This window comes from Cetorhinus maximus, unplaced genomic scaffold (assembly GCF_964194155.1).
Source record: "Cetorhinus maximus unplaced genomic scaffold, sCetMax3.hap1.1 HAP1_SCAFFOLD_163, whole genome shotgun sequence".
NCBI lineage: Eukaryota > Metazoa > Chordata > Chondrichthyes > Lamniformes > Cetorhinidae > Cetorhinus > Cetorhinus maximus.
The window spans coordinates 517,893-806,250 of NW_027596151.1; the positions used below are offsets into that span (position 1 = coordinate 517,893).

At 46.1% G+C, this 288,358-nt stretch overlaps 2 protein-coding genes across 4 annotated transcripts; both read right to left on the reverse strand.

Annotated features, from left to right (window-relative positions):
• Positions 1 to 10,617: 10,617 nt before the first annotated feature.
• On the reverse strand, positions 10,618 to 36,958 carry rrp36 (ribosomal RNA processing 36). The gene is made up of 8 exons (XM_078534960.1): positions 36,928 to 36,958; positions 34,177 to 34,435; positions 31,106 to 31,238; positions 18,786 to 18,852; positions 17,382 to 17,486; positions 16,534 to 16,608; positions 13,880 to 13,997; positions 10,618 to 11,107 (listed from the first exon to the last, which is right to left on the reverse strand). Exons 2-8 carry the CDS (start codon positions 34,430 to 34,432, stop codon positions 10,968 to 10,970), a joined length of 894 nt encoding a protein of 297 aa, XP_078391086.1. The 5' UTR covers positions 34,433 to 34,435; positions 36,928 to 36,958; the 3' UTR covers positions 10,618 to 10,967.
• A 70,646-nt stretch (positions 36,959 to 107,604) lies between these two features.
• klhdc3 (kelch domain containing 3) lies at positions 107,605 to 233,157 on the reverse strand. 3 transcript variants are annotated; one of them, XM_078534957.1, is made up of 12 exons: positions 233,088 to 233,157; positions 217,951 to 218,088; positions 201,640 to 201,880; positions 196,034 to 196,210; positions 194,223 to 194,338; positions 185,436 to 185,507; positions 179,994 to 180,207; positions 177,863 to 177,949; positions 176,499 to 176,607; positions 142,119 to 142,192; positions 118,379 to 118,457; positions 107,605 to 107,851 (listed from the first exon to the last, which is right to left on the reverse strand). In XM_078534957.1, the coding sequence occupies exons 3-12, from the start codon at positions 201,791 to 201,793 to the stop codon at positions 107,785 to 107,787; spliced, it is 1,149 nt and encodes a 382-aa protein (XP_078391083.1). In that variant the 5' UTR covers positions 201,794 to 201,880; positions 217,951 to 218,088; positions 233,088 to 233,157; the 3' UTR covers positions 107,605 to 107,784. The 3 variants fall into 3 exon arrangements, with proteins under 3 accessions (XP_078391083.1, XP_078391085.1, XP_078391084.1); XM_078534959.1 differs by lacking the exon at positions 118,379 to 118,457; XM_078534958.1 differs by lacking the exon at positions 217,951 to 218,088 and having other exon boundaries at positions 233,088 to 233,122.
• Between the last annotated feature and the right edge of the window lie 55,201 nt (positions 233,158 to 288,358).

Genomic DNA, 288,358 nt, shown 5'->3' on the forward strand with positions numbered 1-288,358 from the left:
ACGCTACCATGGGAGTGGATGTGATCACCAACTCAGCAATTCTGCCTGCTAGTTCTGTGTCTGAAAGATCACAGTACGTTCCCTTTTCTCTGTATCTGCTGATGATGTCTCCATGGATTCTGTTGGCTGTTGTCAAAATTACAATGAAAGTGAGAGTTTAACCTGATTCGGAACCTGTCTTCCAATGTAGTCTATAACTTTTGAGGAACCTTTAGCTCTTCTGCTGTTAATCCTGACATGTTGAGTCTGTGTAGACCTTCATTCCCAATCGCTAGGTGATTTTTATGACTTGCTTGTCTGGTTCGTAGCTCTGTACGCTGTTTAAATATTTTGAATTCTGCAGTGAAAGCAGAAAGATAGTGGAGGTGTCTGTGTGTGCTCTGCTCAAAGCTAAAGTGAAACAAAGACTGGATCACATGACACATTCCTTTTCCTGTGACGTCAGGATAATATCCATGAACGGCATTTTACAATAATTCCAATCCTCCCGTGTCAACGCTCTGAGACTGAGCCAATCTGTTCCCAATCTTGGTGTCACATTTGACCCTGAGATAAATTTCCGACAGTGCAGCACCCGCTGAGAATTGACCTTCTGACAGTGCAGCACTCCCTCAGTACTGACCCTCAGGCAGTGCAGCACTCCTTCAGTACTGACCCTCAGGCAGTGCAGCACTCCCTCAGTACTGACCCTCAGGCAGTGCAGCACTCCCTCAGTACTGACCCTCAGGCAGTGCAGCACTCCTTCAGTATTGACCCTCTGACAGTGCAGCACTCCCTCAGTACTGACCCTCTGACAGTGCAGCACTCCTTCAGTACTGACCCTCAGGCAGTGTAGCACTCCCTCAGTACTGACCCTCTGACAGTGCAGCACTCCCTCAGTACTGACCCTCTGACAGTGCAGCACTCCTTCAGTACTGACCCTCTGACAGTGCAGCACTCCCTCAGTACTGACCCTCTGACAGTGCAGCACTCCTTCAGTACTGACCCTCTGACAGTGCAGCACTCCCTCAGTACTGACCCTCTGACAGTGCAGCACTCCCTCAGTACTGACCCTCTGACAGTGCTGCACTCCTTCAGTACTGACCCTCAGGCAGTGCAGCACTCCCTCAGTACTGACCCTCTGACAGCGCAGCACTCCCTCAGTACTGACCCTCTGACAGTGCAGCACTCCCTCAGTGCTGACCCTCAGGCAGTGCAGCACTCCCTCAGTACTGTCCCTCTGGCAGAGCAGCCCTCTCCCAGTGCTGACCCTACCGACCCCCAGAGGGTCAGTACTGAGGGAGTGCTGCACTGTCAGAGGGTCAGTACTGAGGGAGTGCTGCACTGTCAGAGGGTCAGTACTGAGGGAGTGCTGCACTGTCAGAGAGTCAGTACTGAGGGAGCGCTGCACTGTCGGAGGGTCAGTACTGAGGGAGTGCTGCACTGTCAGAGGGTCAGTACTGAGGGAGTGCTGCACTGTCAGAGGGTCAGTGCTGAGGTAGTGCTGCACTGTCAGAGGGTCAGTACTGAGGGAGTGCTGCACTGTCAGAGGTTCAGTACTGAGGGAGCGCTGCACTGTCGGAGGCTCAGTACTGAGCGAATGCTGCACATGTCAGAGGGTCAGTACTGAGGGAGTGCTGCACATGTCAGAGGGTCAGTACTGAGGGAGTGCAGCACTGTCAGAGGGTCAGTACTGAGGCAGTGCTGCACTGTCAGAGGGTCAATTCTCCACGAGTGCTGCACTGTCAGAGGGTCAGTACTGAGGGAGTGCTGCACTGTCAGAGGGTCAGTACTGAGGGAGTGCTGCACTGTCAGAGGGTCAGTACTGAGGGAGTGCTGCACTGTCAGAGGGTCAGTACTGAGGGAGTGCTGCATTGTCAGAGGGTCAGTACTGAGGGAGTGCTGCACTGTCAGAGGTTCAGTACTGAGGGAGTGCTGCACTGTCAGAGGGTCAGTACTGAGGGAGTGCTGCACTGTCAGAGGTTCAGTACTGAGGGAGTGCTGCACTGTCAGAGGGTCAGTACCGAGGGAGCGCTGCACTGTCGGAGGCTCAGTACTGAGCGAATGCTGCACATGTCAGAGGGTCAGTACTGAGGGAGTGCTGCACATGTCAGAGGCTCAGTACTGAGCGAATGCTGCACATGTCAGAGGGTCAGTACTGAGGGAGTGCTGCACATGTCAGAGGGTCAGTACTGAGGGAGTGCTGCACTGTCAGAGTGTCGGTACTGTGGGAGTGCTGCACTGTCAGAGGGTCGGTACTGAGGGAGTGCTGCACTGTCGGAGGGTCAGTACTGAGGGAGTGCTGCACTGTCAGAGGGTCAGTACTGAGGGAGTGCTGCACTGTCAGAGGGTCAGTACTGAGGGAGTGCTGCACTGTCAGATGGTCAGGACTGAGAGAGTGTGAGAGGAGGACCCTGAGACAGGCAGTCAGCAGCACCTAGAGGAGAGAGCGAGAGGAGGACCCTGGGACAGTCAGCAACACCTAGAGGAGAGTGTGAGAGGAGGACCCTGGGACAGTCAGCAACACCTAGAGGAGAGTGTGAGAGGAGGACCCTGGGACAGGCAGCAGCACCTAGAGGAGAGTGTGAGAGGAGGACCCTGGGACAGGCAGTCAGCAGCACCTAGAGCAGAGTGTGAGAGGAGGACCCTGGGACAGGCAGTCAGCAGCACCTAGAGGAGAGTGTGAGAGGAGGACCCTGGGATAGGCAGTCAGCAGCACCGAGAGGAGAGTGTGAGAGGAGGAACCTGGGACAGGCAGTCAGCAGCACCTAGAGGAGAGTGTGAGAGGAGGACCCTGGGACAGGCAGTCAGCAGCACCTAGAGGAGAGAGTGAGAGGAGGACCCTGGGACAGGCAGTCAGCAGCACCTAGAGGAGAGTGTGAGAGGAGGACCCTGGGACAGGCAGTCAGCAGCACCTAGAGGAGAGTGTGAGAGGAGGACCCTGTGACAGGCAGTCAGCAGCACCTAGAGGAGAGAGCGAGAGGAGGACCCTGGGACAGGCAGTCGGCAGCACCTAGAGGAGAGAGTGAGAGGAGGGCCCTGGGACAGGCAGTCAGCAGCACCTAGAGGAGAGAGTGAGAGGAGGACCCTGGGACAGGCAGTCAGCAGCACCTAGAGGAGAGTGTGAGAGGAGGATCCTGGGAGCGGGTCGGGCGGGGAGTGTAGGGGATCCATTAGTGAGCGGTGTAGACAGGCCCTCCTGCGGCCGTAGACATGACTCCAGGATGGTATGTTGCCTCCCGGGTGCCAGGGTTAAGGATGTCACGGAACAGCTACAGGACATTCTGAAGGGGGAAGGTGAACAGTCAGAGGTTGTGGTCCAAGTTGGGACCAATGACTTAGGAAGAAAGAGAAATGAGGTCCTGTAAGCAGACTTTAGGCAGTCAGGTGGGAAATTGAAAAGCAGGACTTCAAAAGTAGTAATCTCCGGATTACTCCCGGTGCCACGCAGCAGTGAGGATAGGAACAGAGGACAGAGCAGATGAATGTGTGGCTGGGGAGATGGTGCAGGAGGGAGGGCTTTAGATTCCTGGGACATTGGGACTGTTTTTGGGGGAGTTGGGACCTGTCCAAGTTGGACGGGTTACATCTGAACAGGAACGGGAGCAGCATCCTCACGGGGAGGTTTGCTAATGCTGTTGGGGTGGATTTAAACCAAGTTAGCAGGGGGATGGGATCCTGAAAAGTAGTTCAGAGGGGAGAGAAGCTGAGATGGAATTAGAAGCTAAAACGCTAGAAAGTGAGTGTGGAAGGCAGAGGAAACATAGGCTAGAGAAGAAAGAAGTGAGTTTAGGAAGGTTAATGGAATATATTTTAATGCAAGGAGCCTGAGGAATAAGACAGACAAGCTGAGGGCACAGATAGGTACATGGGAGTATAATATCATAGCTATAACTGAGACTTGGCTAAAAGGGCAGGATTGGCAACTCAACATTCCTGGTTTTAGGGTATTCAGACAAGATAGAGAGGGGGATAGAAGAGGAGGGGGGATTGCAATATTGATCAAGGAATCAATAATAACAGTGAAGAGGGATGATATCTTGGAAGGATCATCCAATGAGGCCATATGGGTAGAAGTAAAAAACACAAAAGGGGCAAACACAATGTTGGGTGTGTACTATAGGCCCCCAAACAGTCAGGGAGAGATAGAGGATCAAATATGTAATCAAATTTCAGAGAAGTGTAAGAATCATAAGGCAGTAATAGTAAGGAATTTTAACTACCCGGATATTAACTGGGATAGTTTTATTGTGCAAGGTAAGGAGGGAGCAAAATTCTTAAGTTGTATCCAGGAGAACTTTTTTAGCCAGTATGTAGAAAGCCCAACAAGGGAGGGGACAGTTCTGGACCTAATATTCGGAAATGAGCCCGGGCAGCTGGAAGGCGTATCAGCAGGGGAGCATTTTGGAGATAGTGATCATAACTCAGTTAGATTTAGGATAGTTATGGAAAAGAATAAGATTGGGCTGGGGATAAAAGTTCTAAACTGGGGAAAGGCTAATTTTACTAAAGATGAGATACGATTTGGCCCAAGTGGACAGGGAGCAGCTACTTGCAGATAAAACTGTGTCAGAGCAATGGGAGGCATTCAAGGAGGAAATAGCGAGAATACAGGGCAAATATGTTCCCATAAAGACAAAGTGGGGGACCAAGTCTAGAGAACCCTGGATGTCAAGTGACAAAAAGGTTAGGATTAAGAAAAATAGAGAAGCTTATGGCAGATACCGAGGGCTCAATACGGCAGAATCCCTAGAGGAGTATAAAAAGTGCAGAGGGGAACTTAAGAAGGAAATTAGGAAAGCTGAGAGAGTGCATGAGAAAGCATTGGTGGGTAGAATAAAGGAAAGCCCAAAGGGGTTTTTTAAATGTACAAAGAGCAAGAGAATAACTAGGGAAAGAGTAGGGCCAATTAGGGACCATGGAAGTAATGTGTGTGTGGACCCAGAAGATGTGGGTACAGTCCCTACATTATGTTAGTCTTCACAATGGAAAAGGAGGACGCAGGTATAGACATCAGGGTGGAGGATTGTGAAATATTAGAGGAAATTAACAGAGAAAGAGAAGGTACTAGTGGGTTTAGCAGCTTTAGAAGTGGATGAATCCACAGGCCCGGATGAGATGTATCCCAGGCTGTTGAGGGAGGCAAGGGAAGAGATATCAGAAGCCCTGGCAGTAATTTTCAAATCCTCTCTGGCCACAGGTGAGGTGCCAGAGGACTGGAGGACTGCTAACATTGTCCTATTATTAAAAAAGGGAGGAAGGGATAGACCAGGAAATTACAGGCCAGTCAGTCTAACCTCGGTGGTGGGGAAGTTACTAGAAAGAATCCTGAGGGACAGAATATATCTGCACTTGGAGAGACACAGATTAATCAGGGATAATCAGCATTGATTTGTTAAGGGAAGGTCGTGTTTGACAAATTTGATGAATTTTTTGAGGAGGTAACCAGGAATGTTGATGAGGGTAATGCATTTGATGTGGTCTATATGGACTTTAGCAAGGCTTTTGATAAGGTTCCTCATGGCAGACTGGTCAAGAAAGTAAGAGCCCATGGGATCCAAGGCAAAGTGGCACACTGGATCCAAAATTGGCTGAGAGGCAAGATGCAGAGGGTGATGGTAGAGGGAAGTTTCTGTGACTGGAAGTCTGTTTCCAGTGGGGTTCCGCAGGGCTCGGTGCTGGGGCCCTTGCTGTTTGTGGTGTACATAAATGATTTGGACTTAAATGTAGGGGGTATGATCAAGACGTTCGCGGATGAGCTGAAAATTGGTGGGTGGTAAATAGTGAGGAGGATAGTGTAAACTGCAGGAGGATATCAATGGACTGGGCAGGTGAGCAGAGCAGTGGCAAATGGAATTCAACCCAGAAAAGTGTGAGGTAATGTGCTTGGGAAGGGATAACAAGGTAAGGGATTACACTATGAATGGTAGGACCCTGGAAAGTACTGAAGATCAGAGAGACCTTGATGTGCATATCCACAGATCCCTGAAGTAGCAGGGCAGGTCGATAAGATGGTTAAAAAGGCATATGGGATACTTGCCTTTATTAGCCGAGGTATAGAATACAAGAGCAGGGAGGTTATGCTGGAACTGTATAAAACGCTGGTTAGGCCACAACTGGAGTACTGTGTGCAGTTCCGGTCACCGCATTATAGGAAGGATGTGATTGCACTGGAGAGAATACAGAGGAGATTTACCAGGATGCTGCCTGGGCTGGAGGGTCTGAGCTATGAGGAAAGATTGGATAGGCTGGGGTTGTTTCCTTGGAGCAGCGAAGGTTGAGAGGGGACCTGACAGAGGTGTATAAGATTATGAGGGACATAGATAGGGCAGATAGGAAGGCACTTTTTCCATTAGTAGAGGGGTCAATAATCAGGGGACAGTGATTTAAGGTAAGAGGTAGAAGGCTAAGAGGGGAGTTGAGGAGAAATATATTCACCCAGGGGGTGGTGGGAGTCTGGAACTCACTGCCTGAAAGGGTGGTTGAGTCAGAAACTCTCATAACATTTAAGAAGTATTTAGATATTCACTTACACTGCCATAGCCTCCAGGGCTATGGGCCAAGCGCTGGCAAATGGGATTCGTGTCATCAGATCTTTGTTCACCGGCGCGGACTCGATGGGCCGAATGGCCTCCTTCAGTGCTGTAAAGGTCTCTGAGCCTAAGAGTGCAGCACTCCCTCAGTACTGATCCTCTGACAGTACAGCACTCCCTCAGTACTGACCCTCTGACGGTGCAGCACTCCCTCAGTACTGTCCCTCTGACAGTGCAGCACTCCCTCAGTACTGACCCTCTGACAGTGAAGCGCTCCCTCAGTACTGACACTCTGACAGTGCAGCACCCCCTCAGTACCGACCCTCTGACAGTGCAGCACTCCCTCAGTACCGACCCTCTGACAGTGCAGCACTCCCTCAGTACCGACCCTCTGACAGTGCAGCATTCCCTCAGTACTGTCCCTCTGACAGTGCAGCACTCACTCAGTACTGACCCTCTGACAGTGCAGCACTCCCTCAGTACTGATCCTCTGACAGTGCAGCACTCCCTCAGAGTCAGAGGGTCAGCATTGATGGAGTGCTGCACTGTCAGAGGGTCAGCACTGAGGGAGTGCTGCACTGTCAGAGGGTCAGTACTGAGGGAGCGCTGCACTGTCAGAGGGTCAGTACTGAGGGAGTGCTGCACTGTCAGAGGGTCAGTACTGAGGGAGTGCTGCACTGTCAGAGGGTCAGCATTGATGGAGTGCTGCACTGTCAGAGGGTCAGTACTGAGGGAGCACTGCACTGTCAGAGGGTCAGTACTAAGGGAATGTTGCTGAAGGTGCCATTTTCTGGATAATTAGGCAAATGGCCGATCTGTTTCCTGAGTTGGATGTTGTTATCTCGATCCCAAGCCAGTTGGTGAAGAATGAATGTTGACACTAATCCGTTAGTCATGTCTTATTCACAGTATGCAGCATTGCATCTCTCTGCCTGACACACCCTAACCCAGGGTCTCAGCAGTCTGCCTGAAAAGTGCTCTTCATTCAACAATGCCCTTCACCTGGCTAGCTTAATACAATTTACAGATTCCCTTTCTTCGAACTGAAACTTTATTACACATTCGAATAATTGCAAAACAAATCAAGGAAAAAAGTCAGAATTTCTATCTGTTGTATAAAGCGTTGTAGTAGAAGAGTTCCTTACTCCAGGAGCTCCAATAGTTTCTTCAAGCGAGCATCCCCTTCTGCTAAGCAGTCCGCTGAGAGATTATTGCACCAAACCATTTCCTCTTTTCTAACATTTCTTCATATTCACAAGGTCAATCCTTAACCCTTTCTCAGTCATACTCTTTCCCAAAGGTTACATTATCTCAAAGGGAATGTTTATCCACATCCTATTCAACGGGCAACCTTTTCTCAGAACGTCTCTTGTACAGGATTTCCCTCAAAATGTTCGACCAGTAATATCCCGTATCTATCGTCCTACTAAAGCCAGTGTTTCTGCAGCTAGAGTACTTTTAAGCACCCTTTTTTATCTTGCCTTCCCAGGGCAAGCAATGACACCTTCAAGCAGAAAGGGTATCACACTAGACAATTTAGGGAAGGAAATCTGCTCTCCTTACCTGGTGTGGCCTACATGTGACAACGTGGTTGACTCTTTAAAAAAAAAAGCCCTCTGAACAAAGGTAATGAGGGATGGGCAGTAAATGTTGGCCTAGCCAACGACGCCCGCATCCTGTGATCGAATTTTTTAAAAAAAAGATACCACGTCTGTCCTAATGAAGTGGCTTATGCCAGATATTCTACATGGATCCAACCCTCATTTCAGTGACCTCTCAATGTCTGGTCATCCTCGAACCTGGAACAAATGGAACTGATATTCCCTGACCTTCAACCCTTATTACTGAGTGGATCTGAATAACATTTCCACCAAATCATTCCACACCACTGCCCAACACGACAGAATTAAACCAATCTACAGCTCGTACACTCATTATCGGGCTGAAGCTTCTTGTGACGGGTACAATTCCTTCCGGTGATGAATATCATCAGCTTCAACTTCTGACCTTTCCATGAGATGCATCGCTTCCAAAAAAACCCTGCTGTTCCGCTTGGGACAATTTATTGCATCATGGAGATTTCGGGCCACATCTGAACCACCTGTTAACAGTTTCCCGGGGTTCATTCGTCCATCATTACCACAGTCCGCTCACCTGCCACAGATATCCCGACCCTCATTTCTTTTGTCTGCAATTCTTCTGTTGTCCTCCCGTAATCTGAATGATCTCGAAAGGCCACAATCACCGACTCCTCAATCTCCTGTGACACTGTGGAACGTCCCATTTGTGCCAAGGAGGCTGCTGGAATCGATGGCTTTCCATAAGAGCTTTAGACACCTGATCCAAATGGCTGTCACTTTCTGTTAAGACCAGGAGCCTATCCACATGTGCAACACTTTGGACAATCCAAGAAATATAAAGTGAGCGCTGAACATTTCTCATTTGAATTCCTGCAATCTTTGAGTTAATCTATTCATTTATTTATGGAAATAAATATTTATTACCTCTATGGAATAGCTGTACCTGTCAAAAGTCTGACCATGCCTCTTAGGCATTTCATACATCAACTGTGTTATAAATTTTATCCATGAAATCTAATTGAATATCCAAACCTTCATCAATGTCCAACTGATGGGCATCCAGTTCACAGCAAACGGTGCTGCAGATTGCTTTTTCCTCAGGAAGTGACATTGCTGCTTGTGTGACAGTGACTACACTTTGAAAAAGTACTTCATTGGCTGTAAAATGATGTTGGAAATGTCCTGAGGTTGCGAACGGCACTATACAAATGAAAGCCCAGCTGAAATGCCAAGCAGCCTTTCTCTCCTCTTTGTTGCTCTATGGAAATGCTCCTGGTGATGGATTAAATGCCCAGTTGATGGGTTTTTACTCATGCAGGAGATGTTTTGAAAACAAAATGAATTGTGCGACCCTGTAAACATCAGGCAGCTACAGCGGGATATTCAATAAACTGGGAATGGGTCCAGGTGATCACTCACTTTAGTGTTGGTCTCTTTATACTGTGGCACTATTCTACCCCAGACCTTATTTAAAATCTGACAAAACCTAATAAGGTTTAACACGTAAAGGATCAATACGGGGACAATGCATCTGCAAGGTTTAAAGGCAAATTACCCTCACAACTACTGAATGCTGCTGAGAACAAAGCAGGTTTATGGAGCTGGGCTGTTGATGGTGTAAGATAGGAATCTTTAAGTGCTTGACTAGTCTGTGAGACAGCCCTCCCAATTTCGGCACTAGCCCCCCGATGTTAGGAAGGAGGAGTTTGCAGGGTGGACAGGGCTGAGTTTGCCGTTGTCGTCTCCGGTGCCTGGGTTGATGTCGGGTGGTCCGTCCGGTTTCATTCCTTTTAGACATTGAAATAGCCCAGCGAGACACTCAGGAGTATCAAACTGCGACAGGGGGCATTTCAGAGGCAACCACATTGCTGTGGGTCTGGAGTCACATGTAGGCCAGATCAGGTAAGGACGGCAGATTTCCCCCCCTCTAAAGGACGTTAGGGACCCAGATGGGGTTTTTACAACAATCGACCATGGTCACCATCACTGAGGCTAGCTTTTTAAATTCCAGATTTATTAACGGAATTTCACTTTCACCAGCTGGTGGTGGGATTTGAACTTGTGCCCCCAAAGCATTAGCCTAGCCTCGCCTGGTGAAATTACTGCCAAGCCATTGCCTCCCCCTGATCTTACCAAATGGCCGGACAGGCTCGAGGGGGTGAGTAGCTGCCCTCTGCTCCTGATTGATGGTTTGTATGTTCAGGGGGAAGCGGGATAAGCAGGTGAGTGAGGAGGGAATACGCTGAGTGTGGGAGGGGGCTGCTAAATGGAACTAATCCATTCAGCAAGCGCTGGCCGGGCTGAGGGCCCTGCTTCTGGGCATTACACGGCGATTCCAAAAACAAAATTCCCATTCTGGGAGAGAAACATTCCAACCAACAGGAACACAGTAAACGTCACTGATTTTATATACAAAAAGGTACAAAACAAGCAGGAGGGGGTCGAGGATGTGGCAGTCAGACTCCGCAGCCACAGGTCAACACTGTTTACAGGCGTTGCACATCACAGTTATAAATAACGAGCCCTGTAGCCCCCAGCCCAGGGTGAGTGTCCACACCGCAGTGACCACACCGCAGTGTCCACACCGCAGTGACCACACCGCAGCGTCCACACCGCAGCGACCACACCGCAGCGACCACACCGCAGCGACCACACCGCAGCGTCCACACCGCAGCGACCACACCGCAGCGTCCACACCGCAGCGACCACACCGCAGTGACCACACCGCAGTGTCCACACCGCAGTGACCACACCGCAGTGACCACACCGCAGCGTCCACACCGCAGCGACCACACCGCAGCGACCACACCGCAGTGACCACACCGCAGTGTCCACACCGCAGTGACCTGGAGGCTGACCCATTGCCCCACACATCTCAGTGCCATTTCTTCCCAGGCAGCTTGTGACAGTCTTTGGTGGCATTCCGCTTCCTCTTCTTCCCGAGGAATCTCTCCAGCTTACCGGATCTCTTCAGCTCCTGGTACTTCTCCGCCAACTCCAGCTTCCGCTCTTCAGCTGCGAACAGGAACGGACAGAGTTCAGTTACAGGCAGGAGGAGGCCATTCAGCCTGCTGTCATTCAGTAAGATCATGGCGGATCAATGCCTTTTCCCCCCACTCTATCCCCGTATCCCTTCATGTCATCGATATTCAGAAACCTGTCACTCTCTGCTTTAAACTTCAATGATTGAGCTTCCACAGCCCTTTGGGGTAGAGAATCCCAAAGGTTCACCACCCCACTCAGTAAGAAATTGTCCTCATCTCGGTCCCAAGTGGTTTCCTCCTTGTTTTGAAACTGTGTCCATTGGGTCTAGACTCCCCAACCAGGGGAAACATCTTCCCTGCATCTACCCTCTCTATCCCTTCAAGTATTTTGTTGGTTTCAATGAGGTCATCACAGGCCCAGTTTCCCTAATCTCTCTTCATAGGACAGTCCCACCATTCCCACAACAAGTCTGGTGAACCCAGTGAGAGTCAGTGTGTGTGTGGGACTGCGTCCCAGTGAGAGTCAGTGTGTGTGCGGGACTGCGTCCCAGTGAGAGTCAGTGTGTGTGGGACTGTGTCCCAGTGAGAGTCAGTGTGTGTGCGGGACTGCGTCCCAGTGAGAGTCAGTGTGTGTGGGACTGTGTCCCAGTGAGAGTCAGTGTGTGTGCGGGACTGCGTCCCAGTGAGAGTCAGTGTGTGTGGGACCCGTACCCCAGTGAGAGTCAGTGTGTGTGGGACTGTACCCCAGTGAGAGTCAGTGTGTGTGGGACCCATACCCCAGTGAGAGTCAGTGTGTGTGGGACCCGTACCCCAGTGAGAGTCAGTGTGTGTGGGACCCGTACCCCAGTGAGAGTCAGTGTGTGTGGGACCCGTACCCCAGTGAGAGTCAGTGTGTGTGGGACCCGTACCCCAGTGAGAGTCAGTGTGTGTGGGACCCGTACCCCAGTGAGAGTCAGTGTGTGTGGGACCCGTACCCCAGTGAGAGTCAGTGTGTGTGGGACCCGTACCCCAGTGAGAGTCAGTGTGTGTGGGACCCGTACCCCAGTGAGAGTCAGAGTGTGTGGGACTGTGTCCCAGTGAGAGTCAGTGTGTGTGGGACTGTGTCCCAGTGAGAGTCAGTGTGTGCGGGACTGTACCCCAGTGAGAGTCAGTGTGTGCGGGACTGTACCCCAGTGAGAGTCAGTGTGTGTGGGACTGTACCCCAGCGAGGGTCAGTGTGTGTGGGACTGTACCCCAGCGAGGGTCAGTGTGTGTGGGACTGTACCCCAGCGAGAGTCAGTGTGTGTGGAACTGTACCCCAGTGAGAGTCAGTGTGTGTGGGACTGCGTCCCAGTGACAGTCAGTGTGTGTGGGACCCGTACCCCAGTGAGAGTCAGTGTGTGTGGGACCCGTACCCCAGTGAGAGTCAGTGTGTGTGGGTCCCGTACCCTAGTGAGAGTCAGTGTGTGTGGGACCCGTACCCCAGTGAGAGTCAGTGTGTGTGGGACCCGTACCCCAGTGAGAGTCAGCGTGTGTGGGACCCGTACCCCAGTGAGAGTCAGTGTGTCTGGGACCCGTACCCCAGTGAGAGTCAGTGTGTGTGGAACTGTACCCCAGTGAGAGTCAGTGTGTGTGGAACTGTATCCCAGTGAGAGTCAGTGTGTGTGGAACTGTACCCCAGTGAGAGTCAGTGTGTGTGGGACTGCGTCCCAGTGACAGTCAGTGTGTGTGGGACCCGTACCCCAGTGAGAGTCAGTGTGTGCGGGACCCGTACCCCAGTGAGAGTCAGTGTGTGTGGGACCCGTACCCCAGTGAGAGTCAGTGTGTGTGTGGGACCCGTACCCCAGTGAGAGTCAGTGTGTGCGGGACCCGTACCCCAGTGAGAGTCAGTGTGTGTGTGGGACCCGTACCCCAGTGAGAGTCAGTGTGCGTGGGACTGTGTCCCAGTGAGAGTCAGTATGAGTGGAACTGTACCCCAGTGAGGGTCATTGTGTGTAGGACTGTACCCCAGTGAGAGTCAGTGTGTGTAGGACTGCGTCCCAGTGAGAGTCAGTGTGTGTGGGACTGCGTCCCAGTGAGAGTCAGTGTGTGTGGGACCCGTACCCCAGTGAGAGTCAGTGTGTGTGGGACTGCGTCCCAGCGAGAGTCAGTGTGTGTGGGACTGCGTCCCAGTGAGGGTCAGTGTGTGTGGGACTGTGTCCCAGTGAGAGTCAGTGTGTGCGGGACTGTGTCCCAGTGAGAGTCAGTGTGTGTGGGACCCGTACACCAGCGACAGTCAGTGTGTGTGGGACCCGTACACCAGTGAGAGTCAGTGTGTGTGGGACTGTGTCCCAGTGAGAGTCAGTATTAGTGGAACTGTACCCCAGTGAGGGTCAGTGTGTGTGGGACTGTGTCCCAGTGAGGGTCACTGTGTGTGGGACTGCGTCCCAGTGAGGGTCAGTGTGTGTGGGACTGTGTCCCAGTGAGAGTCAGTGTGTGTGGGACTGTGTCCCAGTGAGAGTCAGTGTGTGTGGGACTGTGTCCCAGTGCGTGTCAGTGTGTGTGGGACTGTGTCCCAGTGAGGGTCAGTGTGTGTGGGACTGTGTCCCAGTGAGGGTCAGTGTGTGTGGGACTGTGTCCCAGTGCGTGTCAGTGTGGGTGGGACTGTGTCCCAGTGAGAGTCAGTGTGTGTGCGACTGTACCCCAGTGAGAGTCAGTGTGTGTGGGACCCGTACCCCAGAGGGAGTCAGTGTGTGTCATGTTTTTCGAAGCCTTACGATCAGGTTCATGTTGTATTCCTGTCATTAAAGGAATCTTTCTTGTTCCTCTCTCATGCCAAACTTACATTTCTTGAGGAAGTAGGGCTTGTGGCCCTGCTGCACTCGCTCCCTCTGCTTCTGTTTGAACTCCTTCACTCGCTCTCTCTGCTGCTGCCTCTGGGTCTGTGCCTCATCCTGTTGTGTCTGTGAGGGAGGATCAGAGAATGGTCAGCACAGCACGGTCACCCGTCCACTATCCAGTCAGGGAGGGGAGGGAGGGGGCACTCGGCCCAGCACAATCCCATTGACTCCTTCCTACTGACACTGGGGCCTGGTGTGACACAGGTATTCAGAGGGGAGACTAGGGCCTGGTGTGACACAGGTATTCAGAGGGTAGACTGAGGCCTGGTGTGACAGGTATTCAGGGGGTAGACTGGGGCCTGGTGTGACACAGGTATTCAGGGGGTAGACTGAGGCCTGGTGTGACACAGGTATTCAGAGGGTAGACGGAGGCCTGGTGTGACACAGGTATTCAGAGGGTAGACTGAGGCCTGGTGTGACAGGTATTCAGAGGGTAGACTGAGGCCTGGTGTGACACAGGTATTCAGAGGGTAGACTGAGGCCTGATGTGACACAGGTATTCAGAGGGTAGACTGGGGCCTAGTGTGACACAGGTATTCAGAGGGGAGACTGAGGCCTGGTGTGACAAAGGTATTCAGAGGGTAGACTGAGGCCTGGTGTGATACAGGTATTCAGAGGGTAGACTGAGGCCTGATGTGACACAGGTAGTGAGAGGGTAGACTGGGGCCTAGCGTGACACAGGTATTCAGAGGGTAGACTGGGGCCTGGTGTGACACAGGTATTCAGGGGGTAGACTGGGGCCTGGTGTGACACAGGTATTCAGAGGGTAGACTGGGGCCTGGTGTGGCACAGGTATTCAGGGGGTAGACTGGGGCCTGGTGTAACACAGGTATTCAGAGGGTAGACTGAGGCCTGGTGTGACACAGGTATTCAGAGGGGAGACTGAGGCCTGGTGTGACAAAGGTATTCAGAGGGTAGACTGAGGCCTGGTGTGACACAGGTATTCAGAGGGTAGACTGAGGCCTGATGTGACACAGGTAGTGAGAGGGTAGACTGGGGCCTGGTGTGACACAGGTATTCAGAGGGGAGACTGAGGCCTGGTGTGACAAAGGTATTCAGAGGGTAGACTGAGGCCTGGTGTGATACAGGTATTCAGAGGGTAGACTGAGGCCTGATGTGACACAGGTAGTGAGAGGGTAGACTGGGGCCTAGTGTGACACAGGTATTCAGAGGGTAGACTGGGGCCTGGTGTGACACAGGTATTCAGGGGGTAGACTGAGGCCTGGTGTGACACAGGTATTCAGAGGGTAGACTGGGGCCTGGTGTGGCACAGGTATTCAGGGGGTAGACTGGGGCCTGGTGTGACACAGGTATTCAGGGGGTAGACTGGGGCCTGGTGTGACACAGGTATTCAGAGGGTAGACTGAGGCCTGGTGTGACACAGGTATTCAGAGGGGAGACTGAGGCCTGGTGTGACAAAGGTATTCAGAGGGTAGACTGAGGCCTGGTGTGACACAGGTATTCAGAGGGTAGATTGAGGCCTGATGTGACACAGGTAGTGAGAGGGTAGACTGGGGCCTGGTGCGAGGGTTACACAGACAGTGTAACAGGTTTGATTCACATCATGGCACAATGAGCAATCAGAGTCCAGACCAAAACCACAGCTTAAATTAGAGCATTAAAGAAGGAGAGGGGCGATGTGAAACACAGCAGACATCACTCCGCACACAGACAGGCCAAGGAGAGGAGCGATGTGAAACACAGGGCAGACATCACTCCGCACACGGACAGGCCAAGGAGAGGAGCGATGTGAAACACAGGGCAGACATCACTCCGCACACAGAGACAGGCCAAGGAGAGGAGCGATGTGATACACAGGGCAGACATCACTCCGCACACAGACAGGCCATGAATAGGTTCAGTGTACAGGCTGCAGCGATGGCCACAGAGTAAGGAACAGTTTGATTCAGTGGACTGAGAACTAGGACGCTGTCAGTACGTAGATGTTGCTGCAGGGCCGGAGTGACACTCAAGTGTGGCTTCACTCCTATATTCCTGTTGCTAAACCTGTTTGTCACGGGGCTCTCTGAGTACAATAAGGATGTGGCAAACTGTTCCCTCTACACCGTCCCCATCAAACACACCCAGGACAGGTACAGCACGGGGTTAGATACAGAGTAAAGCTCCCTCTACACTCTCCCCATCAAACACTCCCAGGACAGGTACAGCACGGGGTTAGATACAGAGTAAAGCTCCCTCTACACTATCCCCATCAAACACTCCCAGGACAGGTACACCACGGGGTTAGGTACAGAGTAAAGCTCCCTCTACACTGTCCCCATCAAACACTCCCAGGACAGGTACAGCACGGGGTTAGATACAGAGTAAAGCTCCCTCTACACCGTCCCCATCAAACACTCCCAGGACAGGGACAGCACGGGGTTAGATACAGAGTAAAGCTCCCTCTACACCGTCCCCATCAAACACTCCCAGGACAGGGACAGCACGGGGTTAGATACAGAGTAAAGCTCCCTCTACACTCCCCCCACCACACCCCCCCCCTCCCCCACCCCCCCACAACCCACCCCACACACACAGCGTCTCCCCCCTCTCTCTGTCCACACCCTGTCTCCTCCGCACCTCTTGCCCATCCACCTACCATCCTCCAGAGTAAACTCTCTAATTTCTCCCTCAGGTTTTGGTTCTTGGCCTTTTTCAGCTTCTTCTTGATAACCTGTAGGTGGGAGAGAGAAACAGAGACTGAAGCAGCTCCCTAACGTCCTGACCGGGATTCCAGGACTGAACACGACACAGTCAATCACTACTCAAGGTGACAGCCCACCAGCGCCTCCTGCTGACATGCTAGAGGAAGGCGTGTGATGGTGGCCACAGCTGAATAAACCCAGCCAGACACAGCTGGGCTGGGCTGGGCCACACGCCTGATACCCTGTCCCTGGCTCAACAGCAGAGGATTGAGTGGGCTGGGATCCCAGACCAGCTGGGGCCCACCTCCTCCTGGGAGGCAAGATCCCCCCCTCCCTGGGTTCCAGGATCCCCCTCCTCCCTGGGACCCCCGCCAGGACCACCCCCCCTCCCTGGGACCCCCGCCAGGAACGCCCCCCCTCCCTGGGACCCCCTCCAGGACCACCCCCCCTCCCTGGGACCCCCGCCAGGACCACCCCCCCTCCCTGGGACGCCCAACAGGAGCCCCCCCTCTCCCTGGGACCACCGCCAGGACCACCCCCCCTCCCTGGGACCCCCGCCAGGAACGCCCCCCCTCCCTGGGACACCCGCCAGGACCCTCCCCCCTCCCTGGGCTCCCGGCCCAGCCAGGAATGCCCCCCCACTCCCTGGGACCCCTGCCAGGACCCTCCCCCCTCACTTGGCTCCCGGCCCAGCCAGGACCACCCCCACCTCCCCGGGCCCCCCGGCCCCGATACCAACTCCCTGCCGCAGGCTCCATTCCCGGCCCTCAGTCAGGAACCATCCATCCAGCCGCTGACTGACCTGTTTCTCCTTGTCCCTGGCATCATTGAGGAAAGAGTAGGTGCTATCGTAGATATCGGGCTTGTACTCCCCGGACAGGTCATCGAACCGAGGGTCTCGCACCAGCTGCACAGAAATACGACAAAGAGAGAAACCGGTAACAACGGCCAAGAGCCTGCAGACCCCCACCACCATCAAACCACAATCCCCAACACCGAGAGTCTGAATCCCCCTCCCCATCCCCAACACCGAGAGTCTGAATCCCCCTCTCCATCCCCAACACTGAGGGTCCACAGTCTGAATCCCCCCATCCCCAACACCGAGGGTCCACAGTCTGAATCCCCCTCCCCATCCCCAACACTGAGGGTCCACAGTCTGAATCCCCCCATCCCCAACACTGAGGGTCCACAGTCTGAATCCCCCTCCCCAACCCCAACACTGAGGGTCCACAGTCTGAATCCCCCTCCCCATCCTCAACACTGAGGGTCCACAGTCTGAATCCCCCTCCCCATCCCCAACACCGAGGGTCCACAGTCTGAATCCCCCTCCCCATCCTCAACACTGAGGGTCCACAGTCTGAATCCCCATCCCCATCCCCAACACCGAGAGTCTGAATCCCCCTCCCCATCCTCAACACTGAGGGTCCACAGTCTGAATCCCCCCATCGCCAACACTGAGGGTCCACAGTCTGAATCCCCCTCCCCATCCTCAACACTGAGGGTCCACAGTCTGAATCCCCCTCCCCATCCCCAACACTGAGGGTTCACAGTCTGAATCCCCCCATCCCCAACACTGAGGGTCCACAGTCTGAATCCCCCTCTCCATCCCCAACACTGAGGGTCCACAGTCTGAATCCCCATCCCCAACACTGAGGGTCCACAGTCTGAATCCTCCTCTCCATCCCCAACACTGAGGGTCCACAGTCTGAATCCCCCTCCCCATCCCCAACACTGAGGGTCCACAGTCTGAATCCCCATCCCCATCCCCAACACCGAGAGTCTGAATCCCCCTCCCCATCCCCAACACTGAGGGTCCACAGTCTGAATCCCCATCCCCAACACTGAGGGTCCACAGTCTGAATCCCCATCCCCAACACTGAGGGTCCACAGTCTGAATCCCCCTCCCCATCCTCAACTCTGGGGGTCTGCAGTCTGAATATCCTATTCTCCATTTACACCACACAGCATTATCCAACCGACACCCTTTCCAGTGTGGCCATTCTTCACGGGTGAGAGCAGACAGCTATTTGGCCAATGGAGGCATCTCACCCGAGTCCACTGAAATCCTGAATGGCCACAACTGCTGAGCTCCAGCTGAGGTGGACATCTCCTGCTACCCAGTCTGACCCTGGAGAGGGAGATAAGGGCTGCTTTCAGTGAACTGCACCCATGCCAGCCTCTGCCAGTGGTGTAGTCGCACACTCACCCGCTTCTTCACAGGAACCACCTTGCGCAGATATGGCACACGCTTTTTGGTCGACATCTCGATGGGTCTGGAAGGCAGATGAGGGGGATTAACATTCATCGGGATGGTGGAGATTAAACCAAGTGCCACATAAACATCAGGAGGATGGGCAGGAGACACACAACTTATAAAGTTATTAACTTAACTCTTGACTTATCAAGAACAGCTAAACAGGTTAGGCCTTTATTCTTTAGAGTTTAGAAGAATGAGGGGTGATCTTATTGAAACGTACAAGTTTCTAAAGGGGCTTGGCAGGGTGGATGTTGAGAAGGTGTATCCACTAGTGGGGAAATCTTGAACTAGGGGACAAAGTTACAGAATAAGGGGTCACTCATTTAAAACTGAGATGTGAAGGAATTTCTTCTCTCAGAGGGTAGTGAATGTCTGGACTTCTCTATCCCAGAGAGTTGTGGTGGCTAGATCAGTGAAAGTATTTAATGGGGAGGTAGATAGATCAGTGAAAGTATTAAAAGAGGAGGTAGATAGATCAATGAAAGTATTTAAAGAGGAGGTAGATAGATCAGTGAAAGTATTTAAAGGGGAGGTAGATAGATCAGTGAAAGTATTTAAAGAGGAGGTAGATAGATCAGTGAAAGTATTTAAAGAGGAGGTAGATAGATCAGTGAAAGTATTTAAAGAGGAGGTAGATAGATCAGTGAAAATATTTAAAGGGGAGGTAGATAGATCGGTGAAAGTATTTAAAGAGGAGGTAGATAGATCACTGAAAGTATTTTAAGAGGAGGTAGATAGATCAGTGAAAGTATTAAAAGAGGAGGTAGATAGATCAGTGAAAGTATTTGTGGAGGAGGTAGATAGATCAGTGAAAGTATTTGTGGAGGAGGTAGATAGATCAGTGAAAGTATTTGTGGAGGAGGTAGATAGATCACTGAAAGTATTTAAAGGGGAGGTAGATAGATCGGTGAAAGTATTTAAAGAGGAGGTAGATAGATCAGTGAAAGTTTTTGTGGAGGAGGTAGATAGATCAGTGAAAGTATTTAAAGAGGAGGTAGATAGATCAGTGAAAGTATTTGTGGAGGAGGTAGATAGATCACTGAAAGTATTTAAAGAGGAGGTAGATAGATCAGTGAAAGTATTTGTGGAGGAGGTAGATAGATCAGTGAAAGTATTTAAAGAGGAGGTAGATAGATCAGTGAAAGTATTTGTGGAGGAGGGAGATAGATCAGTGAAAGTATTTAAAGAGGAGGTAGATAGATCAGTGAAAGTATTTAAAGAGGAGGTAGATAGATCACTGAAAGTATTTAAAGAGGAGGTAGATAGATCAGTGAAAGTATTTAAAGAGGAGGTAGATAGATCAGTGAAAGTATTTGTGGAAGAATTACATAGATCAGTGAAAGTATTTAAAGAGGAGGTAGATAGATCAGTGAAAGTATTTGTGGAGGAGGTAGATAGATCACTGAAAGTATTTAAAGAGGAGGTAGATAGATCAGTGAAAGTATTTGTGGAGGAGGTAGATAGATCAGTGACAGTATTTATAGAGGAGGAAGATAGATCAGTGAAAGTATTTGTGGAGGAGGTAGATAGATCAGTGAAAGTATTTAAAGAAGAGGTAGATAGATCAGTGAAAGTATTTGTGGAGGAGGTAGATAGATCAGTGAAAGTATTTATAGAGGAGGTAGAATGATCAGTGAAAGTATTTAAAGAGGAGGTAGATAGATCAGTGAAAGTATTTAAAGAGGAGGTAGATTGATCACTGAAAGTATTTAAAGAGGAGGTAGATACATCAGTGAAAGTATTTAAAGAGGTAGATAGATCAGTGAAAGTATTTAAAAGGGAGGTAGATAGATCAGTGAAAGTATTTAAAGGGGAGGTAGATAGATCAGTGAAAGTATTTAAAGGGGAGGTAGATAGATCAGTGAAAGTATTTAAAGAGGAGGTAGATAGATCAGTGAAAGTATTTAAAGAGGAGGTAGATAGATCAGTGAAAGTATTTGTGGAGGAGGTAGATAGATCAGTGAAAGTATTTATAGAGGAGGTAGATAGATCAGTGAAAGTATTTGTGGAGGAGGTAGATAGATCAGTGAAAGTATTTAAAGAGGAGGTAGATAGATCAGTGAAAGTATTTAAAGAGGAGGTAGATTGATCAGTGAAAGTATTTAAAGAGGAGGTAGAAAGATCAGTGAAAGTATTTAAAGAGGTAGATAGATCAGTGAAAGTATTTAAAAGGGAGGTAGATAGATCAGTGAAACTATTTAAAGGGGAGGTAGATAGATCAGTGAAAGTATTTAAAGGGGAGGTAGATAGATCAGCGAAAGTATTTAAAGAGGAGGTAGATAGATCAGTGAAAGTATTTAAAGAGGAGGTAGATAGATCACTGAAAGTATTTAATGGGGAGGTAGATAGATCAGTGAAAGTATTTAAAGAGGAGGTAGATAGATCAGTGAAAGTATTTAAAAAGGAGGTAGATAGATCACTGAAAGAATTTAAAGAGGTAGATAGATCAGTGAAAGTATTTAAAGAGGAGGTAGATAGATCAGTGAAAGTATTTAAAGAGGAGGTAGATAGATCAGTGAAAGTATTTAAAGAGGAGGTAGATAGATCAGTGAAAGTATTTAAAGAGGAGGTAGATAGATCACTGAAAGTATTTAAAGAGGAGGTAGATAGATCAGTGAAAGTATTTAAAGAGGAGGTAGATAGATCACTGAAAGTATTTATAGAGGAGGATGATAGATCAGTGAAAGTATTTAAAGAGGAGGTAGATAGATCACTGAAAGTATTTAAAGAGGAGGTAGATAGATCACTGAAAGTATTTAAAGAGGAGGTAGATAGATCAGTGAAAGTATTTAAAGAGGAGGTAGATAGATCACTGAAAGTATTTAAAGGGAAGGTAGATAGATCAGTGAAAGTATTTAAAGGGGAGGTAGATAGATCAGTGAAAGTATTTAAAGAGGAGGTAGATAGATCAGAGAACGTATTTAAAGAGGAGGGAGATAGATCACTGAAAGTATTTAAACAGGAGGTAGATAGATCAGTGAAAGTATTTAAAGAGGTAGATAGATCAGTGAAAGTATTTAAAGAGGAGGTAGATAGATCAGTGAAAGTATTTAAAGAGGAGGTAGATAGATCAGTGAAAGTATTTAAAGAGGAGGTAGATAGATCAGTGAAAGTATTTAAACAGGAGGTAGATAGATCAGTGAAAGTATTTAAAGAGGAGGGAGATAGATCACTGAAAGTATTTATAGAGGAGGGAGATAGATCAGTGAAAGTATTTAAAGAGGAGGTAGATAGATCAGTGAAAGTATTTAAAGAAGAGGTAGATAGATCAGTGAAAGTATTTAAAGAGGAGGTAGATAGATCACTGAAAGTATTTATAGAGGAGGGAGATAGATCAGTGAAAGTATTTAAAGAGGAGGTAGATAGATCACTGAAAGTATTTAAAGGAGGTAGATAGATCAGTGAAAGTATTTGTGGAGGAGGTAGATAGATCAGTGAAAGTATTTAAAGAGGAGGTAGATAGATAAGTGAAAGTATTTGTGGAGGAGGTAGATAGATCAGTGAAAGTATTTAAAGAGGAGGGAGATAGATCAGTGAAAGTATTTAAAGAGGAGGTAGATAGATCACTGAAAGTATTTAAAGAGGAGGTAGATAGATCAGTGAAAGTATTTAAAGAGGAGGTAGATAGATCAGTGAAAGTATTTGTGGAGGAGGAAGATAGATCACTGAAAGTAGTTAAAGAGGAGGTAGATAGATCAGTGAAAGTATTTAAAGAGGTAGATAGATCAGTGAAAGTATTTAAAAGGGAGGTAGATAGATCAGTGAAAGTATTTAAAGAGGAGGTAGATAGATCAGTGAAAGTATTTAAAGAGGAGGTAGATTGATCAGTGAAAGTATTTAAAGAGGAGGTAGATACATCAGTGAAAGTATTTAAAGAGGTAGATCGATCAGTGAAAGTATTTAAAAGGGAGGTAGATAGATCAGTGAAAGTATTTAAAGGGGAGGTAGATAGATCAGTGAAAGTATTTAAAGAGGAGGTAGATAGATCACTGAAAGTATTTGTGGAGGAGGTAGATAGATCAGTGAAAGTATTTATAGAGGAGGAAGATAGATCAGTGAAAGTATTTGTGGAGGAGGTAGATAGATCAGTGAAAGTATTTAAAGAGGAGGTAGATAGATCAGTGAAAGTATTTGTGGAGGAGGTAGATAGATCAGTGAAAGTATTTATGGAGGAGGTAGATTGATCAGTGAAAGTATTTAAAGAGGAGGTAGATAGATCAGTGAAAGTATTTAAAGAGGAGGTAGATAGATCAGTGAAAGTATTTAAAGAGGAGGTAGATAGATAAGTGAAAGTATTTGTGGAGGAGGTAGATAGATCAGTGAAAGTATTTAAAGGGGAGGTAGATAGATAAGTGAAAGTATTTGTGGAGGAGGTAGATAGATCAGTGAAAGTATTTAAAGAGGAGGGAGATAGATCAGTGAAAGTATTTAAAGAGGAGGTAGATAGATCACTGAAAGTATTTAAAGAGGAGGTAGATAGATCAGTGAAAGTATTTAAAGAGGAGGTAGATAGATCAGTGAAAGTATTTGTGGAGGAGGTAGATAGATCACTGAAAGTAGTTAAAGAGGAGGTAGATAGATCAGTGAAAGTATTTAAAGAGGTAGATAGATCAGTGAAAGTATTTAAAAGGGAGGTAGATAGATCAGTGAAAGTATTTAAAGAGGAGGTAGATAGATCAGTGAAAGTATTTAAAGAGGAGGTAGATTGATCAGTGAAAGTATTTAAAGAGGAGGTAGATACATCAGTGAAAGTATTTAAAGAGGTAGATAGATCAGTGAAAGTATTTAAAAGGGAGGTAGATAGATCAGTGAAAGTATTTAAAGGGGAGGTAGATAGATCAGTGAAAGTATTTAAAGAGGAGGTAGATAGATCACTGAAAGTATTTGTGGAGGAGGTAGATAGATCAGTGAAAGTATTTATAGAGGAGGAAGATAGATCAGTGAAAGTATTTGTGGAGGAGGTAGATAGATCAGTGAAAGTATTTAAAGAGGAGGTAGATAGATCAGTGAAAGTATTTGTGGAGGAGGTAGATAGATCAGTGAAAGTATTTATGGAGGAGGTAGATTGATCAGTGAAAGTATTTAAAGAGGAGGTAGATAGATCAGTGAAAGTATTTAAAGAGGAGGTAGATAGATCAGTGAAAGTATTTAAAGAGGAGGTAGATAGATAAGTGAAAGTATTTGTGGAGGAGGTAGATAGATCAGTGAAAGTATTTAAAGAGGAGGGAGATAGATCAGTGAAAGTATTTAAAGAGGAGGTAGATAGATCAGTGAAAGTATTTAAAGAGGAGGTAGATAGATCAGTGAAAGTATTTAAAGAGGAGGTAGATAGATCAGTGAAAGTATTTGTGGAGGAGGTAGATAGATCACTGAAAGTAGTTAAAGAGGAGGTAGATAGATCAGTGAAAGTATTTAAAGAGGTAGATAGATCAGTGAAAGTATTTAAAAGGGAGGTAGATAGATCAGTGAAAGTATTTAAAGAGGAGGTAGATAGATCAGTGAAAGTATTTAAAGAGGAGGTAGATTGATCAGTGAAAGTATTTAAAGAGGAGGTAGATACATCAGTGAAAGTATTTAAAGAGGTAGATAGATCAGTGAAAGTATTTAAAAGGGAGGTAGATAGATCAGTGAAAGTATTTAAAGGGGAGGTAGATAGATCAGTGAAAGTATTTAAAGAGGAGGTAGATAGATCAGTGAAAGTATTTAAAGAGGAGGTAGATAGATCAGTGAAAGTATTTGTGGAGGAGGTAGATAGATCAGTGAAAGTATTTATAGAGGAGGTAGATAGATCAGTGAAAGTATTTGTGGAGGAGGTAGATAGATCAGTGAAAGTATTTAAAGAGGAGGTAGATAGATCAGTGAAAGTATTTGTGGAGGAGGTAGGTAGATCAGTGAAAGTATTTATGGAGGAGGTAGATTGATCAGTGAAAGTATTTAAAGAGGAGGTAGATAGATCAGTGAAAGTATTTAACGAGGAGGTAGATTGATCAGTGAAAGTATTTAAAGAGGAGGTAGATAGATCAGTGAAAGTATTTATAGAGGAGGGAGATAGATCAGTGAAAGTATTTAAAGAGGAGGTAGATAGATCACTGAAAGTATTTAAAGAGGAGGTAGATAGATCAGTGAAAGTATTTGTGGAGGAGGTAGATAGATCAGTGAAAGTATTTAAAGAGAGGGTAGATAGATAAGTGAAAGTATTTGTGGAGGAGGTAGATAGATCAGTGAAAGTATCTAAAGAGGAGGGAGATAGATCAGTGAAAGTATTTAAAGAGGAGGTAGATAGATCACTGAAAGTAATTAAAGAGGAGGTAGATAGATCAGTGAAAGTATTTAAAGAGGAGGTAGATAGATCAGTGAAAGTATTTGTGGAGGAGGTAGAGAGATCACTGAAAGTAGTTAAAGAGGAGGTAGATAGATCAGTGAAAGTATTTAAAGAGGTAGATAGATCAGTGAAAGTATTTAAAGAGGAGGTAGATAGATCAGTGAAAGTATTTAAAGAGGAGGTAGATAGATCACTGAAAGTATTTAAAGGGAAGGTAGATAGATCAGTGAAAGTATTTAAAGGGGAGGTAGATAGATCAGTGAAAGTATTAAAAGAGGAGGTAGATAGATCAGTGAAAGTATTTAAAGAGGAGGGAGATAGATCACTGAAAGTATTTAAACAGGAGGTAGATAGATCAGTGAAAGTATTTAAACAGGAGGTAGATAGATCAGTGAAAGTATTTAAAGAGGAGGTAGATAGATCAGTGAAAGTATTTAAAGAGGTAGATAGATCAGTGAAGGTATTTAAAGAGGAGGGAGATAGATCACTGAAAGTATTTATAGAGGAGGGAGATAGATCAGTGAAAGTATTTAAAGAGGAGGTAGATAGATCACTGAAAGTATTTAAAGAAGAGGTAGATAGATCAGTGAAAGTATTTAAAGAGGAGGTAGATAGATCACTGAAAGTATTTATAGAGGAGGTAGATAGATCAGTGAAAGTATTTAAAGAGGAGGTGGATAGATCACTGAAAGTATTTAAAGAGGAGGTAGATAGATGAGTGAAAGTATTTAAAGAGGAGGTAGATAGATTAGTGAAAGTATTTGAAGAGGAGGTAGATAGATCAGTGAAAGTATTTAAAGAGGAGGTGGATAGATCACTGAAAGTATTTAAAGAGGAGGTAGATAGATCAGTGAAAGTATTTAAAGAGGAGGTGGATAGATCACTGAAAGTATTTAAAGAGGAGGTAGATAGATCAGTGAAAGTATTTAAAGAGGAGGTAGATAGATCAGTGACAGTATTTATAGAGGAGGTAGATAGATCAGTGACAGTATTTAAAGAGGAGGTAGAGAGATCAGTGAAAGTATTTAAAGAGGAGGTAGATAGATCAGTGAAAGTATTTAAAGAGGAGGTAGATAGATCAGTGAAAGTATTTAAAGAGGAGGTAGATAGATCACTGAAAGTATTTAAAGAGGAGGTAGATCGATCAGTGAAAGTATTTAAGAGGAGGTAGATAGATCAGTGACAGTATTTATAGAGGAGGTAGATAGATCAGTGACAGTATTTAAAGAGGAGGTAGATAGATCAGTGAAAGTATTTAAAGAGGAGGTAGATAGATCAGTGAAAGTATTTAAAGAGGAGGTAGATAGATCAGTGAAAGTATTTAAAGAGGAGGTAGATAGATCAGTGAAAGTATTTAAAGAGGAGGTAGATAGATCAGTGAAAGTATTTAAAGAGGAGGTAGATAGATCAGTGACAGTATTTATAGAGGAGGTAGATAGATCAGTGAAAGTATTTATAGAGGAGGTAGATAGATCAGTGACAGTATTTATAGAGGAGGTAGATAGATCAGTGAAAGTATTTATAGAGGAGGTAGATAGATCAGTGAAAGTATTTATAGAGGAGGTAGATAGATCAGTGACAGTATTTAAAGGGGAGGTAGATAGATCAGTGAAAGTATTTATAGAGGAGGTAGATAGATCAGTGAAAGTATTTAAAGAGGAGGTAGATAGATCAGTGAAAGTATTTAAAGAGGAGGTAGATAGATCAGTGACAGTATTTATAGAGGTGGTAGATAGATCACTGAAAGTATTTGAAGAGGAGGTAGATAGATCAGTGAAAGTATTTAAAGAGGAGGTAGATAGATCAGTGATAGTATTTATAGAGGAGGTAGATAGATCAGTGAAAATATTTAAAGAGGAGGTAGATAGATCAGTGAAAGTATTTAAAGAGGAGGTAGATAGATCACTGACAGTATTTATAGAGGAGGTAGATAGATCAGTGAAAGTATTTAAAGAGGAGGTAGATAGATCAGTGACAGTATTTATAGAGGAGGTAGATAGATCAGTGACAGTATTTAAAGAGGAGGTAGATAGATCAGTGAAAGTATTTATAGAGGAGGTAGATAGATCACTGACAGTATTTATAGAGGAGGTAGATAGATCAGTGAAAGTATTTAAAGAGGAGGTAGATAGATCACTGAAAGTATTTAAAGAAGAGGTAGATAGATCAGTGAAAGTATTTAAAGAGGAGGTAGATAGATCACTGAAAGTATTTATAGAGGAGGTAGATAGATCAGTGAAAGTATTTAAAGAGGAGGTGGATAGATCACTGAAAGTATTTAAAGAGGAGGTAGATAGATCAGTGAAAGTATTTAAAGAGGAGGTAGATAGATTAGTGAAAGTATTTGAAGAGGAGGTAGATAGATCAGTGAAAGTATTTAAAGAGGAGGTGGATAGATCACTGAAAGTATTTAAAGAGGAGGTAGATAGATCAGTGAAAGTATTTAAAGAGGAGGTGGATAGATCACTGAAAGTATTTAAAGAGGAGGTAGATAGATCAGTGAAAGTATTTAAAGAGGAGGTAGATAGATCAGTGACAGTATTTATAGAGGAGGTAGATAGATCAGTGACAGTATTTAAAGAGGAGGTAGATAGATCAGTGAAAGTATTTAAAGAGGAGGTAGATAGATCAGTGAAAGTATTTAAAGAGGAGGTAGATAGATCAGTGAAAGTATTTAAAGAGGAGGTGGATAGATCACTGAAAGTATTTAAAGAGGAGGTAGATAGATCAGTGAAAGTATTTAAGAGGAGGTAGATAGATCAGTGACAGTATTTATAGAGGAGGTAGATAGATCAGTGACAGTATTTAAAGAGGAGGTAGATAGATCAGTGAAAGTATTTAAAGAGGAGGTAGATAGATCAGTGAAAGTATTTAAAGAGGAGGTAGATAGATCAGTGAAAGTATTTAAAGAGGAGGTAGATAGATCAGTGAAAGTATTTAAAGAGGAGGTAGATAGATCAGTGAAAGTATTTAAAGAGGAGGTAGATAGATCAGTGACAGTATTTATAGAGGAGGTAGATAGATCAGTGAAAGTATTTATAGAGGAGGTAGATAGATCAGTGACAGTATTTATAGAGGAGGTAGATAGATCAGTGAAAGTATTTATAGAGGAGGTAGATAGATCAGTGAAAGTATTTATAGAGGAGGTAGATAGATCAGTGACAGTATTTAAAGGGGAGGTAGATAGATCAGTGAAAGTATTTATAGAGGAGGTAGATAGATCAGTGAAAGTATTTAAAGAGGAGGTAGATAGATCAGTGAAAGTATTTAAAGAGGAGGTAGATAGATCAGTGACAGTATTTATAGAGGTGGTAGATAGATCACTGAAAGTATTTGAAGAGGAGGTAGATAGATCAGTGAAAGTATTTAAAGAGGAGGTAGATAGATCAGTGATAGTATTTATAGAGGAGGTAGATAGATCAGTGAAAATATTTAAAGAGGAGGTAGATAGATCAGTGAAAGTATTTAAAGAGGAGGTAGATAGATCACTGACAGTATTTATAGAGGAGGTAGATAGATCAGTGAAAGTATTTAAAGAGGAGGTAGATAGATCAGTGACAGTATTTATAGAGGAGGTAGATAGATCAGTGACAGTATTTAAAGAGGAGGTAGATAGATCAGTGAAAGTATTTATAGAGGAGGTAGATAGATCACTGACAGTATTTATAGAGGAAGTAGATAGATCACTGACAGTATTTATAGAGGAGGTAGATAGATCACTGACAGTATTTAAAGAGGAGGTAGATAGATCAGTGACAGTATTTAAAGAGGAGGTAGATAGATCTGTGAAAGTATTTAAAGAGGAGGTAGATAGATCACTGACAGTATTTATAGAGGAGGTAGATAGATCACTGACAGTATTTAAAGAGGAGGTAGATAGATCAGTGAAAGTATTTAAAGAGGAGGTAGATAGATCAGTGAAAGTATTTAAAGAGGAGGTAGATAGATCAGTGAAAGTATTTAAAGAGGAGGTAGATAGATCAGTGACAGTATTTATAGAGGAGGTAGATAGATCAGTGACAGTATTTATAGAGGAGGTAGATAGATCACTGAAAGTATTTGAAGAGGAGGTAGATAGATCAGTGAAAGTATTTAAAGAGGAGGTAGATAGATCAGTGATAGTATTTATAGAGGAGGTAGATAGATCAGTGAAAATATTTAAAGAGGAGGTAGATAGATCAGTGAAAGTATTTAAAGAGGAGGTAGATAGATCACTGACAGTATTTATAGAGGAGGTAGATAGATCAGTGAAAGTATTTAAAGAGGAGGTAGATAGATCAGTGACAGTATTTATAGAGGAGGTAGATAGATCAGTGACAGTATTTAAAGAGGAGGTAGATAGATCAGTGAAAGTATTTATAGAGGAGGTAGATAGATCACTGACAGTATTTATAGAGGAGGTAGATAGATCACTGACAGTATTTATAGAGGAGGTAGATAGATCACTGACAGTATTTAAGGAGGAGGTAGATAGATCACTGACAGTATTTATAGAGGAGGTAGATAGATCACTGACAGTATTTATAGAGGAGGTAGATAGATCACTGACAGTATTTAAAGAGGAGGTAGATAGATCAGTGACAGTATTTAAAGAGGAGGTAGATAGATCAGTGAAAGTATTTATAGAGGAGGTAGATAGATCACTGACAGTATTTATAGAGGAGGTAGATAGATCACTGACAATATTTATAGAGGAGGTAGATAGATCAGTGACAGTATTTAAAGAGGAGGTAGATAGATCAGTGAAAGTATTTATAGAGGAGGTAGATAGATCACTGACAGTATTTATAGAGGAGGTAGATAGATCACTGACAGTATTTATAGAGGAGGTAGATAGATCACTGACAGTATTTAAAGAGGAGGTAGATAGATCACTGACAGTATTTATAGAGGAGGTAGATAGATCACTGACAGTATTTATAGAGGAGGTAGATAGATCACTGACAGTATTTAAAGAGGAGGTAGATAGATCAGTGACAGTATTTAAAGAGGAGGTAGATAGATCAGTGAAAGTATTTAAAGAGGAGGTAGATAGATCAGTGAAAGTATTTAAAGAGGAGGTAGATAGATCAGTGACAGTATTTAAAGAGGAGGTAGATAGATCAGTGAAAGTATTTAAAGAGGAGGTAGATAGATCAGTGACAGTATTTAAAGAGGAGGTAGATAGATCAGTGAAAGTATTTAAAGAGGAGGTAGATAGATCAGTGACAGTATTTAAAGAGGAGGTAGATAGATCAGTGAAAGTATTTAAAGAGGAGGTAGATAGATCAGTGACAGTATTTATAGAGGAGGTAGATAGATCAGTGAAAGTATTTATAGAGGAGGTAGATAGATCAGTGAAAGTATTTAAAGAGGAGGTAGATAGATCAGTGACAGTATTTATAGAGGAGGTAGATAGATCAGTGAAAGTATTTATAGAGGAGGTAGATAGATCAGTGAAAGTATTTATAGAGGAGGTAGATAGATCAGTGAGAGTATTTATAGAGGAGGTAGATAGATCAGTGACAGTATTTATAGAGGAGGTAGATAGATCAGTGAGAGTATTTATAGAGGAGGTAGATAGCTTTAAGAAACATCGGGGGTTTGAGGGCTGTGAGGAATTGGCACGAAAGGGGAGTTGAGGCCTGGGGCAGATCAGCCATGATCTTATTGAAAGAGGGGGCAGGCTCGAGGGGCCGAATGGCCGACTGCTGCTCCTATTCATTATGTTCTTACGAATCACTCAGTCAGGCCTTATTCATACAACTGAGTGAAGATTATCGGGAAATACAGGGGGGGGCGGTGGTGAGGAAAGCTTCTGTGATTCCCCCACACCGGGGGTGGGGGGGGGGAACAGTGTTTAACTTTGGGGTTAAAGGTTGTGATGATCCAATGCTCTCAGACAGTTTTACCCCCAGAGGGGGCAGCTCTACCTGTTCAGTTTTACCCCCAGGGGAAGCTGTCCTACCTGTTCTTGTTGGGCTGTTTCCGTTTCTCCCCCTTTGCCCCTTTCCCGGTGCCGTGCGCCACCTGGTTGTAAACTTTGAGTCCGACTTTGCTCTGCAGCTCCTGAAGCTCCTCGAAGGAGAGTGTGGAAAGTTCTAGAGAGAGACAGGAGAGATCCCGTGAGCCTGGACCCATTTTTAACAGCGGCGCCATTCAAATGGCCAATAGTCCAGGGGGGTGCGGACAATCCCCGCTCTCTCTCCAGGAGAACTGCAAGCAGACTGGCTCAGAGAGAAGCAGGGGCAACGTTAATAAGGAAAAGCTGGGAGGAGACGGGGAAGGTGTGACTGACGCCCGGTAATCTCAATGCACAGAAACACTTTACATTACTCACCGTTAACACTGCTGTTCACCCTCATGTGCATCACAGGAACAAATATCAGACAGAATTAGTCTGAGACACAGGAGGAGATATTCAAACAGGCAGACACAGGCTTGCTCAAAGAATCACATTCTTTGGGGGGGGGTGAGGGAGAGCGAGGTTGGGGGGGGGAGGGAGGGAGAGCAAGGTTGGGGTGGAGGGAGAGTGAGGTTGGGGGGGGGAGGGAGAGCGAGGTTGGGGGGGGAGGGAGAGCGAGGTGGGGGGGGAGGGAGAGCGAGGTTGGGGGGGGGAGGGAGAGCGAGGTTGGGGGGGGAGGGAGAGCGAGGTGGGGGGGGGAGGGAGAGCGAGGTGGGGGGTGGAGGGAGAGTGAGGTTGGGGGGGGAGGGAGACCGAGGTTGGGGGGGGAGGGAGAGCGAGGTGGGGGGGGGAGGGAGAGCGAGGTGGGGGGGGAGGGAGAGCGAGGTTGGGGGGGGGAGGGAGAGCGAGGTGGGAGGGGAGGGAGAGAGGGGTGGGGGGGGAGGGAGAGAGGGGTGGGGGGGGAGGGAGAGCGAGGCTGGGGGGAGGGGAGAGAGATGGGGGGGAGGGGAGAGAGATGGGGGGGAGGGGAGAGAGATGGGGGGGAGGGGAGAGAGATGGGGGGGAGGGGAGAGAGATGGGGGGGAGGCGAGAGAGATGGGGGGGGAGGGGAGAGAGATGGGGGGGAGGCGAGAGAGATGGGGGGGAGGCGAGAGAGATGGGGGGGAGGCGAGAGAGATGGGGGGGAGGCGAGAGAGATGGGGGGGAGGGGAGAGAGATGGGGGGGAGGGGAGAGAGATGGGGGGAGGCGAGAGAGATGGGGGGGGAGGGGAGAGAGATGGGGGGGAGGCGAGAGAGATGGGGGGGGAGGGGAGAGAGATGGGGGGGGAGGGGAGAGAGATGGGGGGGAGGCGAGAGAGATGGGGGGGAGGGGAGAGAGATGGGGGGGGAGGCGAGAGAGATGGGGGGGAGGGGAGAGAGATGGGGGGGAGGGGAGAGAGATGGGGGGGGAGGGGAGAGAGATGGGGGGGGAGGCGAGAGAGATGGGGGGGAGGCGAGAGAGATGGGGGGGAGGCGAGAGAGATGGGGGGGAGGCGAGAGAGATGGGGGGGAGGGGAGAGAGATGGGGGGGAGGGGAGAGAGATGGGGGGGAGGGGAGAGAGATGGGGGGGAGGGGAGAGAGATGGGGGGGAGGCGAGAGAGATGGGGGGGAGGGGAGAGAGATGGGGGGGGAGGCGAGAGAGATGGGGGGGAGGGGAGAGAGATGGGGGGGAGGGGAGAGAGATGGGGGGGGAGGGGAGAGAGATGGGGGGGGAGGCGAGAGAGATGGGGGGGAGGCGAGAGAGATGGGGGGGAGGCGAGAGAGATGGGGGGGAGGCGAGAGAGATGGGGGGGAGGGGAGAGAGATGGGGGGGGAGGCGAGAGAGATGGGGGGGAGGGGAGAGAGATGGGGGGGAGGGGAGAGAGATGGGGGGGGAGGCGAGAGAGATGGGGGGGGAGGGGAGAGAGATGGGGGGGGAGGGGAGAGAGATGGGGGGAGGCGAGAGAGGGTGAGAGATGGAGGGGGCCTGTCTGTCTGCCTGTGTGTGCCTGTGTCTGTTTAGGGAAGTGATTGCAGAGCTCCTAGCCCAGGATCTCAGGTTCATCCGTCTGAAACATTAGCTCTATCTCTGTGCAGATCCTGCCTGACCTGCTCTGCTGAGGGGGGCTGATCCTGCCTGACCTGCTCTGCTGAGGGGGGCTGGTACAGGTAGCTGGATCGTGTTGGGCTGAGCAGACCAGAGACACTGAATTCCAGTTCCTTCCCCTCTGAAATGAAATGGCCTCACAACAAGGAGGAGTGACCCAGCTCAGCCTGGGATAACATTTCAGGATAGGGAATTGCAGGAATTCGGGGCATGAGACTAACAAGTCCTGAAGCTCTCCACCACTGGGGAGTTGACCTCACCTCCTGTCTGACTCTGCTGTACACTGACCAACAGAAGCCCAACACTGTGACTGTGTCGATGAACAGCAGTGAAACAGGGACTACAGCTGAATAGACCTCTACATCGCATGAGTCTCCACCCAGACTTCTCATCTCACCCTATCCACCTACCCTTTCTCCCTCATATTCATCCAATTTCCCCTTAAATGTTTCCAGACTGTTCTCCTTAGAGAAGAGAAGGTTGAGGAGATTTGATGGAGATATTCAGAATCATGAGGGGTCTGGACAGAGTAGGTAGGGAGATGCCGACCTGACTTGTGAAAGGATCGAGAACCAGAGGGAACGGATTGAAGATGACTGGCAGAAGAAGCAGTGGAGAGATGACGATAAGCTTTTCCACACAGCGGGTGGTTATAGGAATGAGTGACCTCAGGGCGTGGTGGGGGGCAGATCCAGCTTTCAAGAGGGAATTGGAACGTTATCTCGAAAGGAAATACTTGCAGGGCTGCAGGGAAAAGACAGGGGAGGGGCAGGAGGTGAATAGCTCCTTTAGGGGGGCCAGGAAAGGCACAACAGGCTGAATGGCCTCCTTCTGTGTTGTAACCATTCCACGATTCTATCTACCTAAGCAAATCCTTTGATAACGGTGAACATCTCGATCAGGGCACCCATCAGTCTGCTTTCAATGGGCTGAATGGACGTTGTGGTGAATGGACATGGTTAGCTGGCTGGACCTTGGCATTAACAATTGTGGAAACCTGTTGGTCACCTTTTTTCATGGAGTGAGTCGCCTGATCATCATCGACTGAAGAGCTGGTGTCTGAGTCATCACTCCCCGTGGTACTGCTCTCACCATCTTGGTCAGAGCTCTCACTTTCTGCTGATACACTCTCCGGATCGCCTGTCTCATGTCGCCTCTTCACCGCTGCTCCCACCCAGCTACGATTTGCCATCTCCGAACCTTCTCCCTGCTCTGCCGCCAGCTCTGCCCGAGAGCGAGTAGTCTTCCTGTTGACCAGGGCCATCACCTGAGGGACAAAGGCAAAGATTCAGCAAGCGGCTGGGGGAGGGGGAGAGGGGCTCTGCATCAATGAATCAGTCCCAATGCCTTTCCCATCACTCTGCCAGGACAAACTAATCCAGAGCAACACTGACCACAGTGCTGAGGGAGTGCTGCACTGTCAGAGGGTCAGTACTGAGGGAATGCTGCACTGTCAGAGGGTCAGTACTGAGGGAATGCTGCACTGTCAGAGGGTCAGTACTGAGGGAGAGCTGCACTGTCAGAGGGTCAGTACTGAGGGAGAGCTGCACTGTCAGAGGGTCAGTGCTGAGGGAGTGCTGCACTGTCAGAGGGTCAGTACTGAGGGAGTGCTGCACTGTCAGAGGGTCAGTACTGAGGGAGTGCTGCACTGTCAGAGGGTCAGTGCTGAGGGAGTGCTGCACTGTCAGAGGGTCAGTACTGAGGGAGTGCTGCACTGTCAGAGGGTCAGTACTGAGGGAGTGCTGCACTGTCAGAGGGTCAGTACTGAGGGAGTGCTGCACTGTCAGAGGGTCAGTACTGAGGGAGTGCTGCACTGTCAGAGGGTCAGTACTGAGGGAGTGCTGCACTGTCAGAGGGTCAGTACTGAGGGAGTGCTGCACTGTCAGAGGGTCAGTACTGAGGGAGAGCTGCACTGTCAGAGGGTCAGTGCTGAGGGAGTGCTGCACTGTCAGAGGGTCAGTACTGAGGGAGTGCTGCACTGTCAGAGGGTCAGTACTGAGGGAGTGCTGCACTGTCAGAGGGTCAGTGCTGAGGGAGTGCTGCACTGTCAGAGGGTCAGTACTGAGGGAGTGCTGCACTGTCAGAGGGTCAGTACTGAGGGAGTGCTGCACTGTCAGAGGGTCAGTACTGAGGGAGTGCCACACTGTCAGAGGGTCAGTACTGAGGCAGTGCTGCACTGTCAGAGGGTCAGTACTGAGGGAGTGCTGCACTGTCGGGGGGGTCGGGGCCGCGGGAGCCCCGCACTGTCGGGGGGGGGTGGGGGCCGCGGGAGCCCCGCACTGTCGGGGGGGGTGGGGGCCGCGGGAGCCCCGCACTGTCGGGGGGGGTGGGGGCCGCGGGAGCCCCGCACTGTCGGGGGGTGGGGGCCGCGGGAGCCCCGCACTGTCGGGGGGTGGGGGCCGCGGGAGCCCCGCACTGTCGGGGGGTGGGGGCTGCGGTAGCCCCGCACTGTCCGGGGGTGGGGGCCGCGGGAGCCCCGCACTGTCGGGGGGGGTGGGGGCCGCGGGAGCCCCGCACTGTCGGGGGGGGGTGGGGGCCGCGGGAGCCCCGCACTGTCGGGGGGGGGTCGGGGCCGCGGGAGCCCCGCACTGTCGGGGGGGGTGGGGGCCGCGGGAGCCCCGCACTGTCGGGGGGGGGTGGGGGCCGCGGGAGCCCCGCACTGTCGGGGGGTGGGGGCTGCGGGAGCCCCGCACTGTCCGGGGGTGGGGGCCGCGGGAGCCCCGCACTGTCGGGGGGGGTGGGGGCCGCGGGAGCCCCGCACTGTCGGGGGGGGGGTCGGGGCCGCGGGAGCCCCGCACTGTCGGGGGGGGTGGGGGCCGCGGGAGCCCCGCACTGTCGGGGGGGTGGGGGCCGCGGGAGCGCCGCACTGTCGGGGGTTCGGGGCCGCGGGAGCCCCGCACTGTCGGGGGTTCGGGGCCGCGGGAGCGCCGCACTGTCGGGGGGGGGTCGGGGCCGCGGGAGCGCCGCACTGTCGGGGGGGTGGGGGCCGCGGGAGCCCCGCACTGTCGGGGGGGTGGGGGCCGCGGGAGCCCCGCACTGTCCGGGGGTGGGGGCCGCGGGAGCCCCGCACTGTCGGGGGGGGGTCGGGGCCGCGGGAGCGCCGCACTGTCGGGGGGGGTGGGGGCCGCGGGAGCCCCGCACTGTCGGGGGGGGTGGGGGCCGCGGGAGCCCCGCACTGTCGGGGGGGTCGGGGCCGCGGGAGCCCCGCACTGTCGGGGGGGTGGGGGCCGCGGGAGCGCCGCACTGTCGGGGGTTCGGGGCCGCGGGAGCCCCGCACTGTCGGGGGTTCGGTGCCGCGGGAGCGCCGCACTGTCGGGGGGGGGGGTCGGGGCCGCGGGAGCGCCGCACTGTCGGGGGGGGGGTCGGGGCCGCGCCGCACTGTCGGGGGTTCGGGGCCGCGGGAGCCCCGCACTGTCGGGGGTTCGGGGCCGCGGGAGCCCCGCACTGTCGGGGGTTCGGGGCCGCGGGAGCCCCGCACTGTCGGGGGTTCGGTGCCGCGGGAGCCCCGCACTGTCGGGGGTTCGGGGCCGCGGGAGCCCCGCACTGTCGGGGGGTCAGGGCCGCGGGAGCGCCGCACTGTCGGGGGGTGGGGGCCGCGGGAGCGCCGCACTGTCGGGGGGGTGGGGGCCGCGGGAGCCCCGCACTGTCGGGGGGGTGGGGGCCGCGGGAGCCCCGCACTGTCGGGGGGTGGGGGCCGCGGGAGCGCCGCACTGTCGGTGGGGTGGGGGCCGCGGGAGCCCCGCACGGTCGCGTTCTCACCTTCACTTTCTGCTGCGGACCGGATCCAGGGGAAGTCACATGATCCTGAATGACACCGGAAGCGGAAGGAGCTTCAACCGGAAGGTCGTTCGAACGGGCGCCTAGCAACCTGTAACCGCCAGTGAGGCGCCGCTCTGTGCGGCCATAGCAACCTGGAACCGCCTGTAACATGTCCCCAGTGACCTGGGACCGCTTGTATGTGACTCTATTAACCTGGAACCGCCTGTAAGGAGTCCATAGCAACCTGGGATCGCCTGTAAGGAGACCATAGCAACCTGGAAGCACCTGTAAGGAGTCCATAGCAACCTGGGATCGCCTGTAAGGAGTCCATACCAACCTGGGATCGCCTGTAAGGAGTCCATAGCAACCTGGGATCGCCTGTAAGGAGTCCATACCAACCTGGGATCGCCTGTAAGGAGTCCATAGCAACCTGGGATAGCCTGTAAGGAGTCCATAGCAACCTGGGATCGCCTGTAAGGAGTCCATAGCAACCTGGGATCGCCTGTAAGGAGTCCATAGCAACCTGGGATCGCCTGTAAGGAGTCCATAGCAACCTGGGATCACCTGTGAGGAGTCCAGAGCAACCTGGGATCGCCTGTGAAGAGTCCATAGCAACCTGGAACCGCCTGTGAGGAGTCCATAGCAACCTGGGATCGCCTGTGAGGAATCCAGAGCAACCTGGGATCGCCTGTGAGGAGTCCAGAGCAACCTGGAACCGCCTGTGAGGAGTCCATAGCAACCTGGGATCGCCTGTAAGGAGTCCATAGCAACCTGGAAGCACCTGTAAGGAGTCCATAGCAACCTGGGATCGCCTGTAAGGAGTCCATAGCAACCTGGGATCGACTGTAAGGAGTCCATAGCAACCTGGAAGCACCTGTAAGGAGTCCATCGCAACCTGGGATCGCCTGTAAGGAGTCCATAGCAACCTGGAAGCACCTGTAAGGAGTCCATAGCAACCTGGAAGCACCTGTAAGGAGTCCATAGCAACCTGGGATCGCCTGTAAGGAGTCCATAGCAACCTGGGATCGCCTGTAAGGAGTCCATACCAACCTGGGATCGCCTGTAAGGAGTCCATAGCAACCTGGGATCGCCTGTAAGGAGTCCATAGCAACCTGGGATCGCCTGTAAGGAGTCCATACCAACCTGGGATCGCCTGTAAGGAGTCCATAGCAACCTGGGATCGCCTGTAAGGAGTCCATAGCAACCTGGGATAGCCTGTAAGGAGTCCATAGCAACCTGGGATCGCCTGTAAGGAGTCCATACCAACCTGGGATCACCTGTAAGGAGTCCATAGCAACCTGGGATCGCCTGTAAGGAGTCCATAGCAACCTGGGATCGCCTGTAAGGAGTCCATACCAACCTGGGATCGCCTGTAAGGAGTCCATAGCAACCTGGGATCGCCTGTAAGGAGTCCATAGCAACCTGGAAGCACCTGTAAGGAGTCCATACCAACCTGGGATCGCCTGTAAGGAGTCCATAGCAACCTGGGATCGCCTGTAAGGAGTCCATAGCAACCTGGGATCGCTTGTAAGGAGTCCATACCAACCTGGGATCGCCTGTAAGGAGTCCATAGCAACCTGGGATCGCCTGTAAGGAGTCCATAGCAACCTGGGATAACCTGTAAGGAGTCCATAGCAACCTGGGATCGCCTGTAAGGAGTCCATACCAACCTGGGATCGCCTGTAAGGAGTCCATAGCAACCTGGGATCGCCTGTAAGGAGTCCATAGCAACCTGGGATCGCCTGTATGGAGTCCATACCAACCTGGGATCGCCTGTAAGGAGTCCATAGCAACCTGGGATCACCTGTGAGGAGTCCAGAGCAACCTGGGATCGCCTGTGAAGAATCCATAGCAACCTGGAACCGCCTGTGAGGAGTCCATAGCAACCTGGGATCGCCTGTGAGGAATCCAGAGCAACCTGGGATCGCCTGTGAGGAGTCCAGAGCAACCTGGAACCGGCTGTGAGGAGTCCATAGCAAACTGGATCCGCCTGTGAGGAGTTCATAGCAACTTGGAATTGCCTGTGGGGAGTCCATAGCAACTTGGAACCGCCTGTGAGGAGTCCATAGTAACCTGGAAACGCCTGTGAAGAGTCCAGAGCAACCTGGAACCGCCTGTGAGGAGTCCATAGCAACCTGGAACCGCCTGTGAGGAGTTCATAGCAACTTGGAATCGCCTGTGGGGAGTCCATAGCAACTTGGAACCACCTGTGAGGAGTCCATAGTAACCTGGAAACGCCTGTGCGGAGTCCATATCAACCTGGAATCGCCTGTGAGGATTCCATAGCAACCTGGAATCATATATGTGGCGTCCATATCAACCTGGAATCGCCTGTGAGGAGTCCATAGCAACCTGGAACCGCCTGTGAGGAGTCCATAGCAACCTGGAAACGCCTGTGCGGAGTCCATATCAACCTGGAACTGCCTGTGAGGTGTCCCTAGAAACCTGGAACTGCCTGTGAGTAGTCCATAGGAACCTGGAACCGCCTGTAACATGTCCCTAGTGACCTGGAATCGCTTGTGTGTGACTCTATCAACCTGGAACTGCCTGTGAGGAGTCCCTAGCAACCTGGAACGGCCTGTGAGGAGTCCCTAGCAACCTTGAACTGCCTGTGAGGAGTCCATAGCAACCTGGAAGGAGGCCATAGCAACCTGGAACCGCCTGTAACATGTCCCTAGTGACCTGGATCCGCCTGTGAGGAGTTCATAGCAACCTGGAACCGCCTGTGAGGAGTCCATAGCAACTTGGAATCGCCTGTGAGGAGTCCATAGCAACTTGGAATCGCCTGTGAGGAGTCCATAGCAACCTGGAATCGCCTGTGAGGAGTCCATAGCAACCTGGAATCGTCTGTGAGGAGTCCATAGTAACCTGGAACCGCCTGTGCAGAGTCCATAGCAACCTGGAACTGCCTGTGAGGAGTTCCTAGCAACCTGGAATCACCCGTGAGGAGTCCATAGCAGCCTCGAACTGCCTGCGAGGAGTCCATAGCAACCTGGAACCGCCTGTAACATGTCCCTAGTGACCTGGGACCGCTTGTGTGCGACTCTATTAACCTGGAACCACCTGTAAGGAGTCCATACCAACCTGGGATCGCCTGTAAGGAGTCCATAGCAACCTGGGATCGCCTGTAAGGAGTCCATAGCAACCTGGGATCGCCTGTAAGGAGTCCATACCAACCTGGGATCGCCTGTAAGGAGTCCATAGCAACCTGGGATCGCCTGTAAGGAGTCCATACCAACCTGGGATCGCCTGTAAGGAGTCCATAGCAACCTGGGATCGCCTGTAAGGAGTCCATAGCAACCTGGAACCGCCTGTGAGGAGTCCAGAGCAACCTGGGATCGCCTGTGAGGAGTCCAGAGCAACCTGGGATCGCCTGTGAGGAATCCAGAGCAACCTGAGATCGCCTGTGAGGAGTCCATAGCAACCTGGAACTGCCTGTGAGGAGTCCCTAGCAACCTGGAACCGCCTGTGAGGAGTCCATAGCAACTTGGAATCGCCTGTGGGGAGTCCATAGCAACCTGGAATCATATATGAGGCGTCCATATCAACCTGGAATCGCCTGTGAGGAGTCCATAGCAACCTGGAACCGCCTGTGAGGAGTCCATAGCAACCTGGAAACGCCTGTGCGGATTCCATATCAACCTGGAACTGCCTGTGAGGAGTCCCTAGCAACCTGGAACTGCCTGTGAGTAGTCCATAGGAACCTGGAACCGCCTGTAACATGTCCCTAGTGACCTGGAATCGCTTGTGTGTGACTCTATCAACCTGGAACTGCCTGTGAGGAGTCCATAGCAACCTGGAACGGCCTGTGAGGAGTCCCTAGCAACCTTGAACTGCCTGTGAGGAGTCCAGAGCAACCTGGAAGGAGGCCATAGCAACCTGGAACTGCCTGTAACATGTCCCTAGTGACCTGGATCCGCCTGTGAGGAGTTCATAGCAACCTGGAACCGCCTGTGAGGAGTCCATAGCAACTTGGAATCGCCTGTGAGGAGTCCATAGCAACTTGGAATCGCCTGTGAGGAGTCCATAGCAACCTGGAATCGCCTGTGAGGAGTCCATAGCAGCCTCGAACTGCCTGCGAGGAGTCCATAGCAACCTGGAACCGCCTGTAACATGTCCCTAGTGACCTGGAATCGCTTGTGTGTGACTCTAACAACCAGGAACTGCCTGTGAGGAGTCCCTAGCAACCTGGAACTGCCTGCGAGGAGTCCATAGCAACTTGGAATCGCCTGTGGGGAGTCCATAGCAACCTGGAATCATATATGAGGCGTCCATATCAACCTGGAATCGCCTGTGAGGAGTCCATAGCAACCTGGAACCGCCTGTGAGGAGTCCATAGCAACCTGGAAACGCCTGTGCGGATTCCATATCAACCTGGAACTGCCTGTGAGGAGTCCCTAGCAACCTGGAACTGCCTGTGAGTAGTCCATAGGAACCTGGAACCGCCTGTAACATGTCCCTAGTGACCTGGAATCGCTTGTGTGTGACTCTATCAACCTGGAACTGCCTGTGAGGAGTCCCTAGCAACCTGGAACGGCCTGTGAGGAGTCCCTAGCAACCTTGAACTGCCTGTGAGGAGTCCATAGCAACCTGGAAGGAGGCCATAGCAACCTGGAACCGCCTGTAACATGTCCCTAGTGACCTGGATCCGCCTGTGAGGAGTTCATAGCAACCTGGAACCGCCTGTGAGGAGTCCATAGCAATTTGGAATCGCCTGTGAGGAGTCCATAGCAACCTGGAATCGCCTGTGAGGAGTCCATAGCAACCTGGAATCGTCTGTGCAGAGTCCATAGCAACCTGGAACTGCCTGTGAGGAGTTCCTAGCAACCTGGAATCGCCCGTGAGGAGTCCATAGCAGCCTCGAACTGCCTGCGAGGAGTCCATAGCAACCTGGAACCGCCTGTAACATGTCCCTAGTGACCTGGAATCGCTTGTGTGTGACTCTAACAACCAGGAACTGCCTGTGAGGAGTCCCTAGCAACCTGGAACTGCCTGCGAGGAGTCCATAGCAACCTGGAACCGCCTGTAACATGTCCCTAGTGACCTGGAATCGCTTGTGTGCGACTCTATCAACCTGGAACTGCCTGTGAGGAGTCCCTAGCAACCTGGAACTGCCTGTGAGTAGTCCATAGGAACCTGGAACTGCCTGTAACATGTCCCTAGTGACCTGGAATCGCTTGTTTGTGACTCTAACAACCAGGAACTGCCTGTGAGGAGTCCCTAGCAACCTGGAACTGCCTGCGAGGAGTCCATAGCAACCTGGAACCGCCTGTAACATGTCCCTAGTGACCTGGAATCGCTTGTGTGCAACTCTATCAACCTGGAACTGCCTGTGAGGAGTCCCTAGCAACCTGGAACTGCCTGTGAGTAGTCCATAGGAACCTGGAACCGCCTGTAACATGTCCCTAGTGACCTGGAATCGCTTGTGTGCGACTCTATCAACCTGGAACTGCCTGTGAGGAGTCCATAGCAACCTGGAACGGCCTGTGAGGAGTCCATAGCAACCTTGAACTGCCTGTGAGGAGTTCCTAGCAACATGGAATCGCCTGTGAGGAGTCCATAGCAACCTGGAACTGCCTGCGAGGAGGCCATAGCAACCTGGAACCACCTGTAACATGTCCCTAGTGACCTGGATCTGCCTGTGAGGAGTTCATAGCAACCTGGAACCGCCTGTGAGGAGTTCATAGCAACCTGGAATTGCCTGTGAGGAGTTCCTAGCAACCTGGAATCGCCTGTGAGGAGTTCCTAGCAACCTGGAATCGCCTGTGAGAAGTTCCTAGCAACCTGGAATCGCCTGTGAGGAGTTCCTAGCAACCTGGAAGCGCCTGTGAGGAGGTCCTAGCAACCTGCAACTGCCTGTGAGGGGTCCATAGCAACCTGGAACCACCTGTGAGGAGTTCCTAGCAACCTGGAACTGCCTGTGAGGAGTTCCTAGCAACCTGGAATCGCCAGTGAGATGTCCATAGCAACCTGGAACTGCCTGTGAGGTGTGCATAGCAACCTAGAATTGCCTGAAACATGCCCCTAGTGACCTGGAACTGCTTGCGTGGGGTTCTATCAACCTGGAATTACGAGTGTTGAGTTCCTAGCAACCTGGAATCGCCTGTGAGGTTTCCATAGCAACTTGGAACTGCCTTTGACGTGTCCATAGCAACCTGGAATCGCCTGTGAGGAGTTCCTAGCAACCTTGAATTACCTGTGAGGAGTTCCCAGAAACCTGGAATCACTTGTGAGGAGTTCCTAGCAACCTGAAACTGCCTGTGAGGTGTCCATAGCAACCTGGAACTGCCTGTGAGGAGTCCATAGCAACCTGGAACTGCCTGTGAGGAGTCCATAGCAACCTGAGTCTGAATTATGAGGTTGTTGGGCGGACGCAGTGGGAGAGCAGGGGGACGGCCGCGAAACAGTCCGCTGCCTGTGACCGGCCCCTAACCGTGATTTCACAGTGACGAGCTGGTAAAGACCCACCCAACGTGAAACCCGGCTCTTCACTGGTTAGCAAGGGGCGGGCAGGGGCCTGTCGACCACCGGATCCAATAGTGACCCGGCGGCCGGTTTAAGGAAGGCTGCCGGTGACAAAGAGAACTCCAGTGTTGTGAGCAGGTGAGCAAAAAGTATGGAGAGTAACGTGGCTGCAGACACCAGGCGGGAGGGTGGGTCAACGTGGCTGCAGACACCGGGCGGGAGGGCGGGTCAACGCGGCTGCAGACACCAGGCGGGAGGGTGGGTCAACGCGGCTGCAGACACTGGGTAGGTCAACGCGGTTGCAGACACCAGGCGGGAGGGCGGGTCAACGCGGCTGCAGACACCGGGCAGGTCAATGCGGCTGCAGACACCGGGTGGGAGGGTGGGTCAATGCGGCTGCAGACACCAGGCGGGAGGGCGGGTCAATGCGGCTGCAGACACCAGGCGGGAGGGCGGGTCAACGCGGCTGCAGACACCGGGCAGGTCAATGCGGCTGCAGACACCAGGCGGGAGGGTGGGTCAACGCGGCTGCAGACACCGGGCGGGAGGGCGGGTCAACGCGGCTGCAGAAACCGGGCGGGAGGGCGGGTCAACGCGGCTGCAGACAACGGGCGGGAGGGTGGGTCAACGCGGCTGCAGACACCGGGCAGGAGGGCGGGTCAACGCGGCTGCAGACACCGGGCAGGAGGGCAGGTCGGGTGGGCACTTCGCCCCCTGGTTTTCCGATGAGTGCCTCACTGTCGTCCTGGAGGAAGTGGCCGGCAGGAGGGACACCCTTGTCCCCGGGGATGGGAGGAGGAGGCCACCACACCTAATGAAAAGAGCTTGGGAGGAGGTGGCACTGCTGGTCAGCAGCCATGATGTTGTGCGGCAGACCTTGGTCCAGTGCCACTGTGCTCAGGAAGGGTGAGTATCGTGTTGGTGTGGGTCAGTGTGGTGAAGTGTTAAGGTCTGGCCGTCTCCCCCGTGGAGCTCAGGGGTGGTAGAGTCTGAGTGCCAATTGTCAATGATACCGGAGCTGGCCAAGGGGGTGAGCCCCAGCTGCTTGGACTGAGTGCCTTGCGGCTCGAGGGCCATGTTCGGACATGCCCTGCGAGGTGTTCCTCAGCTGGGGTTGGCCAGGCTGCAATGGTGCTGCAGGTAGAGAGTGGACCAATCAATGCTCCTCTGATGTTTCAGGAGAAGAGGAGCCGGAACAACATCGAGACATCGAGAGGTCACGGACTGACGAAGACCTCCCAAACCCCCTGATCTTAACCAGATATGAGCAGGATGTCATGGAACTGGAGAGGCACCACGCACATCGGTCAACCGGCCGCGGAGAGGCTGGGGTGTCAGATGACGGTAAGAGTGCAGTGCACAGAGGTGAGAGTGTCGGAGTGTGTAACCATTCCTGTGTAGTCTCTTCATTGATGGGAACCTCACACCTGGAGTCCCCATTGCTCATTGAAAGACGATGGCACCATGATGCAGATCTCCATTGTCTCATCAGCCTGCCTGCCACTCACAGTGACAGGGTGATGACCTTAACTAATGACATGTCCTTGTTCTCCCTTAGGTTTGCCACCACGCACTCAATCGCAGGACCCCGAAGGCCCACCCCTGGCACCAGAGGACCGCCCGGCTCCAGATGCACCTGCGTCACACCCACTCTCTGAAGCAGGCACCCGCGCAGATACCAGCACCTCGGTAGACGTTAGAGCAGTGTTTAGTATCTCAGTGCACATTGGCGAGGGGCACTTCACACTCACTCGAGCCACAGACAGAGACAGAGAGTGCCCAGGGCGCCGGCAGTCGGAGGGCTGCTGGAGACCAGGACGATTCTCAGTCGAAGGCTGATGTTGAGCCCCTGGAACCATCCATTAGGCAACAGATGCTGGATGTCCAGCGGGGTGTGCGGGAGGATCTGGCGGAGATCCATGAGGGAATGCGTGCCATGGTCTCCGTTATGGAGAAGTCCAAGCGGAGCCTGAGCACTGCGTAGACCTTCATGGCCGAGCGCACTGCCTCCTCCATTGAGGTTCCTGGGGTTGTGCTCGGACCTGCAGCTCTCACACAGGCACTGAGTGTTCTTTGTGTTCAAATAAAAGGATCATTTCAAACACCCAGGATGGAGGTGGTGGCACTGACATGAGGTGGGAGCGGATCTTTAGCAGCCTAGCTGAAGGAGCGCTGGATCAAGGCGTCCCTGCCTCCCTGGAGGTTACCGAGGTCTGCCTCCACACCCTCAGCGTTCTCCTCACCATGCTCCTCTTCTGACTCACTACTGGATTCATCATCTGTGGCCTGTGCAGCTGCATCAACATCCTCTACCTCCAGTGGGCCCCCTCTTGCTAGTGTCAGATTGTGGAGAGTGCAGCATGTAACCACTATCACTGACACCTGCTCTGGAGGCTATTATAGTGCTCTCGCCAAACAGTCCAGGGATTGGAAGCACATCTTGAGAAGACCTATGGTCCTCTCTATCACCGCCCTTGAGGAGGCTTGGCTCCTATTGTAACGCTGCTCAGCCTCTGTTCTTGGGTGGCAGAGAGGCATCATCAGCCACCTCTTCAACGAATAATCCTTGTCACCCAGCTGACATCCATCCAGCCGGGCTGGAGCACTGAAGACCCCCGGCACCTGGGAGTGTCTCAGGATGTACCCGTTATGGGAGCTGCCTGGGTACCTTACAGAATCAGCATCCTGTGATCACACACTATCTGCACGTTCATGGAGTGGAATCCCTTCCTGCTGACGAAGGCACTCGGCTGACCCGCTGGTGCCTTGATGGCCACATGTGTACAGTCTATTGCACCCTGGACACGGGGGAACCCAGCAATCTCTGCAAAACCTCTGGCTCACTCAGCCTGGCTGGCCTCGTCCATATGGAAATGAATAAAGGTCAGTACCCACCTATACAGAGCTTCTGTCACCAGCTTGATGCAACTGTGGACAGCTGATTGGGAGACTCCACACAGATCCCCCTCTGACCCCTGGAAAGAGCCGGAGGCATAGAGACTGAGGGCCACTGTGACCTTCAGAGCCACTGGCATGGGGTGCCCAGTCGGAGCTGATCTCAGGCCCAATCCTCTGACAGATGGAGGTCACAGTCTCCCTGGAGAGGCATTGCTCAGACATATAGAGGTAGCTGCATCACTGACTGTAAACCCTGGCAGCAGGATAGTGGCATCCTCTGTGGCCCCTTCTGCCTTGGCCTTCCTGCTGGCCCTGAGCCCCTTGTGCCTGCGCCTCTCCTCCCACAGGTCCCTCCCCTGGAGGCTGCATTGGGACACCCGGCCTCCTTTCCCTTCTGCCCCTCTCTTCCCCCTCAGAGGAGATGCCTCCAACAGAGACCACAATCCCCATTCCCAGGGTAAGGGAAGGCTGTCTGATACCTGGAAGGGTCCACATGGGCTGAATCCTCTGGGACCCTCGGAGACACAAGGAAACCTGAACTGAAGCCTGGAAATGCTATCAGTCAGAAGCTGCCAAATACCAATAAATACCCAGCAGCAGCAATCTCCTCACTACTCACGCTGGCAATGCTGCTGACCCTTTTCATCCCGCCCATGGATGAGGTTTTTGAAATTGTGGGCTGCCCGCCTGCCTGTTTTGCCTGTGCGACGAGCACGACATCTCACGGGCAGCGAGAAACGGCCATCAATAGGCTTTTTAATGGCCTTAAGAGGCCTGTTAATTAAGGGCGGACATGGTTCAGGCACCCACTGACTGAAATACCGCGTGAGTGCGTGATGACATCGGGACATCGCGTGAGTGCGTGATGACATCGGGACGCTCGCCCAATGTCGTTGTGCGCTATTTTATGCCCGATCGGGTTTGGCACACCTCCACCTGTGGGTCTTAAATTCTGCACCTGGAACCCCCTCTGAGGAGCTCCTAGCAACCTGGAACCACATGAGGAGTCCCTAGCAACCTGAAAACACCTGTGAGGAGTCCCTAGCAACCTGGAACTGCCTGTATATGGCCCTAACAACCTGGAAGCACCTATGAGGTGTCCCTAGCAACCTGGAACCACCGGTGTACGGACAAAGCAAACTGGAACTGGCTGTGAGGTGCCCCTAGCAACCTGGAACCGCCTGTGTGTGGCCTTAGCTACCTGGAATCACATGTGAGGAGTCCCCAACAACCTGAAACTGCCTGTGAAGAGTCCCTAGCGATCTGGAACTGCATGTGTGCAGCCCTAGAAACCTGGAACTGCCTGTGAGGGGACCCTAGCAACCCTGTGTGCAGCCCTAGCAACCTGGAACTGCCTATGAGGAGTCCATAGCAATCTGGAACCGCCTGTGTTCGGCCCTATAAACCTGGAACCTCCTGTGAGGATTCCTTAGCAACCGGGAACCCCCTGTGATGAGTCCCTAGCAGCCTGAAAACACCTGTGAGGAGCCCCTAGAAACCTGGAACCACCTGCGAGGAGTTCCTAGCAACCTGGAACCACGTGTGCGGCCCTAGCAACCTGGAACTGCCTGTAACGAGTGCCTAGCAACCTTGAACCGCCTGTGTGCTGCCCTATCTACCTGTAACTGCCTATGAGGAGTCCCTAGTGACCTGGAGCCACCTGTGAAGAGTCCCTAGCAACTTGGAACTGCCTGTGAGGAGTCCCCAGTGACCTGGAGCCGCCTGTGAGGACTTCCTAGTGTTATGATCCCCAGCTGAGGTTACCCCTGGACAAGCCTGATCCCAGAGTGGAATCCAGCTTGATAGATCCTAACTTTTAATTTGTTTCTTTCGATACATGGAGAGTTGTTACTGAACAGAGTCACAGGAGTCAGCTGACGAATTTTTAACAAAGGAATAAAACATTTATTAAACAAAAGGTGAACTATATTACAACACCCTTTTACCCACAACTGTAGCTTTATAGATATATACAAATTTGTAAGGATAACACAAGTTACAAAAGCTATCTTATTCTCTAATGTCCACAGTAAGTACACAGTCCATGTAGATCTATGGCACCCTGTGGTCAGACACACCACACTCTGAAACCAAATGATAGATGCCACCTCAACCAGATGCTATGAATCTCTCCTCAACTCCCCCCAGATGTTTGTCACACTGTGAGGCAACCAGTCTCACTGGACTCCATCTTTCACACAAGGGTTTCCAATCTCCGCTCTTCAAGAACTCGCTTTGGAATCTTCTCCCAAATCGACTCCCAAAGCTTTTTCTCAGACGCTTTCCACAAGGGTTCACCTCTAGGGTGTCGAACTCTCCTTCTGATGTTCCTCTTCCCTCGGTCACCACATGCATTCAAGCCGTCTTCCACGCACTCTCTCTCACCAACTCAGCCGTCGACAGTACACCACTGCTTCACATACCCATAGCAAAGTGTTACAAACCTTCAGTTGTCTCTTTGGACATTCTTGCCTCTTGCAAAGTGTTCTCGCTTTAAATATGCTTTCTGCAGATTTTTAAAAATTCATTTACGGGATGTGGGCTTCGCTGGCTGGGTCCAGCATTTATTGCCCATCCCTAGTTGCCCTTGAGAAGGTGGTGGTGAGCTGCCTTCTTGAACCGCTGCAGTCCATTTGGTGTATGGACCAGATACTAGAGTGCTGTTTTGCTGCCTGTAACAAGTCCCTAGCAACCTGGAACTGCCTGTGAGGAGTCTCTAACAGCCTGGAACCTGCGAGGGGTCCCTGGCAACCTGGAACAGCTTGTGTATGGCCCTAGCAACCTGGAACCACCTGTGAAAAATCCCTAGCAACCCGCAGCCCCCTGTGAGGAGTCCCTAGCAACCTGGAACCACCTGTGTGCATCCCACAAAGCTAGAATCCCCTCTGAGGAGTCCCTAATGATCTGGAACCTGCAAGGGGTCCCGAGCAGCCTGGAACGTCCTGTGAGGCGTCTCTAGAAACCTGGTACCCCCTGTGAGGAACAGGTAGTCAGGAGTCCCTAGTGACCTAAACCGCCTGTAAGGAGTCCCTAGAATCTCTAAAGCGACCCTTTATTTTTAAACTGTGACCCCCTAATTCTAAGATTCTCCCACAAGAGGAAACACCCTCTCCACATCCACCCTGTCAAGACCCCTCAGGATCTTATATGCTTCAATTAAGTCATCCCTCACTCTTCTAAACTCCAGTGGATACAAGCCTAACCTGTCCAACCTTTCCTCATAAGACACACCCGCCCATTCCTGGTATTAGTCTAATAAACCTTCTCTGAACTGTCTTGACAAGGTGGACGTGGAAAGTGGGTGAGTCCAGAACTAGGGCGTTTAAAATGTTTTAAAATTAGGGCTTGCCCTTTTAGGACAGAGATGAGGAGAAATGTTTTCTCTCCGAGGGTTGTGCGACTTTGGAACTCTCTGCCTCAGAAGGTGGTGGAGACGGGGTCACTGAATATTTTTAAGGTGGCGGTAGATAGATTCTTGTTAGGCAAGGGAATCAAAGTGGGTAGATGGGAATGCGGAATTCAAAACGCAAACAGATCAGTCATGATCTTATTGAATGACGGGGCAGGCTCGAGAAGCCAAATGCCCATTTCTGCTCCTATTTCGTATGTTCATATGTAACTGCTTCCAACGCATTTACATACTTCCTTAAATAAGGAGACAAGTACTGTACACAGTACTCCAGATGTGGTCTCGCCAATGCCCTGTATAACTGTAGCATAACCTCCCTACTTTTGTATTCAATTCCCCTTGCAATAAATGATAACATTCTATTAGCTTTCCTTAATACCTGCTGGACCTGCAAACTAACCTTTTGTGATTTATGCACTAGGAAACCCAGATCCCTCTGAATCTCAGAGCTCTGCAATCTCTCACCATTTAGATAATAAGCTTTTTTATTCTTCCTTCCAAAATGGACAATTTCCCACTTTCCCACATTATACTGTTATGACGGGGTAGATGATGTGTGCCGGGCAGATCAAACCCACGAGGGAAACGTGATGGCGCATATCACGACAGTTTTGCAATTTGTATTTATTTCAAGATGCATGCTCTGAATTCTGAAGTAAAAAATCCACCAAGACTTTAGAGATTTTGTTTAAAAAAACTAAAATTAAAATATTTATTAACAAAAGAAAAGAGTTCAAGCACATACATAGGTCTATAAATTACTACTATAATAACTCGTAAAATCCCTGATTAACCTGGCTCCCAGTTACACCCACATTAATGCAACAGCCCAAAAATAGATATTGAGATTTTAAGCAGATTCAGCGAATTAACACAATACCCTAAACAGTGGAATTCAAAATAGCTTTCTCCAGCTTCGGTTTCTGTAGACAGCAGGCTTATGCATAAATATTGGAGGCTTGACACACTTCTGTAAGGCCTTACAATGCCTTCTCCTGACACATAGCTTCATTCTCCTTCATACCCCTTTCTAATATGCAAATTCCATTGTTTCCATGTATCTTTGGAACTTTACCTTTCTTATAATATGAACCTTTTCATGTTGCCAATATTCTCATTAACCTCTTTGAAGTTCAAATCCCCCTTCATCTATCTAAAAATGCAAATTCCCTTTACACCTTACATGCTAAGACCCCAATTGTGTTTACTCATAAGCCTATTAAAGACACTTATACACGTTACTTCTTTTGATAACTTCAACTTGCAGTCTGCTTGGCTACAAAATGGAATTAAATCACATGCACAGACAGAAAAACACAACCCCCATAAACCTACTTTACAATAAACCAGAAAAAGATTATGAAAATTATTATACCTCCAGGACAATACTCCATTTGGCAGATCTTTACCTACTCAGCCCAACCATCTTCAGCTGCTTCATCAATGACCTTCCTTCCATCATAAGGTCAGAAGTGGGGATGTTCGCTGATGATTGCACAATGTTAAGCAGCATTTGCGACTCCTCAGACACTGAAGCAGTCCATGTCCAAATGCAGCAAGACCTGGACAATATCCAGGCTTGGGCTGACAAGTGGCAAGTAACATTCGCGCCACACAAGTACCAGGCAATGACCATCTCCAACAACAGAGAATCTAACCATCGCCCCTTGACATTCAATGGCATTACCATCACTGAATCCCACACTACCCACATCCTGGGGGTTACCATTGACCAGAAAATGAACTGGACTAGCCATATAAATACTGTGGCTACGAGAGCAGGTCAGAGGCTAGGACACAAAGCTGGGTGGGAGGGTGAGCTGTGAGGAGAATGCAGAGATGCTTCAGTGTGATTTGGACAAGCTGAGTGAGTGGGCAAATGCATGGCAGATGCAGTATAATGTGGATAAATGTGAGGTTATCCACTTTGGTAGCAAAAACAGGAAGGCAGATTATTATCTGAATGGCTATAAACTGAGAGAGGGGAATGTGCAATGAGACCTGGGTGTCCTTGTACACCAGTCGCTGAAGGTAAGCATGCAGGTGCAGCAGGCGGTAAAGAAGGCAAATGGTATGTTGGCCTTCATAGCGAGAGGATTCGAGTACAGGAGCAGGGATGTCTTGCTGCAATTATACAGGGCCTTGTGGAATATTGTGTGCAGTTTTGGTCTCCTTATCTGAGGAAGGATGTACTTGCTACAGAGGGAGTGCAGCGAAGGTTTACCAGACTGATTCCTGGGATGGCGGGACTGACATATGAGGAGAGATTGAGTCGATTAGGATTATATTCGCTGGAGTTCAGAAGAATGAGGGGGGATCTCATAGAAACCTATAAAATCCTAACAGGACTAGACAGGGTAGATGCAGGAAGGATGTTCCCGATGGTGGGGGAGTCCAGAACCAGGGGTCACAGTCTGAGGATATGGGGTAGACCATTTAGGACTGAGATGAGGATAAATTTCTTCACCCAGAGAATGGTGAGCCTGTGGAATTCGCTACCACAGAAGGTAGTTGTGGCCAAAACATTGTATGTTTTCAAGAAGGAGTTAGATATAGCTCTTGGGGCAAAAGGGATCAAAGGATATGGGAAGAAAGCGGGAGCAGGCTATTAAGTTGGATGATCAGCCATGATCATAATGAATGGTGGAGCAGGCTCGAAGGGCCGAATGGCCTACTCCTGCTCCTAGTTTCTATGTTTCTACGAATTGTGCGATGAGTAACTCACCTCCTGACTCCCCAAAGCCAGTCCACTATCTACAAGGCATGAGTCAGGAGTGTGATGGAATACTCTCTACTTGCCTAGATGAGTGCAGCTCCCACAACACTCAAGACACTTGACACCATCCAGGACAAAGCAGCCCGGTTGATTGACACCACATCCACAAACATTCCCTCCCTCCACCATCGACACACAGAAGCAACAGTGTGTACCATCTACCAAGATGCACTACAGGAATTCACCAAAGCTCCTTAGACAGCACCTTCCAAATCCACAACCACTACCATCTAGAAGGACAAGGGCAGCAGATAGATGGGAACACCACCACCTGGAAGTTCTCCTCCAAGCCACTCACCATCCTGACTTGGAAATATATCACCGTTCCTTCACTGTCACTGGGTCAAAATCCTGGAACTCCCTTCCTAACAGCACTGTGGGTGTACCTACACCACATGGACTGCAGTGGTTCAAGAAGGCAGCTCACCACCACCTTCTCAAGGGCAATTAGGGATGGGCAATAAATGCTGGCCCAGCCAGCGATGCCCACATCCCATGAATGAATTAAAAAAACTCACCTAACCTATCTGTATCCCTTTTGACCTCTTCACATCTTACTATCCTATCTTTGTGTCATCAGCAGTTTTAGCAACCTTACCATCTGGCTCTTCACCCAAGTCATTTATATAACTTGTAAAATGTTGAGGCCCCAGCACTGATCCCTGTGGCACACCACTCGCCACATCCTGCCAACCAGAAAAAGACCCATTTATGCCAACTCTCTGCTTCCTGTTACCTAGCCAATCTTCTATCCAAGCCAATATGTTACCCCCTACACCATGAGCTTTTATTTTCTGCAATAACCTGTGATGTGGCACTTTATCAAATGCCTTCTGGAAATCTAAGTGCAGTACATCCACTGATTCCCCTTTATCCACAAAACACGTTACTCCTTCAAAGAACTCCAATAAATTGGTTAAACATGATTTCCCTTTCACAAGACTCTGCCTGGTTACCTTGAATTTTTCTAAGTGCCCTGTTATAACACCTCTAATTGCTTCAAACATTTTCCCTATGACAGATGTTAGGCTGTCTGACCTATAGTTTCCTGCTTCCTGTCTCCTTCACTTTTTGAATAAAGGAGTTACACTCACTATTTTCCAATCTAATGGAACCTTCCCTGAATCTAGGGGATTTTGGAAAATTAAAACCAGTGCATCAACTATCTCACTAGCCACTTCTTTCAAGACCTTAGGGTGAAGTCCATCCGGACCTGGGGATTTGTCAGCCCCACAGCCCCAACAATTTGCTCAATACCAAATGTTGGGAAAGTATAAACTGGATGAACAAAGAGATTTGGGTGTCCAGGTATACAAATGAGCCAAGGGGTAACAAAGCAATTGATAAGGCTAATGGAATGTTGGCCTTTATTTCAAGGGGTGGTGGGAGTTGTGAGGTTGAGGGGGGGAGGTGTTGAATACAAAGAGGAGTAAGTTATGTTTCAATTGTAGAGGGACTCGGTCTGCAGTACCCTGCTCAGCTCTGGAAGGATTCACCAGAATCATCCTGGAGTCAAAAGGGCTAAATGATGAAGACTGGTAACATAGACAAATCTTCTCTTCCCCTGGGGGCAGAATATTGCCGTCAGTGTGTGGGAGCAGACCCGGCCACACTGACGTGTAAAATGACGCGCAGTGAGGTTGGACGTGTGTCCCGACGTCATCGCGCGTCATTTAGATATTTCATTCGGTGGGCGTGCGCTGGAGCTGGAGACAGCTGTGCACCCACCGAACTGCCAACGGCCTGTTAAAGCCATTATAAAAGCAATTAAAGTTGTGAACAACGCTGCCTGTCCGACCTTAAGGTTGGCGGGGGGGGGCAGGCGAAGAGCCCAAGCAGCCTTCGCGTTTCTCAGGAAACCTTATCCACGGGCGGGATGAGGTTTCCTGAAGATTTAATAGCATAAATAAATAAATTTTGCTAAATTGACAGACGTGCCAGCTCCATATGACACGGTCCCCTGAGGGGACATGGCTAAATCATTCTTCACTTTATTTATAACAAAGTTTCATCATGTACTTAATCTCCCTGAGGCAGCTCTGTGCCCCAGGGAGATTTCTGCGGTCTTTAGTGCACATGCGCAAAAGAGCACAGGTTCCGACTCTCCCTCCTCCCCCCCACCCCCGGCCACCTGCACAGATAGTGCTGAGTGCTACAGAACGCGTATTACGCTGGGTGGGCCTTACTCCTGCCGAGCCCGCCCAACGTAGGTAAGATTCAGCCCTTGACCTTCAGAGCTCCAATTGGCTTATTTAAACCGATGAGGAGCTTGAATAGGGTAGGTGGAGAGAAACTACAGCGGGGGGGTGTCCAGGAGAAGGTTAAACGCAATGTTAAAATTCGAGCCAGGCCATTCAGGGGGTGAAACCAGGAAACACGAAGGGAAGTGGAAATCTAGAACTCTCTCCCGTTGTGAATTGTTGATTCTGAGTGTCACCTGGAGCTTCCTTGGCTGAGATTGGTAGATTTTTGTTGGGTACGAGTATTGAAGGATATCGAGAACAAAGGCAGGCAAATAAGACTGAGGTACAGATCAGCCAAGATCCGATTAAAGCACGAATGGTCTCCGAGGGCTGAATGGTTCACTATCCTTTTCCGACGGCCCTATAAGATTCCAGAATCCCACGCTGCTCCAGCTGACTCTTAACAGCCCTCTGGTGGCCAAGGAAGCCACTTGCCTATATTGAACCAAAAAAAACTTGCATTTATATAGTAGGTCCTTTCCTGACCACTGCTCGTCCCAAAGCACTTTACAGCCAATGAAGTACTTTTTGAAGTGTAGACAGTGTTGTAATGTAGGAAGACCAACAGCTAATGTGTGCACAGTAAGCTCCCACAAACAACAACATGATAATGACCTGATAATCCATTTTTTTTGTGTTGTTGATTGAGGGATAAATATTGGCCAGGACACCAAGGATAGTTCCCCTGCTCTTCTTCAGAATAATGCCCTAGGAGCTTTCACATCCATCGGACCAGGCAGATGGGACACAATTTAACGTCTCCTCCGAAAGATGGCACTCCCAACGACAGTGCGACAGTCCCCTCAGTGCTGCACTGGAGTGTCAGCCTTGATTCCTGTACTCAGGCTCTGGAGAGGGACTTGAATCTGGAACCCTGTGATACAGATGCCAACGTAGCCAAGACTGACACACAAAACTGAAACCCAAAAAATGCAAATGACAGTGGTTCAAGAAGGGGGCCCAGCCACCACCCCCTTCTCGAAGGGGTAAATGTGGATGGGAAATAAATGCTGGCCTTGCCCGTGATGTGCTAAAATTAACCTTTGAAAAGCCTCGCTGCTTTCTGATCTTGTCCCTGTGAAGTACCTCACCTTGTCCTGCTGCTCGATTTAACCTGCAGAACAGCAGCCAGCTGTTTTACCCAAGCTCGTGAGAAACACAGGGAGAAATGCTGAGGCCCTTGTGAGAACCAGCAGTCCGACAGGCCACTCACTGAGACCTGGGAAGCTTTCTCCAAAATGCATTCAACTTGATTTATTTTACCAACACAATGGAATGTCCGACAGAGAAGCAGACAAAAAAAATTACATCATAATCTGAACAGAAAAATTCACCCTAGAAAAATATATTTTGCATTAGGTTATATTTGACAGAAGAAAATGGCAGAAAGTCCTGGTCAAAGAGCCCTGGTTAGAGAGCCCTGGACAGGGAGCTCTGGGTAGGCATAGCAATCTGGGGTACGGTAGGATAGTGATCCAGGGTACGGTAGGATACTGACTTGGGGTACAGTACTATAGTGATCTGGAGTACAGTACAATAGTGATCTGGGGTACGGTAGTATAGTGATCCAGGGTACGGTAGTATAGTGATCTGGGGTACTGTAGTATAGTGATCTGGGGTACTGTAGTATAGTGATCCGGGGTACGGTAGTATAGTGATCTGGGGTACTGTAGTATAGTGATCCGGGGTACGGTAGTATAGTGATCTGGGGTACTGTAGTATAGTGATCTGGGGTACGGTAGTATAGTGATCTGGGGTACTGTAGTATAGTGATCTGGGGTACTGTAGTATAGTGATCCGGGGTACGGTAGTATAGTGATCTGGGGTACTGTAGTATAGTGATCTGGGGTACTGTAGTATAGTGATCCGGGGTACGGTAGTATAGTGATCCGGGGTACGGTAGTATAGTGATCCGGGGTATGGTAGTATAGTGATCCGGGGTACGGTAGTATAGTGATCCGGTGTACAGTAGTATAATGATCTGGGTATGGTAGTATAGTGATCCGGGGTACGGTAATATAATGATCTGGTGTACGGTAGTATAGTGATCCGGGGTATGGTAGTATAATGATCTGGGGTACGGTAGTATAGTGATCCGGGGTATGGTAGTATAATGATCTGGGGTACGGTAGTGTGGCGATCCAGGATATGGTAGTATAGTGATCTGGGGTACGGTAGTATAATGATCTGGGGTATGGTAGTATAATGATCCGGGGTACGGTAGTATAGTGATCCGGGGTACGGTAGTATAGTGATCCGGGGTACGGTAGTATAATGACCCGGGGTACGGTAGTTTAGTGATCTGGGGTATGGTAGTATAGTGATCTGGGGTACGGTAGTATAATGATCTGGGGTATGGTAGTATAATGATCCGGGGTACGGTAGTATAGTGATCCGGTGTATGGTAGTATAGTGATCCGGGGTACGGTAGTATAATGACCCGGGGTACGGTAGTTTAGTGATCTGGGGTACGGTAGTATAGTGATCCGGGGTACAGTAGTATAGTGAACTGGGGTACGGTAGTATAGTGATCCGGGGTATGGTAGTATAGTGATCCGGTGTACGGTAGTATAGTGATCTGGGGTACGGTAGTATAGTGATCCGGGGTACGGTAGTATAGTGATCCGGGATATGGTAGTATAGTGATCCGGGGTACGGTAGTATAGTGATACGGGGTACAGTAGTATAATGATCTAGGTATGGTAGTATAGTGATCTGGGGTACGGTAGTATAATGATCTGGTGTACGTTTGTATAGTGATCCGGGGTATGGTAGTATAATGATCTGGGGTACGGTAGTATAGTGATCCGGGGTACGGTAGTATAGTGATCCGGGGTACGGTAGTATAGTGATCCAGGCTACGGTAGTATAGTGATCCGGGGTACAGTAGTAAAATGATCTGGGTATGGTAGTATAGTGATCCGAGGTACTGTAGTATAATGATCTGGTGTACGGTAGTATAGTGATCCGGGGTATGGTAGTATAATGATCTGGGGTACGGTAGTATAGTGATCCGGGGTATGGTAGTATAATGATCTGGGGTACGATAGTATAGTGATCCGGGGTATGGTAGTATAATGATCTGGGGTATGGTAGTATAATGATCTGGGGTATGGTAGTATGGTGATCTGGGGTACTGTAGTATAATGATCCGGGGTACGGTAGTATAGTGATCCGGGGTACGGTAGTATAGTGATCCGGGGTACGGTAGTATAGTGATCCGGTGTACAGTAGTATAATGATCTGGGTATGGTAGTATAGTGATCCGGGGTACGGTAGTATAATGATCTGGTGTACGGTAGTATAGTGATCCGGGGTATGGTAGTATAATGATCTGGGGTACGGTAGTATAGTGATCCGGGGTATGGTAGTATAATGATCTGGGGTACGGTAGTGTGGCGATCCGGGATATGGTAGTATAGTGATCTGGGGTACGGTAGTATAATGATCTGGGGTATGGTAGTATAATGATCTGGGGTATGGTAGTATAGTGATCCGGTGTACGGTAGTATAGTGATCTGGGGTACGGTAGTATAATGATCTGGGGTATGGTAGTATAATGATCTGGGGTACGGTAGTATAGTGATCCGGGGTACGGTAGTTTAGTGATCCGGGGTACAGTAGTATAATGACCCGGGGTACGGTAGTTTAGTGATCTGGGGTACGGTAGTATAATGATCTGGTGTACGGTAGTATAGTGATCCGGGGTATGGTAGTATAATGATCTGGGGTACGGTAGTATAGTGATCTGGGGTACAGTAGTATAATGATCTGGGTACGGTAGTATAGTGATCTGGGGTATGGTAGTATAATGATCTGGGGTACGGTAGTATAGTGATCTGGGGTACGGTAGTATAATGATCTGGTGTACGGTTGTATAGTGATCCGGGGTATGGTAGTGTAATGATCTGGGGTACGGTAGTATAGTGATCCGGGGTATGGTAGTATAGTGATCTGGGGTACGGTAGTATAGTGATCCGGGGTACAGTAGTATAATGATCTGGGGTATGGTAGTATAATGATCTGGGGTATGGTAGTATAGTGATCCGGGGTACGGTAGTATAGTGATCCGGGGTACGGTAGTATAGTGATCTGGGGTACGATAGTATAGTGATCCGGGGTACGATAGTATAGTGATCCAGTGTACGGTAGTATAGTGATCTGGGGTACGGTAGTATAGTGATCTGGGGTATGGTAGTATAGTGATCCGGGGTACAGTAGTATCGTGGTCTGGGGTACGGTAGTATAGTGATCCGGGGTACGGTAGTATAATGATCTGGAGTGCAGTAGTATAGTGATCCGGGGTCCGGTAGTATAGTGACCCGGGGTACCGTAGTATAATGATCTGGGGTACGGTAGTATAATGATCTGGGGTACGGTAGTATAATGATCCTGTTGCTGCTGCTAATCCAGAGGTCTGGACTCATGCCCCAGACACATCATTTCAAATCCCACCACAGCAGCTGGGGAATTTAAATTCAATTAATTCAATAAATCTGGAATAAAAAGCAAATCTCAGTAATGGTGACCATGTAATGATCGCATTGTTGGAAAAACCTACTGGTTCAACTGACCATGTGACTGACCCCAATGGTATTGTATGACGCCCACTATGTGTGTAGTCACAAGGCTGGATCCTATCATGTCCTGTAATGTCCAGGATACTGATGGATTATAAAACTGCGAGCAGAACTGAAGGAGGCTATTCCACTCCCTGTCCTTTGCTACATCTAGCAGAGTTTCTGCTAAGCCTCTCTTCCTGTCACTAGGTAGTAATTCACAGCTGTACCCGTTACTCTAATACTTGACTTCAGTACCTCATACACTGTTGTCAGTTCCTGGTCACCAGCTAATGATCTGCCATTAAAGTATGTTTGCTTTATCACTAGTCATTAATTGCCAACTGCTACAGTACCTGTCACTAGTTAACTGTCACTAATGATCTATCACTAAAGGACTAATTATTAATCACTAGTTACCACCGTACCAACTACACTATCACTAGTTAGTTATTACTAGCTGCTAAAGTACCTGCCACTCTTCCACTAGTTATTAGTTACTAATTGCCACTGTACCTGTTGCTTTATCACAAATTATCTAAATATTAAGCATTAGCTTCCACAGAAACTGTTATTCTATCACTAGTTATCAGCTGTTACAAAACCTGTCACTAGTTAACAGTCACTAACAATCCACCACGTGTTAGTCCATCACTAATTATTAATCATTAACTATTACAGCACCTGTTATTCTCACTGGTGGGAATATGAGGCATCCAGTATCCAGACCTCTCAATCACATTCAATCATGTACACATACTGGGTAACATGTGAAACCATCCCATAATATCAGGGTACTGGTTACCAGGTGACCATGTAGCTATGGGCTGATTTTAACTCACTCAAAGCCCATTCACTTACACAGAGTTAAAATCCAGCCTACGAAGACTTACAAATTATAATTCTACCAGCAGGTCACTTTGAATGTTACTCATTCAGAAATGTACACACACATGTCTACACACACACGTATACGCATTCAATAATGTCTTTGAACTTCACCTTTTAACAATGAAACCCCTTTCATAGTCCCAATTTTATTAGTAATATAAACATGTTGCTTGGTATCTGCTAGAAAGGTGTCAATTTTCAGCCCACTTATTAAATGCTCTATTCAAAAAATGCAAATGCACACGATCTCTCTTACACATCAAAGCACCCAGACTAGCTGGCTTTAATCCAATTAAGACACACCCACAGACTAAACCTCTATTTTAAAAGAAAAATATTTTCCAAAATATTATATACGTTAATAGCTTCATGACATCCCCCTCCTTATCAAAAAATGAGCCGTCATAATTCTAAAAGACGGCTTCATTTTAATAACCCATCTCACAACATCTCCTATACTTATTATACTATTACATTACCAGATACATGCATTAACATAACTATATATATATACACACAAGTCCTTGGTATCAACAGAAACCACTCCAGTTCAGTGTCCAGGTATTTTTTAAATGTCCCATTTTCCTTTCAGCTTCAAACTCTTGATAACTCATCCATGAACAGATTTTCTCTCCCAGCAATATGTATAATCTGTAGATTAAATGGCTGTAACAAAGCTTTGCACTTCTGTCACAAAACTTATCCAAAATCTTCACAGGGTTATGGTCTGTATAAACAATTGTTTGTGATGAATTGTTTGCAACACAGGGCTGAATGTTGCCGTCGGTGAGCAGGGGGCGGGGCCTGCTCGCCGACACGTAAAATGACGCGGGGATGGTGTCGGTAGAACCCCAGTCATCATCCCGCCCCATTTCAATTTTCAGGTAGGCGGGGGCGCAGCAAAATCAGCAAAATTGAGGCCATTGACAGGATCATTGAAACAATTAAAGGACCTGCCCGCCCAACCTTAAGGTTGGCAGGTCGACCAGGAGACCCGGTGGGGAATAGAAAAAACATGAAACTTCATCCAGCGGCGGGGTGAGGCTTCATTTAGGGTTTAAAAAAGTTTAATAAAGTTTTACTGTAATTTATGACCATGTCCCATCTCGTGTGACATTGTCACATGAGGGGGACATGGTAAGGTTTTTTTTCCTATTTCTAATATTTTTCAAAGTGTAAGCGATCTCCCTGAGGCTGCACTTAGCCTCAGGGAGATGTGCACTCTTTCGTGGACATGCGTGAAAGAGCACACTCTCGCTTTTGGGGAATCCCCCGCCCGCACAGGGAGTGCATAGCGCTTCCCGCCGGATGTCACGCTGGGTGGGCCTTAATTGGCCCGCCCATGTAAAATGGCGGCGGGGCCCGCTTCTCCGGCGGAGATTGGCTCCTCACCCGCCGGAGATTGGGTCAGGCCCACCCGCCCGACAGGCAGTAAATTCTGCCCATAAAGTTTAAAATGCTGCAACGCTAACACCAAACTCAAAGTCTCTTTATCGATTATTGAATATTTTCTCTGTTGTACATTCAGCTTTCGTGAAAAATACCCTATCGGTTTTTCAATTCCAGTGTCATCTTCTTATAACAGTTCAGCCCCAATGCCTATATCGCTCGTGCAACTTAAATTTCTTGGCATAATTGGGTACTGCCAACACTGGTGTCGTAGTTAATACAGTTTTCAAACTATCGAATGACTTCTGACACTCCAGTGTCCATTGAAACGACTTGTTCTTTTTTAACTTTCAGTCAGTGGAGCAACTACTTGGCTAAAATTTGGTGCAAATTTCCAGTTAAACCCACTCATGCCCGAAAATCTCAAAACTTCTCATTTTGTTGTAGGCACTGGGAAATCCACGATAGCCTTGACTGTCACATCTCTCGGAGCCACCTCACCATGTCCAATGGTATGGCCTAGATACGTAACTTGCACTTTTGCAAATTCACTTTTAGCCAAGTTCATCACCAAATTAGCTTCTTGTAGTTGGGTAAATAATTCTTCCAGATGCTGTAAATGCTCCTCCCACATCTGACTGAAAACGATTAGATCATCAATATAAACAGCACAATTGCTTAGACCCACAATTACTTTGTTTGTCAGTCTCTGAAATGTCACAGGTGCATTCTTCATACCAAATGGCATGACTTTAAACTGATATAGTCAACTTGGCGTTACAAAAGCTGATATGTCCTTTGTTCTCTCTGACAACGCTACCTGCCAATATCCTTTTAGCAAGTCAATCTTTGTGATAAATTTCTATTGTCCCACTTTCTCCAACCGTGGTTTGGGATATGAATCCACTCTTGTCACCACATTCACCTTTCGATAGTCCACACACAGTCTTTGTGTTCCATCCGGTTTCGGTACCAGTACAATAGGCAAACTCCAGTTACTGCAACTAGACTCAATGATATCATTTTGAAGCATGAAATCAATTTCTTTTTGTACTTGTGATAACTTTGCCAGATTTAATCTATAAGGTTGTTGCCTTATTGAAGATGATATTTCTATATATACATCATGTAAAGCTAAATGTGCCTTTCCCAACTTATTTCCACAAATAGGTTTGTGCGACTGCAATAGCTTTTCCAAATCACTCTGACACTTGCTTGGAAGGTAACTCAATATTTCATTTAAATTTTCAAGCACCCCCTCATTATCCAATTTGATTAGAGGAAAATCAATTTCAGATTCCTGCACTTCTACCTCTTTCTCATCATCCACCATCACTAATACCTCTTTCTGTTCCTCTCCCCTGTCAAAGTACTTTTTAAATGTATTTACATGACACACTCTCTGCTTCTTTCTTCTATCTGGAGTATTTATTAAATAATTTACTTCACTCAATTTCTTTTCAACTGTAAGGCCCACTAAATCTTGCATTTAATGAACCCCCTAGTACTGGTAACAAAACTAATACTTTCTCTCCAGAAACAATACTGCGAATTTTAACCTTCTTATCTGCTTTCACTTTCATCACTTGCTGTGAGATCTTTAAATGTTCCCTAGCCAACTCACAAGCTCTGTTCAATCTTTCCCTGAAATTTGATATGTAATTCAGGAGAGTTATTTCTGAATTGTGACCCACCAATTTCTCATGACTCAATTTCAGGGGTCCCCTTACCTCATGACCATAAACTAGTTCAAAAGGGCTAAAACCAGTCGATGCATTAGGAGCGTCTCTAATAGCAAATAACAGAAATGGAATTCCTGTATCCCAATCCTGTGGATAATCCTGACAGTATGCTCTTATCATAGTTTTTAAAGTTTGATGCCATCTTTCCAAAGCTGCTTGTGACTCTGGATAATAAGCTGTTAACTTAAATTGTTTTATCCCCAAACTGTTCATTACTTCCTTAAACAGCTGTGACATGAAATTTGACTCCTGATCTGATTGTATTTCTTTAGGTAAACCATATCTTGTAAAAAATGTAATTAACTCCTCCACAATCTTCTTAGTTGTAATATTTCTTGAAGGTATCGCTTCAGGAAAGCTGGTAGACATATCCATTATTGTCAATAAATACTGATTTCCACTTTTAGTCTTAGGGAGGGGTCCTACACAATCAATCGTGACCCTGGTAAAAGGTTCTTCAAATGCTGGTGTTGGGATTAAAGGTGTTGGCTTAATCACAGCTTGTGGTTTTCCTGTTGCTTGACACAGATGACAGGTTCTACAGAATTTGACTACATCCCTGTGCAATCCCGGCCAAAAAAAATACCTCTGTATCTTTTCCTGTGTTTTCCTAATTCCAAAATGTCCCCACATTGGAATTTCATGAGCAATCCTCAGAATCTCATTTCTATAACCTAACGGAATAATGATCTGATGCACCTCCCTCCAGATTTCATTTGCTGAGACATGATCCGACTGCCACATTCTGTTGGGGAAATTGATGGGATTGAAGGCTGATAAATCCCCAGGGCCTGATAATCTACATCCCAGAGTACTTAAGGAAGTGGCCCTAGAAATAGTGGATGCATTGGTGGTCATCTTCTGAGATTCTAAAGACTCTGGAACAGTTCCTACAGATTGGAGGGTAGCTAATGTAACCCCACAATTTAAAAAGGGAGGTAGAGAGAAAACAGGGAATTATAGACCAGTCAGCCTGATGTCAGTAGTGGAGAAAATTCTAGAGTCCATTATACAAGATTTAATAGCTGAGCACTTGGAAAACAGTGGCAGAATCGGACAGAGTCAGCACGGATTTATGAAAGGGAAATCATGCTTGACAAATCTACTGGAATTTTTCGAGGATGTAACTAGTAAAGTTGATGAGGGGGAGCCAGTGGATGTGGTTTATTTGGACTTTCAGAAGGCTTTCGACAAAGTCCCACATAAGAGATTAGTGTGTAAAATTAAAGCGCATGGGATTGGGGGTAGAGTATTGAGATGGATAGAAAACTGGTTGGCAGACAGGAAACAAAGAGCAGGAATAAACAGGTCTTTTTCCGAATGGCAGGCAGTGACTAGTGGGGTACCGCAGGGATCGGTGCTGGGACCCCAGCTATTCACAATATATATTAATGATTTAGATGATTTTACATGTAATATCTCCAAATTTGCAGATGACGCAAAGCTGGGTGAGCTATGAGGATGATGCAGAGATGCTTCAGTGTGATTTGGACAAACTGAGTGAGTGGGCAAATGTATGGCAGATGCAGTATAATGTGGATAAATGTGAGGTTATCCACTTTGGTAGCAAAAACAGGAAGGCAGATTATTATCTGAATGGCTATAAATTGAGAAAGGGGAATGTGCAACGAGACCTGGGTGACCTCGTACACCAGTCGCTGAAGGTAAGCATGCAGGTGCAGCAGGCGGTAAAGAAGGCAAGTGGTATTTGGCCTTCATAGCCAGAGGATTCGAGTACAGGAACAGGGATGTCTTGCTGCAATTATACAGGGCGTTGGTGAGACCACACCTGGAATATTGTGTGCAGTTTTGGTCTCCTTATCTGAGGAAGGATGTACTTGCTATAGAGGGAGTGCAGCGAAGGTTTACCTGACTGATTCCTGGGATGGCGGGACTGACATATGAGGACAGATTGAGTTGGTTAGGATTATATTCGCTGGAGTTCAGAAGAATGAGGGGGGATTTCATAAAAACCTATAAAATTCTAACAGGACTAGACAGGGTAGATGCAGGAAGGATGTTCCCGATGGTGGGGGAGTCCAGAACCAGGGGTCACAGTCTGAGGATATGGGGTAGACCATTTAGGACTGAGATGAGGAGAAATTTCTTCACCCAGAGAGTGGTGAACCTGTGGAATTTGCTACCACAGAAAGTAGTTGAGACCAAAACATTGCATGTTTTCAAGAAGGAGTTAGATATAGCTCTTGGGATGAAAGGGATCAAAGGATATGGGGAGAAAGCAGGAGCAGGCTATTGAGTTGGATGATCAGCCATGATCATAATGAATGGCGGAGCAGGCTCGAAGGGCCGAATGGCCTACTCCTGCTCCTAGTTTCTGTTTCCTATTAATATATTCCCTCGAAGTTAATAACAGACTGGAATACATTTTGCTTCTGTTTCTGAATAAGCTTTCTGAAATGGCTGTTTTAATTGCAAATCATTTTTCTGTAACTCCACTAATCTGAGTTAAACACTTCAGCTGAACTATCCTGCATTCCATACTGCTCAGAATCACAGAATCACACAGTGGAATCACACAAGAGGCCCTTCGGCCCATCGAGTCTGCACTGACACGTGAAAAACACCTGACCTACCTACCTAATCCCATTTACTAGCACTTGGCTCATAGCCTTGAATGTTATGAGGTGCCAAGTGCTCATCCAGGTACTTTTTAAAGGATGTGAGGCAACCCGCCTCCACCACCCTCCCAGGCAGCGCATTCCAGATCGTCACCACCCTCTGGGTAAAAAAGGTTTTCCTCACATCCCCCCTAAACCTCCTGCCCCTCATCTTGAACTTATGCCCCCTTGTGACTGACCCTTCAACTAAGGGGAACAGCTGCTCCCTATCCACCCTGTCCATGCCCCTCATAATCTTGTACACCTCGATCAGGTCGCCCCTCAGTCTTCTCTGCTCCAACAAAAACAACCCAAGTCTATCCAACCTCTCTTCATAACTTAAATGTTTCATCCCAGGCAACATCCTGGTGAATCTCCTCTGCACCCCCTCCAATGCAATCACATCCTTCCTATAATGTGGCGACCAGAACTGCACACAGTTTTCTTTTTTTCATTGATTTTCACTGATCATTTTCATTTTCACTGATTCTCCCTCTTTCACCTGTACACAAACCATTAGTTTCTCCTGTGCCTGAACCTCAGAATCCACAATACTTTTTCTTCCAGATCTTTCTGTCCCCTAATAATTCTGACAGATTTTCCTGCAATCTCCAACACACAGACTTCGTGTGCCCCACTTTATTACAATGAAAACACCTCAATTTTCGAATGTCACTTCTACCTTCAGCAACTTCCTTTTTGTTCTGAGAAAAAACTTCCTGGGAACTTCCAGCTACTCCTTCTCTTCCCTGACTACCTACCTTCCTTTCACCTTCCCACTTTTTACCCTTTTCCAATTTGAAAGGGTGATGAAAAAAGGTTTATCTCTATGAATTAACTCATAATCATCAGCTATCTCTGCTGCTTGTCTTACAGAATCAACCCTTTGTTCCTCCACATGAGTTCTCACTGCCAAAGAAATTGAATCCTTAAATTCTTCCAAAAGAATGACTTCCCTAAGAGCTGCATAGGTTGTCTCTACTTTTAACGCCCGGATCCACCGGTCAAAATTACTTTGTTTTACTCTTTCTAACTCAGTGTAAGTTTGCCGAGGCTGTTTGCTCATATTCCTAAATTTCTGCCTGTATGCTTCAGGAACTAACTCATATGCACTCAAAATAGCTTTTTTCCCCACATCATAATTCACTGACATTTCTTCTGAAAGTGAAGCATATACCTCAAGCCCCAACCTAACAACTTAGACTGTAATAATAACATCCAGTTTTCCTGTGGCCGTTTAATTTGTTTAGCTAGCTTCACAAATGAAATAAAGAATGTTTCAATATCTGTTTCCTCAAACTTTGGAAGAGCTTGTACAAATTTAAACATCTCCCCACTGGGTTCCACTCTGGAGATAAATCCTTCCTCAGCTACTGACATCTCTTTTCTAACTGCCAACATTTGCAGTTGGAATTCTCTCTCTTTCTTTTTCTCTTTCCTCCTTCTCTATCTTCACAATTTCTAATTCCCTTTTAAAAGCCATTTCTCCGTCCTTTGCTTCAAATTCAAACTTTTTCAGTTCCTTTGCTTGTTCAAATTCTAGCGTCTTCATTTGTAACTGAAGTCTCACTCTCACTCCCAGCAGTGACTCACTAGTGTCAGGTTTCACTTCCAACTGTAGATGCTGTGCTATGCTTTTAACTATATCTGATTTCCTAGACCCTGCAGGTAACCCCAGTTTTAACTTATCTGCCAACTCTATTAACTTACTTTTGGTGATTCTCTCCAACCCACTCAGAGTATCTCTGCTACTCCCAGACAAGTCTTAGCAATTCCCAAGCCATCTTGCAGTCTCACCACTTCTAAACCACCTCACCAACTCCTGAATTCAAAGTGACTCTTGTACTTGTAAGCTTAAGATTCACTAATTCCTAACCAGTCGAGGAATTAGAAATATAATTTATCCCGGCACAGCCCCCGATTGTTATGACTGATGCAGTTGGTAAAGTGGAGTTATTTTAAAAATCCCAGAGGGAAACTTTAAACAACTGTCATAACCCATAATTTTAAGTGTTGTGTTTGGGATGCGACTCTAAATTCAGGAATCAGACCATCAGTTCTTGGGGTTTTACATTAAACTAATTGAAGCATTTTATTAATTTACACAGGTTAAAAATATATATACACATGGCTACAAATTACTACTATCATAACTTTTAACAAATTCCTAAACTAATCTCCATTAAGGCAACAACAACCCATAGACTTAACCAAACACCAGGCAAAGCATTTTCACCTCACAAATTCAAAATGAGGTTCTTCTCACTGTGGAGCCAGTTGGAGTCTTGCAGCTGCCTTTTGACCTCACATTGCCTCGGCTCTGCACACCCGAACACTACTGAAGTTATACCTACCAACCCTGATTGAATTCAAATTCTCATTGTCTCACCAGCCTCTTTGAACTTCACCTTTTAACAATGAAACCCCTTTCATAGTACCAATTTTATTAGTAATATAAACATATATCGCTTGGTCTCTGCTAGCTAGGTGGTAGTTTTCACCCCACTTATTGAATGCTCTATCCAAAAAATGCAAATACACGCTATCTCTCTTACATATCAAAACTAGTACATCAAAGCACCCAGACTAGCTGGTTTTAATCCAATTAAGACACACCCACAGACTAAACCTCTATTTTAAAAGAAAAATATTTTCCAAAATATTATAGCTTCATGACAAACACACACAGTGTTAAGGAGGAGAGGGCATGCGGTGCCACAGTGGTATTATCACTGGACTGGTAATGCAGAGACCCAGTGTCATGCTCTGGGGACCCAGGTTCGAATCCCACGGCACATGTTGAAATCTGAATTCAATAAAAAATCTGGATCATGAAACCATTGTTGATTGTCGTAAAAAAACCCATCTGGTTCACTAATGTCCATTAGGGAAGGAAATCTGGCCTACATGTGACTCCAGACCCACAGCAATGTGGTTGACTCTTAAATGCCCTCTGAACAAGGGCAATTAGGTATGTGCAATAAATGCTGGCCTAGCCAGTGACGCCCACGTCCCATGAACGAATTAACAAAAAGGTTTTCGGGTGGCTGTAGCTTCACAACACATGACAATATGCCATACTCAACAAGGTAAGTCAGCGACTTCGTTTAAAACATGGAATCTTCCAGAGCCCCATCTGAAAGCAAAGAGAGACTGGGTTAAATAGTGTTATACATAAGAAATTAACCTCAATACAGGTGGAACACCTCAATATAGGCAGTGTACAGTAAAGACAAGCCATGTATGGTAATTAGAGGCTTACATTAATTGTAGATAGTATACAGGACTTTCAGGTGGTGTAGAGTAAAGGCAGGCAGTGTAGAGTATGGACAGGTGGCATATAGTAAGTACAAGTGGTGTGCAGTAATAATAGGCAGTTAATACAGGTGACGTATAACCGTGCACAGTGAAAACAGACAATGTAGAGTAAGTGCAGGAAGTTTGCATGCATTACAGACACAGTAGGCAGTGTACAGGAATTACAAGCAGTATATAATAGTGAATACAGGTGGTGTACAGGAATTACAGGCACAGTGCACAGTGGATACAGGCAGTGTACAGGAATTACAGGCAGTATATAACAGTGCACAGTGAATACAGGTGGTGTACTGGAATTACAGACACAGTGCACAGTGAATACAGGCAGTGAATAAGAAATACAGATAGGATATAGTCGAGCACAGTAATTACAGGCAGTCTACAGTTATGTTGGGGGAGTGCTAAAATTGATCTGCTAGTTTGTTTATTCTGGTGAAGAGTTCAAATCCAGGAGATGCCAGGTAAAATGGGGGAGCTAGAACAAAGCGATGCTGTCGGGGAGGGCAAGTTAAACCCAAAGGGTAACTGATTATGGAATGTCACCAAGGAAAGACCACGAAAGTAGAGAGAGAGCCAGGAGACAGCTAGATGTTATTGTAACCCAGACACACACAGGCTCACACTGATTCCGCCCACCTTGCTGCTGGTCTCTGACAAGGCTGTCAGCGAGTTGATGCAACTCACGGTTGAGTTCCTCATCTGGATTCAGGGCCTCCCACTTTTCAAACATTGATTCACAGGCGGCCAACTCTTCCAGGATGAAGTCTGCTTCCCAGTCACCGGGTGAGGGGAAGGGTCCAGCACAGGCATCCTGGAGGCTCGAGTAACATCCCGTCCCCATGGGGGACAAACTGAGTTCCATCGCGCACACCGGGAGAGCGGGGCTAATGGAGCCGGGGTCAAGCCCTTCCCCGATCCTGTCCCTCCGGATGTTTTCCACAACGCGTGCTCCCAGGCAGAAATCATTCTCCAGGACCTGGGGCCTGGTGTTCCTCCAGGGATCACCCGGGCTGTCTCGCTGCTGACAGTCTGTCTGTTCTGAGGTCACTCCTAGCGGTGGGGGTGGTGATGCCTCCATTACACCAGCCACTCCAACCGGGCTACTATAGGCAGCAAAGCTCTCGGCGAGGCAGCTGATCTGTTCTGCCAGGATATTGATCTCTGTCCTTTCCTTCTCTGTGTACCCAGGAGCCAGCTGGGCACCAGCTGACACTTCTGGAGTTGGCATAAAGTCTGGCACCAAGGGGGTCTCCCCCAGGTCCTCGCACGCCGATAGTCTGTGGTAGTCTGGGTACCCTGGCACAGCACTGAGCTCACAAGACTGATCAAAGCCTCCTGTTGTAGCCGCTGCCCCATGGGGGAACAGCTTGTACTGGGCTGTACAGGCGGAGGTCTGGCCTGCAGCCTTGGAGTCTGTTGGACAGGCCCCTGGTGGGAAGAGGGGGCCGGAGAGCAGAGGAGCTCCATGGATGAATGAGTCCACCACTGTGGCTGGTACGCCAAGGCTCATCGTGTCCAGCGGTGTGTCGGCCCGCTTGACCTCCGGGCTGCTGGAAAGCGGCGATGGTTGGGAATTCGCTGGATGGTGGAAGGAGAGGAGAGCCGGAGTGTTCAGTCGCGAGTCACCTCCACGGGGATGCAACTGGCTAGGAGCCTGCAGAGATCGGTGAGGGTTACCCTGGCTGGGAGGGCACGTCAGTGGTGAGTGCTCATCGGAGGAGGAGACAATCAGGCCAGGGGGAACGAGCTTCTGACGCAGGTGAACAGCCTCAGACTCACTGCAAAGAGAAGCACAGAAAGAGAAATGTCAAAGCCGGAGAGATCCAATTCCCCTGGCTGCCACTATCCAACATCCAAGTTCAGTAACACCATTCCCACAGCTCTAACCCCCACTGATATCACAGGTCAACATCCATCGTTCCCTCCGGGACACCCTGGTCCACTCCTCCATCACCCCCTACACCTCAACCCTCACCCACGGCACCCTTCCCATGCAACCGCAGAAGGTGCAACACCTGCCCCTTTACATCCCCTCTCCTCACCGTCCAAGGGCCCAAACACTCCTTTCAAGTGAAGCAGCATTTCACTTGCACTTCCCTCAATTTAGTCTACTGCATTCGCTGCTCCCAATGCGGTTTCCTCTACATTGGAGAGACCAAACGCAGACTGGGTGACCGCTTTGTGGAACGCCTTCGGTCTGTCCGCAAGCATTACCCAGACCTCCCTGTCGCTTGCCATTTCAACACTCCACCCTGCTCTCATGCCCACATGTCCGTCCTTGGCCTGCTGCATTGTTCCAGTGAAGCTCAACGCAAACTGGAGGAACAGCACCTCATCTTCCGACTAGGCACTTTACAGCCTTCCGGACTGAATATTGAGTTCAACAATTTTAGATCATGAACTCTCTCCTCCATCCCCACCCCCTTTCCGATACCCCTTTTTTACAATAATTTATATAGATTTTTCTTTTCCCACCTATTTCCATTATTTTTAAATGTATTTCCATCCATTGTTTTATCTCTACCTTTTAGCCTTTTACGATCCCTTCCCCCCACCCCACCCCCACTAGGGCTATCTGTACCTTGCTCGTCCTGCTTTCTACCCTTAATTAGCACATTCCTTAGATAATATCACCACCTTCAACACCTCTTTGTCCTTTTGTCTGTGACATCTTTTGGTTATCTCCACCTATCACTGGCCCTCTATCCAGCTCTTCTTGTCCCACCCCCCCTTAAACCAGCTTATATTTCACCTCTTTTCTACTTTTCCTTAGTTCTGTTGAAGAGTCATACGGACTCGAAACGTTAACTGTGTTCCTCTCCACAGATGCTGCCAGACCTGCTGAGTTATTCCAGCTATTTTTATTTTTGTTTCCCATGTGTACCTCAACAGTTTCTACAACCAGTCAGGCCTCTGTGAGGAGCACCATCACTCCAAGGTCAGAAGGTCATGAGTTCAAAGCTCACTCCACAGATGTTAACTCATAGTCCAGGCAGGAACACCCAATGACACATTAAGGGAGTGCTGCACTGTCAGAGGGTCAGTACTGAGGGAGTGCTGCACTGTCAGAGGGTCAGTACTGAGGGAGTGCTGCACTGTCAGAGGGTCAGTACTGAGGGAGTGCTGCACTGTCAGAGGGTCTGTACTGAGGGAGTGCTGCACTGTCGGTGGTCAGTACTGAGGGAGTGCTGCACTGTCAGAGGGTCAGTACTGAGGGAGTGCTGCACTGTCAGAGGGTCAGTGCTGAGGGAGTGCTGCACTGTCAGAGGGTCAGTGCTGAGGGAGTGCTGCACTGTCAGAGGGTCAGTGCTGAGGGAGTGCTGCACTGTCAGAGGGTCAGTACTGAGGGAGTGCCGCACTGTCAGAGGGTCAGTGCTGAGGGAGTGCTGCACTGTCAGAGGGTCAGTACTGAGGGAGTGCTGCACTGTCAGAGGGTCAGTACTGAGGGAGTGCTGCACTGTCGGAGGGTCAGTACTGAGGGAGTGCTGCACTATCAGAGGGTCAGTGCTGTCTTTATGTACTGCCCCGTTCCCAGAGCCAGAACAGCAGGTTGCGAGGAAGTTTGTCTGTCTTGACTCTAACTTTTCTCCAGTCAGATAATACTCTCCAAACCAATCCCATATCCCCCACTCCTCTGTAGCCTCAGTGCCTGGCCTGTGTTTGACCCCCAGATCACAGAGGGTCAGTCGCTGACCCACAGTCCCTCCAATCCTGACCGGATGACCAGTCCTCTCTGACCGTATTCCCCAGCGCAGTATGGATGGCTGTTGGCTGCTTACCTTACCAGGAGGTGTGAGCACTCCACTGTGTGCATCCTTCCATCCAGCTGTGCCCTGGTACATACCCATACCCAGCTGAAGTCTCGGTGTAACAGGCGTAACACCATTTCCACACCAGCCCCGTCAACATTACTCACTGCAACAAGTCAAACACAGGCATTAGAAACACAGTTAATATTCCGCTCCATCCAAATTCTGTGGCGGAAAATTGCCCAGGTATGACCTGTACGCAAAAAGCAGGACAAATCCAACCCGGCCAATTACCACCCCATCAGTCTACTGTCCATCATCAGTAAAGTAATGGAAGGGGTCATCAACAGTGCTATCAAGCGGCACCTGCTTAGCAATAACCTGCTCACTGATGCCCAGTTTGGGTTCTGCCCGGGCCACTCAGCTCAACTCAAACATGGACAAAAGAGCTGAACTCCCGAGGTGAGGTGAGAGTGACTGTCCTTGACATCAAGGCAGCATTTGACCACTGGTTGGAGTCATACCTAGCACAAAGCAAGATGGTTGTGGTTGTTGGAGGTCGGTCATCTCAGCTCCAGGACATCACTGCAGGAGTTCCTCAGGGTAGTGTCCTCGGCCCAACCATCTTCAGCTGCTTCATCAATGACCTTCCTTCCATCATAAGGTCAGAAGTGGGGATGTTCGCTGATGATTGCACAATGTTCAGCACCATTTGCGACTCCTCAGATACTGAAGCAGTCCATGTCCAAATGCAGCAAAACCTGGACAATACCCAGGCTTGGGCTGACAAGTGGCAAGTAACATTCGCGCCACACAAGTGTCAGGCAATGACCATCTCCAACAAGAGAGAATCCAACCATCAACCCTTGACATTCAATGAGTCAATGTGTGTGGAGGAACTGTACCCCAGCGAGTGGGGGCGGGGCTGGATTAGCAAGTGGGGGGGGCGGGGCTGGATTAGCAAACAGGGGGCGGGGCTGGATTAGTGAGCAGGGGGCGGGGCTGGATTAGCGAGTGGGGGCAGGGCTGGATTAGCGAGTGGGGCGGGGCTGGATTAGCGAGTGGGGGCGGGGCTGGATTAGCGAGTGGGGGCGGGGCTGGATTAGCGAGTGGGGGCGGGGCTGGATTAGTGAGCAGGGGGCGGGGTTGGATTAGCGAACGGGGCGGGGCTGGATTAGCGAGCGGGGCGGGGCTGGATTAGCGAGCAGGGGGGGGCGGGGCTGGATTAGCGAGCGGGGGCGGGGCTGGATTAGTGAGCAGGGGGCGGGGCTGTATTAGTGAGCAGGGGGCGGGGTTGGATTAGCGAACGGGGCGGGGCTGGATTAGTGAGCAGGGGGCGGGGCTGGATTAGCAGGGAGCCCTGGCTGGCTTCAGAGAAAACACTAAACCTCATCCACGGGCGGGACGAGGATTCATGAGGGTCTCTAAATGTTTAATAAAGGTTTCAGTTAAAGTCATGGACATGAACCAACCCAGGCGACAGTGTCACATGAGGGGACATGTCAGGGAAATTTTCTATCATTTTTATTGCAAATTTTAATTCGGAGTCGATCTCCCTGAGGCAGCACTTAGCCTCAGGGTGATCAGTGCACTCTTCTGTGCCCAATATAGAAAGAGCGCACTCTCGGCTGAGGGAGCCCCACCCTGCCCGCACAGGGAGTGCATCGCGGTTCCAGGCGGACTTCACGCTGGGCGGGCCTTACTTGGCCTGTCCAGGTAAAATGGCGGCATGCCCCCAACCGGGGGCACTGATCAGAGGCTCATCCCCCCGTGCCCTCTCCCACACTTCCCTCCCAATGGGGGTAAAATCTTTCCCAACGTGTGTGGACCTGAACCCAAGGGACAGAGTCAGCGTGAGTGGAACTGTAGCCCAGTGAGGGCTCTTATTTTCAGGAAAGCTGAGAAAGGTAATCCTTTAACAATTCGCCTGCTTCTTACTTACACAAGTGCCTGTGCTGTGTGCTGCTCAGAGAGAGGTCCTCAGGATGAACTAAGTTGTACCAGGACGTGCCACAGAGCTCCTCTCCCTCATAGCCCAGGAGGTAGACCACACTGGAACAGAAGATTATCTGCTCAATGCCAGGCCAAGAGATCAGGGAATACATCATCCACCTCTCATCTCCAGGTTTTTGAACATTTGGTGAAATCAATTTGAAGGAACAGTGTAGAGGGAGATTTACTCTGTATCTAACCCCGTGCTGTACCTGTCCTGGGAGTGTTTGATGGGGACAGTGTAGAGGGAGCTTTACTCTGTATCTAACCCCGTGCTGTACCTGTCCTGGGAGTGTTTGATGTGGACGGTGTAGAGGGAGCCTTACTCTGTATCTAACCCCGTGCTGTACCTGTCCTGAGAGTGTTTGATGGGGACAGTGTAGAGGGAGCTTTACTCTGTATCTAACCCCGTGCTGTACCTGTCCTGGGAATGTTTGATGGGGACAGTGTAGAGGGAGCTTTACTCTGTATCTAACCCCGTGCTGTACCTGTCCTGGGAGTGTTTGATGGGGACGGTGTAGAGGGAGCTTTACTCTGTATCTAACCCCGTGCTGTACCTGTCCTGGGAGTGTTTGATGGGGCCAGTGTAGACGGAACTTTACGCTATCTAATCCCGTGCTGTACCTGTCCTGGGAGTGTTTGATGGGGACAGTGTAGAGGGAGCTTTACTCTGTATCTAACCCAGTGCTGTACCTGTCCTGGGAGTGTTTGATGGGGACAGTGTAGCGTGTGCTTTACTCTGTATCTAACCCCGTGCTGTACCTGTCCTGGGAGTGTTTGATGGGGACAGTGTCGAGGGAGCTTTACTCTGTATCTAGCCCCATGCTGTACCTGTCCTGGGAGTGTTTGATGGGGACAGTGTCGAGGGAGCTTTACTCTGTATCTAGCCCCATGCTGTACCTGTCCTAGGAGTGTTTGATGGGGACAGTGTCGAGGGAGCTTTACTCTGTATCTAGCCCCATGCTGTACCTGTCCTGGGAGTGTTTGATGGGTGCAGTGTACAGGGAGCTTTACTCTGTATCTAATCCCGTGCTGTACCTGTCCTGGGAGTGTTTGACGGGGACAGTGTAGAGGGAGCTTTACTCTGTATCTAACCCCGTGCTGTACCTGTCCTGGGAGTGTATGGTAGGGACAGTGTAGAGGGAGCTTTACTCTGTATCTAACCTCGTGCTGTACCTGTCCTGGGAGTGTTTGATGGGGACGGTGTAGAGGGAGCTTTACTCTGTATCTAACCTCGTGCTGTACCTATCCTGGCTATGTGGAAATGTTCTAATGACAATCTGAAGCTCTTGGTTGATGCCCCCCTCAGCCCCAGGATGTTCCTACCTGTCAGAGACAGTGGTGAACTTGAGATCAGCTGTGTGCTGACTGTGGAACACGTTGACACAGTGACTGAATTCTGCTAGTTGTGATGGCCTCATGACAGGAGTGCACATTGCGGTGAAGATCAATTCTGGTGTGAGGAGCTGGGAGCTGGCCCGAGTTGAGACATAGCGACCCCTGACCAGCACCAGCCGCTGGTCCTCACTTTGCAATCTCATCGACTTGGAGCAGTGCATCCGGCAAAGGAAGGAACATTCTGGAAAAGACGGCCAGAGTTAAAGAAAGCTGACAAAGTTGGAGCATTAGTGGACAGCAGGAAGATCCCACAGCCCCTACTCAGTTAACCCATTCCCCCAAGAAGCAGGAGTTCCCTGTCCTAAGATTCAGTCGGAAGGAAATAATTCACCATTCCCAATCAGTATCCGTTCCATAGGAATTCCCCATTCCCAACCAGTATCCGTTCCATTGGAATTCCCCATTCCCAATCAATATCCATTCCATTGGAATTCCCCATTCCCAATCAGTATCCGTTCCATTGGAATTCCCCATTCCCAATCAGTATCCGTTCCATTGGAATTCCCCATTCCCAATCAGTATCCGTTCCATTGGAATTCCCCATTCCCAATCAGTATCCGTTCCATTGGAATTCCCCATTCCCAATCAGTATCCGTTCCATTGGAATTCCCCATTCCCAATCAGTATCCGTTCCATTGGAATTCCCCATTCCCAATCAGTATCCGTTCCATTGGAATTCCCCATTCCCAATCAGTATCCGTTCCATTGGAATTCCCCATTCCCAATCAGTATCCGTTCCATTGGAATTCCCCATTCCCAATCAGTATCCGTTCCATTGGAATTCCCCATTCCCAATCAGTATCCGTTCCATTGGAATTCCCCATTCCCAATCAGTATCCGTTCCATTGGAATTCCCCATTCCCAATCAGTATCCGTTCCATTGGAATTCCCCATTCCCAATCAGTATCCGTTCCATTGGAATTCCCCATTCCCAATCAGTATCCGTTCCATTGGAATTCCCCATTCCCAATCAGTATCCGTTCCATTGGAATTCCCCATTCCCAATCAGTATCCGTTCCATTGGAATTCCCCATTCCCAATCAGTATCCGTTCCATTGGAATTCCCCATTCCCAATCAGTATCCGTTCCATTGGAATTCCCCATTCCCAATCAGTATCCGTTCCATTGGAATTCCCCATTCCCAATCAGTATCCGTTCCAGTGGAATTCCCCATTCCCTCACTATGGGGGATATTTGAACTCCCCATTCCCAATCAGTATCCGTTCCATTGGAATTCCCCATTCCCAATCAGTATCCGTTCCATTGGAATTCCCCATTCCCTCACTATGGGGGATATTTGAACTCCCCATTCCCTCACCTTGGGGGGAGATATTGGAATTCCCCATTCCCTCTTCATGGGGGATATTGGAATTCCCCATTCCCTCACCATGGGGGGAGATATTGGAATTCCCCATTCCCTCTCCATGGGGGATATTGGAATTCCCCATTCCCTCACTATGGGGGATATTGGAATTCCCCATTCCCTCTCCATGGGGGATATTGGAATTCCCCATTCCCTCACTATGGGGGATATTGGAATTCCCCATTCCCTCTCCATGGGGGATATTGGAATTCCCCATTCCCACACCCTGGGGGATATTGGAATTCCCCATTCCCTCTCCATGGGGGATATTGGAATTCCCCATTCCCACACCCTGGGGGATATTGGAATTCCCCATTCCCTCTCCATGGGGGATATTGGAATTCCCCATTCCCACACCATAGGGGTGTATTTACCATTCGCTCTTCATTGGGATGTATTGGAATTTCTTCACCCTGATGTATCTTTTACCTGAGTTTGATGAAGTCGCTGATTCAAGTGATTCTCGAACAATTTTCTGATCTTCTGCAACAACCATCTGATAAAAGCTGTCTCCCTGTGACACCAACTCCACCTTGTGGGCGAGAAAGACACAGGGATGAGTGGCTGCTGCTTATAGGGGCCTTTCGCCTGTTGCCAATTCTCCCTCTCGAAGGCTCCGCCACTTATAGGAACTAATGGCTGTTGCCAAATCCAAACCATGTATTCAACAGGAAGAGGCCATCCAGCTCTTGAGCCTATTCCAGGTGAAGGGGAGGGGGAAGGGGAGGGGTGGGTTGGGGTGCAGGGGGCAGGGGGCCGGGGGAGGTTCCAGATTTCCCTTCACCCTGTGTGTATGAACCACTGCAGTCCATGTGGTGTTGGGAAGGAAGGTAAATTGTGAAGAGAATTGATAAGGAGCTGGAGGCCTGCCGATCGAGTGGAATAACCCTTACCATCGAGAGTCCCAGAAACTCTCGAACATTCTCTGACACGTGCACCAGTTTTCCTCTGGTTGTCATAGTGACGAGGAAGCCAGGAATTGCTTGTAGGAAATCCACACAAGAAGGGGGCAAATGGTCTCCCTTTTCATCAATTGTTTCTGAAAACACAAGAGGAATGGGGAAAATCAATATGACGAAAATATCAAGAGCATGAATCCTCCAACTCCATAACCACCCTCTCAAAACAAACCGTGCGAAGCCTGACATACACACTGACCACCTCAATCCCAACACCGACCACCTCAATCCCAACACCGACGCTTCCAATCCCAACACCGACGCTCCCAATCCCAACACCGACACTCCCAATCCCAACACCGATACTCCCAATCCCAACACCGACCACCTCAATCCCAACACCGAGACTCCCAATCCCAACACCGACCACCTCAATCCGAACACCGACACTCCCAATCCCAACATCGACACTCCCAATCCCAACACCGACACTCCCAATCCCAACACCGACACTCCCAATCCCAACAGGAACGCTCCCAATCCCAACACCGACACTCCCAATCCCAACACCGACCACCTCAATCCCAACACCGACCACCTCAATCCCAACACCGACGCTCCCAATCCCAACACCGACACTCCCAATCCCAACACTGACCACCTCAATCCCAACACCGACACTCCCAATCCCAACACCGACACTCCCAATCCCAAAACCGACCACCTCAATCCCAACACCGACGCTCCCAATCCCAACACCGACACTCCCAATCCCAACACCGACACTCCCAATCCCAACACCGAATCTCCCAAACCCAACACCGACACTCCCAATCCCAACATCGACACACACAATCCCAACACCGACACTCCCAATCCTAACACCGACTCTCCCAATCCCAACACCGACACTCCCAATCCCAACACCGACACACACAATCCCAACACCGACACTCCCAATCCCAACATCAACACTCCCAATCCCAACACCGACCCTCCCAATCCCAACACCGACACTCCCAATCCCAGCACCGACACTCCCAATCCCAACACCGACACTCCCAATCCCAACAACGACCCTCCCAATCTCAACACCGACACGCCCAATCCCAACACCGACACTCACAATCCCAACACCGACACTCCAAATCCCAACACCGACACTCCCAATCCTAACATCGACACGCCAAATCCCAACACCGACACTCCCAATCCCAACATCTACACTGCCAATCCCAGCACCGACGCTCCCAATCCCAGCACCGACCCTCCCAATCCCAACACTGAACCTCCCAATCCCGACATCGACCCTCCCAATCCCAACACCGACACTCCCAATGCCAACACCGACACTCCCAATCCCAACACCGACACTCCCAATCCCAACAATCCTCCCAATCCCAACACTGACACACCCAATGCCAACACCGACACTCCCAATCCTAACATCGACACGCCAAATCCCAACACCGACACTCCCAATCCCAACATCTACACTGCCAATCCCAGCACCGACGCTCCCAATCCCAGCACCGACCCTCCCAATCCCAATACTGAACCTCCCAATCCCGACATCGACCCTCCCAATCCCAACACCGACACTCCCAATGCCAACACCGACACTCCCAATCCCAACACCGACACTCCCAATCCCAACAAGCCTCCCAATCCCAACACTGACACTCCCAATGCCAACACCGACAGTCCCAATTCCAACACCGACACTCCCAATCCCAACACCGACACCCCCAATCCCAACACCGACCCTCCCAATCCCGACAACGACACTCCCAATCCCAACATCGACACTCCCACTCCCAGCACCAACCCTCACAATCCCAACACTGACACTCCCAATCCCAACAATGACCCTCCCAATCCCAACACCGACACTCCCAATCCCAACACCGACACGCCCAATCCCAACACTGACACTCCCAATCCCAACATCGACACGCCCAATCCCAACACCGACACTCCCAATCCCAACATCTACACGCCCAATCCCAGCACCGACCCTCCCAATCCCAGCACTGACCCTCCCAATCCCAGCACCGACCCTCCCAATCCCAACACCGACACTCCCAATCCCAACACCGACACTCCCAATCCTAACATCGACACGCCAAATCCTAACACCGACACTCCCAATCCCAGCATCTACACTGCCAATACCAGCACCGACCCTCCCAATCCCAGCAATGACCCTCCCAATCCCAGCACCGACCCTCCCAATCCCAACACTGAACCTCCCAATCCCGACATCGACACGCCCAATCCCAACACCAACACTCCCAATCCCAACAAGCCTCCCAATCCCAACACGGACACTCCCAATGCCAACACCGACACTCCCAATCCCAACACCGACACTCCCAATCCCAAAACCGACCCTCCCAATCCCAGCAACGACACTCCCAATCCCAACACCAACACTCCGAATCCCAACACCGACACGCCCAATCCCAACACCGACACTCCCAATCCCAACATCGACACGCCCAATCCCAACACCGACATTCCCAATCCCAACATCTACACTGCCAATCCCAGCACCGACCCTCCCAATCCCAACACCGACACTCCCAATCCCAACACCGACACTCCCAATCCCAAAACCAACACTCCCAATCCCAATATCGACACGCCCAATCCCAACACCGACACTCCCAATCCCAACATCTACACTGCCAATCCCAGCACTGACCCTCCCAATCCCAGCACCGACCCTCCCAATCCCAATAACAAGCCTCCCAATCCTAACACTGACACTCCCAATCCCAACACCGACACTCCCAATGCCAACACCGACACTCCCAATGCCAACACCGACACGCCCAATGCCAACACCGACACTCCCAATGCCAACACCGACACGCCCAATGCCAACACCGACACTCCGAATCCTAACACCGACACGCCCAATGCCAACACCGACACTCCCAATCCCAAAACCGACACGCCCAATGCCAACACCGACACTCCGAATCCTAACACCGACACGCCCAATGCCAACACCGACACTCCCAATCCCAAAACCGACACTCCCAATACCAACACCGACCCTCCCAATGCCAACACTGACACTCCCAATTCCAACACCGACACTCCAAATCCCAAAAGCGACCCTCCCAATCCCAACAACGACACTCCCAATGCCAACACTGACCCTCCCAATCCCAACATCGACACTCCCAATCCCAACACCAACACTCCCAATCCCAACAACAAGCCTCCCAATCCCAATACCGACACTCCCAAACCCAACACCGACACGCCCAAGCCCAACACTGACCCTCCCAATCCTAGCACTGACCCTCCCAATCCCAATACCGACACTTGCAATCCCAGCACTGACCCTCCCAATCCCAACACTCCCAATCTCAACCACAACCCTCCCAATCCCAATACTAATACTGACCCTCCCAATCCTGACACCAATCCTCCCAATCCCAACACTGACCCTCCCAATCCCAACACTGACACTCCCAATCCCAACACTGACCCTCCTAATCCCAACACTGACCCTCCCAATCCCAACACCGACACTCCCAATCCCAGCACTGACCCTCCCAATCCCAACACCGACACTCCCAATCCCAATGCCAACCCTCCCAATCTCAACACTGACCCTCCCAATCCCAACACTGACCCTCCCAATCCCAACACTCCCAATCTCAACACCGACCCTCCCACTCCCAAAACTAATAATGACCCTCCCAATCCGAATACCGACACTCCCAATCCCAGCACTGACCCTCCCAATCCCAACACCAACACCGACACTCCCAATCCCAACACTGACCCTCCCAATCCCAGCACTGACCTTCCCAATCCCGACACCCACCCTCCCAATCCCAACACCAACCCTCCCAATCCCAACACCAACCCTCCCAATCCCAACACCAAATTTCCCAATCCCAACACTAACCCTCCCAATCCCAACACCAACCCTCCCAATCCCAATACCAACACTCCCAATCCCAACACCAAACCTCCAAATCCCAACACCAACACTCCCAATCCCAACACCGACCTTCCCAATCCCAACACCGACCCTCCCAATCCCAACACTGACCCTCCCAATCCCAACATTGACCCTCCCAATCCCAACACTCCCAATCTCAACACCGACCCTCTCAATCCCAAAACTAATACTGACCCTCCCAATCCTGACACCAACCCTCCCAATTCCAGCACTGACCCTCCCAATCCCAACACTGACCCTCCCAATCCCAGCACTGACCTTCCCAATCCCGACACCCACCCTCCCAATCCCAACACCAACCCTCCCAATCCCAACACCAACCCTCCCAATCCCAACACCAAACTTCCCAATCCCAACACTGACCCTCCAAATCCCAACACCAATCCTCCCAATCCCAACACCAAACTTCCCAATCCCAACACCAACCCTCCCAATCCCAACACCAAACCTCCCAATCCCAACACCAACCCTCCCAAACCAACACCGACTTTCCCAATCCCAACACCAACCCTCCCAATCCCAACACTGACCCTCCCAATCCCAACACTGACCCTCCCAATCCCAACACTCCCAATCTCAACACTGACCCCCCCAATCCCAAAACTAATACTGACCCTCCCAATCCTGTCACCAACCCTCCCAATTCCAGCACTGACCCTCCCAATCCCAACACTCCCAATCTCAACACCGACCCTCCCAATCCCAAAACTAATACTGACCCTCCCAATCCCATTACCGACACTCCCAATCCCAGCGCTGACCCTTCCAATCCCAACACCAACACCGACACTCCCAATCCCAACACTGACCCTCCCAATCCCAGCACTGACCTTGCTAATCCCGACACCCACCCTCCCAATCCCAACACCAACCCTCCCAATCCCAACACCAAACTTCCCAATCCCAACACTGACCCTCCAAATCCCAACACCAATCCTCCCAATCCCAACACCAAACCTCCCAATCCCAACACCAACCCTCCCAATCCCAACACCAAACCTCCCAATCCCAACACCAACCCTCCCAATCCCAACACCAAACCTCCCAATCCCAACACCAACCCTCCCAATCCCAACACCAACCCTCCCAATCCCAACACCGACTTTCCCAATCCCAACACCAACCCTCCCAATCCCAACACTGACCCTCCCAATCCCAACACTGACCCTCCCAATCCCAACACTCCCAATCTCAACACCGACCCCCCAAATCCCAAAACTAATACTGACCCTCCCAATCCTGACACCAACCCTCCCAATTCCAGCACTGACCCTCCCAATCCCAACACTCCCAATCTCAACACCGACCATCCCAATCCCAAAACTAATATTGACCCTCCCAATCCCAATACCGACACTCCCAATCCCAGCACTGACCCTCCCAATCCCAGCACTAACCTTCCCAATCCCGACACCCACCCTCCCAATCCCAACACCAAACCTCCCAATCCCAACACCAACCCTCCCAATCCCAACACCGACTTTCCCAATCCCAACAACGACACTCCCAATCCCAACACTGACGCTCCCGATCCCAACACCAAGGTAATGAAGGTTGAGTGATGAAAGTTGAGTGACGGAGGGTGAGTGACGGATGGTGGGTGACGGAGAGTGAGTGACGGAGACTGAGTGACAGAGCGTGGGTGATGGAGGGTGGGTGACGGAGGGTGGGTGACGGAGGATTTATGTCATTATGAGTGAGTGAGTGAGCGAATGTAGGTCACTGTGAGTGAGTGAATATCTCAGTATGAGTGAGTGAGTGAGTGTCTGTCAGTATGAGTGAGTGAGTGAATGTCAGTGTGAGTGAGTAAGTAAATGTCTGTCAGCATGAGTAAGTGAGTGAGTGAGTGTCTGTCAGTATGAGTGAGTGAGTGAATGTTGGTCAGTATGAGTGAGTGAGTGAGTGAGTGAGTGTCTGTCAGTATGAGTGAGTGAGTGAATGTTGATCAGTATGAGTGAGTGAGTGAGCGAGTGTCTGTCAGTGTGAGTGAGTGTGTGAGTGAGTGTCAGTATGTGAGTGAGTGAGTGAGTGTCTGTCAGTGTGAGTGAGTGAGTGAGTGTCTGTCAGTGTGAGTGAGTGAGTGTCTGTCAGTGCGAGTGTGAGTGTCTGTCAGTGTGAGTGAGTGAGTGTCTGTCCGTGTGAGTGAGTGTGTGTCAGTGTGAGTGAGTGAGTGTATGTCAGTGTGAGTGAGTGTGTGAGTGAGTGTCTGTCAGTGTGAGTGAGTGAGTGAGTGTCTGTCAGTGTGAGTGAGTGAGTGAGTGAGTGTCTTGTCAGTGTGAGTGAGTGAGTGAGTGTCTGTCAGTGTGAGTGAGTGAGTGTCTGTCAGTGTGAGTGTGTGTGAGTGAGTGTCTGTCAGTGTGACTGAGTGAGTGAGTGAGTGAGTGTCTGTCAGTGTGTGAGTGTGTCTGTCAGTGTGAGTGAGTGTGAGTGTCTGTCAGTGTGAGTGAGTGTCTGTCAGTGTGAGTGAGTGAGTGAGTGTCTGTCAGTGTGAGTGAGTGAGTGTCTGTCAGTGCGAGTGTGAGTGTCTGTCAGTGTGTGAGTGAGTGAGTGTCTGTCCGTGTGAGTGAGTGTGTAAGTGTCAGTGTGAGTGAGTGAGTGTATGTCAGTGTGAGTGAGTGTGTGAGTGAGTGTCTGTCAGTGTGAGTGAGTGAGTGAGTGTCTGTCAGTGTGAGTGAGTGAGTGAGTGAGTGTCTTGTCAGTGTGTGAGTGAGTGAGTGTCTGTCAGTGTGAGTGAGTGAGTGTCTGTCAGTGTGAGTGTGTGTGAGTGAGTGTCTGTCAGTGTGACTGAGTGAGTGAGTGAGTGAGTGTCTGTCAGTGTGAGTGAGTGTCTGTCAGTGTGAGTGAGTGAGTGAGTGAGTGAGTGTCTGTCAGTGTGAGTGAGTGAGTGTCTGTCAGTGTGTGTGAGTGAGTGAGTGAGTGAGTGAGTGTCTGTCAGTGTGTGTGAGTGAGTGTGTGTCAGTGTGAGTGAGTGAGTGAGTGAGTGTCTATCAGTGTGTGAGTGAGTGTCTGTCAGTGTGAGTGAGTGAGTGAGTGTCTGTCAGTGTGTGAGTGAGTGAGTGTCCGTCAGTGTGAGTGTGTGTGTCTGTCAGTATGAGTGTGTGTGTGTGTGTGTGAGTGTCTGTCACTATGAGTGTGTGAGTGAGTGTCTGTCAGTATGAGGTGTGAGTGAGTGTCTGTCACTATGAGTGAGTGAGTATGTGAGTGAGTGTCTGTCAGTGTGAGTGAGTGAGTGAGTGAGTATGTCAGTGTGAGTGAGTGAGTGAGTGTCTGTCAGTGTGAGTGTGAGTGAGAGAGTTTGCGTCTGTCAGTGAGTGAGTGTGTGTGAGTGAATGTCAGTGTGTGAGTGAGTGAGTGTGAGTGAGTGAGTGTGTGAGTGAGTGAGTGAGTGTCTGTCACTATGAGTGTGTGAGTGAGTGAGTGTCTGTCAGTGTGAGTGTGTGAGTGAGAGAGTTTGTGTCAGTGTGAGTGAGTGTGTGTGAGTGAGTTTGTGTCAGTGTGTGAGTGTGAGTGAGTGTCAGTCACTATGAGTGTGTGAGTGAGTGTCTGTCAGTGTGAGTGTGTGAGTGAGTGAGTGAGTGAGTGAGTGAGGGGATGAGTGAGTGAGTGAGTGAGTGTCAGTGTGAGTGTGTGAGTGAGTGAGTTGGTGTCTGCTGTTTAATATTCACCCTGGTAAGTATGAAAGATGAGCGGGGGAACACTGGTGTGGGGATCCCAACCTGATTCACCCTCCTCCCTAGCCCAGGGTCAGTAAGACCCTTTCCATCAACCCCCTGTCGAACTCCTGGCAAAACGCTGTGCCTGCTCACAGCAACAGACCAGACGACAAGGTGGGAGTTCACTCAGTCACTGTGAGGGTCCAGACTCGGTGGGAGGGCACTTACATTACTCCCCATGCCCTGTTTACCCTCCATCCAATCTTACCTGGGGAGTAGAAGGCACTGCGAATGAATATGTTCACCAGGGCCATGGTGTGGAGGTAGGAAAGGCGTTGCTTTTCCTGGTCCCCAATGGGAAGCAGAGACCTGAGGCAGCGAATCTCCAGGTTGATGTGGTCTCGGCGAGCTTTTGAAGCACCTTTTGTTGACCTGTGTGTACAGTCAACAAGAGGCATCATTAGAAACCAGCAGAACAGGACTGCATGGGACATCACCACCTTGGCAGCGAAAGGGTTAATAACGGTGTGTATGGAAGAGAGTGGGGAGAGTGTTAATGACACTGAGATGGGGAGAGGCGGGAGTGTTAATGACAGTGAGATGGGGAGAGAGGGAGAGGTGGGAGTGTTAATGACAGTGAGATGGGGAGAGAGGGAGAGGTGGGAGTGTTAATGACAGTGAGATGGGGAGAGGGGAGAGTGTTAATGACAGTGAGATGGGGAGAGGCGGGAGTGTTAATAACAGTGAGATGGGGAGAGGCGGGAGTGTTAATGACAATGAGATGGGGAGAGAGGGAGAGGCGGGAGTGTTAATGACAGTGAGATGGGGAGAGGCGGGAGTGTTAATGACAGTGAGATGGGGAGAGGGGGGAGTGTTAATGACAGTGAGATGGGGAGAGGGGAGAGTGTTAATGACAGTGAGATGGGGAGAGGCGGGAGTGTTAATGACAGTGAGATGGTGAGAGGCGGGAGTGTTAATGACAGTGAGATGGGGAGAGGGGGGAGTGTTAATGACAGTGAGATGGTGAGAGGCGGGAGTGTTAATGACAGTGAGATGGGGAGAGGGGGGAGTGTTAATGACAGTGAGATGGGGAGAGGCGGGAGTGTTAATGACAGTGAGATGGGGAGAGGGGAGAGTGTTAATGACAGTGAGATGGGGAGAGAGGGAGAGGCGGGAGTGTTAATGACAGTGAGATGGGGAGAGGCGGGAGTGTTAATGACAGTGAGATGGGGAGAGGGGGGAGTGTTAATGACAGTGAGATGGCGAGAGAGGGAGAGGCGGGAGTGTTAATGACAGTGAGATGGGGAGAGGGGGAGAGGCGGGAGTGTTAATGACAGTGAGATGGGGAGAGGGGAGAGTGTTAATGACAGTGAGATGGGGAGAGAGGGAGAGGCGGGAGTGTTAATGACAGTGAGATGGTGAGAGGGGGGAGTGTTAATGACAGTGAGATGGGGAGAGGGGAGAGTGTTAATGACAGTGAGATGGGGAGAGAGGGAGAGGCGGGAGTGTTAATGACAGTGAGATGGTGAGAGGGGGGAGTGTTAATGACAGTGAGATGGGGAGAGGGGAGAGTGTTAATGACAGTGAGATGGTGAGAGGCGGGAGTGTTAATGACAGTGAGATGGTGAGAGGCGGGAGTGTTAATGACAGTGAGATGGGGAGAGAGGGAGAGGCGGGAGTGTTAATGACAGTGAGATGGGGAGAGGCGGGAGTGTTAATGACAGTGAGATGGGGAGAGGGGAGAGTGTTAATGACAGTGAGATGGGGAGAGGCGGGAGTGTTAATGACAGTGAGATGGGGAGAGAGGGAGAGGCGGGAGTGTTAATGACAGTGAGATGGGGAGAGGGGAGAGTGTTAATGACAGTGAGATGGGGAGAGAGGGAGAGGCGGGAGTGTTAATGACAGTGAGATGGGGAGAGGCGGGAGTGTTAATGACAGTGAGATGGGGAGAGGGGGAGAGGCGGGAGTGTTAATGACAGTGAGATGGGGAGAGGCGGGTGTGTTAATGACAGTGAGATGGGGAGATGGGGAGAGGCGGGAGTGTTAATGACAGTGAGATGGGGAGAGGGGAGAGTGTTAATGACAGTGAGATGGGGAGAGAGGGAGAGGCGGGAGTGTTAATGACAGTGAGATGGGGAGATGGGGAGAGGCGGGAGTGTTAATGACAGTGAGATGGGGAGAGGGGAGAGTGTTAATGACAGTGAGATGGGGAGATGGGGAGAGGCGGGTGTGTTAATGACAGTGAGATGGGGAGATGGGGAGAGGCGGGAGTGTTAATGACAGTGAGATGGGGAGAGGGGGAGAGTGTTAATGACAGTGAGATGGGGAGAGAGGGAGAGGGGGAGTGTTAATGACAGTGAGATGGGGAGAGGGGAGAGTGTTAATGACAGTGAGATGGGGAGAGGGGGGAGTGTTAATGACAGTGAGATGGGGAGAGAGGGAGAGGCAGGAGTGTTAATGACAGTGAGATGGGGAGAGGGGGGAGTGTTAATGACAATGAGATGGGGAGAGGGGGAGAGTGTTAATGACAGTGAGATGGGGAGAGAGGGAGAGGCGGGAGTGTTAATGACAGTGAGATGGTGAGAGGGGGGAGTGTTAATGACAGTGAGATGGGGAGAGGGGAGAGTGTTAATGACAGTGAGATGGGGAGAGGGGGAGAGTGTGAATGACAGTGAGATGGGGAGAGGCGGGAGTGTTAATGACAGTGAGATGGTGAGAGGCGGGAGTGTTAATGACAGTGAGATGGGGAGAGGGGGGAGTGTTAATGACAGTGAGATGGGGAGAGAGGGAGAGGCAGGAGTGTTAATGACAGTGAGATGGGGAGAGGGGAGAGTGTTAATGACAGTGAGATGGGGAGAGGGGAGAGTGTTAATGACAGTGAGATGGGGAGAGGGGAGAGTGTTAATGACAGTGAGATGGGGAGAGAGGGAGAGGCGGGAGTGTTAATGACAGTGAGATGGGGAGAGGCGGGAGTGTTAATGACAGTGAGATGGGGAGAGGCGGGAGTGTTAATGACAGTGAGATGCGGAGATGGGGAGAGGCGGGAGTGTTAATGACAGTGAGATGGGGAGAGGGGAGAGTGTTAATGACAGTGAGATGGAGAGAGAGGGAGAGGCGGGAGTGTTAATGACAGTGAGATTGGGAGAGGCGGGAGTGTTAATGACAGTGAGATGGGGAGAGGCGGGAGTGTTAATGACAGTGAGATGGGGAGATGGGGAGAGGCGGGAGTGTTAATGACAGTGAGATGGGGAGAGAGGGAGAGGCGGGAGTGTTAATGACAGTGAGATGGGGAGAGGGGAGAGTGTTAATGACAGTGAGATGGGGAGAGGGGAGAGTGTTAATGACAGTGAGATGGGGAGAGGGGAGAGTGTTAATGACAGTGAGATGGGGAGAGAGGGAGAGGCGGGAGTGTTAATGACAGTGAGATGGGGAGAGGCGGGAGTGTTAATGACAGTGAGATGGGGAGAGGCGGGAGTGTTAATGACAGTGAGATGGGGAGAGGCGGGAGTGTTAATGACAGTGAGATGGGGAGAGGGGAGAGTGTTAATGACAGTGAGATGGGGAGAGAGGGAGAGGCGGGAGTGTTAATGACAGTGAGATGGGGAGAGGCGGGAGTGTTAATGACAGTGAGATGGGGAGATGGGGAGAGGCGGGAGTGTTAATGACAGTGAGATGGGGAGAGAGGGAGAGGCGGGAGTGTTAATGACAGTGAGATGGGGAGAGGGGAGAGTGTTAATGACAGTGAGATGGGGAGAGAGGGAGAGGCGGGAGTGTTAATGACAGTGAGATGGGGAGAGGCGGGAGTGTTAATGACAGTGAGATGGTGAGAGGCGGGAGTGTTAATGACAGTGAGATGGTGAGAGGCGGGAGTGTTAATGACAGTGAGATGGGGAGAGGCGGGAGTGTTAATGACAATGAGATGGGGAGAGGGGGAGAGTGTTAATGACAGTGAGATGGGGAGAGAGGGAGAGGCGGGAGTGTTAATGACAGTGAGATGGTGAGAGGGGGGAGTGTTAATGACAGTGAGATGGGGAGAGGGGAGAGTGTTAATGACAGTGAGATGGGGAGAGGCGGGAGTGTTAATGACAGTGAGATGGTGAGAGGCGGGAGTGTTAATGACAGTGAGATGGGGAGAGGCGGGAGTGTTAATGACAGTGAGATGGGGAGAGGCGGGAGTGTTAATGACAGTGAGATGGGGAGAGAGGGAGAGGCAGGAGTGTTAATGACAGTGAGATAGGGAGAGGCGGGAGTGTTAATGACAGTGAGATGGGGAGAGGGGAGAGTGTTAATGACAGTGAGATGGGGAGAGGAGAGAGTTTTAATGACAGTGAGATGGGGAGAGGGGGAGTGTTAATGACAGTGAGATGGGGAGAGAGGGAGAGGCGGGAATGTTAATGACAGTGAGATGGGGAGAGGCGGGAGTGTTAATGACTGTGAGATGGGGAGATGGGGAGAGGCGGGAGTGTTAATGACAGTGAGATGGGGAGAGGCGGGAGTGTTAATGACAGTGAGATGGGGAGAGGGGAGAGTGTTAATGACAGTGAGATGGGGAGAGAGGGAGAGGCGGGAGTGTTAATGACAATGAGATGGGGAGAGGCGGGAGTGTTAATGACAGTGAGATGGGGAGATGGGGAGAGGCGGGAGTGTTAATGACAGTGAGATGGGGAGAGAGGGAGAGGCGGGAGTGTTAATGACAGTGAGATGGGGAGAGGGGAGAGTGTTAATGACAGCGAGATGGGGAGAGAGGGAGAGGCGGGAGTGTTAATGACAGTGAGATGGGGAGAGGCGGGAGTGTTAATGACAGTGAGATGGGGAGAGGGGGGAGTGTTAATGACAGTGAGATGGGGAGAGAGGGAGAGGCGGGAGTGTTAATGACAGTGAGATGGGGAGAGGGGGAGAGTGTTAATGACAGTGAGATGGGGAGAGAGGGAGAGGCGGGAGTGTTAATGACAGTGAGATGGGGAGAGGGGAGAGTGTTAATGACAGCGAGATGGGGAGAGAGGGAGAGGCGGGAGTGTTAATGACAGTGAGATGGGGAGAGGCGGGAGTGTTAATGACAGTGAGATGGGGAGAGGGGGAGAGTGTGAATGACAGTGAGATGGGGAGAGGCGGGAGTGTTAATAACAGTGAGATGGGGAGAGGGGAGAGGCGGGAGTGTTAATTACAGTGAGATGGTGACTATGATGTGCGGGGATATGTAATTGTACAGGTTGAGTTGCCTGACCTGAACCTTTTCACCGACTGGCTATGTATCTTTTGCTGTTTTGCTGCCTGTGCACAGACACAGGAGTGTGTCACTTGCTGTTTTCCACTCTCACACGCTCTGGGAATGTAGTCAATGCCCACTGTCATCTTCGCAGCCTGATATCTTGGAGCCGGTTAGTTAATGACCAGAGCCAGTTACCTGTTAAGAAGCGAGCAGATGCATAACGAACGAAAGTCATTTACTCTTCAACAAGACAGCAGAGTATCACTGAATATGAATGGCACAGGAGGAGTCCATTCAGCCCATCTTGTCTGCACCAGCTCTCCAAATGAGCATTATGACGTAGTGCCATTGCCCTGCCTTTCCCCCAAACCCCTGCACATTGTTTCTATTCAAATAATCATCTAATGTCCTCCTGAATGCCTCGATTGAACCTGCCTCCACCACACTTCCAGGCAGTGCATTCCACACCCGAGCCACTCGCTGTGTGAAAAGTTTTTTCTCACCTTTCATTTGCTTCTTTTGCAATTCACTTTAAATCTGTACCCTTTGGTTCTTGATCAAGAAGCTGCCTTCTTGAACCGCTACAGTTCATGTGGTGTAGGTACACCCACAGTGCTGTTAGGGAGGGAGTTCCAGGATTTTGACCTAGCGACAGTGAAGGAACAGCGATATATTTCCAAGTCAGGATGGTGAGTGACTTGGAGGGGAATTTCCAGGTGGTGGTGTTCCCATCTATCTGCTGCCCTTGTCCTTCTAGATGGTAGTGGTCGTGGGTTTGGAAGGTGCTGTCTAAGGAGCCTTGGTGAATTCCTGCAGTGCATCTTGTAGATGGTATACACACTGCTGCTACTGTGTGTCAGTGGTGGAGGGAGGGAATGTTTGTGGATGGGGTGCCAATCAAGCGGCTGCTTTGTCCTGGATGGTGTCAAGCTTCTTGAGTGTTGTGGGAGCTGCACTCATCCAGGCAAGTGGAGAGTATTCCATCACACTCCTGACTTGTCCCTTGTAGATGGTAGACAGGCTTTGGGGGGTTAGGTGAGTTACTAGTTGTACAGTTCCTAGCCTCTGACCTGCTCTTGTAAACACAGTATTTATATGGCTAGTCCAGTTCAGTTTCTTGTCAATGGTAACCCCCAGGATGTTGATAGTGGGGGATTCAGTGATGGTAATGCCATTGAATGTCAAGGGGGTTAGATTCTTTCTTGTTGGAGATGGTCATTGCCTGGCACTTGTGTGGCACAAATGTTACTTGTCACTTGTCAGCCCCAGCCTGGATATTGTCTGGGTCTTGCTGCATTTGGACATGGACTGCTTCAGTATCTGAGGAGTCGCGAATGGTGCTGAACAATGTGTAATCATCAGCGAACATCCCCACTTCTGACCTTATGATGGAAGGAAGGTCATTGATGAAGCAGCTGAAGATGGTTGGGCCGAGGACACTACCCTGAGGAACTCCTGCAGTGATGTCCTGGAGCTGAGATGACTGACCTCCAACAACCACAACCATCTTCCTTTGTGCTAGGTATGACTCCAACCAGCGGAGATTTTCCCCCCTGATTCCCATTGACTCCAGTTTTGCTTGGGCTCCTTGATGCCACACTTGGTCAAATGCAGCCTTGACGTCAAGGGCAGTCATTTTCACCTCACCTTGGGAGTTCAGCTCTTTTATCTATGTTTGAACCAAGGCTGTAATGAGGCCAGGAGCTGAGTGGCCCTGGCAGAACCCAAACTGGGCGTCAGTGAGCAGGTTATTGCTAAGCAAGTGCCGCTTGATAGCACTGTTGATGACCTCTTCCATTACTTTACTGATGATGGAGAGTAGACTGATGGGGTGGTAATTGGCCGGGTTGGATTTATCCTGCTTTTTGTGTACAGGACACTCCTGGGCAATTTTCCACATAGCCGGGTAGATGCCAGTGTTGTAGCTGCACTGGAACAGCTTGGCTAGGGGCGCGGCAAGTTCTGGAGCACAAGTCTTCAGTACTATTGCCAGAATATTGTCAGGGCCCATAGCTTTTGCAGTATCCAGTGCCTTCAGCCGTTTCTTGATATCACATGGGGTAATCCCACCTACCCATATCTCCCCATATTCCCCAAATCCCACCTACCCATATCTCTCCATATTCCCCAAATCCCACCTAGCCACCATCTCCCTATCTGCCCAAATCCCACCTACACATCATCTCTCCACATCCCCAAATCCTACCTCCATCCCATCTCCCCATAGTCCCCAAATCCCACCTACGCACCATCTCCCCATATTCCCCAAATCCCACCTACCCATCACCTCACCACATCCCCAAATCCCACCTACCATCATCTCCCCTCATCCCCAAATCTCACCCCCCATCTTCTCCCCACATCCCCAAATCCCACCTACCCACCATCTCCTCACTTCCCCAAATCCCACCTACCCATCTCCCTATCTGCCCAAATCCCACCTACACATCATCTCTCCACATCCCCAAATCCTACCTCCATCCCATCTCCCCATAGTCCCCAAATCCCACCTACGCACCATCTCCCCATATTCCCCAAATCCCACCTCCCCAACATCTCCCCAAATCCCACCTACCCACCATCTCCCCAAAATCCACAAATCTCACCTACCCACCATCTCCCCATATTCTCCAAATCGCACCTACCCACCATCTCCCCACATCCCACCTACCCACCATCTCCCCATATTCCCCAAATCCCACCTCACCACCATCTCCCCACATCCCACCTACCCACCATCTCCCCTCATCCCCAAATCCCACCTACCTACCATCTCCCCATATTCCCCAAATCCCACCTACCCATCATCTCCCCACATCCCCAAATCTCACCTCCCCACCATCTCCCCATATTCCCCAAACCCCACCTCCCCTCCATCTCCCCATATTCCCCAAATCTCACCTCACCACCATCTCCCCATATTCCCTAAATCCCACCTCCCCTCCATCTCCCCAAATCCCACCTATCCATCATCTCCCCACATCCCCAAATCTCACCTCCACACCATCTTCCCATATTCCCCAAATCCCACCTACCCACCATCTCCCCACATCCCCAAATGCCACCTCCCCACGATCCCCCCATCTCCCCAAATCCCACCACTCCACCATCTCCCCACATCCTCAAATCACACATCCCCAAATCCCACCTACGCACCATCTCCCCACTTCCCCAAATCCCACCTCCCCACCATCTCCCCACATCCCCAAATCCCTCCTACCCACCATCTCCCCACATCCCTAAATCCCTCCTACCCACCATCTCCCCACATCCCACCTACCCACCATCTCCTCACTTCCCCAAATCCCACCTACCCAACTCCTCATATTCCCCAAATCCCACTTCCCCAACATCTCCCCATCTCCCCAAATCCCACCTACCCACCATCTCCCCAAAATCCCCAAATCCCACCTACCCACCATCTCCCCACACCCCCACATCCCACCTACCCACCATCTCCCCACATCCCACCTACCCACCATCTCCCCATATTCCCCAAATCCCACCTCCTCACCATCTCCCCACATCCCACCTACCCACCATCTCCCCTCATCCCCAAAACCCACCTACCCACCATCTCCCCATATTCCCCAAATTCCACCTACCCACCATCTCCCCACATCCCCAAATCCCACCATCTCCCCACATCACCAAATCCCATCTACCCATCATATCCCCATATTCCCCAAATCCCACCAACCCACCATCTCCCCATATTCCCTAAATCCCACCTACCCACCATCTCCCCACATCCCCAAATCCCACCTCCCCACCTTCTACCCATATTCCCCAAATCCCACCTCTCCACCATCTCCCCAAATCCCACCTACCCATCATCTCCCCACATCCTCAAATCCCACCTACCCATCATCTCCCCACATCCCCAAATCTCACCTCCCCACCATCTCCCCATATTCCCCAAATCCCACCTCCCCTCCATCTCCCCATATTCCCCAAATCTCACCTCCCCACCATCTCCCCACATCCCCAAATCTCACCTCCACACCATCTCCCCATATTCCCCAAATCCCACCTACCCACCATTTCCCCACATCCGTAAATGCCACCACCCCACGATCTCCCCATCTCCCCAAATCCCACCACTCCACCATCTCCCCACATCCTCAAATCCCACATCCCCAAATCCCACCTACGCACCATCTCCCCACTTCCCCAAATCCCACCTTCCCACCATCTCCCCACATCCCCAAATCCCTCCTACCCACCATCTCCCCACATCCCCAAATCCCACCTACCCACCATCTCCCCACATCCCCAAATCCCACCATCTCTCCATATTCCCCAAATCCCTACTCACCATCTCCCCACATCCCCAAATCCCACCTACCCACCATCTCCCTATATTCCCCAAATCCCACCTACCCACCATCTCCCTATCTCCCCAAATCCCACCTACCCATCATCTCCCCACATCCCCAAATCCAAACTCCCCACCATCGCCCCATATTCTCCATATCCCATTTTCCCACCATCTCCCCACATCCCCAATTCCCACTTTCCCACCATCTCCCCACATCCCCAAATCCCACCTCCCCACCATCACCCCATATTCCCTAAATCCCACCTACCCACCGTCTCCTGACTTCCCCAATCCCACCTCCCCACCAGCTTCCCATATTCCCCAAATCCCACCTACCCACCAGCTCCCCATATTCCCCAAATCCCACCTACCCACTAGCTCCCCATATTCCCCAAATCCCACCTACCCACCAGCTCCCCACATCCCCAAATCCCACCTCCCCACATCCCACCTTCCCACCAGCTCCCCACATCCCCAAATCTCACATCCACACTATCTCCCCATATTCCCCAAATCCCACCTACCCACCAACTCCCCACATCCCCAAATCTCACCTACCCACCAGCTCCCCACATCTCCAAATCCCACCTACCCACCAGCTCCCCACATCCCCAAATCCCACCTACTCACCAGCTCCCCACACCCCCAATCCCACCTACCCACCAGCTCCCCACATCCCCAAATCCCACCCACCCACCAGCTCCCCACATCCCCAAATCTCACCTCCACACCATCACCCCATATTCCCCAAATCCCATCTACCCACCATCTCCCCACTTCCCCAATCTCACCTCCGCACCATCTCCCCATATTCATCAAATCCCACTTCCCCAGCATCTCCCCATATGCCCCCAATCCCACCCCACCCCAACTTCTCCCCATCTCTTTTCTCTTCAGAAACACAATCGTCTCTTGACCTCACTAACTGTTCACCTCCCTTTGCCCTTTGAATGATTGAGTCTCCCTGATACCTCATGTTGGTCCTCACGTTTAACATTGCCCTCGGTGACCATCATTTCAGCTGTGCGGCTATGTTATGTTCATCATTCTGAGTCCTTGACTAATAATCCATAGGTTGGGAGTTGAAATCTCGCCTGGGCCGAGCTGAGAATTGGAATTTCACGTTACCATGAAGCTACCGGGTTCCCATATAAAAGCCCCCCTGGATCCCCAGTGCCCCTAACAGGAAAGGCAATCTGCTGCTTTGAGCTACTGCATCCCCAATCCCAGCTGAATCTGGCAGCCCCTGACCCAGAGAAGCCCAGCAAACCCCTCCACTGATGGTGGGTTCGGCAATCGAAGCTCCGCCTGGTGACCTGTCCTCGGGAATAAATCCAGAAAAGTAAGTTCGGTTTGTCCACTTTCTCCCTGATAACATTGAGCCCTTCAACCTGAGTAGCTACACTCTCCCCTTTCACTCACAACTTAACTTGATCACTTGTTCCTCAAGACAGTGTCCAGACTTGGACCATCTGAAGCCTGCATCATATCTCAACAGTAATTCCGAATTGTGATTTCAGGACAATTTCTAGAGATCTGCTCAGCTCCTCATCTCTTGTGTCTATGTACCTGTGTGTGTTTCAGTCTGAATGTCCCTGTGTACCTGTGTCTATATGTGTGTGTGTTTCAGTCTGAATGTGCCTGTGTGTGTGTGTAATGTTTGCTAACGCTAGACTGACTGCTTCAGCCAGTTACCGGACCCTACATCCCTCTCTCCCAAGCCCAGTGACCCACTGCCCACACTCCTTACCTCTGCATCAAGGAAGCCCTCGGAACCTGCCTCTCTTAAGCCGTCTTCCTGACTTTTTATAACCCGCCCCACGCCCCCCAACCCTCCCCCCACCTCGACTCAACCCTGGTCCTTTTGTTGATAAAAAGACCTGAGAGTTACTCGGGAGCGTTTTGAGGGGGGGAAAAAAAAACCTGTGACGCAATTAACGAAAAAAACCCACACACACACACACAATCTGGAGCTTTTTATAGAAAGATTGGGTCTAAAAATAGCCGAGAGAGAGAGACTGAGTGATACAGGCTCCCCTGGGACTGGGATCAAACAAACTCCAGATCACAGCTATAAACTTGTCAGATCTGTCTGCTTCTCCAGTCCGGAATCCAAACAAGATCTCCAGTGAAATGTCTGGAACCAAACTCACTCCTGCTCCATTCTCACCCAGGCGTGAATCCCAGAATTATTCTGATGGTTTATATTTTATTGGGAATGAAGGGGAGAGACACAGGGACAGACAGGGAGACACACACACACATGAAGGGAGGGAGAGGAGAGAGACACACAAACAGAGACATGGCCAATATATATTTTGTGTATAAAGGGAGGTAGATAAAGAGAGAGGGAGAGGGATAGAAAGCTGATGATTTTCTGCTGGTTGGGGAGACAGGGGTGTGCAAATGGTTTGCCAAATGTTGGCTCTTAATTTACTGCAGTGGATAGATGAACAATTCACTGCAGTGAATACCCCGGCCGCCCTCAACCCAACTCCAGCCCAGTTCACCCCAAAGAATCCTGGAGAGGAATCCAAGTATTATTCAAGGCAGCATTAACCCAGGGAAAGGGAGGCAATGATTCGATCTGGAGGGACTGCTTTATGGCAGTCTGGACCAGGTACAGGCCCAGCAAGCATAGGGAGGCAATGGCATATTGGTATTGTCACTAGGAGAGTAGTTTTTTTTAATTCATTCATGGGATGTGGGCTTCGCTGGCTGGGCCAGCATTTTTATCACCCATCCCTAGTTGCCCCTTGAGAAGGTGGTGGTGAGCTGCCTTCTTGAACTGCTGCAGTCCATGTGGTGTAGGTACACCCACAGTGCTGTTAGGGAGGGAGTTCTAGGATTTTGACCCAGCGACAGTGAAGGAACGGCGATATATTTCCAAGTCAGGATGGTGAGTGACTTGGCGGGAACTTCCAGGCAGTGGTGTTCCCATCGATCTGCTGCCCTTGTCCTTCTGGATGGTAGTGGTCGTGGGTTTGGAAGATGCTCTTGAAGGAGCCTTGGTGAATTCCTGCAGTGCATCTTGTAGATGGTACACACTGCTGTTACTGTGCATTGGTGGTGGAGGGAGTGAATGTTTGTGGATGTGGTGCCAATCAAGCGGCTGCTTTGTCCTGGATGGTGTCAAGCTTCTTGAGTGTTGTGGGAGCTGCATTCATTCAGGCAAGTGGGGAGTATTCCATCACACTCCTGACTTGTGCCTTGTAGATGGTGGACAGGCTTTGGGGAGTCAGGAGGTGAGTTAGAAGGTGAGTTACTTGTCACAGGATTTGTAGCCTCTGACCTGCTCTTGTAGCCACAGTATTTACATGGCTAGTTCAGTTCAGTTTCTGGTCAATGGTAGCTCCCAAGATGTTGATAGTGGGGGATTCAGTGATGGTAATGCCATTGAACATCAAGGGGCGATGGTTGGATTCTCACTTGTTGGAGATGGTCATTGCCTGACACTTGGGTGGCGTGTATGTTACTTGCCACTTGTCAGCCCAAGCCTGGATATTGTCCAGGTCTTGCTGCATTTGGACATGGACTGCTTCAGTATATGAGGAGTTGCGAATGGTATTGAACATTGTGCAATCATCAGCGAACATCCCCACTTCTGACCTTATGATGGAAGGAAGATCATTGATGAAGCAGCTGAAGGTGGTTGGGTCGAGGACACTAACCTGAGGAACTCCTGCAGTGATGTCCTGGAACTGAGATGAATGACCTCCAACAACCACAACCATCTTCCTTTGTGCTAGGTATGACTCCAACCAGTGGAGAGTTTCCCCCCTGATTCCCATTGACTCCAGTTATGCTATTTTCCAGTTTTAATGCAGAACATTAAAAGCTCATGGGGACCAAGGGCAAGTTGGATCCAAAATTGGCCCAGTCGCAGGAAGTAAAGAATGGGTGTTTTTGTGAATGGAAGAATTTTTTTCCAATAGGTTTCCACAGGGCTCAGTACTGGATGCTGTCCTTTTCATGGTATATCAATGATTTAGACTTAAACCTAAGAGGCATGATTAAGAAGTTTGCAGATGATACAAAAATTAGCCCTGTGGGTGACAGCAAGGAAGAAAGCTATAGTTAAGCTGCAGGAAGATATCAGTCAGGTGTGTAGAAAAGAGGCAAATGTAATTCAATCCAGAGAACTGTGGGTTGTTATTGAGGAGGAGAAACAAAGGGATATGCACAATAAGTGGTAGATTATTGAAAAGTGTAGAGGAATAGAGGGACCTTGGTGTGCATGCCTACAGATCCCTGAAGGCAGCAACACAGGTAGATAAGGTGGTTAAGGCGGCGCATGGGATACTTTCCTTTATTAGCTGAGGCATAGCAGGGTGGTTATGCTGGAACTGTATAAAAGAGATTAATTAGGTCACTCATTAGAGTACCGCGTACAGTTTTGGTCAGTACACTGTAGGAAAGAGGTGATATCGTGAGGGAGTACACAGAGATTTATGAGGGGGTTACCAGGAATGGAGAATTTTAGCAACGATGAAAGATTGGACAGGCTAGGCCTGTTTGCTTTGGAACAGAGTGGAGTGGAGATTGAATTGAGGTTTATAAAATCATGAGGGACCGAGAGAAAGGCGATGGGAAGAACCTGTTTCCCATTAGCAGAAAGGTTAAAATCAGGGAGAATAGATTTAATTAGCTCATGGAGCAGACTCAAGGAGCTAAATGGCCTACTTCTTCTGTTTTGTATGTTTGCAGAGGGATTAGAAGTTTAAGAGAGACTTTGGTGGGGGGTTCAGGACCCACTGCCTGAAAGGGTGGTCGAGGCAGAAACCCTCCTTGCATTTTGAAACAAAAACACTTGGATGTGCACTTCAGGTGCTGTTAGCTACAGAGCTATGGACCAGAGAAGGTTAAGGGGAAGATTTAGTAGAGGAGTTCAAAATCTCAATGTGGTGTGATAGAGTGGACAGGGACAGACTGGTGTCTCCAGCAGGAGGCTCTTTAAACAGGGGGCACAGCTTTAAAGTAACTGACAAAAGCAGCAGGATGGTGCAGGAGGTTTATTTTTTGAGGCAGAGGGTTATAATGTTTGGAACACGCTGCCTGAAAGGGCGATGGAAACAGATTCAACAGTCACTTTCAAAGGGGAATTGGATTAATGAATAAGGGGAGAAGAGCAGGAGACAGGGACAAAATGATAGCTCTTACAAACAGGCAGTAAAGGCACAGGGTCGAATGGCTCCTGACCTGTATTATCCAAAGATAGTAAAATGTAAGGGCCCCCAGAAAGCCCAGGGATAAATCAAATAATGGAGATGGCTGGGAGAAGGATGGGCAGTCCCTGGGTCAGGGGAAGAGAATTGTAACACATCAGACTGAACATGGCAGCAACAGTTAATGAGAACACAGTGAATGGCACTGTCCGGGGAAGGGAATTGATCACTTCAGAGATCCTTGGCTGTGTGAGGGAAATAATCAGCCTGGGTTCCTGCTCCTGATCACTGTCCAGTGGCCCCTGGGTTAGAGAGGGAGAGGGGGAATCAGCCAGGGTTCCTGTTCCTGATCACTGTTCAGTGACCCCTGGGTTAGAGAGGGAGGGGGGAAATCAGCCAGGGTTCCTGCTCCTGATCACTGTCCAGTGACCCCTGGATTAGAGAGGGAGAGGGGGAATCAGCCAGGGTTCCTGTTCCTGATCACTGTTCAGTGACCCCTGGGTTAGAGAGGGAGGGGGGAAATCAGCCAGGGTTCCTGCTCCTGATCACTGTCCAGTGACCCCTGGATTAGAGAGGGAGAGGGGGAATCAGCCAGGGTTCCTGTTCCTGATCACTGTTCAGTGACCCCTGGGTTAGAGAGGGAGAGGGAATCAGCCTGGGTTCCTGCTCCTGATCACTGTCCAGTGATCCCTGGGTTAGAGAGGGAGAGGGGGAATCAGCCAGGGTTCCTGTTCCTGATCACTGTTCAGTGACCCCTGGGTTAGAGAGGGAGAGGGGGAATCAGCCAGGGTTCCTGTTCCTGATCACTGTTCAGTGACCCCTGGGTTAGAGAGGGAGGGGGGAAATCAGCCAGGGTTCCTGCTCCTGATCACTGTCCAGTGACCCCTGGATTAGAGAGGGAGAGGGGGAATCAGCCAGGGTTCCTGCTTCTGATCACTGTCCAGTGACCCCTGGGTTAGAGAGGGAGAAGGGGAATCAGCCAGGGTTCCTGCTCCTGATCACTATCCAGTGACCCCTGGGTTAGAGAGGGAGAGGGGGAATCAGCCAAGGTTCCTGCTCCTGATCACTGTCCAGTGACCCCTGTGTTAGAGAGAGAGGGGGGAATCATCCAGGGTTCCTGCTCCTGATCACTGTCCAGTGATCCCTGGGTTAGAGAGAGAGGGGAAATCATCCAGGGTTCCTGCTCCTGATCACTGTCCAGTGATCCCTGGGTTAGAGAGAGAGAGGGGAAATCAGCCAAGGTTCCTGCTCCTGATCACTGTCCAGTGATCCCTGGGTTAGAGAGGGAGGGGAAATCAGCCAAGGTTCCTGCTCCTGATCACTGTCCAGTGACCCCTGGGTTAGAGAGAGATGGGGAATCAGCCAGGGTCCCTGCTCCTGATCACTGTCCAGTGACCTCTGGGTTAGAGAGAGAGGGGAAATCAGCCAAGGTTCCTGCTCCTGATCACTGTCCAGTGACCCCTGGGTTAGAGAGGGAGGGGAAATCAGCCAAGGTTCCTGCTCCTGATCACTGTCCAGTGACCTCTGGGTTAGAGAGAGAGGGGAAATCAGCCAGGGTTCCTGATCCTGATCACTGTCCAGTGACCCCTGGGTTAGAGAGGGAGGGGAAATCAGCCAAGGTTCCTGCTCCTGATCACTGTCCAGTGACCCCTGGGTTAGAGAGAGAGGGGAAATCAGCCAAGGTTCCTGCTCCTGATCACTGTCCAGTGACCCCTGGGTTAGAGAGAGAGGGGAAATCAGCCAGGGTTCCTGCTCCTGATCACTGTCCAGTGACCCCTGGGTTAGAGAGAGAGGGGAAATCAGCCAGGGTTCCTGATCCTGATCACTGTCCAGTGATCCCTGGGTTAGAGAGAGAGGGGAAATCATCCAGGGTTCCTGCTCCTGATCATTGTCCAGTGATCCCTGGGTTAGAGAGAGAGGGGGAATCAGCCAGGGTTCCTGTTCCTGATCACTGTTCAGTGACCCCTGGGTTAGAGAGGGAGGGGGGAAATCAGCCAGGGTTCCTGCTCCTGATCACTGTCCAGTGATCCCTGGGTTAGAGAGAGAGAGGGGGAATCAGCCAGGGTTCCTGCTCCTGATCACTGTCCAGTGACCCCTGGGTTAGAGAGAAGGAAATCTGTTTCTCTCTCCACAGATGCTGTCAAACGCAGACTACTTCCAGCATTTTCTGTTTTTATGTTAAGTTTCCACTTTTTTTTATTTCAAAAGGAAAATGGGATTGAGAGACCGAGCACCAGGGACTGGATTGAATCTTCTTATACACAACAGGCTGGAGGGGCTGAATGGCCTCCTCCTGTCCCTGTGTTTTATTAGTCCCAGAGAGCCGCAGAGCCAATATTTAACACCAAACGAGGGTGAAAGAACTGGATTTACCTACTGTCAGAACTACACATTGAACACAAAATATAAAAAGACAGACCAGGTCATAAAATGCCAGCTTTATATTTTTTTTATACAAGTGCTGTGAGAAATCTGTTTTTACAAAAAGAGAAGGAAACGACTTCCAAGTTGCTGGAGTTGTCGACTGGGTGTTGCGAGTTTATAGGGTGGGGGGGGTCACCCTGACACCATACTGGATGATGTCTCGGAAGTCTCGTTCCAGGGATTAGCCTCGAGTGAATGCACCACTTCCTGGAGAATGGCCTTTCAGATGCATGGAATTTGAGAGATTGACTCAGTAACCTGCCAGGGACCCTCTCCTCTGAGCTCTGTTTCTCTGGTAGTGAACTGGACGGAGTAATACCGAGGTCCCCCAGAACTGCATTCCCCCCCTCTGTAGTACATCTCAGTGTGTGGCTCCCCCCTGGGGTACGTGACCTACCTCTCATACCAGAATGCAAAGGTCGAGGGGCAGCCAAGCTCAACTGGGCTCAGACGCTGTGTACTGAGGAGGGGGTAGTGAGCTTGGGGTGCTGGGGGGTGGGGGGAAAACAAGGGAGTGGGCGCGAGGAGAGAGAATAATCAGCCACATTGCCTGGATTCCTCTCTCTCACCTTGAGCGTGAGTGTTTTGTCAGGAGCACGCTCGATCACATGCCTGGTAGAGCAGCCTACACTGGCAGAAGCTGCTCCGTTGCCGGGAGAGGTAGCTGGAGAGGCAGGGTGGGAAGGGACAGGCAGATTAAATCAGGGGACAGGAGGCCTGTGAGACACTGACCTTCATTAGGGACAGGTAGATGGGAACACCACCACCTGCGACTTCCCCTCCCAGTCACTCACCATCCTGACTTGGAAATATATCGCCGTTCCTTCACTGTCGCTGGGTCAAAATCCTGGAACTCCCTCCCTAACAGCACTGTGGGTGTACCCACACCACATGGACTGCAGCGGTTCAAGAAGGCAGCTCACCACCACCTTCTCAAGGGCAATTAGGGATGGGCAATAAATGCTGGTCTAGCCAGCGAAGCCCACATCCTGGGAATGAATATAAAGTGTGGACAAGGGAGATGGGTCATGGGGAGAGGCAATTCAGGGACAAGGAAAAAAAAATTAATCATTGTGTTTCAAAGCAAAACAAACTCCGGAAACCCACTGTGTTCACATCATTACCACCTGTGATAAACCTTCTCTTGGAGCTGCACCCCCAACAATAACATAATCAGTCACTACTGTCCCTAGTCAAGCTTCTGGACTAAGTTACAAACACGTTGGTCAATCTGAAGATCCAGGTTAAAGAAGAGGACACGACGGGAAACTAACCAGTGTTCCTGCTCCCGATCCCAGGGTTAGAGAGAGGGTAAACTAACCAGGGTTCCTGCTCCTGATCCCAGGGTTAGAGAGAGGGTAAACTAACCAGGGTTCCTGCTCCCGATCCCAGGGTTAGAGAGAGGGTAAACTAACCAGGGCTCCTGCTCCCGATCCCAGGGTTAGAGAGAGGGTAAACTAACCAGGGCTCCTGCTCCCGATGTTTGGGTTACAGAGAGGGTAAAGTAACCAGGGCTCCTGCTTCCGATGTCTGGGTTACAGAGAGGGTAAAGTAACCAGGGCTCCTACTCCCGATGTCTGGGTTACAGAGAGGGTAAAGTAACCAGGGTTCCTGCTCCCGATGTCTGGGTTACAGAGAGGGTAAAGTAACCAGGGTTCCTGCTCCTGATCCCAGGGTTAGAGAGAGGGTAAAGTAACCAGGGCTCCTGCTCCCGATGTCTGGGTTACAGAGAGGGTAAAGTAACCAGGGCTCCTGCTCCCGATGTCTGGGTTACAGAGAGGGTAAAGTAACCAGGGCTCCTGCTCCCGATGTTTGGGTTACAGAGAGGGTAAAGTAACCAGAGTTCCTGCTCCCGCTGTCTGGGTTACAGAGAGGGTAAAGTAACCAGGGTTCCTGCTCCCGATGTTTGGGTTACAGAGAGGGTAAAGTAACCAGGGTTCCTGCTCCCGATGTCTGGGTTACAGAGAGGGTAAACTAACCAGGGTTCCTGCTCCCGATGTCTGGGTTACAGAGAGGGTAAAGTAACCAGGGCTCCTGCTCCTGATCCCAGGGTTACAGAGAGGGTAAACTAACCAGGGTTCCTGCTCCCGATATCTGGGTTACAGAGAGGGTAAACTAACCAGGGCTCCTGCTCCTGATCCCAGGGTTACAGAGAGGGTAAACTAACCAGGGTTCCTGCTCCCGATGTCTGGGTTACAGAGAGGGTAAACTAACCAGGGCTCCTGCTCCCGATGTCTGGGTTACAGAGAGGGTAAACTAACCAGGGTTCCTGCTCCCGATGTTTGGGTTACAGAGAGGGTAAAGTAACCAGGGCTCCTGCTCCCGATGTCTGGGTTACAGAGAGGGTAAACTAACCAGGGCTCCTGCTCCCGATGTCTGGGTTACAGAGAGGGTAAAGTAACCAGGGTTCCTGCTCCTGATGTCTGGGTTACAGAGAGGGTAAAGTAACCAGGGCTCCTGCTCCCGATGTCTGGGTTACAGAGAGGGTAAAGTAACCAGGGTTCCTGCTCCCGATGTCTGGGTTACAGAGAGGGTAAACTAACCAGGGCTCCTGCTCCCGATGTCTGGGTTACAGAGAGGGTAAAGTAACCAGGGCTCCTGCTCCCGATGTCTGGGTTACAGAGAGGGTAAACTAACCAGGGTTCCTGCTCCTGATGTCTGGGTTACAGAGAGGGTAAAGTAACCAGGGCTCCTGCTCCTGATGTCTGGGTTACAGAGAGGGTAAAGTAACCAGGGCTCCTGCTCCCGATGTCTGGGTTACAGAGAGGGTAAACTAACCAGGGTTCCTGCTCCTGATGTCTGGGTTACAGAGAGGGTAAAGTAACCAGGGTTCCTGCTCCCGATGTCTGGGTTACAGAGAGGGTAAACTAACCAGGGTTCCTGCTCCCGATGTCTGGGTTACAGAGAGGGTAAAGTAACCAGGGCTCCTGCTCCCGATGTTTGGGTTACAGAGAGGGTAAAGTAACCAGGGCTCCTGCTCCCGATGTCTGGGTTACAGAGAGGGTAAACTAACCAGGGTTCCTGCTCCCGATGTTTGGGTTACAGAGAGGGTAAAGTAACCAGGGCTCCTGCTCCCGATGTCTGGGTTACAGAGAGGGTAAAGTAACCAGGGCTCCTGCTCCCGATGTTTGGGTTACAGAGAGGGTAAAGTAACCAGGGTTCCTGCTCCCGATGTCTGGGTTACAGAGAGGGTAAAGTAACCAGGGCTCCTGCTCCCGATGTTTGGGTTACAGAGAGGGTAAAGTAACCAGGGCTCCTGCTCCCGATGTCTGGGTTACAGAGAGGGTAAAGTAACCAGGGTTCCTGCTCGTTTAACAGTAAACACTCCGGCAGCACTGCACCATATTTGGCTGCGAAGTCACTGGCCAATACTGTGTTTTGGGATTGGCACTGCACCGTCCCCTCCAGGAGAAGGGAGGGGGAAGAAAGGGGAACTCAGTGAAAAATAAGACAGCAGCCTGCACAACAGCAGGGGAACGGAGGAATAGGTCAAGTTGGGGAGGGCTCTGTGGGTCAGTCACAGCACCTCGTACACCGATACATCAGCTACCGAGGAGGTTCTAACAGTCCTCTCTCCCCCCAACCCCGACACCCCACCCCCACCACCTGCATCACTCCGAGGGAGGGGAGGGGAGGTCTCATACAGGGGTCTCTCTCTCAGACATTAATCCTTGCCCACAGTTCATGTGTGACCCCCAAGGCATGCTGGCCGCGTGCAGGCTTCCAACGTGGTCATTCCCTGCATCAGGATATCCTCCCCGGGATGGCAGTAAGCCGGGAAGGCCAAATAGCAAACTGCAGCTTGGTGACGGGGCCCCGATCGTTAGGGACCATCCCTGCATCCAGTTTATATCGAAGCCTTCAGGTCAGTGACTCAAACGCAGGTAAACCTGGAGGGGGAAATGGAGGGTGCCCCTCAAAGCAGTTGCATGACTTCCATTTTTAGTTTTGATGCTTCCCCCGGCACCAGGACCAAGGCAGTGGCTGTTCCTTTAAAATAAAAGACACAGCTCTTCCCCTCAGCACAGGGAGTCTCTGGGAAAGCAGCTAACAGCTAGCATGAGGTATATTCGTCAGAGCACCTTCTGGTAAAAGCATCCAATGCAAGTTCTGTGTTCAAACACCCGCAACGCAAGGCAGTGAGAAAACACCTCCTCCTGCCGATACATCAAAAATATATTTCAGAAAGACCACTCAATCGCCGCTGCAAACTTCCAAACAGGTTCTGGTTTAAGAAGGGCGCTGTGTGGTTTTTTCCCATCGTGTTTGGTGTCAAGGTGAAGTTTGCACAGTCTGTCCCTCCTCCTGACCCCTCACACACACACACACACCAAGGGAGTGTGTCAGAGAGCTGTTTCCAGTCAAAATGAAAGGAGAGAGGAACTTGTTTAACCGTGAGAGGAGAAGATTGGACGACTGATGTTGCTGTTTGTTGTCATAGCTGTTAGCTCCCACCTGTTAACAAATCGAAAGCACACATCATTTCAATTTATCTGGCTCACAATCTGGACAATTGACAATCGACATGTAAACACTCACAACGGCAAAATCCCAAAGATAGAAACTTGCTGCTGTCACTGAGGGAACATTCCTAACTCTCCGATTAATCGCTCCGAACCTTTTCATTTGCCATCTTTTATCTAAGTAACTGGGATTTCTGAATTCCAAGATAACATCTCCATCAGAATTCAATGGCTGGTTCTAACAAACTATTGCATTTCAAGGACAAACAGAAAGGTTGTAATTACCTGCTTATCAAAGTTTTGTTTGAGAATTGAAACATTCCAATTACTGAGAGCATGAGAGAGAGAGAGAGTGGGAGAGGGAGAGAGGGAGAGAAGAGGGAGGGGGGGAGAGAGAGAGAGAGTGGGAGAGAGGGGGAGAGAGAGAGTGGGAGAGGGAGAGAGGGAGAGAAGAGGGAGGGGGGGAGAGAGAGAGAGAGTGGGAGAGAGGGGGAGAGAGAGAGTGGGAGAGGGAGAGAGGGAGAGAAGAGGGAGGGGGGGAGAGAGAGAGAGAGTGGGAGAGAGGGGGAGAGAGAGAGTGGGGGATAGAGGGGGAGCGAGGGGGAGCGAGGGGGAGCGAGGGGGAGAGAGGGGGAGAGAGGGGGAGAGAGGGGGAGAGAGGGGGAGAGAGGGGGAGAGAGGGGGAGAGAGGGGGAGAGAGCGGGAGAGAGCGGGAGAAAGGGGGAGAGAGGGGGAGAGAGGGGGAGAGAGCGGGAGAGAGGGGGAGAGAGGGGGAGAGAGGGGGAGAGAGGGGGAGAGAGGGGGAGAGAGGGGGAGCGAGGGGGAGCGAGGGGGAGCGAGGGGGAGCGAGGGGGAGAGAGGGGGGAGAGAGGGGGAGAGAGGGGGAGAGAGGGGGAGCGAGGGGGAGAGAGGGGGAGAGAGGGGGAGAGAGGGGGAGAGAGGGGGAGAGAGGGGGAGCGAGGGGGAGAGAGAGAGTGAGAGGGAGAGAGAGGGGAAGAGAGGGGGAGAGAGGCGGAGAGAGGGGGAGAGAGGGGGAGAGAGAGTGAGAGGGAGTGAGAGGGAGTGAGAGGGAGAGAGAGAGAGGGAGAGAGAGTGAGAGTGAGAGGGGGAGAGAGAGAGAGAGAGTGAGAGGGGGAGAGAGAGAGAGAGAGTGAGAGGGGGAGAGAGAGAGAGAGAGAGTGAGAGTGAGACAGTGAGAGGGAGAGAGAGTGAGGGAGAGGGAGAGTGAGAGAGAGTGAGAGGGGGAGAGAGAGAGAGTGAGACAGTGAGAGGGAGAGAGAGTGAGAGAGAGTGAGAGAGAGGGAGAGGGAGAGAGAGGGAGAGAGAGGGAGAGAGAGGGAGAGAGAGGGAGAGAGAGGGAGAGAGAGGGAGAGAGAGGGAGAGAGAGGGAGAGAGAGGGAGAGAGAGGGAGAGAGAGGGAGAGAGAGGGAGAGAGAGGGAGAGAGAGGGAGAGAGAGGGAGGGAGAGAGAGGGAGAGAGAGGGAGAGAGAGGGAGAGAGAGGGAGAGAGACAGAGAGACAGAGAGAGAGGGAGAAAGAGGGAGAGAGAGGGAGGGAGAGAGAGAGGGAGAGAGAGAGGGAGAGAGAGAGGGAGAGAGAGAGGGAAGAGAGAGGGAGAGAGAGAGGGAGAGTGAGAGAGTGAGAGTGAGAGAGGGAGAGTGGGAGAGGGAGAGTGGGAGAGAGGGAGAGAGGGAGAGAGGGAGAGAGGGAGAGAGAGAGAGAGAGGATGCACAAGGGAATGGGATTGACTGGATTGCTCTGTAGAGAACCAGCATGGACTCAATGTGGCAAATGGCCATGTTCCTGTACTGAACTGACTGAGGGGACAGAGCGAGAGACACGACAGCAGGGGCCAGAGGGGGGCATGGGTGGGGAAGAGGAGACACGGGGGGGTTGAGGAGGGAGGGGGAGCAGGAGAAAGCAAGAGGGAGAGAATGGAGGAAAAGAGCATGATAGGAAAGGGGGAAGAGGAGAGGAAAGTGGAAATAATATGAAAATATACATGACCCAATAAATATCAATAACTGCAGAAGAGTTAGAAAACTAGATTAATGGCAAAGCAATCTATACAAAATCTCCACGGAAAAGGCAAAGGACACTACCTTGGACACTGTCAATGCGAATAGTACATAAGCAGTACATAGAGTTTGGGGGTAGGGGAAGAGGAAGGGAATGCAGGGGGACATCAGACTGGATGAGATGGTAGCTAGCCCAGGGGGTATTAGAAGATAAGAAATAGGAGCAGGAGTAGGCCATTTGGCCCATCAAGCCTGCCTCGCCATTCAATAAGATCATGGCTGATCTGCCCCAGGCCTCAACTCCCCTTTCGTGGCAGCTCCTCACAGCCCTCAAACCCCCGATATTTCATAAAGCTATCTACCTCCTCTATAAATACTGTCACTGATCTATCTACCTCCTCTATAAATACTTTCACTGATCTATCTACCTCCTCTATAAATACTGTCACTGATCTATCTACCTCCTCTTTAAATACTTTCAGTGATCTATCTACCTCCTCTTTAAATACTTTCACTGATCTATCTACCTCCTGTTTAAATACTTTCACTGATCTATCTACCTCCTCTTTAAATACTTTCACTGATCTATCTACCTCCTCTTCAAATACTTTCAGTGATTTATCTACCTCCTCTTTAAATACTTTCAGTGATCTATCTACCTCCTCTTTAAATACTTTCACTGAGCTATCCACCTCCTCTTTAAATACTTTCACTGATCTATCTACCTCCTCTTTAAATACTTTCACTGATCTATCTACCTCCTCTTTAAATACTTTCACTGATCTATCTACCTCCTCTTTAAATACTTTCACTGATCTATCTACCTCCTCTTTAAATACTCTCACTGATCTATCCACCTCCTCTTTAAATACTTTCACTGATCTATCTACCTCCTCTTTAAATACTTTCACTGATCTATCTACCTCCTCTTTAAATACTTTCACTGATCTATCTACCTCCTCTTTAAATACTTTCACTGATCTATCTACCTCCTCTTTAAATACTTTCACTGATCTATCTACCTCCTCTTTAAATACTTTCACTGATCTATCTACCTCCTCTTTAAATACTTTGTGATCTATCTACCTCCTCTTCAAATACTTTCAGTGATCTATCTACCTCCTCTTTAAATACTTTCACTGATCTATCCACCTCCTCTTTAAATACTTTCACTGATCTATCTACCTCCTCTTTAAATACTTTGTGATCTAACTACCTCCTCTTTAAATACTTTCACTGATCTATCTACCTCCTCTTTAAATACTTTCACCGATCTATCTACCTCCTCTTTAAATACTTTCACTGATCTATCTACCTCCTCTTCAAATACTTTCAGTGATCTATCTACCTCCTCTTTAAATACTTTCAGTGATCTATCTACCTCCTCTTTAAATACTCTCACTGATCTATCCACCTCCTCTTTAAATACTTTCACTGATCTATCTACCTCCTCTTTAAATACTTTCACTGATCTATCTACCTCCTCTTTAAATACTTTCACTGATCTATCTACCTCCTCTTTAAATACTTTCACTGATCTATCCACCTCCTCTTTAAATACTTTCAGTGATCTATCTACCTCCTCTTTAAATACTTTCACTGATCTATCTACCTCCTCTTTAAATACTTTCAGTGATCTATCTACCTCCTCTTTAAATACTTTCAGTGATCTATCTACCTCCTCTTTAAATACTTTTACTGATCTATCTACCTCCTCTTTAAATACTTTCACTGATCTATCTACCTCCTCTTTAAATACTTTCACTGATCTATCTACCTCCTCTTTAAATACTTTCACTGATCTATCTACCTCCTCTTTAAATACTTTCACTGATCTATCTACCTCCTCTTTAAATACTTTCAGTGATCTATCTACCTCCTCTTTAAATACTTTCACTGATCTATCTACCTCCTCTTTAAATACTTTCACTGATCTATCTACCTCCTCTTTAAATACTTTCACTGATCTATCTATCTCCTCTTTAAATACTTTCACTGATCTATCTACCTCCTCTTTAAATACTTTCAGTGATCTATCTACCTCCTCTTTAAATACTTTCACTGATCTATCTACCTCCTCTTTAAATACTTTCACTGAACTATCTACCTCCTCTTTAAATACTTTCACTGATCTATTGCACAGAGTCATGTAGATTTTCATGCTTGCAGTTTAATAAACTTAGTGTTGAAATTACGTAAATTCAACTCTTGTCAAGGCAAACGGTTGCATCTTGATAGGAAAGCTTAATATTATTTAACTCTCTGGGGTGGAGAATTCCAGACATTCACTACCCTCAGAGGAGAAATTCTTTTGCAACTGATCCGTGTGGCACTCCACTCGTTACATCTTTCCAACCCGAAAAGGACCCATTAATCCCAATTCTCTGTCTTATGTGTGTTAACCTATCCTCGATCCATGCTAATACATTAACTCCAATACCGTGAGCTCCTATCTTGTTGAATAACCTTTTATGTGGCACCTTATCGAATGCGTTCTAGAAATCCAAATACACTACATCAAACAGAAAAAGAAAGCGTACGATAGGCACAAAGAACTAAGCACTGCAGATAGCCTAGACGAATATAGGAAGTGCAGGGACGAAGTAAAAAAGGAAATGAGGAAATCAAAGAGAGGGCATGAAAAAAAGATTAGCAAGTAAAGTTAAAGATAACCCAAAGGTGTTTTACCAATACATTAATGCTAAAAGGTTAGTTAAGGAAAAAGTGGGACATATCAGAGATGAAGATGGAAACTTGTGTGTATATGCAGAGGATGTGGGAAGGGTTTTGAATGAATATTTTGTCTCTGTGTTTACAAAGGAAAGGGAGGATGTAGATATAGTAGTCCAAGGGGAACACTGAGAGATATTGGATGGGATAGTCATAAAGAGAGAGGAAGTACTCGAAGGGTTGAAGTCCTTGAAAGTGGATAAGTCACCTAGGCCAGATGGATTGTTTCCAAGGCTACTGAAGGAGTTAGGGAGGAGATAGCAGATGCTCTGAGGATGATTTTCCAATCTTCACTAGACACAGGGGAGGTACCGGAGGACTGGAGAAATGCAAACGTACTTCCATTGTTTAAAAAGGGATCAAAGGAAATGCCAAACAATTATAGGCCAGTTAGTCTTACATCGGTGGTGAGCAAATTAGTAGAATCAATCCTGAGAGATAGGATTAACTGTCATGTGGAAAGGCATGGACTAGTCAGGGATGGTCAGCATGGATTTGTTAAAGGAAGGTCTTGCCTCACAAATTTGATTGAATTTTTTGAGGAAGTGATAAGAAGTGGTGATGAAGGTAGTGCAGTGGATGTTGTGTACATGGATTTTAGCAAGGCATTTGACAAGGTCCCACATGGCAGATTGGTCAGGAAAGTAAAAGCCCATGGGATTCAGGGTAATGTGGCAAACTGGATAAAAGGTTGGCTTTGTAACAGGAGACAAAGGGTAATGGTCGATGGATGCCCTTGTGAATGGAAAGTTGTCTCAAGTGGTGTTCCACAGGGCTCGGTGTTGAAACCTTTGCTGTTTGTGTTATATATTAACGATTTGGACGTGAACATGGGGGCACGATTGGGAAATTTGCAGATGGCACAAAGATTGGCCGAGTAGTGGACAGTGTAGAGGATAGCCATAATCTGCAAAATGATATAGATGGGTTGGTGGAGTAGGCGGTAAAGTGGCAGATTGATTTAAACAGAGAGAAGTGTGAGGTCATACATTTAGGGAGGTCAAACAGTTACAGAAATTACAAAATAAATGGGAATATACTAAGAGGGGTAGATGAAGTGAGAGATGTTGGCGTACAAGTACACAGCTCACTGAAGGCAGCAGTTCAAGTAGACAAGGTTGTAAGTAAGGATATAATGTTGGAATTGTATAAAACACTGGTGAGGCCACAACTGGAGTATTGTGTGCAGTTCTGGTCACCACATTACAGGAAGGACGTAATAGCTCTGGAGAGAGTGCAGAGGAGGTTTACAAGAATGTTGCCAGGGTTAGAAAAGTGTAGCTACGAGGAGAGATTAGATAGGTTGGGGTTATTTTCCTTAGAACAAAGAAGGCTGAGAGGTGACTTGATTGAGGTGTACAAAATTATGAGGGGAATAGATAGAGTGGACAGGATAAAATTGTTTCCCTTGGTGGAGAATTCTAGAACCAGGGGACATAGATTCAAGATAAGTGGCAGAAGGTGTAGGGGGGACATGAGGAAGAACTTTTTTATGCAGAGGGTAGTGGGTGTCTGGAATTCACTGCCCAAGTTGGTGGTAGAGGCAGAAACTCTAAACTCTTAAAAAGTACCTGGATCTGCACGTTAGCTGCAGGGCTATGGGCCGGGTGCAGGAAGGTGGGATTAGAAAGGGCACCTGGGTCTCCTCGGGCTGGCATGGACAAGATGGGCCGAATGGCCCCCTTCTGTGTTGTAACTTTTCTATGGTTCAATGGTTTTACATCTACCGGTTACCTGGAAGTTCCCCTCCAAGCCACTCACCATCCTGACTTGGAAATATATCGCCGTTCCTTCACTGTCACTGGGTCAAAATCCTGGAACTCCCTTCCTAACAGCACTGTGGGTGTACATACACCACATGGACTGCAGCGGCTCAAGAAGGCAGCTCACCGCCACCCTCTCAAGGGCAACTAGGGATGGGCAATAAGTGCTGAGCCAGCCAGAGACACCCACATTCCATGAATGAATAAAGAAAAATCTCAGTTTTAAATGAGTGTCCACTTATTCTCTAACTATAGTTCGAGATTCCCCCACTAGTGGAAACATCTTCTCAACATCTATCCTGTCAAGCCCCCTCAGAATCTCGTATGTTTCAATCTCATTCTTCTAAAATCTAATTAATAAAGGCCTAACCTGTTTAGCCGTTCTTGATAAGTCAACCCCTTCATCCCAGGAATCAGCCTAGTGAATCTCTTTTGAACTGCCTGCAATGTCAGTATATGCTTTCTTAAATACGAGGATCAAAACTGTACACAGTACTCCAGATGCGGCCTCACCAACACCCTGTACAGTTGTAACAAGGCTTCCCTATTTCTACATAGAAGCTAGGAGCAGGAGTAGGCCATTCGGCCCTTCGAGCCTGCTCCGCCATTCATTATGATCATGGCTGATCATCCAACTCAATAGACTGCTCCCGCTTTCTCCCCATACCCTTTGATCCCTTTCGCCCCAAGAGCTATATCTAACTCCTTCTTGAAAACATGCAATGTTTTGGTCTCAACTACTTTCTGTGGTAGCGAATTCCACAGGCTCACCACTCTCTGGGTGAAGAAATTTCTCCTCATCTCAGTCCTAAATGGTCTACCCCATATCCTCAGACTGTGACCCCTGGTTCTGGACTTCCCCACCATCGGGAACATCCTTCCTGCATCTACCCTGTCTAGTCCTGTTAGGATTTTATAGGTTTCTATGAGATCCCCCCTCATTCTTCTGAACTCCAGCGAATATAATCCTAACCGACTCAATCTCTCCTCATATGTCAGTCCCGCCATCCCAGGAATCAGTCTGGTAAACCTTCGCTGCACTCCCTCTATAGCAAGTACATCCTTCCTCAGATAAGGAGACCAAAACTGCACACAATATTCCAGGTGTGGTCTCACCAAGGCCCTGTATAATTGCAGCAAAACATCCCTGCTCCTGTACTCAAATCCTCTGGCTATGAAGGCCAACATGCCATTTGCCTTCTTTACCACCTGCTGCACCTGCATGCTTACCTTCAGCGACTGGTGTACAAGGACACCCAGGTCTCGTTGCACATTCCCCTCTCTCTATTATATGAATGGCTATAAATTATGTGCTTTCCTGTTTTTGCTACCAAAATGGTTAACCTCACATTTATCCACATTATACTGCATCTGCCATACATTTGCCCACTCACTCAGCTTGTCCAAATCACACTGAAGCATCTCTGCATCCTCCACACAGCTCACCCTCCCACCCAGCTTTGTGTCATCTGCAAATTTGGAGATATTACATTTAGTTCCCTCGTCTAAATCATTAACATATATTGTGAATAACTGGGGTCCCAGCACTGATCCCTGCGGTACCCCACTCGTCATTGCCTGCCATTCGGAAAAAGACCCGTTTATTCCTACTCTTTGTTTCCTATCTGCCAACCAGTTTTCTATCCATCTCAGTACACTACCCCCAATCCCATGCGCTTTAATTTTACATGCTAATCTCTTCCGTGGGACTTTGTCGAAAGCCTTCTGAAAGTCCAAATAAACCACATTCACTGGCTCCCCCTCATCAACTCTACTAGTTACATCCTCAAAAAATTCCAGTAGATTTGTCAAGCATGATTTCCCTTTACACTCCAACCCTCTCAATACAGCCCAAAACTCCATTTGCATTTTAATTACTTGCTGCACCTGCATGCTAACTTTGTGTTTCATGCACAAGAACACTCAGATCCCTCTGTGCTGCATTTTTTTGGAGTCTCTCCATTTAAGTAATAGTATGCCTTTTGATTCTACCTAAAAAGACCCATTAATCCCGATTCTCTGTCTTCTGTGTGTTAACCAATCCTCGATCCATGCTACTACATTACCCCCAATACCATGAACTCCTATCTTGTGCAATAACCTTTTATGTGGCACCTTATCGAATGCCTTCTGGAAATCCAAACACACTACATCTACCGGTTCCCCTTTATCATCTCTGCTTGTTATATCCTCAAAGAGCTCTAGCAAATTGGTTAAACATGATTTCCCTTTCACAAAACCATGTAGACTCTGACTGCTCTAAGCTTTTCTAACTGTCCTGCTATTTCTTCCTTAATAATGGACTCTAGCATTTTCCCAATGACAGATGTTAGGCTGACTGGCCTATAGTTTCCTGCTTTTTGTCTCCCTCCCTTCCTGAACAGGGGCGTCACATTAGTGGTTTTCCAATCTTCTGGGCCCCTCCCGGAATCCAGCGAGTTCTGGAATATTTTGACCAATGCCTCCACTATCTCTACAGCCACTTCCTTTAAAACCCTTGGATGCAGGCCATCAGGTCCTCGTGACTTGTCTGCCTTTAGTGCCATTAGTTTGTCAAATACTTTGCCCCTTGTGATAGAGACTGTTACAAGATCTTTCCTCCCATTAGCTCCTTGTTTATCTGATATCTTTGGGTTGTTTATAGCGTCCTTGACTGTGAAGACCGATGCAAAATATTGGTTTAAATTATCTGCCATTTCCCTGTTCCCCATTATCAACTCTCCAGTCACATCCTCCAACGGTCCCACACTCACCTTAACCACTGTCTATCTTTCTATATACCCGTAGAAGTGCTTCATGTTTGTTTTTATTTTTTTTTGCCAATTTACCATCATAATTAAGTTTCTCCCTCTTTATTAGCTTATTAGTTATCTGCTGCTGGTTCCTAAAAATTCCTTCTCCTCTGGACAACAACTAGTTTTTGTCACTTTGTATGCCTTAGTTTTTGATTGGACACTCTCCTTGACCACGGGTGGTTCATCCTTCTCATCGAGTCCTTCTTTTTGACCAGGATAAATTTTTGCTGTGCGTTTTGAAATATCTGCTTAAATGTCTGCCACTGCTCATCTACTAACCTTCCCCTTAATCTACTTTCTCAGCCTGCTTTAGACAACTCTTTCTCCATACCTCTGTAATTGCCCTTCTGTAAGTTGAGGGCGATATTAGTCTGGAAGAGATGGTAGCGAGCCCAAGGGGATATGGGGCGGGCGGGGGTGGAGGGGCGGGCGGGGGTGGAGGGGCGGGCGGGGGTGGAGGGGCGGGCGGGGGTGGAGGGGCGGGCGGGGGTGGAGGGGCGGGCGGGGGTGGAGGGGCGGGCGGGGGTGGAGGGGCGGGCGAGGGTGGGTGACGGTTGGGGAAAGGGCACTGATCCCAATGGTAACCTACTAGTTACAGCTTTCCGATCCAAGAATGACCTATTCGTGCCTCTGTTTCCTGTTTGTCGCTGCTAACATGTTACCTCTTGCACCATGAGCTCTTATTTAGTGTAGTCTTGTTTGATGTGGCACCTTGTCAAATGCCTTGTTGAAATCTAAGTACACGTTCTCCTTTATCCACATTGCTTGTTACTTCCTCAAAGAACTGCAATAATTTAGTCAAACATGATTTCCCTCACAAAACCATGTTGACTGCCTGACCACACAGAGTTTCTAATTGCCCTGCTATAGCCTCCTTAATAATAGGTAACAGCATTTCTCCTTGGACAGATAAAAAGCTAACTTGCAGTTCTTCCTATGTTTTTTGGCTAATCACCCCAAATTCAACTTGTTGACCGGAACAGGGAGATTTATCAGCTCCACCACCTATGCTGGTAATACTTACCATCCTTCTAGAAAAAGCAAGTTCCTATTTCATTTTGTGTCTTGTAATTGGTACCTAGGTGCATTCTGTACACAGCAGAAAAGCTTCAGTGACCCAATTTGTCTCAATCCATTGATAATTTCTAAAGATTTCTCTCCCATTTCCAGCCAGCAGAGGACTGGAGCACAGCAGCAAACAGGAAAGTACTTACCTGATGTCATGAGGAAGCGCAGATTGATCCAAGCTGTACTGAATCACGGCCAGTTTGCATAAGGTCTTCAGACTTGGACCTGACAAATAGTCAAACAATGCCTTCAGACTGTTGGGTACCATCTACAGGGTGCACTGCAGTAAGACCTTCCCAAACCCACAACCTGCACCACCCTAGAAGGACAAGAGCAGCAGGAAGGCCACCTGGTGGGTCAATTCCTGAAACTCCCTCCCGAACAGCATTGTAAGGGGCAACTAGGGATGGGGTATTAAAAGTTGGCCTTGCCAGCGATGCTCAAATGCAAGAAGGAAATTCGAAAAAGTTCCTTGATGTATGAAATCGCAGAGGTCTGAATCCACTGCAAACTTACAGATGTTAAGGAATTCAGGACAGCAAGTTCATAAATTGGGCTTATATTCTCTGGAGTTTAGAAGAATGAGAGTCGATCTCATTGAATCCTACGAGATTCTGAAGGGGTTTGACAGGATGGACACTGAAAGATTGTCTCTGCTGGTTGGGGAATCTAAAACATGGGAGCACAGTCTCAGGATAAGGGACCGATCATTTAGGACTGAGATGAGGAGAAATTACTTCACTCAAAGGGTTGTGAATCTTTGGAATTCTCTACCCCAGAGGGTTGTGGATGGTCTATCGTTGAATATATTTAATGTTGGAATAGACAGATTTTTGGTGTCTCAGGGAATTAAGGGATATGGGGACTGGGTAGGAAAATATGGATTGACACCCAAGATCAGCCATGATCATATTGAATGGTGGAGCAGGCTCGATGAACCGCTGGTCTACTCCTGGTCCTCTTTCTTATGTTCTTATGTGCTGACCATCACTTGAAAGAGGGATAGAGTCACTTTGCCTCGGTCCTGGAAAGACTTCATTCAGTGACACAGCTAAGTGTGAAACCACTTCTTTCACTGCGGTGCTGATTTACCTGTCCTGCATTCACTGGTTCTTCCTCTTCAAGCAAACATAGGAAGAGGAGGCCATTCAGCCCCTCAAACCTGTTTCTCCATTCACTGAGATCGTGGCTGATCTGTGGCCCAGCTCCATATATCCACCATTGGCCCGAACCCTTTTTAAAACATTGGTTACTAAAGATCTACCATGTCAGGTTTCAAATTAACAATCGATCTACTATCAACTGGCGTGAGCCAGAGTTCCAAATTTTTACCACCCTTTTTGTGGACAGATTTTTCCGAAATTCACCCTCGAAAGCTTTGATGCTAACTTTTAGTCTATGTCCCCGAACCGTAGACTCTCCAACCTATTTCTATAGGTCATCTCTATATAGCCTATCTGTAATAATCGTGAAAACTTTGATCAAATCCTCGCTTCAACTTCTAAATTCCAGGGAATACAACCTTAGTTTGCCTAATTTTTCCTCAGTTTAACCCTTGGAGTGCAGGTATCATTCTAGTAAATCTGCACTCCCTCCATGATATCCCCATCCTAAGGTGTGGTGCCCAGAACAGAACACCACATGCAGTCTATTCAGGGTGTTCTATGGCTGTAGCATAATCTCTATTCCCTTGGATTCTGAGGATTGAAAAGCATTCCATAGGCTTTTTTGATTATTTTCTGTGCCTCTCCATTTCATATCAATGATCTATCTACATGGACTGCCAAGTCTCTTTGGATCTCCACTGTTTCCAGCTTTTCATCATTTAGAAAGCATCTGTTACAGGAACATGGGAAATAGGAGCAAGAGCGGCCATTCAGCCCCTCGAGCCTGCTCTGCCTTTCAGTGCTTACTTTACCGCACTATCCCCATATCCCTTGATGTTTTTAATATCGAGAAATCTATCAATCTCTGTGTTGAACATGCTCAAGGGTTGCATTTCCACAGCCCTCTGGGGTAGCGAATTCTAAAGATTCACCACCCTGAGCGAAGAAATTCCTCCTCATCACCGACCTAAATTGCTTGCCCCTTATTCTGAGACTGTGTCTCCTGGTTCTAGACCTCCCCCAGCCAGGGGAAACATCCTTCCTGCATCTACCTGGTGAAAGAATTTTGTTTGTTTCAATGAGGTCACCTTTCATTCTTCTAAACTCTGGAGAATACAGACCCATTCTCCTCAATCTCCCCTCATAGGAACAGACCGGCCAACCCAGAAATCAGTCTGGTGAACCTTGGCAGCACTCCCTCCATGTCCTATTCCTTTAAGGTCTAAAGTGGATAATCTCACACTTGGCCACATGGAAATGCATTTACCAGTTTTGTCCAATTGCAATCTACTAATATTTCTAATTTGATGCATCCATCTCGCCTTGTCACAATGTCAGCTGTCTTTGCATCTTGCCAAATTTGGGATATGTGACCTTTGATCCAATTAACTAACTCGTGAGTAAATAGAGTGAATTGCTGAGGCCACAACAATTTGTGGGACACCACGAGTTCCACTCTGCCAAGTGGAGTACTTGCCCATAATGATTACTCTGTGCCTCGGTGCTCTGTAAATTTCCTCACCGGGTCAGTCATTTCTCTTCAATTCCACGAGCTTCAACTTTAGCTTACATGCTCTTATGAGGAACTTTATCAAAGGCCTTCTGAAAGTCCCCTGTCTGTCAACTACTTTAGTTCAAACTGGTTCATGAGGCACGGCCTACCTGAACAAATTCGTGCTACAACAGATGGTAGCTAACAGATGTTGGGCTAACTGGTCTAGAAACAATGGTTCCCCTCTCTTACTTTTCTTAAATAACAGGGGGACATGTTCAATTGTCCAATCTAAAGGAATGATTCCAAATTGACAGAACTTGGGGAGATTATGGTTAGAGCCCCTGTGATATTCTCACCTAATGAATACCTGCCAAGGCAATGTTACTAACAGTTAAACTGCTACATGTGTAACTGTGACAAAGGGCGAGAGTGGAATTTGGCACTGTCCACCCAGTCCTGAAGACAGTGGCAGGCATTGTTAAGCCCCATGCTGACACCATTGCAAATCCCTGCGGCGAGGGCAATCCCTACCAATACAAACCCATCTGTAACGTAAACGACAGGGCAAGCGACAGAGAACAGAAATAAATCACAGCACAAACTATGGGGAATGGAATTAAATCACAGGCCAAACTATAGAGAAAGGAATTAAATCACAGCACAACTTATAGGGCATAGAATTAAATCACAGTTCAAGCAAAAGGGAACAGAATTAAATCACAGGCCAAACTATAGGGAAAGGAATTAAATCACAAGCCAAATTATAGGGCACAGAATTAAATCACAGCTAAAGCTATAGGGAACAGAATTAAATCACAGGCCAAACTATAGCGAAAGGAATTAAATCACAGTCCAAATTATGGGGCATAGAATTAAATCACAGCCCAAGCAATAGGGAATGGAATTAAATCACAGACAAAACGAGAGGGAATGGAATTAAATCACAGCCCAAACTACAAGCAAAAGAATTAAATCACAGCCAAAACTATAGGGAAAGGAATTAATTCACAGCCAAAACTATAGGGAATGGAATTAAATCACAGCCAAAACTAAAGGGATAGGAATTAAACCACAGCCCAAACTATAGGGAATAGAATTAAGTCACATTACAAACTACAGGGAAAGGAATTAAATCACAGACAAAACTAAAGGGAATGGAATTAAATCACAGCCCAAACTACAAGCAAAAGAATTAAATCAAAGCCAAAATTATAGGGAAAGGAATTAAATGACAGCCAAAACTATAGGGAATGGAATTAAATCACAGCCCAAACGACAGGGAAAGGAATGAAATCACAGCCCAAACTATGGGGAATGGAATTAAATCACAGCCCAAACTATAGGGAATGGAATTAAATAACAGCCCAAACTATGGGGAATGGAATTCAATCACAGCCCAGACTATGGGGAATGGAATTAAATCACAACACAAACTATAGGGAAAGGAATTAAATCACTGCCCAAACTATAGAGAAAGGAATTAAATCAGAGCTCAAACTATAGGGAATGGAATTAAATCATAGCCAAAACTATAGAAAATGGAATTAAATTACAGCCCAAACTATAGAGAATGGAATTAAATCACAGCCCAAACTATGGGGAATGGAATTAAATCACAGCCCAAACTATAGAGAAAGGAATTAAGTCACAGCCCAAACTATAGAGAATGGATTCAAATCACGCCCCAAACTATAGGGTAAGGAATTAAATCACAGCCAAAACTATAGCGTAAGGAATTAAATCACAGCCCAAACTATAGAGAAAGGAATTAAATCACAGCCCAAACTATAGAGAAAGGAATTAAATCACAGCCCAAACTATAGAGAAAGGAATTAAATCACAGCCCAAACTATAGAGAAAGGAATTAAATCACAGCCCAAACTATAGAGAAAGGAATTAAATCACAGCCCAAACTATAGAGAAAGGAATTAAATCACAGCCAAAACTATAGAGAAAGGAATTAAATCACAACCCAAACCATAGAGAAAGGAATTAAATCACAGCCCAAACTATAGAGAAAGGAATTAAATCACAGCCCAAACCAGAGAGAAAGGAACTAAATCACAGCCCAAACTATAGGGAAAGGAATTAAATCACAATCCAAACTATGGGGAATAGAATTAAATCTCAGTCCAAACTATAGAGAAAGGAATTAAATCACTGCCCAAACTATAGGGAAAGGAATTAAATCACAGCATAAACTACAGGGAATGTAAGTAAATGACAGACCAAACTATGGGGAATGGAATTAAATCACAGCCCAAACTATCGGGAATGGAATTAAATCACATCAAAAACTATAAAAAATGGAATTAAATCACAGCCCAAACTATAGAGAATGGAATTAAATCACAGCCCAAACTATAGAGAATGGAATTAAATCACAGCCCAAACTATAGGGAATGGAATTAAATCACAGCCCAAACTATAGGGAATGGAATTAAATCACAGCCCAAACTATAGAGAATGGAATTAAATCACAGCCCAAACTATGGGGAATGGAATTAAATCACAGCCCAGACTATAGGGAATGGAATTAAATCACAGCCCAAACTATAGAGAATGGAATTAAATCACAGCCCAAACTATAGGGAATGGAATTAAATCACAGCCCAAACTATAGGGAATGGAATTAAATCACTGACCAAACTATAGGGAATGGAATTAAATCACTGACCAAACTATAGAGAAAGGAATTAAATGACAGCCCAAACTATAGGGAATGGAATTAAATCACAGCCCAAACTACGTGGAATGTAATTAAATGACAGACCTATGGGGAATGGAATTAAATCACAGCCCAAACTATAGAGAAAGGATATAAGTCACAGCCCAAACTATAGAGAATGGATTCAAATCACGCCCCAAACTATAGGGTAAGGAATTAAATCAAAGCCAAAACTATAGGGTAAGGAATTAAATCAAAGCCAAAACTATAGGGTAAGGAATTAAATCACAGCCAATAATATAGGGAATGGAATTAAATCACAGCCCAAACTACAGAGAAGGGAATTAAATCACAGCCCAAACTATAGAGAAAGGAATTAAATCACAGACCAAACTATCGAGAAAGGAATTAAATCACAGCCCAAACTATAGAGAAAGGAATTAAATCACAGCCCAAACTATAGAGAAAGGAATTAAATCACAGCCCAAACTATAGAGAAAGGAATTAAATCACAGCCCAAACTATAGAGAAAGGAATTAAATCACAGCCCAAACTATAGAGAAAGGAATTAAATCACAACACAAACCATAGAGAAAGGAATTAAATCACAGCCCAAACTATAGAGAAAGGAATTAAATCACAGCCCAAACCATAGAGAAAGAAATTAAATCACAGCCCAAACTATAGGGAAATGAATTAAATCACAATCCAAACTATGGGGAATAGAATTAAATCACAGTCCAAACTATAGAGAAAGGAATTAAATCACTGCCCAAACTATGGGGAATGGAATTAAATCACAGCCAAAACTATAGGGAATGGAATTAAATCACAGCCCAAACTATAGGGAAAGGAATTTAATCACAGCCAAAACTACACGGAAAGGAATTAAATCACAGCCCAAACTATAGGGAAAGGAATTTAATCACAGCCAAAACTACACGGAAAGGAATTAAATCACAGCCCAAACTATAGGTAATGGAATTAAATCACAGCCAAAACTATAGGGTAAGGAATTAAATCACAGCCAATAATATAGGGAATGGAATTAAATCACAGCCCAAACTATAGAGAAAGGAATTAAATCACAGACCAAACTATCGAGAAAGGAATTAAATCACAGCCCAAACTATAGAGAAAGGAATTAAATCACAGCCCAAACTATAGAGAAAGGAATTAAATCACAGCCCAAACTATAGAGAAAGGAATTAAATCACAGCCCAAACTATAGAGAAAGGAATTAAATCACAACACAAACCATAGAGAAAGGAATTAAATCACAGCCCAAACTATAGAGAAAGGAATTAAATCACAGCCCAAACCATAGAGAAAGAAATTAAATCACAGCCCAAACTATAGGGAAATGAATTAAATCACAATCCAAACTATGGGGAATAGAATTAAATCACAGTCCAAACTATAGAGAAAGGAATTAAATCACTGCCCAAACTATGGGGAATGGAATTAAATCACAGCCAAAACTATAGGGAATGGAATTAAATCACAGCCCAAACTATAGGGAAAGGAATTTAATCACAGCCAAAACTACACGGAAAGGAATTAAATCACAGCCCAAACTATAGGGAAAGGAATTTAATCACAGCCAAAACTACACGGAAAGGAATTAAATCACAGCCCAAACTATAGGTAATGGAATTAAATCACAGCCGAAAATATAGGGAATGGAATTAAATCACAGTCCAAACTATGGGGAAAGGAATTAAATCACAGTCCAAACTATGGGGAAAGGAATGAAATCACAGACGAAAATATAGGGAACAGAATTAAATCACAGGCCAAGCTATAGTGAAAATAATTATATCACAGCACAAACTATAGAGAAAGGAACTAAATCACAGCCTAAGCTATAGGGAATGGAATTAAATCACAGCCCAAACTAAAGGGTATGGAATTATATCACAGCCCAATCTATAGGGAACGGAATTAAATCACAGTCCAAACTTTGGGGAAACGAATTAAATCACAGCGCAGACTATAGCAATAAGAATTAAATCACAGCCCAAACTATAGGGAAAGGAATTAAATCACAGCCCAAACTATAGGGAAAGGAATTTAATCACAGCCCAAACTATACGGAAAGGAATTAAATCACAGCCCAAACTATACGGAAAGGAATTAAATCACTGTCCAAATTATAGGTAATGGAATTAAATCACAGCCGAAAATATAGGGAATGGAATTAAATCACAGTCCAAACTATGGGGAAAGGAATGAAATCACAGACGAAAATATAGGGAAAGGAATTAAATCACAGCCCAAACTATAGAGAATGGAATTAAATCACAGGCCAAACGACAGGGAATGCAATTAAATCACAGCTCAACTTAAGGGAATGGAAATAAATCACAGCCAAATGAGAAGGAAAAGAATAAAATCAGAGCCCATACCAAAGAGAAAGCAATTGAATCACAGCCCAATCGACAGGGAATGGAATTAAATCAAAGCCCAAACTATAGCGAATGGAATTAAAACACAACCCAAACTATAGGGAATGGAATTAAATCACAGCCCAAACTATAGGGAATGGAATTAAATCACAGCCCAAACTATAGAGAATGGAATTAAATCACAATCCAAACTATGGGGAATGGAATTAAATCACAGTACAAACTATAGAGAAAGGAATTAAATCACAGCCCAAACTATGGGGAATGGAACTAAATCACAGCCCAAACTATAGGGAAAGGAATTAAATCACAGCAAAAACTGTAGGGAAACGAATTAAATCACAGCCCAAACTATAGGGAATGGAATTAAATCGCAGTCCAAACTATGGGGCAAGGAATGAAATCACAGACAAAAATATAGGGAACAGAATTAAATCACAGGCCAAGCTATAGTGAAAAGAATTATATCACAGCACAAACTATAGAGAAAGGAACTAAATCACAGCATAAGCTATGGAGAATGGAATTAAATTACAGCCCAAACTAAAGGGTATGGAATTATATCACAGCCCAATCTATAGGGAACGGAATTAAATCACAGTCCAAACTTTGGGGAAACGAATTAAATCACAGCGCAGACTATAGAAATAAGAATTAAATCACAGCCCAAACTATAGGGAATGGAATTAAATCACAGCCCAAACAATAGAGAATGGAATTAAATCACAGGCCAAACTATAGGGAAAGGAATTAAATCACAGCCCAAACCGTAGGGAAATGAAAATAATCACAGCCTAATATATGGGGAATGGAATTAAATCTCACCCCAAACTATAGGCAAAGGATTAAATCAGAGCCCAAACTATAGGCATAGGATTAAATCAGAGCCCAAACTATAGGGAAAGGAATTAAATCACAGCCTAAACTACAGGGAATGTAAGTAAATAACAGACCAAACTATGGGGAATGGAATTAAATTGCAGCCCAAACTACGGGGAATGGCAATAAATCCCAGCCCAAACTAGAGAGAAAGCAATTAAATCACAGCCCAAACTATAGGGAATGGAATTAAATCACACCCCAAACTATAGAGAAAGGAATTAAATCACAGCCCAAACCATAGAGAAAGAAATTAAATCACAGCCCAAACTATAGGGAAATGAATTAAATCACAATCCAAACTATGGGGAATAGAATTAAATCACAGTCCAAACTATAGAGAAAGGAATTAAATCACTGCCCAAACTATGGGGAATGGAATTAAATCACAGCCAAAACTATAGGGAATGGAATTAAATCACAGCCCAAACTATAGGGAAAGGAATTTAATCACAGCCAAAACTACACGGAAAGGAATTAAATCACAGCCCAAACTATAGGGAAAGGAATTTAATCACAGCCAAAACTACACGGAAAGGAATTAAATCACAGCCCAAACTATAGGTAATGGAATTAAATCACAGCCGAAAATATAGGGAAAGGAATTAAATCACAGTCCAAACTATGGGGAAAGGAATTAAATCACAGTCCAAACTATGGGGAAAGGAATGAAATCACAGACGAAAATATAGGGAACAGAATTAAATCACAGGCCAAGCTATAGTGAAAATAATTATATCACAGCACAAACTATAGAGAAAGGAACTAAATCACAGCCTAAGCTATAGGGAATGGAATTAAATCACAGCCCAAACTAAAGGGTATGGAATTATATCACAGCCCAATCTATAGGGAACGGAATTAAATCACAGTCCAAACTTTGGGGAAACGAATTAAATCACAGCGCAGACTATAGCAATAAGAATTAAATCACAGCCCAAACTATAGGGAAAGGAATTAAATCACAGCCCAAACTATAGGGAAAGGAATTTAATCACAGCCCAAACTATACGGAAAGGAATTAAATCACAGCCCAAACTATACGGAAAGGAATTAAATCACTGTCCAAATTATAGGTAATGGAATTAAATCACAGCCGAAAATATAGGGAATGGAATTAAATCACAGTCCAAACTATGGGGAAAGGAATGAAATCACAGACGAAAATATAGGGAAAGGAATTAAATCACAGCCCAAACTATAGAGAATGGAATTAAATCACAGGCCAAACGACAGGGAATGCAATTAAATCACAGCTCAACTTAAGGGAATGGAAATAAATCACAGCCAAATGAGAAGGAAAAGAATAAAATCACAGCCCATACCAAAGAGAAAGCAATTGAATCACAGCCCAATCGACAGGGAATGGAATTAAATCAAAGCCCAAACTATAGCGAATGGAATTAAAACACAACCCAAACTATAGGGAATGGAATTAAATCACAGCCCAAACTATAGGGAATGGAATTAAATCACAGCCCAAACTATAGAGAATGGAATTAAATCACAATCCAAACTATGGGGAATGGAATTAAATCACAGTACAAACTATAGAGAAAGGAATTAAATCACAGCCCAAACTATGGGGAATGGAACTAAATCACAGCCCAAACTATAGGGAAAGGAATTAAATCACAGCAAAAACTGTAGGGAAACGAATTAAATCACAGCCCAAACTATAGGGAATGGAATTAAATCGCAGTCCAAACTATGGGGCAAGGAATGAAATCACAGACAAAAATATAGGGAACAGAATTAAATCACAGGCCAAGCTATAGTGAAAAGAATTATATCACAGCACAAACTATAGAGAAAGGAATTAAATCACAGCATAAGCTATGGAGAATGGAATTAAATTACAGCCCAAACTAAAGGGTATGGAATTATATCACAGCCCAATCTATAGGGAACGGAATTAAATCACAGTCCAAACTTTGGGGAAACGAATTAAATCACAGCGCAGACTATAGAAATAAGAATTAAATCACAGCCCAAACTATAGGGAATGGAATTAAATCACAGCCCAAACAATAGAGAATGGAATTAAATCACAGGCCAAACTATAGGGAAAGGAATTAAATCACAGCCCAAACCGTAGGGAAATGAAAATAATCACAGCCTAATATATGGGGAATGGAATTAAATCTCACCCCAAACTATAGGCAAAGGATTAAATCAGAGCCCAAACTATAGGCATAGGATTAAATCAGAGCCCAAACTATAGGGAAAGGAATTAAATCACAGCCTAAACTACAGGGAATGTAAGTAAATAACAGACCAAACTATGGGGAATGGAATTAAATTGCAGCCCAAACTACGGGGAATGGCAATAAATCCCAGCCCAAACTAGAGAGAAAGCAATTAAATCACAGCCCAAACTATAGGGAATGGAATTAAATCACACCCCAAACTATAGAGAAAGGAATTAAATCACAGCCCAAACAATAGAGAAAGGAATTAAATCACAGCCCAAACTATAGGGAATGGAATTAAATCACAGCCCAAACTATAGGGAATGGAATTAAATCACACCCCAAACTATGGGGAATGCAATTAAATCACAGTCCAAACTATGGGGAAAGGAAGTAAATCTCAGCCCAAACTAAAGGGTATGGAATTAAATCACAGGCCAAACTATAGGGAAAGGAATTAAATCACAGCCCAAACTATAGGGAAAGGAATTAAATCACAGCCCAAACTATAGGGAAAGGAATTAAATCACAGTCCAAACTATAGAGAAAGGAATTAAATCACAGCCCAAACTATAGGGAAAGGAATTAAATCACAGTCCAAACTATAGAGAAAGGAATTAAATCACAGCCCAAACTATAGGGAAAGGAATTAATCACAGTCTAAACTATGGGGAATGGAATTAAATCACAGCCCAATCTAAAGGGAATGGAATTAAATCACAGCCCAAACTATAGGGAAAGGAATTAAATCACAGCCCAAACTATAGAGAATGGAATTAAATCACAGGCCAAACTATAGGGAAAGGAATTAAATCACAGTCCAAACTATAGAGAAAGGAATTAAATCACAGCCCAAACTATAGGGAAAGGAATTAATCACAGTCTAAACTATGGGGAATGGAATTAAATCACAGCCCAATCTAAAGGGAATGGAATTAAATCACAGCCCAAACTATAGGGAAAGGAATTAAATCACAGCCCAAACTATAGAGAATGGAATTAAATCACAGGCCAAATGACAGCGAATGCAATTAAATCACAGCCCAACTATAGGGAATGGGAATAAATCACAGCCAAATGATAAGGAAGGGAATAAATACACAGCCCATACCAAAGAGAAAGCAATTAAATCACAGCCCAAACGAGAGGGAATGGAATTAAATCACAGCCCAAACTATAGTGAATGGAATTAAATCACAGCCCAAACTATGGGGAATGGAATTAAATCACAGCCCAAACGATAGAGAAAGGAATTAAGTCACAGCCCAAACTATAGAGAATGGATTCAAATCACGCCCCAAACTATAGGGTAAGGAATTAAATCACAGCCAAAACTATAGGGTAAGCAATTAAATCACAGCCAATAATATAGGGAATGGAATTAAATCACAGCCCAAACTACAGAGAAGGGAATTAAATCACAGCCCAAACTATAGAGAAAGGAATTAAATCACAGACCAAACTATCGAGAAAGGAATTAAATCACAGCCCAAGCTATAGAGAAAGGAATTAAATCAGAGCCAAAACTATAGAGAAAGGAATTAAATCAGAGCCCAAACTATAGAGAAAGGAATTAAATCAGAGCCCAAACTATAGAGAATGGAATTAAATCACAGCCCAAACTATAGAGAAAGGAATTAAATCACAGCCCAAACTATAGAGAAAGGAAATAAATCACAGCCCAAACTATAGAGAAAGGAATTAAATCACAGCCCAAACTATAGAGAAAGGAATTAAATCACAACCCAAACCATAGAGAAAGGAATTAAATCACAGCCCAAACTACAGAGAAAGGAATTAAATCACAGTCCAAACCATAGAGAAAGAAATTAAATCACAGCCCAAACTATAGGGAAATGAATTAAATCACAATCCAAACTATGGGGAATAGAATTAAATCACAGTCCGAACTATAGAGAAAGGAATTAAATCACTGCCCAAACTATGGGGAATGGAATTAATTCACAGCCAAAACTATAGGGAATGGAATTAAATCACAGCCCAAACTATAGGGAAAGGAATTAAATCACAGCCCAAACTATAGGGAAAGGAATTTAATCACAGCCAAAACTACACGGAAAGGAATTAAATCACAGCCCAAACTATAGGGAAAGGAATTTAATCACAGCCAAAACTACACGGGAAGGAATTAAATCACAGCCCAAACTATAGGTAATGGAATTAAATCACAGCCGAAAATATAGGGAATGGAATTAAATCACAGTCCAAACTATGGGGAAAGGAATGAAATCACAGACGAAAATATAGGGAACAGAATTAAATCACAGGCCAAGCTATAGTGAAAATAATTATATCACAGCACAAACTATAGAGAAAGGAACTAAATCACAGCCTAAGCTATAGGGAATGGAATTAAATCACAGCCCAAACTAAAGGGTATGGAATTATATCACAGCCCAATCTATAGGGAACGGAATTAAATCACAGCCCAAACTATAGGGAAAGGAATTTAATCACAGCCCAAACTATACGGAAAGGAATTAAATCACTGTCCAAATTATAGGTAATGGAATTAAATCACAGCCGAAAATATAGGGAATGGAATTAAATCACAGTCCAAACTATGGGGAAAGGAATGAAATCACAGACGAAAATATAGGGAAAGGAATTAAATCACAGCCCAAACTATAGAGAATGGAATTAAATCACAGGCCAAACGACAGGGAATGCAATTAAATCACAGCCCAACTTAAGGGAATGGAAATAAATCACAGCCAAATGAGAAGGAAAAGAATAAAATCACAGCCCATACCAAAGAGAAAGCAATTGAATCACAGCCCAATCGACAGGGAACGGAATTAAATCAAAGTCCAAACTATAGCGAATGGAATTAAAACACAGCCCAAACTATAGGGAATGGAATTAAATCACAGCCCAAACTATAGGGAATGGAATGAAATCACAGCCCAAACTATAGGGAATGGAATTAAATCACAGCAAAAACTATAAGGAATGGAATTAAATCACAGCCCAAACTGTAGGGAACGGAATTTAATCACAGCCCAAACTATACGGAAAGGAATTAAATCACAGCCCAAACAATAGGGAATGGAATTAAATCACAGCCGAAAATATAGGGAATGGAATTAAATCGCAGTCCAAACTATGGGGCAAGGAATGAAATCACAGACAAAAATATAGGGAACAGAATTAAATCACAGGCCAAGCTATAGTGAAAAGAATTATATCACAGCACAAACTATAGAGAAAGGAACTAAATCACAGCATAAGCTATGGAGAATGGAATTAAATTACAGCCCAAACTAAAGGGTATGGAATTATATCACAGCCCAATCTATAGGGAACGGAATTAAATCACAGTCCAAACTTTGGGGAAATGAATTAAATCACAGCGCAGACTATAGAAATAAGAATTAAATCACAGCCCAAACTATAGGGAATGGAATTAAATCACAGCCCAAACAATAGAGAATGGAATTAAATCACAGGCCAAACTATAGGGAAAGGAATTAAATCACAGCCCAAACCGTAGGGAAATGAAAATAATCACAGCCTAATATATGGGGAATGGAATTAAATCTCAGCCCAAACTATAGGCAAAGGATTAAATCAGAGCCCAAACTATAGGGAAAGGAATTAAATCACAGCCTAAACTACAGGGAATGTAAGTAAATAACAGACCAAACTATGGGGAATGGAATTAAATTGCAGCCCAAACTACGGGGAATGGCAATAAATCCCAGCCCAAACTAGAGAGAAAGCAATTAAATCACAGCCCAAACTATAGGGAATGGAATTAAATCACACCCAAACTATAGAGAAAGGAATTAAATCACAACCCAAACCATAGAGAAAGGAATTAAATCACAGCCCAAACTATAGAGAAAGGAATTAAATCACAGCCCAAACCATAGAGAAAGAAATTAAATCACAGCCCAAACTATAGGGAAATGAATTAAATCACAATCCAAACTATGGGGAATAGAATTAAATCACAGTCCAAACTATAGAGAAAGGAATTAAATCACTGCCCAAACTATGGGGAATGGAATTAATTCACAGCCAAAACTATAGGGAATGGAATTAAATCACAGCCCAAACTATAGGGAAAGGAATTAAATCACAGCCCAAACTATAGGGAAAGGAATTTAATCACAGCCAAAACTACACGGAAAGGAATTAAATCACAGCCCAAACTATAGGGAAAGGAATTTAATCACAGCCAAAACTACACGGAAAGGAATTAAATCACAGCCCAAACTATAGGTAATGGAATTAAATCACAGCCGAAAATATAGGGAATGGAATTAAATCACAGTCCAAACTATGGGGAAAGGAATGAAATCACAGACGAAAATATAGGGAACAGAATTAAATCACAGGCCAAGCTATAGTGAAAATAATTATATCACAGCACAAACTATAGAGAAAGGAACTAAATCACAGCCTAAGCTATAGGGAATGGAATTAAATCACAGCCCAAACTAAAGGGTATGGAATTATATCACAGCCCAATCTATAGGGAACGGAATTAAATCACAGCCCAAACTATAGGGAAAGGAATTAAATCACAGCCCAAACTATAGGGAAAGGAATTTAATCACAGCCCAAACTATACGGAAAGGAATTAAATCACTGTCCAAATTATAGGTAATGGAATTAAATCACAGCCGAAAATATAGGGAATGGAATTAAATCACAGTCCAAACTATGGGGAAAGGAATGAAATCACAGACGGAAATATAGGGAAAGGAATTAAATCACAGCCCAAACTATAGAGAATGGAATTAAATCACAGCCCAACTTAAGGGAATGGAAATAAATCACAGCCAAATGAGAAGGAAAAGAATAAAATCACAGCCCATACCAAAGAGAAAGCAATTGAATCACAGCCCAATCGACAGGGAATGGAATTAAATCAAAGTCCAAACTATAGCGAAGGGAATTAAAACACAGCCCAAACTATAGGGAATGGAATTAAATCACAGCCCAAACTATAGGGAATGGAATTAAATCACAGCCCAAACTATAGGGAATGGAATTAAATCACAGCAAAAACTATAAGGAATGGAATTAAATCACAGCCCAAACTGTAGGGAAAGGAATTAAATCACAGCCCAAACTATAGGGAATGGAATTAAATCACAGACCAAACTGTAGGGAAAGGAATTTAATCACAGCCCAAACTATACGGAAAGGAATTAAATCACAGCCCAAACAATAGGGAATGGAATTAAATCACAGCCGAAAATATAGGGAATGGAATTAAATCGCAGTCCAAACTATGGGGCAAGGAATGAAATCACAGACAAAAATATAGGGAACAGAATTAAATCACAGGCCAAGCTATAGTGAAAAGAATTATATCACAGCACAAACTATAGAGAAAGGAACTAAATCACAGCATAAGCTATGGAGAATGGAATTAAATTACAGCCCAAACTAAAGGGTATGGAATTATATCACAGCCCAATCTATAGGGAAAGGAATTAAATCACAGCCCAAACTATAGGGAAAGGAATTTAATCACAGCCTAAACTATGGGAAATGGAATTAAATCACAGCCCAAACTATAGCGAATGGAATTAAATCACAGACCAAACTATAGGGAAAGGAATTAAATCACAGACCAAACTATAGGGAAAGGAATTAAATCACAGACCAAACTATAGGGAAAGGAATTAAATCACAGCCCAAACTGTAGGGAAAGGAATTAAATCACAGCCTAAACTATGGGGAATGGAATTAAATCACAGACCAAACTATAGGGAATGGAATTAAATCACAGCCCAAACTATAGGGAATGAAATTAAATCACAGACCAAAGTATAGGGAAAGGAATTAAATCACAGACCAAACTATAGGGAAAGGAATTAAATCACAGACCAAACTATATGGAAAGGAATTAAAACACAGACCAAACTACGGGAAATGTAATTAAATGACAGACCAAACTATGGGGAATGGAATTATATCACAGCCCAAACTACAGGGAAAGGAATTTAATCACAGCACAGACTATATCGAAAAGAATAAAATCACAGCCCAAACTATAGAGAATGGAACTAAGTTATAGCCTAAACTATAGGGAATGGAATAAAATCACAGCCCAAACTATAGGGAACGGAATTAAAGCACAGCCCAAACTATAAGGAATGGAATTAAATCTCAGCCCAAACTATAGGGTAAGGAATTAAATCACAGCCAATACTATAGGGAATGGAATTAAATCACAGCCCAAAATATAGAGAAAGGAATTAAATCCCAGCCCAAACTATAGAGAAAGGAATTAAATCACAGCCCAAACTATAGTGAAAGGAATTAAATCACAGCCCAAACTATGGGGAAAGGAATTAAATCACAATCCAAACTATGGGGAATGGAATTAAATCACAGTCCAAACTATAGAGAACGGAATTAAATCACAGCCCAAACTATGGGGAATGGAATTAAATCACAGCCCAAACTATAGGGAATGGAATTAAATCACAGTCCAAACTATAGAGAAAGGAATTAAATCACAGCCCAAACTATAGGAATTGGAATTAAATCACAGCCCAAACTATGGGGAATGGAATTAAATCACAGCCCAAACTATAGCGAAAAGAATTAAATCACAGCCCAAACTATAGAGAATGGAATTAAATCACAGTCCAAACTATGGGGAACGGAATTAAATCACAGCCAAAACTAGAGGAAATGGAATTAAATCACAGCCCAAGCTGTAGGGAATGGAATCAAATCAGCGCCCAAACTATAGGGAAAGGAATTAAATCACTGGCCAAACGACAGCGAATGCAATTAAATCACAGCCCAACTATAGGGAATGGAAATAAATCACAGCCAAATGAGAAGGGAATAAAATCACAGCCTATACCAAAGAGAAAGCAATTAAATCACAGCCCAAACGACAGGGAATGGAATTAAATCACAGCCCAAACTATAGTGAATGGAATTAAATTACAGGCCAAACTATAGGGAAAGGAATTAAATCACAGCCAAAACTATAGGGAAAGGAATTTAATCACAGCCTAAACTATGGGAAATGGAATTAAATCACAGCCCAAACTATAGCGAATGGAATTAAATCACAGACCAAACTATAGGGAAAGGAATTAAATCACAGACCAAACTATAGGGAAAGGAATTAAAACACAGACCAAACTACGGGGAATGTAATTAAATGACAGACCAAACTATGGGGAATGGAATTATATCACAGCCCAAACTATAGGGAAAGGAATTAAATCACAGCCCAGACTATAGCGAAAAGAATTAAATCACAGCCCAAACTATAGAGAATGGAATTAAATCACAGTCCAAACTATGGGGAACGGAATTAAATCACAGCCAAAACTAGAGGAAATGGAATTAAATCACAGCCCAAGCTGTAGGGAATGGAATCAAATCAGCGCCCAAACTATAGGGAAAGGAATTAAATCACTGGCCAAACGACAGCGAATGCAATTAAATCACATCCCAACTATAGGGAATGGAAATAAATCACAGCCAAATGAGAAGGGAATAAAATCACAGCCCATACCAAAGAGCAAGCAATTAAATCACAGCCCAAACAACAGGGAATGGAATTAAATCACAGCCCAAACTATAGTGAATGGAATTAAATTACAGGCCAAACTATAGGGAATGGAATTAAATAACAGGCCAAACTATAGGAAATGGAATTAAATCACAGCCCAAACTATGGAGAATGTAAGTAAATCACAGCCCAAAGTGTAGGGAAAGGTATTTAATCACAGGCTAAACTATGGGGAATGCAAGTAAATCTCAGCCCAAACTATAGGGAATGGAATTAAATCACAGAACAAACTATAGGGAAAGGAATTCAATCACAGCCCAAACTATAGGGAATGGAATTAAATCACAGCCCAAGCAATAGGGAAAGGAATTAAATCACAGCCCAAACAATAGGGAAAGGAATTAAATCACAGTCCAAACTATGGGGAATGGAATTAAATCACAGCGCCAAACTATTGGGAATGGAATTAAATCACAGCCCAAACTGTAGAGAAAGGAAATTAATCACAGGCTAAACTATGGGGAATGGAAGTAAATCTCAGCCAAACTATAGGGTATGGAATTAAATCACAGACCAAACTATAGGGAGAGGAATTAAATCACAGCCCAAACTATAGGGAATGGAATTAAATCACACCCCAAACTATGGGGAATGCAATTAAATCACAGTCCAAACTATAGAGAAAGGAATTAAATCAAAGCCGAAACTATAGAGAAAGGAATTAAATCAGTGCCCAAAGTATAGAGATTGGAATTAAATCAGAGCCAAAACTATAGGCAATGGAATTAAATCACACCCCAAACTATGGGGAATGCAATTAAATCACAGTCTAAACTATAGAGAAAGGAATTAAATCACAGCCCAAACTATAGGAAATGGAATCAAATCACACCCCAAACTAAGGGGAATGCAATTAAATCACAGTCCAAACTATAGAAAAAGGAAGTAAATCACAGCCCAAACTATGGGGGATGGAATTAAATCACAGCCAAACTATAATGAATGGAATTAAATCACAGCCCAAACTGTAGAGAAAGGAAATTAATCACAGGCTAAACTATGGGGAATGGAAGTAAATCTCAGCCAAACTATAGGGTATGGAATTAAATCACAGACCAAACTATAGGGAGAGGAATTAAATCACAGCCCAAACTATATGGAAAGGAATTAAATCACAGTCCAAACTATAGAGAAAGTAATTAAATCACAGCCAAAACTATGGGGAATGGAATTAAATCACAGCCCAAACTATAGGGAATGGAATTAAATCACAGCCCAAACTGTAGGGAAAGGAATTAAATCAGAGCCCAAACTATAAGGAATGGAATTAAATCACAGCCCAAACTATAGGGAAAGGAATTAAATCACAGCCCAATCTAAAGGGAATGGAATTAAATCACAGCCCAAACTGTAGGGAAAGGAATTTAATCACAGACCAAACTATAGGGAATGGAATTAAATGACAGACCAAACTATGGGGAATGGAATTATATAACAGCCCAAACTACAGGGAAAGGAATTTAATCACAGCCCAGACTATAGCGAAAAGAATAAAATCACAGCCCAAACTATAGAGAATGGAACTAAATTATAGCCTAAACTATAGGGAATGGAATAAAATCACAGCCCAAACTATAGGGAACGGAATTAAATCACAGCCCAAACTATAGGGAATGGAATTAAATCACAGACCAAAATATAGGGAAAGGAATTCAATCACAGCCCAAACCGTAGGGAAAGGAATTAATCACATCCTAAACTATGGGGAATGGAATTAAATCACAGACCAAACTATAGGGAATGGAATTAAATCACAGCCCAAACTGTAGAGAAAGGAATTTAATCACAGGCTAAACTATGGGGAATGGAAGTAAATCTCAGCCCAAACTATAGGGAACGGAATTAAATCATAGCCCAAACTATAGGGAATGGAATTAAATCACAGCCCAAACTGTAGAGAAAGGAATTTAATCACAGGCTAAACTATGGGGAATGGAAGTAAATCTCAGCCCAAACTATAGGGCATGGAATTAAATAACAGACCAAACTATAGGGAAAGGAATTAAATCACAGCCCAAACTATAAGGAATGGAATTAAATCACAGCCCAAACTATAGGGAAAGGAATTAAATCACAGCCAAACTATAGGGAAAGGAATTTAATCACAGCCTAAACTATGGGAAATGGAATTGAATCACTGACCAAACTATAGGGAAAGGAATTAAAACACAGACCAAACTACGGGGAATGTAATTAAATGATAGACCAAACTATGGGGAATGGAATTATATCACAGCCCAAACTATAGGTAATGAAATTATATCACAGCCCAATCTAAAGCGAACGGAATTAAGTCACAGTCCAAACTATGGGGAAAGGAATTAATCACAGTCCAAGCAACAGAGAACAGAATCAAATCACAGGACAAACCGTAAGGAATGGAATTAAATCACAGCCCAAACTATAGAGAACGGAACTAAATCATAGCCTAAACTATGAGAAGTGGAATTAAATCACAGCCCAAACTATAGGGAATGGAATTAAATCACAGCCGAAAATATAGCGGATGGAATTAAATCACAGCCAAAACTACAGGGAAGGGAATAAAATCACAGCCAAAACTACAGGTAATGGAATTAAATCACAGCCCAAACTATAGAGAAAGGAATTAAATCACAGATGAAAGTATGGGAATGGAATTAAATCACAGCCCAAACTATAGGGAATGGAATTAAATCACAGCCCAAACGACAGGGAATGTAATTAAATCACAGCCCAAACTATAGTGAATGGAATTAAATCACAGGCCAAACTATGGGGAAAGGAATCAATCACAGTCCAAGCAACAGAGAACAGAATCAAATCACAGGCCAAACTGTAAGGAATGGAATTAAATCACAGCCCAAACTATAGAGAAAGGAATTAAATCACAGCCCACCTATAGGGAATGGAATTAAATAACAGGCCAAACTATAGGAAATGGAATTAAATCCCACCCCAAACTATGGGGAATGCAATTAAATCACAGGCCAAGCAACAGAGAACAGAATTAAATCACAGCCCAAATTATAGGGAATGGAATTAAATCACAGCCCACACTATGGGGAATGGAATCAAATCACGGCCCAAACTATAGGGAATGGAATAAAATGACAACCCAAACTATAGAGAAAGGAATTAAATCACGGCCCAAACTATAGGGAATGGAAATAAATCACAGCCAAATGAGAGGGAAGGGAATGAAATCACAGCCTAAACTAAAGAGGAAAGAATGAAATCACAGACGAAAATATAGGGAACAGAATTAAATCACAGGCCAAGCTATAGTGAAAAGAATCATATCACAGCATAAACTATAGAGAAAGGAACTAAATCACAGCCTAAGCTATGGGGAATGGAATTAAATCACAGACCAAACTATAGGGAAAGGAATTCAATCACAGCCCAAACTATAGGGAATGGAATTAAATCACAGCCCAAGCAATAGGGAAAGGAATTAAATCACAGCCCAAACAATAGGGAAAGGAATTAAATCACAGTCCAAACTATGGGGAATGGAATTAAATCACAGCCCAAACTATTGGGAATGGAATTAAATCACAGCCCAAACTATAGGGAATGGAATTAAATCATTGACCAAACTATAGGGAAAGGAATTAAAACACAGACCAAACTACGGGGAATGTAATTAAATGATAGACCAAACTATGGGGAATGGAATTAAATCACAGCCCAAACTATAGGGAACAGAAATAAATCACACTCCAAACTTTGGGGAAACGAATTAAATCACAGCCCAGACTATAGCAAAAAGAATTAAATCACAGCCCAAACTATAGGGAATGGAATTAAATCACAGCCCAAACTATAGGGAAAGGAATTAAATCACAGCCCAAACTATGCGGAATGGAATTAAATCACAGACCAAACTATAGAGAATGGAATTAAATCATAGCCTAAACTATAGGGAATGGAATTAAATCACAGCCCAAAATATAGGGAATGGTATTAAATCACAGCCGAAAATTTAGGGAATGGCATTGAATCACAGCCCAAACAATAGAGAAAGGAATTAAATCACAGCCCAAACTATAGGGAATGGAATTAAATCACTGCCCAAACTATGGGAAATGGAATTAAATCACAGCCCAAGCCATAGGGAATGGAATTAATCACAGGCCAAGCAACAGAGAACAGAATTAAATCACAGCCCAAACGATAGGGAATGGAATTAAATCACAGCCCAAACTATGGAGAAAGGAATTAAATCACTGCCCCAACGACAGGGAATGGAATTAAATCATAGAGCAACCATGGGGAATGAAAATAAATCACAGCCAAATGCGAGGGAAGGGAATGAAATCACAGCCCAAACTATAGAGGAAGGAATTAAATCACAGCCCAAACTACAGGGAATAGAATTAAATCACAGCCCAAACTATGGGAAATGGAATTAAATCACAGCCCAAGCCATAGGGAATGGAATTAATCACAGGCCAAGCAACAGAGAACAGAATTAAATCACAGCCCAAATTATAGGGAATGGAATTAAATCACAGCCCAAACTATGGGGAATGGAATTAAATCACAGCCCAAACTAAGGGGAATGGAATTAAATCACAGCCCAAACTAAGGGGAATGGAATTAAATCACAGCCTAAACTATAGGGAAAAGAATTAAATCACAGCCCAAATGATAGGGAAAGGAATTAAATCACAGTCCAAACTATAAGGAATGGAATTAAATCACAGCCCAAACTATGGGGAATGGAATTAAATCACAGCCCAAACTAAGGGGAATGGAATTAAATCACAGCCCAAACTAAGGGGAATGGAATTAAATCACAGCCTAAACTATAGGGAAAAGAATTAAATCACAGCCCAAATGATAGGGAAAGGAATTAAATCACAGTCCAAACTATAAGGAATGGAATTAAATCACAGCCCAAACTATAGAGAAAGGAATTAAATCACAGCCCAAACTATAGGGAATGGAATGAAATCACAGCCCAGACTATAGCGAAAAGAATAAAATCACAGCCCAAACTATAGAGAGAGGAACGAAATCATAGCCTAAGCTATGGGGAATGGAATTAAATCACAGCCCAAACTATAGGGAATGGAATTAGACCACAGGTGAAAATATAGGGAATGGAATTAAATCACAGTCCAAACTATGGGCTAAGGAATTAATCACAGGACAAGCAACAGAGAACAGAATTATCACAGCCAAAACTACACGGAATGGAATTAAATCACAGCCAAAACTACAGGGAATGGAATTAAATCACAGCCAAAACCTTGGGGAAAGGAATTAAATCACAGCCAAAACTATAAAGGAACTAAACCATAGCCTAAACTATGGGGAATGGAATTAAATCTCAGCCCAAACAATAGGTAATGGAAATAAGTCACGGCCTAAACTATAGGGAAAGGAATTAAACCACAGCCCAAACTATAGGGAATGGAATTAAATCACAGACAAAACTATAGGGAATGGAATTAAATCACTTGTAGACAAGACTGGATCTGGGCCATGAAGCGTTTTGCATTTATTCTCTCCCGATGAGGTGCTATCGATACGTGATTATCTTAGAGGAAATAGAAGCTTACGTACTGAAGTCCAAGATGTACAGGTCTGAGTGATCCATCAGGTTAAACTCGTCTCCCATTCCTTGTTCTGGGCATGGGCTATGGAAGAGATAGGGAGACATCAGTGTATCTGGCCGAGCCGTGTACGGGGCCTGGTTATTTGGCAGCATTGATACTGGGACAAACTGTGCACTAGTCCTTCTGATTAGCTTTCTCTTTAATTACTGAGTTCAGATTTCCCTTCTGGCTCCTATTTCACAGCCATTGGCAGAGAATCCCCTTCTCATACATCAGGATTAGCAGCAGCATCACTGCTTTGTGAAGAGCAGACTGACCTGGCTCGCTCTGAGTCAGCTTCCCCTGAGCTGAGGAACATTGATCCATCATCAAGGGGCTGAGGTTAGAGCCCCTTTCAGGAACATGGGAACAAACAAAGCTGACACTGCAGCACTCTACTGAAGAGCACTGCACTGTCAGAGGGTCAGTGCTGAGGGAGTGCCGCACTGTCAGAGGGTCAGTACTAAGGGAGTGCTGCACTGTCAGAGGGTCAGTACTGAGGGAGTGCTGCACTGTCAGAGGGTCAGTACTGAGGGAGTGCTGCACTGTCAGAGGGTCAGTACTGAGGGAGTGCTGCACTGTCAGAGGGTCAGTATTGAGGGAGCGCTGCACTGTCAGAGGGTCAGTACTGAGGGAGTGCTGCACTGTCAGAGGGTCAGTACTGAGGGAGCGCTGCACTGTCAGAGGGTCAGTACTGAGGGAGCGCTGCACTGTCAGAGGGTCAGTACTGAGGGAGTGCTGCACTGTCAGAGGGTCAGTACTGACGGAATGCTACACGGTCGGAGGGTCAGTACTGAGGGAGTGCCGCACTATCGGAGGGTCAGTACTGAGGGAGTGCTGCACTGACAGAGGGTCAGTACTGAGGGAACGCTGCACTGTCGGAGATCAGTACTGAGAGAGTGCTGCACTGTCGGAGGGTCAGCACTGAGGGAGTGCTGCACTGTCGGAGGGGCAGTACTGAGGGAGTGCTGCACTGTCAGAGGATCAGTACTGAGGGAGCGCTGCACTGTCAGAGGATCAGTACTGAGGGAACGCTGCACTGTCAGAGGATCAGTACTGAGGGAGTGCTGCACTATCGGAGGGTCAGTACTGAGGGAGCGCTGCACTGTCAGAGGGTCAGTACTGAGGGAGTGCCGCACTATCGGAGGGTCAGTACTGAGGGAGTGCTGCACTGTCGGAGATCAGTACTGAGAGAGTGCTGCACTGTCAGAGGGTCAGCACTGAGGGAGTGCTGCATTGTCCGAGGGGCAGTACTGAGGGAGTGCTGCACTGTCGGAGGATCAGTACTGAGGGAGCGCTGCACTGTCAGAGGATCAGTACTGAGGGAACGCTGCACTATCGGAGGGTCAGTACTGAGGGAGTGCTGCACTGTCGGAGCGTCAGTACTGAGGGAGCGCCGCACTGTTGGAGGGTCAGCACTGAGGGAGTGCTACACTGTCGGAGGGTCAATACTGAGGGAGCGCCGCGCTGTCGGAGGGTCAGTACTGAGGGAATGCTGTGCTGTCAGAGGGTCAGTACTGAGGGAGTGCTACACTGTCAGAGGGTCAGTACTGAGGGCGTGCTGCACTGTCAGAGGGTTAGTACTGTGGGAGTGCTGCACTGTCAGAGGGTCAGTACTGATGGAGTGCTGCACTGTCAGAGGGTCAGTACTGAGGGAGTGCTGCACTGTCAGAGGGTCAGTAGATATAGTGATGCATTGTCGGAGGGTCAGCACTGAGGGAGCGCAGCACTGTCATGAGGGTCATTAGAGGGAGTGATGCACTGTCGAAGGGTCAGTACTGAGGGAGTGATGCACTGCGGAGGGTCAGCACTGAGGGGCGCCGCTCTATTGGAGGGTCAGTGCTGAGGGAGCGCTGTACTGTTGGAGGGCCAGTACAGAGGTAGCGCCGCTCTATCGGAGGGCCAGTACTGAGGGAGCGCCTCATTGTCGGAGGGTTAATACTGAGAGTGTGCTGTAGTGTTGGAGGGTCAGTAATGAGGGAGTGCTGTCGTGTTGGAGGGTCAGTATTGAGGGAGTGCTGTAGTGTTGGAGAGTCAGTACAGAGGGAGTGCTGTAGTGTTGGAGGGTCAGTATTGAGGGAGTGCTGTAGTGTTGAAGAGTCAGTACTGAGGGAGTGCTGCACTGTCAGAGGGTCAGTGCAGAGGGAATGCTGCACTGTCAGAGGATCAGAACTGAGGGAGTGCTGCACTGTCGTAGGGTCAGCACTGAGGGAGTGCTGCACTGTCGTAGGGTCAGCACTGAGGGAGTGCTGCACTGTCAGAGGGTCAGTACTGAGGGAGTGCTGCACTGTCGTAGGGTCAGCACTGAGGGAGTGCTGCACTGTCAGAGGGTCAGTACTGAGGGAGTGCTGCACTGTCAGAGGGTCAGTACTGAGGGAGTGCTGCACTGTCAGAGGGTCAGTACTGAGGGAGTGCTGCACTGTCGTAGGGTCAGTAGATATAGTGATGCATTGTCAGAGGGTCAGCACTGAGGGAGCGCAGCACTGTCATGAGGGTCAGTAGAGGGAGTGATGCACTGTTGGAGGGTCAGTACTGAGGGAATGCTGCACTGTCATGAGGGTCAGTCAAGGGAGTGATGCACTGTCGGAGGGTCAGTACTGAGGGAGTGATGCACTGCGGAGGGTCAGCACTGAGGGGCGCCGCTCTATTGGAGGGTCAGTGATGAGGGAGCGCCGTACTGTTGGAGGGTTAGTACTGAGGGAGTGCTGCACTGTCAGAGGGTCAGTACTGAGGGAGTGCTGCACTGTCAGAGGGTCAGTACTGAGGGAGTGCTGCACTGTCAGAGGGTCAGTAGATATAGTGATGCATTGTCGGAGGGTCAGCACTGAGGGAGCGCAGCACTGTCATGAGGGTCATTAGAGGGAGTGATGCACTGTCGAAGGGTCAGTACTGAGGGAGTGATGCACTGCGGAGGGTCAGCACTGAGGGGCGCCGCTCTATTGGAGGGTCAGTGCTGAGGGAGCGCTGTACTGTTGGAGGGCCAGTACAGAGGTAGCGCCGCTCTATCGGAGGGCCAGTACTGAGGGAGCGCCTCATTGTCGGAGGGTTAATACTGAGAGTGTGCTGTAGTGTTGGAGGGTCAGTAATGAGGGAGTGCTGTCGTGTTGGAGGGTCAGTATTGAGGGAGTGCTGTAGTGTTGGAGAGTCAGTACAGAGGGAGTGCTGTAGTGTTGGAGGGTCAGTATTGAGGGAGTGCTGTAGTGTTGAAGAGTCAGTACTGAGGGAGTGCTGCACTGTCAGAGGGTCAGTGCAGAGGGAATGCTGCACTGTCAGAGGATCAGAACTGAGGGAGTGCTGCACTGTCGTAGGGTCAGCACTGAGGGAGTGCTGCACTGTCAGAGGGTCAGTACTGAGGGAGTGCTGCACTGTCGTAGGGTCAGCACTGAGGGAGTGCTGCACTGTCAGAGGGTCAGTACTGAGGGAGTGCTGCACTGTCAGAGGGTCAGTACTGAGGGAGTGCTGCACTGTCAGAGGGTCAGTACTGAGGGAGTGCTGCACTGTCGTAGGGTCAGTAGATATAGTGATGCATTGTCAGAGGGTCAGCACTGAGGGAGCGCAGCACTGTCATGAGGGTCAGTAGAGGGAGTGATGCACTGTTGGAGGGTCAGTACTGAGGGAATGCTGCACTGTCATGAGGGTCAGTCAAGGGAGTGATGCACTGTCGGAGGGTCAGTACTGAGGGAGTGATGCACTGCGGAGGGTCAGCACTGAGGGGCGCCGCTCTATTGGAGGGTCAGTGATGAGGGAGCGCCGTACTGTTGGAGGGTTAGTACTGAGGGAGTGCTGCACTGTCAGAGGGTCAGTACTGAGGGAGTGCTGCACTGTCAGAGGGTCAGTACTGAGGGAGTGCTGCACTGTCAGAGGGTCAGTACTGAGGGAGTGCTGCACTGTCAGAGGGTCAGTACTGAGGGAGTGCTGCACTGTCGGAGGGTCAGTACTGAGGGAGTGCTGCACTATCGGAGGGTCAGTTCTTAGGGAATGATTCACTGTAATGAGGGCCCGTAGAGGGAGTGATACACTGTTGCAGGGTAAGCACCGAGGGAGCGCAGCACTGTCATGAGGGTCAGTAGAGGGAGCGCTGCATTGTCGGAGGGTCAGCACTAAGGGGGCGCCGCACTGTTGGAGGGCCAGTACAGAGGGAGCGCCGCTCTATCGGAGGGCCAGTACAGAGGGAGCGCCTCACTTTCGGAGGGTTAGTACTGAGAGAGTGCTGTAGTGTTGGAGGGTCAGTAATGAGGGAGTGCTGTAGTGTTGGAGGGTCAGTAATGAGGGAGTGCTGTAGTGTTGGAGGGTCAGTAATGAGGGAGTGCTGTCGTGTTGAAGGGTCAGTGTTGAGGGAGTGCTGTAGTGTTGAAGCGTCAGTACAGAGGGAGTGCTGCATTGTCAGAGGATCAGAACAGAGGGAGCGCTGTACTGTCGTAGGGTCAGCACAGAGAGAGTGCTGCACTGTCAGAGCGTCAGTAGATATAGTGATGCACTGTCGGAGGATCAGCACTGAGGGAGCGCAGCACTGTCATGAGAGTCAGTAGAGGGAGTGATGCACTGTTGGAGGGTCAGCACTGACGGAGAGCTGCACTGTCGGAGGGTCAGTACTGAGGGAATGCTGCACTGTCATGAGGGTCAGTCGAGGGAGTGATGCACTGTCGGAGGGTCAGTATTGAGGGAGTGATGCACTGCGGAGGGTCAGCACTGAGGGGCGCCGCTCTATTGGAGGGTCAGTGCTGAGGGAGCGCCGTGCTGTTGGAGGGTCAGTACTGAGGGAGTGCTGCACTGTCAGAGGGTCAGTACTGAGGGAGTGCTGCACTGTCGGAGGGTCAGTGCTGAGGGAATGCTGCACTATCGGAGGGTCAGTACTGAGGGAGTGCTGCACTGTCGGAGGGTCAGTGCTGAGGGAATGCTGCACTATCGGAGGGTCAGTTCTTAGGGAGTGATTCACTGTAATGAGGGTCAGTAGAGGGAGTGATACACTGTTGCAGGGTAAGCACCGAGGCAGTGCTGCACTGTCACGAGGGTCAGTAGAGGGAGCGCTGCATTGTCGGAGGGCCAGTACTGAGGGAGCGCCTCACTGTCGGAGGGTTAGTACTGAGAGAGTGCTGTAGTGTTGGAGGGTCAGTAATGAGGGAGTGCTGTAGTGTTGGAGGGTCAGTAATGAGGGAGTGCTGTAGTGTTGGAGGGTCAGTAATGAGGGAGTGCTGTCATGTTGGAGGGTCAGTATTGAGGGAGTGATGTAGTGTTGAAGAGTCAGTACAGAGGGAGCGCCGCACTGTCGGAGGGTCAGTACAGAGGGAGCGCCGCACTGTTAGAGGGTCAGTACTGAGGGAGTGCTGCACTGCCAGAGGGTCAGTACTGAGGGAGTGCTGCACAGTCAGAGGGTCAGTACTGAGGGAGTGCTGCACAGTCAGAGGGTCAGTACTGAGGGAGTGCTGCACTGTCAGAGGGTCAGTACTGAGGGAGTGCTGCACTGTCAGAGGGTCAGTACTGAGGGAGTGCTGCACTGTCAGAGGGTCAGTACTGAGGGAACGCTGCACTGTCAGAGGGTCAGTACTGAGGGAGTGCTGCACTGTCTCTGTGTAACACTGGGGTACAGTACTGGTGGGGACGGGTCTGTCACTGTATAACACTGGGGTACAGTACTGGTGGGGACAGGTCTGTCACTGTATAACACTGGGGTACAATACTGGTGGGGACAGGTCTGTCACTGTATAACACTGGGGTACAGTACTGGTGGGGACAGGTCTGTCACTGTATAACACTGGGGTACAGTACTGGTGGGGACAGGTCTGTCACTGTATAACACTGGGGTACAGTACTGGTGGGGACAGGTCTGTCACTGTATAACATTGGGGTACAGTACTGGTGGGGATGGGTCTGTCACTGTATAACACTGGGGTACAGTACTGGTGGGGATGGGTCTGTCACTGGATAACACTGGGGTACAGTACTGGTGGGGACAGGTCTGTCTCTGTATAACACTGGGGTACAGTATTGGTGGGGACAGGTCTGTCACTGTATAACACTGGGGTACAGTACTGGTGGGGACAGGTCTGTCACTGTATAACACTGGGGTACAGTACTGGTGGGGACAGGTCTGTCACTGTATAACACTGGGGTACAGTACTGGTGGGGACAGGTCTGTCTCTGTATAACACTGGGGTACAGTATTGGTGGGGACAGGTCTGTCACTGTATAACACTGGGGTACAGTACTGGTGGGGACAGGTCTGTCACTGTATAACACTGGGGTACAGTATTGGTGGGGACAGGTCTGTCACTGTATAACACTGGGGTACAGTACTGGTGGGGACAGGTCTGTCACTGTATAACACTGGGGTACAGTACTGATGGGGACAGGTCTGTCACTGTATAACACTGGGGTACAGTACTGGTGGGGACAGGTCTGTCACTGTATAACACTGGGGTACAGTACTGGTGGGGACAGGTCTGTCACTGTATAACACTGGGGTACAGTACTGGTGGGGACAGGTCTGTCACTGTATAACACTGGGGTACAGTACTGGTGGGGACAGGTCTGTCACTGTATAACACTGGGGTACAGTACTGGTGGGGACAGGTCTGTCACTGTATAACACTGGGGTACAGTACTGGTGGGGACAGGTCTGTCACTGTATAACACTGGGGGACAGTACTGGTGGGGACGGGTCTGTTAGTTTCTAGCACTGGGCTCCTGGACATGTTTGTCATTATAGCCTGGGCAACCGTATCCTCAGTGAGTTGAGCGATAACTCGGTCCTCATGATGTGTGAGTAGCTCTGGGCTGCCCTGCAGCCTGTGTTTGTGAATTGGAATGGTTGGTCAGTCACACAGGAATGAATGAAGCTGAGTGAGCTGTGCATAATAACGTATCCATCAGTGAAGGATTCCATCGGGCTGGGTCACTATTGTACTGTTTGACTCTCCGTGGCCATGGCTCTCTTATCTTTGTGTATTGCAAGGCCCAATTCACAGGAAACCCACTCAGTGCTTTAAGACACACAGAGAGACACACACGCACACAGAGACAGCAACGCTGACATGCCCACACTGATGTGCGCATGTGCACACACACACACACACACACACACTCTATCAGAGGCACTTGATTGAAAAAGTGGACTGACTGTCACACTATTTTAACACATTAGTCAGGAGCGAGCTTGTAAAACCACGTCTTCTACAGGGCTCCTCTCCTCAATGTAGACCCTCAGTCGCAAACAGTTGTCCAGCTCCCAGTGTGCCTCACAGCCACAGCCACAGCCCAGGAGGCAATGCTGGAGGCAATGCCGGAGGCAGACTGAATCAGGAAGATCTTCCGGTCATGTCGTTGTGGATTCTGATCCTGTCCTTAGCCTATTCACTGACAGGTGAATTTCCAGCCCGGTGACAGGGACACAGACTACCCCTGTGTGGTTTTGGGAGGTTCAAGAGGGGGAGAATGAGCCGACCTACCTCAACCGCTGTCCCTAAAAGTACAAACAGAAACTGCTATTCAAAGGTGGGATCCGCGCCCATGGGATCCAGGGCAATTCGGCAAATTAGATCCAAAACTGGCTTAGAGGCAGAGGGTGATGGTCAAGGGGTGTTTTTGTGACTGGACGCCTGTGTTCAGTGGTGTACCGCAGGGATTGGTGCTGGGACCCTTGCTGTTTGTAGTGTACATTAATGATTTAGATGTGAATATAGAGGGTATGGTCAGTAAGTTTGCAGATGGCATGAAAATTGGTGGTGTTGTAAATAGTGAGAAGGAAGCCTTAGATGACAGGACGATATAGTTGGGCTGGTAAGATGGGCTGAACAGTGGCAAATGGAATTTAATCCTGAAAAGTGTGAGGTGATACATTTTGGGAGGACTAACCCAGCAAGGGAATACACAATGAATTGTAGGACCCTAGGAAACACAGAGGGTCAGAGGGACATCAGAGGGACATTGGTGTACATGTCCATAGATCCCTGAAGGCAGGAGGACAGGTAGTTAAGGTGGTTAAGAAGGCATATGGGATACTTGCCTTTATTAGCCGAGGCATAGAATATAAGAGCAGTGAGGTTATGTTGGAGCTGTATAAAATGCTGGTTAGACCACAGCTGAAGTACTGTGTGCAGTTCTGGTCGCCACATTATAGGAAGGATGTGATTGTACTGGAGACGGTGCAGAGGAGATTCACCAGGATGTTCCCTGGTCTGGAGCGTTTCAGATATGAAGAGAGACTGGATAGGCTGGGGTTGTTTTCCCTGGAGCAGAGAAGGCTGAGGGGGGACCTGATTGAGGTGTATAAAATTATGAGGGGCATAGATAGGGTCAATAGGAAAAAAACTTTTCCCTTAGTGGAGGTGTCAATAACCAGGGGGCATAGATTTAAGGTCAGGGGCAGGAGGTTTAGAGGGGATTTAAGGAAAAATGTTTTCACCCAGAGGGTGGGGGTTATCTGGAACTGGGCCTGAGGGGGTGGGAGAGGCAGATACCCTCACAACATTTAAGAAGTGTTTAGATGAGCACTTTAAATGCCATAGCATACAGGGCTACGGGCAAAGTGCTGGAAAATGGGATTAGAATAGATAGGGGTTTGATGGCCGACACAGACACAATGGACCGAAGGGCCTGTTTCTGTGCTGTATAACTCTATGAGCAGCGGAGTTCTCTCTGGCATTCTGGCCAATAGTTTTTGCTCAGCTGACATAACTAAAAGAGATCACCTGTCATTATCTGAATGGTGTTTGTGGAGTCCTGATGTGCACAAATTGGTCATCTTGTTTCTTTCATACCATAAAAAAGTGAGTACACTTCAAAAAGTACTACATTGTCTGGAAAGGTCTTTAGGATGTCCTGAGGTTGTGAAAGGTGCTAGATAAATGCAAATTCTTTAGGAGTGGGGGTAGCGAGAGATCAGCAGTGTGTGTAAGAGATTGTAAGAAAGAGGGGAAGCGAGAGAGGGAGGTATATGAGCGAGTAACAGCGGAAGTGAGAGAGAGAGAGAGAGGTGTTTTAAAATAATGAGAGGGCATGTGGTCCAGGTAAAGTGATATGAGTTCCTCTGATGTTGATGAACTGTAGTATTGTGAATTTCCCTGTTCCTCTCGAGACACAGGCTGAGGGACCCAAGCTACCCGATCTGAGCTTTTCATTGAACGTTGATCATCATCACAATGTGGAACCAGTCAGTGACGTGCACTCAGAACGAGATGGAGCTTCACACACACACGGTCTGATTTTAGCGACAGAGTAATGGATAAGGAGAACACTCCTGAAAACAGGTTTGGGACGAGTGCATGTTTATGTAACTCAGGGCAGTGAGATTCGGGATGTGTTTAGCAGCTGGTGTGGAGTTTCTGTAGCGAGTGACTGAGCTTCAGTCTGAAAGGAAATGCAAGTGTTTGTAAGGGTTTGAAGCAAAATATTGTGTTCTGAAAACAAATTCTCGAAGGCTCCTGGTTTGAGTAACTTGAGTTTTTTGATGAGTTAACAGAGAGGGTGAATGAGGACAGTGTGGTTGATGTTCTGTATACAGAGTTTTTTTTAATTCATTCACAGGAGGTGGGCTTCACTGGCTGGGCCAGCATTTATTGCCCATCCCTAGTTGCCCTTGAGAAGGTGGTGGTGAGATGCCTTCTTGAACCACTGCAGTCCATGTGGTGTAGGTACACCCACAGTGCTGTTAGGGAGGGAGTTCCAGGATTTTGACCCAGTGACAGTGAAGGAACAGCGATATATTTCCAAGTCAGGATGGTGAGTGACTTGGAGGGGAACTTCCAGGTGGTGGTGTTCCCATCTATCTGCTGCCCTCGTCCTTTTAGATGGTAGTGGTCGTGGGTTTGGAAGGTGCTGTCTAAGGAGCCTTGGTGAATTCCTGCAGTGCATTTTGTAGATGGTACACACACTGCTGCTACTGTGCGTCGATGGTGGAGGGAGTGAATGTTTGTGGATGTGGTGCCAATCAAGCGGCTGCTTTGTCCTGGACGGTGTCAAACTTCTTGAGTGTTGTTGGAGCTGCACTCATCCAGGCAAGTGGGGAGTATTCCATCACACTCCTGACTTGTGCCTTGTAGATGGTGGACAGGCTTTGGGGAGTCAGGAGGTGAGTTACTCACCACAGGATTCCCAGCCTCTGACCTGCTCTTGTAGCCACAGTATTTATATGGCTAGTCCAGTTCAGTTTCTGGTCAATGATAACCCCCAGGATGTTGATAGTGGGGGATTCAGTGATGGTGATGCCATTGAATGTCAAGGGCGATGGTTGGATTTTCCCTTGTTGGAGATGGTCATTGCCTGACACCTGTGTGGCCCCAAAAGTCTATTGGTAAAATGGCACTGTTAGGCTTGTTAGCAAAATCAAAACTCTTGGGATTAGAGGGACAGGAGCAGCAATGGATACAAAACTGGCTAAGGGGCAGAAACCAGCTGCTTTTTGATAATGGACAGAGATATACTGCAGGGTTCTCCTCATTTCGCTGCAGTGTTCACAACTGCAGGCTTTGATAAATATTCATGATTTGGTGGACTTTGGGTACAGAGCATCATTCTGAAATGTACAGACAACAAGAACCTGGGAGTATGTAAACAGTGAGGGATTATTGGCTTTAAAGGGTGGTCATGTGGCGGGTGAAATTTAATACAGTAAAATGTGAGATAATGTATTTTGGTAGGAAGAATAAGAGAGAGACTGCATGCTAAATGGTACAGTTTTAAAAGGAGTGTAAGAAGAGAAAGCCCGGAGATGTTTGCACACACATCCTTGTTAACCTGTCCTGCCGCTTTCAAAGCAGTTAATAAGACATGGGGCTTTCGAAAGGCAGGCAGAAAGCATGAAAACCAGAAAGTTAGGTTAAACCTGTTTGGGTCCAGCTGGAGGAGTGTGTCCAATTCTGGCCGCCGCTCTTTAAGGGGGATTAGCAATCTAAAGGCTTGGGCTAATGCTCCGAAGACATGAGTTCAAATCCCGCCACGGCAGCTGGGGTTTTTAAATCGAGTAAATTAAATCTGGAATGAAAAGCTAGTCTCAGTCATGTTAACCATGTGGCCACTGGTTTGTTATAAAAACCCATCTGGTTCACTAAAGCCATTTTGGGAAAGGAATCCTTACCTGGTCTGGCCTATATGAGAGTCCAGACCAACAGCAATGTGGTTGACTCTTAACTGTCCTCTGAAATGGCCACACACGCCACTCAGGTATATCAAGCTGCTATAAAGAAGTCGAATCAACAGCAAAGTCACAAACATGGAATGAAGCCAGACGGACCACCCGGCATCAAGCTCGGCACCGGAAACGACAACGGCAAACTCAGCCCTGTCGACCCTGCAAATTCCTCCTTACTAACATCTGGGGGCTAGTGCCAAAATTGGGAGAGCTGTCTCACAGACTAGTCAAGCAACAGCCTGACATAGTCATCCTCACGGAATCATACCTTACAGATAATGTCCCAGACACCACCATCACCATCCCTGGGTATGTCCTGTCCCACCGGCAGGACAGACCCAGCAGAGGTGGAGGCACAGTGGTTTACAGTCGGGAGGGAGTTGCCTGGGATCCTCAACATCGACTCCGGACCCCATGAAGTGTCTCAGCATCAGGTCAAACATGGACAAGCAAACCTCCTGCTGATTACCACGTACCGCCCTCCCTCAGCTGATGAATCAGTCTCCTCCATGTTAAACACACTTGGAGGAAGCACTGAGGGTGGCAGAATATACTCTGGGTGGGGGACTTCAATGTCCATCACCAAGAGTGGCTCGGTAGCACCACTACTGGCTGAGTCCTAAAGGACATAGCTGCTAGACTGGGTCTGTGGCAGGTGGTGAGGGAACCAACAAGAGGGAAACACATACTTGACCTCATCCTCACCAACCTGCCTGCCGCAGATGCATCTGTCCATGACAGTATCAGTAGGAGTGACCACCGCACAGTCATTGTGGAGACAAAGTCCTGCTTTCACATTGAGGATACCCTCCATCGTGTTGTGTGGCACTACCACCGTGTTAAATGGATAGGTTTCGAACAAATCTAGCAACTCAAGACTAGGCATCCATGAGGCGCTGTGGGCCATCAGCAGAAGCAGAATTTAATTCAAACACAATCTGTAGCCTCATGGCCCAGCATATCCCCCACTCTACCATTACCATCAAGCCAGGGGATTAATCCTGGTTCAATGAAGAGCGCAGGAGGGTATGCCAGGAGCAGCACCAGGCATACCTAAAAATGAGCTGTCAGCCTGGTGAAGCTATAACACAAGACTACTTGCATACCAAACAGCATAAGCAGCAAGTGATAGACAGAGCTAAGTGATCTCACAACCAACGGATCAGATCTAAGCTCTGCAGTCCTGCCACATCCAGTCGTAAATGGTGGTGGACAATTAAACAACTCACTGGAGGAGGAGGCTCCACAAATATCCCCATCCTCAATGATGGAGGAGCCCAGAACATCAGTGCAAAAGGCTGAAGCATTTGCAACAATCTTCAGCCAGAAGTGCCGAGTGGAATATTCATCTCAGCCTCCTCCGGAGGTCCCCAGCATCACAGATGCCAGTCTTCAGCCAATTCGATTCACTCCACATGATATCAAGAAACGGCTGAAGGCACTGGATACTGCAAAGGCTATGGGTCCTGTCAATATTCCGGCAATAGTACTGAAGACTTGTGCTCCAGAACTTGCCGCGCCCCTAGCCAAGCTGTTCCAGTACAGCTACAACACTGGCATCTACCCGGCTATGTGGAAAATTGCCCAGGTATGTCCTGTACACAAAAAGCAGGACAAATCCAACCCGGCCAATTACCGCCCCATCAGTCTACTCTCCATCATCAGTAAAGTAATGGAAGGGATCATCAACAGTGCTTTCAGGCGGCACTTGCTTAGTAATACCTTGCTCACTGACCCCCAATTTTGGTTCCGCCAGGGCCACTCAGCTCCTGACCTCATTACAGCCTTGGTTCAAACATGGACAAAAGAGCTGAGCTCCTGAGGTGAGGTAAGAGTGATTGCCTTTGACATCAAAGCAGCATTTGACCGAGTGTGGCATCAAGGAGCCCTAGCAAAACTGGAGTCAATGGGAATCAGGGGAAAAACTCTCCGCTGGTTGGAGTCATACCTAGCACAAAGGAAGATGGTTGTGGTTGTTGGAGGTCAGTCATCTCAGCTCCAGGACATCACTGCAGGAGTTCCTCAGGGTAATGTCCTCGGCCCAACCAGCTTCAGCTGCTTCATCAATGACCTTCCTTCCATCATAAGGTTGTTGGAGGTCAGTCATCTCAGCTCCAGGACATCACTGCAGGAGTTCCTCAGAGTAATGTCCTCGGCCCAACCATCTTCAGCTGCTTCATCAATGACCTTCCTTCCATCATAAGGTCAGAAGTGGGGATGTTCGCTGATGATTACACAATGTTCAGCACCATTCGCGATTCCTCAGGTACTGAAGCAGTCCATGTCCAAATGCAGCAAGACCTGGACAATATCCAGGCTTGGGCTGACAAGTGGCAAGTAACATTTGCGCCACACAATGACCATCTCCAGCAAGAGAGAATCCAACCATCGCCCCTTGACATTCAATGGCATTAACATCACTGAATCCCCCACTATCAACATCCTGGGGGTTACCATTGACCAGAAACTGAACTGGACTAGCCATATAAATACTGTGGCTACAAGAGCAGGTCAGAGGCTAGGAATCCTGCAACGAGTAACTCACCTCCTGACTCCCCAAAGCCTGTCCACCATCTACAAGGCACAAGTCAGGAGTGTGATGGAATGCTCTCCACCTGCCTGGATAGTGCAGCTCCCACAACACTCAAGAAGCTGGATACCATCCAGGACAAAGCAGTCCACTTGAGAGGCACCACATCCACTTCCTCCACCACCGACACACAGTAGCAGCAGTGTGTGTACCATCTACAAGATGCACTGCAGGAATTCACCAAGGCTCCTTAGACAGCACCTTCCAAACCCACGACCGCTACCATCTAGAAGGACAAGGGCGGCAGACAGGTGGGAACACCACCTCCTGGAAATTTCCCTCCAAGTCACTCACCATCCTGACTTGGAAATATATCACCGTTCCTTCACTGTCACTGGGTCAAAATCCTGGAACTCCCTCCCTAACAGCACTGTGGGTGTACCTACACCACATGGACTGCAGCGGTTCAAGAAGGCAGCTCACCACCACCTTCTCAAGGGCTAATAAAGGCTGGCCCAGCCAGTGAAGCCCACATCCCGAGAACAAATTTGCAACAAAGCATTGAGGATGTACCAACACTACACATACTGCACTCATTCAAGATGCCAGCTCACCACCACCTTCTTGAGGGTAATTCGGGAAGGGCAATAAATCCTGTCTGTCAATGATGCTCACATCCCACGAGGAAAGATTTTTTAAAAATTCCCTCCGTGGGGTTCACTGTGGAATCAGAACAGCTCTGGGTTGTGGGGTCTGACACGTTAACTGTCCCCACCTTCCTCTCTACACAGGTGGTTGCCTGACCCGCTGACCATTTCCAGCACATTGTTTTGTTAACTGGCTTTGGAGATGGATGAGGGAACGATGATGAATTCTGCAGGAGCTACTGAAGCAGCAAAACAGAGCTGAGAGTTTAATGCACAGATGGTGGAAAAGAAAACAAACAGTGGTGCTATCTCCCACTTCACAGAGCCAAGGGAAGCTGCCGGAACTGCCTCGCATTTGCAGCCAAGTGAAATTCTCAACCCTGCTGAAATTTCAGTAGCAACCCTACCTCCTTCCTCCTTAACCTTCACATTCCACCTCTGATTCTAAGGCAGCCTGAGCCACACTCAGCTTTTCATCCGCAATAGCTCCCTCTCTGGGCTGGACAGTGAGGGTTTAAGATCAGCCAAACCCTTAGGGCACAGCTGGGATTGCAGAGTGAGACCAGAGAGCTGGGCAGATCAGACTCCTTCCATAGTTATAACCATCCCGCTGTCTTTGGCCTCTTCCTCTTCCCCAATTTTAAGTGGTCCACCAGTGGCGGCTGTGCCTGCAGCTGCCTCAACTCCTGAATTCCCTCCCTAAACCTCCCACTTCTCTCTCTCCTTTGTGACGCTCCTTAAAGTCATCTTTGACCAAACTTTTGGTCATCTGTCCTGCTACCTGCTGACGCTGTTTAGTCAGGCTGTGTCTGAGTACACTCCTGTGGAACACCTTAGCATGTTTCAATCCATTAAAAGGTGCTATTTAAATACACCTTGGTCATCTTTACCATCGCTTGTTAGAATGGGCAGGAAGCCGATTTGTAAAGTGTTGACCAATGCAACGAGAGGATAAACAGAACCAGAGCCAAAGTTTTATGGGAAGCAGGGGAGCAGCATGACATTTGGGCAGTGCTTTTTTAAAATAAAAAAGGTGCAGAGTTCAGGTGTTTAGGTGGTTTGTTCCACATGGGTCGATTGAAAAAGTGCACAGGAGAATTGGAAAGGGTAAAAGGCTGAAGGGAGAAGGAGGTGAAGAGAATGGGTGGAATTATCAGAGGGATTTACATGGGAACATGTACATCGGACTTACAGCTCAGAAACAAGCCACTCAGTTGAGGGTTAGCAACAAGGGTCAGAGGTATGGGTGTCGGCAGGGCAGGGCGGGGCCGCACCGTCGGCCGGGCAGGGCGGGGCCGCACCGTCGGCCGGGCAGGGCGGGGCCGCACCGTCGGCCGGGCAGGGCGGGGCCGCACCGTCGGCCGGGCAGGGCGGGGCCGCACCGTCGGCCGGGCAGGGCGGGGCCGCACCGTCGGCCGGGCAGGGCGGGGCCGCACCGTCGGCCGGGCAGGGCGGGGCCGCACCGTCGGCCGGGCAGGGCGGGGCCGCACCGTCGGCCGGGCAGGGCGGGGCCGCACCGTCGGCAGGGCAGGGCGGGGCCGCACCGTCGGCAGGGCAGGGCGGGGCCGCACCGTCGGCAGGGCAGGGCGGGGCCGCACCGTCGGCAGGGCAGGGCCTCTCTCTATCCCTTCTGCCAAAATGCATCACCTGACACTTCTCTGCAGAAGGCTGAGGAAACCAATGCAATGGATGTTGTGTGTATGGATCAGAAGAAAGTGTTTGACAGGGAACCACATAAACGGCTGGTTAATAAAAGTGAGGCTCGGGGAATAGGAAGGTCAGAGTCGAATTGGATTGAAAAAATGGGCTTAAGGACAGGAAGCAATGGGTGGGGGTAAATGATCGCGTTTCAGGCTGGTTAGCGGGCGTTCCCAAGGGTCAGTGCGAAGGCTACTACTTTTTTGACACATAAATGAATTGGATACTGGAATACAGATCAAAGTTTCAAAATTTACCAACGGTACCAAACATGGAGGAATGGCAAAGAGTGAGGGTGAAATCAATCGTCTGCAACAGGATGGAGATAGGCTAGCAGAATGGGCAGACAAGTGGCAGGACGTATTGAGGGGGGATTTTGGCCCTCGTAAGTACAGGTATTGAGTATAAAAGGTCAGTTAGACTGAACCTTTTTAAAGATCTGCTTAGGCGACTTCAGTTAAAAAAAAAAAAATCAATTAGCTCAGGCAAGCATTCCCTTTCGAAAGTTATCGAACCTGCCTCCACTACCATTTCAGGCAGTGCCTCCCAGATTGTAATAACAGCCCGGCTGTGTGTGAAGCCAGGAGTTTGGTGAGTGAGGGAGTTTTAAGGTTAATTTCTCTCTCAAGTCTAGTTTTTGTTTAAATTTAGCAATTAACTAAAAGTTACTGTTTAAATTAAGAGGTAAGTTAAGATTATTCCCATCTTAAATAGGGATATGTAAGCTCTGAGGTTAACTGCAGCTAGTTAATTAGGTACCATCTTGACCTGGTCTGGCCTATACGTTACTCCAGACCCACAATCTGCTACAAAGTCACAAAAAAGGAATGAAGCCAGACGGACCACCCGGCATCGACCTGGGCACCGGAAACGACAGCGGCAATCTCAGCCCTGTCAACCCTGCAGAGTCCTCCTTACTAACATCTGGGGGCTAATGCCAAAACTGGGAGAGCTGTCTCACAGACTAGACAAGCAACAACCTGACATAGTCATCCTCACGGGATCATACCTTACAGATAATGTCCCAGACACCACCATCACCATCCCTGGGTATGTCCTGTCCCACCGGCAGGACAGACCCAGCAGAGGTGGTGACACAGTGGTATACAGTTGGGAGGGAGTTGCCCTGGGAATCCTCAATATCGACTCTGAACCCCATGAAGTCTCATGGCATCAGGTCAAACATGGACAAGGAAACCTCCTGCTGATTACCACGTCCCGCCCTCCCTCAGCTGATGAATCAGTCTCCTCCATGTTAAACACACTTGGAGGAAGCACTGAGGGTGGCAAAGGCGCAGAATGTACTCTGGGTGGGGGACTACAATGTCCATCACCAAGAGTGGCTCGGTAGCACCACTACTGCCGAGTCCTAAAGGACATAGCTGCTCGACTGGGTCTGCGGCAGGTGGTGAGGGAACCAACAAGAGGGGAAAAACATACTTGACCTCATCCTCACCAACCTGCCTGGCGCAGATGCATCTGCCCATGACAGTATTGGTAGGAGTGACCACCGCACAGTCATTCTGTAGACAAAGTCCCACCTTCACATTGAGGATACCCTCCATCGTGTTGTGTGGCACTACCACCGTGCTAAATGGGATAGATTTCAAACAGATCTAGCAACTCAAGACTGGGCATCCATGAGGTGTCGTAGACCATCAGCAGCAGCAGAATTGTACTCGAACACCATCTGTAACCTCATGGCCTGGCATATCCCCCACTCTACCATTACCATCAAGGCAGGGATCAGCCCTGGTTCAATGAAGAGTGCAGGAGGGCATGCCAGGAGCAGCACCAGACATACCTAAACATGAGGTGTCAACCTGGTGAAGCTATAACACAGGACTACTTGCATGTCAAACAGCATAAGCAGCAAGTGATAGACAGAGCTAAGCGATCTCACATCTAAGCTCTGCAGTCCTGTCACATCCAGTCATGAATGGTGGTGGACAATTAAACAACTCACTGGAGGAGGAGGCTCCACAAATATCCCCATCCTCAATGATGGAGGAGCCCAGCACATCAGTGCAAAAGATAAGGCTGAAGCATTTGCTACAATCTTCAGCCAGAAGTGCTGAGTGGATGATCCATCTCGGCTTCCTCCGGAGGTCCCCAACATCACAGATGCCAGCCTTCAGCCAATTCAATTCACTCCACATGATATCAAGAAATGGCTGAAGGCACTGGATGCTGCAAAGGCTATGGGCCCTGATAATATTCCGGCAATAGTACTGAAGTCTTGTGCTCCAGAACTTGCTGCCCCCCTAGCCAAGCTGTTCCAGTACAGCTACAATATGGAATATATTTTCCATATATACCCAGCTATATGAAAAATTGCCTAGGTGTGTGGCATTAAGGAGCCCTAGCAAAACTGGAGTCAATGGGAATCAGGGGGAAAACTCTCCGCTGGTTGGAGTCATACTTAGCACAAAGGAAGATGGTTGTGGTTGTTGGAGGTCAGTCATCTCAGTTCCGGGACATCACTGCAGGAGTTCCTCAGGGTAGTGTCCTCGGCCCGACCATCTTCAGCTGCTTCATCAATGACCTTCCCTCCATCATAAGGTCAGAAGTGGGGATGTTCACTGATGATTGCACAATGTTCAGCACCATTCGCAACTCCTCAGATACTGAAGAAGTTCATGTCCAAATGCAGCAAGACCTGGACAATATCCAGACTTGGGCTGACAAATGGCAAGTAACATTTGCACCACACAAGTGTCAGGCAATGACCATCTCCAACAAAAGAGAATCCAACCATCGTCCCTTGACATTCAATGGCATTACCATCACTGAATCCCCCACTATCAATATCCGGGGGGGTTACCATTGACCAGAAACTGAACTGGACCAGCCATATAAATACTGTGGCTACAAGAGCAGGTCAGAGGCTAGGAATAGTGCAACGAGTAATCCACCTCCTGACTCCCCAAAGCCTGTCCACCATCTACAAGGCACAATTCAGGGGTGTGATGGAATACTCCCCACTTTCTTGGACAAGTGCAGCTCCCACAACACTCAAGAAGCTTGACTCCGTCCAGGACAAAGCAGCCGCTTGATTGGCACCACATCCACAAACATTCACTCCCTCCACCACCGACGCACAGTAGCAGCAGTGTGTGTACCATCTACAAGATGCACTGCAGGAATTCACCCAGGCTCCTTAGACAGCACCTTCCAAACCCACGATCACTACCATCTAGAAGGACAAGGGCAGCAGATAGATGGGAACACCACCACCTGGAAGTTCCCCTCCAAGTCACTCTCCATCTTGACTTGGAAATATATCGCCGTTCCTTCACTGTCGCTGGGTCAAAATCCTGGAACTCCCTCCCTAACAGCACTGTGGGTGTACCTACACCACATGGTCTGCAGCATTTCAAGAAGGCAGCTCACCACCACCTTCTCAAGGGCAACTAAGGATGGGCAATAAATGCTGGTCTAGCCAGCGAAGCCCACCTCCCGTGAATAAATAAAAAAGGTAATGATAATCAGAGTGTTGCAACAATGGACAGTGATTGCGAACTGAAGAGTTTGCCAGTAGATAGTGCCAGAATTCACAGAAACAGTAAAAAAATGGAATTAAAGGCTCTGTATCTGAATGCCCACAGCATTTGGAACAAAACAGATGAATTGTCAGCTCAAATAGAAATTCATATATATGACCTGATAGTCATTACAGAGACTTGGCTACAAGGAGACCAAGGCTGGGACCTGAATATCCAAGGGTATGTGACATTCAGGAAGGACAGGATGCTGGGTAAAGGTTTTGGGGTAGCTCTGTAAATTAAAGCTGGCATTAGTACCGCAGTGAGAGATGAGCTCAGTTCTAAAGATCAAGATGTAGAATCAGTTTGGGTGGCTCTAAGAAACAGCAAGGGGCAGAAAACATGGGTGGGAGTTGTTTAGAGGGCAGTGGTAATGTAACTCTCAGTATAAATCAGGAAATTAGAGGTACGCCTAACAAGGGTTATACAGTAATCATGGGGGATTTCAATCTACATATAGACCGAGTAAGAGGTCAGAGGCTGGTGATTCTGTGGAGAGTAACTCACCTCTTGACACTGCAAAGCCTGTCCAGCATCTAAAAGACACAAGTCACTTTCCAAGCCCACGACCAACGCTGCCTAGGAGAAGAAGGGCAGCAGGTACATGGCAACATCACCGCCTGCATGTTCTCCTCCAAGTCACTCCTGATTTGGAAATATGGCCCCATTTCTTCACTGTCGCTGGGTCAAAATCTGGGAACTCCCTTCCTAACAGCACTGTGGGGTACCTATGCCACAGGGACTGCAGTGGTTCAATAAGGTGGCTCACCACCACCTTCTCAAGGGCAATTAGGAATGGGCAATAAAAATGCTGACCTAGACAGCGACACTCACATCCCATGAAAGAATAAAACAAACTGATTAGTGCTAATGTTGTGGAGGATGAATTCTTGGAAGGTCTGCAAGATAGTTTTCCGGAGCAGGACATCGAGGAACAAACTAGGGAATGGACTATTTTAGATATAGTATTGTGCAATGAAAATTGGCTAATTAATAACCTTGTTGTAAAGGAGGCTTTAGGAAAGAGTGATCATAATATGATAGAACTTTAAGTTTGAAAGTGATGTCGTTCAATTGAAACTCGGGTCTTCAATGTAAACAAAGGAAACTATGAAAGTATGAGGGACAGACTGCAGTGGTGGATTGGGAAGCTACGTTAAAAGGTACGGTGGTAGACTGGCTATGGCTAACATTTAAACAACTAATACATAGTTTACAACAAAAGCACAATCCTTTGATGCACAAAAACTCAGCAAGGAACGTGTTCTAACCGAGGCTCACAAAAGAAATCACGGATTGCATGAGATCAAAGGAAGAGGTGGATATAGTTGCGAAAAAAGGTAAACCTGAGGATTGGACCGTTTTAGAAACCTGCAAAGGAGGACCAAGAAAAAGATTACAAAAGGGAAAACAGAATATGAGAGTAAATTAGTGACAAACAAAAATGGATTATAAAAGCTTCTCTAGGCATGTAAAACAGAAAAGATTGGCAAAAGCAATTGTGGGTCCATTCCAAGCAGTGACAGGAGAATTTATAATGGGGAATAAGGAAATGGCGGAGAAACTAAACAAGCACTTCATGTCCGTCTTCACAGAGGAAGATACCAAAAAACCTCCCAGAAATAATGAAGAATCAAGGGACTAGTATAAATGAGGAACTGCAAGATATTATTAGTTAAAAAATAGTACTAGAGAAATTAATGGGATTTAAAGTAGATACATCCCCTGGATCTGATGATCTACATTCCAGTGCTGAAAAAGGATCGTGGATGCACTGGCAGTCATCTTTCTAAATTCTAACAACTCTGCAGATTGGAAGGTGGCAAATGTAACCCCACTATTGAAGAAAGAAGGGAGAGAGAAAAGGGGGACTACAGACCTGTTAGCCTGACATTAGTAGGGAAATGCTATAATCTATTATAAAGGATGTGATAACAGGACTATAGGAAATAAGGATAGGATTGGGCAGAGTCATTGTGGGGTCATGAAAGGGAACTCATGTTTGACCAAATATTAGAGTTTTTTTGAGGATGTAACTTGCAGAATAGATAAGGGGGAACCAGCGGATGTGGTATATTTAGATTTTCAGAAAGCTTTTGATAATGTCCCACACAAGAGGTTAGTAAACAAAATTAAAGCACATGGGATTGGGGTAATATACTGGCATGGGTTGAGAACTGACAGACAGAAAACAGGGAGTAGGAATAAATGGGTCATTCTCAGGTTAGCAGGCTGTTACTATTGGGGTACCACAAGGATCAGTGCCGGGGCCACAACTCTTCACGACCTATATCAATGATTTGGATGGGGGAATTAAATGTAATATTTCTAAGTTTGCAGATGACACAGTGAGAGTTGTGAGGAGGATGCAAAGAGGCTTCAAGAGGATTTAGACAGGCAAAGTGAGCAGGCAAGAACATGGCAGATGGAATACAATGTGGGAAAATGCGAGGTAGGAAAAACAGAAACACAGTATTTCTTAAACGGTGAGAGGCTGGGAAGTGTTGAACTTCAAAGGGACTTGGGTATCCTTGTTCATGAGTCACTGAAAACTAACATGCAGCAAGCAATTCAGAAGGCAAATAGTATGTTGGTCTTTATTACAAGAGGATTTAAGTATAGGAGTAAAGATGTCTTACTGTATTTATATAGAGCCTTGGGGGCGACCACACCTGGAGTATGCAGTTTTGGTCTCCCTACCTAAGGAAAGATATTCTTGCCATAGAGGGGGTGCAACGCAGGTTCACTAAATTAGTTCCTGGGATGGAGGGATTGTCCTATGAGGAAAGATTAAATAGACTGGGCCTTTATTCTCTGGAGTTTAGAAGAATGAGAGGTGATCTCATTCAAAGATACAACAGGGTGGATGCAGGAAGGATGTTTCCCTTGGCTGTGAGGGAGGGGGAGAGGGGGGGCGGAGGGCGGGCGCGGTGGTGGTGGGTGGTGGTCTAGAACCAGGGGAACGATTTCAGAATAAGAGGCAGGCCATTTAAGGCTGAGATGAGGAGAGGAGAAACTTTTTCACTCATTCCTCACTCTTCACAAAAGGCACTGGAATGGATGATTAACCATCATCGTATTGAATGGTGCAGTAGGCTCAATGGGCTGAATGGCCTACTCCTGCTCCTATATTCTTATGTCCTATGTTCCACTCAGGTGGTGGTGAATCTTTGGAATTCTCTACCCCAGGGGGCTGTGGAAGCTCAGTCGTGGAGTATGTTCAAGACTGAGATCGATAGATTTCTACAAATTAAAAATATCAAGGGATACGGGGATAGTGCAGGAATTATGGTGTTGAAATAGATCAGCCATGGTCTCACTGAATGGCTTTCTCCTATTTCTTATGTCCTTAACTTGCTGTGGAAAAAAAGTTCTCATACGCCCCCGTTTTTTGTAAATGATCTGAAATCTGTATCCTGTGGTTACTGACCCTCTTTGCCAGTCAGTGGAAACAGTTTCTCCTCATTTCCTGTATCAAAACCCTTCCTGATTTTTGAACAACTTTTTAAAAGTATCTCCCCCTAACCTTCTCTCTGCTTAGGAGGAGAATGATATACCTATTAAAAACTCTGTCCGAAATAGAAAGTAGACCAAAGCTGCTAACTTTTAACAGAGAAGTATGAGGTGGGGGGGGGAACTTCAGAGGGTCCACCAGGATAGACCAACCAGGCCGATGAAAATTCTCAACTTTAAATATAAACCTGCCTTTCCTCTTTTCAGATGTTGTACATTTCCGACACTATCTGCTTTTATTTTTATACAATCACAGACACCCAGCTTTATTTTACTGCTCCTTGCAGCTGGAGGGGGCAATGAGAGTCAATGGGGCCTCAAGAGTGCAGGTTCCCCCTGCTCCTCCCCCAACACTTAAACACGGCAGGTCAGTGTGAGGAAGCAAGCAGCAGTTTAAAGCGTGACTGTTTCACATCAACAGCAGAGGTGTCGGGGGAGGAACAGAGACACCTGATACTTGCTGCAATCTGCATTGCTTGTGTATGGAAACTTCAAGGTCGGATAGGAGAGGGAAAAAGGGCAGGAAATGGAAAATCCAATTGATGTTAAGCAGATGACATATGGTCCAACGGGTCCCATCTGCTCGGAACACTTTATTTTCCTGTGCCTGTCTCTTTCTGCCCAAAGTTGCACTTTCCTTCACTCCTCCAATGCCACTAGGTATGACAGTATTAATGCACATCAAGCCAAACCACCACCCCCAGCCGCCCAATGCCCCTGGCCTGGCTCGATTTTGCCTCTGGTTTGATACTTCAGGAACCTTGCAACAAACAAGACTGGACATACTGCTGTGGCAGGCCAGGGATCTGAACAGACTACGCTGGACAATAGGTTTCTGGCGATGGCAAGCGGGTTGATTCAAGAGTGTCGCTCGCCTTCCACTGACTTGGCCAAGTAACATGGCGGTGAATGTCAACAGGCTGTTTGACTGTGGGAGCTGCAGCCCTGGCCCTCTAACCCGCTAGCATCTACACCCATTCTTCACCCACCCCCACCCCATCCAACCTCAGGGAGGGGTAAATGAACAGAAAGGAAGAGTAGAAACCACCTCCCTGTCCCAATACTGGGCACTACGACTCTTATACCCCCGCCCACTGAGGGCGAGATTAGCCAACAGTCTGGCACAGCATGGGGCAGGCAGGGCTGGGATACTTGAGTTACTATTCACCTTCCACAGGGGGATAGGGACCTGTCCCCCTCCCAGTTCCTTCAGTGTTTTACAGTCCGGCCGTTGCCAGATGCTCTGCTGTTTGTAGCATTACTTTCCCCCCCGTTCTGTGAACTATGTTTCAGAACAATCTCACCACTCCCTTCCCTACAGCAAGGCCAGGATCCCAGGAATAAAACCCCGAGTGGCTCTGAAAGAGCTCCAACTCCCAGAGACTTCACCGGGCTGCCTGCCTGCCTGCCTGCCAGGGTCAATGCCAGAAACCAGCCTTGGTATTCCAGACCAAATGTCCACCCACCCCATCGGAAACCAGTAGCCCCAAGACCAACCTCAGGCCTTCTGGCCTCGCTGGCAGCCATGCCTTCAGCTGCCTGGGCCCTAACGCTTTGGAATTCTTTCCCAAAACCTCCACATCCTCCTTTAAAACACCCAACAATTTACATCTAAACAGCATCTTCAACATAGTAAAAGGTAGGATTTTAGAAGCATCTGGAAAGGAGGGCAGATTGAGGAAGGGAATTCCAGTGCTGAGGGTTCAGGCAGATGTAGGTGTGGCCACTGATGAGAGATCCTGAATTAAAACAATTTTTAAAATTCATTCATGGGATGTGGGTGTCACTCGATGGGCCAGCACTTATTGCCCATCCCTAATTGCCCCTTGAGAAGGTGGTGGTGAGCTGCCTTCTTGAGCCGCTGCAGTCCCTGTGGTGTAGGTACACACACAGTGCTGTTAGGGAGGGAGTTCCAGGATTTTGACCCAGCGACAGTGAAGGAACGGTGATATATTTCCAAGTCAGGATAGTGAGTGACTTGGAGGGGAACTTCCAGGTGGTGGTGTTCCCATCTATCTGCTGCCCTTGTCCTTCTGTATCTAAGAAGGCAGAAGTCTCAGAGGAGGGCACAGAAATAGAGGATGGTGAGGCCCTCAAATATGGATATCTCCATGGAACTCAAGAAGCTCAACACCGTCCAGGACAAAGCAGCCCCGCTTGATTGGCACCACATCCACAAACATTCACTCCCTCCACCATCGATGCACAGTAGCAGCAATGTGTACCATCTACAAGATGCACTGCAGGAATTCACCAAGGCTCCTTAGACAGCACCTTCCAAACCCATGACCACTACCATCTAGAAGGACAAGGGCAGCAGATAGTTGGGAACACCACCACCTGGAAGTTCCTCTCTAAGCCACTCACCATCCTGACTTGGAAATATATCGCCGTTCCTTCACTGTCACTGGGTCAAAATCCTGGAACTACCTTCCTAACAGCACTGTGGGTGTACCTACACCACATGGACTGCAGCGGCTCAAGAAGGCAGCTCACCACCACCTTCTCAAGGGCAATTAGGGATGGGCAATAAATGCTGGCCCAGCAAACAATGCCCACATGACATAAAATGAATTTTAAAAAAACTATACCATACACAGCATTGCACCAAAAACACGTGTTACCAGACAAAATGTTTAGACATTTAAAAAACATGGTCATTTTGCTGTGATAAACTTGCTGTATAACTGCAAGGTGTGCTGAGTGTAACTCAGTGCCTCTCCTGTTATGTCGTGTATATCAACACCAGCTTAGTAATAGATTGGTGGGGGGTGATGGGCTGATAATGGAGCCAGGCCAGGCCAACGTAAGCTTGGAAAGTTAGTGGAACACACAGCTAGGTCCCACTGGTCCTAACTCAGTACTAAACAAACAGCCAGTGTGTGCGCAGTAACCAGAGCCTGCACCGGGAGCCCTCGCTGACCCACACCAGAAACTTAACCCCGTCAGGCACAGGAATCCCAGGGCACATCTTCTCCGAGCTTCCCCACAGTGAAAGCCATCCCAATCGTAAATTATAAATGACCCATGAATTGACTGTATAAGATACAGGGCTGTCTAAAATCTGGCCTCTAGGCTGGTTAGACTGGCTGGAGATGGGATTCTCAGTTGTCCCTCAGCATGGCACAGCACACAGGAAGCAGTGGTGGGGAGGCAGGGCAGCTTGGCTGGCAGTCGGTGAGGCTCCAGACCACCTTGGTCCCAGGCGTTCTTAAGAATTCTTTCATGGGAGGTGGGCGTCGCTGCTCAGGCCAGTATTTGTTGCCCGCCCCTAACTGCCCTTGAACTGAGCAGCTTGCCAGGCCATTTCAGAGGGCATTTTGAAGAGTCAATCACATTGCTGTGGGTCTGGAGTTACATGTAGGCCACACCAGGTAAGGACGACAGATTTCCTTCCCTAAAGGACATTAGTGAACCAGAGGTGTTTTTTTTTTAAAATGACAACTGATGGTAGTTTCATAGCCACCATTTCAGAGAATAGCTTTTAATTCCAAACTCTTCATCAAATTTAAGTTCCACCAGCCGCTGTGGTGGGATTTGAGCCTGTGCGCCCAGGGCATCAGTCTGGGCCTCCAGATTACTAGTCCAGTGACAATACCACCACACACCATCTCCCCTAAAGTGGTCGAGACTTTCGACTGAGCAAGAAGGTCAGGTTTCAAACCCTTCCTTTGTGCTAGGTATGACTCCAACCAGAGGAGAGTTTTCCCCCCGATTCTCATTGACTCCAGTTTTGCTCGGGCTCCTTGATGCCACACTCGGTCAAATGCTGCCTTGATGTCAAGGACAGTCACTCTCACCTCACCTCAGGAGTTCAGCTCTTCTGTCCATGTTTGAAACAAGGCTGTAATGAGGTCAGGAGCTGAGTGGCCCTGGCAGAACCCAAACTGAGTGTCAGTAAGTAGATTATTCATAGCACTGATGATGACCCCTTCCATTACTTTACTGATGATGGAGAGTAGACTGATGGGGCAGTAATTGGCTGGGTTGGGTTTGTCCTGCATTTGGGGGATATGCCGGGACATGAGGTTAGATTGTGGTCAAGTACAATTCTGCTACTGCTGATGGCCCACAGAGCCTCATGGATGCCCAGTCTTGAGTTGCTAGATCTGTTTGAAATCTATCCCATTTAGCACGGTGGTAGTGCCACACAACAAGATAGAGGGTGTCCTCAATGTGAAGGTGGGACTTTGTCTCCACAATGACTGCGCGGTGGTCACTTCTACTGATACTGTCATGGACAGATGCATCTGCAGCAGGCAGGTTGGTGAGGATGAGGTCAAGTATGTTTTTCCTTCTTGTTGGTTCCCTCACCACCTGCTGCAGACCCAGTCTAGTAGCTATGCCCTTTAGGACTCAGCCAGCTCGGTCAGTAGTGGTGCTACCGAGCCACACTTAGTGACGGACATTGAAGTCCCCCACCCAGAGTACATTCTGCGCCCTTGCCACCCTCAGTGCTTCCTCCAAGTGTGTTCAACATGGAGGAGACTGATTCATCAGCTGAGGGAGGGCGGTACGTGGTAATCAGCAGGAGGTTTCTTTGTCCATGTTTGAGCTGATGCCATGAGGCTTCATGGGGTCCAGAGTTGATGTTGAGGATTCCCAGGACAACTCCCTCCCGACTGTATACCACTGTGCCCCCACCTCTGCTGGGTTTGTCCTGCCGGTGGGACAGGACATACCCAGGGATGGTGATGGTGGTGTCTGGGACATTATCTGTAAGGTATGATTCCGTGAGGATGACTATGTCAGGCTGTTGCTTGTCTAGTCTGTGAGACAGCTCCCCCAATGTTTGCACTAGCCCCCAGATGTTAGTAAGGAGGACTCTGCAGGGTCGACAGGTCTGGGATTGCCGTTGTTGTTTCCGGTGCCTAGGTCAATACTAGGTGCTCCATCCAGTTTGATTCCTTTTTAGGTACAATTGAGTGGCTTGCTAGGCCATTTCAGAGGAAGATCTGGAGCCAGACCAGGTAAGGCAGGAAGATTTCCTTCCCCAAAGGTCATTCGGGAACCACGTGGGTTTTTAATGACAATCGATGATAGTTTCATGGTTATCATTAGACTTATAATTCCAGATTGTTTTGGAACTGGAATTCCGCTATCTGCAGAGGTGGGTTTCAAACCCAGGTCTCCAGAGATATACTCGGGGTCTCTGGGTTACCAGTCAGTGACAGTACCACTACACCATGTGCGGCACTGTCGGAGAATCAGTGCTGAGGGAGTGCTGCACTGTCGGAGAGTCAGTGCTGAGGGAGTGCTGCACTGTCAGAGGGTCAGTACTGAGGGAGTGCTGCACTGTCAGAGGGTCAGTACTGAGGGAGTGCTGCACTGTCAGAGGGTCAGTACTGAGGGAGTGCTGCACTGTCGGAGGGTCAGTACTGAGGGAGTGCTGCTCTGTCGGAGGGTCAGTACTGAGGGAGTGCTGCTCTGTCAGGGGGTCAGTACTGAGGGAGTGCTGCACTGTCGGAGGGTCAGTACTGAGGGAGTGCTGCACTGTCAGAGGGCCAGTACTGAAGCAGGGCTACACTGTCGGAGGGCCAGTACTGAGGGAGTGCTGCACTGTCAGAGGGTCAGTACTGAGGGAGCGCTGCACTGTCAGAGGGTCAGTACTGAGGGAATGCTGCACTGTCGGAGGGCCAGTACTGAGGGAGTGCTGCACTGTCAGAGGGTCAGTACTGAGGGAGTGCTGCACTGTCAGAGGGTCAGTACTGAGGGAGTGCTGCACTGTCAGAGGGTCAGTACTGAGGGAGTGCTGCACTGTCAGAGGGTCAGTACTGAGGGAGTGCTGCACTGTCAGAGGGTCAGTACTGAGGGAGTGCTGCACTGTCGGAGGGCCAGTACTGTAGCAGGGCTACTAACATAAATGGGAATCCCAAAGTCTCCTATGGACATAGAAATAGTAGGAGGAGGAGTGGGGCTGACTAGGGATCAAAAAGTGGGATTACGCATGGAGGCAGAAGCATTGGCTGCAGCGTTAAATCCATATTTTGCATCTTTCTTTACCAAGGGAGAAGGTGCTGCACAGGTCATGGTCAAAGAGGAGTTAATTCGGACATGAGATAGGGTTTAGAATTGACAGGCATGAGATATTGCATAGGTTGTCAGTGCTTAAAGTTAACAAGACACTGGGACTGGATGAAATACATCCTCGGATACTGAAGGAAGTGAGTGTGGAAATTGCGGAGACGCTGGACTTAATTTTCAGTCCTCCTTAGAATCAGGGGTGATGCCAGAGGCCTGGAGAACTGCAAATGTTACACCCTTGTTCAAAAAAGAAAGGCTGTAAAGATAAGCCCAGCGTCTCCAGTCTAGTCTGTTTAACTTCAGTGGTGAGAAAGCCTCTAGAAATAACAACTTGGAACAAAATTAATAGTCACGTGGACAAATGCAGGTCATTGAAGGAAAGTCAGCACAAATTTGTTAAGGGCAAACTGCACTTAACTACATTGCTGGAGGTTTTTTTGGAAAAGGTGACAGTGAGGGTCGATGAGGGTAATGCCGTTGATGTGGTGTACATGGACTTTCCAAACGGCATTTGATAAAGCGCCACACGACAGACTTGCCGGCGCAGTTATAGCTCCCGGAATAAAAGGGGCAGTAGTCACATGGATACAAAACTGCCCGAGTGGCAACAAACAGCGGGCAGTGCTGGATGGATATTTTTTCGGGCTGGAGAAAGGACCGTCGTGGAGTTCCCCAGGGGGTCGGCGCTTTTCCTGGATATATATTAGTGATTTGGTGTACAGGGGACAGTCTCAAAACTTGCAGGTGGTGTGAAACTTGGGAGCATTGTAAACCCTCTGGAGGAGCGTGTAGAACTTCAAAAGGACACAGGCAGGCTGGTGGAGTGGGTGGACAGGTGGCAGACGAAGGTCAATGCGGAGAAACGTGAAGTGATTCATTTGGTCGGAAGAACATGGAGAACAATATACAATAAAGGATACAATTTTAAAGGGGTGCAGGAGCAGAGGGACCTGGGTGTACATGTGCATAGGTCATTGAAGGTGGTAGGGCAGGTTGAGAGAGTGGTTAATAAGGCACACAGTATTCGAGGATTTATTAACATGGGCACCATCACCTCACTGTGAGCTGCCTTATCAACAGTGATTTGGTTTTCCTTTTGTAACAGCTTCTCTTTCACTCCTTATCTCCAGTCGTGTGACCGGCCCTCCCCTGAGGGACACAGGGGCTGAAACATTTTCAACTGCAACACTAGCACCAGTTTAACCCTTAAAATCTGCACAAGCAGCACAATGTTCGGAGCACTGAATGTGGGCAATACATCTGATCCCCCTTCACCTCCTCTCAGCACAGGACACTCTGGGAACAGCAATATTGGACAGTGATGGGGTGTACTGGCCATCTGTCCAGTTTCGTATTGTACAGTCTGGTTTTCAGTCGGTTTGTGCAAGTCAGGGAGCACCGGGGGGTTTAGCTAAACTGGGCCTGGTGTGCGGGAGGGCAGAGTTTGGATGATCTCAAGTTTATGGAGGGTAGAATCTATCGCTCGACCCTTTCTAACCCCAAGGACGACTGGGAGGTGTGATTAGTCTGTGTCGTTATCGGAGGTACAGACATTCCTACCTTCTCCCTACACCACTCCCATCCTTCTTCAAGCCAAGCTGGGGGGACACGGAGACGATGATGTGCACTGATAGTAAGACTAGCGCAGTGTGCCCTCCTTTAGGGTTACCCCTTGTCATCAGGCCCACCAGGGAGATCAATCCCCCTCCCTTCTACCCAGTAAAGCTGCACTGACCACACAGCCCCCAAGCGTTCCCAGTTACATTGTCGGACTCCACAAAGTGCCAGTGGTTTAGAGCTGCCCCCTACCTCGGTTCTGGATTATAAATATTGCATTGTGTTCAAACCACGTTCACACTGGGGTCCTTCGATCGTGTTTAACCGGCTCAGCTCCTTGCTGAGAGTCAGACAAGCGTTCAGTGCATGTTATCAATGAAACCAGCTGCCCAGCCAGATAAGCTACAGTAAAAGCTCCCCTAAAGCAGCTGATAACAGCTCCTGACTGGAGCAGATGACAGCTAATTGTGTGTCTGGCATCCACACTCCACTTCTCCCCACGGCAGCCACCGCCTGCATGTTTGTAGCAGGGAACAGCTTCCATTCACTAATCAGGGGCTGCGATCTCTAATAGCAGGAGATTCAGGAAACACAGGAGTGGAAAGGAGGGCTGACAGACTCCGTGCCAGTAACTGCTTCGCTTATCAAGGACTCGTATAAAGCTGCTTGCTGACAGAGAGGAATCAAAGGGCTGGAATCATCTGGGTGAGGAGCTCCCTAGCCCCTGCTCAATGGGAACATGTTCTCTACCAGGGAAGTCAGTTAATACCATTAGCTGAAAGGATTGAATGCTACAGGCCAGTACTACTCACTCAGAGTGCTCCCACATAGGCCTCCCCACCCCCACAGCTTTGTCGCCTGACCCCTTTATCTCCTGTCAGATACACGAGGTGGTGACTCCTTTGTCTATCAAAACCCTATCCAATTCTGCCTTGATTAAATTCGTGGCCCGGCCTCCACTGCTTTCTGGGGAAGAGAATTCCACAGACTAACAGCCCTCGGAGAAAACATTTCTCCTCGTCTCTGTCCAAACAGTAGATTCTCTTCTTTTTAAACTGTGTTCCCTGGTTCTGCTCACCCCAAGAACAGGTTCCCAGTATCCACCCTACCAAATCCCCTCAGGATGTTCTATGTTTCAATAAGAACACCTCTCATTCTTGTAAACGCCAGCGGGTAAAGGGCCAGCCTGTTGGACCTTTCTTCATCGGCTGGGCCCCTCACCCCAGGAATGAACCGAGTGAACCTTTGCCGAACTGCTTTGAATGGAGTAGTATCTTTTTTTCAAATATGGAGACCAAAACTGTACACGGTTCTCCAGATGTGGTCTCACCAAGGCCCTGTACAGCTGCAGTAAAACTTCCCTCCTTTTATATTCCATTCCCCTTGCGATAAACACCAGCATTCCAGGTGCCTTCCGACTCAGTCGCTGTACCTGCAGACTAAGTTGTGATTCATGGACCAGGACACCCAGATCCCTCTGTGCCACTGACTTCTGCAGTCTCTCCCTATTTAAATAGCAGGCTGCTCCTCTATTCTATATAGGAAAATCGGGAGAGCATTATACATCAGGCACGGCTGGGTGGCACAGTGGGGCCACTGAGGCAGGGTGGCTGGGACTTGTAGCCTGTAGCTACTTGGTCCAGGAGTACCCAGGAGTGTCTGGGTACAGACTACGGATGGGGACAGGTGACTCCAGAACACACGGGAAACCCCTGCCCATGACAGGAGGCCCGGGTGAGATGTACCCCAGGCTGCTAAGGGAAGCAAGGGAGGAAATAGCGGAGGCTCTGACCATTAATTTCCAATGCTCTCTGGTTAAAGATGTGGTACTGGATGACTGGGGGGGACAGCTAATGCTGTACTGTTGTTTGAAAAGAGAGGAAGGGACAGACTGAGTAATGACAGATTACTTAGCCGGGCCTTAGTGGTGGGAAATTATTGGAAAAAGTTCTGGGGGACAGGAGAAATCCTCATTTGAGTGTTTTTGTGACTGGAGGGCAGTTTTCTGATGGAGCCTCAGTACTGGGTCCTTGCTTTTTGTCGTCTATATCAACGATTTAGATTTAAATGTAAGTTTAAAGAAGTTAAAAAGTTCAAAGGCGTTACAAAAATAGGCCTTGAGGAAGAAAGCTGTAGACTGCACAAAGGTATGAATGGACTGGTCAGGCAGAGACGGTACAGTCTGGAGAAGCGGGAGGTCATGTATTTGGGGAAGGGAAATAAAGCAAGAGAATACACAATGAATGGGAGGAAACTGAGAAGTGTAGAGGAACAGAGTGCTTGTCCACAGGTCCCTGAAGGTAACAGGAGAGGTGGATAAGGTAGTTAAGACGACACATGACTATAAGAACAGGGATGCTATGCTTAAAACAGGAGTTTAGTGACAGCTAGAGTACTGTTCTGGCCATCGCTTTACAGGAATGATGTGATCACACTACTGTACAAGGTACAGGGGAGATCTACAAAGATGGTGCCAGGAATGGAGAGTTTTATCTATAGGAAAAGATTGGATAAGCTGGTTCCTCTGGAAGAGAGGAAATGAAAAGGGGATTTAATTTAGGTCTAGAAAATTCTGAGGAGCCTCGACAGAGTGGATAAGAAGGGCCTATTTTCGTTAGAGATCGATAACCAGGGAGTATAAATTTAAAGTAATCGATAGAAGGATTTGAGGGGAGCTGAGGAGAAATTTTTTTCACCCAGAGGGTGGTGGGGGTCTGGAACTCTCTGCCTGAAGGGGTGGTAGAGGCAGAAACCCTCGTGGCACTTTTTAAAAAAAAGCCTTGGATATCCATCTGGAGTGCTGCCATTGAGAGGATTGCTTTCTTTGTTAAAGTTACTGTCCTCCACGGGAATCACAACACCTTAACCAGGTATTACCAAATGTTTTAGGTAGGTTTTAAAGGAGGGTCTTAAAGAAAGGCAAGTAGAGGGGCTCGGGGTGGGAATTCCAGAGCTTAGAAAAAACAAACAAACGGTGAAGTGATTAAAATTGGGGAGGCCAAGATTAGAGGAGCAGAGATCTCAGAGGGGTGTGGAGTTGGAAAAGGTTACGGAGGTGGGGAGGGATCGAAAACAAGGATGCGGGCAACCTGGGCAAGATACTTAGCGTTATCTTTAAAAAAAAACGCATACACGGTTTCTACAGATAAATTCTTGGTCGTTCCCTGCAGCGGAGATTATGCTGTGCTGAAGTCACACGCGCCCACACACCCCCCACCAATCAAACACACAGTAGATTGGGCTTCCTCTTTTAAGCATTAATTTCAGGTCATTTAATGATGCCCAACTTGGCCCGCGTACCGGAGCCCATCTGTACCCAGAATAACCTGTCCGAGAAACGTGCGGCTGCCCAAGGCTGACACAGCTTGTGCGCCCCACTGGCTCACACCTCAGCACATAAGGGCAGTCACTGGGATGGGGGTAACACTGCCTGTGGTTCCCCCCTGCACCCTGATACCTGCAATACAACAGTGCCATCTGTCCTGCCCACCAGCTGCTTTTACAACCAACCTGGGCCAAATGCAGACTGAGTGATCACTGGCACTCGCCCATGGATAAGGCTGGCAAGGAGTGAGGACGAGGCCCTTTGTCACCCGTACCCAATCTGTTACCCAAATGCCGGAAGCAGGCTTGACAGTGGCTTCAGTTTGAAACTTCCTGACAGAGACACAGTCAGAACATCAGACAGGGCTCACTAGCTCACACTGACCTGGTACCTCCAAAGAGGATAATTTTGTCCCCAACCATACAGCAGCACTGTCTCCGTCGCGGACAAGGCCCCTTGCCCTTTGGCTCAATCTTCCTCCATGTCGAGGACTCTGAAAGGGAAGCAGTTCATCAGCTCTACAATGACCTTGATCTCCGTTGAGAAGCCAGTGCTACCTCCACAAGCTGATGGACATGGCCATCTGCTGGGCGGGTTACAAACAACAAGGACAACTTTCTCTGAACTACAACGCGAGGAGACGGAGATTTAACTTTCACCCTGACAACTCTGGGAAAGTGAAGTCCGGTCAATGGGACAAAGTGAAAGTGTCCGCCCAGACCCAGGGGAAGGACTGGGAGCTGCAGCCAGGGGGTGAAACCCTGGAGACTTTAGTCTGTCACACATCACAACACCACAGCAACACCACACAGGACACGAGCTGGTACAACTGGGAATCCCCCGGACAGTCGGTCCCCGTCCGGACACCAATCCCCCGGACAGTCTGTCCCCGTCCGGACACCAATCATCCGGTCAGTCTGTCCCCGTCCGGACACCAATCACCCGGTCAGTCTGTCCCCGTCCGGACACCAATCCCCCGGTCAGTCTGTCCCCGTCCGGACACCAATCCCCCGGTCAGTCTGTCCCCGTCCGGACACCAATCTCCTGGTCAGTCTGTCCCCGTCCGGACACCAATCACCCGGACAGTCAGGTCCCCGTCCGGACACCAATCCCCCGGACAGTCGGTGCCCGTCCGGACACCAATCCCCCGGACAGTCAGTCCCCGTCCGGACACCAATCCCCCGGACAGTCGGCCCCGATCTGGACACCAATCGCTCGGACAGTCAGTCCCCGTCCGGACACCAATCCCCAGGACAGTCGGCCCCGATCCGGACACCAATCCCTCGGACAGTCAGGTCCCCGACCGGACACTAATCCCCCGGACACCAATCCCCCAGACAGTCGGTCCCCGTCCGGACACCAATCCCCCGGACGGTCTGTCCCCGTCCAGACACCAATCCCCCCGACAGTCAGTCCCCGTCTGGACACCAATCCCGGACAGTCCGTCCCCGTCTGGACACCAATCCCCCGGACAGTCGAGGTGCAGATATAAAATGACAGCCTTGCCAGGAGTGACATGGAGAGCGAGATTCCCTGTGTACAGGACTGTTCGATGAATTGTTATACATAAGAGTAAAGTTCTGCTTCTCTATAAACAAGACTCAAACATAAACTTTGAGCAAACCTTTCCGGCCTCAGACAATTAAAAATTATCTTCGAGGGCAAATAGGGATGGGCAATAAATGCTGGCCTAGCCAGCGATGCCCACATCCCATGAATGAATAGATGACAGAGGATCCCTCACTTACCAGGATTGTATTTCCACAGGTCATTAAAGTGCCGGTCTAGTCTTGCATTGTAACCACCAAATATGTATAGTTCACTGTTGTAGGTAACTGCAGGAAAAGGAAAGGGGAGAGGTTAGAAGGGGAGAGTAGGCAACGTGACGGGCTGAGGGGCTGCACTCCCAGTATCCCAAACAGGGAGCCAACCCTCCCACTAAAGTCACAGTAACACCCAGCTGGGGTTTAAGGAGGGGGAATGATCAGCCACCCAGCAGGGTATGTGCTCCCAATGAAACATGGGGGCAGCGGGGGGCAGGACTGAGGTGATGCCCTCCCGAACTACAGGGTGATTGATGCGCGATGCCCAAGCTGACCCTGAATAAACGGCATATGAGAAAGACAAAGGAGACGTACTCACACAGGGTGGGCACAGGAAAGGGACAGAGGAGGCAACCCAGCACAAAGGAACAGTTTCAGGGGTGGCAATTTAAGAAAAGACATAACATATTCTGCCTTGGACGTGATAGTCACTGGCAAGGCCAACATTTATTGCCCATCTCTCATTGTCCCCCGAGGTGATGGTGAACCTCCCCCTTTAGCTGCTGTATGAGGACGTTTCCAAACTGTTAGGGAATCCCAGGATTTTGACCCAGCGACAGTGAAGGAACGGCGATATATTCCCAAGTCAGGATGGTGAGTGACTTGGAGGGGAACTTCCAGGTGGTGGTGTTCCCATCTATCTGCTGCCCTTGTCCTTCTAGATGGTAGTGGTTGTGGGTTTGGAAGGTGCTGTCTAAGCAGGGTTGGTGATTTCCTGCAGTGCATCTTGTAGACGGTACACACACTGCTGCTACTGTGCGTCAGTGGTGGAGGGAGTGAATGTTTGTGGATGTGGTGCCAATCAAGCGGCTGCTTTGTCCTGGACGGTGTCGAGCTTCTTGAGTGTTGTGGGAGCTGCACTCATCCAGGCAAGTGGGGAGTATTCCATCACACTCCTGACTTGTGCCTTGTAGATGATGGACAGGCTTTGGGGAGTAAGGAGGTCAATGAAATACTGCTAAAGAACAGTCACTGTTGTAATGTAGAAAAAGTAGCAGCCAATCTGTTTACGGCAAACTCACACAAACAACACGAGAACGACCAGATAATCTGTTCAAGTGATGTTGACTGGGGGACAAATATTGGCCAAGATACTGAGAAAAGTTTCCTTGATCTTGTTTGAAAAATGGCCTTGGGCCCTTCTGTTTCCATGTCAGAGCACAGACCTGCCCTCAGTAGAAAGTCACATCTGACAGATGGCTGCTTTGGCAGTGCAGCACTCCCTCAGTACTGACCCTCTGACAGTGCAGCACTCCCTCAGTACTGACCCTCTGACAGTGCAGCACTCCCTCAGCACTGACCTTCTGACAGTGCAGCACTCCCTCAGCACTGACCCTCTGACAGTGCAGCACTCCCTCAGCACTGACCCTCTGACAGTGCAGCACTCCCTCAGCACTGACCCTCTGACAGTGCAGCACTCCCTCAGCACTGACCCTCTGACAGTGCAGCACTCCCTCAGCACTGACCCTCTGACAGTGCAGCACTCCCTCAGTACTGACCCTCTGACAGTGCAGCACTCCCTCAGCACTGACCCTCTGACAGTGCAGCACTCCCTCAGTACTGACCCTCTGACAGTGCAGCATCCCCTCAGCACTGACCCTCAGATGTGTCAGCCTAGAACTTGAGGAGACTCTGAGCTGAGCATTTAAAGAACGATCATCAGACATAAAGGCAGCTCATCAGCGCCTTCTCAAAGGAAATTCGGGATCGGCAATAAGTGTTGGCCAAGCCAGCGATATTCGCATTTTGTGAAGGGATAAATAAAAACAAACTACCCCTGAGCCAAGGCTGACGCCAGTTTACAGGTGGGGTGCTGTCACCTCTGACCAGTTGCGACCCCTCAGGTGAGAACTTGCCGATTGTGGCCCAAGTGAAGGTGTTGGGGTAATGGTTGGGCCTGATCTTGTTGGAGGTGGTCAGAAGCTGGGACCCTCATGGAGTGAAGATTACTCCCACTGACAGGGAAGGAATGGAGCTCTGGTGGAGGTGTCAGGCCATCTCACTACGCCAGTCCCATTCATTCAAATGGCCCATCCCACAGAGGGAGCTTACTTACATGCTGAGTGGCTCCTCCTGCCTTCGGGAAGGAGCTGTGTGGTGGGAGAGTCCAGCCAGTGATTGGTCTCTGTGTCAAACACTTTGATACGATTACAGTAGATCTCATTGTTGGAATGAAAGGGGCCAAAGCGATCTGCTCGGCCCCCGAACACGTACATCCGGCTGCCCATCACCGTGGCTGAATGGAAATCTCGCCATCGCGCTGGGTTACCCTGTGAAGGAGAGCGGGAGGAGGCAGGGGGAGAGAGAGAGAGAGGGAGGGCGAGCGAGGGGGAAGGAGGGCGAGGAGGAGGGGGAGGGGGGAAGGAGAGCGAGGAGGAGGGGGAAGGAGAGCGAGTGGGAGGGGGAGGAGGAGGGGGGAAGGAGAGCGAGGGGGAGGGGGAAGGAGAGTGAGGGGGAGGGGGAAGGAGAGCGAGAGGGAGGGGGAGGAGGAGGGGGGAAGGAGAGCGAGGGGGAGGGGGAAGGAGAGTGAGGGGGAGGGGGAAGGAGAGCGAGAGGGAGGGGGGAAGGAGAGGGAGTGGATTTTGTGATCAGGAAAGTGAAAAGCACAGCGTTAGATACTAACTCTCGCACTCAAACACTCCCAGATGATTAAAGGGGAGGGTGTGGTGTTGTGGTACTGTCACTGGGCTGGTAATCCACAGACCCGGGGTTAATGCCGAGACCCGGGGTAATCCACGGACCCGGGGTTAATGCCGGGACCCGGGGTTAATGCCGAGACCCGGGGTAATCCACGGACCCGGGGTTAATGCCGAGACCCGGGGTAATCCACGGACCCGGGGTTAATGCCGAGACCCGGGGTAATCCACGGACCCGGGGTTAATACCGAGACCCGGGGGTAACGCCGAGACCCGGGGGTAACGCCGAGACCCGGGGGTAACGCCGAGACCCGGGGGTAACGCCGAGACCCGGGGGTAACGCCGAGACCCGGGGGTAACGCCGAGACCCGGGGGTAACGCCGAGACCCGGGGGTAACGCCGAGACCCGGGGGTAACGCCGAGACCCGGGGGTAACGCCGAGACCCGGGGGTAACGCCGAGACCCGGGGGTAACGCCGAGACCCGGGGGTAACGCCGAGACCCGGGGGTAACGCCGAGACCCGGGGGTAACGCCGAGACCCGGGGGTAACGCCGAGACCCGGGGGTAACGCCGAGACCCGGGGGTAACGCCGAGACCCGGGGGTAACGCCGAGACCCGGGGGTAACGCCGAGACCCGGGGGTAACGCCGAGACCCGGGGGTAACGCCGAGACCCGGGGTTAATGCTGAGACCCGGGGGTAATGCTGAGACCCGGGTCCAAATCCCACCACAGCAGATGGTGAAATTTGAATTCAATAAAAATCTGGAATTATAAGTCTAATGATGACCGTGAAACCACTGTCGATTGTTTTAAAAACGCCTCTGGGCTACGAGAGAAGGAAATCTGCAGTCCTCACCCTGGCCTACATGTGACTCCAGACCCAGACCCACACACCAAACGCTCCCTGAACAAGGGCAATCAACGCTGCCCTAGCTGGTGACACACATCCTACAAACAAATAAGACTCCTTTCCCTCTCACTCCAGAGGCAGGGGGTTTGCATTAATAATAGTGGAGCAGGGGTTCCAGCAAAATGCTAGGCCTGTAAATCAGTTTGAGGGAGAGGGAGACACGATTTGACTCTGGGTGTTGCTGCTGCTGAACCAGATAGCCAGCACAGGACGTTGAACAGCCACTGACATCTGGTGGTGTAGAGCAGTCCTGCAGGGGGATTTGCTTTAAGCTGCTCCTTTCCAGTTGGAACAGACATCATGCAAAGCCCCTGACTCTCCAGCAGGACTGAAGCAGTAACACACAATTCTGGGCTCCCTTAAAAAGCACTCTTAATGTAGAGGTCATGCAGTCGCAGCAACGTAGTCCCTATATCTGTCTCTCTCCATCCCTCAGTCCCTGCCAATTGCTCTGTGCCCACTCCAGTCCATGTCAGGCTCTCTATCCCTTCCTCCCTGGGGACAGGATGTTGCCACAATGGGTAGGCTTGGGAGTTGTGGAGCACAGGGGCAGTCACTCTGTCTTGCAGGAGTGATGAAAGGATGAGCCGTGGCTGTCTCCCTGGTGGTTTCACTTGTACAGTGTGAACATGTGGAAGCACTCAGGGACTAAGCTATTGGCCAGATGAACGAGAGGCTCTCTGAATGTCACCCCACCTCCCTCCACCTGCGCTTTAGGAGATTAGCACTTCCACCAGCTGTCGACTCGAATCCTGCCAACACAGGCTGCTGTCAACACGCTACTCAAATCTCCCTCCCACCACTCCCAACATCCACCAAAGGCTTCCAATTGCACTCCCCCACCCCCCACCCCCGCCATCAGGGAAACAGCAGCAGAGTAGTCCTGTTACTCAACCGGTGATCCAGAGGCCTGGAACTTAATGGTCCGGCGACAAGAGTTCAAACCCCTTCACTGCCGCTGGTAAACTTAAATTTGGTTAATTAAATAAATCTGGAATAAAAGCTAATATCATTAACGGTGACCAGAAAAAGCCATCTGGGTCACGAATGCCCTTTAGGGAGGGAAATCTGCTGTCCTTACCTGGTCTGGCCTACATGTGACTCCAGACCCACAGCAATGAGGTTGCCTCTGAAATGGCCGTAGCAGGATTGTCAGTCAGTTTGGGGGAAATTTGGAATTGGTGATAAATGCTGACCTTGCCAGAGAATCAACTAGAAGTTTCCCAACTTCCCTCCCCTGTTCACTGGTGTCCCCCCCGCCACCAAGGAGGCCAGAGATATTTCTGTGACCTGTCTTTCAGCACTCTTGTTCAGCTGCTATAATTAGAGGTTGCAGCGAGGCTTCATAAGGGCCTTGGTATAAATAGTCAGCACTCGGTGCACTGACCATTTCTGGGAAGTTTCAATCTCTCTGAACGGGTTGAAGGCCAACAAACGGCCACAGTCCCATTTCACAGCCACGTACGAGCCTCCAGATGTCAATCAAGGTGTCCGAGCAGGGGGACGGCGTTATCTGGCAGGAAGAATGTGCACCAGGGTCTCAGGGAGAAGGTGGGGGGATTGCTGAGGGCGGCAGTGTGGACACATTGGGTTGGATAGCCTCCTTCTAACGTTGTAACAATTCTGTGATCCAAAGAAAAGACTTGCACGAATGTATTGAAGGCGGCAGTGTAAAACTGACCTGGCCTATGAGACGACCCATTCTTTCAGGGCCAAAAATCATGCTTTTGCACGCTCGCACAAGTCAAGTCCCACTTTCAGCTACGGCAGTATTACGCACAGTAATAGCAGGCCTCAGCTTTTCATCCCAGCTCCTGTGAAAAGACAGGGCTGACAGTGGTACTAGGCTGTGTGGCCAACAGAATGTAACTTTCAGATGTAAACCCAAGATGAACAACACGTCCTCTGCAGGAGCTCTTGTACATGTCATGACAGCAGCTGGATGGATGAGGATGAGGGCCAAGTGAACTTATGGATTGATAACGTGTGGAATAGGCATCCCGATGGTCTATGTAAATCATGCGGCAGTTTATTAACGTTCAGATCTCATATCACCGATGAGAACGAGAGATGCCTGTGAAGGTACAGTTATATTGGACATTTCGTCCGCAGTTCGGACGTGTGCCTTGAGAAGCCATTCCAGGGTCATGTTCACGCTGAATGGAACAGGCCAATGGTTGACGGAGACAAAATCTTGACAAGGGACAGAAATCTGCATGCAGCCCAAACCTGATATTTTGTGTGCTTTCATCATTACCCAATCTACTCGTCAGATGCTATTAGTGCACAAAGTGTCAGATAGTTTAAACAAAACGTGGAATATCCAATTTACTGGGTGGAGAGCAAGACGATTTGTTGCGGAGGAGTGATTCTGAAAGCGTCGGTGCCCAGTCGGATCCTGACAACGATGACACCGCAGAGTGACTCGGAGTGAATACCATGAACCCTTAGCATCGGATGCTGAGGAATGCGAATTTGACAGTTTTAAAATGCTTTGAATGCGCTTTTTCTTTCTTTCTTTATTCTTTCACGGGATGTGGGCGTCACTGGCAAGGCCAGCATTTGTTGCCCACCCCTAATTGCCCTCGAACTGAGCGGCTTGCCAGGCCATTTCAGAGGGCAGTTAAGAGTCAACCACATTGCGGTAAGGTCTGGGAGTCACAAGTAAGCCAGACCAGGCGAGGAAGGCAGATTTCCTTCGCGTGTGACATACTGAACCGGGTGGTTTTTAACAACAATCGATGATAGTTTCATGGTCACCATCGCTTAGACTAGCTTTTATATTCCAGATTTTTTATTAATTGGTTTTAAATTCCACCAGCTCACGTGGTGGGATTTGAATCTGTGTCTCCACAGGATTAGCTGGATTACTTGTCCACTGACATTATCACAAGCCCACCGTCTCACCCTAAAAGGTATCTTTTGTACAATTAATTAATTCAATAAACTTGACACTTTAAATTTGGTCTGAATTCCCAATGTTGTCTTTTATTCACATTGTAAAATAGCAAGCGCCCACACTCGGTGTATAAGTTGACCCCCCTCCAGGGATTAACATATACATTGATCCACAGTCTCTCCATTCCCGAGCTCAGGACATCCCACAGCAATTCACAGCTAACTGGGTACCTCCAGTCGTAATCACTGCTACATTACACCAAACGTGGCAGCTAATTAGTACAAAGCAAGACTCCAAAAGAGCAATGTGAGAAATACCAAGTCTTAGTGAAGTTGATCAAAGAATAAATACCAGGCAGGAGCCTGCAAAAAGCTCTTCAGCTGATCTTTAAAATGGTGGCACAGGATCTCTCACATCCATCTGACAGGGCCTTGGTTTAATGCCTCATCCAAAAGATGACAAGTGCAAATCTGATAGGGCGCCACTCCCTCAGCACTCACCCTCCGACAGGGCGCCGCTCCCTCAGCACTGACCCTCCGACAGTGCGCCGCTCCCTCAGCACTGACCCTCCGACAGGGCGCCGCTCCCTCAGCACTCACCCTCCGACAGGGCGCCGCTCCCTCAGCACTCACCCTCCGACAGGGCGCCGCTCCCTCAGCACTGACCCTCCGACAGGGCGCCGCTCCCTCAGCACTGACCCTCCGACAGGGCGCCGCTCCCTCAGCACTGACCCTCCGACAGTGCGGCGCTCCCTCAGCACTGACCCTCCGACAGTGCGGTGCTCCCTCAGCACTGACCCTCCGACAGTGCGGCGCTCCCTCAGCATTGACCCTCCGACAGTGCGGCGCTCCCTCAGTACTGACCCTCTGACAGTGCGGCACTCCCTCAGTACTGACCCTCCGACAGTGCAGCACTCCCTCAGTACTGACCCTCTGAAGTGCAGCACTCCCTCGGTACTGACCCTCTGACAGTGCAGCACTCCCTCAGTACTGACCCTCCGACAGTGCAGCGCATCTACTGCCCACCCTTTCTCTGGTAAAGTCACAGACTCACCTTTGCATTGACCAGGGTCCATGTCATTGTCATAGCATCAAGACGATGGATGTCGTTGGAGAAGCAGTCGGCCTACGTGAACACATGACATGTGTTAGACACATGTAAGAAATACAGATACTTATTTTTTATTGAAGGCGTATTGTTCAATATTAAAAACAGATTAACTATGGTTTCCCTATTATGCAAAGAATCCTCTTCTGAAGGCAATTGGAGAAAGTGCAAAACAGATTCACATGAAGCAGAACTGAGAGGTTTCAATTATCAGGAAAGGCTGAACAGTCTGGGATTTGTCTCTCCATGAGAGAGAAGAGAAGGCTGATGGGTGGCCTGGTAGTGACCTTTCCAAATTACGTCAGGCTCGATAGGGTAGAGGTGGAGAAAATGTTTGAACTTTTGGGGTGACCCTCGAACTAGTGACCATCAATTTAAGATGGTCACTAATAAATTCGATCGGGAGCTCTCTTTACGCAGAGTGGTCAGAAGGTGGGACTGGCTACCACAGGGAGTCGTTCAGGCAAATAAGATAGATGAACATGAGGGAGAAAGGGATAGAAGGATATGCTGATAGGGGTGATGAAACAGTGGTGGGAAATAGCACACGTGAAACACAGGCAGCAACACAGAGCAGTTGGGCTGAAAGGTCTGTTTCAGTGGTCTACATGCTTTGCAATTCTGTTAATGAGGCGATGATGGTGGAGTAGATGGAACAGGCTTAGCTGGTGCGTTTCATGACTTATCCATCGATGCAGAAAGAGAAAACTTTGTGACAATGGAATAGGGTATTGGCCAGGAAAAGGTTCTTATCAATCCGTATATGCAGTAATCTACCTGATGACCCATGGATTTAAACTCAAATAGTTGGACAATGTGTGGTTATTCCTATCAAAGCAGTGTCAGAGAGGGTTCCAGAGATAGTAGGAACCCTGAGCGACCTTCAAGGAGAGAAGCAATGAACAAATCTGGACAGCAAACTTCCTTTTCCCCACTCATTCACGGGATGTGGGCGTCGCTGGCTAGGCCAGCATTTATCGGCCATCCCTAGTTGCCCTTGAGAAGGTGGTGGTGAGCTATCTTTTGGAGCAGCTGCTCTTGATGTGGCTTTTCTGTTATTTATTTGTGGGTGGGATGTGGTATCGCTGGTTTGTGGGTTTCAGCAGCCATACAAGAATAGGATCCTTTCCTACATTTCCATACTGAAGTCTACGTTGGGGAAGGAAAGGGTTAACTCACAAGGAGTTCAATTGTTAACATCAGTTAACAACCTCAGTGCCCATGTGGATGTATAAAAGGGAAAACAGGTGAGGCAGGTTCTCTCTGTGGAGAGTTTTATGCACCAGAAATAAAACTCTTTCTGAAGGAGTCTGTCTTGGTCTCGGTCTTTATTGCCAAACAGCTTCTGAAGCTCAACTCTGGTTCTACTTTACAAAGTAGCTTTTTATAGTCGATGCAGTAATGGATGAATCCATAATGGATTGTCCTGCTGGGCCATTTCAGAGCATGGTCATTGATGTGTGTCTGAATTTACAGACAGGTCAGAGCAGCTAAGGACAGCAGTTTCCAGTGAACCAGATGGGTATTTATAGCAATCCCGTTGTTTCATGGTCACCCTTGCTGAGACGAGCTTTCCATTGCAGGTTTGATTAATGAATTGAAAAAGGGAAGCGGTGATGTAGCGGTAATGTCACTGGACTAGTAATCCAGAGGCCCAGACACAGGTTTGAACCTTACCACAATAGCTGGTGGAATTTAAACTCAGCTAATAAAATCTGGAATCAGGGCAATTAGGGATGGGCAATAAATGCTGGCCTTGCCAGTGACACCCACATCCCATGAATGAATAAAAAGAATTGAGGGCTAGTCTCAGTAATGGTGCCCATGAAACGATCACCGATTGTTCTGGCCTACATGTGACTCCAGACCCAAAGCACTCAAATAAGGGCAATTATGGGGGCACGAAAGCAGAGCTAGCTAAAGTGAACTGGCAAATGAGGTTATGGGGTATGTCAATTAATGTCTGCCACTGAACTTCTAAAAGGGTATTTCAGAATACACAGAATATATACATTCCATTGAGAAAGGAAAATTCAAGGGGAATCTGTGGTTAACTAACGTTAAAGACAGTATCAAACTTAAAGAAAAAACATATAATTACACAAAGGCAAGTGGCAGGTCAGAAGATTGGAACGAATATAAAACACAGCAAAGAATGACAAAAAGATTAATAAGGAGGGAAAAATTAGAGTATGAGAGAAAGCCAGCGAGTAATATAAAGATGGATAGTAAGAGTTTCTATAGATATTTAAATAAGAAGAGTTAACAAAGTGACCATTGGTCCTATAGAGAGTGCGTCTGGGGAACTGATAATGGAAAGTAGGGAAATGGTGTATGAATTAAACAGGTATTTTGCTTCAGTCTTCACTATAGAGGAGACAAGGAACATCCCGGAAATAGCTGTGAATCAGGAAACGAGAGGGAGGGAGGAACTGGGGAAAATTACAATCACCAGGGAAGTGGTATTGTGCAAATTGTTGGGGCTGCGGACTGACAAATCCCCAGGTCCGGATGGACTTCACCCTAAGGTCTTGAGAGAAGTGACTAGTGAGATCGTTGATGCACTGGTTTTAATTTTCCAAAATCCTCTAGATTCGGGGAAGATTCCATTAGATTGGAAAATAGCAAATGTAATTCCTTTATTCAAAAAGGGAGGGAGACAGGAAGCAGGAAACTATAGGCCAGTTAGCCTAACATCTGTCGTAGGGAAAATGTTAGAAGCTGTTATTAAAGACGTTATAACAGGCACTTAGAAAAATTCAAGGTAATCAGGCAGAGTCAACATGGTTTTGTGAAAGGGAAATCATGTTTAACCAATTTATTGGAGTTCTTTGAAGGAGTCACATGTTCTGTGGATAAAGGGGAACCAGTGGATGTACTGTACTTAGATTTCCAGAAGGCATTTGATAAAGTGCCACATCAAAGGTTATTGCAGAAAATAAAAGCTCATGGTGTAGGGGGTAACATATTGGCTTGGATAGAAGATTGGTTAGGTAACAGGAAGCAGAGAGTTGGCATAAATGGGTCTTTTTCTGGTTGACAGGATGTGACGAGTGGTGTGCCACAGGGACCAGTGCTGGGGCCTCAACGTTTAACAATTTATATAAATGACTTATATAAAGAAGGGACTGAGGGAATGGTGGCTAAATTTTCTGATGACACAAAGATAAATAGGAAAGTAAATTGTGAAGAGGATATAAGGAGGCTACAAAGTGACATCAATAGGTTAAGTGAGTGGGCAAAGATCTGGCAAATGGAGTATAATGTGGGCAAATGTGAAATTGTCCATTTTAGTAGGGAGAATAAAAAAGAAGCTTATTATCTAAATGGCGAGAGATTGTAGAGCTCTGAGATTCAGAGGGATCTGGGTGTCCTAGTGCATGAACCACAAAAGGTTAGTATGCAGGTCCAGCAGGTAATTTGGAAAGCTAATAGAATGTTATCATTTAATGTGAGGGGAATTGAATACAAAAGTAGGGAGGTTATGCGTCAGTTGTACAGGACATTGGTGAGACCACATCGGGAGTACTATATACAGTCTCCTTACTTAAGGAAAGATATAAATGCATTAGCAGTTCAGAGAAGATTTATTAGACTAATACCAGGAATGGGTGGGTTGTCTAATGAGGAAAGGTTGGACAGGTTAGGCTTATATCCACTGGAGTTTAGAAGATTAAGAGGCGACTTAATTGAAACATTTAAGATTCTGAGGGGTCTTGACAGGGTGGATGTGGAGAGGATGTTTCCTCTTAGAACCATAGAACACTACAGCACAGAAAAACAGGCCATTCGGCCCTTCTAGTCTGTGCCGAAATATTATTCCGCTAGTCCCATTGACCTGCACCTAGTCCATAACCCTCCAGACCTCTCCCATCCATGTATCTATCTAATTTATTCTTAAAACTTAAGTGAGCCCACATTTACCATGTCAAATGGCAGCTCGTTCCACACTCTCACCACTCTCTGAGTGAAGAAGTTCCCCCTAATGTTCTCCCTAAACCTTTCCCCTTTCACCCTAAAGCCATGTCCTCTCATGTTTATTTCTCCTAATCTAAGTGGAAAGAGCCTACTCGCATTTACTCTGTCTATACCCCTCATAATTTTGTAAACTTCTATCAAATCTCTCCTCATTCTTCTACGCTCCAAGGAATAAAGTCCTAACCTGTTTAATCTTTCCCTGTGACTCAACTCCTTAAGACCTGGCAACATCCTAGTAAATCTTCTCCGCGCTCTTTCAATCTTACTGATATCCTTCCTGTAGTTAGGCGACCAGAACTGCACACAATACTCCAAAGTTGGCCTCACCAATATCTTATACAACCTCACCATAACATTCCAACTCCTATACTCAATATTTTGATTTATGAAGGCCAGTATGCCAAAAGCTTTCTTTACAACCCTGTCTACCTGTGACGCCACTTTCAGGGAATTATGTATCTGAACTCCCAGATCCCTTTGTTCCTCCGCACTTCTCAGTGCCCTACCATTTACTGTGTATGTCCTACCTTGGTTTGTCCTTCCAAAATGCAACACCTCACACTTTTCCGCATTAAATTCCATCTGCCATTTTCTGGCCCATTTTTCCAGTTGGTCCAGATCTCTCTGCAAGCTTTGAAAGCCTTCCTCGCTGTACACAACGCCTCCAATCTTAGTGTCATCAGCAAACTGGCTGATCCAATTTACCACATTATCATCCAGATCATTGATATAGACAACAAACAACAATGGTCCCAGCACAGATCCCTGAGGCACACCACTAGTCACAGGTCTCCAGTCTGAGAAGCAATCCTCCACTACCACTCTCTGTCTTCTCCCACTCAGCCAATTTCGAATCCAGTTTACAACCTCTCCATGGATACCAAGTGTCTGAACCTTCTGAACTAACCTCCCATGTGGGACCTTGTCAAAAGCCTTACTAAAGTCCATGTAGACAACATCCACAGCCTTTCCTTCATCTACTTTCTTGGTAACCTCCTCAAAAAACTCTACAAGGTTCCTTAAACACGACCTACCACGCACAAAGCCATGCTGACTATCCTTAATCAACCCTTGGCTGATTAAGCTCTTGATGAAGAATCTAGAACTAGGGGTCACTGTTTGAAAATAAGGGGTCACTCATTTAAGACAGACGAGGAGAAATTTTTTCTCAGAGGGTCATGAGTCTTTGGAACTCTCTTCCGAAAAGGTGGTGGGAGCAGAGCCTTTGAATATTTTTAAGGCAGAGCTGGATAGATTCTTGATTAACAAGGGGGTGACAGGTTATCAGGGGTAGGCAGGAACGTGGGGTTGAGGTTACATTCAGATCAGCCATGATCTTATTGAATGGTGGAGCAGGCTCGAGGGGCTGAGCTGCCTAATGCTCCTAATTTGTATGTTCGTATGTACGTGGTTGACTCTTAACTGCTCTCTGAAACGCAAGCCACTCAGTTCAAGGGTAGTTAGAGACGGTGGCCTTGCCAGTGACGTCCATGTCCCATGAAGGAATAAAAAAACCGGAATTTAAATTCCCCAGCCGCTGTGGTGAGATTTGAACTGATGTCTCTTGGATCTTTAACCCAGGCCCCTGGACTACTGTTCAGTTACATAACCACTGCACTGCTGTATCTGAGAAACAATGGCTTGCAGAGAGTTTGCTACACAGGGCCTCAGCAAGTGCTGATCGGTATGTAGTGAAAACAAAGGACATTTATAGCACGTCTGGAGGCCACTCAGCCCATCATGTCTCTGCCAGCCTAATCCAATGTTCCAGCTCTTGGTCTGTAGCCCTGTAGGTTACAGTGCCTTAAGTGCATATCCAAAGGTCTTTTGAAATGTAACAAGCGTTTCTGTCTCTGCCACCCTCTCACGAAGAGAGTTCCAGGTTCCCACCAATCTCAATTCCCATCTAACCCTTCTCTCAATTACTTTCAACATATGTCCCCCGGTTATTGACCTCTCTGCTAAAAAAAAAATAATATATCTTCCCTACCCACTCTCTCTCTCTCACACCCTCAATTTTCTACATCTCAATTAAATCCCCCTTCAGCCTCCATGGTTCCAGAATAAACAACCCCAGCGTATCCAATCTTTCCTCAATGCTAAAATGAACTGTGGCCTAACTCCTGTTCTCTACAGTTCTGACATGACTTCCCAACTCATATATTCTATACCTATATGTAGCTAGGCTACGGGCCAAGGGCTGGAAAATGGGATTAGAATAGTTCGGCACTTGTTTGACCGGTGCAGACTCGATGGGCCGAAGGGCCTTTTTCTGTGCTGTAGACCTCTATGAATCTATATATAGTATATATGTATAATTCTATATATAATAAAGGAAAATATCCCACGTGTCTTCTTAACCACCTTATCTACTCGCCCGGTTGCCTCCTGGGGTCTCTCCATATGCACTCTAAAGGTTCCTCTGTTCCTTTACATGTTTCAGAATCCTACTATTTCGACACAGGGACACAGAACTTCAGAGCAGGTTTAGCCCATGAGGCCTGCTCCTCCATTCAATAGGATCATGGCTCATCTGGTTGTCATCTCAACTCCACTTTCCTGTGTGCCCCCGCCATAACTCTTGAACCCCTTGTCTTATCCAACAATCTATCACACTCAGCCTTGAATAAATTCAACGATCCAGCCTCCACGCCCTCAAGGGAAGAGAACTTATTTGTTCTGAAGCCTCTCCATCCCCTTCAGATCTCACCTTTTGCTCTGACATGGATGCACTTTTAAAAATTCTTTCGTGGGATGTGAGTGCCGTGAGTAATGCCAGTGTTTATTGCCCATTCCTAATTGCCCTCAAGAAGGTGGTGGTGAGCCGCCTTCATGAACTGCATGTACACACTGCTGCTGTGCGTCGGTGGTGAAGGGAGTAGATGTTGAAGGTGGTGGATGGGGTGCCAATCAAGCAGGCTGCTTTATCCTGGGTGGTGTCAAGCTTCTTGAGTGCTGTTGGTGACAGTGTTGTTTCCATGCATCCAGAGATTGCAGTTTGGAAAGGTGCTGGTGAAGGAGCCTTGATGAGTTACCACCTTCAAATAGCTGTTTCCAGTCCACTTTTACAAAAGATGTCAGATTGGTAAAATTGATCTTTCCCCAAGGTAAAACTTTTACTCTTGGTCTGTATCCCTTTTCAGACCTATGCTAAATCCAAATCAATTAGGATCCCTACCGCCAAAATGCTCTCCCACCCATTCCCCTGCCACCTACCCAATTTCATTCCCCAAAATTAAATCCAGAACTACCCCTTCTTGCTGGTTAAAGATGCTCTTTAAATGCATTTTATGAATTTTGTGCCCTCTAAACCTTTGCAATCCCAATTTCTGCAATCTTCCACAATTTACCCACAGTTAATTTTATTCACTCATGGCATATGGGTGTTGCTGGCTGGACCAGCATTTATTGCCCATCCCTAATTGTCCTTGAGAAGGTGGTAGTGAGTTGCCTTCCTGAGCTGCAGCAGTCTATTTGCTCTTCTATCTCCCTCTGTCTATTTGGGGATCTGTTCCTCAGTTCAATCCATTTGATGTTCCTTCTAGCATATTCAATAGACTCCTTACATTGAACTATAGATCAGTAATCACTCAACCACTCCTTTGTTGCCTATTTTCTAGCCTTTGTTTGCTTGACCTTCCACACTCGCTTACTAATTTCCTGTCTCCCATCTCCAGTTTGGTTCTCTACCTTTTGAACCTACTCTCTGGTTCCCATTCCTCTGCCAAGCCAAACCTCCACACAATATTGGTCTGTGTTGAGATGCAACCCCATCTGGGTTTGGACAAGTCTCAATTGCCCCAATGTCCTAAGAATCTAAAGCCTTCCCTCCTGTCCCATCTCTCATTGACTCTATCTGCCTATTCCTGTACTCACTAGTGTGTGGCACTGGGAACAGTGCAGTTTGTTACCTTTGAGGTCCTACTTGTTAATTTCTTTCCTATTGCCCTAAAATCTCTGAGCAGCGTGAATGTTTTGAATCACTGAAGTAAATTAACTGTCAGATGTATTGCTATCTCCAGTGTCCACGGTGGCTATTAGCAGGATAAGTATGACCCTAACACATAACACAGGAACCTGGACTTGGCAGGTATGATCAGCATCTGGCACTTGGTGCATGCTGTGTTAAAGGTGCTGTATCAATCTTTGAAGGTGGTAGGACAAGTGAATAAAACTGTTAAAAAGTATATGGGGTCCTTGACAGCTTTATAAATAGAGGCATACATTACACTGAACCCTTACATCAGCAGAGGCTTCCCAGTGGTTTGCAATGTGCCCAATTCTGGGCTCCACAGTTCAAGGGGGGAGGTCAAGGCCCAGGAGAGAGTGCAGAGGAAGTTTACTCAGAACGGACGCAGAGCCACAGTTACATGGAGAGACTAGAGGAACTGGGATTGCTCTCTGTAGAGCTGAGAAGGTTAAGGGCTGATCTGACTGAGGGTTGAGGATACAGGAAATAAGGAGGAAGTGTTTTCAGTGACTGCAGGGTCAGATTTAAGGCAAAGAACTAGAGGTGACACGAGGAAACATTTGCTTTTTAAACATAGCGAGTTGTGGTCAGGAATGCATTGTCTGCAAGGGCAGTGGAAGCTGACCCACAGGGAATTAGGTGAATAGCTGAAGAGGATAAAGTAGCAAGGCTGTGGGAAAGATTAGGGGAGTGGGACTCACTGGACAGCTCTTGCAAAGAGCTGGCAAAGGCAGGATGGGCTGAATGGCCTCCTTCTTGTGCTGTATCGCTCTGACATTTCTTACCAGCTGCTCGTATCCTCCAAAGATAAACATGCACTTCCCCAGAGCGCAGGCAGAGTGTCCATCCCGGGCACCAGGAATCGAGCCGTGAACCTTGGGAGTGGACCAGTTGTGGGTGCCTGCAGGTGAAAGCAGAGTGTGAGAGAGGCAGGGCAGCAGCAGCAGCAGTCACATACACAAATCCACACACGTCTCACTCAGCAATGTGCGGGCTCGTTGTTATTCAGAATCACACTGGAGAGCCCTTCCAGTTCCAAATCAAAAGATCATGGAGTCAAAAGAAAGGACAGGCATTTTACACAGAGCCCGTCAGGTGATGCAGGCCGTTCAGAGAAGCTTTACTAGATTGATACCTGGAATGAGTGGGTTATCTTCTGAGGAAAGGTTGGACAGACTGGGCTTGTTTCCACTGGAGTTTAGAAGAGTGAGGGGTGATTTGATTGAAGTATACAAGATCCTGAATGGCCTTGACAAAGTGGACGTGGAAAGGATGTTTCCTCTTGTGGGGGAACTAGGGGGCATTGTTTAAAATTAGGGGTCGCCGTTTTAGGACAGAGATGAGGAGAAATTTTTTTTCTCTCAGAGGGTTGTGTGACTTTGGAACTCTCTGCCTCAGAAGGTGGTGGAGGTGGGGGTCATTGAATATTTTTAGGGCGGAGACAGATAGATTCTTGCATAAAAGCAAAATACTGCGGATGCTGGAAATCTTTAGATTCTTGTTAGGCAAGGGAATCAAAGGTTATCGGGAGCAGATGGGGACGTGGAAATCGAAACACAAACAGATCAGTCACGATCTTATCGAATGGCGGAGCAGGCTCGAGGGGCCGAGTGGTCTACTCCTGCTCCTATTTCACATGTCCCACAGTGATTCCTGCTCCAGATACTCAAGCACTGGACTGAGCAAATCCTGCACTGGTGGAGAGGCTGAGGTGGGGGTGCGAGGAGAGATGGAGGGCTGTTTTGGCAGAGGGACTCTCTGGCTGGTGGAGGGGCCACTCCCAGGTCATCCCACATGATACAGGTAGAATTTTGAAGATCTCAAGGCAACATTCAAAAGAGAACAAAACTCGGAGTGTGCGCTTTCCTGGCACTCAATCCTCTCCCATCCAGCGGTACACAAAACAGATTGCCTGTACTGGCGTGACTGCTTCTTTAGGGATTTCGAGGCGATGCAGTAATTGTAAACTCTGTACCATTCACTCTGATTAACTCTAATCCAATGATTAGCACAATCCAGGCTGACAGGTTAGTGCAGCGCTGAAGCAGCTCTGCACTGTCTGTGTGGAAAAAGACCCTGTGACACTATCGAAGCAGAACAGGGAGTTCTCCCCAGTGTCTGCTCAATAGGTATCCCTCCGTCCCTCACTGAAACATCAAGTACACCAATTTATTGCCTTGATTCCATTATGAATTCTGAGAAAAAGTGCAGCGGGACAACCGGTGAGCTGGGACCTCTCTGGAGTTTGTGAAAGTCCCAATCTGTGCACAGCAAGATCCCACAAGGCAATAGCAAACGGACAGTTTGTCCTTGTTGGTATGAGGAATATTGGCCAGGACAGTCCATCCCAGCTGCTCTCTCTAATAGTGCAGCGAGATCTTTGACAACTACCTGTGCTGACAGGGAGGAGACTTTTGTTTAATATCTCAACTGAAAGATGGTTCCCCCCAAAAGTGCGGGGCTCCCGCAGCCCTGCAGCCCCCCAGAGTGGGGCTCCCGCCGCCCCCCCCCTCGCCACTGGACAGGGTGGGGCTCTCTCAGCGCTGTGCGCTGGGGAACTGCAACAAGAAAGGTAATAGCCAGAGAATGTACTTACTGACATCAAATGCGTATAGCACGTTGCACGCCCCCTCAGTGTCATTCCTCCCACCCCAGATGTAGATGGTGTCATCGACGAGCACCGCTGTGTGTCCGTACCTCATGTACGGTACCTGAGGGGAAAGGTCCCTCCTCTCTGAGCGAAAGGGCGGGAGCTTCATCCAGCGAAGCGAAACTGCAACAAAACATAAACACAATATAAAACCATCCTGAAGAGATTGTGGTAGACTTACACAGCACCGTCGGAGAGGCAGCAGACCCGATCTCCTGACAGGGTCAAGGATAGCACCGAAAGGCACCCCGAGGGGAGAAGGTGAACAGCCAATGGCTGCGGTCCACATTGGTACCAGTCACATACGTAGTTAGGGGATGTGGTCCTGCAGTCAGAATTTAGGGCGCTAGGTTGGTAATTTGCAAGCAGGACCTCAAAAATAGTCATCTCCAATTACTCCCAGCGCCACATGCAAACCAGTATACAAACAGGAAGGTAAAACACATGAACACGCGGCTGGAAAGATGGTGCAGGAGGGAGGGCTTTAGGTTCCTGGGACATTGGGACGGGTTCTGGGGAAGACGTGACCTGTATAAGCTACATGGGTTGCACCTGAACAGAGCCGGGTCCAAACCGGGGAACACAGTCGAAGAATAAGAGATCTACTGTTTAAGGCAGAGACGGGGGGAAATTCCCTCTCTTTCTCTCTCTCTCTCCGAGGGTCGTTAGTCAGTGGAATTCTCTTCCCCAGACAGCCGTGAAGGCTGGGTCATTAAACTTATTTAAGGCAGGGTTAGATTTTTGATAGACAAGGGAATCAAGGTTTATGGGGGGAGGGAGGTAGACAGGAAAGTGGAATTGAGACCACAACCAGGTCAAGCATGATCTTACTGAATGGCAAGGTTCGAGGGGTCGAATGGTCCACTCCTGCTCCCAAGTCCTACGTTCCTGTGTATTGGGGAAGGTTTAAGCTAAGTTGGCAGGGGTGTGAGAACCAGGAGGTAATACTAGAGAGAGGGGTACCAAGGTGCAAAGAGTATTGGAAGAGACAGATAGCTTCCTATTTCCCATTCTGCTGCTAGGAGGTGGGTTCAGAGTAAGTGGGGGGGAAGTAATGAAGGCTAAATCAGGGTTACTGTGTATGTGAACACACAGAGTGTGGTACGTAAGGCTGAGGAGGTGCAGGCGCGGATTGCCATGTAGAAACAGAGAATACAGGCAGGACTGGGTGTTACATATACCTGGATGTAAGACATTAAGCAGAGGAAGGGAAGGAAGGAAAAGGTTAGGGTGGCAGCACTGAGTGAGGGAAACATTGCAGTGCTGGAGAGGGAATTTGCAGGGAAATTACAGAGCGGTGGTATAGAGTAGTTCTAATGGGGAACGTTAATTATCCAGATATAGACTGGGATAGTTGTGGTGTAAAGAGCAGAGGGGGACAAAAGTGTTTCCTACAGCAGTGTGTTTCCAGTTCAACAAGGAAGGAGGTGCTGCCAGACCTGGTTCCTGGGAATCAGGTAGGTGTCAGTAGGAGAACACTGAGGGGGCAGTGGTCATTGTATCATAAAGCTGGCAATGGAGAAGGACAGAGAGGAATCCAGAGGGTAATAGCAAACTAGCCCCTCCCCCGGCGCGGTGATCCATCGCGATCTCCCTCCCCCGCGCGGTGATCCGTCACAATCCCCCAGCGCGGTGATCTGCCGCGATCTCCCTCCCCCGCGCGGTGATCCGTCACAATCCCCCAGTGCGGTGATCTGCCGCGATCTCCCTCCCCCGCGCGGTGATCCGTCACAATCCCCCAGCGCGGTGATCTGCCGCGATCTCCCTCCCCCGCGCGGTGATCCGTCACAATCCCCCAGCGCGGTGATCTGCCGCGATCTCCCTCCCCCGCGCGGTGATCCGTCACAATCCCCCAGCGCGGTGATCTGCCGCGATCTCCCTCCCCCGCGCGGTGATCCGTCACAATCCCCCAGTGCGGTGATCTGCCGCGATCTCCCTCCCCCGCGCGGTGATCCGTCACAATCCCCCAGTGCGGTGATCTGCCACGAACCCCCCACTCCCCCGGCGCTGTGATCCACCGCGATACACCCCCCCCACGTTGATCCGCCACGATCCCCCTCCCCCCGGCGCGGTGATCCGCTACGATCCCCCACCCCCGGCACGGTGATCTGCCACGACCCCCCTCCCCCGGCGCGCTGATCCGCCACGATCCCCCTCCCCCGCGCGGTGATCCGCCACGATCCCCCTCCCATCCGCCATGATCCCCCTCCCCCCCGCGCGGTGGTCCGCCACGATCCCCCACCTCCGGCACGGTGATCCGCCACGATCCCCCTCCCCCGGCGCGGTGATCCGCCACGATCCCCCTCCCCCGGCGCGGTGATCCGCCACGATCCCCCTCCCCCGGCGCGGTGATCCGCCACGATCCCCCTCCCCCGGCGCGGTGATCCGCCACGATCCCCACCCCCCGGGGCGCGGTGATCCGCCACGATTCCCCACCCCCCGGGGCGCGGTGATCCGCCACGATTCCCCACCCCCCCCTGCGGTGATCCGCCACGATTCCCCCCCCCCCCCGCGCGGTGATCCGCCACGATCCCCCTCCCCCCGCGCAGTGATCCGCCACGATCCCCACCCCCGGCGCGCTGATCCGCCACCATCTCCCACCCCCACCGTGGTAAAAAGGGAATTATCATCCTCTGGGTGATTCAATACCAGGCAGGGCTCAGGACCCCGTCTGGTTTAGACTTTATTAAAGAGCAACGGCCGATTAACAAGCTGGTCTTCGGCAACATGTCCCTGCTCGGAATGGCTGGGGGGGCGGGGAGGGGGCGCAATCTGCTTTTCCAAAGGGAGCATCAGGGGGATAGCAGTCTCCTGAGTAGAGAGACTCGGACTGTGCTCCTGCCAAACCAGATACCGATCAATGTGTTAATGGCCTTGCAGTCAGCAACTTGCTCTTTCAACTGAAATGCAGATTGTGGCCAGTGCCCAAGTTGGCAGTGAGCAACCACGCAAGGGGGCTGGGTTCAGGGATATAAATCCACGTGTTTATGTAACACTGGGTTAAAAGAACAAACAGGTCAAGCCGGCTCTGACAGCTGATGTCATTACTGGTTTTTAAGACTCTAAAAGGACTGGGTAATGTCGATTGACAAAAAACAGCTTCATCTAGTCCAGGAGACCAGAACCAGGGGGTACAGCCTGCACTGGAGGAGGAGTTAATTCAAACTAACCTGCAGAAACAGGGTTTCAGTGAGAGAGTGGTCAATCTCTCTGGAACAGGCTCCTGAGGAAGATGGTGGAATCAGTTCACACTGAAAGTTAGGTGGACAGTCGGACCTACTGTTTACATGGACTTTGCCAGAATATCCAGATGTCCTTCGGCACAGGGAATGCTCGGGGTATGTGCATGAAGGCATCAAAAAGGCAACAGGTCCAAAGAAAACAGCTTCGTTGAAAACAAAAGGCAGGGAAGGTCAGCACCCACTGCAATAAACAGTTGGGGAGACGGGTGGAACATGACCTTGATTTGTACTGTCACTGGGGAAGCTCTAGACACCGTAGGAAGCCGCCTGTTATGGCTGAGCAGGAAACTGAGCCCACAGCGGAGGAGCTATTGACTGGCGCGCCACGGAAAAAGCTCCAGGTACTGGTGCAATATCGCGTGAATTCACCAACACTCCTGCAGCATCTGTACAAATGTCTCTGTTGGAGGGTGGGGGGGGGCAGTGCCCCAGGATTTGCGCGATGCAAAGACTTGTGACCCTGTACAAGAACATGGGTGACTATCGAGACATCTCCCTGCTGAGCAGTGTGGGGAAAGGATGGTCAGACTGCGGATCTTGGCTGAACGCATCTACCCCAAATCCCAGTCTGGTTTCAGGACTGACCTGATCGTCTCAGTCTGGCAGCTGCGAGAGAAATGCGGTAAACGAAGGAGATCACTATATATTCCTTCATCGATCTCACCCAGACATTCAGGCATGGCAGCAGGGGCAATCTATTTAAGCTGCTGGAGAAAGCTGCTCGATGTGATCTACTCTTTCTAATGACAACGTGATGGGTAAGGTCAGCTATGACAGGCCAACATCAGAACCCACTGAGATCTGCAAACAGGGTTGTGTTCTGGAACTGACACTCTTTGGCATATTGTTCTCTTTGCTGCTGTCATATACCTTCAGGTCATCTACAGAGAGTGTCTACTTACATACCAGAACTGACAGACAGCTGTTCAGCCTTGCCTGCCTGAGATCCAAGGCAAAGGTGTGCCAAGTCCTCGTCAGAGGGTTGCTCTACGCTGATGATGCCATATTATCATTCCAAAACTGAGGAACACCTTCAGCGGCAATTGAACACTCTCTCTCAGGCCTTGCGAAGAGTTTGGTTTGACCATCAGCACCAGAAGACAAATGTCATGGTCCAGGACGTGGCCGTAACATCATCTATCGCAAACATAACGTGGTCAAGAGGCTGGCGCGTTCCAATCCCTTGACTGATGCCATCAGAGTTCCTTGCTACTGGTAGGGTCACCCATGGCAGTAAGGTCAGGGAGTTGTGCCAGACAAAGTGTGGTCCAAAAAGTCCTCAATGGTAGAACAGGCAAAGGAAGACTGAATGTCTCCCTGGCTGCAAAGGCAGAAGGCGGCTGCAGCGGCAAGATGGTCCTTGTCATCGTGGTTCGACCCGTCACTGAAATCTGACCACCAACCTGTTAAGATCATGTGGACAATGACAGTGTCCCAAGGTGCCCACATTGTAAAGGCACACACAGGCTTCTACCAGGGGGCACCCAACAAGCCGATGGAGAATTGGCAATGGGGTCAGGGCTGTGACCTGGGGGTCTCGAGTCAAGAATCTGCACATAGACAACAGATGCATGAAGGTTGGTTGACACCTGCATTGGGACATAGTCACCTTTGCACAGCAGCAACTGTGACTGAGCAGTCCTCTTCAGGATACCCGCTGCTGACCTCAAATGGGGAAGGATCTAGAAAAGGTGCTCTCAAAATAGGCTGTCCCACTTCCTCCTGGCTGGGGGACCACATACTGCGGGATCACCGTCTTCATGGTCAAAGAAAGAAAACTTTAAACTTTGCAGCCTGGGATGTTAGAACGCACACGGAGAATCTTAGGAGTGTCCACCCAGAAAGAGGAACTGCAATCCTACTCTATGCAGCCTGCCCGTTAACATGACCAGTGACATTGTTCCCCTGCAAGTACTAGAACATAACTCAGACCTCCCTGGCACCCCCTTTGACACAAAGACCAACATTTTGTTCACTAGACCTTGAAATCTCCCTGCTCCTACACTGAACCGAATCATCGAGCCACACAGTGAGTTCCCATCCAATCTCAGCTGGGTTATCAGCAGCTCAGCCTGGATTAAATTGAACGGCAGAACAGGAACGAGGGGCTGAATGGCTTCGGTGACCAGCAGAGAGGGAGGGAACACCAGCTATGGGGTTAATTCTGTATCTGGTTACCCAGCTACAGAATCAGGCCGGCAGAAGCTCAGGAGACATTCAGCATCAACAAAAAGACGAGGTCAGAGAGGTGGAGAAACAGGAGTCACAGGCCCTTCTTCACCAGCACCACGCCCATCCTTCGGTGTTTACCTGCATTAAAAACGTGCACGTCGATCTGCCGCAGCGTCTCGTAATCCTCCCCAGAACAATATCCACCAAACGAGTAGACTCTATGTCCCACGGCCACAGCAGCGTGGTTCACCCTCCGTGGACCTCCTTCCAGATGCACTGCCCACCGCAACATTCCCTTCAGTTGGGTACCAGCCTCCTCAGGAGCAGCATCCCAGCCAGGCTGCACCACACCTTCAGGCACAGCTCATCCCAGCCATAGCTAGAGACAGAAAAAAAGAGCAGACAGTTACTCCTCCAGCTCCCACACTCCCCTCCGCTGACTCCTGCCCATTTCCAGGGCTCATTTGCTCACTCCACCAGTTAAATCTAGATGGTCTCGACCCTACGAGCAGGAACGTGCCCTTGCAGAGACTTCCATTCACTTTTACATGGAGTCCCCGACAATCCCGCACCGTCCTCCGGAAGAGAGCCCTGCAGTCGTATCCATTCCCTGTGCGCTTCTCAATACCCATTCCCGAATAGTACTGGACAGAGACCGGAAGCAAGTCACACTCCTCCCTCACACTGATGGAGGGATGTTTACAGAGGAAGTAAGCTGCCGGAATTAGGATAGGGTGGGAGTTTATCATTCATTCATTCAGGGGTCCTGGGCATCACTGGAAAGGTCAGCACTGATTTCCCTTCCCGAGCTGTCTTTGAGAAGGTGGGGTCTTTGTGTCTCGCTAGGCCATTTCTGAGGGCATTTAGGAGCCAGAGTGCTATGGGTCTGGAGACACATGTAGACCAGACGATAGGACGACGACAGGCTTCCTTCCCAAAGGACATTGATGAACCAGGCGGGTTTGAATGACAACCTGATAGCTTCGCTCCAGACGAGCTTTATATTCTGGGTGGATTTAATTCACAAACTGCTGTGAAGGGACTTGAACTTTAGTCCAAGCCTCTAAATTACCAGTCCAGTGGCTTAATCACAATGCACAGCTCAAAGCAGCAACCGCTTGGTCGGCACCCCACCCACCACCTTAAACATTCACTCCCTCCCCCACTAAAACTGCAGGGGCCGAGATAACATGGCACCCTTGGGGGCGGGGCACCCTGCAGGGTGGTGAGGGGGGTGGAGGGAGAGGGGAGGGGTATAAGGCCCTTAACATGGAACATGGCACCCTCCAAATGGGGGGGGGTGGGGGAACAGAGGGAACACAGCACCCTCTCTGAGGGGGTGGGGGGGCGGAGAAAGAAGAGGGACAGGGGCCCGGGGCATTCGCCAGGGGACCGGAGCCGAAGGAGCCTGGCGTTCTTCGAGAGGAAAGGAGAGCTGGGTGCTTCTCAGGGCTTCCTTCCTGCCCTCAAACACCAGCACATTATCCAGTGCACCACAGAGAACTGACTTGTGCAACCGGGAACGAAACATCTTTCAAAATCCACAGCCCACTTCTGTTTCTGTCAGTCAAAAGCAGCCACTACAGACCCACATGTGCCTCTGGCTCCAAGCGGAACCAATTCATCAGGACAGAATCGTTCATTCTAGTGGGTAGGAACCAGGAGGCAGTTTTTCCGTGGGTCCTGCCGAGTGATTCCAGCTTTTCCCATTTTTATTTTCTGATTTCCAGCACCCACAGTAATTTTCTTTAACTCATTCCAGTGTCTCCGTTCTCTTGAAACAGTAGAGAACACACACAAGAGACAGGCATGTGTGCGCACCGAGGGACAGCTGGTGGGCTCATGTGTCCAGTCAGGGACACTTCCAGAGTTTCCCTACAACCTGGAAAGCTCCGTGCAGACTGGGAAACTGAAAATATCAGTCCAGCTATTTACAATCTAGATTCACGGCGCGTATGAAGGGACAGACTGCACTGTAGGCAAGTTTATTGATGACAATGAGAGGCAGGAAAACAGGCTGTGAGGGGGATACACAAAGTCTGCGAAGGGATACAGACGGGGAAGTGAGTGCGAAAGAAGCTGACACAAACTTTAATGTGGGAAAATGTCAGATTGATCACTTTGGTAGGAAGAATAGAAAAACAGAACGTTATTAAAATCCTCCCTCCGACTACCCCGCCCTCCCTCCCACCGCCCCTCCCTCCCTCCCACCGCCCCGCGCTCCCTCCCACCGCCCCGCGCTCCCTCCCCCGCCCCCTCCGGCCGCCCCGCGCTCCCTCCCACCGCCCCGCGCTCCCTCCCACCGCCCCGCGCTCCCTCCCCCGCCCCCTCCGGCCAGCCCCGCCCCCCCTCCGCCCTGCCCCGCCCTCCCTCCGGCCGCCCCGCGCTCCCTCCCACCGCCCCGCGCTCCCTCCCCCGCCCCCTCCGGCCAGCCCCGCCCCCCCTCCGCCCTGCCCCGCCCACCCTCCGGCCGCCCCGCGCTCCCTCCCGCCGCCCAGCGCTCCCTCCCGCCGCCCCGCGCTTCCTCCCCCGCCCCCTCCGGCCAGCCTCGCCCCCCTCCGCCCTGCCCCGCCCTCCCTCCGGCCGCCCCGCGCTCCCTCCCGCCGCCCTGCCCTCCCTCCCACCCCGCGCTCTCTCAGCTCCTCCCACCGCCCCGCGCTCCCTCAGCTCCTCCCACCGCCCCGCACTCTCTCAGCTCCTCCCACCGCCCCGCGCTCTCTCAGCTCCTCCCACCGCCCCGCGCTCTCTCAGCTCCTCCCACCGCCCCGCACTCTCTCAGCTCCTCCCACCGCCCCGCACTCTCAGTGCAGCTCCTCCCACCGCCCCGCACTCTCAGTGCAGCTCCTCCCACCGCCCCGCACTCTCTCAGCTCCTCCCACCGCCCCGCGCTCTCTCAGCTCCTCCCACCGCCCCGCGCTCTCTCAGCTCCTCCCACCGCCCCGCACTCTCTCAGCTCCTCCCACCGCCCCGCACTCTCTCAGCTCCTCCCACCGCCCCGCACTCTCAGTGCAGCTCCTCCCACCGCCCCGCGCTCTCTCAGCTCCTCCCACCGCCCCGCGCTCTCTCAGCTCCTCCCACCGCCCCGCGCTCTCTCAGCTCCTCCCACCGCCCCGCGCTCCCTCAGCTCCTCCCACCGCCCCGCACTCCCTCAGCTCCTCCCACCGCCCCGCGCTCTCTCAGCTCCTCCCACCGCCCCGCGCTCTCTCAGCTCCTCCCACCGCCCCGCGCTCTCTCAGCTCCTCCCACCGCCCCGCGCTCTCTCAGCTCCTCCCACCGCCCCGCGCTCTCTCAGCTCCTCCCACCGCCCCGCACTCAGTGCAGCTCCTCCCACCGCCCCGCGCTCTCTCAGCTCCTCCCACCGCCCCGCGCTCTCTCAGCTCCTCCCACCGCCCCGCGCTCTCTCAGCTCCTCCCACCGCCCCGCGCTCTCTCAGCTCCTCCCACCGCCCCGCGCTCTCTCAGCTCCTCCCACCGCCCCGCGCTCTCTCAGCTCCTCCCACCGCCCCGCACACTCTCCAAGCTCCTCCCACCGCCCCACGCTCTCTCAGCTCCTCCCACCGCCCCGCACTCTCAGTGCAGCTCCTCCCACCGCCCCGCGCTCTCTCAGCTCCTCCCACCGCCCCGCGCTCTCTCAGCTCCTCCCACCGCCCCGCGCTCTCTCAGCTCCTCCCACCGCCCCGCGCTCTCTCAGCTCCTCCCACCGCCCCGCGCTCTCTCAGCTCCTCCCACCGCCCCGCGCTCTCTCAGCTCCTCCCACCGCCCCGCGCTCTCTCAGCTCCTCCCACCGCCCCGCGCTCTCTCAGCTCCTCCCACCGCCCCGCGCTCTCTCAGCTCCTCCCACCGCCCCGCGCTCTCTCAGCTCCTCCCACCGCCCCGCACTCTCTCAGCTCCTCCCACCGCCCCACGCTCTCTCAGCTCCTCCCACCGCCCCGCACTCTCAGTGCAGCTCCTCCCACCGCCCCGCGCTCTCTCAGCTCCTCCCACCGCCCCGCGCTCTCTCAGCTCCTCCCACCGCCCCGCGCTCTCTCAGCTCCTCCCACCGCCCCGCGCTCTCTCAGCTCCTCCCACCGCCCCGCGCTCTCTCAGCTCCTCCCACCGCCCCGCGCTCTCTCAGCTCCTCCCACCGCCCCGCGCTCTCTCAGCTCCTCCCACCGCCCCGCGCTCTCTCAGCTCTTCCCACCGCCCCACGCTCTCTCAGCTCCTCCCACCGCCCCGCACACTCTCCAAGCTCCTCCCACCGCCCCGCGCGCTCTCAGCTCCTCCCACCGCCCCGCGCGCTCTCAGCTCCTCCCACCGCCCCGCGCTCTCTCAGCTCCTCCCACCGCCCCGCGCTCTCTCAGCTCCTCCCACCGCCCCGCACTCTCTCAGCTCCTCCCTCCGCCCCGCACTCTCTCAGTATAGCTCCATGCTTTCTCAATGCCTTCCTTCTGACTGCATTCCCTCAGTGTCGCATTGAAGGGTCAAGCTTGATTCGGTGCTCAAGTGTCTAGATTGGTATTCTAGTCATCACCTTGGATTCTATAAAATCAATTCACTCAAGTCATTGAAGGCTCCATCATCAGGTTGAGAAGTACCAACCACCCTCAGCCTGCATCTCACAAATACAAAAGAGAAACCACATTTCAATTCCTCAAAATTTTACACACCATTTTTGGTAGGGCAAAGAGGTGAAACAGGGGCAATCTGTTTAGAAGGGAGCTGCAGAGTGTCAACCACTTGTGTGTCTGCTGTGGCTCAGTTGGTCGTTCCCTTGCTTCAGTCACAGCGTTCTGGGTTCAAGTCCCACTGCGAGGATCAGACATAGGAATGGAGGCTGATGCATTCTGTGCTCCTGAGGGAGTGCTGCACCATTGGTGGTGCCTTCTGTCAGATGCAACGTTAATCCAAGGGCCCGTGTGCCAGCTTGGGTGGATGTAAAAGATCTCAGGGCACTGTTTTGAAGAGCAGTGGAGTTCTCCCCAATATCCTGGCCAATATTTATCCCTCACTCAGCATCACAAAAAATAAGAGATTATCAGTTCATTCGCAGACTGCTGTTTGTGGGAGCTTACTGTGTACCCTACAACAGTGACTACACTGCAAAAAAAAAAAACTGCTTTGAATAGCTTTAAATAAACACAAGTTCCATTTTGCTTTTCTATTGCAACACAATACTACGCTCACTGTGGGTGTTAGTTGATGCCAGCCAATTACAAGCAATGAACAGCACACGACCGGTCCTCACAGCTCCCAACTCCATGGTCGGCCCGTGACAGGGGCCATCAGCGTTCCTGGGAAGGGAAGTTAGTGAAACCACAAGCAGTCATTGAATCGATGGGACAAGGTTATAGAAACCCTATAGCTGGTATGTGGGCACAGTGAGGGGGTAAGTGAAACACCAGTACTCACCCTCTGCTGTACAGTACACCTCGATATGTTCAGTCACTCTCAACACTCAAAATATCTCTGGCTTTCCTGTATTCCATACACGCTGTACTATTTCCAGCACATACAGCAAACAGCTACTTGTTCTGGCCAATCAAGAACAAGGGAGCAGAGGTTACTGACTGACATTTGTCAACAACATTTTAAAAAAAAAACACCTGTACTTTACACTGTCCTTGAAAGCTCCTATGAATACTTGCTGTCAAAGGTTGCCTCTCATCCTTTTATTTTTATCTTTGAATGCTGATGGTCAGAGTGCCTCAGCATAGGCAATTCTTTGAGGAAAGTGGGTGCGTTGATTGAGCTGCCGCAGATCTCTCTGGCAGATCTTGGAAAGTGGAGTACAGTACTCTGGTAAGGCCCCTCCACTACCCCACCACGTGACATCTCCCCAATCGCCACCCTCCCCACCACCCCCCACCACTCTCTCCGACAGTCAAGTGAGTCTTCAGATTGAGCAGAAAGTGGGCAGAGCTCCAAGTCCCTGGGAAATTGGACAGTTCGTATTCAAGCAGCTTCAAATGACACGAAACACACACCATGGCTGATAGTTCACACACACACCGACCCACTGGATCAATGTTAACTCAAGCTGACAGACAGGAAGCTGCTGCCATCCTGAAGCACCTGGCAGGACACCCCCATAGCCCAATGAAACACTTCAGAAATACAGCCACAGTCACAATGATGGAATTGTAGCAAACGGCTCTCACAGTTAGCAAAGCTCTCACAACCAGGCTGAGACGTTGCTGAGGGATAAATGTTGGCTAAGAAACCAGGATGAACATGTTCTTCCTCGAATAGTGCCATGTAACCTCTCACATCAACATGACAGATCAGTCAGGGACTCCACTTAAAACCTCATTCAAAAGATGGCAGCTCTGACAGGGCAACGATTCCAATCTAGTACGCTCCCTGCTCCTCACACCGACAGTGAAACTCTCCCCATCTACCGACCCCACCGACAGTGAAACTCTCCCCCTCTACTGCCCCCCGACAGTGAAACTCTCCCCATCTACCGACCCCCCGACAGTGAAACTCTCCCCCTCTACCGACCCCCCGACAGTGAAACTCTCCCCCTCTACTGACCCCCCGACAGTGAAACTCTCCCCCTCTACTGACCCCCCGACAGTGAAACTCTCCCCCTCTACTGTCCCCCCGACAGTGAAACTCTCCCCCTCTACTGTCCCCCCGACAGTGAAACTCTCCCCCTCTACTGACCCCCCGACAGTGAAACTCTCCCCCTCTACTGCCCCCCCGACAGTGAAACTCTCCCCCTCCACTGACCCCCCGACAGTGAAACTCTCCCTCTCTACCGCCTCCCCCCCAACCAGGCCGCTCTCCCCCTGTACCGCTCCTCCGACCAGGCCACTCTCCCCCTGTACCGCTCTCCCCCTGTACCGCTCCTCCGACCAGGCCACTCTCCCCCTGTACCGCTCTCCCCCTGTACCGCTCCTCCGACCAGGTGCCTCTCCCCCTGTACCGCTCCTCCGACCAGGTGCCTCTCCCCCTGTACCGCTCCTCCGACCAGGCCGCTCTCCCCCTGTACCGCTCTCCCCCTGTACCGCTCCTCCGACCAGGCCGCTCTCCCCCTGTACCGCTCCTCCGACCAGGTGCCTCTCCCCCTGTACCGCTCCTCCGACCAGGCCGCTCTCCCCCTGTACCGCTCCTCCGAGCAGGCCGCTCTCCCCCTGTACCGCTCCTCCGACCAGGTGCCTCTCCCCCTGTACCGCTCCTCCGACCAGGTGCCTCTCCCCCTGTACCGCTCCTCCGACCAGGTGCCTCTCCCCCTGTACCGCTCCTCCGACCAGGTGCCTCTCCCCCTGTACCGCTCTCCCCCTGTACCGCTCCTCCGACCAGGCCGCTCTCCCCCTGTACCGCTCCTCCGACCAGGCCGCTCTCCCCCTGTACCGCTCCTCCGACCAGGTGCCTCTCCCCCTGTACCGCTCCTCCGACCAGGCCGCCCTCCCCCTGTACCGCTTCTCCGACCAGGCCGCTCTCCCCCTGTACCACTCTCCCCCGTACCGCACCTCCGACCAGGCCGCTCTCCCCCCGTACCGCTCCTCCGACCAGGCCATTCTCCCCTTGCACCGCTCTCCCCCTGTACCGCTTCTCCGATAAGTCAGCGACAGAAATAGCTCTCCGGACGGCTCGGGCCTTGTTGACAATTCTGACAGAGCCAAACATGCAAATCTCAAACACTTCCTCCCTCGATTGGGGGGTGGGGGGGGGGGGTGGTGGTAATTCCTGTGAATCCCATCTCCCAGCTATCGGGTGACAAAATTCAGTCAAATGAACACAGAATGTAATCAGTTAGCAGCCCAAGGTTTAACCAAACTGAGATTGCAACAAACATTAATTGAGGATAATCTAGTTATCAGTTATTTTGTTCCAAACTGCATTGTCTGCCCACGTGTTCAATATTTACTGAAGGTTGATGTAGAGAGAGAAGGTGCTCGAGGTTCAAGTTATTGCCCTTGCATTTCTGACATCCATAGGCCTGAGTGAGCTCTCTCTCTCTCTTTCTCTCCACAGACACTGCTTTATCTTTTTATTTCAGATTTCCAGCCTCTGCAGTATTTTGCCTTTTCTCTCATTTCATGAAATATTGAGCAGCTCTGGTAAGCAGTCAGCAGAGCTCCAAACTGGGGTGCTTGATGGAGCGTAGAGTGATCAACACCCATAAATCGGAGCGTCTCAGGGACTAGTCAAGAAACAAAAGCACTTGCGCTAATAACCTGCAGTTTGATGAGCCAACCTTCAGAGAAAAATGCAAGATCACAAGAACGTAAAAAACAGGAGCAGGCGTAGACCAGATGACCTGTCGAGCCTGTTCCACCATTTAATCCTATCATGGCTGACCTTAGGTTTCATTTTCCTGCCCGCTCCACATATCCCTGAATTCCCTGAGACACCAAAAATCTGTCTATTCTGAGCCTTAAATATGTTCAGTGATGGAGCATCCACAACCCTCTGGGATAGAGAATGCCACAGATTCACAACACTTTGAGTGAAGTAATTTCTCCTCATTTCAGTCCTAAATGATCGGCCTCTTATCCTGAGACTGGCTCCCCGTGTTTTAGATTCCTTGACCAAATGATTCAAAAGGTAGAAAGAAAACCCTCCTCTTTACAATCGGAGTGAACAGAAAGGGTTAGACCACACTTAGAGAACATGGCAGTTCTGGTCTCCATATTATGAAAAGGATATTGGGGTAATGAAGGTGTAAAAAAGGTTTGCAAAGATCACAGAATCACACAGTGCAGAAAAAGCCCTTCAGCCCATCGAGTCTGCACCGACACTAGAGAAACACCTGACCTACCTACCTAATCCCATTTACCAGCACTTGGCCCATAGTCTTGAATATTATGACGTGCCAAGTGCTCATCCAGGTACTTTTTAAAGGATGTGAGTCAACCTGCCTCCACCACCCTCCCAGGCAGCGCATTCCAGACCGCCACCACCCTCTGGGTAAAAAAGTTTTTCCTCACATCCCCCCTAAATCTCCTGCCCCTCACATTGAACTTATGTCCCCTCGTGACTGACCCTTCAACTAAAGGGAACAGCTGCTCCCTATCCACGCCCCTCATAATCTTGTACACCTCGATCAGGTTGCCCCTCAGTCTTCTCTGCTCCAACGAAAACAACCCAAGTCTATCCAACCTCTCTTCATAACTTAAATGTTTCATCCCAGGCAACATCCTGGTGAATCTCCTCTGCACCCTCTCCAGTACAATCACATCCTTCCTATAATGTGGCGACCAGAACTGCACACAGTACTCCAGCTGTGGCCTCACCAAGGTTCTATACAACTCCAACATGACCTCCCTACTTTTGTAATCTATGCCTCGATTGATAAAGGCAAGTGTCCCATATGCCTTTCTCACCACCCCACTAACATGCCCCTCCGCCTTCAGAGATCTATGGACACATATGCCAAGGTCCCTTTGTTCCTCAGAACCTCCTAGTGTCATGCCATTCATTGAATACTTCCTTGTCAAATTACTCCTTCCAAAGTGTATCACCTCACACTTTTCAGGGTTAAATTCCATCTGCCACTTATCTGCCTATTTGACCATCCCGTCTATATCTTCCTGCAGCCCAAGATACTCAACCTCACTGTTAACAACCGGCCAATCTTTGTGTCATCCACAAACTTACTAATCCCCACATAGTCATCTATGTCGTTTATATAAATGACGAATAATAGGGGACCCAGCACAGATCCCTGTGGTATGCCACTGGCTTCCAGTCACTAAAGCATCCTCTTATCTTCACCCTCTGTCTCCTACAACTAAGCCAATTTTGAATCCACCTTATCAAATTACCCTGTATCCCATGTGCATTTGCCTTCTTTATAAGTATCCCATGTGGGACCTTGTCAAAGGCTTTGCTGAAATCCATATAAACTACATCAACTGCACTACACTCATCTACACACCTGGTCACCTCCTCAAAGAATTCAATCAAATTTGTTAGGCATGACCTCCCTCTGACAAAGCCATGCTGACTATCCCTGATCAAACCTTGCCTCTCCAAGCGGAGATAGATTCTCTCCTTCAGAATTTTCTCCAATAGATTCCCTACCACTGACGTGAGACTCACTGGCCTGTAGTTCCCTGGCTTATCTGTACAAAGATGATATCAGAACTGAAGTTCTAGCTATTCGGAAAAACCGACCAGGCTGGACTGCCTTTCTCCAGGAAGGAGAGGGCTGGGGGCGGGGGTCCTAAACATGGAGACTGCTCTTAGCTTGTACCCTTTACTGTACCTGTGTAAACAGTTCAAGTAGTTAATAAAGACTTACAGTTAACCTACAGAAGACCACGTTAAGCCACAACGTTCTGTAATCAACACCCTCCCGACATGGAGTCAGCAAGGAGATAAAACCCAGAACTTTGCTAAAATGCAGAGACAGATCGAAATGCTGGAAGAAGTTTTATAATAAGCACTCTGACCTGAAAAGCAGCTTCAGAAGCAGAGAGAAAGGCTTGGGAGCTGGAGGCTGAAATTTAAAATTCCCCACTTTAACAGAAGACTTGGAAGTGCGGCTTTGGTTCCCAGAGTACAGGGGCGAGCTAAATCTTTCAAAACTCCAGGCTGCAGCAAGTCCTGAGAAATCTTCGAAGCAATTCAGTGAGAGAAGTGCCGCTTGAAAGAAACCAGCCGCTAAAACCCGAGTCAGAGCCTGAATACTGAGAATTAAAAATTAAAACATTCTGGGAGTGTCGCGACTGTCCAACTAGAAGCTCCAAATTGACCGCTTTGACGTTTTAAAAAGTCAACCCCGAAACAAAAGAAGAGTGTTAAAAAAAAAACTTTCCCAAGACGAGAGCCATCGCCATTTTGTAGAGCCCGCCAAAACAGGCGAGCAGAGGGAATCAGAGTGAACAGCAATGCCATGTCAGTATCCGGAAAGTTCATGGATCACAATTCCAACCTTCCGCATCAATTCAGACTAATCCAAGGCCCAGGTCAATCACATAATTGGGGACCTCGGAGGAAAAGATCAAGATACAGCATCATTTCAGGTTTAAATAAAAAGCCAGAAGGGTGAACACGGTGCTTTACTCGGTAGGCCCAATTGCAGACTAAAGCACTGTAAGACAGGGCATTAATGAATCGTCCGCAAAATTTGAAGAGGTATCAAAATTATTCAACATTTACTTCAATCTAAGTAGTAAGAAAATACTCGAAAGAGCTCAATTCAATAAGAGGGTACAACTACCAGGGGAACCAGTCGATTCATTCATCAATGACCTGTACAGGATGGAAGAAAGCTATGAATACGGAGATTTAAAGTGTAAACTCAGAGGCAGAATAGTGGTAGGAGTGACAGACGATGATCTCTCTCACCACTTACGGGCAAAGGAAGATCTCACCCTGGACAAGGCAATCCAGATAATTAGACTGTCTGAACTCTGTGAGCAACATAGGGCAATCTTAAGGGGAGAGAAGAAAACATGGTGCAGAGGCCAACTCTCAAGAGTCCAGCATATCAGGCCACGACACAGCAACGCTAAGCCAGGGAACGCAACTCCCAAACTGACCAGCAGAGTGACCATGCCAACACTGTGGAGCAAAGCACCCCCACCGGCAAGGTCAATGTCCTGCGAGTTCAGCCCAGTGCTTCCAATACAATAGGACTGGACACGATGGCAAACTGGGCAAGGCACAAACTCGGAAACGCATGGAGGGCCCCAAGATGAGGTTGAGACTGCAAACCCAGAATACGTACAGTCTTGCTTCTTGGGCAAGGTGAAAGATCTTGCTTTCTTATTTTGGAAATGTGGTCATTTCTATCAATGGCCATCTAACAAATTTTAAATTAGATACAGGAGCCAGCATACCAGTCCTGTCAGATAAAGAACCATGGCTGAAAAACCTCTGGCTTTGAACAACAGACACACCACTTTATGGGCCACAAGGAATCCGATTTCCACTCATTGGTATGATCCTGGAACCATTAAGGTATGGCAGCAAACTGATCTTCCAGCTGATGTACGCCATCCATAACCAACCTCTCTCTCTCTCTCTCTCTCCTGAGCAGAGATGCCTGCATAGCCATGGATCTCCCCTAGACAGCAGATGATGTCACGGCAACCACTGTCATCCACCAAACAGAAATGCACTGTCCTGAGTACTCAAACAAAAAAACACAGAGTATTCCGACTGGACTTCAGCTCTGAACTGTCTTATCTGTTTGCCAAGCCAGTTTGTCCATTCTCGTTACAGGTCGCAGAAAACCCTCAATAGTCAGACCAGCCGACCACCCAGGAGGTAACTACAAGGCCTCCAGTGGAAGAGGTAAAAGACAGTGATCAGCAATCCGAGATGCCTCTTCCTCTTGCCGCGACGATGGTACCACTGTACAGTCAACACTGCAACCACCGCGCATACGCTGCAACTCTCAGCCGGTAGACCAAAGCCCGAGATGCAGGAACCCCAGCCGTGGCTGACAACGGAAAGGAGAGGTGAACGTACCACCAAACCACCTTCGCGTCACAGGAACACTCTTCCTCATCCACAGAGGACATTGAGATGACCCACACAACAGAGAAGTGGAAGAAGTGACAAGGAGACAAGCACAATGTCCGTCCACCCCACGACAAACAAGCTGGAGAAGCAGCAACCACCAATAATGCGGACTTTTAAAAAAAATTCATTCAGGGGATGCGGGGTTTCATCCCTAGTTGCCCTTGAGAAGGCAGTGGTGAGCTGCCTTCTTGAACCGCTGCAGTCCATGTGGTGTAGCTACACCCACAGTGCTGTTAGGGAGGGAGTTCCAGGACTTTGACTCAGTGACAGTGAAGGAACGGCGATATATTTCCAAGTCAGGATGGTGAGTGACTTGGAGGGGAACTTCCAGGTGGTGGTGTTCCCATCTATCTGCTGCCCTTGTCCTTCTAGATGGTAGTGGTCATGGGTTTGGAAGGTGCTGTCGAAGAAGCCTTGGTGATTCCCTGCAGTGCATCTTGTAGATGGTACACACACTGCTGCTACTGTGCGTCGGTGGTGGAGGGAGTGAATGTTTGTGGATGGGGTGTCAATCAAACAGGCTTTCTCCTGGACGGTGTCAAGCTTCTTCAGTGTTGTGGGAGCTGCACTCATCCAGGCAAGTGGAGAGTACTCCATCACACTCCTGACTTGTGCCTTGTAGATGGTGGACAGGTTTTGGGAAGTCAGGAGGTGAGGTACTCATCGCGCGATTCCTAGCCTCTGACCTGCTCTTGTAGCCACAGTATTTATATGGCTAGTCCAGTTCAGTTTCTGGTCAATGGTAACCCCCCCAGGATGTTGATAGTGGGGGATTCAGTGATGGTAATGCCATTGAACATCAAGGGGCAATGGTTGGATTCTCTCTTGTTGGAGGTGGTCATTGCCTGACACTTGTGTGGCACAAAAGTGACTTGCCACTTGTCAGCCCAAGCCTGGATATTGTCCAGGTCTTGCTGCATTTGGACATGGACTGTTTCAGTATATGAGGAGTCGCGAATGATGCTGAACATTGTGCAATCATCAGCGAACATCCCCACTTCTGACCTTATGATGGAAGGAAGGTCATTGATGAAGCAGCTGAAAATGGTTGGGCCGAGGACACTACCCTGAGGAACTCCTACAGTGATGTCCTGGAGCTGAGATGGCTGACCTTCAACAACCACAACCATCTTCCTTTGTGCTAGGTATGACTCCAACCAGCGGAGAGTTTCCCCCCTGATTCCCATTGTCAGTGAGCAGGTTATTACTAAGCAAGCGTCACTTGATAGCACTGTTGATGATCCCTTCCATTACTGATGTTGGAGAGTAGACTGATGGGGCAGTAATTGGCCGGGTTGGATTTGTCCTGCCTTTTGTGTACAGGACATACCTGGGCAATTTTCCACATAGCCGGGTAGATGCCAGTGTTGTAGCTGTACTGGAACAGCTTGGCTAGGGACGCGGCAAGTTCTGGAACAAGTCTTCAGCACTATTGCCAGAATATTGTCAGGGCCCATATAGAGTCCCTTTAACCGTTTCTTGATATCACATGGAGTGAATCGAATTGACTGAAGACTGGCATCTGTGAAGCTGAGGACCTCCAGAGGTGGCCAAGATGGATCATCCACTCAGCACTTCTGGCTGAAGATTGTAGCAAATGCTTCCACCTTATCTTTTGCACTGATGTTCTGGGCTCCTCCATCATTGAGGATGGGGATATTTGTGGAGTCTCCTCCTCCAGTGTGTGGCTTAATTGTCCACCACCATTCATGACTGGATGTGGCAGGACTGCAGAGGTTAGATCTGATCGGTTGGTTGTGTGATTGCTTGGCTCTGTCTATCACTTGCTGCTTATGCTGTTTGGCACGCAAGCAGTCCTGTGTTGGAATGGCCAAATGTAGACCAACACAAAAGAATGGAAGAATGAAAGCATACCCAGATACCAGCTCACCCTCCAGGCCAACAGGAGGGACCAGAAACCACAGCCTATCTCCTCCAACAGAACTGCAAACAAGATATGGAAGGACATGAGGCTTCCATTCTGCCTGAACCTTTAAATTCAAGGACTTGAATGGGGAGATGGAGCACTGCTAATATAGTAATAGTGCTGGTAGTAACAACAATGTAACTGGCACTGTTAACAATGTAAGACATGATGTAAACTCACGTAACTCCAAATACATTGGATAAAGACTTGGTTGTGGCCGGGGGCCGGGGTGGGGGGGTGCAAGAGGTGTAATATAAGACCCTGGCACATATCGGGTTAATGTGGGACTGAATACAGTACTGCCCACACAGTGATGTAATAGAACACATGACTCAGACCTAGGCCCAGAGTACTTTTGAGCAGAGGCGTGTAAAGACCCAAGCATGGAGGTAGCTCTTAGCTTGTACCCTTTACTGTACCTGTGTAAATAGTTTGAGTAGTTAATAAAGACTTACAGTTAACCTACAGGAGACCATGGAGACTTCTGTAAGACATACCGTTCTGTAAACAGCACCCTCCCAGCAGTGAGAATGTGGAGCTTACTACCACAAGGGATAATCGAGGCAAAAGGAATGGAAGGATATAAAGTGAGATAAATTAGGGTGGGAGGTGACTTGCGTTTAACAGAAACACCAGCATAGACTGTGCTGTAAATTCAATGTAATTATTAGTCCATCTCCTGTGACACAGCACACAGGAAGCCCCAGATGCTGCAAACCAAGTGGGTTTATAATGTGGGAAATCATAGGACCAGGTAGTCGGTCTGATCTCAAACCAGATTTTAAAATCACACGTTCAGCTCTACATTGCACTCTCCATCCACTTGTCCACAGAAATGACCCATCTGAATTCACCTCGTTTTGATTCTGCCAGTGTGGGGAAGGTATCTTTACAGCTCCTGTTTTACACACACAAGTGTGGACATCGGGATTTTAAAATGGAAACAGTCAACGTATCCACCTGGGTGGATGGACACTCCTGATTACTGGGAAACATTCTTTGGATGTAGGCTGGAATATTAAAATAAGGGTTATTATGGTACAGGAGGCCATTCAGCCCATTGAAATCAGGACGACTCTCTGCAGGGCAATCTAGTCAGTATCATTCCCCCGCAGCCCTGCAATAGTTGAATAGAAGAAGAATGAATAGTCGTTTGTCTCAGCTTCTACCGCCCTCCTGGACAGTGAGGTCAAGGTCATTACCACATTCCCCCTGCGTCTCTTACCCACGTCCCCAGTCCTTGCACCATGCGGCTAATGGGAACAGATTTTTTGTCTAACCTCATTTAAACCTGTCAGTCTTTACAAACCTATCAAATCTCTTATTAACCACCCCCCCCCTCTGACCCCAATAACACGTTGAAAGAATTGCAAGTTATAACAAGGGTTTAATATTAGGGGAATCATACAGGATATAGATATAGGCAAAATACTGCAGATGCTGGAAATTTGGAACAAACAAAGAAAAAAAAATGCTGGAGAAACTCAGCAGGTCTGACAGCATTTGTGGAGAGAAAGACGGGGTTAACATTTCAAGTCCGTATGACTAGAGTTAACCCTGTCTTTCTCTCCACAGATGCTGTCAGACCTGCTGAGTTTCTCCAGCAAATTTTTTTTTTTTGAGGATGTAGATATAGTTGAGTTTAGAATGCAAAATGCATGGAAACGCATAGGAACAGGAGGAGGCCATTCAGCCCTTGAATCCGCTCCGTCATTCTATCAGATCATGGTTTTAGTTTTAAAATTTTCCAACCGACCCCCAAAATTCACAGCTTTTTCAGGAAGAGAGTTCCATTGTGTGAGAAGATGTGGTTCTGCATTTCACCTTTGAACGGCCTAGAATAATTTAAAGATCGTGTTCCATTGTTCAGGGCTCCCTCACCAGAGGAAATACTTTCGCTACGTCAACCCTATCAGAGCCCTTTATCGTTTACAAACATCTCAGTTTATGAAGCAGGGTGAGCAGATCATAACTCCAAGACAAGAGCAGTGAAAGCAAACAGAACTAAAGCACCTAAAGGATAAAAACACACCTTAAAAGAATATTTCACAAGGCACATACCTACAGATGGCAACATAAAAATTTGTCCCAACTAATCCATGTCAGTTTTTCCCCTTCCACACGAGTTGTTCTGCCGGTCACCAGCATGTACTGGTTGGGCCAAATGGCCTGCTTCTGTGCTGTATATCCTATGTAATTCTGTGTAAGAGAATTGGTAGCTGCTGTGAAGATGTTACATAAAATATTATATATAAAACATCCAGCCGATGGCAGAAATTATGACTTTTTTTTTTCAAAAGAACACTTTTCCAAAGCAAAGGACATTGAACTAAAGCAGCTACTATAATGCATTTGTGAAGGACGCAAGCAGCTTTTTGGAGACAGAATCTACGGAGCTCTGAGTCAGTGGCTAAGGTAGGCTGAGATTGAAACCAAGAGAGAGGGGTCACGTGACTGAACGCATGGATGAAACTATACTGGATTTTAAATAATGAGAGAAACTGCCAAAGAGGCAGCAGCCTTACCCCATCTCTCTTTCTTCTGAAACCTCCCTTGCTGAAGATGAGCTATTGCGATTTGAAAAATCCACCCTCGGGCTGCGCCGGGGCTGTTGGAGTTTGGTGACTGAGAGAATTTAAGAGTTAATTTCTATCTAAAGTCTAGTCTTTCTTTAATTTAGTAATTAACTAAAATTTGCTGTTTGGGTTGGAAGGAGGTGAGTTTTAGGCCAGCTTTAAAACAGGGTTTATACAGGCTCTGTTTGCAGCGACAACTAGTTAATTAGATAACTGGTTTAAACAGGTTCTCAGAGACTAGATTCAAAGAGTATAAAAACAGGCCATCTTACAGTGCTGACTTTGTCTGCACTGGAGTGCTGCTTTGGGCTGCAGTAGAGTGCTTAAGTTGGAGTTTTGTGACGGAGGGGGATCGGTGAGGAGGGAACGAGGTGATCCTTTGAGTACAGTCGGGTAAGTATTTATTACTTTTATCACTTATAGTTTTTAAGGTCTTATTTTGACGTTCATCGTTTGTAAGAGCTATATTCTATAACAACGAGGAGCAGGGAAGAAAGGCCCAAGAGTAATTGATATTATTTGATATTAGGTATCTTCAAAAAGGTTTAATTTAATTTAAAGGGGTAAGTCATGGTGTGCTCCTCCTGCTCTACGTGGGAAGCCAGGAACATGTCCAGTGCCAGGGGCCAGAATGTGTGCGGGAGGTGTCTCCTGCTGCAGCTCCTGGAAGCCCCGGTTTCGGAGCTGAAGCAGCGGCTGGGGACACTGGAGCATCCGCGAGGCGGAGAGTATCGTGGATAGCATGTATAGAGAGGTGGTCACACTGCAGGCCACGAGTCCACTGGCAGGATGGGAATGGTGACCACTAGGCAGAGCAAGAGGACGAGGCAGGCAGTGCAGGAATCTCCTGTGGCTATTCCCCTGCAAAACAGATATACCGCTTTGGATACTGTTGGGGGAAATGGCCAATCAGGAGAAAGCAGCAACAGCCAAATTCGTTGCACCACGGTTGGCTCTGTTGCACAGGGGAGGAGTAAAAAGTGTGGGAATGCAATGTTTATAGGGGATTCAATTGTAAGGGGAATAGATAGGTGTTTCTGTGGCCACAAACGAGACTCCAGGATGGTATGTTGCCTCCCTGGTGCTAGGGTCAAGGATGTCTCAGAGCAGCTACAGGACATTCTGAAGGGGGAGAGTGAGTAGCCAGTGGTCATGGTACACATTGGTACAAAGAACATAGGTCAAAAAAAAGGGATGAGGTCCTAAAAGCAGAATATAGGGAGTTAGGAAGTAAGTTGAAAAGTAGGACCTCAAAGGTAGTGATCTCAGAATCACTACCAGTGCCACGTGCATGTCAGAGTAGAAATAGCAGGATATATCAGATTAATACGTGGCTGAAGAGATGGTGTGAAGGGGAGAGTTTCAGATTCCTGGGACATTGGGACCGGTTCTGGGGGAGGTGGGACCTGTATAAACTGGACGGGTTACACCTGGGCAGGACTGGGACTGATGTCCTAGGGGGAATATTTGCTAGAACGGTTGGGGAGGGTTTAAACTAAAATGGCAGGGGGATGGGAACCTATGCAAGGAGTCAGAGGAGGGGGAATCAAGGACAAGAAAAAAAGACAGAAAGGGGAATAAGAAAAGTGATAGGCAGAGAAATCAAGGACAAGAATCAAACAGGACATCAGTGAAAAATAGTGGGAACGGGACAAGTAATGTTAAAAAGACAAGCCTTAAGGCTCTGTGCCTTAACGCGAGGAGCATTCGCAATGAAGTGGATGAATTAACCGCGCAAATAGATGTAAACAGGTATGATATAGTTGGGATTACGGAGACATGGCTGCAGGGTGACCAGGGATGGGAACTGAACATCCAGGGGTATTCAGTATTGAGGAAGGACAGACAAAAAGGAAAAGGCGGTGGAGTTGCATTGCTGGTGAAAGAGGAAATTAACACAATAGTGAGGAAAGATATTAGCTCCGATGATGTGTAAACTGTATGGGTAGAGCTGAGAAACACTAAGGGGCAAAAAACGTTAGTGGGGGTTGTATAGAGACCCCCAAACTGTAGTGGTGATGTTGGGAATGGCATTAAACAGGAAATTAGAGATGCATGCAATAAAGGAACATCTGTAATTATGGGTGACTTTAATCTGTATATATATTGGGCAAATCAAATTAGTAACAATATCGTAGAGGAGGAATTCCTGGAGTGTATACGGGATGGTTTTCTGGACCAATACGTTGAGGAACCAACGAGAGAACGGGCCGTCCTACACTGGGTATTGTGTAATGAGAAAGGAATAATTGGCAATCTAGTTGTGCGAGGCCCCTTGGGGATGAGCAACCATAATATGATAGAATTCTTCATCAAGATGGAGAGTGACATGGTTGCTTCTGAGACTAGGGTCCTGAATCTTAATAAAGGAAACTACGATGGTATAAGGCGCAAGTTGGCTATGATGGATTGGGAAACGTTATTTAAAGGGATGACGGTGGATAGGCAATGGCAAACATTCAAAAAGCGCATGGATGAACTGCAACAATTGTTTATTCCTGTCAGGCACAAAAGTAAAACAGGAAAGGTGGCCAAACCATGGCTTACAAGGGAAACTAGAGATAATATCAGATCCAAGGAAGAGGCATACAAATTGGCCAGAAAAACAACAGGCCTGAGGATTGGGAGCAGTTTAGAATTCAGCAAAGGAGGACCAAGGGATTGATTAAGAAGGGGAAAATAGAGTACGAGAGTAAGCTTGCAGAGAACATAAAAACTGACTGTAAAAGTTTCTATAGGTATGTGAAGAGAAAAAGATTGGTGAAGACAAATATAGGTCCCTTACAGTCAGAAACAGGGGAAGTTATAATGGGGAACAAAGAAATGACTGACCAACTAAATACATACTTTGATTCTGTCTTTACAAAGGAGGACACAAATAACATACCAGAAATGTTGGGGAACACAGGGTTCAGTGAGAGGGAGGAACTGAAAGAAATCAGTATTAGTAGGGAAATGGTGCTGGGGAAATTGATGGGATTGAAGACCGATAAATCCCCAGGGCCTGATAATCTACATCCCAGAGTGCTTAAGGAAGTGGCCCTAGAAATAACGGATGCATTGGTGGTCATCTTCCGAGATTCGATAGACTCTGGAACAGTTCCTACAGATTGGAGGGTAGCTAATGTAACCCCACTATTTAAAAAGGGAGGAAGGGAGAAAACAGGGAATTATAGACCAGTCAGCCTGACGTCGGTAGTGGGGAAAATTCTAGAGTCCATTATAGAAGATTTAATAGCTGAGCACGTGGAAAACAGTGGCAGAATCGGACAGAGTCAGCATGGATTTACAAAAGGGAAATCATGCTTGACAAATCTACTGGAATTTTTCTAGGATGTAACTAGTAGAGTTGTTGAGGGGGAGCCAGTGGATGTGGTTTATTTGGACTTTCAGGAGGCTTTCGACAAAGTCCCACATAAGAGATTGGCGCGTGGAATTGGGGGTAGTGTATTGAGATGGATAGAAAACTGGTTGGCAGACGGGAAACAAAGAGTAGGAATAAACCGGTCTTTTTCGGAATGGCAGGCAGTGACTAGTGGGGTACCGCAGGGATCGGTGCTGGGACCCCAGTTATTCACAATATATTTAATGATTTAGATGAGGGAACTAAATGTAATATCTCCAAATTTGCAGATGACACAAAGCTGGGTGGGAGGGTGAGCTGTGAGGAGGATGCAGAGATGCTTCAGTGTGATTTGGACAAGCTGAGTGAGTGGGCAAATGTATGGCAGATGCAATATAATGTGGATAAATGTGAGGTTATCCATTTTGGTGGCAAAAACAGGAAGGCAGATTATTATCTGAATGGCTATAAATTGAGAGAGGGGAATGTGCAACGAGACCTGGGTGTCCTTGTACACCAGTCGCTGAAGGTAAGCATGCAGGTGCAGCAGGCGGTAAAGAAGGCAAATGGTATGTTGGCCTTCTTAGCCAGAGGATTCGAGCACAGGAGCAGGGATGCCTTGCTGCAATTATACAGGGCCTTGGTGAGACCACACCTGGAATATTGTGTGCAGTTTTGGTCTCCTTTTCTGAGGAAGGATGTTCTTGCTATAGAGGGAGTGCAGCGAAGGTTTACCAGACTGATTCCTGGGATGGTGGGACTGACGTTTGAGGAGAGATTGAGTCAGTTAGGATTATATTCACTGGAGTTCAGAAGAATGAGGGGGGATCTCATAGAAACCTATAAAATTCTAACAGGACTAGACAGGGTAGATGCAGGAAGGATGTTCCCAATGGTGTTTCTATGTTTCTAAGACCTCATTGCTGCAAACCGAGAGTTTTTAAAAGGAGAATTCCAAATCCACACCACCGCCTCCAGTGAGATAACCCAAAAACCAGCAGCTGTGGACCGGGACCCTTCAGTTTTGAACAAGCCTCTGGACACTCCGCGGATAATTTTTTTCTGACTTTACTTGTTACTTGGCCAAGTTATTTTTAGGTCTGGTACCCGGCAGAGTTTTATTTCTTTTTCCATGCTTTGGGGCAGGAATTGTCTATTGTTTTTGATTAGTGGGTCGCTGGACACATTTGTACATTTCAAGCTTTTTGTTAATTTCTGATCTCTTTAACTCTAATTGCTAACTTAAGGAACCTGGCTGGCTTATTTCTTGCACTGAACTATACACAATTAAATATATAATATATTATTGGCAATATCACCTCCCTTTTAAATTCAAACTCTGTTATAACCAACTGAGGAGCAGGACAAAGAGAGCAGTCAGTTCACCCCTGTTAACATGTAACAGAAGCACTGTGCTTATGACTATGCGCTAGGTGACTAATCCAGAGGCCTGGACTGTGCTGATCTGTAGACACGGGTTCAAACCCCACCATGGAACCTAGGAATTTAAATTCAATTCATGAAGTTAATTTGGAATAAAAAGCCAATCTTGTTAATGAGGACCATTAAACTGCCAGATTGTTGTAAAAACCCGGCTGGTTCCATAATGTCCTTTAGGGAAGGAAAACTGCCAACCTTACCCGGTCTGGCCTACATGTGACTCCAGACCCACAGCAATGTGGTTGCCTTTTCAACTGCCCACAAAATGGCCCTGCCAATCCAGTGGCTCACTGCCACTTTTTCAGGGCCAATTAATGGTGACCTTGCCAGTGCCGCTCAATCCCACAAATTAATTACATCCCTGTGTATTTTTTAAGTATGACTAGTTGACTCAAGAAGCTTGACACCACCCAGGGTAAAGCAGCCCGCTTGACAAGCACCCCATCCACCACTGACGCACAGTAGCAGCAGTGTGTGTACCATCTACAAGATGCACTGCAGCAACTCACCAAGCCTCCTTGGACAGCACCTTCCAAACCCACGACCACTATCATCCAGAAGGACAAGGGCAGCAGATAGATGGGAACACCACCACCTGGACGTTCCCCTCCAAGTCACTCACCATCCTGACTTGGAAATATATTGCCGTTCCTTCACTGTCACTGGGTCAAAATCCTGGAATTCCCCCCCTAACAGCACCGTGGGAGTACCCACACCACATGGACTGCAGCGGCTCAAGAAGGCAGTCACTTTCTCAAGGGCAACTGAGGCTGGGCAATAAATGCTGGCCTAGCCAGCAACACCCACATCCCATGAATGGATTAAAAAAATAATCCTTTGTAAATAATTTTCTCTAATGGGAAAACAGGGATAGAATGTATATCCTTTTATAAACGAGGACTGATGTTGGAAATACACAGCTCACTCAGTCACTCTAGTAGACTGTTCAATTGCTGAATAGTCACAGGCGTGGTTACAGTAACAGTTCTTGAACTGTATGGTCATTCTAGTGGAAAACACCTTACACACACTTAGAAAACAAGTAAATGCATTCAACACATTACAGAATCAGTGTTTGGTTTCCAGATTAAAGTCTCACTCAGGACTGGAGCACACAAAAAAAAAATCAAGGCTGACACTCGAGTACAACAGTGAGGGAGGTGCCATCTTTCTGGTGAGATGTTAAGACAGACCGGACCTCCGTTTCGCAGCTGGATGTGAAAGATCTGCCTGCACTATTTTGGGAAGAGCAGGGGAGTTCTTCCTGCTGTCCTGGGCCAATATTTATCCCTCAACCAACACCACCAAAAATATCTGGTCATTATTACATTATTGTGCGTGGGAGCCTGCTGTGCACAAATTGGCTGTGGTGTTTCTTACATTACAACAGTGACTACACTTCATTGACTGTAAATCAGTTTGAGACATTCTGTATTGTGAAAAGTGCTACACAAATGCAAGTCTTTCTTTAAAGCTGCCATTCAGTAACAAAGAGAGTAACAGCAATTAACACAACACTGATTTTGTTCTCATCAATAATGCATACGTAACAGTCTGCAAGTATGCCCAACAATTGTGACTACTGCACCTCTTTAAAATATGCTAATCAGACATACATTCCCTCATCAGGATTCAGCCCCCTAGTAACCAACCCAATCTGGAGTGTGGCTGCGATTATGTTGAGGGGCAGTGGTAGGAAGACATTTCTGATATGCATTCAAGAGAACTTTCGGGATCAGTGTGTTTCCCCAATGAGGAAGGAGGCACAGCTGGATCTCGTCCTGGGAAGTGAAGTAGGTAAAGTGGAGAATGACAAGGTGGGGGAGCATCTCAGAAATAGTGATCATAACATACAGTTTAAATAAGTTATGGAGAAGGGAAATGAGCAATCTAGAATAAATATACTTAACTGGGCTAATTTTAGAGAATTGAGAGGAGATCTACCCAAGATAAATTAGAGTCACAGACTAGCAGGCCAAAATGTAATACAGCAATGGAGGCCTTTAAAGAGATGGTTTGGGTACAGGATAGGTACATTCCAACAGTGGAAGGGGAGGGTGACCAAAACCAGGGTTCCCCTGGATGACTAAACAGATAGAGAGCAGGATGAAGCAGAAAAAAAGATGAGATATCAGGTTGGCAATGCAAGGCAGAATCAGGCTGAATTAAAAAGTATGTAGGAAAACTGAGAAAAGGAAATGAGGACCAAAGACAGTATAGGGATGGATTCTCTTAGCTGTCAATCTAAAGGTCTTTCAAAGGCATATTGAGTAAAAGGGCAAGTTAGAAAAGCAGAGGGGCTAAACCTATATGCAACATTAGCTGTTGTACGCGGCAGGTTCTAGACACCACCCTTCACAAAGGATGTGGAGGCTTTCCAGAGGCAACAGAACAGGTTTCCGAGAATAGTTTCCTGGAGGTGGGATTTACAGTGACAAAGACAGACTGGAGAAGTTGCAGTTGTTTTCTTTACAGCAGAGACAGCTAAGAGTTTTGATAGAAGTGTTCAAAATCACAGAGTAGATAAAGCAAAGCTTTCCAAAGATCGACAATGAAAGGGCACAAAATAAAGGCGAATGGCAAAAAATCCCAAATGGTTAATGCGTAAGGAAAGGTCTCAGGAAGTTGGGTGGTGATATTTTATCGGTGTCGGTGCGGACTCGATGGGACAAAGGGCCTCTTCTGCACTGTGAGATTCTGTGATTTTAGTACGGATAGAGGATTGGTTAATGGACAGGAAGCAATGAGGAGGGATACAAAGGGATGCGGGTTACCAGTCCAGTGACAATACCACTATGCCACTGCCTCCCGATATTCACAATTCACAATCTATATTAATAACTTAGACAAAAGAGACAGAGAGTAATATATCAAAGCTTGCTGATGTGGGAATGTAAGCTGTGAGGACAACAGGGAGGCTGCAAAGGTTAAATGAACAGGTTACGTGAGCAAATGGAGTATCATGTGAAGTAGTACGGGGCTATTCACTTTGGTACTAAGAATAGCTTTTTGAAAGGCTTGAAACTTGGTGATGTTCAGAGGGACTATATATATGTGTGTATATATAAATATATATATATATATATATATATATATATATATATAATTATATAGGGTATACATGTACAAGGAACATAATACGTTAGTATGCAGGTAAAGCAAGCAATTAGGATGACAAATGCCATGTTGGCCTTTATTGCAAAGGGATTGGAACACAAGAATAAAGAAGTCTTGTAAGGGAAGTAGGGTTAAGACATGGCAGGGCAGCTCAGTCAAGTGGAATGCATGTCCTGTAATTTGTCTGAAGTCATGGATGCTACCGGTGTCCTCGGTGACCGATATGAAGGAAGTGCTGTCAGCTGCAGAAACTTGAGCTGCGGGTTTCTGAGCTCGAGCAGCAGCTGGAGTCACTGTGGCACATCCACGAGTCTGAGAGCTACGTGGATAGCACGTTCAGAGAGGTGGTCACACCACAGCTTAAGGGCCTGGAGACAGAGAGGGAATGGGTGACCACCAGGCAGTCCAAGAGAAGTAGGCAGGTAGTGCTGGAGTCCCCTGGGGTCCCGCTCAGAAATCAGTTTTCCATTTTGGAAGCCGGTGAGGGCACTGGTTCCTCAGATGAGTGCAGTCAGAGCCAAGTTTGTGGCATCACGAGCAGCTCGGCTGTACAGGAGGGGAGGAAGAAGAAAGGAAGAGCAATAGTGATAGGGGATTCATTGGTTACGGGAACAGGCAGGCGTTTCTGTGGCCATAGATGTGACTCCAGGATGGTAAGTTGCCCCCCTGGTGCCAGGGTCAAGGATGTCACGGAGTGGCTGCAGGACATCCTTGTGAGGGAGGGTGATCAGCCAGAGGTCATGGTCCACTTTGGTACCAATGACTTAGGTAAGAAGGGGGATGTGGTCCTGCAATCAGAATTTAGGGAGCTGGGTGTAAAATTAGCAAGCAGGACCTCGGATGGAGTAATCTCCAGATTACTCCCAGTGCCACGTGCCAGTGAGTACAGAAATAGGAGGATAAGGCAGATGTATGTGTGGCTGGAAAGATGGTGCAGGAGGGAGGGCTTTAGATTCCTGGGGCACTGAGACTGGCTCTGGGAGAGATGACACTTGTACAAGCCGGACGGGTTGCACCTGAACAGAGCTGGGACTGAGTTCCTTGTGGGGCGTTTTGCTAGTGCTGTTGTGGGGGCTTTAAACTAACTCAGCAGGGGTGTGGGAACCAAGAAAAAATATTAGAGAGGAATACCAGGGTGCACAAAACACTGGGAGGGACAGATCGCATAGTGTAGAGAATAGTAAGTTAATAGGTAAAGTCGGGGTAAGGGAGAAAGTAACAAAATCTAAATCAGGGTTACTGTGCATGTATGTGAATGTACGGAGTATAGTAAATAAGATTGGGGAATTACAGGCACAGATTGTCCTGTGGAAATATGTTGTTGTGGTGATAACAGGGACCTGGCTGAAGGAAGGGCAGAACTGGGTGTTAAATATTCCCAGGTACAAGGTGTTTAGAAAAGGAAGGAAAGATAGGAAAGGAGGAGGGGTGGCAGGATTGGTTAAGGAGAGCATTGCAGTGCTGGAGAAAGAGGATGTCCCAGAGGGTTCAAGGACTGAATCAATTTGGCTCGAGCCAAGGAACAAAAAGGGAGCAATTACATTGCTCGGTGTAGTCTATAGACCGCCAAACAGTGAGAAGGACGTAGAGGAACAAATCTGCAGGGAAATTACAGACAGATACAAGCATTATAGAGTAGTTATAATGGGGGACTTTAATTACCCGAATGTAGACTGGGACAGTGGTAGTGTAAAGGGTGGAGAGGGGCAAAAGTCCCTAGATTGTGATCAGGAGAATTTTCTACAGCAGTATGTGTCCAATCCAACAGGAAATGACGCACTGTTAGACCTGGTTCTTGGAAATGAGGTGGGCCAAGTGGATCAAGTGTCAGTGGGGGAACATTTAGGAGACAGTGATCATTGTTTTGTATGTTTTAGGATGATGATAGAAAAGGACGATAGGCAATCCAGAGTAAAAATAATTAACTGGACAAGAGCCGACTTCAATGGGGCAGGAATGGAGCTGGGCCAGATAGACTGGAACGAAAGATTGGCAGGAAAATCTGTAGCTGAACAATGGGCTACCTTCAAAAAAGAATTGGTTCGGGCACAGTCAAGGTATATTCCATCGAAAGGGAAAGGTAGGACTAAGAAATCCAAAGCTCCCTGGATGAAAAAGGAGTTTGAAATTAAGATAAAGAAGAAAAAGTGCACTTATGACAGGTGTCAGGTAGAAAATACAATTGAGAACCAAGAGGAATACAGAAGGTTCAGAGGGGAGGTGAAAAAGCATATTAGAGAAAAAAGAGGGATTATGAGAAAAGACTGGCAGCCAACATAAAGGGGAATCCCAAAGTCTTCTATAGGCATATAAATAGCAAAAGGGTGGTAAAAGAGGAATAGGGCCGATTAGAGACCTAAAAGGGAATTTACACATGGATGAAGGTGCCGTGGCTGAGGTGAATACTTTGCATCTGTCTTTACCATGGAGGCAGACGCTCCCCCAGGCCAGGGTGACACTAGAAGGGCTCAGAATTGATAAGGAGGAAGTGTTGAATAGATTGTTGGTACTTAAAGTTGAGAAGGCACCGGGGCCGGATGAGATGCATCCAAGGATATTGAAGGCAGTGAGAGTAGAAATTGCAGGATCACTGGCCATAATCTTTCAGTCTTCCCTAGACTCAGGGGTGGTGCCAGAGGACTGGAGAATTGCAAACATTACACCCTTGTTCAAAAAAGGTTGTAAGGATAAGCCCAGAAATTACAGACCAGTCACTTTAACTTCAGTGGTGGGCAAGATTCGAGAAACAATTATTCGGGATAGAATTAGCAGTCACATGGAAAAATATGGGTTGATAAGGAAGAGCCAGCATGGATTTCTAAAGGGAAAATCATGTTTAAGTAACTTGCTGGAGTTTTTTGAAGAGGTAACAGAAAAGGTCAATGAGGGTAATGCTGTTGCTGTGGTGTACATGGACTTTCAAAAGGCATTTGACACAGTGCCACACAACAGACTTGCGAGAAAAGTTATTGCTCATGGAATAAAAGGGACAGTAGCAACGCGGATACAAAATTGGCTGAAAAATAGGAAGCAGAGAGTAATGGTCAATGGATATATTTTTCAGGCTGGAGGAAGGCTTGTAGTGGAGTTCCCCAGGGGTCGGTATTGGGACCCTTGCTGTTCCTGATATATATTAATGATCTAGATCTTGGTGTGCAGGGGACAATTTCAAAGTTTGTGGATGATACGAAGTTTGGGAGTGTTGTGAACTGTGAGGAGGATGGTGTGGAACTTCAAAAGGACATAGACAAGTTGGTGCAGTGGGGAGATAGGTGACAGATGACGTTCAATGCAGAGGAACGTGAGGTGATGCATCTTGGTAGGAAGAACATGGACAGACAATATAAAAAAAGGGGTGAAATTTTGAAGGGGGTGCAGAAAGACTTAGGTGTATATGTGCAAAGATCACTGAAGGTGGCAGGACAGGTGGAGAGAGCAGTTAAAGTATATAGTAACCGGGGCTTTATTAATAAGGGCATTGAGTGCAAGAGCAGGGAGGTTACGCTGAATTTATATAAGACACTTGTAGAGTGTAGAGACAGTTCCCTGTGAGTGACTGTAGACCAGTGTAGAGACAGTTCCCTGTGAGTGACTGTAGGCCGGTGTAAAGACAGTTCCCTGTGAGTGACTGTAGGCCGGTGTAGAGACAGTTCCCTGTGAGTGAGTGCCCACCAGCAGCTCTTATCCTCCAGTACCTGAGACAAACCTGTTAGTGTGAATTAGGTTTCTGTCAGGGTGAAGGGTGGGGGGGGGGTTTCTGTCAGGGTGAAGGGGGGGGGGGGGGTTCCTGTCAGGGTGAAGCGGGGGGGGATTTCTGTCAGGGTGAAGGGGGTTCCTGTCAGGGTGAAGCGGGGGGGGATTTCTGTCAGGGTGAAGGGGGGGGTGGTTTCTGTCAGGGTGAAGCGGGGGGGGATTTCTGTCAGGGTGAAGGGGGTTCCTGTCAGGGTGAAGGGGCGGGGGTTTCTGTCAGGGTGAAGGGGGGGGGTTTCTGTCAGGGTGAAGGGGGGGTTTCTGTCAGGGTGAAGGGGGGGGGGATTTCTGTCAGGGTGAAGGGGGGGGGGATTTCTGTCAGGGTGAAGGGGGGGTGGTTTCTGTCAGGGTGAAGGGGGGGGGGTTTCTGTCAGGGTGAAGGGGGGGGGGATTTCTGTCAGGGTGAAGGGGGGGGGGGATTTCTGTCAGGGTGAAGGGGGGGTGGTTTCTGTCAGGGTGAAGGGGGGGGGGTTTCTGTCAGGGTGAAGGGGGGGGGGTTTCTGTCAGGGTGAAGGGGGGAGGTTTTCTGTCAGGGTGAAGGGGGGGTGGTTTCTGTCAGGGTGAAGGGGGGGGGGTTTCTGTCAGGGTGAAGGGGGGGGTTTCTGTCAGGGTGAAGGGGGGGGGTTTCTGTCAGGGTGAAGGGGGGGGGTTTCTGTCAGGGTGAAGGGGGGGTTTCTGTCAGGGTGAAGGGGGGGGCGGTTTCTGTCAGGGTGAAGGGGGGGTTTCTGTCAGGGTGAAGGGGGGGGGTTTCTGTCAGGGTGAAGGGGGGGGTTTCTGTCAGGGTGAAGGGGGGGGGGTTTCTGTCAGGGTGAAGGGGGGGGGGTTTCTGTCAGGGTGAAGGGGGGGGGGTCTGTCAGGGTGAAGGGGGGGGGGGTTTCTGTCAGGGTGAAGGGGGGGGTTCTGTCAGGGTGAAGGGGGGGGTCTGTCAGGGTGAAGGGGGGGGTTTCTGTCAGGGTGAAGGGGGGGGTGTCTGTCAGGGTGAAGGGGGGGGTTTCTGTCAGGGTGAAGGGGGGGGGGGTTTCTGTCAGGGTGAAGGGGGGGGGGGTTTCTGTCAGGGTGAAGGGGGGGGTTTCTGTCAGAGTGAAGGGGGGGGTTCTGTCAGGGTGAAGGGGGGGGGTTTCTGTCAGGGTGAAGGGGGGGGGAGTTTCTGTCAGGGTGAAGGGGGGGGGTTTCTGTCAGGGTGAAGGGGGGGGTTCTGTCAGGGTGAAGGGGGGGGTTCTGTCAGGGTGAAGGGGGGGGGTTTCTGTCAGGGTGAAGGGGGGGGGGGTTTCTGTCAGGGTGAAGGGGGGGGGTTTCTGTCAGGGTGAAGGGGGGGGGGTTTCTGTCAGGGTGAAGGGGGGGGGTTTCTGTCAGGGTGAAGGGGGGGTTTCTGTCAGGGTGAAGGGGGGGGGGATTTCTGTCAGGGTGAAGGGGGGGGGGTTTCTGTCAGGGTGAAGGGGGGGGGGTTTCTGTCAGGGTGAAGGGGGGGGGGTTTCTGTCAGGGTGAAGGGGGGGTTTCTGTCAGGGTGAGGGGGGGGTTTCTGTCAGGGTGAAGGGGGGGGGTTTCTGTCAGGGTGAAGGGGGGGGGGTTTCTGTCAGGGTGAAGGGGGGGTTTCTGTCAGGGTGAAGGGGGGGGTTTCTGTCAGGGTGAAGGGGGGGGGGATTTCTGTCAGGGTGAAGGGGGGGTGGTTTCTGTCAGGGTGAAGGGGGGGGTGTTTCTGTCAGGGTGAAGGGGGGGGGGTTTCTGTCAGGGTGAAGGGGGGGGTGTTTCTGTCAGGGTGAAGGGGGGGGTTTCTGTCAGGGTGAAAGGGGGGGGGTTTCTGTCAGGGTGAAGGGGGGGGTTTCTGTCAGGGGGGGGGTTTCTGTCAGGGTGAAGGGGGGGGGGGTTTCTGTCAGGGTGAAGGGGGGGGGTTTCTGTCAGGGTGAAGGGGGGGGGTTTCTGTCAGGGTGAAGGGGGGGGGGTTTCTGTCAGGGTGAGGGGGGGGGTGTTTCTGTCAGGGTGAAGGGGGGGGGTTTCTGTCAGGGTGAAGGGGGGGGGGTTTCTGTCAGGGTGAAGGGGGGGTTTCTGTCAGGGTGAAGGGGGGGGTTTCTGTCAGGGTGAAGGGGGGGGGGATTTCTGTCAGGGTGAAGGGGGGGTGGTTTCTGTCAGGGTGAAGGGGGGGGTGTTTCTGTCAGGGTGAAGGGGGGGGGGTTTCTGTCAGGGTGAAGGGGGGGGTTTCTGTCAGGGTGAAGGGGGGGGTTTCTGTCAGGGTGAAAGGGGGGGGGTTTCTGTCAGGGTGAAGGGGGGGGTTTCTGTCAGGGGGGGGGTTTCTGTCAGGGTGAAGGGGGGGGGGTTTCTGTCAGGGTGAGGGGGGGGGTGTTTCTGTCAGGGTGAAGGGGGGGGGTTTCTGTCAGGGTGAAGGGGGGGGTTTCTGTCAGGGTGAAGGGGGGGGTTTCTGTCAGGGTGAAAGGGGGGGGGTTTCTGTCAGGGTGAAGGGGGGGGTTTCTGTCAGGGGGGGGGTTTCTGTCAGGGTGAAGGGGGGGGGGTTTCTGTCAGGGTGAGGGGGGGGGTGTTTCTGTCAGGGTGAAGGGGGGGGGTTTCTGTCAGGGTGAAGGGGGGGTCTGTCAGGGTGAAGGGGGGGGGTTTCTGTCAGGGTGAAGGGGGGGGGTTTCTGTCAGGGTGAAGGGGGGGTTTCTGTCAGGGTGAAGGGGGGGGTTTCTGTCAGGGTGAAGGGGGGGGTTTCTGTCAGGGTGAAGGGGGGTGTTTCTGTCAGGGTGAAGGGGGGGGGTTTCTGTCAGGGTGAGGGGGGTGTGGGGGCTGGGGCTGGGCCGGGGCCGGGGTCTCCCCTGCTGCCTCCTGACCCCCCGCCCCCCCTGCACCCAGCGACCCGGCCCAGCCCGCACAGGCCTCGCGGTTCAGGCCGCCCGCCCGCCGCCCGCTGACCTCCAGGCTCCAGTCCGGCCCACCCAATGGCCCCGGCGGCTGGGAGAAGCAACACTGCCCGCGGCCTTACCTCACTCAGCTCCTCCAAGGCCCGGCCGGCCGCCCGCTCCCTCGCTCGGTCTGGCACCCCCCCCCCCCCCACGCCAAACCACCTCTGTCCGCCCGCGGCCTTGTTTGTTTTTTTTTCTCCTGGCGGCAGAAAATGCCTCTTAAAGGTGAAGGACGGTGGTACTCCCCCACCGCGTTATTGGTACACTCCAGGCTATCGGCATCTTCCAGTATTGAGACGGACGTGCTGATTACAGAAAAAGGGGGGGGGGGGTGAGCGACACTTCACCGAAAGGCCGCGCGTTGCTGCGTGGACAGAGAGGGGGCCGCTGGGAGCTGGAGTTCATCGCCTTCTGAAACACAACGCGCATGCGCAGGTCCCGTTGCACGCTGGGACATCCGGTCGTGTCGCAATGTCGTCTGGGAGATGGCGTTTCACCTCAGAACTTTCAACGCGCCTTTTCAAACAAGGGAATACTTATATAGATATATAAAACCAAGCACCGTATTACTGCCGGATATTCACTACCACATTTGCAGAGGCGAACAATCCAATCATCATTTTCCGACACACGTTAAACGGGAGATCGTCGAAGCCCTTTCCGTCTACGCATGCGCGGATCGGAACGATCTCGAGGAGTGCGCGTGCGCACAAGAGTTGTCACGGTCGCGGGAATTGGGGCACATGCGCAGTGGGAGAGGGAGTGGGAGCAGAAAGTGAAGAGTGAGCTTTTTTCAAGCTGGTCCCTGTTAATGACCCAGCAGTTGGCAAAGGCTGAGTTATGTAAAATCCCAGAGGGAAACTTTAAACAACTGTCACAACCTATATTATCAATTTGTATGAATGAGACACAACTCTAAATTCAGAAATGAAACCACCAAGCCTCCAGAGGTTTTTATATAAATTAGACATTTATTAATTTAAACACAAAAATATGTCTACAAATTACTACAATAATAACTTTTAAACTAATCCCCTAATTAATCAATCCCAGGTAATCTTCCCCGAGGCACCAATAACCCAGCACCAATAACTATCGTGGAATCCCTTCACTTCAAGATGGTCACTCATCGATTTTGACACCAGGCAAAGCACATTTTTTCTTATGAATTCAAAATTAGCTTCCTTTGAACACATTCCTCTGACCCACACACAAAACTCTTCTATATATACCTAGCCTTTCCTTTGAATGTAAATTCTCATTGTATCACAAGCCCCTTTGAACTCCACCTCTTCCAGAAATAAAATCCCTTCCATAGTACCAATTTTATTAGTAATATAAACATATTGCTTGGTGTCTCTGAGCTAGGTCCAAGATTTCACCGCCAGTCTTTGAATGGTTTATTTAACAAAATGCAAATGCCCCCCTTACCTTACTGTTTAACATCTCAAAACTACTATGCATCAAAGCACCCAGACTATCTGGCTTTGATCCAATCAAAACACACACACTCACACCCACAGACACAGACCCTACTGCAAGTCCAATTTAAAATAATTCCCAACAGCATTATATGCATTAATATCTTCATGACATTCCCCTCCCTTTCGAAAAGTGAAGGGTCATAATTCTAAAAGATGGCTTCATTTTTTAATAACCCATCTCACACTATTTCCTATACTTATTTCACTATTAGATGCATGCATTAACATAATATATATACACAAGTCTTTGGTATCAACAGAAATCACTCCAGTGTCCATGTTTTTAAAAAATGTCCAGTTTTCCTTTAAGCTTCAAACTCTTGATAACTCATCTTTGAACAGATTTTCTCTACCAGCAACATGTATAATCTGAAGATTAAACGGCTGTAATAATAGACTCCACCTGTATTTTTGTCTCAAAATCTGTCCAAAAACTTCAAAGGATTATGTTCTCTATAAACAATTGTTTCTGATGCAAAAACAGAATTACCTGGAAAAACTCAGCAGGTCTGGCAGCATCGGCGGAGAAGAAATCAGTTAACGTTTCGAGCCTTCATGGCCCTTCGGCAGAACTGAAGCATAGTTAGAAGAAGGGAGAAATATAAATTGGTTTAAGGTGGGTGGGGGGGTGGGGGGGAGACACATTGAGGGTGTGGTGATTGTGGAGATGAGCAGATAATCAAAAGATGTCACAGACAAAAGGGTCAAAGAGGTGTCGAAGGTGGTGACATTTGTCTGAGAAAAGTGCTAATTAAGAATGGAAGACAGGACACTCAAGGTACAGCTCTAGTGGGGGTGGGGTGGAAAGACTAACAAGGTTTTAGTTTAGATTTAAAAATAGGTGGGGAAAGAAGAATCTATATAAATTATTGAAAATTATTGAAAAAAAAGGAGGGGGGGGGAAAGAAACGGGGTGGGGATGGGGGGAGGGGGAGTTTAAGATCTAAAGTTGTTGAATTCAATATTCAGCCCAGAAGGCTGTAAAGTGCCTAGTCGGAAGATGAGGTGCTGTTCCTCCAGTTTGCGTTGGGCTTCACTGGAACAATGCAGCAAGCCAAGGACAGACATGTGGGCAAGAGAACAGGGTGGAGTGTTAAAATGGCAAGCGACAGGGAGGTTTGGGTCTTTCTTGCGGACAGACCGCAGGTGTTCCGCAAAACGGTCGCCCAGTTTGCGTTTGGTCTCTCCAATGTAGAGGAGACCTTATCTTTGTTTTTATCTTTGTTTTTATTTTTGTTTTTATTTTTGTTTTTGTTTTTATTTTTATAATTGTTTCTGATGAATTGTTTGCAACGTAAATTTCAAAATGCTGCAATGCTAACACCAAACTCATGGTCTCTTTTTCGATCGTTGAATATCTTCTCTGTTGTACATTCAGCTTCCATGGAAAATGCTTATCGGTTTTTCAATTCCAGTGTCATCTTCTTGTAACAGTACAGCCCCAATGCCTATATCACTTGCATCAACAGCCAACTTGAATTGCTTGGCATAATTGGGTACTGCCAACACTGGTGTCGTAGTTAATACAGTTTTCAAATTATCGAATGACTCCTGACACTCCAGTTACTGCAACTTAACTCAATTATATCATTTTGAAGCATGAAATCAATTTCTTGTTGGACTTGTGATAACTTTGCCAGATTTAATTTATAAGGATGTTATCTTTAATGAAGATCAAACCTGTACTGAGACATCATGTGTAGCTAAATGTGTCTTTCCCAATTTATTCCCACAAATAGGTTTATGTGACTGCAATAGCTTTTCCAAATCACTTTGACAGTTGCTTGGAAGGTAACTCAATATTTCATTTAAATTTTCAATCACCCTCTCATTATCCAATTTGATTAGAGGAAAATCAATTTAAAAGTCCTGCACTTCTACCTCTTTCTCATCATCCACCATCACTAACACCTCTTTCTGTTCCTCTTCCCTGACAAAGTACTTTTTAAGCATATTTACATGACATACCCTCCGCTTCTTCCTTCTATCTGGAGCATTTATTAAATAATTTACTTCACTTGATTTCTTTTCAATCCTGTAAGGCCCACTAAATCTTGCATTTAATGAATCACCTAGTGCTGGTAACAAGACTAGTACTTTCTCTCCAGAAACAAAGCTGCAAATTTTAGCCTTCTTATCTGCTTTCACCTTCATCACTTGCTGTGAGATCTTTAAATGTTTCCTAGCCAACTCACATGCTCTGTTCAATCTTTCCTCGAAATTTGATACGTAATCCAGGAGAGTAGTTTCGGAATTGTGACCCACCAATTTCTCATGACTCAATTTCAGTGGTCCCCTTACCTCATGACCATAAACTAGTTCAAAAGGGCTAAAACAAGTCGAGTAGTAGCAAATAACAAGAATGGAATTCCTGTATCCCAATCCTGCGCATAATCCTGACAGTACGCACTTATCATTGTTTTTAAAGTTTGATGCCATCTTTCCAAAGCTCCTTGTGACTCCGGATGATAAGCTGTTGACTTAAAACTGTTTTAACCCCAAACTGTTCATTACTTCCTTAAACAGCTGTGACATGACATTTGACCCGTGATCTGATTGTATTTCCTTAGGTAAACCATATCTTGTAAAAAAAAATGTAATTAACTCCTCCACAATCTTCTTAGTTGTAATATTTCTGAATGGTATCGCTTCAGGAAACCTGGTCGACACATCCATTATTGTCAATAAATACTGATTCCCACTTTTAGTCTTAGGGAGTGGTCCTACACAATCAATCGTGACCCTGGTAAAAGGTTCTTCAAATGCTGGTATTGGGATTAAAGGTGCTGGCTTAATCACAGCTTGTGGCTTTCCTGTAGCTTGACATGTATGCCAGGTTCTACAGAATTTGACTACATCCTTATGCAATCCTGATCCCCCCTCCCCCCCCCATTGGAATTTCATGAGCAATCACTAGAATCTTATTTCTATACCCTAATGGGATAACAATCTGATGCACCTCCCTCCAGCTTTCATTTGCTGAGACATGTCCCGACCTCCACTTTCTCATCAAAATATCTCCTCAAAGATAATAACATACTGGAATACATTTTGCTTCTGTTTCTGAAGAAGCTTTCTGATATAACTTTTTAAATTGCAAATCATTTTTCTGTAATTCCACTTTGTGTTAAACACTTCAGCTGAATTGTCCTGTATTCCTTCCTCCTGAACAATGTTATCAAATACAGTGGAGAAGAAAACAGTTGACGTTTCGAGTCCTCATGACCCTTCGGCAGAACTGAAGTATAGTTAGGAGAGAGGTGAAATATAAGATTCACCTCTCTCTTAACTATAATTCAGTTCTGCCGAAGGGTCATGAGGACTCGAAACGTCAACTGTTTTCTTCTCCACCGATGCTGCCAGACCTGCTGAGTTTTTCCAGGTAATTCTGTTTTTGTTTTGGATTTCCAGCATCCGCAGTAGCTTTTAGCTTTTTGTTTTTAATCAAATACAGTGCCAGCTAATTGGATTTCGATAACTTCTTCTTGCCTTTGAACTGCCTGCTTATCTTGTTTATCTTGTTCTTCCCAATAGGCCTTTGATCTCGTTATAACACAATCAGGAAACAATCCAGGATGTTCCTTCTGTAGCACTTCTGTTGAAAATACTTTTACAGGCTGTTCAATTACCATAGGCATCATCCACATTTGCGATCCAGCTATGTCATTACCCGGAATAAATTGAACCCCTACAATGGGCAATTTTTCCACCACTCCAATGATAACTTCACCTGCCTTCCATTTGCTCTTTAAATTTACCTTCCACAATGGAATAAATTTAGCATCTCCATGAACCCCACTTATTATTACCTTCTCCTGCAGTACTCCCTCTTAACAACAAATATCACTATCCCACAACATTAAGGATTGACTGGCCCCTGTGTCTACTAAAATTTTAACATCTTTACCTACTCCACCCTGCACACATGGAAAGACTTTCCCTTCACATACAAAGTCTTTAAACATTTCTACAACCTGCTCCTCAGAATTATCTTGAGTAAACTGTGAACACACTCCCACTTCTTCACCTATCATTGATTCTCCCGTTTCACCTCTACACAAACCATTGGTTTCTCCAGTGCCTGAACCTCAGAACCCACAGTACTTTTACTTCCAGAGCTTTTCTGTACCCCAATAATTCCTACAGATTTTCCCTGTGATCTCCAGCACACTGACTTTGTGTGCCCCACTTTATTACAATGAAAACACCTCTATTTTCGAATGCCACTTCTACCTTCAGCACCTTCCTTTTTATCCTGAGAAAAATCTTCCTGGGAACTTCCAGCTACTCCTTCTCTTCCCTGACTACCTGCTTTCCTTTCACCTTCCCACTTTTTATCCTTTTCCAATTTGAAAGGGTGACAAAAAAGTATTTGCTCCACGAACTAACTCATAACCCAAAGATGTTTTACCAATACATTAATGCTAAAAGGTTAGTTAAGGAAAAAGTGGGACCTATCAGAGATGAAGACGGAAACTTGTGTGTAGATGCAGAGGTTGTGGGAAGGGTTTTGAATGAATATTTTGTCTCTGTGTTTACAAAGGAAAGGGAGGATGTAGATATAGTAGTCCAGGAGAAACACTGCGAGATATTGGACCGGATAGTCATAAAGAGAGAGGAAGTACTCGAAGGATTGAAATCCTTGAAAGTGGATAAGTCACCAAGGCCAGATGGATTGTTTCCGTGGCTGCTGAAGGAGTTAGGGAGGAGATAGCAGATGCTCTGAGGATGATTTTCCAATCTTCACTGGATACAGGGGAGGTACTGGAGGACTGGAGAAATGCAAACCTAGTTCCATTGTTTAAAAAGGGATCAAAGGAAATGCCAAACAATTATAGGCCAGTTAGTCTTACATCGGTGGTGAGCAAATTAGTAGAATTAATCCTGAGAGATAGGATTAACTGTCATGTGGAAAAGCATGGACTAGTCAGGGATAGTCAGCATGGATTTGTTAAAGGAAGGTCTTGCCTCACAAATTTGATTGAATTCTTTGAGGAAGTGACAAGAAGGGTTGATGAAGGTAGTGCAGTGGATGTTGTGTACATGGATTTTAGCAAGGCATTTGACAAGGTCCCACATGGCAGATTGGTCAGGAAAGTAAAAGCCCATGGGATTCAGGGTAATGTGGCAAACTGGATAAAAGGTTGGCTTTGTAACAGGGAACAAAGGGTAATGGTCGATGGATGCCCTTGCGAATGGAAAGTTGCCTCAAGTGGTGTTCCACAGGGCTCGGTGTTGGGACCCTTGCTGTTTGTGTTATATATTAACGATTTGGACATGAACGTGGGGGGCACGATTGGGAAATTTGCAGATGACACAAAGATTGGCCGAGTAGTGGACAGTGTAGAGGATAGCCATAATCTCCAAAAGCCAAGGTTAAGGACATCTCTTCTGGGCTGGGGAGGAACTTGGAGTGGGAGGGGAAGGATCCAGTTGTCATGGTCCACATAGGTACCAATGACATAGGTAGTACTAGGAAAAAGGTTCTGCTGAGGGACTAGGAGCAGCTCGGGGCTAAATTAAAAAGCAGAACCACAAAGGCAATAATCTCCGGATTAATACCTGAGCCACATAAAAATTGGCGTAGGGTAAATAAGATTAGAGAGGTAAATGAGTGGCTCAAAGATTGGTGTGGGAGAAATGGGTTCCGATTCACGGGGCACTGGCACCAGTACTGGGGAAGGAGAGAGCTGTTCCACTGGGACGGGCTTCATTTGAACCAGGCTGGGACCAGTGTCCTGGGGAATTGTAGAACTAGGGTTGTAGATAGGACTTTAAACTAATTAGTGCAGGAGAGGGTTCAATTGAAGGGAAGTTTTAAAAAAACATTTTTAAAAAGAGAAATGTGAAGAGAGAGCAGAGGTGCAGGGTAGTGAAGAGGTGAACGATAATCAAAGTGTGACAAGAAGGGGCAGAAAATATTAGCAGGAGAGTGCAGCAGAAATTAGAACCTGAATGAGTAATAATGGTAAAAGGTCAAAGCTCAAGGCTCTTTATCTGAATGCACGCAGCATTTGTAACAAGATGGATGAGTTGACGGCACAAATGGAAATAAGTGAATATGACTCGATAGCTATTACAAAGACGTGGTTACAGGGTGACCAAGACTGGGAACTCAATATTCCAGGGTATTTGATGTTCCGGAAAAATAGGCAAAAAGGAAAAGGGGGTGGGGTAGTTAATAAAGGAAGGTGTCAGTGCGGTGGTGAAGAGTGATATAGGTACAATAGATTTTGATGTGAAATCAGTCTGGGTGGAAATAAAGAATAGCACCGGGAAGAAGTCACGAGTGAGAGTCATTTACAGGCCCCTGAAATGTTGCTCACTGTAGGACAAGGTATAAATCAGGAAATAATGGAGGTGTGTAAGAAGGGCGCTACAATTGTCATGGGCGATTTTAATCTGCGTATTGACTGAACAAATCAGATTGGCAGGGGTAACATGGAAGATGAATTTGTGGAGTGCATCAGGGATTGTTTCTTAGAGCAATAGGTTGCAGAACCTCACAGAATCACAGAATTGCTATGGTGTAGAAGGAGGCCATTCAGCCCATTGTGTCTTCACCGGCTCTCTGAGCATTTTAACCTAGTGCCAATCTCCTGCCTTTTCCCCTTAACTCTGCACATTGTTTCTGTTTAAATAATCATCCAATTCCCTCCTGAATGCCTCGATTGAACCTGCCTTCACCACACTTCCAGGCAGTGCATTCCAAACCCGAACCACTCACTGTGTGAAAATGTTTTTTCTCACCTTTCATTTGCTTCTTTTGCAAAACACTTTAAAACTGTGCCCTCTGGTTCTCGATCCGTTTACAAACGGGAACAGTTTCTCCCTATCCACTCTGTCCAGACCCCTCATGATTTTGAAAACTTCTATCAAGTCTCCTCTTAGCCTTCTCCTCTCCAAGGAGAACAGTCCCAACTTCTCCAATCTTTCCTCATAACTGAAGTGTCTCATCCTTGGAACCATTCTCGTAAACCTCTTCTGCACTCTCTCCAATGTGTTCACATCCTTCCTATAGTGTGGCTCCCAGAACTGTACACAATACTCCAGCTGAGCTCTAACCATTGTCCAGAGCCTTATATAAGTTCACCATAACCCCCCTGCTCTTATGCTCTATGCCCCTACCAATGAAGCCTAGAATACAGTATACTTTAGAAACAGCTCTCTCTACCTCTCCTGCCACCTCTAATGACTTATGTACAGGTCTCTCTGCTTCTGCACACCCTTTAGAATAGTATTCATTATTTTATATTGTCTCTCCATGTTCTTTGTTCCAAAGTGTATCACCTCACACTTCTCCGCATTGAACTTCATCTGCCACCTCTCTGCCCACTCCACCAATGTGTCAATGTCCTTTTGAAGTTCCACACTGTCCTCCTCACAGTTTACAATTCTCCCAAGTTTTTTATCATCCGCAAACTTTGAAATTTTCCCCTGTGCACCAAGATCTAGATTTTTTTATATATAAGGAAAAGCAAGGGTCCCAATTTCGACCCCTGTGGAACTCCACTACAAACCTTCTTCCAGCCCGAAAAATACCCATTAACCATTACTCTGTTTCCTATCCCTCAGCCAATTTTGTATCCACATTGCTACTGTCCCTTTTATTCCATGACCTATAACTTTCCTTACAAGTCTGTTGTGTGGACTGTATCAAATGCCTTTTGAAAGTCCATATACACCACGTCAACGGCCTTTCCCTCATCAACCATCTCTGTTACCCCTTCAAAAATCTCCAGCAAGTTAGTTAAACACGAGTTTCCTTTAACAAATCCAAGCTGACTCTTCTGAATCAATCCGCATTTTTCCATCTGTCTTAATTCTACCCCGAATAATTGTTTCTAGAAGTTTCCCCCCGACTGAAGTTAAACTGACTGGTCGGTAATTGCAGGACAGATCTTTACAACCTATTTTGAACAATTCTCCAGTCCTCCAGCATCTCCTCCAAATCCAGGGAACATTGAAAGATTATTGCCAGTGCCGCTGCAATTTCCATTCTCACTCCCTTCAATATTCTCGAATGCATCTCATCCGGTCCCAGTGCTTTATCAACTTTTAAGTACCAACAGTTTATCCAATACCTCCTCCTTATCAATTTTAAACCCTTCTAGTGATTAAGTTTCCTTCTCTGTCACCTTGGCCTGGGCAGCATCTACCTTGTAGGTAAAGACAGATGCAAAGTATTCATTTAACACCTCAGCCATGCCTCTTGCCTCTATGTATAAATCCCTTTTTTGGTCCCTAATTGACCCTACTCCTCCTTTTACCACACTTTTACTATTGATGTGCTTTTAGAATATTTTGGGATTTCCTTTTATGTTAGCTGCCAGTCTTTTTTCATTATCCCTCTTTGCTTCCCGAATTTGCTTTTTCACATCCTTTCTGAACCTTCAGTATTCAGCTTGGTTCTCAATTGTATTTGCTACCTGACACCTGTTGTCAGCATATTTGTTCTTCTTCAACTTAATTTCTATCTCCTTTGTCATCCAGGGAGCTCTGGATTTGTTGGTCCTCCCCTTCCCTTTTGAGGGGACATACCTTTACTGTGCCCAAGCCATCTCCTCTTTGAAGGTAGCCCATTGTTCAGCTACTGTTTCTTCCATCAGCCTTTGGTTCCAGTCTAACCGGCCCAACTCCGTTCTTGCCCCCATTGAAGTCTGCTCTGCGCCAGTTGATTATCTTTACTCTGGATTGACCAATGTCATTTTCCACCGTCATCCTAAACCTTATGATACAATGATCACTGTCCCCTAAATGTTCCCCCACTGACACTTCATCTACTTGGCTCATCTCATTCCCAAGAACCAGGTCTAGCAGTGCCTCCTTTCTCATTGCACTGGACACATACTGCTGTAGGAACTTTTCCTGAACACAACCTGGGAACGCTTGTCCCTCACTGCCCCTTACACTACCACTATCCCAGTCTATATACGGGGAATTAAAGTCCCCCATTATATCTACTCTATGATGTTTACACCTCTCTGTAATTCCCTCACAGATTTGTTCCTCTATATCCTTCCAAGATGCTGGTGGTCTACATATTACACCAAACAATGTAATTGCACCCTTCTTATTCCTTAGCTCTAGCCAAATCGATTCTGTCCTTGAATCCTCTGAGATATCCTCTTTCTCCAGTACTGCAATACTCTCCTTAACCAAAAATGTCACCCCTCCTCCTTTTTTCCCTTTCCTACCTTTTCTGAACACTGTAACCAGGAATATTTAGCACCCAGATCTGCCTTTCCTTAAACCAGGTCTCTGTTATCGCCACAACATCATCATCCCACAGGGCAATCTGTGTCTGTAACTCCCCAATTTTATTAACTATACTCTGTCCATTCACATACATGCAGTGTAACCCTGATTTAGACTTCATCACTCGCTCCCCTACTCCCACTCCACCTACTAACTTACTATTCTCTATTTTAGTGCTATCTGTCTCTCCCAGCATACTGTGCACCATGGTATTACGTTCTAATATTCCCTCCTGATTCCCACACCCCTGCTGAGTTAGTTTGAATCCTCCCGAACAGCACGAGCAAAACGACTTGCTAGGAACTCTGTCCCAGCTCTGTTCAGATACAACCCGTCCGGCTTGTACAGGTGCCATCACCCCCAAAGCCAGTCCCAGTGTCCCAGGAATCTAAAGCCCTCCCTCCTGCACCGTCTTTCCAGCCATTCATTCATCTGCCTTATCCTCCTATTTCTGTACTCACTGGCACGTGGCACTGGGAGTAATCTGGAGATTACTACATCCGAGGTCCTGCTTGCTAATTTTCCACCCAGCTCCCAAAATTCTGATTTCAGGACCACATCCCCCTTCCTACCTAAGTTATTGGTCCCAATGTGGACCACGACCTCTGGCTGTTCACCCTCACCCACAAGAATGTCGTGCAGCCGTTCTGTAACATCCTTGACCCTGGCACCAGGAGGTAACAAACCATACTGGAGTCATGTTCACGGCTGCAGAAACGCCTGTCTGCTCCCCTAACTAAAGAATCCCCTATCAATTCTGCCATTCCGCTCTTCTTCCTCCCCTCCTGTACAGCTGGGCCACCCATGGTGCCACGGGCTTGGCTCTTGCTGCACTCCTCCAAGGATCCATCACCCTCACTGATATTCAGAATGGAAAACCGGTTAGTGAGCGGGACCTCTGGGGACTCTTGCATTACCTGCCTGATTCTCTTGGACTGCCTGGCAGTCACCCATTCCCTATCTGCCTGCTTGCCCCTAACCTGCAGTGTGACCACCTCTCTGAGTGTGCTACCCACGTAGTTCTCTGCCTCATGGATGCACCTCAGTGACTCCAGCCGCTGCTCAAGCTCTGGAACGTGGAGCTCCAGCTGGTACAGCCGGTAACACTACCTGCACATGGGCTCGTCTGGGTCACGAGAAGTGTCCATGACTTCCCACATGCCACAGGATGGGCATTCCACTTGGCTGAGCTCTCCTCCCATCCCTTAAGCTTAAACTTTTAAATCACTTTTTTGGTTAAAATTTAGTTGTTTTTACTTACTTTAACCTTACTCTTGTATTATTAACTATAAACTGGACATTAGTAGAAAGTAGAAATTCTTTGCCCTTACTCACAAATCAGCTCCCTCTCCTGTGCCTATAAATTTCTTTTCCGTTGAGAAATGTATGTTTCTGTACTTGCTCTGTTTTCAGTTCCCAACTGTCTCTCCACTCGGCTCTTTTATCCCCTGAACTCTCACTGTTTTAACTCCTGAACTCTCGCTGTTTTATCCCCTGAACTCTCGCTGTTTTATCTCCCGAACCCTCACTGTTTTATCCCCTGAACTCTCGCCGTTTTATCTCCCGAACTCTCGCCGTTTTATCTCCCGAACTCTCGCCGTTTTATCCCCTGAACTCTCGCCGTTTTCTCCCCTGAACTCTCGCCGCTTTCTCCCCTGAACTCTCGCCGTTTTCTCCCCTGAACTCTCGCCGTTTTCTCCCCTGAACTCTCGCCGTTTTATCCCCTGAACTCTCGCCGTTTTATCCCCTGAACTCTTGCCGTTTTATCCCCTGAACTCTTGCCGTTTTATCCCCTGAACTCTCGTCGTTTTATACCCTGAACTCTCGCCGTGTTATCCCCTGAACTCTCGCTGTTTTATCCCCTGAACTCTTGCCGTTTTATCCCCTGAACTCTCGCCGTTTTCTCCCCTGAACTCTCGCCGTTTTATCCCCTGAACTCTCGCCGTTTTATCCCCTGAACTCTTGCCGTTTTATCCCCTGAACTCTTGCCGTTTTATCCCCTGAACTCTCGCCGTTTTATACCCTGAACTCTCGCCGTGTTATCCCCTGAACTCTCGCTGTTTTATCCCCTGAACTCTCGCCGTTTTATCCCCTGAACTCTCGCCGTTTTCTCCCATGAACTCTCGCCGTTTTCTCCCCTGAACTTTCGCCTTTTTCTCCCCTGAACTCTCGCCGTTTTATCCCCTGAACTCTCGCTGTTTTATCCCCTGAACTCTCGCCGTTTTATCCCCTGAACTCTCGCCGTTTTATCTACCTGAACTCTCGCTGTTTTATCTCCCTGAACTCTCGCTGTTTTATCTCCCTGAACTCTCGCTGTTTTATCCCCTGAACTCTCGCTGTTTTATCCCCTGAACCCTCGCTGTTTTATCCCCTGAACTCTCGCTGTTTTATCCCCTGAACTCTCGCTGTTTTATCCCCTGAACTCTCGCTGTTTTATCCCCTGAACTCTCGCTGTTTTATCTCCTGCCTCTCCAACCGCTCTTCCCGAAGGTAAGTCTAACCAGGAACAGGCTATATTAGATCTAGTAATGTGTAATGAGGTGGGATTAAAAAGAGATATCGTAGTTAAGGATAGCGATCACAACAGGGCAGAATTTAAAATTCAGTTTGAGGAAGAGCAACTCGGGTCTCAAACCAGTGCCCTCAACTTAAAGAAGAACAATTACAGAGGTATGAAGAAAGAGTTGTTAAAGCAGGCTGGGCAAATAGACTAAGGGGAAGGTCAGCGGATGAGCAGTGGCAGACACTTAAGCAGATATTTCATAACCCTCAGCAAAAATTTATCCCAGTCAAAAAGAAGGACCCAATGAGAAGGATAAACCACTCATGGTCAAGGAGAGTATCCAATCAAAAATTAAGTATTTAATGGGGAGGGCTTTAGAACAAAAAGTATTTAAAGGGGAGGTAGATAGATCACAATGTATTTAAAGAGGAGATAGATAGATCAGTGAAAGTATTTAAAGAGGAGGTAGATAGATCAGTGAAAGTATTTAAAGAGGAGGTAGATAGATCAGTGAAAATATTGAAAGAGGAGGTAGATAGATCACTGAAACTATTTGAGGAGGTAACTAGATCACAAAGTATTTAAAGAGGAGGTAGATAGATCACTGAAAGTATATAAAGATTAGTTGATAGATCACAACGTATTTAAAGAGGAGGTAGATAGATCAGTGAAAGTATTTAAAGAGGAGGTAGATAGAGCAGTGAAAGTATTTAAAGGGGAGGTAGATAGATCAGGGAAAGTATTTAAAGAGGAGGTAGATAGATCAGTGACAGTACTTAAAGAGGAGGTAGATAGATCAGTGAAAGTATTTAAAGAGGTAGATAGATCAGTGACAGTACTTAAAGAGGAGGTAGATAGATCAGTGAAAGTATTTAAAGAGGAGGTAAATAGAACAGTGAAAGTATTTGAAGAGGACGTAGATAGATCACTGAAAGTACTTAAGGAGAAGGTAAATAGATCACTGACAATATTTAAAGAGGATGTAGATAGATCACTGAAAGTATTTGAGGAGGTAACTAGATCACAAAGTATTTAAAGAGGAGGTAGATAGATCAGTGAAAGTATTTAAAGAGGAGGTAGATAGATCAGTGAAAGTATTTAAAGAAGAGGTAGATTGATCAGTGAAATTATTTAAAGGGGGGTAGATAGATCAGTGAAAGTATTAAAAGGGGGGTAGATAGATCAGTGAAAGTATTTAAAGAGGTTGTAGATAGATCAGTGAAAGTATAAAAAGGGGAGGTAGATAGATCAGTGAAAGTATTTAAAGAGGAGGTAGATAGAACAGTGAAAGTATTAAAAGAGGAGGTAGATAGATCAGTGAAAGTATTTAAAGAAGAGGTAGATAGGTCAGTGACAGTATTTAAAGAGGAGGTAGATTGATCAGTGAAAGTATTTAAAGAAGAGGTAGATTGATCAGTGAAAGTATTTAAAGGGGGGTAGATAGATGAGGGAAAGTATTTAAAGGGGGTATATAGATCAGTGAAAGTATTTCAAGAGGAGGTAGATAGATCAGTGAAAGTATTTAAAGAGGAGGTAGATAGATCAGTGAAAGTATTTAAAGAGGAGGTAGATAGATCAGTGAAAGAATTTGAAGAGGAGGTAGATAGATCAGTGACAGTATTTAAAGAGCAGGTAGAGAGAACAGTGAAAGTATTTAAAGAGGAGGTAGATAGATCAGTGAAAGTATTTAAAGAGGAGGTAGATAGATCAGTGAAAGTATTTAAAGAGGAGGTAGATAGATCAGGAAAGTATTTAAAGAGGAGGTAGATAGATCAGTGAGAGTATTTAAAGGGGAGGTAGGTAGATCAGTGAAAGTATTTAAGGAGGAGGTAGTTAGATCACTGACAGTATTTAAAGAGGAGGTAGATAGATCACTGACAGAATTTAAAGAGAAGGAAAATAGATCAGTGAAAGTATTTAAAGAGGAGTTAGATAGATCAGTGAAAGTATTTGAAGAGGAGGTAGATAGATCAGTGAAAGTATTTAAAGAGGAGGAAGATAGATCAGTGAAAGCATTTAAAGAGGAGCTAGATAGATCAGTGAAAGTATTTAAAGAGGAGGTAGATTGATCAGTGAAAGTATTTAAAGAGGAGGTAGATAGATCAGTGAAAGTATTTAAAGAGGAGATAGATAGATCAGCGAAAGTATTTAAAGAGGAGGTAGATAGATCACAAATATTTAAAGAGGAGGTAGATAGATCACAAATATTTAAAGAGGAGGTAGATAGATCACAAATATTTAAAGAGGAGGTAGATAGATCATTGAAAGTATTAAAAGAGGAGGTAGATAGTTCTGTGAAAGTATTTAAAGAGGAGGTAGATAGATCACAAATATTTAAAGAGGTGGTAGATAGATCAGTGAAAGTATTTAAATAGGATGTAGTTAGATCAGTGAAAGTATTTAAAGAGGAGGTAGATAGATCAGTGAAAGTATTTAAAGAGGTGGTAGATAGATGAGTGAAAGTATTTGAAGAGGAGGTAGATAGATCAGTGAAAGTATTTAAAGAGGAGGTAGATAGATCAGTGAAAGAATTTAAAGGGGAGGTAGATAGACCACTGAAATTATTTAAAGATTGGTAGATATCTCACAAAGTATTTAAAGGGGAGGTAGATAGATCAGTGAAAGTATTTAAAGTGGAGGCTGATAGATCAGTGAAAGTATTTAAAGAGGAGGTAGATAGATCTGTGAAAGTATTTAAAGAGAAGGGAGATAGATCACTGAAATATTTAAAGAGGAGGTAGATAAATCAGAGAAAGTATTTAAAGAGGAGGTAGATAGATTAGTTAAAGTATTTAAAGAGGATGTAGATAGATCAGTGAAAGTATTTAAAGAGGAGGTAGATAGATCAGTGAAAGTATTTAAAGAGGAGGTAGATAGATCAGTGACAGTATTTAAAGAGGAAGTAGATAGATCAGTGAAAGTGTTTAAAGAGGAGGTAGATAGATCAGTGAAAGTATTTAAAGAGGAGGTAGATAGATCACTGAAAGTATTTGAGGAGGTAACAAAATCACAAAGTATTAAAAGAGGAGTTAGATAGATCACTGAAAGTATATAAAGATTAGTTGATAGATCACAACGTATTTAAAGAGGAGGTAGATAGATCAGTAAAAGTATTTAAAAAGGAGGTAGGTAGATCAGTGAAAGTATTTAAAGGGGAGGTAGATAGACCACTGAAATTATTTAAAGATTAGTAGATATCTCACAAAGTATTTAAAGGGGAGGTAGATAGATCAGTGAAAGTATTTAAAGAGGAGGTAGATAGATCAGTGAAAGTATTTAAAGAGGAGGTATATAGATCAGTGAAAGTATTTAAAGAGGAGGTAGATAGATCAGTGAAAGTATTTAAAGAGGAGATAGATAGATCAGTGAAAGAATTTAAAGAGGAGGTAGATAGATCACAAATATTTAAAGAGGAGGTAGATAGATCACAAATATTTAAAGAGGAGGTAGATAGATCACAAATATTTAAAGAGGAGCTAGATAGATCATTGAAAGTATTTAAAGAGGAGGTAGATAGTTCTGTGAAAGTATTTAAAGAGGAGGTAGATAGATCACAAATATTTAAACAGGAGGTAGATAGATCAGTGAAAGTATTTCAAGAGGAGGTAGATAGATCAGTGAAAGTATTTAAAGAGGAGGTAGATAGATCAGTGAAAGTATTTAAAGAGGAGGTAGATAGATCAGTGAAAGAATTTGAAGAGGAGGTAGATAGATCAGTGACAGTATTTAAAGAGCAGGTAGAGAGAACAGTGAAAGTATTTAAAGAGGAGGTAGATAGATCAGTGAAAGTATTTAAAGAGGAGGTAGATAGATCAGTGAAAGTATTTAAAGAGGAGGTAGATAGATCAGTGAAAGTATTTAAAGAGGAGGTAGATAGATCAGTGAGAGTATTTAAAGGGGAGGTAGGTAGATCAGTGAAAGTATTTAAGGAGGAGGTAGTTAGATCACTGACAGTATTTAAAGAGGAGGTAGATAGATCACTGACAGAATTTAAAGAGAAGGAAAATAGATCAGTGAAAGTATTTAAAGAGGAGTTAGATAGATCAGTGAAAGTATTTGAAGAGGAGGTAGATAGATCAGTGAAAGTATTTAAAGAGGAGGTAGATAGATCACAAATATTTAAAGAGGAGGTAGATAGATCACAAATATTTAAAGAGGAGGTAGATAGATCACAAATATTTAAAGAGGAGGTAGATAGATCATTGAAAGTATTAAAAGAGGAGGTAGATAGTTCTGTGAAAGTATTTAAAGAGGAGGTAGATAGATCACAAATATTTAAAGAGGTGGTAGATAGATCAGTGAAAGTATTTAAATAGGATGTAGTTAGATCAGTGAAAGTATTTAAAGAGGAGGTAGATAGATCAGTGAAAGTATTTAAAGAGGTGGTAGATAGATGAGTGAAAGTATTTGAAGAGGAGGTAGATAGATCAGTGAAAGTATTTAAAGAGGAGGTAGATAGATCAGTGAAAGAATTTAAAGGGGAGGTAGATAGACCACTGAAATTATTTAAAGATTGGTAGATATCTCACAAAGTATTTAAAGGGGAGGGAGATAGATCAGTGAAAGTATTTAAAGTGGAGGCTGATAGATCAGTGAAAGTATTTAAAGAGGAGGTAGATAGATCTGTGAAAGTATTTAAAGAGGAGGGAGATAGATCACTGAAATATTTAAAGAGGAGGTAGATAAATCAGAGAAAGTATTTAAAGAGGAGGTAGATAGATTAGTTAAAGTATTTAAAGAGGATGTAGATAGATCAGTGAAAGTATTTAAAGAGGAGGTAGATAGATCAGTGAAAGTATTTAAAGAGGAGGTAGATAGATCAGTGACAGTATTTAAAGAGGAAGTAGATAGATCAGTGAAAGTGTTTAAAGAGGAGGTAGATAGATCAGTGAAAGTATTTAAAGAGGAGGTAGATAGATCACTGAAAGTATTTGAGGAGGTAACAAAATCACAAAGTATTAAAAGAGGAGTTAGATAGATCACTGAAAGTATATAAAGATTAGTTGATAGATCACAACGTGTTTAAAGAGGAGGTAGATAGATCAGTAAAAGTATTTAAAAAGGAGGTAGGTAGATCAGTGAAAGTATTTAAAGGGGAGGTAGATAGACCACTGAAATTATTTAAAGATTAGTAGATATCTCACAAAGTATTTAAAGGGGAGGTAGATAGATCAGTGAAAGTATTTAAAGAGGAGGTAGATAGATCAGTGAAAGTATTTAAAGAGGAGGTATATAGATCAGTGAAAGTATTTAAAGAGGAGGTAGATAGATCAGTGAAAGTATTTAAAGAGGAGATAGATAGATCAGTGAAAGAATTTAAAGAGGAGGTAGATAGATCACAAATATTTAAAGAGGAGGTAGATAGATCACAAATATTTAAAGAGGAGGTAGATAGATCACAAATATTTAAAGAGGAGCTAGATAGATCATTGAAAGTATTTAAAGAGGAGGTAGATAGTTCTGTGAAAGTATTTAAAGAGGAGGTAGATAGATCACAAATATTTAAACAGGAGGTAGATAGATCAGTGAAAGTATTTAAAGAGGAGGTAGATAGATCAGTGAAAGTATTTAAAGAGGAGGTAGATAGATCAGTGAAAGTATTTAAAGAGGAGGTAGATAGATCAGTGAAAGAATTTGAAGAGGAGGTAGATAGATCGGTGACAGTATTTAAAGAGCAGGTAGAGAGAACAGTGAAAGTATTTAAAGAGGAGGTAGATAGATCAGTGAAAGTATTTAAAGAGGAGGTAGATAGATCAGTGAAAGTATTTAAAGAGGAGGTAGATAGATCAGTGAAAGTATTTAAAGAGGAGGTAGATAGATCAGTGAGAGTATTTAAAGGGGAGGTAGGTAGATCAGTGAAAGTATTTAAGGAGGAGGTAGTTAGATCACTGACAGTATTTAAAGAGGAGGTAGATAGATCACTGACAGAATTTAAAGAGAAGGAAAATAGATCAGTGAAAGTATTTAAAGAGGAGTTAGATAGATCAGTGAAAGTATTTGAAGAGGAGGTAGATAGATCAGTGAAAGTATTTAAAGAGGAGGAAGACAGAGCAGTGAAAGCATTTAAAGAGGAGCTAGATAGATCAGTGAAAGTATTTAAAGAGGAGGTAGATTGATCAGTGAAAGTATTTAAAGAGGAGGTAGATAGATCAGTGAAAGTATTTAAAGAGGAGATAGATAGATCAGCGAAAGTATTTAAAAAGGAGGTAGATAGATCACAAATATTTAAAGAGAAGGTAGATAGATCACAAATATTTAAAGAGGAGGTAGATAGATCACAAATATTTAAAGAGGAGGTAGATAGATCATTGAAAGTATTTAAAGAGGAGGTAGATAGTTCTGTGAAAGTATTTAAAGAGGAGGTAGATAGATCACAAATATTTAAAGAGGTGGTAGATAGATCAGTGAAAGTATTTAAATAGGAGGTAGTTAGATCAGTGAAAGTATTTAAAGAGGAGGTAGATAGATCAGTGAAAGTATTTAAAGAGGTGGTAGATAGATGAGTGAAAGTATTTGAAGAGGAGGTAGATAGATCAGTGAAAGTATTTAAAGAGGAGGTAGATAGATCAGTGAAAGAATTTAAAGGGGAGGTAGATAGACCACTGAAATTATTTAAAGATTGGTAGATATCTCACAAAGTATTTAAAGGGGAGGTAGATAGATCAGTGAAAGTATTTAAAGTGGAGGCTGATAGATCAGTGAAAGTATTTAAAGAGGAGGTAGATAGATCTGTGAAAGTATTTAAAGAGGAGGGAGATAGATCACTGAAATATTTAAAGAGGAGGTAGATAAATCAGAGAAAGTATTGAAAGAGGAGGTAGATAGATCACTGAAAGTATTTGAGGAGGTAGATAGATCAGTGACAGTATTTAAAGAGGAAGTAGATAGATCAGTGAAAGTGTTTAAAGAGGAGGTAGATAGATCAGTGAAAGTATTTAAAGAGGAGGTAGATAGATCACTGAAAGTATTTGAGGAGGTAACAAAATCACAAAGTAGTAAAGGAGGAGTTAGATAGATCACTGAAAGTATATAAACATTAGTTGATAGATCACAACGTATTTAAAGAGGAGGTAGATAGATCAGTAAAAGTATTTAAAAAGGAGGTAGGTAGATCAGTGAAAGTATTTAAAGGGGAGGTAGATAGACCACTGAAATTATTTAAAGATTAGTAGATATCTCACAAAGTATTTAAAGGGGAGGTAGATAGATCAGTGAAAGTATTTAAAGAGGAGGTAGATAGATCAGTGAAAGTATTTAAAGAGGAGGTATATAGATCAGTGAAAGTATTTAAAGAGGAGGTAGATAGATCAGTGAAAGTATTTAAAGAGGAGATAGATAGATCAGTGAAAGAATTTAAAGAGGAGGTAGATAGATCACAAATATTTAAAGAGGAGGTAAATAGATCACAAATATTTAAAGAGGAGGTAGATAGATCACAAATATTTAAAGAGGAGGTAGATAGATCATTGAAAGTATTTAAAGAGGAGGTAGAAAGTTCTGTGAAAGTATTTAAAGAGGAGGTAGATAGATCACAAATATTTAAACAGGAGGTAGATAGATCAGTGAAAGTATTTAAAGAGGTGGTAGATAGATGAGAGAAAGTATTTGAAGAGGAGGTAGATAGATCAGTGAAAGTATTTAAAGAGGAGGTAGATAGATCAGTGAAAGAAAATAAAGGGGAGGTAGATAGACCACTGAAATTATTTAAAGATTCGTAGATATTTCACAAAGTATTTAAAGGGGAGGTAGATAGATCAGTGAAAGTATTTAAAGTGGAGGCTGATAGATCAGTGAAAGTATTTAAAGAGGAGGTAGATAGATCAGTGAAAGTATTTAAAGGGGGGTAGATAGATCAGTGAAAGTATTAAAGGGGGGTAGATATATCAGTGAAAGTATTTAAAGAGGATGTAGATAGATCAGTGAAAGTATTTAAAGAGGAGGGAGATAGATCACTGAAATATTTAAAGAGGAGGTAGATAAATCAGAGAAAGTATTTAAAGAGGAGGTAGATAGATTAGTTAAAGTATTTAAAGAGGATGTAGATAGATCAGTGAAAGTATTTAAAGAGGAGGTAGATAGATCAGTGAAAGTATTTAAAGAGGAGGTAGATAGATCAGTGAAAGTATTTAAAGAGGAGGTAGATAGATCAGTGAAAATATTGAAAGAGAAGGTAGATAGATCAGTGAAAGTATTTAAAGAGGATGTAGATAGATCACTGAAAGTATTTGAGGAGGTAACAAGATCACAAAGTATCAAAAGAGGAGTTAGATAGATCACTGAAAGTATATTAAGATTAGTTGATAGATCACAACATATTTAAAGAGGAGGTAGATAGATCAGTAAAAGTATTAAAAAAGGAGGTAGATAGATCAGTGAAAGTATCTAAAGGGGAGGTAGATAGACCACTGAAATTATTTAAAGATTAGTAGATATCTCACAAAGTATTTAAAGGGGAGGTAGATAGATCAGTGAAAGTATTTAAAGAAGGGGTAGATAGATCAGTGAAAGTATATAAAGGGGGGTAGATAGATCAGTGAAAGTATTTAAAGGGGGGTAGATAGATCAGTGAAAGTATTTGAAGAGGAGGTAGATAGATCAGTGAAAGTATTTAAAGAGGAGGTAGATAGATCAGTGAAAGAATTTAAAGAGGAGGTAGATAGATCAGTGAATGTATGTAAAGAGGAGGTAGATTGATCAGTGAAAGTATTTAAAGAAGAGGTAGATAGAACAGTGAAAGTATTTAAAGTGGGGTAGATAGATCAGTGAAAGTATTTAAAGAGGAGGTAGATACATCAGTGACACTATTTAAAGAGGAGTTAGATAGATCAGTGAAAGTATTTAAAGAGGAGGTAGATTGATCAGTGAAAGTATTTAAAGGGGAGGTAGATAGATCAGTGACAGTATTTAATGAGGAGGTAGATAGATCAGAAAATGTATTTAAAGAGGAGGTAGATAGATCAATGAAAGTATTGAAAGAGGAGGTAGATAGATCAGAGAAAGTTTTTAAAGAGGAGGCAGATAGATCAGTGAAAGTGTTTAAAGAGGAGGTAGATAGATCAGTGAAAGTATTTAAAGAGGAGGAAGATAGATCAGTGAAAGTATTTAAAGAGGAGGTAGATAGATCAGAGAAAGTATTTAAAGGGGAGGTAGATAGATCAGTGACAGTATTTTAAGAGGAAGTAGATAGATCAGAAAATGTGTTTAAAGAGGAGGTAGATAGATCAATGAAAGTATTTAAAGAGGAGGTAGATAGATCAGTGAAAGTTTTTAAAGAGGAGGTAGATAGATGAGTGAAAGTATTTGAAGAGGAGGTAGATAGATCAGTGAAAGTATTTAAAGGGGAGGCAGATAGATCAGTGAAAGTATTTAAAGAGGAGGAAAATAGAACAGTGAAAGTATTTGAAGAGGACGTAGATAGATCACTGAAAGTACTTAAGGAGAAGGTAAATAGATCACTGACAGTATTTAAAGGGGATGTAGATAGATCACTGAAAGTATTTGAGGAGGTAACTAGATCACAAAGTATTTAAAGAGGAGGTAGATAGATCACTGAAAGTATTTAAAGAGGAGCTAGATAGATCAGTGAGAGTATTTAAAGATGAGGTAGATAGATCAGTGAAAGTATTTAATGAGGAGGTAGATAGATCAGTGAAAGTTATTAAAGAGGAGGTAGATAGATCACTGAAACTATTTGAGGAGGTAACTAGATCACAAAGTATTTAAAGAGGAGGTAGATAGATCACTGAAAGTATATAAAGATTAGTTGATAGATCACAACGTACTTAAAGAGGAGGTAGATAGATCAGTGAAAGTATTTAAAGAGGAGGTAGATAGGTCAGTGAAAGTATTTAAAGGGGAGGTAGGTAGACCACTGAAATTATTTAGAGATTAGTAGATATCTCACAAAGTATTTAAAGGGGAGTTAGATAGATCAGTGAAAGTATTTAAAGGGGAGGCAGATAGATCAGTGAAAGTATTTAAAGAGGAGGTAGATAGATCAGTGAGAGTATTTAAAGATGAGGTAGTTAGATCAGTGAAGGAATTTAAAGGGGAGGTAGGTAGACCACTGAAATTATTTAAAAATTAGTAGATATCTCACAAAGTATTTAAAGGGGAGGTAGATAGATCAGTGAAAGTATTTAAAGGGGAGGCAGATAGATCGGTGAAAGTATTTAAAGAGTTGGTAGATAGATCACTGAAAGTTTTTAAAGGGGGTTAGATAGATCAGTGAAAGTATTAAAGGGTGGTAGATAGATCAGTGAAAGTATTTAAAGAGGAGGTAGATAGATCACTGAAACTATTTGAGGAGGTAACTAGATCACAAAGTATTTAAAGAGGAGGTAGATAGATCACTGAAAGTATATAAAGATAAGTTGATAGATCACAACGTACTTAAAGAGGAGGTAGATAGATCAGTGAAAGTATTTAAAGAGGAGGTAGATAGGTCAGTGAAAGTATTTAAAGGGGAGGTAGGTAGACCACTGAAATTATTTAGAGATTAGTAGATATCTCACAAAGTATTTAAAGGGGAGTTAGATAGATCAGTGAAAGTATTTAAAGGGGAGGCAGATAGATCAGTGAAAGTATTTAATTAGGAGGTAGATAGATCAGTGAGAGTATTTAAAGATGAGGTAGTTAGATCAGTGAAGGTATTTAAAGGGGAGGTAGATAGACCACTGAAATTATTTAAAAATTAGTAGATATCTCACAAAGTATTTAAAGGGGAGGTAGATAGATCAGTGAAAGTATTTAAAGGGGAGGCAGATAGATCGTTGAAAGTATTTAAAGAGTTGGTAGATAGATCACTGAAAGTTTTTAAAGGGGGTTAGATAGATCAGTGAAAGTATTAAAGGGTGGTAGATAGATCAGTGAAAGTATTTAAAGAGGAGGTAGATAGATCAGTGAAAATATTTAAACAGGAGAGAGATAGATCACTGAAAGTATTTTAAGAGGAGGTAGATAAATCAGTGAAAGTATTTAAAGAGGAGGTAGATAGATTAGTGAAAGTATTTAAAGAGGAGGTAGATAGATCAGTGAAAGTATTTAAAGAGGAGGTAGATAGATCAGTGAAAGTATTTAAAGAGGAGGTAGATAGATCAGTGAAAGAATTTAAAGAGGAGGTTGATAGATCAGTGAAAGTATTTAAAGAGGAGGTAGATAGATCAGTGAAAGTATTTAAAGAGGAGGTAGATAGATCAGTGAAAGTATTTAAAGAGGAGGTAGATAGATCAGTGAAAGAATTTAAACAGGTGGTAGATAGATCAGTGAATGTATTTGAAGAGGAGGTAGATAGATCAGTGAAAGTATTTAAAGAGGAGGTAGATAGATCAGTGAAAGTATTTAAAGAAGAGGTAGATATATCAGTGAATGTATTTAAAGAGGAGGTAGATAGATGAGTGAGAGTATTTAAAGGGGAGGTAGGTAGATCAGTGAAAGTATTTAAAGAGGAGGTAGTTAGATCACTGACAGTATTTAAAGAGGAGGCAGATAGATCTCTGACAGAATTTAAAGAGAAGGAAGATAGATCAGTGAAAGTATTTAAAGAGGAGTTAGATAGATCAGTGAAAGTATTTAAAGAGGAGGTAGATAGATCAGTGAAAGTATTTAAAGAGGAGGTAGATAGATCAGTGAAAGTATTTAAAGAGGAGGTAGATAGATCAGTGAGAGTATTTAAAGGGGAGGTAGGTAGATCAGTGAAAGTATTAAAAGAGGAGGTAGATAGATCAGTGAAAGTATTTAAAGAGGAGATAGATAGATCAGTGAAAGTATTTAAAGAGGAGGTAGATAGATCACAAATATTTAAGGAGGAGGTAGATAGATCACAAATATTTAAAGAGGAGGTAGATCGATCACAAATAATTAAAGAGGAGGTAGATAGATCACTGAAAGTATTTAAAGAGGAGGTAGATAGTTCTGTGAAAGTATTTAAAGAGGAGGTAGATAGATCACAAATATTTAAAGAGGAGGTAGATAGATCAGTGAAAGTATTTAAATAGGAGGTAGATAGATCAGTGAAAGTATTTAAAGAGGAGGTAGATAGATCAGTGAAAGCATTTGAAGAGGAGGTAGATAGATCAGTGAAAGTATTTAAAGAGGAGGTATATAGATCAGTGAAAGAATTTAAAGTGGAGGTAGATAGACCACTGAAATTATTTAAAGATTGGTAGATATCTCACAAAGTATTTAAAGGGGAGGTAGATAGATCAGTGAAAGTATTTAAAGGGGAGGCTGATAGATCAGTGAAAGTATTTAAAGAGGTGGTAGATAGATCAGTGAAAGTATTTAAAGGGGGGTAGATTGATCAGTGAAAGTATTAAAGGGGGGTTGATAGATCACTGAAAGTATTTAAAGAGGATGTAGATAGATCACTGAAAGTATTTAAAGAGGAGGGAGATAGATCACTGAAAGTATTTAAAGAGGAGGTAGATAAATCAGTGAAAGTATTTAAAGAGGAGGTAGATAGATCAGTGAAAGTATTTAAAGAGGAGATAGATAGATCAGTGAAATTATTTAAAGAGGAGGTAGATAGATCAGTGAAAATATTTAAAGAGGAGGTAGATAGATCAGTGAAAGTATTTAAAGAGGATGTAGATAGATCACAGAAAGTATTTGAGGAGGTAACAAGATCACAAAGTATTAAAAGAGGAGTTAGATAGATCACTGAAAGTATATAAAGATTAGATGATAGATCACAACGTATTAAAAGAGGAGGTAGATAGATCAGTAAAAGTATTTAAAAAGGAGGTAGATAGATCAGTGAAACTATTTAAAGGGGAGGTAGATAGACCGCTGAAATTATTTAAAGATTAGTAGATATCTCACAAAGTATTTAAAGGGGAGGTAGATAGATCAGTGAAAGTATTTAAAGAAGGGGTAGTTAGATCAGTGAAAGTATTTAAAGGGGGGTAGATAGATCAGTGAAATTATTTAAAGGGGGGTAGATAGATCAGTGAAAGTATTTAAAGAGGAGGTAGATAGATCAGTGAAAGTATTTAAAGAGGAGGTAGATAGATCAGTGAAAGTATTTAAAGAGGAGGTAGATAGATCAGTGAAAGTATTTAAAGAGGAGGTAGATAGATCAGTGAAAGTATTTAAAGAGGAGGTAGATAGATCAGTGGCAGTATGTAAAGAGGATGTAGATAGATCACTGAAAGTATTTGAGGAGGTATCTAGATCACAAAGTATTTAAAGAGGAGGTAGATAGATCAGTGACAGTATTTAAAGAGGTGGTAGATAGATCAGAAAATGTATTTAAAGAGGAGGTAAATAGAACAGTGAAAGTATTTGAAGAGGACGTAGATAGATCACTGAAAGTACTTAAGGAGAAGGTAAATAGATCACTGACTGTATTTAAAGAGGATGTAGATAGATCACTGAAAGTATTTAAAGAGGAGCTAGATAGATCAGTGAGAGTATTTAATGATGAGGTAGATAGATCAGTGAAAGTATTTAAAGAGGAGGTAGATAGATCAGTGAAAGTATTTAAAGAGGAGGTAGATAGATCAGTGACAGTATTTAAAGACGAGGTAGATAGATCAGAAAATGTATTTAAAGAGGAGGTAGATAGATCAATGAAAGTATTTAAAGAGGAGGTAGATAGATCAGTGAAAGTTTTTAAAGAGGAGGTAGATAGATCAGTCAAAGTATTTGAAGAGGAGGTAGATAGATCAATGAAAGTATTTAAAGAGGAGGTAGATAGATCAGTGAAAGTATTTAAAGAGGAGGTAGATAGATCAGTGAAATTATTTATAGAGGAGGTAGATAGATCAGTGAAAGTATTTAAAGAGGAGGTAGATAGATCAGTGAATGTATGTAAAGAGGAGGGAGATAGATCAGTGAAAGTATTTAAAGAGGAGGTAAATAGAACAGTGAAAGTAATTGAAGTGGACGTAGATAGATCACTGAAAGTACTTAAGGAGAAGGTAAATAGATCACTGACAATATTTAAAGAGGATGTAGATAGATCACTGAAAGTATTTGAGGAGGTATCTAGATCACAAAGTATTTAAAGAGGAGGCAGATAGATCACTGAAAGTATTTAAAGAGGAGGTAGATAGATCAGTGAGAGTATGTAAAGATGAGGTAGATAGATCAGTGAAAGTATTTAAAGGGGAGGTAGATAGATCAGTGAAAGTATTAAAGGGTGGTAGATAGATCAGTGAAAGTATTTAAAGAGGAGGTAGATAGATCAGTGAAAGTATTTAAAGAGGAGGTAGATATATTAGTGAAAGTACTTAAAGAGGAGGTAGATAGATTAGTGAAAGTATTTAAAGTGGAGGTAGCTAGATCAGTGAAAGTATTTAAAGAGGAGGTAGATCGATCAGTGAAAATATTTAAGGAGGAGGTAGATAGATCAGTGACAGTATGTAAAGAGGAGGTAGATAGATCAGTGAAAGTATTTAAAGAGGAGGTAGATAGATCAGTGAAAGTATTTAAAGAGGAGGTAGATAGATCAGTGAAAGTATTTAAAGAGGAGGTAGATAGATCAGTGAAAGTATTTAAAGAGGTGGTAGATAGATCAGTGAATGTATTTGAAGAGGATGTAGATAGATCAGTGAAAGTATTTAACGAGGAGGTAGATAGATCAGTGAAAGTATTTAAAGAGGAGGTAGATAGATCAGTGAAAGTATTTAAAGAGGAGGTAGATAGATCAGTGAAAGTTTTCAAAGAGGAGGTAGATAGTTCATGAGAGTATTTAAAGGGGAGGTAGGTAGATCAGTGAAAGTATTTAAAGAGGAGGTAGATAGATCACAGAAAGTATTTAAAGAGGAGGTAGATAGATCACTGACAGTATTTAAAGAGAAGGAAGATAGATCAGTGAAAGTATTTAAAGAGGAGTTAGATAGATCAGTGAAATTATTTAAAGAGGAGGTAGATAGATCAGTGAAAGTATTTAAAGAGGAGGTAGATAGATCAGTGAAAGTATTTAAAGAGGGGGTAGGTAGATCAGTGAAAGTATTTAAAGAGGAGATAGATAGATCAGTGAAAGTATTTAAAGAGGAGGTAGATAGATCACAAATATATAAAGAGGAGGTCGATAGATCACAAACATTTAAAGAGGAGGTAGATAGATCACAAATATTTAAAGAGGAGGTAGATAGATCAGTGTAAGTATTTAAAGAGGAGGTAGATAGTTCTGTGAAAGTATTTAAAGAGGAGGTAGATAGATCACAAATATTTACAGAGGAGGTAGATAGATCAGTGTAAGTATTTAAATAGGAGGTAGATAGATCAGTGAAAGTATTTAAAGAGGAGGTAGATAGATCAGTGAAAGTATTTAAAGAGGAGGTAGATAGATCAGTGAAAGTATTTAAAGAGGAGTTAGATAGATCAGTGAAAGTATTTAAAGAGGAGATAGATAGATCAGTGAAAGTATTTAAAGAAGAGGTAGATAGATCACAAATATTTATAAAGGAGGTAGATAGATCACAAATATTTAAAGAGGAGATAGATAGATCACTGAAAGTATTTACAGAGGAGGTAGATAGAACAGTGAAAGTATTTAAAGAGGAGGTAGATAGATCAGTGGCAGTATTTAAAGAGGAGGTAGATAGATCAGAAAATGTATTTAAAGAGGAGGTAGATAGATCAATGAAAGTATTTAAAGAGGAGGTAGATAGATCAGTGAAAGTTTTTAAAGAGGAGGTAGATAGATCAGTGAAAGTATTTGAAGAGGAGGTAGATAGATCAGTGAAAGTATTTAAAAAGGAGGTAGATAGATCACTGAAAGTATTTAAAGAGGAGGTTGATAGATCAGTGAAAGTATTTAAAGATAATGTAGGTAGATCAGTGAAAGTATTTAAAGAGGAGGTAGATAGATTAGTGAAAGTATTTAAAGAAGAGGTAGATAGATCAGTGAAAGTATTTAAATGGGGGTAGACAGATCAGTGAAAATATTTAAAGAGGAGGTAGATAGATCAGTGACAGTATTTAAAGAGAAAGTAGATAGATCAGTGAAAGTGTTAAAAGAGCAGGTAGATAGATCAGTGAAAGTAAATAAAGAGGAGGTAGATAGATCACTGAAAGTATTTGAGGAGGTAACAAAATCACAAAGTATTAAAAGAGGAGTTAGATAGATCACTGAAAGTATATAAAGATTAGTTGATAGATCACAACGTATTTAAAGAGGATGTAGATAGATCAGTAAAAGTATTTAAAAAGGAGGTAGATAGATCAGTGAAAGTATTTAAAGGGGAGTTAGATAGACCACTGAAATTATTTAAAGATTAGTAGATATCTCACAAAGTATTTAAAGGGGAGGTAGATAGATCATTGAAAGTATTTAAAGAGGAGGTAGATAGATCAGTGAAAGTATTTAAAGAGGAGGTAGATAGATCAGTGAAAGTATTTAAAGAGGAGGTAGATAGATCAGTGAAAGTATTTAAAGAGGTGATAGATAGATCAGTGAAAGAATTTAAAGAGGAGGTAGATAGATCACAAATATTTAAAGAGGAGGTAGATAGATCACAAATATTTAAAGAGGAGGTAGATAGATCATTGAAAGTATTTAAAGAGGAGGTAGATAGTTCTGTGAAAGTATTTAAAGAGGAGGTAGATAGATCACAAATATTTAAAGAGGAGGTAGATAGATCAGTGAAAGTATTTAAAGTGGTGGTAGATAGATGAGTGAAAGTATTTAAAGAGGAGGTAGATAGATCAGTGAAAGTATTTAAAGAGGAGGTAGATAGATCAGTGAAAGAATATAAAGGGGAGGTAGATAGACCACTGAAATTATTTAAAGATTCGTAGATATTTCACAAAGTATTTAAAGGGGAGGTAGATAGATCAGTGAAAGTATTTAAAGTGGAGGCTGATAGATCAGTGAAAGTATTTAAAGAGGAGGTAGATAGATCAGTGAAAGTATTTAAAGGGGGGTAGATAGATCAGTGAAAGTATTAAAGGGGGGTAGATATATCAGTGAAAGTATTTAAAGAGGATGTAGATAGATCAGTGAAAGTATTTAAAGAGGAGGGAGATAGATCACTGAAATATTTAAAGAGGAGGTAGATAGATCAGTGAAAGTATTTAAAGAGGATGTAGATAGATCACTGAAAGTATTTGAGGAGGTAACAAGATCACAAAGTATTAAAAGAGGAGTTAGATAGATCACTGAAAGTTTATAAAGATTAGTTGATAGATCACAACATATTTAAAGAGGAGGTAGATAGATCAGTAAAAGTATTTAAAAAGGAGGTGGATAGATCAGTGAAAGTATTTAAAGGGGAGGTAGATAGACCACTGAAATTATTTAAAGATTAGTAGATATCTCACAAAGTATTTAAAGGGGAGGTAGATAGATCAGTGAAAGTATTTAAAGAAGGGGTAGATAGATCAGTGAAAGTATATAAAGGGGGGTAGATAGATCAGTGAAAGTATTTAAAGGGGGGTAGATAGATCAGTGAAAGTATTTAAAGAGGAGGTAGATAGATCAGTGAAAGTATTTAAAGAGGAGGTAGATAGATCAGTGAAAGTATTTAAAGAAGGGGTAGATAGATCAGTGAAAGTATATAAAGGGGGGTAGATAGATCAGTGAAAGTATTTAAAGGGGGGTAGATAGATCAGTGAAAGTATTTAAAGAGGAGGTAGATAGATCAGTGAAAGTATTTAAAGAGGAGGTAGATAGATCAGAAAATGTATTTAAAGAGGAGGTAAATAGAACAGTGAAAGTATATAAAGGGGGGTAGATAGATCAGTGAAAGTATTTAAAGGGGGGTAGATAGATCAGTGAAAGTATTTAAAGAGGAGGTAGATAGATCAGTGAAAGTATTTAAAGAGGAGGTAGATAGATCAGTGAAAGTTTTCAAAGAGGAGGTAGATAGTTCATGAGAGTATTTAAAGGGGAGGTAGGTAGATCAGTGAAAGTATTTAAAGAGGAGGTAGATAGATCACAGAAAGTATTTAAAGAGGAGGTAGATAGATCACTGACAGTATTTAAAGAGAAGGAAGATAGATCAGTGAAAGTATTTAAAGAGGAGTTAGATAGATCAGTGAAATTATTTAAAGAGGAGGTAGATAGATCAGTGAAAGTATTTAAAGAGGAGGTAGATAGATCAGTGAAAGTATTTAAAGAGGGGGTAGGTAGATCAGTGAAAGTATTTAAAGAGGAGATAGATAGATCAGTGAAAGTATTTAAAGGGGGGTAGATAGATCAGTGAAAGTATTTAAAGAGGAGGTAGATAGATCAGTGAAAGTATTTAAAGAGGAGGTAGATAGATCAGTGAAAGTATTTAAAGAAGGGGTAGATAGATCAGTGAAAGTATATAAAGGGGGGTAGATAGATCAGTGAAAGTATTTAAAGGGGGGTAGATAGATCAGTGAAAGTATTTAAAGAGGAGGTAGATAGATCAGTGAAAGTATTTAAAGAGGAGGTAGATAGATCAGAAAATGTATTTAACGAGGAGGTAAATAGAACAGTGAAAGTATTTGAAGAGGACGTAGATAGATCACTGAAAGTACTTAAGGAGAAGGTAAATAGATCACTGACTGTATTTAAAGAGGATGTAGATAGATCACTGAAAGTATTTAAAGAGGAGCTAGATAGATCAGTGAGAGTATTTAATGATGAGGTAGATAGATCAGTGAAATTATTTAAAGAGGAGGTAGATAGATCAGTGAAAGTATTTAAAGAGGAGGTAGATAGATCAGTGACAGTATTTAAAGACGAGGTAGATAGATCAGAAAATGTATTTAAAGAGGAGGTAGATAGATCAATGAAAGTATTTAAAGAGGAGGTAGATAGATCAGTGAAAGTTTTTAAAGAGGAGGTAGATAGATCAGTCAAAGTATTTGAAGAGGAGGTAGATAGATCAATGAAAGTATTTAAAGAGGAGGTAGATAGATCACTGAAAGTATTTAAAGAGGAGGTAGATAGATCAGTGAAATTATTTATAGAGGAGGTAGATAGATCAGTGAAAGTATTTAAAGAGGAGGTAGATAGATCAGTGAATGTATGTAAAGAGGAGGGAGATAGATCAGTGAAAGTATTTAAAGAGGAGGTAAATAGAACAGTGAAAGTAATTGAAGTGGACGTAGATAGATCACTGAAAGTACTTAAGGAGAAGGTAAATAGATCACTGACAATATTTAAAGAGGATGTAGATAGATCACTGAAAGTATTTGAGGAGGTATCTAGATCACAAAGTATTTAAAGAGGAGGCAGATAGATCACTGAAAGTATTTAAAGAGGAGGTAGATAGATCAGTGAGAGTATGTAAAGATGAGGTAGATAGATCAGTGAAAGTATTTAAAGGGGAGGTAGATAGATCAGTGAAAGTATTAAAGGGTGGTAGATAGATCAGTGAAAGTATTTAAAGAGGAGGTAGATAGATCAGTGAAAGTATTTAAAGAGGAGGTAGATATATTAGTGAAAGTACTTAAAGAGGAGGTAGATAGATTAGTGAAAGTATTTAAAGTGGAGGTAGCTAGATCAGTGAAAGTATTTAAAGAGGAGGTAGATCGATCAGTGAAAATATTTAAGGAGGAGGTAGATAGATCAGTGACAGTATGTAAAGAGGAGGTAGATAGATCAGTGAAAGTATTTAAAGAGGAGGTAGATAGATCAGTGAAAGTATTTAAAGAGGAGGTAGATAGATCAGTGAAAGTATTTAAAGAGGAGGTAGATAGATCAGTGAAAGTATTTAAAGAGGTGGTAGATAGATCAGTGAATGTATTTGAAGAGGATGTAGATAGATCAGTGAAAGTATTTAACGAGGAGGTAGATAGATCAGTGAAAGTATTTAAAGAGGAGGTAGATAGATCAGTGAAAGTATTTAAAGAGGAGGTAGATAGATCAGTGAAAGTTTTCAAAGAGGAGGTAGATAGTTCATGAGAGTATTTAAAGGGGAGGTAGGTAGATCAGTGAAAGTATTTAAAGAGGAGGTAGATAGATCACAGAAAGTATTTAAAGAGGAGGTAGATAGATCACTGACAGTATTTAAAGAGAAGGAAGATAGATCAGTGAAAGTATTTAAAGAGGAGTTAGATAGATCAGTGAAATTATTTAAAGAGGAGGTAGATAGATCAGTGAAAGTATTTAAAGAGGAGGTAGATAGATCAATGAAAGTATTTAAAGAGGGGGTAGGTAGATCAGTGAAAGTATTTAAAGAGGAGATAGATAGATCAGTGAAAGTATTTAAAGAGGAGGTAGATAGATCACAAATATATAAAGAGGAGGTCGATAGATCACAAACATTTAAAGAGGAGGTAGATAGATCACAAATATTTAAAGAGGAGGTAGATAGATCAGTGTAAGTATTTAAAGAGGAGGTAGATAGTTCTGTGAAAGTATTTAAAGAGGAGGTAGATAGATCACAAATATTTACAGAGGAGGTAGATAGATCAGTGTAAGTATTTAAATAGGAGGTAGATAGATCAGTGAAAGTATTTAAAGAGGAGGTAGATAGATCAGTGAAAGTATTTAAAGAGGAGGTAGATAGATCAGTGAAAGTATTTAAAGAGGAGTTAGATAGATCAGTGAAAGTATTTAAAGAGGAGATAGATAGATCAGTGAAAGTATTTAAAGAAGAGGTAGATAGATCACAAATATTTATAAAGGAGGTAGATAGATCACAAATATTTAAAGAGGAGATAGATAGATCACTGAAAGTATTTACAGAGGAGGTAGATAGAACAGTGAAAGTATTTAAAGAGGAGGTAGATAGATCAGTGGCAGTATTTAAAGAGGAGGTAGATAGATCAGAAAATGTATTTAAAGAGGAGGTAGATAGATCAATGAAAGTATTTAAAGAGGAGGTAGATAGATCAGTGAAAGTTTTTAAAGAGGAGGTAGATAGATCAGTGAAAGTATTTGAAGAGGAGGTAGATAGATCAGTGAAAGTATTTAAAAAGGAGGTAGATAGATCACTGAAAGTATTTAAAGAGGAGGTAGATAGATCAGTGAAAGTATTTAAAGATAATGTAGGTAGATCAGTGAAAGTATTTAAAGAGGAGGTAGATAGATTAGTGAAAGTATTTAAAGAAGAGGTAGATAGATCAGTGAAAGTATTTAAATGGGGGTAGACAGATCAGTGAAAATATTTAAAGAGGAGGTAGATAGATCAGTGACAGTATTTAAAGAGAAAGTAGATAGATCAGTGAAAGTGTTAAAAGAGCAGGTAGATAGATCAGTGAAAGTAAATAAAGAGGAGGTAGATAGATCACTGAAAGTATTTGAGGAGGTAACAAAATCACAAAGTATTAAAAGAGGAGTTAGATAGATCACTGAAAGTATATAAAGATTAGTTGATAGATCACAACGTATTTAAAGAGGATGTAGATAGATCAGTAAAAGTATTTAAAAAGGAGGTAGATAGATCAGTGAAAGTATTTAAAGGGGAGTTAGATAGACCACTGAAATTATTTAAAGATTAGTAGATATCTCACAAAGTATTTAAAGGGGAGGTAGATAGATCATTGAAAGTATTTAAAGAGGAGGTAGATAGATCAGTGAAAGTATTTAAAGAGGAGGTAGATAGATCAGTGAAAGTATTTAAAGAGGAGGTAGATAGATCAGTGAAAGTATTTAAAGAGGTGATAGATAGATCATTGAAAGAATTTAAAGAGGAGGTAGATAGATCACAAATATTTAAAGAGGAGGTAGATAGATCACAAATATTTAAAGAGGAGGTAGATAGATCATTGAAAGTATTTAAAGAGGAGGTAGATAGTTCTGTGAAAGTATTTAAAGAGGAGGTAGATAGATCACAAATATTTAAAGAGGAGGTAGATAGATCAGTGAAAGTATTTAAAGTGGTGGTAGATAGATGAGTGAAAGTATTTAAAGAGGAGGTAGATAGATCAGTGAAAGTATTTAAAGAGGAGGTAGATAGATCAGTGAAAGAATATAAAGGGGAGGTAGATAGACCACTGAAATTATTTAAAGATTCGTAGATATTTCACAAAGTATTTAAAGGGGAGGTAGATAGATCAGTGAAAGTATTTAAAGTGGAGGCTGATAGATCAGTGAAAGTATTTAAAGAGGAGGTAGATAGATCAGTGAAAGTATTTAAAGGGGGGTAGATAGATCAGTGAAAGTATTAAAGGGGGGTAGATATATCAGTGAAAGTATTTAAAGAGGATGTAGATAGATCAGTGAAAGTATTTAAAGAGGAGGGAGATAGATCACTGAAATATTTAAAGAGGAGGTAGATAGATCAGTGAAAGTATTTAAAGAGGATGTCGATAGATCACTGAAAGTATTTGAGGAGGTAACAAGATCACAAAGTATTAAAAGAGGAGTTAGATAGATCACTGAAAGTTTATAAAGATTAGTTGATAGATCACAACATATTTAAAGAGGAGGTAGATAGATCAGTAAAAGTATTTAAAAAGGAGGTGGATAGATCAGTGAAAGTATTTAAAGGGGAGGTAGATAGACCACTGAAATTATTTATAGATTAGTAGATATCTCACAAAGTATTTAAAGGGGAGGTAGATAGATCTGTGAAAGTATTTAAAGAAGGGGTAGATAGATCAGTGAAAGTATATAAAGGGGGGTAGATAGATCAGTGAAAGTATTTAAAGGGGGGTAGATAGATCAGTGAAAGTATTTAAAGAGGAGGTAGATAGATCAGTGAAAGTATTTAAAGAGGAGGTAGATAGATCAGTGAAAGTATTTAAAGAAGGGGTAGATAGATCAGTGAAAGTATATAAAGGGGGGTAGATAGATCAGTGAAAGTATTTAAAGGGGGGTAGATAGATCAGTGAAAGTATTTAAAGAGGAGGTAGATAGATCAGTGAAAGTATTTAAAGAGGAGGTAGATAGATCAGTGAAAGTATCTAAAGAGGAGTTAGATAGATCAGTGAAATTATTTAAAGAGGAGGTAGATAGATCAGTGACAGTATTTAAAGAGGATGTAGATAGATCAGTGAAAGTATTTAAAGAGGAGGGAGATAGATCACTGAAATATTTAAAGAGGAGGTTCATAGATCAGTGAAAGTATTTAAAGAGGATGTAGATAGATCACTGAAAGTATTTGAGGAGGTAACAAGATCACAAAGTATTAAAAGAGGAGTTAGATAGATCACTGAAAGTTTATAAAGATTAGTTGATAGATCACAACATATTTAAAGAGGAGGTAGATAGATCAGTAAAAGTATTTAAAAAGGAGGTGGATAGATCAGTGAAAGTATTTAAAGGGGAGGTAGATAGACCACTGAAATTATTTAAAGATTAGTAGATATCTCACAAAGTATTTAAAGGGGAGGTAGATAGATCAGTGAAAGTATTTAAAGAAGGGGTAGATAGATCAGTGAAAGTATATAAAGGGGGGTAGATAGATCAGTGAAAGTATTTAAAGGGGGGTAGATAGATCAGTGAAAGTATTTAAAGAGGAGGTAGATAGATCAGTGAAAGTATTTAAAGAGGAGGTAGATAGATCAGTGAAAGTATTTAAAGAAGGGGTAGATAGATCAGTGAAAGTATATAAAGGGGGGTAGATAGATCAGTGAAAGTATTTAAAGGGGGGTAGATAGATCAGTGAAAGTATTTAAAGAGGAGGTAGATAGATCAGTGAAAGTATTTAAAGAGGAGGTAGATAGATCAGTGAAAGTATTTAAAGAGGAGGTAGATAGATCAGTGAAAGTATCTAAAGAGGAGTTAGATAGATCAGTGAAAGTATTTAAAGAGGAGGTAGATAGATCAGTGACAGTATTTAAAGAGGAGGTAGATAGATCAGAAAATGTATTTAAAGAGGAGGTAGATAGATCAATGAAAGTATTTAAAGAGGAGGTAGATAGATCAGTGAAAGTTTTTAACGAAATGGTAGAAAGATCAGTGAAAGTATTTGAAGAGGAGGTAGATAGATCAGTGAAAGTATTTAAAGAGGAGGTAGATAGATCAGTGAAAGTATTTAAAGAGGAGGTAGATAGATCAGTGAATGTATGTAAAGAGGAGGTAGATTGATCAGTGAAAGTATTTAAAGAAGAGGTAGATGGATCATTGAAAGTATTTAAAGAGGTGGTAGATAGATGAGTGAAAGTATTTGAAGAGGAGGTAGATAGATCAGTGAAAGTATTTAAAGAGGAGGTAGATAGATCAGTGAAAGAATATAAAGGGGAGGTAGATAGACCACTGAAATTATTTAAAGATTCGTAGATATTTCACAAAGTATTTAAAGGGGAGGTAGATAGATCAGTGAAAGTATTTAAAGTGGAGGCTGATAGATCAGTGAAAGTATTTAAAGAGGAGGTAGATAGATCAGTGAATGTATTTAAAGGGGGGTAGATAGATCAGTGAAAGTATTAAAGGGGGGTAGATATATCAGTGAAAGTATTTAAAGAGGATGTAGATAGATCAGTGAAAGTATTTAAAGAGGAGGGAGATAGATCACTGAAATATTTAAAGAGGAGGTAGATAGATCAGTGAAAGTATTTAAAGAGGATGTCGATAGATCACTGAAAGTATTTGAGGAGGTAACAAGATCACAAAGTATTAAAAGAGGAGTTAGATAGATCACTGAAAGTTTATAAAGATTAGTTGATAGATCACAACATATTTAAAGAGGAGGTAGATAGATCAGTAAAAGTATTTAAAAAGGAGGTGGATAGATCAGTGAAAGTATTTAAAGGGGAGGTAGATAGACCACTGAAATTATTTATAGATTAGTAGATATCTCACAAAGTATTTAAAGGGGGGTAGATAGATCAGTGAAAGTATTTAAAGAGGAGGTAGATAGATCAGTGAAAGTATTTAAAGAGGAGGTAGATAGATCAGTGAAAGTATTTAAAGAAGGGGTAGATAGATCAGTGAAAGTATATAAAGGGGGGTAGATAGATCAGTGAAAGTATTTAAAGGGGGGTAGATAGATCAGTGAAAGTATTTAAAGAGGAGGTAGATAGATCAGTGAAAGTATTTAAAGAGGAGGTAGATAGATCAGTGAAAGTATCTAAAGAGGAGTTAGATAGATCAGTGAAATTATTTAAAGAGGAGGTAGATAGATCAGTGACAGTATTTAAAGAGGAGGTAGATAGATCAGAAAATGTATTTAAAGAGGAGGTAGATAGATCAATGAAAGTATTTAAAGAGGAGGTAGATAGATCAGTGAAAGTTTTTAACGAAATGGTAGAAAGATCAGTGAAAGTATTTGAAGAGGAGGTAGATACATCAGTGACACTATTTAAAGAGGAAGTAGATAGTTCTGTGAAAGTGTTTAAAGAGGAGGTAGATAGATCAGTGAAAGTATTTAAAGAGGATGTAGATATATCAGTGAAACTATTTAAAGAGGAGGGAGATAGATCACTGAAATATTTAAAGAGGAGGTTGAGAAATCAGAGAAAGTATTTAAAGAGGAGATAGATAGATTAGTTACAGTTTTTAAAGAGGATGTAGATAGATCAGTGAAAGTATTTAAAGAGGAGGTAGATAGATCAGTGAAAGTATTTAAAGAGGAGGTAGATAGATCAGTCATAGTATTTAAAGAGGAGGTAGATAGATCAGTGAAAATATTTAAAGAGGAGGTAGATCGATCAGTGAAAGTATTTAAAGAGGATGTAGATAGATCACTGAAAGTATTTGAGGAGGTAACAAGATCACAGAGTATTAAAGAGGAGTTAGATAGATCACTGAAAGTATATAACGATTAGTTGATAGATCACAACATATTTAAAGAGGAGGTAGATAGATCAGTAAAAGTATTTAAAAAGGAGGTAGATAGATCAGTGAAAGTATTTAAAGGGGAGGTAGATAGACCACTGAAATTATTTAAAGATTAGTAGATATCTCACAAAGTATTTAAAGGGGAGGTAGATAGATCAGTGAAAGTATTTAAAGAAGGGGTAGATAGATCAGTGAAAGTATATAAAGGGGGGTAGATAGATCAGTGAAAGTATTTAAAGGGGGGTAGATAGATCAGTGAAAGTATTTAAAGAGGAGGTAGATAGATCAGTGAAAGTATTTAAAGAGGAGGTAGATAGATCAGTGAAAGTATTTAAAGAGGAGGTAGATAGATCAGTGAAAGTATTTAAAGAGGAGGTAGATAGATCAGTGAAAGTATTTAAAGAGGAGGTAGATAGATCAGTGGCAGTATTTAAAGAGGAGGTAGATAGATCAGAAAATGTATTTAAAGAGGAGGTAGATAGATCAATGAAAGTATTTAAAGAGGAGGTAGATAGATCAGTGAAAGTTTTTAAAGAGGAGGTAGATAGATCAGTGAAAGTATTTGAAGATGAGGTAGATAGATCAGTGAAAGTATTTAAAGAGGAGGTAGATAGATCAGTGAAAGTATTTAAAGAGGAGATAGATAGATCAGTGAATGTATGTAAAGAGGAGGTAGATTGATCAGTGAAAGTATTTCAGGAAGAGGTAGATAGATCAGTGAAAGTATGTAAAGTGGGGTAGATAGATCAGTGAAAGTATTTAAAGAGGAGGTAGATACATCAGTGACACTATTTAAAGAGGAAGTAGATAGTTCATTGAAAGTGTTTAAAGAGGAGGTAGATAGATCAGTGAAAGTATTTAAAGAGGAGGTAGATAGATCAGTGAAAGTATTTAAAGAGGAGGTAGATAGATCAGTGACAGTATTTAATGATGAGGTAGATAGATCAGGAAATGTATTTAAAGAGGAGGTAGATAGATCAATGAAAGTATTCAAAGAGGAGGTAGATAGATCAGTGAAAGTTTTTAAAGAGGAGGTAGATAGATCAGTGAAAGTGTTTAAAGAGGAGGTAGATAGATCAGTGAAAGTATTTAAAGGGGAGGTAGATAGATCAGTGAAAGTATTTAAAGAGGAGGTAGATAGATCAGAGAAAGTATTTAAAGAGGAGGTAGATAGATCAGTGACAGTATTTTAAGAGGAGGTAGATAGATCAGAAAATGTATTTAAAGAGGAGGTAGATAGATCAATGAAAGTATTTAAAGAGGAGGTAGATAGATCAGTGAAAGTTTTTAAAGAGGAGGTAGATAGATGAATGAAAGTATTTGAAGAGGAGGTAGATAGATCAGTGCAAGTATTTAAAGGGGAGGCAGTTAGATCACTGAAAGTATTTAAAGAGGAGGTAGATAGATCATTGAAAGCATGTAAAGAGGAGGTAGATAGATCAGTGAAAGTATTTAAAGAGGAGGTGAATAGAACAGTGAAATTATTTGAAGACGACGTAGATAGATCACTGAAAGTACTTAAGGAGAAAGTAAATAGATCACTGACAGTATTTAAAGAGGATGTAGATAGATCACTGAAAGTATTTGAGGAGGTAACTAGATCACAAAGTATTTAAAGAGGAGGTAGATAAATCACTGAAAGTATTTAAAGAGGAGGTAGATAGATCAGTGAAAGTTATTAAAGAGGAGGTAGATAGATCACTGAAACTATTTGAGGAGGTAACTAGATGACAAAGTATTTAAAGAGGAGGTAGATAGATCACTGAAAGTATATAAAGATTAGTTGATAGATCACAACGTATTTAAAGAGGAGGTAGATAGATCAGAGAAAGTATTTAAAGAGGAGGTAGATAGGTCAGTGAAAGTATTTAAAGGGGAGGTAGGTAGACCACTGAAATTATTTAAAGATTAGTAGATATCTCACAAAGTATTTAAAGGGGAGTTAGATAGATCAGTTAAAGTATTTAAAGGGGAGGCAGATAGATCAGTGAAAGTATTTAAAGAGGAGGTAGATAGATCAGTGAGAGTATTTAAAGATGAGGTAGTTAGATCAGTGAAGGTATTTAAAGGGGAGGTAGATAGACCACTGAAATTATTTAAAAATTAGTAGATATCTCACAAAGTATTTAAAGGGGAGGTAGATAGATCAGTGAAAGTATTTAAAGGGGAGGCAGATAGATCGGTGAAAGTATTTAAAGAGTTGATAGATAGATCACTGAAAGTATTTAAAGGGGGTTAGATAGATAAGTGAAAGTATTAAAGGGTGGTAGATAGATCAGTGAAAGTATTTAAAGAGGAGGTAGATAGATCAGTGAAAGTATTTAAAGAGGAGGGAGATAGATCACTGAAAGTATTTTAAGAGGAGGTAGATAAATCATTGAAAGTATTTAAAGAGGAGGTAGATAGATTAGTGAAAGTATTTAAAGAGGAGGTAGATAGATCAGTGAAAGTATTTAAAGAGGAGGTAGATAGATCAGTGAAAGTATTTAAAGAGGAGGTAGATAGATCAGTGACAGAATTTAAAGAGGAGGTTGATAGATCAGTGAAAGTATTTAAAGAGGAGGTAGATAGATCAGTGAAAGTATTTAAAGAGGAGGTAGATAGATCAGTGAAAGTATTTAAAGAGGAGGTAGATAGATCAGTGAAAGTATTTAAAGAGGTGGTAGATAGATCAGTGAATGTATTTGAAGAGGAGGTAGATAGATCAGTGAAAGTATTTAAAGAGGAGGTAGATAGATCAGTGAAAGTATTTAAAGAGGTGGTAGATATATCAGTGAAAGTATTTAAAGAGGAGGTAGATAGATCAGTGAGAGTATTTAAAGGGGACGTAGGGAGATCAGTGAAAGTATTTAAAGAGGAGGTAGTTAGATCACTGACAGTATTTAAAGAGGAGGTAGATAGATCTCTGACAGAATTTCAAGAGAAGGAAGATAGATCAGTGAAAGTATTTAAAGAGGAGTTATATAGATCAGTGAAAGTATTTAAAGAGGAGGTAGATAGATCAGTGAAAGTATTTAAAGAGGAGGTAGATAGATAAGTGAAAGTATTTAAAAAGGAGGTAGATAGATCAGTGAAAGTATTTAAAGAGGAGGTAGATAGATCAGTGAAAGTATATAAAGGGGGGTAGATAGATCAGTGAAAGTATTAAAGGGGGGTAGATATATCAGTGAAAGTATTTAAAGAGGATGTAGATAGATCAGTGAAAGTATTTAAAGAGGATGTAGATAGATCACTGAAAGTATTTGAGGAGGTAACAAGATCACAAAGTATTAAAAGAGGAGTTAGATAGATCACTGAAAGTTTATAAGGATTAGTTGATAGATCACAACATATTTAAAGAGGAGGTAGATAGATCAGTAAAAGTATTTAAAAAGGAGGTGGATAGATCAGTGAAAGTATTTAAAGGGGAGGTAGATAGACCACTGAAATTATTTAAAGATTAGTAGATATCTCACAAAGTATTTAAAGGGGAGGTAGATAGATCAGTGAAAGTATTTAAAGAAGGGGTAGATAGATCAGTGAAAGTATATAAAGGGGGGTAGATAGATCAGTGAAAGTATTTAAAGGGGGGTAGATAGATCAGTGAAAGTATTTAAAGAGGAGGTAGATAGATCAGTGAAAGTATTTAAAGAGGAGGTAGATAGATCAGTGAAAGTATTTAAAGAAGGGGTAGATAGATCAGTGAAAGTATATAAAGGGGGGTAGATAGATCAGTGAAAGTATTTAAAGGGGGGTAGATAGATCAGTGAAAGTATTTAAAGAGGAGGTAGATAGATCAGTGAAAGTATTTAAAGAGGAGGTAGATAGATCAGTGAAAGTATTTAAAGAGGAGGTAGATAGATCAGTGAAAGTATCTAAAGAGGAGTTAGATAGATCAGTGAAAGTATTTAAAGAGGAGGTAGATAGATCAGTGACAGTATTTAAAGAGGAGGTAGATAGATCAATGAAAGTATTTAAAGAGGAGGTAGATAGATCAGTGAAAGTTTTTAACGAAATGGTAGAAAGATCAGTGAAAGTATTTGAAGAGGAGGTAGATAGATCAGTGAAAGTATTTAAAGAGGAGGTAGATAGATCAGTGAAAGTATTTAAAGAGGAGGTAGATAGATCAGTGAATGTATGTAAAGAGGAGGTAGATTGATCAGTGAAAGTATTTAAAGAAGAGGTAGATAGATCATTGAAAGTATTTAAAGTGGGGTAGATAGATCAGTGAAAGTATTTAAAGAGGAGGTAGATACATCAGTGACACTATTTAAAGAGGAAGTAGATAGTTCAGTGAAAGTGTTTAAAGAGGAGGTAGATAGATCAGTGAAAGTATTTAAAGAGGATGTAGATATATCAGTGAAAGTATTTAAAGAGGAGGGAGATAGATCACTGAAATATTTAAAGAGGAGGTTGAGAAATCAGAGAAAGTATTTAAAGAGGAGGTAGATAGATTAGTTACAGTTTTTAAAGAGGATGTAGATAGATCAGTGAAAGTATTTAAAGAGGTGGTAGATAGATCAGTGAAAGTATTTAAAGAGGAGGTAGATAGATCAGTCATAGTATTTAAAGAGGAGGTAGATAGATCAGTGAAAATATTTAAAGAGGAGGTAGATCGATCAGTGAAAGTATTTAAAGAGGATGTAGATAGATCACTGAAAGTATTTGAGGAGGTAACAAGATCACAGAGTATTAAAGAGGAGTTAGATAGATCACTGAAAGTATATAACGATTAGTTGATAGATCACAACATATTTAAAGAGGAGGTAGATAGATCAGTAAAAGTATTTAAAAAGGAGGTAGATAGATCAGTGAAAGTATTTAAAGGGGAGGTAGATAGACCACTGAAATTATTTAAAGATTAGTAGATATCTCACAAAGTATTTAAAGGGGAGGTAGATAGATCAGTGAAAGTATTTAAAGAAGGGGTAGATAGATCAGTGAAAGTATATAAAGGGGGGTAGATAGATCAGTGAAAGTATTTAAAGGGGGGTAGATAGATCAGTGAAAGTATTTAAAGAGGAGGTAGATAGATCAGTGAAAGTATTTAAAGAGGAGGTAGATAGATCAGTGAAAGTATTTAAAGAGGAGGTAGATAGATCAGTGAAAGTATTTGAAGATGAGGTAGATAGATCAGTGAAAGTATTTAAAGAGGAGGTAGATACATCAGTGACACTATTTAAAGAGGAAGTAGATAGTTCATTGAAAGTGTTTAAAGAGGAGGTAGATAGATCAGTGAAAGTATTTAAAGAGGAGGTAGATAGATCAGTGAAAGTATTTAAAGAGGAGGTAGATAGATCAGTGACAGTATTTAATGATGAGGTAGATAGATCAGGAAATGTATTTAAAGAGGAGGTAGATAGATCAATGAAAGTATTCAAAGAGGAGGTAGATAGATCAGTGAAAGTTTTTAAAGAGGAGGTAGATAGATCAGTGAAAGTGTTTAAAGAGGAGGTAGATAGATCAGTGAAAGTATTTAAAGGGGAGGTAGATAGATCAGTGAAAGTATTTAAAGAGGAGGTAGATAGATCAGTGAAAGTATTTAAAGAGGAGGTAGATAGATCAGTGACAGTATTTTAAGAGGAGGTAGATAGATCAGAAAATGTATTTAAAGAGGAGGTAGATAGATCAATGAAAGTATTTAAAGAGGAGGTAGATAGATCAGTGAAAGTTTTTAAAGAGGAGGTAGATAGATGAGTGAAAGTATTTGAAGAGGAGGTAGATAGATCAGTGCAAGTATTTAAAGGGGAGGCAGATAGATCACTGAAAGTATTTAAAGAGGAGGTAGATAGATCATTGAAAGCATGTAAAGAGGAGGTAGATAGATCAGTGAAAGTATTTAAAGAGGAGGTGAATAGAACAGTGAAATTATTTGAAGACGACGTAGATAGATCACTGAAAGTACTTAAGGAGAAAGTAAATAGATCACTGACAGTATTTAAAGAGGATGTAGATAGATCACTGAAAGTATTTGAGGAGGTAACTAGATCACAAAGTATTTAAAGAGGAGGTAGATAAATCACTGAAAGTATTTAAAGAGGAGCTAGATAGATCAGTGAGAGTATTTAAAGATGAGGTAGATAGATCAGTGAAAGTATTTAATGAGGAGGTAGATAGATCAGTGAAAGTTATTAAAGAGGAGGTAGATAGATCACTGAAACTATTTGAGGAGGTAACTAGATGACAAAGTATTTAAAGAGGAGGTAGATAGATCACTGAAAGTATATAAAGATTAGTTGATAGATCACAACGTATTTAAAGAGGAGGTAGATAGATCAGAGAAAGTATTTAAAGAGGAGGTAGATAGGTCAGTGAAAGTATTTAAAGGGGAGGTAGGTAGACCACTGAAATTATTTAAAGATTAGTAGATATCTCACAAAGTATTTAAAGGGGAGTTAGATAGATCAGTTAAAGTATTTAAAGGGGAGGCAGATAGATCAGTGAAAGTATTTAAAGAGGAGGTAGATAGATCAGTGAGAGTATTTAAAGATGAGGTAGTTAGATCAGTGAAGGTATTTAAAGGGGAGGTAGATAGACCACTGAAATTATTTAAAAATTAGTAGATATCTCACAAAGTATTTAAAGGGGAGGTAGATAGATCAGTGAAAGTATTTAAAGGGGAGGCAGATAGATCGGTGAAAGTATTTAAAGAGTTGATAGATAGATCACTGAAAGTATTTAAAGGGGGTTAGATAGATAAGTGAAAGTATTAAAGGGTGGTAGATAGATCAGTGAAAGTATTTAAAGAGGAGGTAGATAGATCAGTGAAAGTATTTAAAGAGGAGGGAGATAGATCACTGAAAGTATTTTAAGAGGAGGTAGATAAATCAGTGAAAGTATTTAAAGAGGAGGTAGATAGATTAGTGAAAGTATTTAAAGAGGAGGTAGATAGATCAGTGAAAGTATTTAAAGAGGAGGTAGATAGATCAGTGAAAGTATTTAAAGAGGAGGTAGATAGATCAGTGACAGAATTTAAAGAGGAGGTTGATAGATCAGTGAAAGTATTTAAAGAGGAGGTAGATAGATCAGTGAAAGTATTTAAAGAGGAGGTAGATAGATCAGTGAAAGTATTTAAAGAGGAGGTAGATAGATCAGTGAAAGTATTTAAAGAGGTGGTAGATAGATCAGTGAATGTATTTGAAGAGGAGGTAGATAGATCAGTGAAAGTATTTAAAGAGGAGGTAGATAGATCAGTGAAAGTATTTAAAGAGGAGGTAGATAGATCAGTGAAAGTATTTAAAGAGGTGGTAGATATATCAGTGAAAGTATTTAAAGAGGAGGTAGATAGATCAGTGAGAGTATTTAAAGGGGAGGTAGGGAGATCAGTGAAAGTATTTAAAGAGGAGGTAGTTAGATCACTGACAGTATTTAAAGAGGAGGTAGATAGATCTCTGACAGAATTTCAAGAGAAGGAAGATAGATCAGTGAAAGTATTTAAAGAGGAGTTATATAGATCAGTGAAAGTATTTAAAGAGGAGGTAGATAGATCAGTGAAAGTATTTAAAGAGGAGGTAGATAGATAAGTGAAAGTATTTAAAAAGGAGGTAGATAGATCAGTGAAAGTATTTAAAGAGGAGGTAGATAGATCAGTGAAAGTATTTAAAGAGGAGGTAGATAGATCAGTGAAAGTATTTAAAGAGGAGATAGATAGATCAGTGAAAGTATTTAAAGAGGAGGTAGATAGATCACAAATATTTACAGAGGAGGTAGATAGATCAGTGTAAGTATTTAAATAGGAGGTAGATAGATCAGTGAAAGTATTTAAAGAGTAGGTAGATAGATCAGTGAAAGTATTTAAAGAGGTGATAGATAGATCAGTGAAAGTATTTGAAGAGGAGTTAGATAGATCAGTGAAAGTATTTAAAGAGGAGGTGGATAGATCGGTGAAAGTATTTAAAGAGGAAGTAGATATATCAGTGAAAGTATTTAAAGAGGAGGTAGATAGATCAGTGAGAGTATTTAAAGGGGAGGTAGGGAGATCAGTGAAAGTATTTAAAGAGGAGGTAGTTAGATCACTGACAGTATTTAAAGAGGAGGTAGATAGATCTCTGACAGAATTTCAAGAGAAGGAAGATAGATCAGTGAAAGTATTTAAAGAGGAGTTATATAGATCAGTGAAAGTATTTAAAGAGGAGGTAGATAGATCAGTGAAAGTATTTAAAGAGGAGGTAGATAGATAAGTGAAAGTATTTAAAAAGGAGGTAGATAGATCAGTGAAAGTATTTAAAGAGGAGGTAGATAGATCAGTGAAAGTATATAAAGGGGGGTAGATAGATCAGTGAAAGTATTAAAGGGGGGTAGATATATCAGTGAAAGTATTTAAAGAGGATGTAGATAGATCAGTGAAAGTATTTAAAGAGGATGTAGATAGATCACTGAAAGTATTTGAGGAGGTAACAAGATCACAAAGTATTAAAAGAGGAGTTAGATAGATCACTGAAAGTTTATAAAGATTAGTTGATAGATCACAACATATTTAAAGAGGAGGTAGATAGATCAGTAAAAGTATTTAAAAAGGAGGTGGATAGATCAGTGAAAGTATTTAAAGGGGAGGTAGATAGACCACTGAAATTATTTAAAGATTAGTAGATATCTCACAAAGTATTTAAAGGGGAGGTAGATAGATCAGTGAAAGTATTTAAAGAAGGGGTAGATAGATCAGTGAAAGTATATAAAGGGGGGTAGATAGATCAGTGAAAGTATTTAAAGGGGGGTAGATAGATCAGTGAAAGTATTTAAAGAGGAGGTAGATAGATCAGTGAAAGTATTTAAAGAGGAGGTAGATAGATCAGTGAAAGTATTTAAAGAAGGGGTAGATAGATCAGTGAAAGTATATAAAGGGGGGTAGATAGATCAGTGAAAGTATTTAAAGGGGGGTAGATAGATCAGTGAAAGTATTTAAAGAGGAGGTAGATAGATCAGTGAAAGTATTTAAAGAGGAGGTAGATAGATCAGTGAAAGTATTTAAAGAGGAGGTAGATAGATCAGTGAAAGTATCTAAAGAGGAGTTAGATAGATCAGTGAAAGTATTTAAAGAGGAGGTAGATAGATCAGTGACAGTATTTAAAGAGGAGGTAGATAGATCAATGAAAGTATTTAAAGAGGAGGTAGATAGATCAGTGAAAGTTTTTAACGAAATGGTAGAAAGATCAGTGAAAGTATTTGAAGAGGAGGTAGATAGATCAGTGAAAGTATTTAAAGAGGAGGTAGATAGATCAGTGAAAGTATTTAAAGAGGAGGTAGATAGATCAGTGAATGTATGTAAAGAGGAGGTAGATTGATCAGTGAAAGTATTTAAAGAAGAGGTAGATAGATCATTGAAAGTATTTAAAGTGGGGTAGATAGATCAGTGAAAGTATTTAAAGAGGAGGTAGATACATCAGTGACACTATTTAAAGAGGAAGTAGATAGTTCAGTGAAAGTGTTTAAAGAGGAGGTAGATAGATCAGTGAAAGTATTTAAAGAGGATGTAGATATATCAGTGAAAGTATTTAAAGAGGAGGGAGATAGATCACTGAAATATTTAAAGAGGAGGTTGAGAAATCAGAGAAAGTATTTAAAGAGGAGGTAGATAGATTAGTTACAGTTTTTAAAGAGGATGTAGATAGATCAGTGAAAGTATTTAAAGAGGTGGTAGATAGATCAGTGAAAGTATTTAAAGAGGAGGTAGATAGATCAGTCATAGTATTTAAAGAGGAGGTAGATAGATCAGTGAAAATATTTAAAGAGGAGGTAGATCGATCAGTGAAAGTATTTAAAGAGGATGTAGATAGATCACTGAAAGTATTTGAGGAGGTAACAAGATCACAGAGTATTAAAGAGGAGTTAGATAGATCACTGAAAGTATATAACGATTAGTTGATAGATCACAACATATTTAAAGAGGAGGTAGATAGATCAGTAAAAGTATTTAAAAAGGAGGTAGATAGATCAGTGAAAGTATTTAAAGGGGAGGTAGATAGACCACTGAAATTATTTAAAGATTAGTAGATATCTCACAAAGTATTTAAAGGGGAGGTAGATAGATCAGTGAAAGTATTTAAAGAAGGGGTAGATAGATCAGTGAAAGTATATAAAGGGGGGTAGATAGATCAGTGAAAGTATTTAAAGGGGGGTAGATAGATCAGTGAAAGTATTTAAAGAGGAGGTAGATAGATCAGTGAAAGTATTTAAAGAGGAGGTAGATAGATCAGTGAAAGTATTTAAAGAGGAGGTAGATAGATCAGTGAAAGTATTTGAAGATGAGGTAGATAGATCAGTGAAAGTATTTAAAGAGGAGGTAGATACATCAGTGACACTATTTAAAGAGGAAGTAGATAGTTCATTGAAAGTGTTTAAAGAGGAGGTAGATAGATCAGTGAAAGTATTTAAAGAGGAGGTAGATAGATCAGTGAAAGTATTTAAAGAGGAGGTAGATAGATCAGTGACAGTATTTAATGATGAGGTAGATAGATCAGGAAATGTATTTAAAGAGGAGGTAGATAGATCAATGAAAGTATTCAAAGAGGAGGTAGATAGATCAGTGAAAGTTTTTAAAGAGGAGGTAGATAGATCAGTGAAAGTGTTTAAAGAGGAGGTAGATAGATCAGTGAAAGTATTTAAAGGGGAGGTAGATAGATCAGTGAAAGTATTTAAAGAGGAGGTAGATAGATCAGTGAAAGTATTTAAAGAGGAGGTAGATAGATCAGTGACAGTATTTTAAGAGGAGGTAGATAGATCAGAAAATGTATTTAAAGAGGAGGTAGATAGATCAATGAAAGTATTTAAAGAGGAGGTAGATAGATCAGTGAAAGTTTTTAAAGAGGAGGTAGATAGATGAGTGAAAGTATTTGAAGAGGAGGTAGATAGATCAGTGCAAGTATTTAAAGGGGAGGCAGATAGATCACTGAAAGTATTTAAAGAGGAGGTAGATAGATCATTGAAAGCATGTAAAGAGGAGGTAGATAGATCAGTGAAAGTATTTAAAGAGGAGGTGAATAGAACAGTGAAATTATTTGAAGACGACGTAGATAGATCACTGAAAGTACTTAAGGAGAAAGTAAATAGATCACTGACAGTATTTAAAGAGGATGTAGATAGATCACTGAAAGTATTTGAGGAGGTAACTAGATCACAAAGTATTTAAAGAGGAGGTAGATAAATCACTGAAAGTATTTAAAGAGGAGCTAGATAGATCAGTGAGAGTATTTAAAGATGAGGTAGATAGATCAGTGAAAGTACTTAATGAGGAGGTAGATAGATCAGTGAAAGTTATTAAAGAGGAGGTAGATAGATCACTGAAACTATTTGAGGAGGTAACTAGATGACAAAGTATTTAAAGAGGAGGTAGATAGATCACTGAAAGTATATAAAGATTAGTTGATAGATCACAACGTATTTAAAGAGGAGGTAGATAGATCAGAGAAAGTATTTAAAGAGGAGGTAGATAGGTCAGTGAAAGTATTTAAAGGGGAGGTAGGTAGACCACTGAAATTATTTAAAGATTAGTAGATATCTCACAAAGTATTTAAAGGGGAGTTAGATAGATCAGTTAAAGTATTTAAAGGGGAGGCAGATAGATCAGTGAAAGTATTTAAAGAGGAGGTAGATAGATCAGTGAGAGTATTTAAAGATGAGGTAGTTAGATCAGTGAAGGTATTTAAAGGGGAGGTAGATAGACCACTGAAATTATTTAAAAATTAGTAGATATCTCACAAAGTATTTAAAGGGGAGGTAGATAGATCAGTGAAAGTATTTAAAGGGGAGGCAGATAGATCGGTGAAAGTATTTAAAGAGTTGATAGATAGATCACTGAAAGTATTTAAAGGGGGTTAGATAGATAAGTGAAAGTATTAAAGGGTGGTAGATAGATCAGTGAAAGTATTTAAAGAGGAGGTAGATAGATCAGTGAAAGTATTTAAAGAGGAGGGAGATAGATCACTGAAAGTATTTTAAGAGGAGGTAGATAAATCAGTGAAAGTATTTAAAGAGGAGGTAGATAGATTAGTGAAAGTATTTAAAGAGGAGGTAGATAGATCAGTGAAAGTATTTAAAGAGGAGGTAGATAGATCAGTGAAAGTATTTAAAGAGGAGGTAGATAGATCAGTGACAGAATTTAAAGAGGAGGTTGATAGATCAGTGAAAGTATTTAAAGAGGAGGTAGATAGATCAGTGAAAGTATTTAAAGAGGAGGTAGATAGATCAGTGAAAGTATTTAAAGAGGAGGTAGATAGATCAGTGAAAGTATTTAAAGAGGTGGTAGATAGATCAGTGAATGTATTTGAAGAGGAGGTAGATAGATCAGTGAAAGTATTTAAAGAGGAGGTAGATAGATCAGTGAAAGTATTTAAAGAGGAGGTAGATAGATCAGTGAAAGTATTTAAAGAGGTGGTAGATATATCAGTGAAAGTATTTAAAGAGGAGGTAGATAGATCAGTGAGAGTATTTAAAGGGGAGGTAGGGAGATCAGTGAAAGTATTTAAAGAGGAGGTAGTTAGATCACTGACAGTATTTAAAGAGGAGGTAGATAGATCTCTGACAGAATTTCAAGAGAAGGAAGATAGATCAGTGAAAGTATTTAAAGAGGAGTTATATAGATCAGTGAAAGTATTTAAAGAGGAGGTAGATAGATCAGTGAAAGTATTTAAAGAGGAGGTAGATAGATAAGTGAAAGTATTTAAAAAGGAGGTAGATAGATCAGTGAAAGTATTTAAAGAGGAGGTAGATAGATCAGTGAAAGTATTTAAAGAGGAGGTAGATAGATCAGTGAAAGTATTTAAAGAGGAGATAGATAGATCAGTGAAAGTATTTAAAGAGGAGGTAGATAGATCACAAATATTTAAAGAGGAGGTAGATCGATCACAAATATTTAAAGAGGAGGTAGATAGATCACTGAAAGTATTTAAAGAGGAGGTAGATAGTTCTGTGAAAGTATTTAAAGAGGAGGTAGATGGATCACAAATATTTAAAGAGGAGGTAGATAGATCAGTGAAAGTATTTAAAGAGGAGGTAGATAGATCAGTGAAAGCATTTGTAGAGGAGGTAGATAGATCAGTGAAAGTATTTAAAGAGGAGGTATATAGATCAGTGAAAGAATTTAAAGTGGAGGTAGATAGACCACTGAAATTATTTAAAGATTGGTAGATATCTCACAAAGTATTTAAAGGGAAGGTAGATAGATCAGTGAAAGTATTTAAAGGGGAGGCTGATAGATCAGTGAAAGTATTTAAAGAGGAGGTAGATAGATCAGTGAAAGTATTTAATGGGGGGTTGATAGATCAGTGAAAGTATTTAAAGAGGATGTAGATAGATCACTGAAAGTATTTAAAGAGGAGGGAGATAGACCACTGAAAGTATTTAAAGAGGAGGTAGATAAATCAGTGAAAGTATTTAAAGAGGAGGTAGATAGATCAGTGAAAGTATTTAAAGAGGAGGTAGATAGATCAGTGAAAGTAATTAAAGAGGAGGTAGATAGATCAGTGAAATGATTTAAAGAGGAGGTAGATAGATCAGTGAAATTATTTAAAGAGGAGGTAGATAGATCAGTGAAAGTATTTAAAGAGGATGTAGATAGATCACTGAAAGTATTTGAGGAGGTAACAAGATCACAAAGTATTAAAAGAGCAGTTAGATAGATCACTGAAAGTATATAAAGATTAGATGATAGATCACAACGTATTTAAAGAGGAGGTAGATAGATCAGTAAAAGTATTTAACAAGGAGGTAGATAGATCTGTGAAACTATTTAAAGGGGAGGTAGATAGACCGCTGAAATTATTTAAAGATTAGTAGATATCTCACAAAGTATTTAAAGGGGAGGTAGATAGATCATTGAAAGAATTTAAAGGGGGGTAGATAGATCAGTGAAATTGTTTAAAGGGGGGAAGATAGATTAGTGAAAGTATTTAAAGAGGAGGTAGATAGATCAGTGAAAGTATTTAAAGAGGAGGTAGATAGATCAGTGAAAGTATTTAAAGAGGAGGTAGATAGATCAGTGAAAGTATTTAAAGAGGAGGTAGATAGATAAGTGAAAGTATTTAAAGAGGAGGTAGATAGATCAGTGGCAGTATTTAAAGAGGAGGTAGATAGATCAGAAAATGTATTTAAAGAGGAGGTAGATAGATCAATGAAAGTATTTAAAGAGTAGGTAGATAGATCACAAATATTTAAAGAGGAGGTCGATAGATCACAAACATTTAAAGAGGAGCTAGATAGATCACAAATATTTAAAGAGGAGGTAGATAGATCAGTGAAAGTAATTAAAGAGGAGGTAGATATTTCTGTGAAAGTATTTAAAGAGGAGGTAGATAGATCACAAATATTTACAGAGGAGGTAGATAGATCAGTGTAAGTATTTAAATAGGAGGTAGATAGATCAGTGAAAGTATTTAAAGAGTAGGTAGATAGATCAGTGAAAGTATTTAAAGAGGAGGTAGATCGATCAGTGAAAATATTTAAAGAGTAGGTAGATAGATCAGTGACAGTATGTAAAGAGGAGGTAGATAGATCAGTGAAAGTATTTAAAGAGGAGGTAGATAGATTAGTGAAAGTATTTAAAGAGGAGGTAGATAGATCAGTGAAAGTATTTAAAGAGGAGGTAGATAGATCAGTGAAAGTATTTAAAGAGGTGGTAGATAGATCAGTGAATGTATTTGATGAGGAGGTAGATAGATCAGTGAAAGTATTTAAAGAGGAGGTAGATAGATCAGTGAAAGTATTTAAAGAGGAGGTAGATAGATCAGTGAAAGTATTTAAAGAGGAGGTAGATAGATCAGTGAAAGTTTTTAAAGAGGAGGTAGATAGATCAGTGAGAGTATTTAAAGGGGAGGTAGGTAGATCAGTGAAAGTATTTAAAGAGGAGGTAGATAGATCACTGACAGTATTTAAAGAGGAGGTAGATAGATCACTGACAGTATTTAAAGAGAAGGAAGATAGATCAGTGAAAGTATTTAAAGAGGAGTTAGATTAGATCAGTGTAATTATTTAAAGAGGAGGTAGATAGATCAGTGAAAGTATTTAAAGAGGAGGTAGATAGATCAGTGAAAGTATTTAAGGAGGAGGTAGATAGATCAGTGAAAGTATTTAAAGAGGAGATAGATAGATCAGTGAAAGTATTTAAAGAGGAGGTAGATAGATCAGAAATATTTAAAGAGGAGGTCGATAGATCACAAATATTTAAAGAGGAGGTAGATAGATCAGTGAAAGTATTTAAAGAGGAGGGAGATAGTTCTGTGAAAGTATTTAAAGAGGAGGTAGATAGAACACAAATATTTACAGAGGAGGTAGATAGATCAGTGTAAGTATTTAAATAGGAGGTAGATAGATCAGTGAAAGTATTTAACGAGTTGGTAGATAGATCACAAATATTTAAAGACGAGGTCGATAGATCACAAACATTTAAAGAGGAGGTAGATAGATCACAAATATTTAAAGAGGAGGTAGATAGATCAGTGAAAGTATTTAAAGAGGAGGTAGATAGTTCTGTGAAAGTATTTAAAGAGGAGGTAGATAGATCACAAATATTTACAGAGGAGGTAGATAGATCAGTGTAAGTATTTAAATAGGAGGTAGATAGATCAGTGAAAGTATTTAAAGAGTAGGTAGATAGATCAGTGAAAGTATTTAAAGAGGTGATAGATAGATCAGTGAAAGTATTTGAAGAGGAGTTAGATAGATCAGTGAAAGTATTTAAAGAGGAGGTGGATAGATCGGTGAAAGTATTTAAAGAGGAAGTAGATAGACCAGTGAAAGTATTTAAAGAGGAGGTAGGTAGATCAGTGAAAGTATTTAAAGAGGAGGTAGATAGATCAGTGAGAGTATTTAAATGGGAGGTAGGTAGATCCGTGAAAGTATTTAAAGAGGAGGTAGATAGATCACTGACAGTATTTAAAGAGGAGGTAGATAGATCACTGACAGTATTTCAAGAGAAGGAAGATAGATCAGTGATAGTATTTAAAGAGGAGTTAGATAGATCAGTGAAAGTATTTAATGAGGAGGTACATAGATCAGTGAAAGTATTTAAAGAGGAGGTAGATAGATCAGTGAAAGTATTTAAAGAGGAGGTAGATAGATCAGTGAAAGTATTTAAAGAGGAGTTAGATAGATCAGTGAAAGTATTTAAAGAGGAGATAGATAGATCAGTGAAAGTATTTAAAGAAGAGGTAGATAGATCACAAATATTTATAGAGGAGGTAGATAGATCACAAATATTTAAAGAGGAGGTAGATAGATCACTGAAAGTATTTACAGAGGAGGTAGATAGATCAGTGAAAGTATTTAAAGAGGAGGTAGATAGATCAGTGGCAGTATTTAAAGAGGAGGTAGATAGATCAGAAAATGTATTTAAAGAGGAGGTAGATAGATCTATGAAAGTATTTAAAGAGGAGGTAGATAGATCAGTGAAAGTTTTTAAAGAGGAGGTAGATATATCAGTGAAAGTATTTAAAGAGGAGGTAGATAGATCAGTGAAAGTATTTAAAGAGGAGGTAGATAGATCACTGAAAGTATTTAAAGTGGAGGTAGATAGATCAGTGAAAGTATTTAAAGAGAATGTAG

Excerpts from the sequence above, each read along its gene's own strand:
- rrp36 (XM_078534960.1), bottom strand. The coding sequence starts at position 34,432 with ATGGCCCTGGTCAACAGGAAGACTACTCGCTCTCGGGCAGAGCTGGCG. Across the intron at positions 16,609-17,381 it reads CCAGGGACAAGGAGAAACAG|GTTATCAAGAAGAAGCTGAA; the intron begins GTCAGTCAGCGG and ends TCCCACCTACAG. Across the intron at positions 13,998-16,533 it reads AGAGTTTACTCTGGAGGATG|ACACAACAGGATGAGGCACA; the intron begins GTAGGTGGATGG and ends CCTCCCTCACAG.
- klhdc3 (XM_078534957.1), bottom strand. The coding sequence starts at position 201,793 with ATGTTGCGGTGGGCAGTGCATCTGGAAGGAGGTCCACGGAGGGTGAAC. Across the intron at positions 196,211-201,639 it reads CGTGCACGTTTTTAATGCAG|TTTCGCTTCGCTGGATGAAG; the intron begins GTAAACACCGAA and ends GTTTTGTTGCAG. Across the intron at positions 185,508-194,222 it reads TTGGAGGATACGAGCAGCTG|GCCGACTGCTTCTCCAACGA; the intron begins GTAAGAAATGTC and ends GTGTTCACGTAG.